This window comes from Rhamphochromis longiceps, linkage group LG3 (genome assembly GCF_057381845.1).
Source record: "Rhamphochromis longiceps isolate RC_006_pf linkage group LG3, R_longiceps_female_GT1.1, whole genome shotgun sequence".
In the NCBI taxonomy this organism is placed as follows: domain Eukaryota; kingdom Metazoa; phylum Chordata; class Actinopteri; order Cichliformes; family Cichlidae; genus Rhamphochromis; species Rhamphochromis longiceps.
The window spans coordinates 42,329,974-42,579,238 of NC_140559.1; the positions used below are offsets into that span (position 1 = coordinate 42,329,974).

At 41.1% G+C, this 249,265-nt stretch overlaps 16 protein-coding genes across 25 annotated transcripts; 10 read left to right on the forward strand and 6 right to left on the reverse strand.

The window, feature by feature from the left end:
- Window positions 1-8,950: 8,950 nt before the first annotated feature.
- On the forward strand, window positions 8,951-28,167 carry faah2b (fatty acid amide hydrolase 2b). Its single transcript, XM_085398430.1, has 11 exons — window positions 8,951-9,240; window positions 16,503-16,585; window positions 17,072-17,208; window positions 17,589-17,798; window positions 18,380-18,499; window positions 19,048-19,183; window positions 23,141-23,258; window positions 23,359-23,478; window positions 25,930-26,041; window positions 26,179-26,367; window positions 27,517-28,167. Exons 1-11 carry the CDS (start codon window positions 9,052-9,054, stop codon window positions 27,690-27,692), a joined length of 1,590 nt encoding a protein of 529 aa, XP_085254556.1. The 5' UTR covers window positions 8,951-9,051; the 3' UTR covers window positions 27,693-28,167.
- A 1,517-nt stretch (window positions 28,168-29,684) lies between these two features.
- Window positions 29,685-37,113, reverse strand: nelfa (negative elongation factor complex member A). Its single transcript, XM_085398424.1, has 11 exons — window positions 36,559-37,113; window positions 33,501-33,672; window positions 32,701-32,862; window positions 32,426-32,515; window positions 32,221-32,348; window positions 32,030-32,099; window positions 31,851-31,939; window positions 31,647-31,755; window positions 31,219-31,547; window positions 31,031-31,130; window positions 29,685-30,347 (listed from the first exon to the last, which is right to left on the reverse strand). The coding sequence occupies exons 1-11, from the start codon at window positions 36,766-36,768 to the stop codon at window positions 30,163-30,165; spliced, it is 1,644 nt and encodes a 547-aa protein (XP_085254550.1). The 5' UTR covers window positions 36,769-37,113; the 3' UTR covers window positions 29,685-30,162.
- Window positions 37,114-38,726: 1,613 nt separating this feature from the next.
- Window positions 38,727-43,923, forward strand: nicol1 (NELL2 interacting cell ontogeny regulator 1). The gene is made up of 4 exons (XM_085398441.1): window positions 38,727-38,859; window positions 39,064-39,207; window positions 40,098-40,186; window positions 43,006-43,923. Exons 2-4 carry the CDS (start codon window positions 39,096-39,098, stop codon window positions 43,075-43,077), a joined length of 273 nt encoding a protein of 90 aa, XP_085254567.1. The 5' UTR covers window positions 38,727-38,859; window positions 39,064-39,095; the 3' UTR covers window positions 43,078-43,923.
- A 4,653-nt stretch (window positions 43,924-48,576) lies between these two features.
- On the reverse strand, window positions 48,577-49,423 carry LOC146674825 (uncharacterized). Its single transcript, XM_085402568.1, has 2 exons — window positions 49,336-49,423; window positions 48,577-49,223 (listed from the first exon to the last, which is right to left on the reverse strand). Exons 1-2 carry the CDS (start codon window positions 49,421-49,423, stop codon window positions 48,577-48,579), a joined length of 735 nt encoding a protein of 244 aa, XP_085258694.1.
- Window positions 49,424-62,586: 13,163 nt separating this feature from the next.
- aspnat (aspartate N-acetyltransferase) lies at window positions 62,587-85,677 on the forward strand. Of its 2 annotated transcripts, XM_085398503.1 has the most exons (4): window positions 62,587-63,278; window positions 64,513-64,677; window positions 78,331-78,683; window positions 80,480-85,677. In XM_085398503.1, exons 1-4 carry the CDS (start codon window positions 62,975-62,977, stop codon window positions 80,546-80,548), a joined length of 891 nt encoding a protein of 296 aa, XP_085254629.1. In that variant the 5' UTR covers window positions 62,587-62,974; the 3' UTR covers window positions 80,549-85,677. The 2 variants fall into 2 exon arrangements, with proteins under 2 accessions (XP_085254629.1, XP_085254622.1); XM_085398496.1 differs by having other exon boundaries at window positions 62,594-63,278; window positions 78,331-85,677.
- On the reverse strand, window positions 80,239-165,930 carry poln (polymerase (DNA directed) nu). 2 transcript variants are annotated; one of them, XM_085398456.1, is made up of 31 exons: window positions 165,832-165,930; window positions 160,047-160,259; window positions 159,162-159,237; window positions 157,400-157,768; window positions 155,927-157,164; window positions 153,718-153,836; window positions 150,339-151,100; window positions 149,770-149,939; window positions 149,562-149,674; window positions 148,934-149,070; window positions 147,708-147,776; window positions 147,564-147,624; window positions 147,235-147,299; window positions 142,812-142,895; window positions 142,559-142,654; window positions 140,611-140,667; window positions 140,125-140,181; window positions 137,726-137,791; window positions 122,009-122,066; window positions 115,638-115,715; window positions 107,827-107,938; window positions 105,795-105,877; window positions 102,125-102,256; window positions 89,647-89,757; window positions 89,423-89,501; window positions 88,845-88,912; window positions 88,355-88,416; window positions 86,158-87,845; window positions 85,827-85,888; window positions 80,842-80,953; window positions 80,239-80,374 (listed from the first exon to the last, which is right to left on the reverse strand). In XM_085398456.1, exons 2-28 carry the CDS (start codon window positions 160,186-160,188, stop codon window positions 87,759-87,761), a joined length of 4,551 nt encoding a protein of 1,516 aa, XP_085254582.1. In that variant the 5' UTR covers window positions 160,189-160,259; window positions 165,832-165,930; the 3' UTR covers window positions 80,239-80,374; window positions 80,842-80,953; window positions 85,827-85,888; window positions 86,158-87,758. The 2 variants fall into 2 exon arrangements, with proteins under 2 accessions (XP_085254582.1, XP_085254589.1); XM_085398463.1 differs by lacking the exons at window positions 80,239-80,374; window positions 80,842-80,953; window positions 85,827-85,888; ... (4 more) ...; window positions 89,647-89,757; window positions 107,827-107,938 and having other exon boundaries at window positions 102,191-102,256.
- haus3 (HAUS augmin-like complex, subunit 3) lies at window positions 160,448-165,967 on the reverse strand. Of its 3 annotated transcripts, none has more exons than XM_085398485.1 (6): window positions 165,832-165,967; window positions 163,925-164,944; window positions 163,626-163,835; window positions 162,939-163,171; window positions 161,984-162,260; window positions 160,448-160,939 (listed from the first exon to the last, which is right to left on the reverse strand). In XM_085398485.1, exons 2-6 carry the CDS (start codon window positions 164,915-164,917, stop codon window positions 160,712-160,714), a joined length of 1,941 nt encoding a protein of 646 aa, XP_085254611.1. In that variant the 5' UTR covers window positions 164,918-164,944; window positions 165,832-165,967; the 3' UTR covers window positions 160,448-160,711. The 3 variants fall into 3 exon arrangements, with proteins under 3 accessions (XP_085254611.1, XP_085254605.1, XP_085254598.1); XM_085398479.1 differs by having other exon boundaries at window positions 163,925-164,924; window positions 165,832-165,947; XM_085398472.1 differs by having other exon boundaries at window positions 163,925-164,939; window positions 165,832-165,940.
- A 2,073-nt stretch (window positions 165,968-168,040) lies between these two features.
- LOC146674829 (prostaglandin reductase 1-like) lies at window positions 168,041-174,513 on the forward strand. Of its 2 annotated transcripts, none has more exons than XM_085398628.1 (9): window positions 168,041-168,145; window positions 170,519-170,667; window positions 170,789-170,834; window positions 170,967-171,026; window positions 172,063-172,230; window positions 172,565-172,838; window positions 173,222-173,327; window positions 173,675-173,793; window positions 173,895-174,513. In XM_085398628.1, the coding sequence occupies exons 2-9, from the start codon at window positions 170,562-170,564 to the stop codon at window positions 174,003-174,005; spliced, it is 990 nt and encodes a 329-aa protein (XP_085254754.1). In that variant the 5' UTR covers window positions 168,041-168,145; window positions 170,519-170,561; the 3' UTR covers window positions 174,006-174,513. The 2 variants fall into 2 exon arrangements, with proteins under 2 accessions (XP_085254754.1, XP_085254763.1); XM_085398637.1 differs by having other exon boundaries at window positions 168,078-168,099.
- Window positions 174,514-180,127: 5,614 nt separating this feature from the next.
- LOC146674830 (prostaglandin reductase 1-like) lies at window positions 180,128-184,873 on the forward strand. Of its 3 annotated transcripts, none has more exons than XM_085398514.1 (9): window positions 180,128-180,218; window positions 180,865-180,991; window positions 181,091-181,136; window positions 181,225-181,284; window positions 181,875-182,042; window positions 182,452-182,725; window positions 182,857-182,962; window positions 184,300-184,418; window positions 184,520-184,873. In XM_085398514.1, the coding sequence occupies exons 2-9, from the start codon at window positions 180,886-180,888 to the stop codon at window positions 184,628-184,630; spliced, it is 990 nt and encodes a 329-aa protein (XP_085254640.1). In that variant the 5' UTR covers window positions 180,128-180,218; window positions 180,865-180,885; the 3' UTR covers window positions 184,631-184,873. The 3 variants fall into 3 exon arrangements, with proteins under 3 accessions (XP_085254640.1, XP_085254648.1, XP_085254654.1); XM_085398522.1 differs by having other exon boundaries at window positions 180,140-180,238; XM_085398528.1 differs by lacking the exon at window positions 180,128-180,218 and adding an exon at window positions 180,669-180,776.
- A 2,267-nt stretch (window positions 184,874-187,140) lies between these two features.
- LOC146674831 (uncharacterized) lies at window positions 187,141-191,747 on the forward strand. Of its 2 annotated transcripts, XM_085398540.1 has the most exons (3): window positions 187,141-187,255; window positions 187,673-187,732; window positions 188,197-191,747. In XM_085398540.1, the coding sequence occupies exon 3, from the start codon at window positions 189,522-189,524 to the stop codon at window positions 190,563-190,565; it is 1,044 nt and encodes a 347-aa protein (XP_085254666.1). In that variant the 5' UTR covers window positions 187,141-187,255; window positions 187,673-187,732; window positions 188,197-189,521; the 3' UTR covers window positions 190,566-191,747. The 2 variants fall into 2 exon arrangements, with proteins under 2 accessions (XP_085254666.1, XP_085254672.1); XM_085398546.1 differs by lacking the exon at window positions 187,673-187,732.
- A 3,191-nt stretch (window positions 191,748-194,938) lies between these two features.
- Window positions 194,939-198,300, reverse strand: LOC146674832 (thioredoxin-like). The gene is made up of 5 exons (XM_085398556.1): window positions 198,185-198,300; window positions 196,811-196,915; window positions 196,410-196,475; window positions 195,825-195,890; window positions 194,939-195,256 (listed from the first exon to the last, which is right to left on the reverse strand). The coding sequence occupies exons 1-5, from the start codon at window positions 198,206-198,208 to the stop codon at window positions 195,194-195,196; spliced, it is 324 nt and encodes a 107-aa protein (XP_085254682.1). The 5' UTR covers window positions 198,209-198,300; the 3' UTR covers window positions 194,939-195,193.
- A 4,378-nt stretch (window positions 198,301-202,678) lies between these two features.
- On the forward strand, window positions 202,679-205,997 carry LOC146674833 (uncharacterized). Its single transcript, XM_085402424.1, has 8 exons — window positions 202,679-202,753; window positions 202,962-203,292; window positions 203,516-203,755; window positions 203,920-204,043; window positions 204,160-204,265; window positions 204,365-204,603; window positions 204,699-204,854; window positions 204,952-205,997. The coding sequence occupies exons 1-8, from the start codon at window positions 202,679-202,681 to the stop codon at window positions 205,091-205,093; spliced, it is 1,413 nt and encodes a 470-aa protein (XP_085258550.1). The 3' UTR covers window positions 205,094-205,997.
- Window positions 205,998-210,460: 4,463 nt separating this feature from the next.
- On the reverse strand, window positions 210,461-220,277 carry LOC146674834 (prostaglandin reductase 1-like). Its single transcript, XM_085398567.1, has 9 exons — window positions 220,211-220,277; window positions 218,653-218,779; window positions 218,508-218,553; window positions 218,360-218,419; window positions 214,118-214,285; window positions 213,491-213,764; window positions 213,255-213,360; window positions 211,163-211,281; window positions 210,461-211,061 (listed from the first exon to the last, which is right to left on the reverse strand). Exons 2-9 carry the CDS (start codon window positions 218,756-218,758, stop codon window positions 210,951-210,953), a joined length of 990 nt encoding a protein of 329 aa, XP_085254693.1. The 5' UTR covers window positions 218,759-218,779; window positions 220,211-220,277; the 3' UTR covers window positions 210,461-210,950.
- A 4,189-nt stretch (window positions 220,278-224,466) lies between these two features.
- Window positions 224,467-227,392, forward strand: LOC146674835 (thioredoxin-like). The gene is made up of 5 exons (XM_085398580.1): window positions 224,467-224,622; window positions 225,414-225,518; window positions 225,993-226,058; window positions 226,479-226,544; window positions 227,065-227,392. The coding sequence occupies exons 1-5, from the start codon at window positions 224,599-224,601 to the stop codon at window positions 227,125-227,127; spliced, it is 324 nt and encodes a 107-aa protein (XP_085254706.1). The 5' UTR covers window positions 224,467-224,598; the 3' UTR covers window positions 227,128-227,392.
- Window positions 227,393-232,456: 5,064 nt separating this feature from the next.
- LOC146674836 (prostaglandin reductase 1-like) lies at window positions 232,457-236,301 on the forward strand. The gene is made up of 8 exons (XM_085398685.1): window positions 232,457-232,579; window positions 232,684-232,729; window positions 232,815-232,874; window positions 232,936-233,103; window positions 233,670-233,943; window positions 234,025-234,130; window positions 235,542-235,660; window positions 235,767-236,301. The coding sequence occupies exons 1-8, from the start codon at window positions 232,474-232,476 to the stop codon at window positions 235,875-235,877; spliced, it is 990 nt and encodes a 329-aa protein (XP_085254811.1). The 5' UTR covers window positions 232,457-232,473; the 3' UTR covers window positions 235,878-236,301.
- A 4,925-nt stretch (window positions 236,302-241,226) lies between these two features.
- LOC146674837 (prostaglandin reductase 1-like) lies at window positions 241,227-248,105 on the forward strand. Of its 2 annotated transcripts, none has more exons than XM_085398656.1 (10): window positions 241,227-241,329; window positions 244,437-244,499; window positions 244,654-244,779; window positions 244,895-244,940; window positions 245,065-245,124; window positions 246,365-246,532; window positions 246,838-247,111; window positions 247,193-247,298; window positions 247,644-247,762; window positions 247,851-248,105. In XM_085398656.1, the coding sequence occupies exons 3-10, from the start codon at window positions 244,674-244,676 to the stop codon at window positions 247,959-247,961; spliced, it is 990 nt and encodes a 329-aa protein (XP_085254782.1). In that variant the 5' UTR covers window positions 241,227-241,329; window positions 244,437-244,499; window positions 244,654-244,673; the 3' UTR covers window positions 247,962-248,105. The 2 variants fall into 2 exon arrangements, with proteins under 2 accessions (XP_085254782.1, XP_085254774.1); XM_085398648.1 differs by lacking the exon at window positions 241,227-241,329 and adding an exon at window positions 244,136-244,271 and having other exon boundaries at window positions 247,851-248,014.
- Window positions 248,106-249,265: the final 1,160 nt, after the last annotated feature.

The following is a 249,265-nucleotide window of genomic DNA, read 5'->3' on the forward strand; positions in this document are numbered from 1 at the left end:
TTTACCCCGAAGGCGTGCACTAACAAAGCCTTTAAGGTTTTTCCTAAAACACAGAAGACCGCAAGCTACACTCCCTGCAACCGGAAAATTATACACACTTTAAATGCAGCTATAATTGCTTTGCGGGCCACATTTTTCCTGCAGCTTTACACAGAGACATTAGCGCCGTCAGTTGTGTGTTTCCCCTGGTTTTCCCTTCTTGTCTCTACATGCCCAGCAGTTGTGTCTGGGCCTCAGGTGTCGCCTTACAGGTGATCAGGTTGTCTGTTTTTCTCCACTCGGTTGGTATTGTGATACGTTTATGTTTTGTTTTTTTTAGACTGGGTGTACCCGTCAAGGAACATTTATGCCTTTATTCTGTGACCGTCACGTCATCCTGCCGAAAGAAAGTGTTGTTTATTCGCTGAAGGCGACACACTGGGTCTCAGCTATAATGTGGGTTAACTGGCTGTAGGTCAAAGTCTGCACGCAAAAAAGCTCCAGAGTTTTAAAGCATGCAAATTAGGCAAACAGAAGTTATAGTGAACTCAACTCCTTACAAATGACCATGGAGGTCTGTCCTGGTGGAAGAGGATCAATAAATAGCTCAGCAGGGTGGTGCACCTATTGTGTGGACATGATTGATTACATGCTCCTTTTATGCACAGGGTCAAACCCTAATATGATGTTTTTCACCGTAATGGTACCTGCACACCTCCTCACACTGCAGATGCACATATCAGGCTTTTAATTCACATAAAAAACACACAAACTAACATAAAGATTTGGTGCTGTTATGGTTTATCTTTAAATAGAAATATGATGTATGTTGCAAAGGTCATCTATTCAGTGCTAGGATCACTGTGAATTAAAATATTTAAAAAATGTAATCATATATGTGCATGTTAATCTGTGAAAGACTGGCAATCTATCCAGGGTGTACCCTGCTTCGCCCTGTGACAGCTGGGACAGACTCCAGCCTCCCACGACCCTAAACGGATAAGCAGATGGATGCATGGCTGTGCATTTAGGGGGGTTTGTTGTTCATTCCACATATGTCATTAATGTCAAATTACAAAAAAATGTAAAAAAAAAAACTTAAATAAAAAGGTTATCAATATGGACGCATCAGTAAAAGTACAAACTGGTTTTTATGCATTAATGTGGCATTTGTGTGCCAAATCACAATGACAGTCGCCTCAAGGAGCTTTATATTGTAAGGTAGGCCCTACAATAATACTGAGAAACCCCCAACAATCAGACAACCCCCTTTGAGGATGCACTTGGCAACAGTGGGAAGGAAAAACTCATTTTTAATAGGAAGAAACCTCCAGCAAAACCAGGCTCAGGAAGAAGATTATATTGCCACTGGTTGGTGGTGAGGGGAGGGAGACAGGACAAAAGAGACAGAGGTGTGTAAAAGTACATAGAGAGTGAGAAAAAGTGAGTGACTAGGAAGTGCATCAGGGAAAGCCTCCACGAGTTACCTGATATAACCCTAACTATATGCTTTATCAAAAACTAAAGTTTTAAGCCTAATTATTCAAGACCTTGTCTGTGAGGAGCAGGATATTAATTTTAATTCTGGATTTAACAGGGAGCCGGTGAAGGGAAGCCAACACAGGAGAAATATGCTCTCTCTTTTTAGTCCCTGTCAGGCGTGGCCCTGTTAAATCTCTAAACATATGAATTTGTTCAATAAATCTACCAGATTTTTAGAAAAAAAATTCAGCCTGCATGTATGAAACATAATCAGAGTGGTTTGTCTGAAGTAATGTAGAAGGAGGCGGTGAAGTCAGATTACAGACATTTGAAATGAAGCATATCATCATTCATTTTATCCTGTATTTTGATTATTTTGAATACAAAACAGGGAAATAAAGCAAAATAAAAGACGTCTGTGTGGAGCTGAATCCAAACAAAGCTTCACACGAGGCTCTTTATCAGTTTCGGTGGTGCAGTGAGACACAAACTCAAACAGACTCTGTGGATTCTCCACTAACCCACTGACCTGCATTGCAGAAGGATTTTTTTTTCTTGCTGGTATGCGCTCTGCATGTTCAATTGCTAAGCCAAGAGGTTTCGTTATGTTTAACAATGCTGCCCTCTGCTGCTGACTGATGGTTGCTTAACTTCATTTTTGTTGTTGTTGTTGTTTCTTGGGTGGTGGGGGAACCTTAAAATTAGTTGTAATGTGGGGAAAAGAATCATAACTCACAATAATTTCCATTGAGAGCTCCAGTAGATGTTCTTAGTGTACAGGCTGTGATCAGCTGACCTGCTGCACTTTGTGGATTTACACAAGTTAATTCAACCAGATGTCAGCAGATGTTTCAGGAGTAGTCCTGGATGATTTCCATCCTCTACACCTCACCCTCCTCTACACTGACGCTGTACGGTTTACGCCTTTTTTTCTAGAAGGTATAAAGTTGATATGAAAGTGGAATTTGGTGAATGAATCTCAGCATAATCGGCTAAAATTCATATGGAGCTCTGCTACACTTGATGTAACCTAACCTAACAGCCACTGTGTACCAGTCACACACTGTTCTTTACTTTAAATCCATCACTGTGCAGCAAACTAACCTGTTTATCCTGCACTAACCTGCAGATGGTTTTCATGCAGCCTTTAAATAACACCTTGGTTTGTTCTGCAGCATTTTTCACAATATGAGAAAACATAATGTCGCCTGAACAGACCCAATATCTGATTTAAAACACGAAGACTTACATGTAAGTTTTAAATGAGCACTCCTTACTTTTAAATCTAACCTCCCGTTGTCCTCTCCTGTCCTGTCCTGTCTTTCTTATCTTTCTCCATCTCCGAGTGAAGTTGGCTCTCTTGCTTTTCTCTCCCTGTTAAATACAGCAACCGGACCTTTAGTTAGCAACACACTGTGAGACAAACTGCACACAAACTGTTTATGTGTTTGCTGATGTTTGCTGAACAGATAGAAACGCTGCATTTGAAATTACCTGCTACTTAAAAACAACGTCACTCCCTTAATGCTGGTTCGGTTTCTAACTAAATGCTGAAATACTGCAAAAAAATATCCCACTGTCTCACTTTTAATCCCTGACTTTGGCACACGTAATATGCACAAATACATGAAATAACATATCATTACATACAAACACACTGTTATCAAAGTTACCCTCAAAAGTAGCTCTTATCGCCAAACATTGTCGTGAGGCAACAAAAACAAAAACTGGATTTCTGAGCATGCAAAATTTAAAATAACTTCATAAACCTGCCTCTACGTCTTTTTACACTCACGTGTGTTTTAGATTTACAGTTTATGTCATTTTAAATATGATTACAAGGACAAACAGAAAAGGATGCCCCACCTTCAAATCATACTGGATACTAACTCAAACATCTTATTGGCCTGAAATTTGATACTTTTCCAGTACTGATACTAAATACTAATGGAGAACAGTTCAAGATGCAGTGTACTTGGTATACTGTATTTTCATCTTGTTAAGTATAGATGTCATACTGTATCTATACTTTATCAGAAACTTTGTTCACAAAATCCAAGTTATTTTCTTATAACTCATATAAACAAGTGATACTGGGCAGCAAACATCAAATAGAAGGCTATCTATGTTTTGCAGGCACTAGTTTAACAGCCACAACCAAGTAATTTACGCAACCACATTTACATTACACTCATAGTTAAACGTTACCTTTAATTACCCTGAATGGTGGCATAGGTCACTGACAGGTAAACCACAATATATTGTTTTATGTTCCGGTAGTAATTTTCAAAATAAAACGTCTCCGCCGCACAACTGCTTCAAAGTACTCTGACCCTATCACACTTCATGCATTTTTTGCATAGTAATGCACTCAGTAAAAATAATGCTGTTTGCTGATGCAGATGATGAGATACAGTTAAAAGCTCCTGGAAAATTTGGTTAACCTAGTTGGTTAATAACGCCATTATGGTTTAACAAAAAAGGTAATTAAAAAAAAATATTAATAGAAGTAAAAACTGATATGTAGACAACTGTCAGTAGTAAAAAGCTATCAGTTAAATAATTACATCACAGTTCTACTGAAATAACAGTGTACAAGTGATGAAAAGTCAATAACAACATGCACTGTGCAGAACACTTGTAATATTGTTTTATAACAATATATTAAAAATGAATGTTTTGTTTTCAAAAAGTATCACCAAATAAGTGTGAATGACTAATAAAACTCTCCAATGAATAGTCGTACTTGAGGTACATAAACTACTTATTTGATCAAGCAGGAAAGTAACTACTAAGCACTAACTGAAGCAGAAGGAAATATTATGCATTTTTCTCTTTACTGTTTGGAAAGTAGTGGAATATTGTATTAAGCAGCATAAGATGGAAATCTGAGTAAATTCCAAAAACTGACTTTAGTACTGGAGTATTTTGGCCCTTTAAAATGAGGTCATGATTTTGTTTTGAAAGCAACCGCTTCATTTCCGGTGGCGACCTAACTGTCGCTAACTTGTCTCGCGGATGTATATAAAAAGATCGGCTGCTGTAAGCTAGGAAGTGTTCTGACTGCGGTCGACCAGCCGGTGATCTTCCGTCCTCTCACGCGCTTGAAACATGGCTCTGAGCCGGCTGGAAAGAGCTCAGGTATGGCTGTTGAAGGCGGTCACGGAGGTCCTCGTCATCGTTTTTCGCTTCTTCTCCCCTCGGAGACCTGCTCTGTCCGGGAAGAAGCTCCCGCCCGTCAGAAACCCGCTGCTGCTTATGTCGGCGACGCAGCTCGCCAAGAAGATCCGGCGAAAACAGGTGTGTACCCGGTCAGACCTCCCGGCTGGAGGAGGAGAGGGGTGTGTGTTTGTTTAACACTTGCTCCAAGCGAGTAGATTTAACCATCTTCATGTCAGTTTGATTTAGACTCACATAAGCCGGTGTTAAATCTGGAGGTCATGGGTTGTCATGTTTCTTACATCCCCTCTTTAGCTTCTATTTCCATTCTTATTTCTATTTACAATCACTGGAGCTGAAGCACCTTGGTCCGCTCCTCAGGGACGGTTTCCCAACGCTTGCTTTCTGCTCCCAAGTCTCCACGCCCACAGTAAGACAGTAACACCTGTGGAATAACAACACACCTGTGCTGCCTGTACAGCCAGAATGGGAGCAGCCTTTTGTCGGGCTGTGCTTTGCTCCAGACAGATGTGTGGAACTTGGAGGTGAACAAATCGTGTACTTGTTGCTAGGTTTTATTGGAACGCACACATGGCGCATGTGCAGGTGCTGCTTTCATGTGGCGCTGGAGCGGTAAATGCTGATTAATGAGTTACTCACAAATGTTTTAACAGCTTTTGGACAGACATTCCGAGATGGGATGAGATAAAAGAAAGTAACATCTTTAGGAAAGACTGCTCAGTGATAACATAAAAAAAGAAAAGAAAAGAAAACTACAATAGTGCAGGAAGCAGGGGTTCCCAAAGTGTGGGCGCGGGACACCCATTTGGGCCGTGAAGCTGCTGTGAGCTGCGGGCCCTGAGAGGAGAGAGAGTTTTCAATGATTTATAAAACAAACAAACAAACAAAAAAACCCAAATAAGACTGTTCATTTTTAATTTTAAACTTGTATCCACCTTAGAGCTGGGGTGTCAAACATAAGGATCTGGGGCCAGAATTGGTCAGGCAAAGACTCCAATCTGGCCATGCACTGCATGGCTCTGGAATGGGAGGGGCATGCATTTTGTATTTTTAACAGATAACAGCTTCTGTGACATTATACCAAAGTAATTAAGTAATATAAAACATTTAACAAAAGATGTTTTTTCACATAATTGTTCTGAGTAAATAAAAAAATAAAAAAATCTTCAGTGTTATAATTAAACGATGGTCTGGGCAATGACCTACTAGAACTTTACTAGAAGTAATCTCTTATAATTTGAGCCCAAAGACTGCTTACTACAGCACCATTTCTTTATAATGTAGAAAAACTGAGATGTATGGTTATTTGCACTTTTTTGTCTTATATTAAGATATCGGGAATTAAACGTGTCTTTAAACCTCTTTACAATGACAGTTTCATTGGTCACACCTTGAGAAACGCGCACCTTTCGCGCACATATATACTTTTAGTATGACTCCAGTGTGGTGTGCAGGGGATGAGAGGCATCATCCACAGTACTAAGTGCTTTCCTCTGTATCCAGGACTGAATCATCATCCCCGATGAGCTCATTGAGTCTATTTGCATCAGCTGCTCCACCGCACAGTAGCATAAAAGCTGACACTGAAATCACCAAGTCTACTGAGGGGTGGGGGAAAAAACAGGCTGTTACTGAATGACCTTTCCTGTACAGGGCCCCTTTGTTTTTAGATTACAGTATCTTATTGTAATCTAATTCACTCTGGATAACTATATCAAACAGAAGGCTTGATGTTTGGTGGTAGGGCCCTGTTTTGGACATAACCTGTATAAAAGATGGATGTAACTTTTGGCCAGGAAAAATGAAGCTAATGCCTTAAACCTGCATTCTTCCTAATGACCAGCAGAGGGCGATTCCACTGATTACAGAAAACTTCTGGCCTGACAACGTTTACAGAGGTCACTTCTGTAAACTCCTTATTTCCTGATAATTTCCTTTGGTCTCAGTTACTAGTTTCAGTTAGGGCTGCTCGATTATGGCAAAAATGATAATCACGATTATTTTCACTGAAATTGAGATCTCGATTATTTGACGATATTTATTTAACCCTTTAAGACCTACTATAGAACAAAGTCCGCCAGAGCTTATATTATTTTTTTTACATGTTGTAGTGCCATTTGTGGGAGCATTTCAAGTTGCTATACAACTGTTATAGCCCATTTTAATAATATGTATGCATTAAGTCCATAGTAACTACATTAATTACAAAAAAGTGCAATAAACTACAAAAAAATTGAAAATCATTTTTGTTTTTTTTTTACATATATTTCTACTTAGAGAAATTTAAGAGGTTTATCCCTCAAAACTTTAAATACAAAAAAGTTGCAAAAAATAGTTTACAACAACAGGAAATTTATTTTGAGTGTCTTCATAGTTTTATTTTTGAGATACACCAATTTTTATATACTGCAGGAAAAACGGAAAAACAATCCTATGATGCAAATTTGCAAAGAAAACAGCAGGTGCATCAAAATAAACTATTTCCAGCAGTGCAATTCGAGTTCTAAGCATCCCAGAAACTATTCAGAAAAGTAAACATGACTTATAAAAACACCAGTATAGGCTTTTAAGGCCTACAAGTAAAAAAACTACATTTTCCGCGAAAATGACGTCACTTCCGGTTTCGGGCAGGAAATGGTGGACATGCGATAGTTCGCGCTGACGTCTGTTTCATTGTGGGAAGTGTTACAAACAGCTGATCAGATCGGCAAAGCGTGTTTCTGGAATATTATGTTTTTGTTGCTGCAAGCGCTTTTTACGCTGCATTTGAAATTACCTGCTACTTAAAAACAACGTCACTCCCTTAATGCTGGTTCGGTTTCTAACTAAATGCTGAAATACTGCAAAAAAATATCCCACTGTCTCACTTTTAATCCCTGACTTTGGCACACGTAATATGCACAAATACATGAAATAACATATCATTACATACAAACACACTGTTATCAAAGTTACCCTCAAAAGTAGCTCTTATCGCCAAACATTGTCGTGAGGCAACAAAAACAAAAACTGGATTTCTGAGCATGCAAAATTTAAAATAACTTCATAAACCTGCCTCTACGTCTTTTTACACTCACGTGTGTTTTAGATTTACAGTTTATGTCATTTTAAATATGATTACAAGGACAAACAGAAAAGGATGCCCCACCTTCAAATCATACTGGATACTAACTCAAACATCTTATTGGCCTGAAATTTGATACTTTTCCAGTACTGATACTAAATACTAATGGAGAACAGTTCAAGATGCAGTGTACTTGGTATACTGTATTTTCATCTTGTTAAGTATAGATATCATACTGTACCTATACTTTATCAGAAACTTTGTTCACAAAATCCAAGTTATTTTCTTATAACTCATATAAACAAGTGATACTGGGCAGCAAACATCAAATAGAAGGCTATCTATGTTTTGCAGGCACTAGTTTAACAGCCACAACCAAGTAATTTACGCAACCACATTTACATTACACTCATAGTTAAACGTTACCTTTAATTACCCTGAATGGTGGCATAGGTCACTGACAGGTAAACCACAATATATTGTTTTATGTTCCGGTAGTAATTTTCAAAATAAAACGTCTCCGCCGCACAACTGCTTCAAAGTACTCTGACCCTATCACACTTCATGCATTTTTTGCATAGTAATGCACTCAGTAAAAATAATGCTGTTTGCTGATGCAGATGATGAGATACAGTTAAAAGCTCCTGGAAAATTTGGTTAACCTAGTTGGTTAATAACGCCATTATGGTTTAACAAAAAAGGTAATTAAAAAAAAAAAATTAATAGAAGTAAAAACTGATATGCAGACTACTGTCAGTAGTAAAAAGCTATCAGTTAAATAATTACATCACAGTTCTACTGAAATAACAGTGTACAAGTGATGAAAAGTCAATAACAACATGCACTGTGCAGAATTTAAAAAAATGAAAACACTTGTAATATTGTTTTATAACAATATATTAAAAATGAATGTTTTGTTTTCAAAAAGTATCACCAAATAAGTGTGAATGACTAATAAAACTCTCCAATGAATAGTCGTACTTGAGGTACATAAACTACTTATTTGATCAAGCAGGAAAGTAACTACTAAGCACTAACTGAAGCAGAAGGAAATATTATGCATTTTTCTCTTTACTGTTTGGAAAGTAGTGGAATATTGTATTAAGCAGCATAAGATGGAAATCTGAGTAAATTCCAAAAACTGACTTTAGTACTGGAGTATTTTGGCCCTTTAAAATGAGGTCATGATTTTGTTTTGAAAGCAACCGCTTCATTTCCAGTGGCGACCTAACTGTCGCTAACTTGTCTCGCGGATGTATATAAAAAGATCGGCTGCTGTAAGCTAGGAAGTGTTCTGACTGCGGTCGACCAGCCGGTGATCTTCCGTCCTCTCACGCGCTTGAAACATGGCTCTGAGCCGGCTGGAAAGAGCTCAGGTATGGCTGTTGAAGGCGGTCACGGAGGTCCTCGTCATCGTTTTTCGCTTCTTCTCCCCTCGGAGACCTGCTCTGTCCGGGAAGAAGCTCCCGCCCGTCAGAAACCCGCTGCTGCTTATGTCGGCGACGCAGCTCGCCAAGAAGATCCGGCGAAAACAGGTGTGTACCCGGTCAGACCTCCCGGCTGGAGGAGGAGAGGGGTGTGTGTTTGTTTAACACTTGCTCCAAGCGAGTAGATTTAACCATCTTCATGTCAGTTTGATTTAGACTCACATAAGCCGGTGTTAAATCTGGAGGTCATGGGTTGTCATGTTTCTTACATCCCCTCTTTAGCTTCTATTTCCATTCTTATTTCTATTTTCAATCACTGGAGCTGAAGCACCTTGGTCCGCTCCTCAGGGACGGTTTCCCAACGCTTGCTTTCTGCTCCCAAGTCTCCACGCCCACAGTAAGACAGTAACACCTGTGGAATAACAACACACCTGTGCTGCCTGTACAGCCAGAATGGGAGCAGCCTTTTGTCGGGCTGTGCTTTGCTCCAGACAGATGTGTGGAACTTGGAGGTGAACAAATCATGTACTTGTTGCTAGGTTTTATTGGAACGCACACATGGCGCATGTGCAGGTGCTGCTTTCATGTGGCGCTGGAGCGGTAAATGCTGATTAATGAGTTACTCACAAATGTTTTAACAGCTTTTGGACAGACATTCCGAGATGGGATGAGATAAAAGAAAGTAACATCTTTAGGAAAGACTGCTCAGTGATAACATTAAAAAAAAAGAAAAGAAAACTACAATAGTGCAGGAAGCAGGGGTTCCCAAAGTGTGGGCGCGGGACACCCATTTGGGCCGTGAAGCTGCTGTGAGCTGCGGGCCCTGAGAGGAGAGAGAGAGTTTTCAATGATTTTATAAAACAAACAAACAAAAAAACCCAAATAAGACTGTTCATTTTTAATTTTAAACTTGTATCCACCTTAGAGCTGGGGTGTCAAACATAAGGATCTGGGGCCAGAATTGGTCAGGCAAAGACTCCAATCTGGCCATGCACTGCATGGCTCTGGAATGGGAGGGGCATGCATTTTGTATTTTTAACAGATAACAGCTTCTGTGACATTATACCAAAGTAATTAAGTAATATAAAACATTTAACAAAAGATGTTTTTTCACATAATTGTTCTGAGTAAATAAAAAAATCTTCAGTGTTATAATTAAACGATGGTCTGGGCAATGACCTACTAGAACTTTACTAGAAGTAATCTCTTATAATTTGAGCCCAAAGACTGCTTACTACAGTATGGAACGCCAGGACTGCCATAATGAATTAATTAAATACACCATTAAATAATTAATTAAATGTGGCAATAATTAATTAAAATTGGAATTAATTAATTAAATAAATAGTTATGACACATGTAATTAATTAATTATTGACACATTTAATTAATTATTTATGTATTTCACATTTTAATTAATTATTGACACATGTAATTAATTAATTATTGACACATTTAATTAATTATTTATGTATTTCACATTTTAATTAATTATTGACACATTTAATTAATTATTGACACATTTAATTAATTATTTAATGATATATTTATTTATTTCATTTTGGCAGTCCTGACGCCTGGCTCTCGTCATGAAATAATTTTATCTGTCAGCCTCACCCATCAAACTCAGGGGGCGGGGTTAACGCTGCCCATGCAGCTTCTCTAACATTTGATTGGTTGCCGTGCAAAGTAAGTCAAAACAGGTCGATCCTAGATAATCGATTGCTTGTGTAGACTTGGGGCAGCCAGTTATCCCAGAATGCAGATCAAATCACAAGCAGCAATGGTGGTGGTGTAGTTTTAAAATACCCCGTTTTTCTGTCACCAGCTACACTTTTAACAGTGTTTTAGCCGCGAATGTCGCGACGTATGTCTGGTCAGGTTGTCAACATAGAACATGTTTGCAAAAGTGCTCAGATGTTTTCAGAGATTTCACTAGCTCTGCTAACAGTTAGCATGCAGAGTGCACCGAGGGGGTTACGTTAACCGGTTTGTTTACATATTCCACTCTCCGTGTTCCACATGTTGCATTCGCAGATTCTCATTTTCACCGAACGATCGTCTCTTTCCGCCTGGTCTTGTGTCTCTGTGCTTCTGTAACATAAAGAACGAGCTGACATTTTTCTCACGAAACCAGCGATCAGCTCAGCAGACCCTCAGTTTACCTGCATGCATCCTCCTCCTCATCTGTCAGCTGTTTAACACCTGCTGCTAATTCAAGAAACACGCCTAGTTACCTGGTGATAGTCACAGTTTAACTGGGCAGCCGGTGCTCGATATAACGCAATGTCAGTGCATTTTTCTGCACAAGATAAGTAAATATAGTGTTTTCCCCGAGCGCAGAGCTGCTGGAGCTTGTTTCCTTACAGAGCACTTTATTGGCGAGCCAGCTTTATCAGCGGCTGATGTCCAATCACCAGCACACAGCTTTCAAACCTCAGCTGAGTTTTAGCTCTCAGTGGTTAAACGCTGGACTTCATTCACTCAGGTTCTGTCTGTCGGGTCACGTTTACTTCGCTGTTTTATTTACAACTGAGCAAATCGGTTTGGCTGAGGTTAAAGTTACGTTTCATAACTGCATAGTTTCACAGACGTTTAATGGTTCACTGGCACATGTGTTAGACTGAACTATCATCTAAATATCATCTGTTTTTTAATAGTTATTCAACTGTATTCTAAGCACCAGCTGTCTGTTAGAATGTGATTTTTTTTCTCTCTCTGTTGGCAGAGGTATAAAAATGCGCAGGAAAATCTGACATGCATGGCGAACTTCACCGACGATATTTAGGGAGGAGTAAACACACATCAAACATAAATGAACCATTTGTCTGTCTCCATAATTGAGAGAATTTTCTCTTCTTATGTCAACACTCTCTCTCTTTTTTTTTTCTTTTTTTTTGCTTTTTCGGTCATGTTATGTTTACCTGTCAAAGGCTTGTTACAAACTATGAAACACATTGTGCAGACTTCTGGATGTTAGAAGAAAACTAATACTGCTCATGAATGAGACTAAAGGCAGGAAGGTGTCCTTTAAAACTAAACATGTTAATAGGACCTCCCTGTTTATATCATAGTTTATGATATAGCACGTGTATTTCAGTAATAGCCTGCTGAGGCCACTATACGTGCTGGCCTCATATCAAATGTGAAGGCAGACTGAGTCTATGTTTGACGTTTTTTATATCTAATCTTCCTTTTCAAACATTTAAACAGCAGCGAGTCTGCAGCTGAGGGAATACAAATTCAAATTGTCGGAACAGGTTTGCTCGTTTCTTGGATTCATTTGGTGATTTATTAAATGTATAACTGTTATTCTAATCTGCTGCTGAGTCTCTTACACTTTTCTTTATGCTGTATATTTTCACGTCTCTGGAATAGTTGGCAGTTAGATAGTCAGCTGGGAAACTTTGTGTTAACTCATGGAGCTGAGGATATCGTGGATATGCTGACCTCGCTGCGTGGTGTACAGAGCGAGGTCAGCATGATTAATATTCACAATAAAAATATTAGCCGAACATCATGAAGTCTGTATGTGTTTCATAGTGTCGAACAACCTTTGTACAGTTAAAGCCAGCAATTACTACATGACGGAAACACCAACGTTATCTCTTTTATGTGTTTATACACAGGTCACGCTGATTACTGAACAAAAACCCAAAGATCAGATGTTAAACAGATTTATTTGCTCTCTCTCCTCCTTAAACATGTTTTTAATGTTAGTTATAATTCAGAATTGGCGACTGAAACACGTAGGACACATAAGAACATCAGGAAATAAAACATCGATAAATATAACCTCAGTAAAAGAAGTCAGCGGGGGTTACTACAGCTGTGTACCGGGGCCTGCGCTTTGTCGGTGGGATTGCTTGCGAGGCGAGCGGGTCTATCCCACGCTTTGCCGTGAGACTGGGACGACATCTCCGAAATCATCGAAACACTTTTGCAAAGAGGCTGTATCTTGACAAACCGACCAGACACATGAAGATTAAACCACTACATTCTCGGCTAAAAAAATATTAAAACGGTATTTGGTAACACACAAACAGGGTTTTTCAAAGCTCAGTTCTGTTAGCTTCCACATGCCGGTTGTTGTGTGCTAGAAACAATGGCCACCAGGCCAAAGCAATGGTTTTGACTCGATCAGCGTTAACCCCGCCCCCTGAGTTTGATGGGTGAGGCTGACAGATAAAATTATTTCATGATGAGAGCCAGGCGTCAGGACTGCCAAAATGAAATAAATAAATATATCATTAAATAATTAATTAAATGTGTCAATAATTAATGAAATGTGTCAATAATTAATTAAAATGTGAAATACATAAATAATTAATTAAATGTGTCAATAATTAATTAATTACATGTGTCATAACTATTTATTTAATTAATTAATTCCAATTTTAATTAATTATTGCCACATTTAATTAATTATTTAATGGTGTATTTAATTAATTCATTATGGCAGTCCTGGCGTTCCATACTACAGCACCATTTCTTTATAATGTAGAAAAACTGAGATGTATGGTTATTTGCACTTTTTTGTCTTATATTAAGATATCGGGAATTAAACGTGTCTTTAAACCTCTTTACAATGACAGTTTCATTGGTCACACCTTGAGAAACGCGCACCTTTCGCGCACATATATACTTTTAGTATGACTCCAGTGTGGTGTGCAGGGGATGAGAGGCATCATCCACAGTACTAAGTGCTTTCCTCTGTATCCAGGACTGAATCATCATCCCCGATGAGCTCATTGAGTCTATTTGCATCAGCTGCTCCACCGCACAGTAGCATAAAAGCTGACACTGAAATCACCAAGTCTACTGAGGGGTGGGGGAAAAAACAGGCTGTTACTGAATGACCTTTCCTGTACAGGGCCCCTTTGTTTTTAGATTACAGTATCTTATTGTAATCTAATTCACTCTGGATAACTATATCAAACAGAAGGCTTGATGTTTGGTGGTAGGGCCCTGTTTTGGACATAACCTGTATAAAAGATGGATGTAACTTTTGGCCAGGAAAAATGAAGCTAATGCCTTAAACCTGCATTCTTCCTAATGACCAGCAGAGGGCGATTCCACTGATTACAGAAAACTTCTGGCCTGACAACGTTTACAGAGGTCACTTCTGTAAACTCCTTATTTCCTGATAATTTCCTTTGGTCTCAGTTACTAGTTTCAGTTAGGGCTGCTCGATTATGGCAAAAATGATAATCACGATTATTTTCACTGAAATTGAGATCTCGATTATTTGACGATATTTATTTAACCCTTTAAGACCTACTATAGAACAAAGTCCGCCAGAGCTTATATTATTTTTTTTACATGTTGTAGTGCCATTTGTGGGAGCATTTCAAGTTGCTATACAACTGTTATAGCCCATTTTAATAATATGTATGCATTAAGTCCATAGTAACTACATTAATTACAAAAAAGTGCAATAAACTACAAAAAAATTGAAAATCATTTTTGTTTTTTTTACATATATTTCTACTTAGAGAAATTTAAGAGGTTTATCCCTCAAAACTTTAAATACCAAAAAAGTTGCAAAAAATAGTTTCCCACCACAGGAAATTTATTTTGAGTGTCTTCATAGTTTTATTTTTGAGATACACCAATTTTTATATACTGCAGGAAAAACGAAAAAACAATCCTATGATGCAAATTTGCAAAGAAAACAGCAGGTGCATCAAAATAAACTATTTCCAGCAGTGCAATTCGAGTTCTAAGCATCCCAGAAACTATTCAGAAAAGTAAACATGACTTATAAAAACACCAGTATAGGCTTTTAAGGCCTACAAGTAAAAAAACTACATTTTCCGCGAAAATGACGTCACTTCCGGTTTCGGGCAGGAAATGGCGGACATGCGATAGTTCGCGCTGACGTCTGTTTCATTGTGGGAAGTGTTACGAACAGCTGATCAGATCGGCAAAGCGTGTTTCTGGAATATTATGTTTTTGTTGCTGCAAGCGCTTTTTATGCAATTTTTGCAAAGCTTTATGTGGAAGGAAACCGTGACCGAGGACAAGCTGATGGCATCAGATGTAAGTACAACTCCTCCGGTTTCATATGCAAAAAAAATTATTGCGCTAGCTTACACGGTTCAGGTTCTACAGGGATTTAAAAATAGTTACGCAAAACGGAGCGTGCTGCTCTGACCGGCTTTAAAGGGTTAACAATGACTTTAAAAAATAATATAAAATAGTGTGCAACACCACTGAAGTTTTTTTTTACCTCTCTTTTCAACCAACAGCAGTCACTCTCCTCTCCAAATAACTTCTGCTTAGCTTTCCGAGCTTCCCTCGGGTCCTCTTAATCAGCGGTCCCCAACCTTTTTTGCGCCACGGACCGGTTTATGCCCGACAATATTTTCACGGACCGGCCTTTAAGGTGTCGCGGATAAATGCAACAAAAAAAAAAAAAAACTAGTACCGGTACCGAAAAAAAGAAGATTTATTCATAACACACGTGAAAAGACCCAGGAAAACCGAGTTAACAATCAAAACGATAACAAAATAATGCTGAAAACCGATTAAAAACCCTGAAAACCATACATTTCACACCTGAGCCTCAACTCTCGCGGCCCGGTACCAAACGACTCACGGACCGGTACCGGTCCAAGGCCCAGGGGTTGGGGACCGCTGCTCTTAATTGTTGTGACGCGTGTTCGAATTGCAGAGAGGTGCGCTGGATTTGCCCCATGGAGCAGCGCGAGAGTAAAGCATGAGGGAGGGGCTAATAATCGGCTCAGTCATTTTTAATGATCGTTGAAAGCCCAGATCGTAATCGTGATTAAAATTCGATTATTTGAGCAGCCCTAGTTTCAGTAAAACAAAACATAAAATCCATTTTTTAGTTTATGGTTATTGTAAGAGTAGGAAAGGATTACCCTGGTAATGCTAACAGCTTGTCAATCAAAATTGTTAGCCAATAAGTGTGGAGTGTCACTGGCACATCCACTGCTCACTCATAAAAAACATGTTGATATTAAGTGCTCAGCTACAGACTTCAATGACACATCACTGTAGCTTTCCTCCTTCTTTTTTTTTTCTTTTTTTTTTTTTTAAATAGCGTCTGTGATCCTGGGAGAGCAGCAGGCATCAGTGACAGGAGACGTAGCAGAAACAACTTGAAAGGAGGAACTGTGGGTTGCAAAGCGGCTTGCAGCTGTAGAGAAGCTGAAGCAGCTTTTATAATCCACCCTAAAGACACTGAAGTCAAAACCTTATTTCCTTTTTTAATTTTTTTTTTCTTTAGGACAAATCATATTCAAGTTTCACCCTCAGTTTGACTTGTTTTCCTGTTCTGTGACATTCTTTCTGCAATGAACCATAACATGTCCTTACGTGGTCTAAATGTTATGTCCCTGCAGGTGTCCAGCGTAGAGGTGGTGCAGGCTTACATTGACAGGATCCAGGAAGTTAACCCTTTTGTGAATGCTGTTGTGAAAGACAGGCAAGAAACGATCATCTCTATTTCCCTGATGTCTGATAGTGTGCTCTTGAGCTGCAGTTATTGATTATTTTGTTGACAGGAAGACAGAAACATTTTCCTGGCCCAGCACAGGGTATGATGATGTGAGGCTTTTTTTTTTCTTTAACTCAGAAATGAAACTAAAAATGAAGATGTATCAATATATCAGCCTTGAAGAATGCCATCAGACTATTGGGATAAAAACATGGTGTTTAACCTTAGCAGTGCCTGATGTGTGTCTGTTCTGTCACATCACGTTTGCTGTGGGTAAATGTGCAAAGGTAGTGTGAGGAAAATATAAAAAAGATTTAAGTGCTGAAGTTTTCTCAGCAAATGAAAACATGTAATTATAGTGACAATACAATGCACAGTTTGCACTGCTGTAATTTGACATTTTACTAGCATCAGGTCAAAATCTTTTCCCTCTAAATTTGTCAGTAAACGTAAACTGCATTTCTGTCTGTCCAGGTTTGCTGCTGCCCTCCAGGAGGCGGCTCAGGTCGATAAGCTGATTGAGGAGGAGACTGGAGGAGAGGAAGTGCTGGAGGACCGGCTGCCTTTATTAGGAGTCCCACTTTCTGTGAAAGAGTCTTATGCCCTCCAGGGTAACTTCCAGAAATTTAATCTCCCGTCAGCTGCGTGAAACTTGACACTTTACTGTGGTTACCTGCATCAGGTGACCTCAGTTTTACTCAGTATTTGATACTGTTAACATGTCTCAGTCCACACATGCACTTTGGACTGTATGTATGCAAGTATGCATTTAAGCGCTGTAAATCCTCTTAGAAGGTTTTACTGTGGTAGTTAGTTTTCAAACTTCAGTTCTGGTTTTTGACTTGCTGTTCACTGAAGGAGAAAACTAGAAGTCAGAAACGTTTTCCGTCAGTTAAAAATGATGCTGAGGGAAAAGCAAAGCTGTTAGTCTTTAGTTCTAGTTAGTCACTGCAAATCCACTCTGCACATGTGACACGTCTCCCTTCTGCAGGCATGCCCTTCACTACAGGCCTGGTCTCCAGGCGAGGGATCGTGGCCACAGTCGACGCTCCACCTGTGGCCCTGCTGAAGAGAGCGGGTGCCATCCCGCTGGGTGTCACCAACACAAGCGAGCTCTGCATGTGGTATGAATCGCACAACCACATCTATGGCATCACCAACAACCCGTATGACCTGGAGAGGATACCGGGAGGAAGCTCAGGTTAGCAGCCGGTGTTGAGACAAAGTTGAATTTTTTTAAATTTTTTTTTGCGTCTGTTTTTGTTGCCAGGAGTCGTCCTGGTTTTAATCATATTACTGAGGCTCTGGCTGTGGTGCTTTTATTTATTTTTACCTTTCCCTGCTTTCAGGTCTGGTTGAATGCTATTTTATGTGGAAAATGTTCAATGATGTCTTGTATGCAGAGCTGTACAAAATCTAAAAACCTTGTGATGTCTCTTTCTGTCTTTGTGTGTGAAGACTACACTAAACCTCTGTGAGCTGCTTTTTTTTATTTTTTATTTTTTTAAGGCAATTTTAAGCGTAAAATCTGCAACCAAACCATCGTTAGTCGAGTTGCTTTATTTTTATAATAGTAACGCTGCTTATTTCATACATTTAATGAACAAATACATTTTATGTTGCCATTTTTTTCCTCAAAAACAAAAATGTTCGTATCTGCAGGTAAACGTACTTTGTTGACTCTGTGAGGACTTTTATTGACAATAATGGTCCAGATAAAGTCCACTTCCACTGACTTATCTCTGCTCTCTCACTGTTTATCGCCTGTTCCTCTGGGCTCAGGGGGAGAGGGCAGCATACTGGGAGCGGCAGGTTCAGTCATCGGTGTGGGCTCAGACATCGGCGGCAGCATTCGTATGCCCTGTTTCTTCAATGGAATATTTGGCCATAAAACTACTCCAGGTAAAAGACACTGGCTGTGAGTCTGATAACCCCACATAAGCTAATGTTGTAGCTCTGTTTTTGTTTTGGTTTTTTTGGGGGGGGGGTTAGTAGCAGTTAATGAGGAAAAACATGTGACAAGGATCACTCATAGACATGAACCTCCAGAGGATTATCATGTGTGCCTGCAGCTCCCCTCTGCTTCTTTTTCAGCTTTGCCCACAACTTTACAGCTAACTGCTCGCATAGCACAGTGGCAGTTAAAGCCCAGCTGAGGACACAGTGGAGCATTTAGGAGCTAAACAGGCAGGTTTGTCTCAGGAGATTTCTGTTCAGCGCTGTTAAAATGTGCATTAAAGCTTTCTACGCTAGTTGTTATCTGGGCCCTCTTCGCAAACAAGCTGTGACTGAAACAAAGCCTTGGGTTTTACATTCATCAGGTGGACAGAAACTTTGAAGGAGCAGCTGCTACCCACTGCACCAGATTGAAATCTTCATGTATGACAGCGTTTTGCTTACAGATTGTTTGTAAGGCTGACTAATAGAGGAAAAAATACTTTTTCCTTTAGGTGTCGTGTCCTGTGAGAATCAGTACCCTCCTTCCTCTGGCAGGCAGGAGGAGTACCTCAGCTCTGGTCCCATGTGTCGCTACGCTGAAGACCTTCTGCCTATGCTCAAGATCATGGCCGGACCCAGAGTTGACATGTAAGGCCCTGCTGCTGTTGCTTCATCTGAGTGTAATTCGGGGCTAATGTGTTAATTCTTTTATTTATTTGTATTAGTTTATCTACATGTATAAGTGACACAGTGTGCAATCTGTGTTCATGCACAAATACAGTTCTTATGGTGCCAAGGTAAGAACTGGGGCTTACTTAGAAGAGGCTGGAGACCTTCTAAAGCAAAGTGTGTGTGCGTGTGATCAAATTATGGCTAACTGGACACACCCACATTGATAAATTGATAGCAGATGTTTCATATCCCTAATCTGCACAATAAAATGCATCCAGCTATCTCAGTGCTAATTTTTTTTTTTTTTTTTTTTTAGTGCTTCATGGATGTGATAATGATCCACACGCAGTAACATTTTATACTCTCCTAAACTTCTTACATTTTATGTGACTGACGATTGCTCGCACATAAGAGGATTTTGGATGTTGGCTTAAATGTAATATTTTGGCCACGATGATAAACTAACTACATCATGTCTTTTGTCTTCTTCGTCCCCATCACCCCCCAACCATATCTTGTTAAAAGGGAGATTTTCCTTCCCACTGCCTCAAATTGCTTCCTCATATGGGGTTTTGTGATTGTCAGGGTTTCTTTCTAATATATTCAATTCCTTATTCTTGTATCTTTCCAATATTTAAGGCTTAGGGAGTGGCTGCAGCTCAGGAGATGAGGCAGGTCATCCACTAAGTGGAACGGTGGTGGTTTGATCCCTGGCTGTTCTAGTGTGCATGCAAAGTATTCTTGGGCAAGATACTGAACCCCAAGTTGCTCATCGATGCGTCCATTGGAGTGTCAATGTTAGAAATAGACAGCACTTTAAAAAAGTGCTTGTATGATTACGTGTGAATGAGTGAATAATGCATCTTGTATAAAGCGCTTTGAGTGCTCCACTAGAAACCTGCTACATAAGAACCAACCCCTTTACTTTTTACCCTACAATATAAAGCAACTTGATGTCACTGTTATGATTTTTATTATTTTCTTTTCGCTATTAAAAATTCTGAGTTTGGCTCACCTGTTGTGAAAACAACCTAAAATAAAACAACTCAGTAACTATGAATAATTTTGATTTAATTTAAAGAATATTGAGGTTTTCTTTGTTTTTGTGCAGCCAAACGCAGGAGATGCCAGACATAATACAGGTCAAAGGAGCTTGCAAAGAAAAGCGTCTGGACTTCTTTAAGTTGCTTGAAGACGTTTCACCTCTCATCCAAGAAGCTTCTTCAGTTCTAAGGTCAAATGGTGGAGAGTCCCTTCTACGCTCTCCAATCTTAGAGGTTTACAAGTTTGTGGACAAGGCTCAGCAGGCCCAACACTCTAAAGGAAAAGAAAGACAACGCAGGAAATTTCACACCTTGCTTTCTAAAACACTCCTCATTCTGAACCTACACAACTCGGAGAAGAAAACACACCTGAGGACAGTCAGGAGAAATGGGTGAAGAACTTTTCATCTCACTGAACCTGAAAAGAGGGTATTAGCCAAAGGACTCAATTTTGCCATTTCTCCGCAACAGTTGCCCATAGTGGACCTCATCACAGCCACAGAAACAGCCATACGGATTAATAAATTATCACAGACAGAAGCAGAGCAAATCAGGATGAAAGTCTCAGCCACGCTCTCCAGTGCCAGAGTCCCTCCATCCAACCTCACAATACAGGAAAAGAAGGCCGTCGCTTCCCTGAGCAAAGACCACAACATCACTGTTTTACCAGCTGATAAGGGAAGATGCACCGTGGTCCTAAACACTACAGATTACCATACAAAGATCACTACTCTCCTCAGTGACAACAATACCTACGAAGCCTTAAAGCGAGACCCCACAAGCAGCTACAAAAAGAAAGTTATAGCTTGCCTTCAAGACTTTGAAAAGGACAAAATCATTGACCGCCTTTACCCAGGGGATGCCATACCCTGCATTTACGGACTTCCTAAAATCCACAAGGAAGCTGTCCCACTCAGACCCATAGTCAGTAGCATAAACTCAGCCACTTACAACATTGCTAAACACCTTGCTACCATCCTTGCTCCTCTCATGGGGAACACCCCACACCACATCAAGAACTCCACCTACTTCACCGACAAGGTCCAGAAACTTACCCTGGATCCAGATGAAACCATGGTGTCCTTTGATGTAGTCTCTCTCTTCACTTGCATACCCACCACGGAGGCCGTGGAGACTGTCAGAAAACGACTACAAGAAGACAGCTCCTTGGAGGACAGGACCAACTTCACACCCGATCAGATCTGCACACTGTTAGACCTCTGCCTCACCACTACATATTTCAAATACAAAGAAGGCTTTTACAGACAAAAACATGGCTGTGCCATGGGCTCCCCCGTGTCACCTATTGTAGCCAACCTTTACATGGAGGAAGTGGAAAGGAAGGCTCTTGGCTCTTTCAAAGGAAGAGTACCCAGCCACTGGTACAGATATGTGGACGACACCTGGGTCAAAATCAAGACACAAGAAGTGGAATCCTTCACTGCGCACATTAACGCTGTGGATAAAAACATCCAGTTCACCAGGGAAGACACAAAGGACAACTGTTTGCCTTTCCTGGACTGCGCTGTGCACATTGAAGAGAACGGCAACCTCAACATCGAAGTTTACCGGAAGCCCACACACATGGACCAGTACCTCCTCTTTGACTCCCATCACCCTCTGGAACACAAACTTGGAGTAATTAGGACCCTACACCACCGGGCAGAACATGTTCCCTCTAAGCCTGAAGGAAAAAAGAAGGAACACACACATGTAAAGGAAGCACTCAAAACGTGCGGCTATCCTAAATGGGCGTTCTTAAAGTCAGCAAAGTGGCACAGAAAAGAAGACCAGACACCAGCGAGGGAGGATAAGAAGGACAGACGCAACAACATTGTCATCCCCTATGTAGCCGGTGTATCAGAGAAACTCAGGAGAGTTTTCTCCAAGCATGACATCCCAGTGCATTTCAGACCCAGCAACACGCTCAGACAGAAACTGGTTCACCCGAAAGACAAAACTCCAAAACACAGACTTAACAACGTGGTGTATGCTGTACAGTGCAGCGAGGAATGCTCAGACCTCTACATTGGAGAGACCAAACAGCCACTTCACAAGCGCATGGCACAACACAGAAGAGCCACCTCCACAGGACAAGACTCAGCAGTCCATCTGCATCTTAAGGATAAAGGACACTCTTTGGAGGATGCCAATGTTCACATTTTGGACAGAGAGGACAGATGGTTTGAAAGAGGAGTGAAAGAAGCCATCTATGTCCACTGTGAGCGACCATCTTTGAACAGAGGCGGGGGTTTACGACACCAACTCTCTGCCATCTATAATCCAGTTTTTGAGATCCCTTCCCAGACGCCTTAACACCCACTCACATCCTGGGCCATCTGATCTCAGGAACCCAAAACTCTGGCTGATTGGGACCCACACCCGTTTTCACACCTTGGGTCAGGTGATTAGAGGATCATCAGGGGTCCTTTGTCCCTCTGTGGGGGGGGATACTCCCACTGGGTTTAAATCTGGGACTCTCCATCATTTGACCTTAGAACTGAAGAAGCTTCTCGGATGAGAGGTGAAACGTCTTCAAGCAACTTAAAGAAGTCCAGACGCTTTTCTTTGCAAGCTCCTTAGACTACGATGACCTGGATGACTAAGAACCTTCACAGAAACATAATACAGGCATTTAACTACAGAGAGGTATTTTGGGTAGCCTGCGAACAGGGTTTTACCAGGGCTGTAATAACGTCAGCACTTGATCTCGAGGTTTCATTTACATCAGCATAATGGACACATTTGTTTATCAAATGGTCCAAAATTACAAGGAATTGTATAGATTTCTGTCACAGAAGATTCTGACTCAACACAACCAAACCCCAACTGTGTTTGTTAGCTACAGTAGTTCAGCAGTGCTGTTGATTGTTTCCACTTGTGCTCACAGGTTGTCCTTAAACACAAAGGTCGACTTAAAGAAGCTGCGGTTCTTCACCATCCCTCATGACGGCGGCTCTCCTCTCATAACCCCCGTCAGCAAAGAGCTCGTAGACATTCAGAGAAAGGTGCGTTGTTTTTTTGGTTTTTTTCCCTGTCTATTGCAGAACTCCTACACACTTAGGAGGAATTGTTTTACACTTTAAATCCTCGTGTGGTCTTCCACAGGTAGCCGAGCGCCTGGAGGCGGACCTCGGAGTGAAAGTCCAAGAAGTGCATTTCCCTGAGCTCCGCTACAGCTTTCAGATCTGGGACACCTACATGGTCCTTCCTGACAAGGAGGGCAAAGTAGGTCCAGAACATTAACTTTACAGCAGACAAAGAGTCAGCGGGTGAATGATGAAGACAAGGGAGAGAAACAGGCATTGGTTTCTTGCTGTTGCCAGGACTTTCCAGCTAATAAGGCACGTCTCACTAAGAGAGAAAGCAGGCTGAGTCTTAGTCACAGCACCTATTGTAGTCTGCTGCCCAGAAATGGTCGCCTAATCTGTTTAGCTGCCTGTGCACGACACACACACACACACACACACACACACACACACACACACACACACACACACACACACACAGTAATGTTTCTGCCACTTCAGAGGACAATACCCGCATCTAGATTTCCTGCAGACGCCTCGCATTAAACCAAGTCTCCTCATTAAAATGTAAAGCTTTACAATGTGATCAGTTTTTGTTTCTAACTCAGAGTTATGTGCTTGGGAAGAGATTTATGTGCCCACATAGTTACATCCACACAGTTCTCTTCAGCTAATCTGAAACGTTTCTGTTACCAGGCTGTGAGTTAGTCACAGGCAGTTTACTGCTACTTTCTACTTTAATGCAGATCACCAGTTTGATTTAAAGTGAACTTACTATGCTTTTCCTTATTTTATGTCTTATACTGTCACAGTGCTGGATGCTCATACTGAACATGGCCATGGAGTTTATTCTTTTCCTACTATTGGCTCTGTGTGATGTAAGGGGATGTCCTTATGTGGTCTTCTCAGGCACAGTATAAGAGCATTCAGTGATTGATTGCATGTAGTTGCAGCGATCATCTGATCATCCAGAGGTTGAGCCTCGTCTTTAATCCGTCTCTTTGTAATATGAGACTCAACTCAGTTGGTTGTATTCTAGTTTTATTCTTATATAAAAGCAAGGTTGCTGTATTGAAGTTAAATCACCGTCCTGTATCAACTACATCAAATATCAATGGAGGTACTTGTTTGTGTTTAGAGAGGAACAGATTTGCAATTCCTTCTGATTTATCAGTTAGTTGACATATTGCTACACAGATTGAATTGAAGACACCAGCTGATGAGTGATCACAAACCCAGTCCCAGTCTTTGAAGCAACACTTTCAAAGGCAACACTGCAACTTCAGTGGACATGGTTGCAGTAATTTTTGTTTTGCTCTGGTCTCCAAGTACTGTAGCATAAAAGGGTTGTGGTAGAGTCCAAGAACAAAAATATGGGTAAACTAGGTATTCTTTAAACCAAATCTATATCATTCAGGCATCTAAATGTACCAAGTTAAAGAGAGCTAAATCAAAATGCCCAGTATAGGAGTTAAGTATTGAAACACTGGTTTCCAGTCTTTGTTGTTTCTGCACTTTTTCTCAGATCAGATTTGTATCTTGTCTGTATTTTGAATCCCATAAGAACCAGTGAGGTGAACTTCGCAACCAAAACCCAAAATGTATGTGGCTGTACTATTTTTCTTCTTTCCTTGACCCGTGAATCATTTCACACCCACCTGTTGGGTTATACAGTGGTCCCTCGCTATAACACGGTTCACCTTTTGTGGCTTCGCTGTTGTTGTTTGTTTGTTTGTTTTACTGCGTATTGTTCTGTGTCCTGATTGGCTGTTGACCATTGTCAGTCAATCTCATGTCGTGTCTCCTGTACAGTACAGAATGCGTTCAGCTTGTCAAATTTACATAAATCTTCGATCGCTAGCAGTGTGACTCTGAAGTGCTGCACTGTATGTTTGTAAGTTTTCTCCCCAACAAACACAACACTGGCGACAAAACGTTTTGCACCGTCAAAGGCAACTACAGGTGTGTTTGGTTTCATTCTATAATACTGGACTTATTTTTCTAGAAGGTTTGAACTTAGTGTTTAAACAAGAGAGAAAAGTGTGAAAATGTTCATGCCTGTCTGAGAAAAGTGTATAAAGTGTGTAGTGAGGGGTTTTACAGACTTAAAACATTTATAATAATTGTAAAAAATAAAGTTGGCTACTTCGCGGATTTTACCTATCGGGGGTTATTTTTAGAACGTAACTCCCGCAATAAACGAGGGACCAGTGTACTCGTCTTTACAAAGTGGGCAGTAGAGTGGCATCACTGCAGTGCAGGGATCCCAAAAAGATTTTAGAGCTGTCACTCAAAAAAGATTAGTGACACAGCCACTCTCCTCTACTCTCTACCCCTGACATCCATTTTTGTGATATTTGACTGAAGTGGTTTCATGACGGGAACATTTTTGTGGCCTGTGGGCTTCTGCTGTTTTCAGGTGCTCAATGACTAATAAATCATTACTAACTTTAAACCTGAGCCTGGTGTAGTGATGCCACACAGGTGCAGGTTACTGGCACGATAATGATGACAACTTGGACAGTCTGTCAGCAGAAAATAGCAACCATGTTTGAGAGGAAGCAATAAAGAACATGGAGAAGTAATACAGTCTGTGTCCTTTCTATGACCTTTAAAAGAACTGAATTGTTTTTGTTTTGTTTTCTCCCAGCCTCCTCAGATGTTTGCTGAGTTGATGGGAGAACCAGGACGACCAGCTTGGCCTCTGTGGGAGCTGCTGAAGTGGATGATAGGAAGATCAGACCACACCCTCGCTGCTATCGGTAAAGGCTGCAATACAGACTTCCAAAGTGTTCAATAGTAGCTCTCAATTTAAAAACAAAACACTGTTATATATAAAAATGATTAAGCAATAAATGAATAAATAGCATTTAAAGTTTCTGTGAACCGACGTCTTCAGCTGTGGGCCTGATCGAGATGACTCGCATGTCCAAAACACCGTCCTCCATCATCCAGATGAAGGAGAAGCTGCAGAAGGAGGTGGATGAGCTGTTGGGTGCTGACGGTGTTTTCCTTTACCCCTCTCACCCCAAAGTGGCCCCCAAACACCACCACCCGCTCCTAAGACCCTTCGACTTCTCATACACCGGTCAGTGGCGTTCCACTTCTCACCTGATCTTATTTTAACAGCCAACATCTGCACAGCAACATCACGATTAATATCACAGACATTAAAATCCAGAAACCGCTGATCTGCTGGGACTTTCCCACACAATCATTTACAAAGAAAGGTCTGAAAATGGGAGAAAATGTTTCACTCTCAAAGCAGAATGCTGCTTCAAATTGATGGGTTGGCAGTAATTTGAATAACTTTGGGCCCCTCAGTATCAGCTGATTTTAAACCCCACAGCCTGCCTGAGTATTGTTGCTGATCATGTCCCTTTATGACCACAGTGCACCATGTCACAAAGCACAGATCTTCTCAGACTTGTTTTTTGACCGTAACAGTGAGTTCCCTGTACTCACATGGCCTCTACTCACCAGTAGAGCAACTTTGCATTTTTTTGGAACGGGAGACTCGCATCATGGATGTGCAGCAGCTGTGTGATGTTTGTTGAATCTGTGCCATGAAGAATTAAAGCAGGTCTGAAGGCACAAGAGGATCCAAACCAGTACTAGTGAGGAATACACAAAGCTCTTTGGTGGTCAGTTTTGTTTTGTTTTTTGCACCTGGACTCTTGCAGTCTGTGTGCAGGTTATCCTTTGTGCTTTTCAGTCACATCACTTTGCAAAATAACCTTTAACCTCCTAGGACCTGGCGTCCACATATGTCGACATCACATTTTGGGTTATTTAGACTAAAATACTCAATTTTGCTCTACATGGGCCTGATATCCACTTACGAGGACATTATACTGCTACTGTTCTATCAAAGTTGTAAACGAATTTCCTCATGTGGCTCTCATTTTTCTTAAAAACAAAACTAAGGTTGAAAAAAAAAAATCTGGTAATTCTTTGTTTTTACATTCATCGGGCCCCAATATGACCAAATATCAAAGAGAAATTAAAAATGCATGTCGTGGAAGAGTTCGGGTCTTAGGAGGTTAAAGCTCAGTTGAAAAAAAACTGTGGGAGACTTCAAAACCTTTTTACATCCTGGAAACTGTCTGTGATTTATCTTATGTCTGACAGTCATTTTCGAAGTTGCTATTTCTGGATTATTGCTGTTAAAAAGATTTATTCCACGTATTAAGACATTTTTCTTTTTTTTTTTTTTTTTCCCCCCCTCCATACACAGGTATAATTAACATGCTGGGGTTGCCAGTGACTCAGTGCCCTCTGGGTGTGGGTGAGGAGGGTCTGCCTCTGGGCGTGCAGGTCGTTGCAGGGAAGCTGCAGGACCACCTGACCCTCGCTGTGGCCCTCCACCTGGAGAAGACGTTCGGAGGCTGGAAGGACCCCGGAGCAAACTAAAAGCACACGCTCACACAGTAGCAGTCATCACCAAGCCTGCAGAGCAGGTGTGGTTTGGCTGAGGTAGCGGTACTGCCTGATGTAGTACACAGAGAGAGCTAGAGTCGTTGCTTTGAATGTTTTAGTAGGAAAGATTTTGCACTAATAAGAATTCAGTCATGATTTTGTCATCTACTCTTTTCACAGACTGCCATGAACCTGAGCTTTAACAAACTGAAAGGCTATCAGCTCTCTCTGAGCATTCACTGTATGACATAGGACAGGGTGTTTGTGTAGACAAGCCTCGCACTGTTAGACTTCCCTGGTTTTTCCACCTGCTTCACTCATGTACGTGCAGACTCATTGTTACTGTTTTGACTTTCAAAAGGTCATTTTTGATTGTTTATGTTCACACTCGCAGCCACCCAGGTTGTTACTGTCGCTCTAACTGATTGGACCTCTGCAAACACTCAGCGTGAACCTGAGCAGAAGTCTCCTGAATACATTAAATAATGATTTGTGCCGCAACTACAGAGGCAAACGGACAGAGCTGACAATCAGGTATGGGCTAGACATGATCATGCATTAAACACTGGAAATAAAGTGTTAACCAAAGTGCTTCAGAGATGACATTAGATGGTCCAATAACAGAATGGCAGGCACCAGTGGAATAGAGATTATGAAGGAATACTTATCTGACATCGGTAGAGGAAAACGGCCTTAATTTAATGATGACATGAATGTTGCAGATCAGTGCAGTGACTGAGGCGCATGCTTTATGTTGCAACTCATTTTAATTAATAAAAAAAGTATTGTTTCATATTACAGCTGTTTTTCTTTTAAAAACCCTGTTTGACTTATTCCAATGAAGAATTCAAGGTGATTGTTATGCGCAACACACAGGCCAGAAGGCCAAATGTGTAAGGACCAATGGGCAACACTTCAGCTGAATTTTTTTTTTTTTAAATAGCTCGGCCACCTGGATAACTGTATTCAGAGCACAATGATCAGCAGTTAACTAAACAACATGACTGACATAGACAATCCCATAAAACAGGATTTAAATTTTTCTGGGTGAAATTCTCGTCATTTAGTCCGTTACTTACGATTTATTAGCAAGGGTGCAACACACACTGGCTAACAGCTGTTTAAGAACTTGGCAACAGGGAGGAAAAAACCCACTTTTAACATGAATAAACCTGAAGCTGAATCAGGCTCAGGACAGGAATTGGCCTTTTAATACAGTATCTCTGTCAAGTTCAAGACATGAATCACAATCAGTAAACAATTAAGTTGGTTAATTAAAAACAATGAAAGTGAACGGATTTCATATTTTCATTTCACTGCAACAAGATTTACAGAAACATTTTTCTCTTGGTGTATTAGATCACTTATGGGATATTGATCCCTATGTGGTGACCTGTGCTCACATATTTAAAAAAAAAAAGTGCATTCACACTATTCTGAAGCAGTTTAAAGTCGTGGTCAGTTCCTCTCTCAGGCTTTCTCCAGCATCACTTTTAAGCTTGGACTGGTTGGCAGGTGTTTTTAGGTCCAGGTTATGATCTGAGTTTTCAGGTGGAAGGACACATGCTGCCTAATTCATGCTGTGCTAAGACTTTGAGAAATGCTCATGCCACACACAAAGACAACTATACTTGTTTCAAATGCAGATCTCTGCCCTGTGTTGGTAAATTAACTATTGTTGACTGAAGCCACATCAAGGTACTCATGAGCAGGGCAGGAAGTCAGACACAGGAAGGACGCAGATTAAATGTTGAAACAAAACCACACTGGAGACACACACCGTCTCATTGGAGATATCTTAATAAGCATGTGTTTAAAGGTGTAATATAAGTTAAACACATAATAAACCCCCACTGGTCAAAGTGAGTAAGAAAGAGACACCTGCTGGAGTCTGTCATTTTATTTTCTTCCCTTCTTTTGGAATAAAAGGATGAAAAATTATTAAACATCTACCAGAAGGCTCCAAAACAGGTGGACAGCATTAAGAACTAGTTATTTTTCTTTATTTCATCTCATCTTTACAATGACCGTCTTCGTTAATTTCTGTGTCATCACAAAACATGGTTTGGTTCTGAAATGTAGAAGAATAAGCTGCAAACGTCACATTTGCACAGAAAAATACAGACGGCTCGTCGTCTTTCTAAACACGTGACATGCTTGTACCTCAGTACAAATGTTCAAAGGTGCCTGCCGTGAGAATAACTCGTATCTCTCTCCTGTCAACAGCATCATTCAGAAATCGGAAGTGACATAAAAACAATAAAAGGGTAAGGGAAACAACCCCCCAAAAAAACAAGTCTTCAAAGAGTCCCACATTTTGGAGGTGCAGCAAAAGGGAGAACCTTTCTCTCCTTGACAATCTTTCACCCTCCCCGTGCTCGATTTGGCCCAAATGTGTATGCAAATACTTTGTAACTGTGCGTAAACACGTCTGAAGTGGGGATTCCTGAGCGAGCGCATCGCCTCAGGAGGTGTTGGTGATGGGTTTGTATTTCTTGAGGCGGGTCCACTGTCCTGTGGAGTAGTTCATTTCGAAGACTGTGTCTACCAGCATGGTGGTGCTGCCAGTGCCGTCGGCTTTGGGCAAAACCTCTGTGTGCTCGCTCAGCTTGATCTGGATGATGTCCCCCTGCTCCGGGCATGGGTTCTCTGCAGGGAATGGATGGGGGGTAGGGAAGGGTGGAGTTAGAGTGGTAGGCTGGTTAAGTTTTTGCCTTGTCAGATGTGCATAAATGCTGAGAAATTATGAGGGACATCTACTGTAGTTAAAACTGCATTTAAACTGAAACATATTCTGTAAAATCCTGCAGCAAATGTGGGGAAACTCTGAATGACTACAGGGAATTCAGATTTACACAGGCCTTGAGACCAGTCAGTGACCTTATTGACCTTCATTTGTTGGGAAAAATGTTGCTGGCAGGTGCTGGGTGAATTCAATGCAAACTGGAAATTGAGACTGTTCAAACACATTCATAGTAGAAGATGTGCCTCACTGCTACAACAGGTTTAACTTTTATTTAAAAAGGTGCACAATCTCCAAGTTTTACTGCACTTTGAGAGTTTGCAGACAAGTTTCCATCTTCCATCCAAACATGCATCTGCAGCAATCTGCTAGTGACCAAAGTCACATTGTGTTAAAGCTAATTTGCAAAAAAGGGGAAAAAAAGGGTGAAGTGAATGAAAACGGGTCTGACAGGAAATAAAACTGGTAAAATGGTAAACTAGATAAATAATCTGTACTTTTGGATACAGGCTCTGTGAGGAAGTAATATGCATTTATGAAAAAGCTGTTGTTTTTTATATTTGCATCAAGCAGCTAAAAACTCTCATACCTCTGGATCCAGCCATGAAGCCCAGGATGAGGGCCTTCTCCGGCCTCGTGACCTTGTTGGCGGTCTTGAACATCTCCTGGGCGGCGTACATCTGGTCTCTCTGACGGTCGGAAACAGTGGGGACAGATAATTTAGCTGACGTTTTAATATCCTCTGACTTTGAAAGTCTTGAAATGGTGTTTATTTACCGTAAGTGAGAGGTTCTTTTTGGGCTGTGGCTGTGGTGGCGTAGGGGCTGCTGTCGGGGTGGGGGTCTGAGGTGTGCTGGGAGGCTGAGTGGGGGTCTCTGGCTGGCTGGCTGTCGCAGCTGCTGGTGGTCCATTGCTGGCGGGGGTGGATACCGGTGTGCTGGGGGATGTGGGAGTTGCAGGGTTTGCTGTGGTTCCCGCGTTGTACATAGGCGGTCTCTGCTTGTACTGGCCCGGTAAGGTGGCGTTGGCACCTGTGGTCGCTGTCGCCGACTCCTCTGGCTGACGGGCCGCCTGCAGCGTGTCCCGTCCCGAACCACCAGCATTGGCTTTGGAGGAGGAGGACATGAAGGAAACGCATGAGCAGGGAATTTTACTTTATATGTTTGAGTGAGAAAGCGCTGAGCCCTGGGAGGTAGGCGGCTAACCTGGCTGTGCCTCGGAGCTGGGAATGTAAGACGAGGAGGGAACCATGCTGGGTGTGGCTGGTAGGTAGCTGGTTGACGGCAGAGGATTCTCGTTCAGCGACCCCAGTTTCTGAGAAACAACACAAAGGAGTGAACCTACGATGGCAGAGAGGCAAACGGGGGCTGGTGTGACAGAGAACAGTAGATATACGTTGGGTTAAATACCTGTGCGGAGACGAGGCCAGCAGCGTAGTCGGGTGTGGTGTTTTCCACCACAGCTTCTTCTTTGGCTGCTTTCTCTCCAGCCTCGGTTTCTATATCATAAAAAGAAGCACAGGTTAAGCACTGACAGTGTCACACTTTATTGCTCAAGAAAATCTAACTAAGGCTGTAAATTTACTTACCCAAAGTCTTTCGCCTCCTCTTAGCTTCTCTTCCAGCTCCAACCATATCCAGCTCTGAAATATCTAACAGCTGAACAATAGGAGAAAAAAAACCCTCTGTCACTCCAATCCTGCAGGAGCTCAATGAAAGCGAAGAACAAGGATGAAAGAATGAAAGCCGTAAGAAAAACGATACACTGGGTACGACTTACCTTGACCCCCCGCTCCTTACGCAGGGGCGTCCGTGCGGGAGCAATAGGTGTGCGGTTACTGGGAGGGCTGAACATACTGGGGGTGGTGGGGCTGCGGAATGGGGCTTTGGGAATCCCCTTGAGAGGAGCTGTAATGCAAACGTGGATGCAGTGAAATAATTTAAATCTTTTTTTAGTAGGACTTTTTTTTTTTTTTTTTACTTACTTGTGGTGTCAATCTTTTTGACCAATCCTCTCCCTTTGGCATGAAAAGGCACTCCGGCTGTCTTCTTCAGCTGCTGGGCTGTCTCTGTAGCTATAAAACAAATTGGTTTAAAACGTGTTAAGTTGGACAATCAATTTTTGAAGAACACCAGACACTCACAATCTGGCAGGCACAGTAAAACGAACACAAATGCACATCTTTTACCCCACCCCACGGTCTCTCCCCCCCATAGCTGTGGGACGTGGTGTGTATTGGCCATTATTAAATGAACTTACATTTCTGCAGCAGCTCTGCTCTCAGGGTTGCACTCTTGGGCTTCCTCTTCAGCTGGAAATGTTTGACGGGAGGTGTGAGGGGTCCCACCAGAGTAGTCAATGCACTTTTATTCAGGTACTGGCACTCCAGAGGAAGCATGGCCGACGCCTCGCACTCGCTCACTGAGGAGGAAGAGAAAGGTGGGGATGTTAACTGCAGCACTGACCACTGTGCTCCTCTGTCTGTGGCTGGTCAGCAATATAAAACACGACTCTGCTCACTGAGCTGACGAGTGTTTTTCATTAACAGATACTTTATCCCTTTGTTACTGCTGAAAAAAATTGAATTCAACATATAAGACAGCTCGCATAAGTTAAATAGAGCTCAAGTAGTAAAAACTTAAAATTAATATAAAATTAAGGAACTAAATTTAAATGAAATAGAAGTAAATATTTAAGTAAAATATCAAAACATGACAATTTAAATAAAAGCGTGGAGTTATGTTTCTGCAATCAACACTAATCTAAATACAGCGACAGGAAAAAACAGCAGAAGTGCTTCCACTTTAAACCTTTTGAGTCTTGCTTGTGGTCATCTTGCCTTCCAGTTTACAGATAAAACAACATGAGGGGAAACCACTGTACTACATGAGATCCGTCTACACCAGAAACCACCTGGGTAGTTTTCATGGCTCAGAATGGCTCCGCAAGTCATCTGAATATAGTTAAAGCAAAGACACTGTAGCTATGCATTTGCATTTATTTAAATGTGTAAGACATCAGCGCTCACCTGGAAATGATGCAAATGAATATAAAACTACCTTTCTCCCTGAGCTCTCCGAGAATATCCTGCACATTTGGATTCTGCTCCTCCAAGTCCAGATTCAGAGAGCCGGTCTCTGGGAAGGACTTGAGGATGTCTGCAACCATCAGCACCCAGGGCTCTGAGTCCACCGTAGCCAGCTGGATTATCTCCGACAGGGCCTCCTTCATCTGGCAAGAAAGGTGGTGTTAGTGAAACCTACAGACACTGTAGTTACTTTAGCATTAGTTCCACAGGTTAACAGCACACAACCGAGTCTGTGAATCTATTTTTGGTCTGCACTCATGGTTCAGAAAACACCGGTTGCTTACATGAAGAAACAACTTGCATCATATCCTCCCGGACAGCTTGAATATGAGTGTGTGTAATCACTTTAACTTTTCAGACACACACTTTTCCTTTAAAAAAAGCTCACACCTGACACACACCACCCCGACACTTTACAAATTGTAAGATAAATAATCACTCCTGTACAGACAAAAAAGTCCAGATTAATCAAACCCTCAGAGTGTGACTGAAATAATATAAAAGTATTCTGAATACTAGTTATTATCCCCGAGTATTTTCCATTTTTCCATCTTTTAAATTCACACCTCCTCCATCTCTGGAAAATCCAGCATGAATAAACATTCACATAACTGCGATTTCAAGACTTTAACAACTGGATACAAAGAAACCTGATTTTGTGCAGTGATGTTTATCAAAGGGAAGCCATCCAACATGCAACACGAGGAGGACGCCAGCTTCAACCAACCATTAAATGCAGTCATGTTAATATCCACGTGACAGAGTTAAGGCTATAGAGTCTGTCCACCTCCCTGCACTTATAGGTTCAGTGTTGCCAAAATCAACCCTGTTCCAAAATACTTTGCAAATGATATTTGTCACTGACTTTCCTCCATAGTCGATGCAAATGACAGTCAGTATTATTCAAGTCATCACACATTAGAGCAACCTCACAATGATAACTATGTTTTTGCAAAAGTAAACTCAAAATGCACCGTTCCAAATGATTATGCAGGTTCAAAATCTTTTATTGGTTGTAAAGAACTGAAAATTGGTCATTTGCTCAATATGCAGCATTACTGAAATCAAAAGCCGTTTCAATCAAAAACATCTTAACAAACCACGTTACATGTTAACATGGGATCCCTTCTTTCATAGAACCTTCGCAGTTCTTGCATCCATTGAACTTGAGTTCATAGATCTTTTCCTTGAGTATGCTCTAAGGTTCTCAATAGGGTTGAGGTCAGGGGGGCATGAGGACCACGCCATGAGTTTCTCCCCTTTTATGGCCATAGCAGACAATGCCACAGAGATATTGTTTGCAGCATGAGCTATATTGTCATGTACCCTAGCCTTAACATCCTCTTCTGTCACACCAACCCTCTGCATCACCAGACACCCCACGATGCAATATCATAATTTTTTATCATTTTTCAATATGGTGAATATTGCGTCAAAATATATTGTGATTTAGCAATTTTTCCTCAAATTTAAACTTTCATTATCAGTTGTATCCCACAAATAGCTGGCAGCCAGTAGCATTGCGCTCATTGACGAAGAGTCATTCAGACTGATGGCAGCATGTTGGCAATCTGTCTGTGTTTATAAGCTAGACAGCACTTATTTGCAAGCCTTGATCAGTGTCTCTAAGAGTGACTGGAGTCAGTCCAAGCACGATTGTGACTGTCTGCAGAAAGGTGGCCTCCTATCAGGGGACTTGTGCAATTTCCTTGTGATCAAAAGTGGTCATAAGTGCAAGATCCTCAAGCTGTGAGCAACCACAAGTTATAATCTGTTGCATGCAATCACCAGGCAGACATCAATTCTTTTTAAGCTATAAGGAGGTAGCTCTACTACTTTTACTCCTGTGACTGAGCCATTAGCTTGCTCTCAAACAGTTGAACCAATTTAATGCAAGTTTGCTCAGCTAACGTTATCTCAGGATGGTGGTTAAAAAGAGCTGAAGGCATTTAACTACAAAATATTAATATTTGGTGGCCCTGTGTCTATGAAGCATCGCCTTTTCTCCCTCCACACCTACTACATGTCCTCCTTCACTACATCCATGAATCTCTTCTGAGGCGTTTTCTTTTTCCTCCTGTCTGGCAGCTCCATTTTCAACATCCTTTCTCCAATAGATCCACTCTCCCTCCTCTGCACATGTCCAAACCATCTCAGCCTTGAACTCAATTGATTTCTTTTCATTTCTATCTAAATATTAACATTTTCAGCTCGGTCTTGTCTGTTTTTGTCAGAGCCACTGTTCCAAAACATTCATCATAGCAAGACTCGCTACCATCTAGTAAACCTTCCCTTTCACACTTGCTGCTCTCCTTCAAAACCACTTAATTAAAATAAATATTTGCATTAAAACAGCCAAGAGCTTCCGTGGTTTGCATACGGGAAATTACTCCTGAGCTTAGCCGCCAATTTCACTTAAACAACACACTTGAATGCTTGTTTTAAGAAACCCCATTAATAATTAGCTTAATAATTTTGCATTTGTTATTGAACAGTCTGGCTATATAAGCCACACAAATGACGGCTGTGTATCGTTTCCTGCGGGGGGAACAGGTGATCAGTGGGTCCGGGAGCTAGTACCGCCCTCCAGCCTAACGCCAGCTCTCAGCCGCCCATCCCACCACAATGTCCGTGCGAGCACCGCTAGGCTAGCGTTGCTCGCTGTAGCCGGTAAACAACCGCTGGAAAGACAAATGTGCGCAGGGGTAAAGTCAGCTCGGGAGCATCCTGTCGTTAGAGGGTAAAAGTGTTTCGTGCATTGAAGCCGGGGTTTAAAAAAAGAAAAAATGGGGAGCATGTCGAGGAAATAACGAGTTTGCCGCTTCTTCAGTTAGCCTTCGGATAAATATGGTAGCATAATGTTAGCTGGAAAGGTTTATTAATATTGTTAGGCTTTTAAATATGCCACTAAACCGTCACAGGGACCTCAGTGCTTTTTAAAATCTAGCGCAATTATCGGCTCGTTTCTCAGCCGTGTATCCGAGGTAACAACTTATCGTACCTTCCAGGCTAACACCGAGCTAACCCACCTCGTCAACGGTCCTCCGCGGAAGGTGCAGCATCCCGAGCAGGAGTTTCAGCTTCACCGGCGGCGACAAGCTCGAAAAACATAGCCGTATGTTGTCGATAACCGACACGGTGAGGAGCGAAGCGATGCTCGGAGGCGTCCAGAGCTCGTCCGTGGATCCTAGTTTGTTGTGAAGCCACAGGCCGGTGTCGCTGTCCTTCATCGACGCCATCTTGGAAAAAGAAGTGTTTTGAGTTCGGGCATTTTAACAGGCTACCTAAGAAAACAGCAGTCAGGACCCCGCCCATAACCCGGGGTGGGGGGCAATTGTGAACGCAGAGCCGTGAGGAGACCGGGTGAAATCCACCTTTAAGTGTGGAACTGTACACAGTGTGTGGTTAATAAAGTTTTAAGAAGGAAGGTGTAAACAAGGGCAGATGCGGGAAGTCTTTGTTACCTCATGTAATACAGTGCTACACATCTGCCGAGCAGAGAAACATCTGTATTGTCATAGTAACAGGTTATTTCAACCCTGCCCTGTCACAGTTTACTACACTACTGGCAGCCACACTTCTCACTGGTCCCCGATATTTGCTATGCTGCTTTTACTGCATTTAAGCAGCCTGTTATGTTAAACCACAGCACATCCAACCCATTTAATCGATGTCATATGTTTGCTGTGCTAAACTTTCCCACCTCTAGGATGAATAAAGTATATTATTATTATGTCCTCTTATCTTAAAATGTGTTTTCTTCGGGCTGCGACCTTTAGGAGTCGCCACAGCAGTTCACCTGCCACCGTATCCCTGACATCTTCCCGTCACACCAGCCCTCCCTCACTACATCCATGAATCTTCTCTGGGGCTTTCCTCTTCAACATCCTTTGTCTAATATATCCACTATCCCTCCTCTGCACATGTATAAACCATCTCAACCTTGTTTCTCTAAAGATCCAAAGTGCTGAACCTGAGCCATCCCTTTGATGGATTCATTTCATCATGAGTCCATCTTTTTGTCAGTGCCACTGTTCATACATCGCAGCAGGTCTCACAACCGTCTTGTAAACTTTCTCATTCACTCTTGCTGCTATCCTGACACTTGTCTCCACCCAATTCACCACGCCTGCATTCTCTTCTTCACCCCTCTCGTGCACTTGTCTTTTGCTTTAGGTGGTTGACTCCAAGTATTTAAACTCATCCACCTTCAATATCTGTAAATGTTCACCTCTCCACACACACATGTATTGTGCCTTGCTTTTACTTGATTTCATTCCTCTTCTCTCCTGTGCGTACTTCCACCTGCTCCACACTCTCTCCATGGATCACAGTGTTATCTGCAAACATCATAGTCCACAGAGACTCCAGCCTGAACTCATCTGTCAGCCCAGTTGTCACCACTGCAAACAAGAAGGGGCTCAGAGTCCATCCCTCATGTAATCCCACTCCCACCTTGAACTCATCCGTCACTCCTACTGCACACCCACCACTCTGTTATTATTCATGTCTCGCACCACCCTCACATACTTCTCTGCTATTCCTGGCATCCTTATATACACTTTCTCTAGATCCACAAAGACATCTTAAATGAGCTTGCTTCACTAATTTGTGCTGTTTACAAGTATATAGTCAATTATTATTTGCTCTTACTTATTACATGGGATATTAATTGGATATGTATCTATATCTTTACACTGAATAGTCGCCTCATTTAATGCCAGACTATAAACATGTAAATGTCAAAAACATGAAGATTCAGTGTGCTGCAGTAACAGACTAACTGTTTCAGTTTAGTGCTTTTGTTCAACGTGGCTGTAAATCGCGCACCCTATTTTAAAAAGAAAATCATAAAAATGTAGTTGTATTTGATTTATATTAATGTAAAAATAGGTCAATGGAAATACACAATTTTAAATATTGGAATTATAGCTGAAACTGTGCATGTATGTATATACTGCACTCAATTTACAGAATAAAATGCAGTATTGATCTCTAAAATGTAGGTAATCAAATGAGGTATCTTTAATAATAATAACTATACTGCTTTTTACATTGAGTTTTTAAGTAAATATTGCTCTCTCGAGCTCTCTGTCTGTTATCCTGTTAATGAATGCATGACCTACCCATCAATAAACTCTACGGGTAAACTGCCCATCAAGGCTTTTATTTTTTTAAGTGCTGTCACCGGAAGTCTCGTTTTCGAGGCCCCTGGAGAAAATTTCAGCCAACCAACACGCATGCGCACTAATTTAATCTCCATACAACAGTACTCGGTGGGCATCTTGCGCTCATCTGGCGATCTGCAAACCATCATCGGCCGATTGACGGTAGGTTACCGTGCAGGTGGTCAGATAAGCGGTAATTACTCTGTGCGGGCTGAGCTTTTAAACACATACAAACATTTACTGGTTGGAAACTGGAGCATTATCTGAACAAAGCCCATCATTTTCCCCCTCATTTGATTGGCTGACGGCCGTGTAGGACATTTTCTGCCCTTTAATTTATACATTTTGCCTAATTGTACTCTCCAGATCAGAGGTGAGTAAGTGATCGCACCGTCGCCATGGCTTCCAGCGGGTATGTGCAGGCAGTGGTGCTGCTGCTGGCGCTGCAGCTCGTCTGTGTCGGGGCAGCTGATGCGGATCATGAGACGGGGACTGTCATCCCTGCCGAAAGTAGGTGGATTTAAAAATTAGATTAATTTTTCCCTCCGCCTGTTGAGTACAAGTTTTGAGATGTTTTAGACGAGTATGTGTCCGCCACGGTGATCTTTCCACAGTCTAATGACTGCAGGTCTCACAGGGGTGCTGTTGAGGGAATTGTAGGTCATCTTAATTAATGTACGCTTGGATCATGAAACTGGGCCTCCACTGCTGCTTAAAGGCACACATACCGAGCAGGTTAGAAGGAAAATATACATAAGTGTGACTTCATGGATGCTCAGGTAGAAAAGCTTGATTATGTTGTTTGTAAATTAAAAGCTAGATGAGAAAAAAAATCTAGATGAACACTTCCACAAAGCTAAATTCTCTATATTTGTTTAAAATATTTGTTTCTTCAAATAAATGATCAATTCAAAGATGACAAAGCACAGCAGTCAGTCGCTTTCTGCTACAGACTAATCTCATTAATAAGATTTATGGTTCCTTTTTGTAAATGATGACTCTGGGTCAGGTCACTGATTCTCTACTTCTACTCAATACACTTTATAGTTTACGTCTGCAGCCACAAGAACACACCAAATCAGCATTAAATTGGAGTCTAATTTGATGCTTTCCAGTCATGCACACATACAAAAAAAATCCAGGCTCAAAATGTGAAAAACCATGAGTGTGTGTTCTGTTGTGTTAATGAAAAAGTGAAAAAAGCAAGATTCACAGTCATTTAGAGGTCATTGAATTGCATTCACATTATCATTATCAGTGATACATTCACCTCATAAATCACGGCATGCTACTCCCACCTACATCATTTGCATTTAGAAGTATCGGTGATACTGGCTCTGTACTAACTTGGTATCTCACGCCGCTGCCTTTGTTTCTGAACTCATTTCTGCTGTTTCCAGGTCGCCCGTGTGTGGACTGTCATGCCTTTGAGTTTATGCAGAGGGCGCTGCAAGATCTAAAGAAGACCGCTTTCAACCTAGATGCCAGGGTAAGTCCTCTCTAATTTCCTTTTCATTCTAGAGACTACTGCAGAGATTCATGCACCAGCTGATGTATTTCATAAAATAACTGATCTTCATGAGCCTTTGTGGTGGGGTGGCAACTGCTTCTATCAGTTCCCATATTGTTATATAGTAAATGTGACATTATGTGGTACGTTTTAGTATATGTTAATGTCTACATCTGCATTTTAGCGCAAGGTTAGTCCTTTTTCATTTATTTCCTGGTTTTTAGATATGAAAATTGTGGAGCGCAGCTTTTAGAGATTGCTGTGCTTCATTTTCCAAATGACCTCAGACACCCACACACTCCCATCACTGTGCCAAAGAGCAGTCATAATACCTGTGCCTATAAATTCCTGTGCTGCAAAGAATAGGGATTTTTTTTTTGTCGCTATAGTTTGGATTGTTGTGAAATATTTTTGGAATTTGTACATTTTACACTTTAACTCCAAGCACACCGAGCTTACGTGTGAACTGTAGTACTGATTTCAATTCAGGGCACACATACCTGCTTTTGGATCAGCTGATATGACTTTTATTCTCTGTTTATATAATTTAATTGTGTGGACCCAAGAAATGAAGGTTAATGCGACTGAAAACAATCGCTGCACCCCTCGATTACTCTGACAGACAAGGAGATAAGTTAGATCCAGCCACTGTGACCCAAACAGCATGGCCAGTTGCCAGGAAGGGGGGGGGGGGTAAATGGATTGGTCCAAATGGAAATGAAGGGAAAGGTCTAGGAGGAGAGTCTAAAGCTGAGTGGAAGGAGGAGGAAGGTAGAGGCTGGAGACAGAGAGGAGGTGTAAGATGTGCAGAACTGTGCTCAACCTAGTGAACAGTCTACGATCAGGCAGCGTGCTGGAGCTGGTACGATTTATTTATGGCAGGAAGTGCTGAGCGGCAGCTGGTGACCCGACATCCCACGCACCTCACTCCACTCCTGTAGTCAAACACAGGCGCACAGAGAGGCTGGAGGAAACGGAGCGAGAGAAAGTGGCATGACACTTTACACTGTGCACAAGTTGCTGTAGGAGAACATATCCTAATATGACTAATATTAATATGACTGTGGATTAAGCAGCATCCATTATGATGTTTTCAGCTGTGTTCTTAGAACTAGAGTAGCTCTGTATCTGATTGGCTGCCCATCGCAAACAAAACGTTTAAACAGCAGGTGGGCGGGGCTGCTCTGTGCCTGAGAGGACCACATCAGGAGTAATCCCTTTTTGATTTCATACAGAGCCAAGACTAAAAATGTTGACGAAGATGAAAGTTTAGGGCAGCCTGAAACATGAACTGTTAGCTCACAGGGATCATCTGTCTACACGTTGACACATTATTCCTGACCATGAAACATCAAAAGTATAACGACGGGCAAGTTCAACAGTATTTCTTAGTTTTTTCTACATGATAAAGAAATGCTGCTGTAGTAATGAAAGAAGTGTGTCAGCATGATTTAAACTGTAAGATATAAATGTAAGATTAAAGAAAAATGTTCGGTTACTAATGTAACCCCAGTTCTCTGAAAACCGAGTGAGATACCTCACAGAGTGAGGTTTGAAAGAAAACAGAAAGTTTCTGTTACTTCACTGAAAATAGCATGTTGTTTTTTATTGTAGACACATTGTAGAAAACAGAAATGTGTAGAGTTTATTGCAATTTGTTTTTTTTTTAAATATTTATATTACTTAATTACTTTGGTGTAGTATCAGGAGAAGCTGCAAAACCTATTAAAATATAATTTAAAATTCCAAAATGTATGCTCTCCTCCTCGGATTGGAGTCCATGCCGGGCTGATTATGTTTGACACTCGTGGATTCTTCTGTGTACCATGATGAGATTGAACAACTTCATCAAAATGGTGTGAAACTAATCGTCTGATTCCAAGCATCACTAAATCAGAGAAAATAGTTATTGATCATGAACCAGTGCTCATCAGAATCCACTCAATAACTGTCAGCTGTCCTCATATAAATATTTAGCTGTTGGCAGATACACATCAATAATCTGTGTGCAAGCCTGCAGCAGTGATTCAGAGCTTGCTGATGCTAGAGAGCGTCCTTATTAAATATGGAATTGCAATGGTTTGGCAACTTAACAGCAGGCTTGGATAAAACAGCCATGAAGGTCATGGGAATACGAGTACGGGCCTTACAGAGCCCGTGTGAGCATGCTGTTACAGAACAAGCAACAAAGCACACTGCACATCTTTCCTCTCAAGGCAAACCTCTGCCATCAGGAAGAAGACTCAGGAGGGCCAAAGTGCAAAACAAACTGCCTGAAGCTATTGTTCCTTCCAGCCTCCAATAAGCTACTGAACTGCAGAGTTACAGACTAGCAGAATAAGAAACGATGTGCAAGACATGGACAGTAAGCACTTTGTAAACCTTAGAAATTCTTTGTAATTCGGTTAAACCTCTTTATTCAGTTTTCTTTTATGTTGATGTTTATGTTTTATTTGCAGTCGTGATGTTGTGGCTTATATTTGTTTAAATCTGCGAGGTTTGAAAAAGCTGTCATGTAATAAAAATCCCGTGGCAGCATCTATGGTTAAAACTTAAACTGTAAAATTATAATTGTATCAAAATATCACAGGGAAATACAAACCCTAATCGAAGTAAACTGGGATACTGTGCAATTATTCACAATAGAACATAGAAACATATCAAATGCTTTAAATGAAACGTTTTAATATTTGATTTTTTTAGAACATTTTGCAGCTGATGAAGACAACAGGTCAGAAACCTGATATTTAATGTAGTAAAATGTTGTGGTTTTTTTGTTTGTTTGTTTCCTGCTGCAGACAGAGACGCTGGTGCTGAGGACGGAGAGGAGGGCTCTGTGTGACTGTATGCCCACCAACTCGCTGCGCTGAGCTCCTGAGGACACGTCCCGCTCTAACAGCACCTCGACACACTTCAAAAACAACTCTGTCCAGAACCTCTGCTCATGTACAGCAGCTCTCATCTTTGCATATTCACACAATAGGCACTTTATTTTGTTTTCTCTCATGTCACTGTTCAGTGAAGCTCTGATTTAAAGTCACGAGGCATGCTTTCGTTCTGCCTTATCTGGGATGACTTTTATACCGCTGACATGGTGTATCAGACACCTGTGAACTTAGATTGTTTTCACTGACAGCCGCTCTCATGTGTCTCCTATAAAGCGTAAACATTTTTGGACTTTTTCGACTGTATAATGTGGATAGGATGTGGTACGTATCTGTAAACTTGTTGAATGTCTTGTACGAGGTTAAGGTTTACACACATTGAACTGTAGCATCACACAGAGTTCATTCAACGGCTCAACATTAGATTTCGGTTAGTTAAATTATTATTAGGAATCTGACAGTAATTGACTGATTCAAAGGAATTGTTTGGGAGGTTTACAAATGAAACGTTTGTAAAGAAATGAAGTTTTACCTCTTTGCAAAAGGGGACTCGTAGGTCTTGATTTAGCACAGCACTGTAGCATGAATTTTCAGCACTTTTATTTAACCTGTTGTTAATATCGATTGTATGTATAGATTATGTACATGTAGACGGGTATGTGGAACGGAGGAGTCATAAGCAGGGGAGGGAGGGGTGAACAGACCTGCAGCAGGGAACATGGAAGTAGAAATAGTAACTGTCTTACTGTTGCTTGTTAATAAACAGCGTATTTATGTCACAATGAGCCCCATTCACTGTCTTATTGTTGCACCTTTAAATAAAAACAATGAATGACCTTTACTGCTTGTATTCTAATGAATTACAGTCCATTCAGTTATTTTCATTGCTTCTTGGTCATGCAGCTCACCAGTCAGGCATTAACAGTATGACTGCTGACAGCTAATAACATTCATCATCTCGTCATCATAGCACCCATTGGTGACATTTTTTCCTCAAAGTTGAGGTGTTAGGAGGGAACATGTGCAAGTGTAAGAATTTGACCAAACTGTGATGCAGCTCTTCTGGGGTGTTTGGACAATGTTCTGCTGGGAAACCTTGGGTCCTGTTTCTTTGACATATACCACCTTTTGTTGTCCCCTTTGCTTAACATTGGCCATCCAAAGAGAGAGATGGTGTGAAAATCAACCAACACAGTGGTTGTAGAGAACCACCTCTGTGTTCTCCATCAAATGGCCCAATGGGGAGCTAGAATGCTGTTTGGTTGGAATGGGAAAGCAAATGACAGCAGAGTTCAACACAGAGGAAGAATCCCCCAAAATCACCAAAGATAAAAAAGACACTAAAATGTGCCTTTAGGTCCCAAGCCATCAGCCCACATGTCCAGCAGTCATCAGCTACACAGATGTCATGATAAGCTAACCAAAGGAGGAGATATCCAGATGTGAAAATTCCTTTCCATGCATGGAGGCTTTCATCCAAATCCAGGACCCTGCAGCTCTGTGAGCAACAAAAAAGTGGAGTGCCAGTGCCATGATCCAGGATGAAACAACCAGCATGAATACATCGGGAAGCGTGTCCCTGAGATGAGCTGCTGCAAGAGTGCTTCAGGCAGCTGATAGCAGACAGGGATGGTGGTAAGGATGAAGAAGTATTGTGCAAGATCAAGCCTTGCCATGTGATGTACAAGTGACAGACTAAAGAAACCCTACCAGTGGCTAGTCCATGACAGTACATAAACAAGCCCCAAGAGGGCTCCAGATCCACAGAGGCCAGCACACAGCTATCACAGCCGATCCAAGTTACAGACTGTGCAAAGACACCATAGAGACAGTCGGGCATATAGTAGCAGCAGTGTTCATTGGATGACATAACCAAGTGGCTAGGATAGAGTACAGGAACATCTGTGCCCCATATGTACCTGGCTGAGATCAACACGGCTAAGGTCCTCAGGTACTTCAGCCTCCAGACAGACAAGTAGCTGTTGGCCAACCAACCAGACATAATGGTAGTTGACAAGGAGCAGAAGCAGTTGTGATAGTTGTGGCAATCCCAGCGGACAGCAAGATCAGGAAAAAGGAGCATGAGAAAACAGAGACGTACCAGAGGCAGATATCTTGAAGCATTCTCAATCATCCAGGTAAAGCTGCTCCAGAAAGGTTATTTTGTTCATCTGGACGAAGTTGAAATGTTGTGTCACTTCAGTCTTTGGGCCCTCATCTCAGTATTTTATTTGGCTGAGTGACGAAAAATTTCTATTACTGAAAACGCTTCATCCAGATGAACAGAATCAGCTTTCTGAGAACTGGAGCAGATGTGGAAGTTAAAGTCCAAAGTGGTTCCAGTGGTCAAAGGAGCATTAAAGGAGCTGTAACTCCAGCAGACCCAGCACAACATCAGAGGTCTCCGTCAAGAGGAGTGCAGTTTTAGGAACATCTATGATACTGTGCAGAACCCAGGCCTCTGCTAGAGGACTTGAGCTTGGGGATCACACATATCCCTGTAAAACGTATTAGATGTTGTCTAGACTTTGTCAAACGATCTTTTCCTCAGTAGAAGATCGATAAAAGATTAAATATGGAATGACCTGATATGCGGCTCTCAAAGATGCCAAAGGTCGTGCTTTTTTAGCTGACTTCATCTCCTCCTACATTACTAACATTTTTTTCTATTTATTTGCAACAGGGATTACTGTTGTAGGTGCCACATCTCTACCAGCAGGAGGAGCCCTAAGTAAAGAAGGACTGCCAGCTGTGTCGCAGTGATGCAGCACTCTGTAGTCCCCTCATCTATAAATGAGATGGGCTGAAATCTGTAAAAAGATACAGAAAGAGGAAAACCGAGGAGCTACGTTGGCTCACGGAGTGCCCGCAGTCACCTGGCAGGAGTCGCAGGCCTGAGGCATCACGGCGCACCGCAGGGCACAATGGAGGCAAATCCTCTCATACTGCACCACAGCACACACAATCACAGGCAACTGAAACATCCTGCTGAGGCAGCTTCACCCCGTCAGGCTTTTACTGGTTTGAGTGATTGAGCTTCAGGCATGCAGGGATGCTGAGTTTACGCTGAATCACTCTCACTTCTTGTTGTCAAGCAGCCTCCACTTTCTTCCTCTCTCGCTCTTACTCACTCGCTGGCTTGTTCTCTCCACAGAGCTCTCTTTTATCTGCTCCGGGAAAAGCTGCCTGAATCATTGAACCAGCTGTTTGAAATTCTTTGACGGGGGGCAAGCAAGCAAAATCCTCTGGATTTTCTCTGGCTTTTATCCCTCTTTTATACTTGGGCATTGCTTTGACTTCGCCACAAAAGTTTCCTCACCTTGCGTGACTGTGGGACTTATTTAGCATACCAGAATTTAGCATACCAGTAGGCAGGATGAATGTGAAGCATGGAGGTTTATAATTCAGTCATGTACTATGTGTTTTATAAAGTCACTGAGGATAGATAGGCAGGCAGGTAATGTATGTGACAAAGAAAGAAGCAAAGTGCAGCTCTGCTTAATGATACTACAGGTGAAAGACAGACAATGAAGCTCTCCCAGATGATTACTTAGATCATTATTTTTGAAGCCAAATCTCAGAAAGTTGTACTAATTTGTCATATTTATTCAGACTAGAGCTCAAAAAGATGGCAAATTAAAAACCTAAAAACATCAAGCTCAAAATTCTTGTTTAAATGATTTGACATCTTAGAGTGAAAAGTTTCTACAGAGGGGATATTGTGTTATTTTATGACTCTATAAACCTGGAAATACTAACAATGAGGGAAAGGCTCAATTTTAGAGAAGAATAGAAGAATAGAATAGCCCTTTATTGTCACTGTACATGTACCACGAAATGGGGAATGTAGTAAATCTCTGATTGTAGCTCCTCCGTTTTGTTTGCGAGGGATCCGGCGTTGGTGATGAGATTTTCACTATATTATTAAACATAAAATGTTTTCAAAAGTCAATATAAACAAAGAAGACTTTAAAAACTTTTAGAAAGTAGTGAAAAGCTAGTACAACTAACTTTTCATTGCACTAATTTGCACCGATATCTGTATCAAGCCTCACTGTGCCCACTGTGGTGTCATAGCTTTGTTAGCTATTGGTTTTGTTTTTTATTAATTTATACATTATAATGACTATATTGCCAGGTTCGGTTTGCTGTTTGCCAAATTTAAGTTACTTATGTTGGTTTGCTAGTTATAGCTTACAATAACATTAGCTAACTTCTTGGCTAATGCTAACTGAATAAATGAACATCATTGGACAGTTGGGTCACTGATTCTGGACCAATGTTATTCTGATAATGTATGAACAACACCAACACTGAGATGTTAGATTGTGCAAATGCCACAGTACACATCTTCCAAAACATTTTCTTTGCGAAATCCTCCAAATCCTGCTTCCGTTTGTCAGCTTTGTTGGCGAAAGCCACTTTGTCCACCAGTTAGAAGATATCATGTGACACACAAACAAGTCCAGTTCTTCTTTCAACATTTCCCAGCTTCAATCAAACAATCAATCAAAACTAAACAATCAAATTTGTTAAAAACAATGAATTACATAATTTACCTTTTGGAAAATAATTCATTCAGTGACTAATATCCTTTTTCACTAAACCTGAACATATTAACTTGATTAAAAAAAAGAAAAAAAGAAGACCATGTCATTGAAAACAAACCATGTCAGATGAACTTGTTGGCATCTGAAGTCTGTAAATTACATTAAAGCGAAATAGAACAAAATCTAAAAAATTAATCTACGCATAAAATCTTTGCCCAGTAATTTCTTGCCTTACAATATTTACATTTATTCTTATTTGAATACTTTATTTAAGTAAAGTCACCCAACAGTTGTTTGCTCACTGCGTGGTTCAGGCAATAGTTACTCGAAAGCTCTAAATGCAGAATGAAGAACATTTTACCTGCATGTTTATGCTGTTATGGGAATGTAAAAAACTGATTCTGCTGATCAAATTCACGTCATTTATAAATGAAAATTAAATGAAAATTTAGTTAAGCAACAGAAAATACATTGCTCGCAAAATCTCTGCAGGCTTTTGAGATGTATTATAATAAGATTCATATACACACACACAGACACACAAAGAATAAAAACAAAGAGAACATTAATCTTGAAACTGAGACCAATATTTTTATTTCATTTCAAAACATTTTTACTGTCCCTTATGTTTGAGACAGTGCCTCAGTTAATGCACTTCATTTGCCTTATATGGATCATGACCACGATGAAGCCACGAGCCTGGAGAGCTGCAGAGAAAGAGCAGATAAACATACATGTTAACATGTAAGCTACAAAAACATGACAGAGCATCACATTCTTCACTTGGTGAACTGCAGATTACGTTCTCTTGAGATTAAATGTTATTTTGCTTTATGATCTTTTCCCTTTATGATGGAAACAAAAAGTTTGAAGAGTGTGAGAAGTATACTGAGACATACAGGCAGTGTGCAGCGAGGGATTCATTTCTCTCAGCTCATTCAGCATCAGGTCTGATTTCACCGTCAGAACCTGCTGCTTTCAGCACATCTTCAAGACTGAGGTTTTCCAAAGCGATCTCCATGAGTTTCTCATCTTCTTCACTGACATTCAGGAGTTCCCCGTTGGCCAGGGCCGCCTCATCTCCAAGGAGTGCACCAACAGACATCTCAACCCTGAGTCCGGCAGCCAGAAGTGTCTCATTTCCAGACTCTGAGCCCAGGAGCTCTTCATATCCGTAGGTTGCACCGAGGGGCTCATCCCCAAGAGCTGCTGCCAGAAGTATGTCATCATCTCCAAAATCTTCACCCAGGGCACCACCAGACATCTCAAGCCCAAGTCCTGCAACTAGAAGTGTGTCACTTCCCAACTCAGTGTCTAGGAGTTCTGCATATCCAAAGGTTGTGGCCAGAGACTTCACATCTCCAAAGCCTTCACCCAGGGCCGCCTCATCTCCAAGGAGTCCACCAACAGACACATCAACCCCGAGTCCTGCAGCCAGGAATGTTTCATTCTCCAACTCTGTCCCCAGGAGCTCACCGTAGTCAAAGGATATGCCCAGAACTTTGCCGTAACTCTGCACATTCTGTAAGAGTTTCTCATATTGTGTAGGATCTATGTCGAAGTCTTCAGGGTTGTACTCTGCTGAATCAGAAGGTGTGGGAGTGATGACATCTGTTAGTAAATGACAGGCACTCAAACAGCTCTAAGTTTAGACCTGCACCTTAGTAAATTTCTGCTTTAAATAATCCCTTACCTTCATCATATACAGCTTTGTCCTCTATCGGTGCTGCACTGGTCAGAGCAACAAGAGCAAAACCCATGAACAAGTCTTGGACCTTCATTTTCTAAAAACAAAACCCAGAAACTTCAACACTTTACAAAAATGCACCCAAACGCTCTTTAAATATTTAACACCTGATTTAGTGGGAGAAATGAAGGAACTACACTCACCTTTACTCTGTGTCAGTCGCTGAGTAGAAGCAGAAGTTAAGGTGTTAGATGTTTTCTGACTGTCTGACTTCAGTTATATACTCTTCTGAGGCGTGCATTTGTTTGTCCTGTTACTTTAGAGAAAAGCTCGTCCAATGAAAAGTTTCTACGCCTCTTTTGGTCACAAGGAGTGCTCCGAGGTATCTGCTGCACCTCGTGCTCACATGCAGTGCAGAGAAACACAGTAACATCATCAATAAACTTCAAACACTGATCAGATGGACACTCAGAGGTGAAAGTGGGCTGAAGCCCTCTGCAGCAGAGCTTTAGATTCACGTGTTTTTTGTTTTCTCCATTTAATTTAGTTTGAGTTTTTTTGTGGGTGTGATAACCTTTATGATAACTTTGATTCATCATGTAAAGGAGGCATATTTATTAAGGCAAGAGTACAGTACGTAGACATAAACATCTTACATTAATGCCTCCTCAGACTGGTTGTGTTGATAAATCTCACTAAACTTTAAAGAAAAAGTCCTGAATAATACTGTTTTTTGTTGCTGTTAATGTAGTGAGCACACTGCAGTGTTTCAGTTTTCTTTTTCTTGTGTCTAGTTTTTCTTTTTTTTTTTTTTTTAGCTTTAGTTTCAGTTAATCTCAGGCTAAGTAAGCATCAACAACACCAAATGTATGATTCTGGTTTACTTGCTAGTTCAGGAATTTTTTAATGATCTCACTGTTGCAGGTGTTCCAACTTTCAGCTTACCTTTGCTGAGCCCAGAGGGCAAGGCAAATACACGAGAGGAAAAATAAATATTTACATTTCTTTTTTTTGCTAAATATGTTTGAATGTTTTTTTTACTGGGTCCTGATAGAACATATTTAATTTATATGTTGTTTATTTTTAGCCTGTAAGAACCTTTGCTCTGGCACTCGTTACCTTGACCTTTGACTAATGACATCTATCCAGTTCACTGAGGTGAGTCTATCTATGATACGTGTACGTTTTCAGACTCTGATAGGACACAGAGGTGCGCGGAGAGGAGCAGATTCAAACCCAGAATCTTCATCATTCAAGCAGCAAAAAATAAAGAAATGTCAAGATCACTTTGTCTCTATCAGAACAGACAGTGTGGGTTAAAGCAACAAGATCCCAACACGCTAAATGTGGGACAGAGTGAATGCTTATGTGGGACAAACATGTGTTACAAATTCTGTATTTCGTTTTTTTTTCCAGAGATTTATTTGTGTTTTCATCGTATTCCAAGTCTTGTGACTTTGTGACACGTCATTCATGATGACAGGTTTTCTTTTACATCTAGTGAATAAAAGATGGACTTCAGTCAAGTCTGTCCTGCAGATAAGAGAGCCAAACAAAATGTGGGACATTTTCTAAATGTGTGTAATAGGGAGGAGGGCTAAAGATGTCCCATGCCTATGTGGGGCCAGGACCTTATCCCAGAAGACACTGGGAGATAGGTGCGGTACAACATGGACATGTAGCCCATCGATCAAAGAGAAGCAGGTTTAGGAGTCAGCTGAAAGCACATGGAAAACATGCAAACTGCACACAGAAAGGCCCACAGGTTTGACCCAAGAAGATCACTGTTATAAACGGATAAACTGACTGAAATCTCTCCAGACATCTGTGTGAAATGTTTCAGATTAAACACGATTAGTTTTGATGACTACAGTCAGGACCTTGATCACATCTGTAGACTCTTGATAAGATGACAGACTGTTGAACGCTTTGAATGTTATTTATGCACAGAATGAAGAGTCAATCCACGCCTGATCTTTATGTGGCAGGAAATATCTTTTTTCTATGAGAAGTTTCCCGACTCTTCTTTTTCAACGGCTCTTCTGCTTTCACTGAGACCCGGGGGCGAGGCAAATAATCCGAAACAAATATTGTTAACAAATATTTACTCTTTGTTCTGCTAAGTATATTTGGATAATAGATGTCTTCTTACAACAGGGAAATGTCCCATCCAGTGAAATGTTTTCTCATGTTTTGCAAGTTACGTGACACAATATGCTCCAAGCGCTTTAACACAGCGCGGAGGGTCAAGTGCAGATATGTAGCTTTGTAGAAGGTTGTAGAGAAACTGCTTTACACTTTCAGTCCACTGTTACTGTCTGTTTGATCTACACAGAGCATCAGGACTACAGGAGCACTCAGCATCAACCTGATGATGACACGAAAATGATGGAAAAATTAAAGCAGCTCAGACTTCGACTTCCACGTTAATAAGATGCTGTGGAGTTCTATCTGTCACAGGGCAGGAAGACATTTATTTCTAAAAGCAAAAGATGCAGCATGAGATTCCATGTTCCCACTAAATATATAGAAATAAATAGGAACTAGGACCTTCCATGTTGTTTTGTTCTATATCTGTATGATTGGTACGGGTTACTACAGATTCCCACCATCTTTGTTACTATTCTGTAGAATTCATTAAACTCCTGAATCTTTTCTTACCACAGAATCTGTAATACAGCTGTCGTAATCTGTACAGTTTTAATGTGCAAGTGTTAACAAAAAACCAAACAGATGCTCAGAACCTGAAGTGAAAACATGCCGAATTCCTTTTACACGGCTCGTCTACATTTAATGAGTTAGAGTAGGTACGCCCTCAGATCTGATGGAAATCCAGCTCAGAGATAAACCGTGTCAGTGTGAAGCATGCACTGCTCACTTTCTGCTGACACGCTCACTGAGGTGTTAATCCACCTCCAGAGGGAAAACTCAGTGATGCTGTTTCGGTCTGAATTATATTCCTGGAAGGTGTTAGAGATTTTTAGAGCCTCTCGGGTGCACTAAGAATTACTTTAATAATGATCATAGCAACAGCTCTCTGATGAAAACACAGCGTTTTTACAGTTTACTGTGTCACACTAAACTCTACAGTCATGGCAACAAAGCTTTGGGAGTGTCGCAAATTTGGCCTTTCATTTTTTTATTCAGAGGGTTTTCTACATTTTTATAAAGCAAAGAACAGTTTAAACATTTCACAAGTTTTAAAGACTTTTATTGGCACAAAGATCAAATCCTTCTAACCCCCCCAAAAAATTCTTCACCTTTATTTAGCTTGAAGCAGTAATTTTGAGTAAAATGCAACTGAAATATATAAAGTTAAAGGTTTATTTATTATTATCATTTATCATAAAGGAAGATGTGCTTGTTATAAACTAAATGCATGACAAGCAGACACATTCTTACATATGACATTTTACACCATACTTTTCTTTTAGGATGGGGGGTGGGGGATGTGACTGACGGTGATCCATTCTTGCCTTATCAGTCCTTCAAGTAAGTTTTTTTGTCCATGAATCCAAAATATTAATTTGATACTGTCCAGGGGCGATCGTGGCTCAAGAGTTGGGAGTTCGCCTTGTAATCGGAAGGTTGCCGGTTCGAGCCCCGGCTTGGACAGTCTCGGTCGTTGTGTCCTTGGGCAAGACACTTCACCCGTTGCCTACTGGTGATGGTCAGAGGGCCCGGTGGCGCCAGTGTCCGGCAGCCTTGCCTCTGTCAGTGCGCCCCAGGGTGGCTGTGGCTACAATGTAGCTTGCCATCACCAGTGTGTGAATGTGTGTGTGAATGGGTGGATGACTGGATATGTAAAGCGCTTTGGGGTCCTTAGGGACTAGAAAAGCGCTATATAAATACTTACCATTTACTGTCCAGGCCTCTTAGTTACTGTCTGTGCATCGTGACACGGCGCTCCATCATGCTTGAAAATGACCAGATTGTTGCTAAGTTGCTCCTGAAACACTGGAAGAAACCAGTGTTTGAAGATGTTTTCAGTCCTCATCCCTATCAGCTTCCTCCTCTGCCACACCAACCCTCTACATGTCCTCCTTCACTGCATCCATGAATCTTCTCTGAGTTCTTCTCCTTCTGCCTGGCTGCTCCATCTTTGTTCATAAGTCTTTGAAACTAATGATTTTTTTTTTTTTTACAATAACATAGAAACGTAAACTAAATAAAAAAGGAATCAGCAAAGTGTGTAAACAACAAAACGTGTGGCACTGCCAGAGCCTTTGCCCTGACCGTACAGTACAACTGAACTTAATACACTCATCCCTCAGTGCCTTTCAACAGCTGCTGTTTGTGTTTAGTAATTTAACTCCTTTTCTGCTTGCTAGCACCAAGTTAACAACGTGTGATGAGATGCAGCCCACAGTCTTCTGCTGACTAATGAAAAGCACAAGTGCTACTGCAGCGTTCACTGTTTCTAAAGCCACTTTTGCCGCTAGTGATGTGTTAAAAACACAAAGCAGTGAGACCAGTTTTTTTGCATCTGTTCTGAAGACTGAAACTGAAATGTTACAGAAGCGTGAGGCCGGCCTTCACTTTACAGCAAGACATGTAACAAAGAAACATAAAACACAAGTTACTTTTTCCTACATCCAGCTTTTAACAACGTTTTTTGTTGTTCATGTGTTTTCTTTTACTTGCTTTCACTCGCTGAGTCTCCTTATTTTATTTTCAGTTCAATTTTTTTAATTTTATTTTTTCTATGTGTTTTATTTAATGTGTTTCGTGCTTTTGGATTGCTGTAATAAAAGAATTTCCCAACTTTCAGGTTCAGTAGAGTCGACTACATCTTATGTGGCCTTTTGTTATTTGAATTAATTTTTACTGAGCTGTGTGGTCGAATTAAAAGTGTCATTATTCAGAGCAGCTGTGTGAGATTTTCTCAGGACATCTTGGCAATGAAACGTTGTGTTTCCTACACGATCTAATGCCTTGTTTGTCCCTAAAGAACTTCATAGCTCCAGCCTTTGACCCACGACCACAAGAGGGAGACAGGCCTCTGGTAAGAGCTCACTCACAGAGCCCAGCACACGCACAGATGCCTGAAACACACAGACCTTTTTACACTCTAAGTTTAGAGCACTGAACTTGTCCTCCATCAATATTGTAAGCACATACTGTACGGCACGGATAGATAATTTGCTCTGCAGGGTGGATAATATCAACACTTGGTCCCGGGAGCATAAATCTGAATTATTTCCTCTGAATTTAAGGAGAAATCGTCCTGGACACACGTCTCCCTTCAACATCCTCAAAGTCGGTTTAATTGGATGCTTCCTTGATTAAAACTTTCCATCATTTTGCTTGTTAAAAATTCATCCTTCCCCTAAAACCCACGTTACTAAAACTGCAAGCCAGATCAGGTTAAACTGCTTTCACTGGTAATTTTATTAGGTACACCTTGCTAGTACCAGGTGGGATCATTTTCCCCTGCTGAGCTGCTTTAATTCTTCATGGCACAAATTCAACAAGGTGCTGGAAACATTGCTCAGAGAGTTTGGTTCATGTTGACGTGACTGAGATCTAGTGTCTGTGGAGGTCATTTGCATTCAGAGACGCTCTTCTGCATATGTGTGCTGTAAAATGTGGTCGAGTTACTACTGACTTCTTATCAGCTGAAACAGTCTGTTTATTCTCCTCTAACAACAACAAGGCAGAACTGCTGCTCACTGGATATTTTCTCCTTTTCAGAGCGATCTCTGTAAGATTTGTCAAAGAGAACGGTTAACAGCTTCCACAGATAAATCATCTTCCCCTCAGCACAGACTTTATGTTGCACTAGCATTCTGTAAAGAAAAGAATCGGTGAAAACGTGGCTCCTTCAGATGACTTTCAACTAAAAGTCTCCCAACCAGATTACTGGTTCTGCATAAGCGAAGCAGATAAAAAAAATATATAAGAAAGCCAAATTCATTCCAGCTCAAGCTCAACAAAGCTCACTGAGCCCTGCTTCTACAGCCTCTCTGACAGAACTGTAGGACAAACTCCTCAAGTAACGCTTCAAAGTTCCTTTCTTGGTCTTCCTCCAAGCCCACACCAATTATCTCGCTCCAATAATCAACTCCAAATAGCTGGCAGCCGGACCAAGAGGAGACTCTCCACACCCACGTGGGCGTGGTTAATATCTCACATACACCTCAAACAAAAGCATGAATTAATCAAAACGGAACACAAGACTAAACCAAACCGAGTGTGTGGCAGCGAGGTTCCCTCATTTAGTGCCACATGTTGTAAGATAATCAGTGCAGAAAAGTGTCCGTGGCTGGTTTTTTGATGATTTTGTCTGTAGATTATTACCAGTTAGACCAGTAAAGTACTGGGAAACTTTATCTGAAGCGCTCCAGGTCACATTTTTAACCTTTTCGTGCAGAAATCTCGACGTTATTTAAATGGTAAGTGAAACACTGTGTGTGGAGCAGGAGTGAAAATGGGTTAGAAGAAGAAAAGAACTCAAATTTGTACTTAAGTAGAGTACTTGAGTAAATGTATTTAGTTAGTTTAAAGCACTGTTTGGTTCACTAATAAGGAAATATTCTTGGAATCAGGGCTTTCCTATATCCTGTTAATGTCTCTGACATTTATAGGATTTCCTTCCTGGGTACACCATGCAGGTGAAAAATGCGTGGGTGTGCACCTAACCATAAACACTCCATCTTCATTACGTCTCACATTCAGCAGCACATTTTAAGGTCATTAAAAAGCGTCTCTTTCACCCCCGCGTGTGCCGAGTTTCACTTTACCTCTCATGATGTCTTAATTTCTCTAATAACTCGAGGCGTCCATTCACATCCATTTGAAGCAAATCAGGCTCATAAACACAATTTTAAAAAGATCTGTGAAAGAGCAGCCTGTGTACGCACGGCTTTATGAAACTGACAAACTCACATTTCAGAGTTTAACATACAAGTCTATCAGTTTCATGGTCGATGCGGCCTCTGTGGGAAATGTGCTTCAGCCTTAAACTTGTGAGAAGAGTGCCGCCAGTCTGACCCAGTAGCCAAAGGAAAGGGGAGTCAGAGGTCACGGCAGGAGCAGCGGCATGGTGCGACCTTTGGAGGAGGAGGGGGTTTCCTCAGCTGCAAGGAAGCACAGACTCAGAGGTCACATTCGAGATTATTGGAACAATATGTGGGACTTTCAGCCAGTCAGAAGCAATTTAGTCTAATAGTTTAATCCAAAGTTTAATATCCTGATTAAGTGGATGGGTTAGTTTTTCTTTAAGGTAGAAGAATGCTAATTATTATTATTTATAAGAGTGATATAAAATATGGGATTGGGAAATAGTTTACAAGTGAACACCGAGCTACGTTTGACTTCTGAGAGTCCGTACGAAGCGTTAAACGTTGACAGAAAAGCCTTTAACACGAGCATTAAAGTTGAATTCACTTTACATCTAAGCCGCAGCACTTTGTAGCAGCAGTGTCTGATAGATTTACCTGCACCACTGAAAGTCCACCCAGACTCACTCGTGGCACAAACAGCTTAAGGAAGAGAGCAGATGCTGTGAGCTCAAAGCCACATCGCTGTGCAGAGACATCGTTCGACACGTTTCGGGCTTTCAGCTCTCTGTGGCGCTCGACCTCAGATGAATTCTAATCCATAGGTTGCCTCTGTTCCTGAAGCAAAGCCGTGCTGTTCCTTTGATGAAAACGCTGAATTGTGCGATGGCATTTGAAGGTCACAGTCAGCATGTTGCTGTTTTGTGTTGCACAGCGCACCAGCCGCAAAAGACAGAAATGTATTTTAAAAGTGACATTTGTGTTGACCTGAAGGTGAAGCTTTAAATAATGATGGAAATGTAGAGAAAACTTAAAATTTCTGCAACACAATTCAATACATTTTTGAATTTTCTCAGCTTTTGAGGACTTTTGTTGTTGACTTTACTAACATTTACATGCTTAGACTAAAAGTCTGGCAATCTCAATTTTCTGGATCACCTTATTAGAATAAGTAAGTGATGTTAACAATAAAAAATGGCTAAAGCTGCATTTTTAACCTCCCTGAGGACGGCTTTGTTTTTCCTCCTGGTTGAAAAAAACGGGACTTTTAGTGTGCTGGTAAAAGTGGGTGTAGCAGAGTTTTGCAGTGGAAGTGTGCTGCACCCGTAACCTAGAGGTCGATGGCTCAAAAATATGATCTGCTATGAAAACATTCAAAGTCTAAACAACTGGAGTCAACCATGCACAGCAATGGGCCGCAAAGAGAGAAGTGCAGGTTGGGAGTCAAGCTTCAGGGGTGATTTATGGCAGAAAAATCACAGCAAGAGTGAAAGGAAGGCTGGTTTAGTTGAAGATGTTAAACTTGTTTGGAGAGAGAGAAATGAGTGTCTCAGAGGGTTGGCACGGGTTGAATGGGAAGGCTGAGAGAGGGGTGGTGGATGTACTGAACAAAGGGTGTTGAAGGTGGAAATGAGGAAGACCTCAGAGGAGATTCATGGATGCAGTGGAGGAGGACATAGAGGGTTGGTGTGGCAGAGGAGGATGTTAGGGGCCTGAACAGAACAGAGATATTAACTAAACCTCCAGTATTCAGTATTTGAACCATTCAAATACACTGTTAGTGCTCAGGTGAATGCACAATCTACACTGAACAAAAATATAAACGCAACACTTTTGTTTTTGCTCCCATTCCCCATGGGATGGACGTAGAGACCTAAAATTCATTCCAGATACACAATATAACCATCCCTCCCAAACAGTGGTCACAAATCAGTCCAAATGTGTGGTAGTGGGCACATCTGCTATATTGAGATAATCCATCCCACCTCACAGGTGTGCCACATCAGGATGCTGATCTGACATCATGAGTAGTGCACAGGTGTACCTCAGACTGCCCACAACAAAAGGCCACCCTGGAATGTGCAGTTTTTTGCGCTATTGGGGGTCTGGGGACCCAGAACCGGTCAGTATCTGGTGTGACCACCATTTGCCTCATGCAGTGCAACACATCGTTGCATGGAGTCTATCAGATTGTCAATTGTGGCCTGTGGAATGTTGGTCCACTCCACTTCAATGGCTGTGCGAGGTTGTTGGATATTCGTGGGAACTGGTACACGCTGTCGTATACGCCGGTCAAGCACATCCCGAACATGCTCAATGGGTGACATGTCCGGTGAGTATGCTGGCCATGCAAGAACTGGGACATTTTCAGCTGCCATCTGCCCTGAACAATGTGAACCATGATTCATCCGTGAAGCGCACACCTCTCCAACGTGCCAGACGCCATCGAATGTGAGCATTTGCCCACACAAGTCTGTTACGGCGACGAGCTGGAGTCAGGTCAAGACCCCGATGAGGACGACGGGCATGCAGTTGAGCGTCCCTGAGACGGTTTCTGACAGTTTGTGCAGAAATTGTTTGGTTGTGCAAACCAATTGTTCCAGCAGCTGTCTGGGTGGCTGGTCTCAGACGATCTTGGAGGTGAACCTGCTGGATGTGGAGGTCCTGGGCTGGTGTGGTTACACGAGGTCTGCGGTTGTGAGGCCGGTTGGATGTGCTGCCATATTCTCTGAAACGCCTGTGGAGACGGCTTATGGTTGAGAAATGAACATTCAATGCACGGGCGACAGATCTGGTTGACATTCCTGCTGTCAGCATGCCAGTTGCACGCTCCCTCATTGCTTGTGGCATCTGTGGCATTTTGCTGTGAGACAAAACTGCACATTCCAGGGTGGCCTTTTGTTGTGGGCAGTCTGAGGTACACCTGTGCACTACTCATGATGTCAGATCAGCATCCTGATGTGACACACCTGTGAGGTGGGATGGATTATTTCAATATGGCAGATGTGCCCACTACCACACATTTGGACTGATTTGTGACCACTGTTTGGGAGGGATGGTTATATTGTGTATCTGGAATGAATTTTAGGTCTCTACGTCCATCCCATGGGGAATGGGAGCAAAAACAAAAGTGTTGCGTTTATATTTTTGTTCAGTGTAGTTTTCCAGAGACAAATGTATTCATATATTTTACATGAACACTAAGCACAAGGAAGGAGACTAAATATTAAGGATAAGCGCTTCAGACACCTCCATGCACTTACAAGGACGGATACATACGTGATGCCTTCATCTGTGAAGCTGACTCCAGGGAAAATACAATCTGCAGTAGCTGCAACTGTGCATGACAAATAATGCAGGGCTGAAAAACTGTATTAGAGTGAAGCTTGGTGCAAATCGTTAATTCCGAGTGAGATAATTGTGAAAACTTTACTGAGAAGAACAATTGTTAGCTGCTATTTTTATTGTGTGTCTGGATCTGTTATGTTGACAGTTCAACAAACAGCAGTGTGACTGCCCATAGACACCACCCACACCCCACCCACAGATCACTCACACACTACAGGGGAATATAAACAGTAACGCAACTGGATAAAATTAGATCTAAAAATGTTCAGAGAACATCAGCAGAAAGTCACAAATTGTGGTTTATAAATTTAGGATAAATTTCTTTACAAGGATTCTAAAAACAAGTTTAACCGTTTAAGGTTTCACATTCCCACCATCCATCTATTTTATTATGACTATTCTACTCAGAGTCACAGGGTGCTGGAGCTTATCCCAGCTTTCATAGGGCAAGAGGCGGGTACGTCCAGGATAGGTTGCCAGTCTATCACAGAGTTAACACTGACAGGTGCACAACTATTCACTCCTACACGTCCTGGTCACGTGATATTTTGCCTTCACTGGATCATCCCCCTTCAGCCTAAATAAACTTCTTGCTTTCAGTTCAACTCCATCTGTCCAAACACGTCTGCTTTTGCATCTCCAGGAAGTTGGAGTACCCAGAGAGAACCTACACAAGCTCATGGTGAACATACCAGGCAGAACCAGGAACCTTGCTGCTCTGACGCAGCAGTGCTAATTATCACACAGAAAAATCAATTTAAAAACTTCAATTTTGATATGAATTCCTACTTCGATTACTGGATTATTGCCTGTGAACATCCATTCTGCTGTTAGCATGGTCGTCAAATTTGATATTTTGGTTGGATGGCACAGGAGATGTGATGAGGTCACTAAAACTGCAGGGTTCATCATCTGGGGACCACGTAATGCAACCAGAAGGGTTCATACCTCTCTAACTGGCACGTTTAAGATTAAACTGAACATTTTATCGTGTGCTAATTTTGTTTTAATTTTGTAACTACTGAAATTTTTTGGGATAGGCTCCGCCCACCCCCGCGACCCTGAAATGGATAAGCGGAAGCGGATGGATGGATGGATGGATGAAATTTTTTGGGATAGGCTCCGCCCACCCCCGCGACCCTGAAGGGATAAGCAGAAAAGAATGCATGGATGATTTTTGTTTTTTTTGTAGCATTTTGGAAATGTTTCATAAAAGAAGACTTTGTAACCTGCACCTCATTGATCAATGCTCGATGTCTCAGTTAAACTTCTGACCTCGTGGAAAGACTATTTGAAATGATGAATTTCCTTTAAGTCTTCTTTGGACATTCAATTAAAACTTTGTCTTGAGAGCATTATTAGAGCCCCCTCAGAGCACACACCTGCTGCTCTCATTACAGGTCTGACTGCACAGTGCAGTTATTAATGTGCATGCAAAACACAGCATTTACTGCTGCACTTTTGTGTTTCTTGATTTTTAATGTGAAGATATTTAAACAAAAAATAGAAAGCAGGCAGTAAACCAGACAAACTGCATTGCAGTGGGTCTTCAAAGTGAGCGGATGAAATGAAACAGAAGATTTATAAAGATCATAAACACGGATCTTTATTATGTTCTTTAACTTTGACGGTGTCGCATATGTTGTGTTTACAACTTCTACCTTTGCCTACAGCACCTGAAGGCAGCACTACCGGAAAAAAGCGGAAAAAAAAGAGAAGCACTGCGCATGCCCAGAGCATCCTCCACCCGCACAGTGAGAGCCGCTGCAGAGGAGATGCTGGTGCAAAGAAAAATCATCTCTCGCATGTTTGCAGAGCAAACGTCCGGACCGAGCAGACTTTGTGACTCTGCAGGATATCCACCTGTCCTCCTCCTCCTCCTCCCACCCAGAGAGCAGCAGAGGAGGAGGAGGGACACCTTAAAGAGGAGGGAGTGGGGGTGGATGCAGCTTTATCAATAGCAGGTTGCCGCTGACGATCCAGTTCAAACTAGTTTGCTTTGAGTATGCGACTGTGGCTCTACAAAGAGCTGCGAGCTGAGAGCCAAAATAAATCTTCCACGTCCGCTGAGCTTCAACTTTTACTGATGATAGCGCGAGAAAGGCTCGGCAGGACACCAGGAAATAGTTTGGTGATGCCCAGTAATGTTTATACTAATATAAGGAATGGATGTTATACTTTTAGAGTGTATGACATCATCATATGTTCTCAGTGGGTTTTTTGCCTCCTCTAATAGGTGGTGACACTTTTTAGTCTAATCATTGTTCAGAAACCGCCTAAATAAAACTTTTTGCTGATTCTGCACAATAACCATCGCAGTCACACACAGGGAGTGCTGTGGGGGGGACAACAAAGGAGCAGACCAAGCATCACCATCATCATCCTCATCACAGCTGCCACGGACGCGCGTAAAGCCGGCACTGCCGCCGATGTTGATGCGCGACGACTCTGCGGCAAATCGGTTAATGGCAGGTTACAAATGCGCAGTAAGCCGAGACACGATGTCCATGTTGGGGGTGATGTATGACAGGAGCTGGGCGACAAAGCGGAGGGAAGCTGTGGAGGAATCACTGCAGTGCAGCAGAGCTGTCAGTCAACCGGCAGAGGAGGCTGCACGCAGCCCACTGAGAGCCGCCGCCGGGCGTTAGGCTGACCGGCAGCTGATTTCACACTTTATTGTTGAATCTCTGAGGATATTGATGCTTCCGTATCACATCAGGGCATTTCCCCATCCCTTTATTATCACAGCAGCCTCCTATCTGCGCAACAGCAACGGTGACGCCAGCTTAAGAGTCTTTCATTTTTTGCCACAGATTTATTACTTTAAGCGGCTACAGTCACCCTTTAACTTCATAAATCCCACAGGAGTTTTATTTCCTCCATCTCTCCCTCTGATCTGCACTCTCCCCTCTGCTAGGATTTCCTCCTGTTTTACGCATCGCCCCCGCTTTACCTTGCGCCTTTGTGCTGCATCTCTCGCAGCCACTGTATATCACAAAATCGGGGATCCTCCTCATTGTAAGACAGCACGAAGACAGAACTGCTCAGAAGCAGCCTCTCTACGCAATCTCGCCATCGCACCCCCTCCCCTCCTCGTCGCGGGCCCACTTTCTCAAAATACACACTTCTCTGGCACACATACATAAGCCTGCTCAGATGCGGAGGGAATGAGCGAGCCTCCCTCCTCCCTCGTCCATCAGCATCTAACAGCGCACTGCCTCTACCAATCTGTGCAGCCAGAGGACCACCCCAACCCCGTGAACCCGAATCTACCCGCCCTGCTCGCTTATAAATACCGCTCGATTTACACCGGCAAGTCTTGGTCTTCGGAAACGCTCAGGGTTGCAGCAGAACATCCCCCTTTCGTCTTACCCCCCCTCCATCGTTTCGCTGTTTTTTAAGAAAATCTCACGAATCATCCATTTTTCCCCCACTATCATTACTACCCACTCTTTTTCCCCCTCCCTCTCTCCGAACTGCACTTTTTTTTCCTTCTTCTTCTTGCGGCCAGTTGCATGCATTGTTCGTCTCCCAAAATGGTTTGCGAGACTAAAATTGTTGCGGATGAACACGATGCTATACATGGGACCAAAAAAGAGTCGATCCTGTGGAGCTCTCCTCCGTCCAGCACGCCTCTGAACCCCGCCGAGGCCAAGGATGTGAGGAAAGACGTGGTTTTTATCCGCGAGTTTGAGCGCGGGGATCAAAAGGAGGTACGCCGCATCTTTTACGAGGGTATTATGGAGAGGATACCCAACACAGCTTTTAGGGGGCTCTGGCAGCAGCCCAAGACCCAGTTTTTATACGTTCTTCTGACAAGTAAGTACCCTCACACTTCCGTGTGCCGTGCAGCTTATGTGTGTTTCAGACCAACTTTTTTTTCTGGTCATACGCATCTCAAAAGCTTCAAATGTAACCTCTAACATGGATTCATGTGCGCAGGTAAATGTCGCTGTTGCGCGTTTTTATTAGGTCTGCGCCCTGAAGCGATTCCTTTGAGGAACTTGCCTTCAAAATCATGCAGAAATCTGATGCTTCTTTGTTGTCGTGGCTCTGTGGGCGATGTGCAGTTAAGTTGAGAAAAAGGCTGTTGCTGCAGCAGCAGCAGCAGCCGCCTCATACTGTGCCACACCGGCCACGCTGCTCCTACACGCCAACAAAAGGCATGGCAGGCGGCATGGTGCATGTGTTTAACCGATGTGATGACATGCCGGTGCTTCAATGAATGACTGAATGAATTTGAGGATTGGCCCAGAGGGTGCGCGCACGTACCCAAAAAGCACTCCCCCGCCGCGCCGCCAAATACACACAAACACACATGAACACGCACGCACGCACTCCCCCCCAGTCGCCGCCTCGTCACCACCACCACCTCCGCCCCTACACAGCAGTCAATGCGCCACATCTCGTTTGGCTTTTTGTTGATGTTGCCGGTTTAGGTAAACGCGTCTTGCGTCACAACATGTACGGTTACGCACATTAAAGAATAAAAAATCGCATGAAATCTGCTTCACATACCCCCCTCTTTTTGTTGTTTGGATATTTGTCTCGATCCTTCCAACCAAATTTGATCCTGAATACTGAAAACCTCGTCTGAGCGGAAGCTTACTACCCCGCGCATTTTAGCGCTTTCTGTTTCGCTCCACCTGGAGTGCAAATGAGCGAACAAAGTAGCAACTAGGTTACTGCATGGCACGCAACATGCTACGCGCAGCATCCATCCTGCTTGCTTCTGTCTCCCTTTGCGCCCCCCAGCGTTACATCTTACTAATAACTCCCAACATGGACTGCACTGGTTGGATGAATCCAGCACTAATACGCTCTCCTCAGGCAGAACAAACTCTGTCGTTCTGTTAACTTTTGTCTCCCAGAAAATGTTTGATGAACGCGGGTTTGTGTGAAAAATTATCCAAATATTTGATTCAGCTGTTCCTGATATTAATGCTTACAGATGTCTTGTTGTGTATGTGTGTGTGTACGGGTCCGGCAAAAATCAAACATGTGATTTTCTCTTCTGACAGGTTTTGTTTATTTTTCTTCCATTTCTCCATAGTAATGTGCTTTTACATGACCAAATCCCTCACGCTGACCTGTTGTGCACCCCTCATTCTCATGGGTGCGCGCTACTACTACAGCAGGAAAGTTATCCAGAACTATCTGGACTGTGCTCTGCACACGGACATGGCTGACATAGATGCATATTACATGAAACCCACAGGTAAGAGGCAGGGAACACGTCACTGTTACACACACACACACACACACACACACACACACACACACACACACACACACACACACACACACACACACACACACACACACACACACAATGTGTGTGGTTTTGTCAGTTCCCAGTGCTCCACCATCACCAGCACGCAGTTAGTGGGTGAAAAAAATGCATTGGCGCACTGAAAAGTTTGGGCCTGTAACTTTTAACAAGACAAAAAACCAAAAACGCTGTTTTTAAACACAGCTGTGTCTAAGAGTCTTCAGGCGATGCAGAGGCAAATCATCAAATATGCAGGTCGTCTCCCTGCTTTCCCACCCCTCCTCCCATATCTCTGTCTCCACTCCTTCCCCCACTCTGCTTCCTCTCTGGGCTCTGCTTGGACACTGAGGTAGGGGGCGGGGAGTAAAGGGTGGGGCGGGTGGGGGTGGCATCACAGGGCTATTGATCGTGCAGAGGAGACTGCTGATACACTTTCTGCAGTACACTCGGTGTCGGCAAGGCTCATTTCCTCCACTAAAGCTTCTAATTGGAAAAATCAATCCACCTCTGGTGTCATCTCTGACTATTCATTCTCCTCGGGAGTTTAACTCCGGGCAGCACCGACGGACAGCCACGTACACGTGTGACACACTTTTTTTCAGACATTCCCCTGCCTTGTTAACTTCTTCGACACATTTATTCCCTGTTAACCCAGACCACGTGGCAAATATAAAAAGCAGGTGTTCATCAATTGCCCCCCCCACCATTGTCTGCTTCTCTCTGACATTGTGCCCTTTGGCTTGGTAATCCAGTGCATACACAAATGCAATTTAGCATTCCCATTATTGCTGCAGGGCTGTGATGGTTTAGATGGGGTCAGGCACCACTGCTCTTGGACAATGCTAATGATTATATCCGTGCACTCTGAATGGGCCCACGGGGATGAACACCTGGGTACCAGCACGCGGTCCTGATGGAGAGGCACCGCTGACGTCACTGTGGTGCTTTGTTTAAAGTGTGTACAGAATGGCATGGCACGTAGGGGTGCGTGGTTATATAGAGGAGGAAACATTTGGCCAATAACGGGGAACTTGTTGAACTTAAAGGCCCTGAAAACAGATCATATAAGTCAGCTTCTTTCTAAGAGGAACGGGCTCTAATGCAAACACACACTTTACTGCTTAATGAAAACTGGATGTGTATTAATTTAAGGAAGCCTGCATAGTTTTGATTATTTGCACTCTTTGGTTTCTTATGACATCATAGAGAGGGGATATTCCTAATATGGTCATCTCAGGGTCACAGTTCTGGCTGTGAGCACAAAAGCCCACCGACTTGCTGTTCAAACCTGTTTGTGAGGGGCAGCCAATGAAAAAAAAGTTGGCTTAAAGGGGGAGGGTGCACTGAGGGACTGCACCAAGGTTAAGTATAAGATAAATAAGGATTATATTAAACTGTGAATAATGCAAAGCTACTTTAAGAGAGTTTAAGAGTAAACATGAGCATGCACACAGCCCACTGTATGTATAACAGTAATTAGCCCTCTTTAATGCAACGCTGGCCAAACATGGTGTTGGTTTGTTGACAGCTACGACACTATAAGCACATAACGACATTTTCTGATGGCACTTGGATGATATTTATCTGTTGCATTTCATTTGCTGCTGCTTTAATATTTAAAAACAGTGATTAAGGGATGAAACCCCCCCCCCCCCAGACATTTAAGTTAAAAAAAAAAGATAATTAATTTTTTTCCCTGGTACAAAATGAGAATAATGAAAAAAACAAAACAAACAGGTTAGTTGTTGTTATTATACTATATTTCTTATTGAACACCTATATTGCTATCGTCCCTGAATTTCAGAAGGACTTGGACAATAAACTGTCAAATCAACCTACTGGGTCCTATAAGGAAAGTTTCAATAAGATAATCAAAGTGTCTAAAAACAAAAAAGAACATGATCATGCCATATTTTAGCTTGTTAGCAGCAGATAACAGCAAAAGAATAAATCACAAGATAAATAACACGAGTTCATCTCTGAGGTTTACTTGACAACCATGCAAACACCAACTCTGTGGACTGTAGCTCTCTACGTGAGCCAAGTAGCTAACGAGTTAGCTGTGTCTGTGTGGGTGGGTCTGACAGGGAGCGTTTAAGAGTTTGCAACAGATGAGATAAGGACTTTTGTGTTCAATAATGTGTGTGTGTCTTCGAGGACTTCAAATAGGAAGTGATACAATGTTGAGTGTGTCTGGTGCTCAAGGCTTCTCTGTGTTTTGAGAGACGGTTTGCTGAATGTGGGAGGTCAAATAGTTTGAAACTCAGCATTGAATTTCACAATGCTTGTTTTCTTTTTCACCTTGAATGATGGGGATGTATGAGATGTGCTGCTTTAGAAGAAAGATAGAGCCAAACACAGGAAGACACGGAGTTCTTCGTGACACTGAAATAAAATATAAAAGGAATAAACTCCAATAAGCCAAGTCCACAGAGTAATAAAAGAAAAGCGATTCCTGACTGAAGACACATATCCCTCTCCACATGGCACAACTACACTAATTCATACTCTCACTTCCTGTGATCACTCACTCTGCAGCCTCTTAAGGCCAGCTGTCACTGCTTTCATTAGACCTGTAATGCTGTGTGTGTGTGTGTGTGTGTGTGTGTGTGTGTGTGTGTGTGTGTGTGTGTGTGTGTGTGTGTGTGTGTGTGAGAGCAGGCAGACAGGTTGTGAAGTAAATTGAGCTAACAATGGTTGAGAGGATAAATATGTACGTGTGTCTCAAATAAAGACTGGAGGCTTATTTCAATCCATCCATCCGATTCAGGGTTGTGGTGGGCTATCTTACCCAGCTGTTATAGGGTGAGAGGCGGGGTACACCCTGGACAGATCTGGTACAAAAATGCCACTTAATTGAAATTAAATTGATTGATTGATTATTTCAAAAATTATCTGATTTGCACTCAAACACACAATAATGTTTATAAGCTTAAATAAAAACAGCATTTAAAAGTACTCAACAAACCCTGTGAAGTAATGTAAATTTTAATCCGTTTCCTCTATTCAGTTTCATTTATATAGCACCAATCAGGAAAAACAGCTGCCCCAAGGTCAGGGGCGTAATTTCCAGGGGGGTTAGGGGGGTTATGACCCCCCCTCAATAATCACACCCAACCAATATAAACCCCCCCCCCCCCCAATAAAATTATGAATTATCTGCATAAATAGGCTGTTGATTTTCTTTACTCATTTCAGGTATTACCAGCAAAATAGTTGCATGTTTAATCATCTGGGAATTTACCCACATTTATTTATTTATTTAGACAGAGATCATGACCCCCCCCCCCGCCAATGTTCAGCACTGTAATATTAGAGAGAAAAAAACAACAATTTGGCAGTCCCACATGGGCAAGCTCTTGGTGACAGCGGGGAGCAAAAACTCCCTTTTAGCAGGAAGAAACGTATAGCATGAGCGCAGATACAAAAGACTAACCAGCTACAGAAACTATTTAACAGATACAGGCGAAATAAAAGATGACTTTATTTATTTTTCAACAAAATTTCTTTTTGACCACATCTAGTCATTTCATTTTGGAAAGTTTAAAATCTTTTTTGTTTCTTAACAAAAAGTAGCAGCTAAAACTTTTGGTAACTTGTAAAAACAACCCAGCTGGGCTATAATATAATGAAGTTTAGTGCTGAGACTATTATTTGCTACATGTTGGAGAGACACCAAGAGATACCAAAACCCAGCTTTGTGACTGATTGCTCGTTACAGTTATTATTTGTGCACTAATGTGCAATTTATAGCTGCCATTATTAAGCCTTTCTACTGCTCAAACCCAAAGATCTCCAAAGCAGTCAAAGCATGCTAAAAGACTTCTTTTTGGAGTAATTAAAAAAGTCCCGGCAGCAGTCGGATCATTTATCCCCTCTTTAGTCGTTACTTGATGTGTCACTTTAGGTCATCCTAAAGCCACTTACAGCCTAAAAAGCAAGTGTAATGAAATGAGGGTGTGAGCAGACACTGAACCAAGCTCCCTGGTGAGGCGAGATACCCGCTCATTAATAGCGGCTGTTTAATGAGGCGTCATGATCACTGCAGGGTCTCATCGAGGCAGCGGACATTAAAATACCTGCTCATCTCATTGTAGCCCTGTATGTGTGTGTCTATACATTTATGCATGTGTGTGGAAGAGGGATGGGGGAGGTTTGAGCTCATTCGGTTGCAGGTGAGGGCGCAGCTTCCTCTGCTGGTACTTGTCCTTATTTTAGGACTGAACGACAGAATGAGGGAGAAAGAGTATAAGAGAGAGTGTGTGAGGGAAAGAGGTGAGACAACGGGGCATCTGAGGGAGGGGTGTTGTAAAGTATAGCATTTACTTTATGCGTGTGGGGAGGGAAGATAAATCTAGGGCTTGCTGGCCAGCAGATAGACCAGATGAGTCACAATCATGGCCTCTGCGCCAAACACAGCTCTTTACAAATTTCAGTTTAGCTTCCTTATCACTTTAAAATTCCCAATAAATTTGGGCTCAGCTGGTTGTTACTGTAGTCTGCACAGTCTGCATCCACAACAGGAGTGTTTTTGTTGACTGGTATCGCACTTGAGAAGAGTATGAGCGACATGTATTTTATTTTAAACCGAAGCGTCCAGCCCATGTTGTGATTGTCATGTCCAGTTGTGGCCCAAAATGAAACTGCAACACACAAAGGAACCTCTATGGGATATTTCATGCACATCAGCTGGGATATCTTAGTTTAATGAGCTTCTTTGGATGCTTCCCTCTACTATTCCTTAATCTTTCTGGGATTTTTTTTTCACCCTCACACCTGTATCACTCCTCCTTTTCCTTTCCTATATACTTCATCTGTGCTGAAGGGGAGCAGGTGTGGTGGAACAGCTGGGCTATCTAGAATTCTGGCAGACACAAAGTAATGTCTTTGGTCATGAAGGGAAATGAAAAACACTCTTTACTGGCTACAGTAAACAGTTTATCAGTCCCTAAGTTTGTTTGACTGAGACCTAATATTAGGGAGAAAACCTCAACAACACTACAGTCCTCTATGAGGATGGACTTGGCAACAGTGGGGAGGAAGAACTCCCTTTTTCAAAGGAAGCGGCCTCAAGTATAACAAGGCTTGGCAGTACTCTGCTGGGAGTGGGAAATGAAAGTGAAAAAAGAGAGGAGCACAGAGTGAATCGGATCATGTTGATTCCTTTACATCACTGTGTGACTGCTGTTCTCAGACTGCACACGTCCAGGTTTGCTTCACAACTTAAAAACTAGACTTTTCTCCACTTAAACAAAGAAAAATTAATACAATTTCCACAGCAGAAAAAAAGGTAAATCAACCTTGTATGCCATTTTATCTCTGCCACAAGTGAATGCTTTTTCATGTCTCGAGTCAACACCGGGGAAGCGTCGCTTAGAAAAGTCCATATTTGACTTGTTGAAAATACGCAAACGCCTCTTTGGCCTTCAGTGGTGCAGGTGGCACGCTGTTATGTCTGCGCTCCAGAAGAAGCAGACATGAAAACTCTTTGCCCTCAGAGCTGGTGCTGCTCTGATTTCATAATCAGCTGAGTGGGGCTCAGACTGCTTTTATCCACATATTTTGTCCCAGGTTCAAAATATTTTCAGCACATCTTAGAAACCACCTCAAAGCCTTGCTGGTACTTTTAATGTTGGAGCTAGATGTCCTTAAACTTACACCTTCCGTTACCAGTTTGAGGGTTTGTGCCCACATAAATAACACATTACTTAAAAAATATAATATATATCTGATTAAATACTAGGACATGTTTTAGTTTTAAGTACCATCATAAGCACGATTCCTTTAAAGGCTCTGCTGGACGCATACCACCTGGAGAATACACGCTTGTCTTTTAATTTTTCCTGCACGCTGAAAACACGTGAGCATCTGCCACTTGTCGGTTCAGTGTTTTGAGGAAGTCGATCCCATCATTAATAATAGATTGCAGTCTCGCTACCTCCGGCTTTTGTCTTACATTCTGCTTAAATCAATGGCGAACAAAGGTGCTCGTCAGAGAGACTAGATGGCGTGTCAGCGGCTTCATTAGTTTTCGCATTGTGTATTTTCTCGCTGTCTTGACTCGCTCATTACAGAGGAGCCTGTTATCAATAGACGAGAGACTACGTGCATGAAGATTAAGACTGAGTCTGCAGTTTAAGGGTCGCGATTTCTAAAGGAACAATAAATGTAGATGTAATAGGTTTGAGCTCCAGTAACGTTAAAAAGAGATAAAAAATTATTATATTGAGCAGAACTGAGTTCAGCTTATTGAGCTCAACAGTCCCAGATTCTCACGTGGCCCCTCGGACAGGAAGATTAATCGCCCACCTCTGGGTTAGATTAACATTTTGCATTCGGTCGTGAAGCCCACACGGGTGACCTTTGACCCCGAGAATCAAACCAGAGAGAGATCGAGAGAGGGCAGTCGGAGCAGCAGCTGTACGCTGATGGATGCCACGTACACATTAAAGCGCAAGTGTGCAAGAAAAAGGAAGCGTACTCGCACGCTTGCGTACAAACAACATGGAGACGTGCTGGCGGACAGGCAGGCGGCAAGACGAACAGTCGGGCGTGCGTAATGAGTTCCTCTGTGTGTGTGCTCATGAAGCGTGACAACACACACGTAGGCGCATCAGTCTGCTTTGCATTGATGAGTGCTCACGCGCACATCTGGAAACCGTGTCCTTTGTGTGACAGTCATCTCTTCTCAGCATTCGTCGCCCGTGGCCAAGGAAGATACTGCTGACGTGTGGGGTTGTGCGTGACAGGTTAATCCATACTCCCAGCATGCACTCTGACCTGAGGAGTACAGTGTATCTGTGTGTGAGTGCATTACAGAGACTCCGCCTTAAGTCTTTTTGCTTTAAAGTGAAAATAAAACAGTATTAAGGGATTTTTATATATACAAAATAACTTGGAACCCCCCAGGTCTCTCCCCCCCCCCCCCAACCATATAAACATAATGCAAAATGCTACAAATTGAAACTCATATGTGCAAATTAATGTTTAATTAATGTTTTTTAATTTGTCATTTTCAAAAAAATGTAGTTTCTGGCGTTTATTTCATGATTCGGGCTATAACGGGTTAACCATATGTGGACCACTTATGCTAATGTGCCCAGTGGAACAAAGCGCAACATATGTGTGTGTTTTTAGCACTACAAGTGACAAAATGTGACCAGAACTGTCGGGAAGAAAAATAATCGTATAACACAGTCTGATAGGCACCTGATGAATACCACAGGGAGATCTCATTCCCCACAGAAGCGCGAAATGTAATGTTTGGGGGGGCCGGATTAATCGTGCAGCGATACGACACTTTCAATCCAAAGCCATAAATCACTGTTGCTTAAATTGACTTTAATGTTCCCTGCAGCAATGAGACGCCTTCTGCAGGGAAATAGAAAGAAATACTTTGGTCACTAGAAGCCTAAACAATTAGCAAACACGCCCAAATCCAAGCCGCCGCCGATCTTTCGCCCAAAAAGCGTTAATACGGTGTTCGCTTCACAGAAGAGTGAGCTCCAGCAGAGCGAGGCAGCGTCTAGACGGAGCCCTTACCATATTAGGCCTCCAGGACAATCTTCTTGCACACAATAAAGCCCATTCCTGTCTATGTGCTCATGTAGTTTGTAGGTATGTGTGTAATTTTTAAAATTTAATAGAGGGTTCATATCACAGCATCAGCCAGTATCTAACACTCCCACGCGCATGCATGGAGGATTATTAATATCTACTGAGCTACTGAGAGAAATTAGATCCGCCGCATTAAGAATACAGTAATCAGATTCTTACTTGTGAGAGAAAGATTTCCACAACTCAGAGCTCTTGCTCCCTTTCTCACCCTTCACTCTCTGCTCAATCTATTTCTTATCTTGACATCATCTGTATTCTCCGTGACCCCCACCCCCACCCCACTCCCCCTGTAATAATGGCAGACCCCCTCCTTTGCGTTTGTATGCCCTAGCAGCAATAATGGATCCTTTCAGTCTCATCGCATTTACTGTTAACTCAGATGCTCGCCTTCCTCCTCCTCCTCTGCTGCTGCGTCTTTCACACAGGACAGCTGAATGACTTCTTCTTTTTTTGTTCCTCTTTGCTCTCTTTGACTAACTCCTTTTTCTGACTGAGTAACCTCATTCATACAACCTTCCAGTTACACACACTCGCTCACACACCAAAACATAGGCGGTACACTGTAGTACCGCTCCACTCTTAAACAGCTGCGGGAGCATCAGAGAGCTTAACGCTTTTCTCAAAGCGAGTTCCTCCTTCACTCACTCCCTCTTTCTAACTCGTGATACCTTGAAAGACTAAATTAATTGTTATTTATCATATTTAGCAGAAAAGTGGAAGCGTGTAGAAGACAGATATTTACAGCTTTAGTTAACTATTGCCCTCAAATATTTTTATGATGACCCTTCCAAACTCTAAGACAGGGAAAGTCTTTGACTCAGAGAGCTCGCCATCATCCTGTCTTAAAAGAAAGCCACCATGGGTGTGAAGTAAAGCCATGCTAGAAGCTCTGAGAGGCTCTACTACCCTGCCCACACACAGGAGTGTGTTTCCATCTTAGTGTAATTACTATGCATGCTTAGATTTGCTAACAAGCACTAAAAAAAACACAGCCTCCAAGGCGGGCAGTCAAACCAGGCTGCACTGCTTTGTGCATACGTACACGCCACACTCCTCAGGTCATCAGGACACGTTTCCCAAATTGTCTGTTTAAACTGCTAAGTTTCCAACATGTTCTCATCTTGTACCAGTTTTTCAGATAGGATCGGATCTTCCTTTTACGAACAAGCTGTCCTTTAATACACCAGCTAAGACTGGTTGTGTAGAGATAACGGTCCAGCTTTTGGACCCACAAAGTCCACCTTAGGAGTTACGAGCTGCAGGTTTCTCAGGCGGGACCCCATGGGTTCACCTCTATTTTTCTTCTTGGTTAGAAAAACTTGGTTAGATTTACGAAAAGATCACAGTTTGGGGTAAACAAAAGTAACACTGCGGGATAAAATGACCAATTTATAGTAGAGGCCCTCTGAGTTATGCCGTAGCCTGCAGATTCAGGTCACAGATGCCAAACGACACCCGGTGAGTTAATGAGCCACACCGAACAGGCTAAAATTTCCCATCTTCCCCTCTGACAGGTCAGTGCCTCTGCTGCCCCAGTTCACTGATTGTTCTTTAAGCTCCTCAATCACCTCCAACATTTCAGTGCCCAGATGCCAAACTTTAAATTTATTCTGCTGCTGTGTTCAATCATTTCCAATGTGAGTTTAACTGTGCGAGACTCCCAAAGTACCGTAAAAACTCAAAAAACATTTTAAACTTGTGAGGGTGTCAGGTGAGGACAAAAAGTTGATAACTTATCAGGACATGAGCGCGTACTGACGAGTAAAGACAAAGCCTCTGATCAGCTTAATACAGCAAAGAGTGCTTCACTATGGCTTCCCTCAGCATATCATAGCAAAACTGCAATGAGGACGAGGTCAAAGGGACGGGTGTACAGTGCACCCTCTCAGCTGTTTGGTCTTTGAATAACATGTTCTAATTAAACCAGCTGCAAACAAACATATGTCAGACATTTGAGTCATTAAATCAACACATCTGGACTGAATTTCCTCCAAACTGTAATCAACCCTGATTAAATTTCCAGCTGTTGTTCAGCAGTTTGTCGCGTGCATTTGTTTTCCCTTAAACTTTAACGACAATCTCTCCAGTTGTTTGTGAGACACTTTACTTCAGATCACATGGACTGGATGGATTTACATTTTTTTCTAGTCTTAATGACCATTCGAAGGACCTCGGACTACGAGCCGCATGTAACCACACACAGAGCGCTTTTTGCAATACACTTGATCTATCGCACATCCACGGCCACTTCAGAATCACAGATTAACCCATAATAACATGAGAAAAACTTTATTTACTCCAGATTTAAGGAATCCATTTGTTAACAAATGCTGCAAAGATGATAAAATGATAAAATTATTAATGATAACAATAATATCTGACAGATCTGGCCTCTCTGCCAGACACATGTATTGTGTTAGAGGGTGACACCATTGCTAACAGTCTCATCAGTGACCTCCTCCCCGCCACCGCTTCAGAAGTGTCCAGTTTGGAGCCAAAAACTGCAGATTTCCCTGTGCTCATCACAACCAAGTGATATAAAATCAAAGAATTTGCAGCATGTTGCAGGATCTCAGTTTCCTTTGGAAACAGAGCCTGTGACATATATGTCTTGAGTATCCAGAAAGAACCAACTGCATACAGTCAGGGTTCAAACCAGGAGCTTTCTGATCTCACTAGAGGAAAACTACAAAGATCTCAAGAGTCATTTTGGTTTATCCTCTGACTGAAATCATTCAAATTACTGTTGATTGTCTGGATCAAAGTGAGAAACAAGCTAATAGACAGGAAGATATTACCAATCATGGCTGTGAGCATGGCTGAGAGGAATAACACACACACAACCTTTAGAAAGCAGTGAATGGAGCTGTTATGTGCCCTGCTAATGAGCTACGTTTTCCTTCAATAGCCTAAAACAGGAAGAAATCCACGCACATCCTCACCATGTAGCGTCCAAATGTGACCGACTTACTAAAAAGATTAGTTTCTGTAAACAAGTGAGCTTAGATGACAAATAGCACCGAGCTAACAGTTTACTAATCAGCTCCAAGCTTCCTTAAAAGGTAGCTGATGAATCCAACACTAATGGTACTTAATACTAAATCACTTAAACTCTGCATGTGAGCTGCACAAACGAGCCCCTTAAACCATCATCCACCAAAACTCTGTTATGCAGATCCAAGTGGCCGTGAGAAAATAATGCTGTGACTGTTTTTTTTAGGGTTATAGGACTTTCATTAACCAGAGATTAAACTATATCGCCAAAGGTTTTCACTCACACATCCAAATCACTGATTTCAGGTGTTTCAATCACCTCCATGGCTCAAGTGCATGAAATCAAGCACCTATGCAGACTGCTAAACATTTCTGAAAGTATGGCTCACTCTCAGGAGCTCAGTGGTGGTACTGTGACAGGATGCCAGTAGGAACAGTTTGGGAATGCCCCATTCCTGGTAAAAGATAGCTGCACATCAGTGCATGAAGCAAGGCCCAGAAACACATGGATGAGCGAGTGGTGTGGAAGAACTTGACTGGCCGGCAGAGTCCTGACTTCAACCCAACACTGTACCTTTGAGATGAATCACAGAGACTGTGAGCCACGTGTTCTCATCCAAAATCATTGTTTGACCTCACAGATGTGCTTATAGAAGAATGGTTAAAAATTCCCATAAACACTCCTAACCCTTGTGGAAAGACTTCCCAGAAGCACTGAAACTGTTATAGCTGTAAAGGATGGGCCAACATCATATTAAACTCTATAGATTAAGGATGAGATGTCACGCAAGTTCAGCAAATACTTTTGGCAACATAGCCTGTGATATTCTGTGATATCAGCAAACTGCACAGTCATCTGACCCACATTTCCAGAGAGGCAGACAAAATCTCTGATCTATCGCTTCTAGTCTGCAAAGTGTTCAAATCATTGTTTCTATATCCGATAATTAAATCCAATTTGGCTGCAACATCTCCACACTTGGGGAAACTCGAGGGGCTTCCAGCTTATAATGTCAGCACTAGGAGAGTGGGGATCACTTGGGGGCTGCCCGTTGCCACAGTTGTTTGACTCGCTAACAGAAGCCTCTGGATCAGCTTAACACAAGCCTGCAGGGCCATCAAATCCTCGCGAACACGTGGGACTGATGCATGATGTCAATTTCACCGCATGTTTAGTGTGCGTGTCTGTGTGAGGGAGCAGCAAACAGAGAAGAGGGAGATGTTGTGTGTAACGGCATAAAAAGTGAGAGTAAGGACAAAGAGAGAGAGTTAGGATTCAGAGCTCGTGAACAGATGGAGGCAGATTTCTGCTGTCCGCAGGTCGGCCTCTGCCGGTCACAGAACAGTCAGATTTACTTTGTCTGTCACAAACAGATGGCATTTTAGTACAAAACCACAGAAACACTGCCAGCACATGGAATAAGTGCTGCTGATGTTAGTTATCTGACCACTGGTATGCAACACAGCAGAAGGTTTAGAAAGTCTTTTTCTTTGAAAGATTACTGCAAGGGCACATGCATTGTCATGTTGGGTTTAAAAGTCACAAAGCTTCCAGGCTCCTAAAAGTGTCATTAAAACATCATGAATAGCACAAGTTTCTACCTCAGAAACATTTAAACGAATGTTAAATTACACTCAGGATGATTCACATCCTTCTGGCCTCTGAACCTGAAGTATTATCACTGAAAAGTTTCAGAGGGGAAAAGGAACAATTGCTCTGTATCAAAGCGAACCGTTTACAAACTGCAGCAGGAATAAAGATTGATGGTAAAACGGGCTGATATTCAGGCTCTTAGTGGTTCTGTGGTGGAGGAGCATTGTCTGCTGACATTTTTCTATGTCGGTCAAACCTCATTTGTCTGCCTGGACGTGTGTTGAGTGTCTTTGTCTGTCTGTCATCAGTCTGATTAATCCTGAGATGCAGCAAGTCCCTGATAGTGTATAAGCATCTGTAACATGACAGTGTTTTGGCCCAAAAACTCATCTTTAATTGCTATCTGACATCAGAGTCTCTGCTCCAGTATGCTGTCAGCTTTAAGTGACTGCTCTGTCATGCCTGCACTTTTAATCAGCAGTCCTCACTGAGTGGATAACGTTATTAAGCTCCAGTCAGACCTGCTCATTCAGCTGCTCCCTGCATCCCCTTTTTTCTATTTTCCATTCATTGGTTTTTCTACCCAGAGCCCTTAAGTCATTACAACAGCCATGCAAGGCGACGTTCATCTTGAGATCAGTTCCTGCCTCATCCAACTATTTTGCAACCAGTTATAGTTTTCATGTCCTGTTTAATAGTTTAAGACAGTTATACTGCTTGTTTTGTGTTCCATGCAAGAGATATTTCAGAGGTCTGACATATGATCAAAGTCATGGCAGTGTACCGGAGCAGCTGACTGTGAGACACCTTTATCCAAAAACACAAAAAGATCACCATCACAGGCTCTGTTCTTCACCTTCATGTCAAAGTTAATTATTTCCTCTCATACATGGATACAGTGATGTTAAATAATGAGGTCAGTGTATGTGCAGCTAAATACTCGGTTTCAGACAGTCTGTTTTCTGCTCTTAGCAACCTAGAGAGAGTAAATATGGTCGCTTGCTATTCAAACCTCCTGTTTGATATGGGTGGCCAATCAGAAGAAAGATGGTCCAAACAGGGGCAGATAGCCTATCCTAGAATGGATTATTTTGAAATGTACAACTATTCTAACAGAGGAAAGAATAAAAATATGGAGCTATGAGCTTAATAGGATGAGAGGCTGACAGGCTTAGCACAAAGACAGTAAAACCCTCAAAATTAAGAAACGTAGACAATAAAGAAAAACCAAACACCTGCTCTCAGCAGGTTCAGCTCCACTAACATTGGAGAGATCCCAGTTGGCTGTTTGCAGTGTTTACACGAAGCTTGGCTAACAGGCTGCTAAATCATGTCTAATATAATTCTTGCTTTCGCAGTAAGACTGGATTTTGTTTCCTGTTTCCTCCTGTTAGGTTCCTGTTTCTGGGTGGCAGTGCTCGATGGTCGTGTGGTGGGCATCGTGGCGGCGCAGGGCCACGAGGACGAGAACATGGTTGAGCTGCGGCGGATGTCGGTGGACTCTCGCTACCGCGGCAAAGGCATCGCAAAGGCGCTGGGTCGTCGCGTCCTGGAGTACGCAATGCGCAACAACTACGCCGGCGTGGTCCTCGGCACGACGGCCGTGAAGCTGGCTGCCCACAAGCTGTACGAGTCGCTGGGTTTCCGCAGAACGGGCCAGAGCGAAGACTACCGGCTACCCGGGATGAGCCGCTCGCCGCTGGAGAGGCTCTTCTTCCAGATCCGCCATACCCGCTATCGCCTGCAGCTTCGTGAGGAGTGAGAGGTGACAGGGAGAGAGAGAGCTGGAGAGTTGGAGATGGAGAAAGAGAGGGACAGAGAGAGAGAGAGCAACGACCCTCCTTCACCTGAGAGCCCTGACCACGTCCTCTCCTCTGACAGCTTTTATTTATTTTGTGTCATTAGGGATAACTTTGAGTATGACTTAACACTTCTACTATTTCACCCTTAAGTCACTAACGTTTTTACTACTATTATGCTTTTTTTTGTTGATTTTTGTATTATACTTTGACATTTTAAAGAAGAGTTTGTTTCTATTATTAATAATCTTTTATTTTTTGTATCTTTAATCCTTCCTCTCACCTGCGGGAGAGAAAAATTGGCTTTTTCCAGAAGACATCTAACTGGCACCCCCATCTCAGCACCCTCCCCAGCCCCTTTGGCATCAAGAAAATGTGATTTTGATCAACATTACCTTTCATTTACGTTTCTCTGCTCTCCTCAAACCTTCCCTCCCCACAGCAAAATCATGTTTAGTTGCTCAAGAGTGCAGTTTTCTATGTGGGGTGGGTGGATAGAGCAATGCGTGGACCGGGGGGAGTACATAGACTCCTCAAAAAAGGGTTAAGGGAGTTTTTAGCACACACTCTCCTTCATAAAAATGATTTGGTGTGTGAACAGACACACAAACCGAGTGATCCGGCTTTTAGCCACCTCTCCAAGGCACCATATTGAAGCACAGCGAGAGTGTGTTACTGACCCCGACAGTGAGAGAGAAGAGATGGCAAGGATGGTTACTGGAACATGTGCTGTGTGCATCCTGCATCATGAATAAACACAGCGCATCTTCCTCACACACACCTTCCTCTTTACTCTCCTCACTGATGGTCCGATTGGATAACAACCCCCCCTTTTCTATGTTCTTTCCCGGATCGATGAATCACCTCCTTTTCTCACTGGAGCTGTGGGGAGGGTCTCTGGCTGGTTGCGGTGACAGGAGGGTGGCGCTTTCTCGCTGCAGTGTGTCACACTGACAGATCCCGAGATGAGATATAGCTGCACGTCAGAGCTTGTTATGTGTGTGTTGTGAATATGTGACTGTGTGTATGTGTGTGTACGTTTGACGAGGCTCTGGTCTGACAGCAGACCGAGTCTCAGCTGTGTGCGATGAACCTTTCTCACTGAATCAAGTATTATGAAACTAAACATTAGTACTTTCTTTGTGTACTTTTAAAATAGTTTACTGATTGAATCAAGGTCAATTCTAACACTTTGGATACAGTTCAGTGTTTAACTGATGATTAGTAATTTTATAACTTTGAAGAGGAAACAAACTTCATTTAAATATGCAAATTTTACTGTCAAAACTACAACAATTACAAAGTCGCTGCAGTCTACACTCCGCCTGCTTAATCCAGGTTATTGGGGAGCAACTTGAGTAAGACTACAAGCAATACTCACAAACCTACAGTACATGACTGAGCACAAACAGCAGTTGATTATTTTATCTGATCTATTGGCACTAGTGTTTCCCTTTCCTCCATGTACTTATATTGTGTATACAGCTGAAAAACTGAAAAACTCATGTAGCGAACGTCAGAGTTTCTCCCATAACACCTCTCTCCATCTCCATCCTCCGAGCGTACGACCACCAGTAGATTCAGCCATCCATACTCTGAGCCTCAGTTATGTTATTAAACCATTTGTAAAAAGTCCAACCTAAAGCAAAACATAACAAAAAAAAGCACATAATATATAAAAAGGGAAAAAAAATACAGATGTAATTGTCACAATCTTAGCACTGGCCCTTCTTGCCTTGCTTTCCTTCCCCTCCTACCTCCCATTCATGAATCTGTCTGCAACCCTGGGCTAGACCATGCACCCTCCATTTGAACCCTCCGCTGACCTTTAACCTATCCTGCTCAAGTTTCCAGCCATTCCTGGCCCCTCTCTGCATGTGCCACAGGAGCCTTGCTGCACTGCTTTTACTACTCCATTTGAAGCTTGTCGCATCAGCCGTAGACCCCCGCCCCCTGATCTGATGTCATCTAGGCAGTGTGGCGCTGCCTGGACTGGCTGGAGCTAAGTTGCACATGATGTATGGTTGTATGGGTGTGACGCAAAAGACTCAGAGAGTGAGGGAGAAAATGCCTGTGTGTGTGTTCAGAGTTGGTGCAGACACTCACCAAATGCAGCACTGCCTGGATGACATTATGCCTGCCAGCCAACCAACTGTAGAATGCAAAAGCAATGCAAGTGTGGCATGCCTCTGTACCCGGTGTGTGTACGGTGCCTGCCCTAGAAAAGTGTAGAAAAAAGTGAATTGATATATATATACTACATATATATATATATAAAAAAAAGAAAATAAGCTTCTTCTTTGATATAAACATATAGAAAACAAATATGTGTTTCTTTCTTCGGAAAAAAAAAAGAAAAAAGTTGTACCATTTGCATGAAATGTGTCTTTGAATGCAAATATAACTTTTAGGAGAGAAACTCCTAACACATGAATTACAATGGAAAAATGGACGTATTTTATTTTCTCTTGTTTCTTTTAAAGTAATGGTTTACGTTCTTAATTGTCATGACAAGGGCGTGAAATTAATACCAGCCACAAGCCAGTGCTTGTAAACCTTCACCACTGTATCCGAATCTAAAAGCCTTGCAGAATTGGAAAGTAATCAGATTAATCGGTCACCAGCTGGGGGTCGATTAGCAGTATATCCTTTCATAAATTGGAGCAGGATTGAAGGAATGTGACTCAAAGTGTGTTCTTCTTTGGTAAGATTTGCTAGATTTTCATTGAGCATTTGAAAGTTGATGCAAAAGGGGGAAAAAAGTCCCTGCTAAGTTGACACTAAAGGAAACACAAGTTAGATGATTAGATTTTAATTGTGCTCAATGCCTAAAATGAAACATGCACTCGTTTTCTTCTGCATCTAATTCTGAATTACACTCCCCACAATATTATAGATTATATATAAGGATATTTGTATATTATCCCCATAATGAAGGCAAGACCCTGGAAGCTGGGTCCGATGACACTAAGGCTTCTTCTCCTTAACTCTTCCTTAAATTTGAGCCACGAGAAACAACGCTCTTGTAAAGGAGGCTCAGCCGCTGGTACGCTTTTATCTTTAAAATAGCGCCAATTCAAGAAATCCCACTGAAGCACTATAGAGTAAAAAAACGAGGCACGAAGGCACTGAAAGCATCAAACAGTTCTTTCAGATGTTTTCACTGGGCCGACACGTGGAGGATGCCTCACACCACCTTGATGCATCTGCTTTGAACTTGGTTGTTGCTGGAGAGTCAAAAGGGAGCCACACTTTATTTTATTGTGATGTTTCTGGAGCAACAGCTTCTCGGGAACTTCACAGAGTACCGAACACAGAAGTTAGAGCCAAACTACAGCATGAACACTAAAAGCTATGGATCAGACTATAACATTTATTTCACCTCATGTACAATCAGATATCACAGTCAGTGGGACAGAAAACACAGTGGTTATCCCTGCCAGTGTATTCAGGTCCTCCCTGCATGGCTCAGCCCGGTCTTTATCAGACTTGCTTGAGGTTGAGCCTTCCTGAGGTGGACTGTTAAAAAACGAAATAAAAAAAAAATCCTGTCTAGATCTTGTGGAGGAATGTGAAGTCTGTCGATTCTGAGCCATTTCTGCTGCTGCCAATCTCAGTTTTCTGCCTGATGAAATTTTATAAAGCTCCTTCGTGTATTATGGGAGGAACTATTATCCACATTCATACATATTCTGAACAAAAAGGGACGGTATTCAAAATGCCTTTGCCAAGGCCTTATGCACTGGAATCAAACACTGGAGTTTAAAAACGCTGTGGACTGCATGACTTGAGGTAGTTGAAGGGTGACTTTGAATTGTAAAAGGCAAAGTGCACTGACTAAAATGCATTTATTTCTAGTCTGAGTAATGTCTGTTTTCTACTTAATGTGAATGCTACACCCTGTGAAGCCTGACCTCCGTGTAAAACTGGTAGAGCATACTTAATGTTAGAATGTAGACGGTATGCAGCGTCTATCAGAGTGTATATTTAGTTACGCACCGTTCCTATGACGTATTTTGCTGATGTACAATCCAAAAACCAATCTCACCGCTGGTTTCTGTTTGTTTTTCCTGTGATTTGTTTGAGCGTGAGCTTTCCTTCCTGAGAAGGTATGCTGCATGGACGCCTCTCCTGCTGGAGAAGGCTCTTTTAGTTCAGAGGGCTTTAAAATAATAACAAAAAGATCACCTGATGCTCTTCTCTGATGGATAAAACAGAGGCACATCTTCAGCATTTATGTATTTATTTATTTTAACTCAAGTGGCCGCTTCAACTTCACGCTAGGTACAAAAACGGTTCCAGTGTCACGATTATGTCACAATATTCATTCAGTTTATCTGCTAGTAAAGGAGCATAGACCTGAAAACTGCACAAATGTACAGATCCTGTGGGTGTGTTGCGTTACTCTGATGCTGCGTGTCCGTGCTCAGCCGCTTTGTGGGCGAACATTCAAAGGCATGAATGTAAACTACCGACATTTTATGTATGTTTTTTTTTGGTCTGGTTGCTTTTTGAACGAGAAAAAGTGTAAAATAACAAAAAACAGAAAATTGGGTCTTTTGTTAGATGACTCAACCTCTCAACATTAGACGTTAGACTTTTCGTGCGATTGTAAATAGCCGCCATCTCTTCCTGCTGCTTATGTATTATTTACTGCAGCCTATCATCCTTGCTGGTTTTAACCGATCCCGATGGAGTTTTTTTTTTATTTTAGTCTCGGAAAATGGATGTCGCCTGGACTGTTCCACCTGACGAGGAGGGCGAGGGGCGAGGGAGGAATGTGCCACGTTGGCAATTGACGGCGGGTGGGGTGGGGGAGCTGTGGAGGAGGGTGGAGGAGGCAACAGAGCTCCACAGCATGGACTCCCTCTCTCTCTCTCTACCTCTGGTGAGGACTTTGCTCCACTGTGGAGAGCGCTGAAGGACTCACTCTGGACTGAGGCCACGGGTGCCAAGAACACATGAAGCACTTGTAGCACAACTGTGTCTTGTTTTGCTAATACAGTACAAGGTAGTTTGATTTTTTTTACCATTTCCTATAAAGAACATGGATAAAGTTTCTCCTGTATCATCAACTGTATGTATCATAAAGATATATATATACAGGATACAATGTAATAGTTCATGCTACAACCCAAGGCTATTTTAGGAGGTGGAAATTTGCCAAAGGTGACAGAAACTGCTGTATTTTTAATTCCTCACACGGCTCCATTTTGTTCAGCACAGCCCTGTAATTTACTCGTTATTATCTGGAAAACTTCTGCCCATGTGCCATCTAAGCAAGCAATAAACACAAGGAGGCAAAAGAACAGAACAATGGCAAGGATTTTATCAAGAAACATGAAATGCTGCATTGATATTTACATGCCCGACACTGTAACAATTAGTATTGTAACATTACCGCTCATTTATGCTGAAGCCTGAGGGGGTGTTTGATTGTAAAATGTTTGGGGTTATTTTTTTTTTATGTGTCTTTACATAGGGGGTGTCAAAGATCTGCTTTTTAAAAGGGGTACCGCTACATATTTGTACAGAAGTCAAAGGGAAATGACACAAAGGGGCTAATGGATGCTAAAAAAAGAGTTCAAGCAGACAGGACCAAAAAAAAAAGATTGTGTAGTCCCACTCTGTAAATGCTTGCTTCTGTAAATCTCTTAACAGAGCTTTTATTCAACCATAAGGACTTTCTGATTAACTCGCACCATTTAAACATGCACTGCGACTTCACTTCCTACAGTCTGTCAGCACGACCGAAGCTAATCAATTAAAACCGTGCTGCAGCCGCCGAAATCACTGCTCTCAACTGCGTATCTTACCAGTGATTTTCAAAGGCTTCTTTTTTGTTTTTTAATCTACAATTTATTACCTGTAAAGCTGTAAAGTATATTTTACTGTATATAGCATCTGGGGGTCATTTTTACTCCTTTTTGTAACCATGCTTGTGGATTTAAAAATATATAAAAATATATTTTTAAAATAAGAGAATTGATTCTGCAGTAGTGCAGGTGTCTTAATCTGTGCTACCTCACAAGAGTCACACAGAAACAGCAGCAGCCACTTTCAGAAGCGCCGCCATTGTGGACTTCCTGTCTGCTTGAACTCTCTGGCGTTGTCGTACTGCGAGCCCGAACACTGCAGCTCTTTTAGCTTGTAGCACGCACACACACCAGCCATGACCATGAACATCAGGGGCTCTGGAGCTATCTAGCTATAGTAAGCTGCTGTAATGCAAAGAGGGCTTTCTCTGCCCTGGAGCCTTGTCATTGCTGTTGTCTGTTGCCAGGAAACTGACCACACAAAGCACAGCAGGGGGACTGATATGCAGCCACACTGTGGGGAGGCAGGCAGGTCAACAAGCCCGCCATGATAAAGAAATGGAAGGAGCGTAGATGGATGAGATGGATGGACTTGAAGTAGGGGGGTGGAGGTTAAACAGCATCTGAGGGAACTTTGTACCCGAGGGACCTGAAGGGGATGAAAAAGAGGCCCCTTTTCAAGTAGAACAGCCAGTACACAGCACCAGGGGCCCAGAAGGTTCACATGTATGAAGGAAGGAGGGTTAAAATCCAATCTTGCAACATGATTCTAATGTACATTATTAGACCAAGCATGGTGTGGTGATTTTTGCATATTTATTTATTCCCAGGGAGTTTGAGAAGATGGAGCATGAGATAGACAGAGAGAGAGAGAGCAAGACAGTAACACCATGTGACCTCTGTGAGACTGCAGTGGCATTTATTGAGATCTATTAGCTTTCAGTTCCCTTTCTGCCATTCGTTTGGAAGACTTCTGCATCACCACATGGGGATTACTCTTAATATTGTGATTATTAACCCTTTCTTTTATACTGAATACAATTGGAACACTGTATAGATGTAAAGATGGGATTTCTTGCATTATGATGACTGAAACATGGATGTACATATATTGTATCGATTAAAATGATGATGCATTTTACACGGTGCTGGAGTTGTTTTTTCCCCCCCAAAGAGAGCAGAGGGGAGGAGAGAAATGAGACAGCAATATTTGAACTGAAGTGACATAAATGTCAGCTGTGGGTGGGTGGGGGATATACTGCAGGTTCTACTTACACACCTCCTGGCAGCGAGGGAGAAGCTCATCTGGAGTCTTGAGAGGGATTCGGGATCGGCTCCTGTTAACGGCACAGGTCGCTGAGGTGAAGTTATCACTTAAATGACCACACTCAATAACCTCAATTACATCCTGGAAAAGAGATTAACGTTCAAGAAGTCTAATTACGTTTTTCATTTTAATTTAATGCCCGACCATTTTAACCTATCAAATCAAAGGTCAAAGCCCAAGTCAGAGTGGAGCAAAAGTGGGATACCAGCACAGTCTGCTGTGCAACTGACACTGCTAAATAAAACACACTCTGGAAAAACAAAGAAGTGTTTGTTTTACCTCCCTCGTGCTTCGAACAACTCCAAAAGTGCGAGTGTCCTCTTGAATTTGAACATACCAGGCTTTCGTTTCCCTCGCAAAGAGGTGGAGGAGGAGGAGGAGGGGGGGCTTTCACCCTTTAACCACAGAACAATGAGAGAATAGAGGGGCAGATTTCCATAACACTGTCCCTTGGTCTGGCTCTGAACTACTCAGACTGACCTGGTGAGAAACACTTCTCTAATGGAGCGGAAAAGGGAAGGTTGATTCCTCTGGAATAAAAACAAAAAACAAGGGAAACTACAGGAATTTAAGTGCATGACAAGACACTACTCATGTTGGATCTGCTGGATGTTCCACATGCACCTTTGTCCCGACAACTCCTACAATTAGCAGCCAACGTGATGTGACATTTCAAATGCATAATGGGGGGGTTAGGCTTTGTTGATCTTGTCACAAGGCGTATGGTTCTGCCAGACACATTTTGCAGGCTCGAAGGGTCTTAATTGCAGGACACTATAAAAAGTGTCTAGCTGTGGCTGCCACAGATAAAGAAAGTCGGTCAGTGTGCCTGGAAGCCGCTGAATGTGCGCGAGCGCATTCATTTCGGCTGCACGGATGGAAAGTGTGGGTGTCGGTGGACGTGCGTGCATGTACGTGTCCATACGAGCATTTGTGGAATGTGTGCGTGTGTGAGAGAGAGAGGCAAAAAAACAAGACAAAAGGGGCGAGTGGGCTGGAGCCAAGTGAGCAGATAAAAGATGAGCTGCAGAGAGCGAAGAGCAGAGAAAAATTAGATCATCTGCTCTGAGTCATGAATGCAGCCAACACGAGGTGAAGTTTATTACACACAAGTGTCTCTGAACACATCGAAGCTTCGTTGCATTAAAACAGCAAAATGTTTTAAATGCAGCTCATTTCTGTTTTAATGCTTTTTCCAAGTATGATTTATCCCTCAAAGGACTCGATAAACACGAATCCACGAAGAGCTTGCTAAAATGTAGCATGCAAATTAGCTTCAGAAATAAATGCATGAAAATGGGAGATAAACGGTGGGACCGGGAATATTTACAAGAACATGTGAGGTTTATTAAACACACACACACAAAAGGCAAAAGAACAATAAATACAAGGAAGTCTTTTCTATAAAACACCACAGAGATAAAGAGGTTAACTACTTCTTTTTTTTTTTTTTAAACCTGAAACAATTTTATGAACCGATAAATATCACGCCCTCTCTTGAACATGAAGTGTTCACCTTGGCAACGACCAGAAAAACATCTAAGAAAATAGTGAGAAAACGGAGGAGGAGATGAGGAGGAGGAGAGGAAGAGGACAAGGAATCTTTTTCTGGAGGATGGAGAGAGAGCAAGAAAAAAAAACACCAAACTGGTGCGATCCAGTCTGAGGCTCCTGCCGTTGCCCCCGGATACGGATGGAGAAAAAGTAAGTGGGAGCTTCAGCTGGCTGGTTTCCATAGTGATGAGGATACAGGACAAGTGAAGGGGTACAGATGAAGAGGAGACTATGAGGGGAAGAAAGGAGCTCATCGAGGGGGAGAAGAAGCAGATTCAACAGAGAGGCGTCGCCGTCGAGGAGGTGAAGGGAGGGAGGCGACGCGCTCAAAGAGAGGGGAACATTGGAGGGACGTCAAGCTCAGACATGGACCCCCAAGACTTGCCACTGGAGACTGCCACCTTCAGGGGCACCTGGGAATCACACAGATGAAAAGGAAGGGCGTTGGCTCTTTTTTTTTTTTTTTAAATACATTTTTCTTTAACATGCACCAAACACCACAAAACAACAGCAAACAAACAACAATCTGCTCCTTTTTATCAAAACATGGCAACCCGTGTCCTACATCTCAAACCTTCATAAGGTTTAAAAAGAACGGCCAAATTTTTATCTTCTAATATATCAGTAATTTATTCACGTCAGACTTTTTCACTAAAGGGAAAAGCATCTGACATTTTTGTAAATTTGAGCTTGTTTATTGTGGAACATGTTTATTCTGTTTGGGCTTTCAAAAAGTGATTTGATTCAGAATAGTAGGACCCAGTGTGTTAGTTCAGTCTGTTTGCAGTAACCTGCTTACTGACTGCTTTAAGCCACAGTCCACTAGCAAGAAAATCTACAGTTTCCCATCAATCCTGCACTCCACTTGACATGTGACAAGACCATACCGCCATCTGATTTCAATTACACTTCTTTTACTCACTTTCAGATGGACTCCCAGATGATCAATGTGCTGTAGCGACTCCATGCTACTTCTTACCAGAGCTGCACAAACAAAATCTGTATTTATTTTTGAACAATAAAAAATAATGGTGCATAGCAATTATATGTTAAAGCTTAGGAAACAAGATTTTAATTCACTTAAAAAAATCTTTATTCAAATCTCAGAGTGATCTAAACACTACACTGTTTAAAACACCAACTTTACACATTTCAGGTATTTTCAGTGTGTTATATACTGTCCCCACTGTGACATGGCTCCTGTGTACAATACACTAATGCAGAGAGACGGCCCCGGAGACTGAGGCACAGACAATTGGCTGAAACATATAAAGTGAAACTAATTTAAGAAACAGTTTTGCTTAAAGAAATAAAAGCGTGCTGAAGCTATTGGACTAACCTTTATTTAAGTAAAATTTGACCTGGACCTTTTTTTAAAATTGTCAATAGCTGATAAAATGATTTTTTTTTACCTGCAAACTGTTGCACCTGGGAGTCCTCCACTTCATACACAAGCTCATCATGGAGCTGAGCTATAAGCCTACACACACACACACACACACACACACACACACACACACACACACACACACACACACACACACACACACACACACACACACATAGAGTAAACACCACTGTTGCTATTAAAGCTACTAAAAATAAAGAATGAGGCATCTGACTGTTTCAGCAGACTCCTCCGTTTACTTCGCACACTGCTCTGTAATTTTGTTATATATTGGCTTTTGCTTCAACTTTGTTTACTCCAGCTGATTGTTTGGCATCATTACCAGCATTAATCCAGGATCATGCCTCATCTCTACAAATGTAGCTGGCTGGTAAACCACAGCAAGTCGTTTGTGTGTTTTGGTAAGACAAGCTCTGTCAGATCTCCTGCATAAATATGGAACATGAGCAAGTTCTGATTGTGTAGATTTAGTCCGGTATGGAGAGCCAACACGCATTTGCGTATTTTGTCTCGTCAAAGGAGAGAGGAGATTTTGGTAGTCTGTGCATCTTTGGTGAGCAGTGCCATGTTTAGAGGTGGTACCTGGCAGACAGCGAGCTGGAGGAGGAGACCAGGTTAAAGATTCTGATCATGGCCATCTTACAGAGATCCGCAGCAGAACCTGTACATACAAATAAAAACACATACACAACAAACAAGAGGCAAACCCTCCAGGTCAGAGAAGCAGTTTGAAAGCCTACTTCACATGTGAAATATAAAGAGAAGCTGAGAAAAGCATACACAAAGAGTGCTATCAGTCTTCCTACCCTGGACCACAAAGTTGACAGCTTGCCTCTCAGCTTGCATGCGGATGGCCCAGTCTGGGGAGTTGATATTGGGGAGGTTCCGTCTGCGACCCATAATGGACAGCACATAACCTAAAAGAATTGAAAAAATGAATATTTAAATGGAATAATTAATAATGATTTTTCTAAGAATAGTACATTACTTGCTCTGGTTTCCTTGGAAGATATAGTATTTTTTTTAATACCAAAGATCTGATGATCTGGAGGTGTGTGTTAACACAATGGACATTAGGGTTGGGGGGAAAAATTGATACTGTGTAGTATCGTGATATTTTGTTTGCTAATAATGTATCAATACAGGGACAGCAGAAATCGATATTTTGTTACAAAAAAAAGTTTTTGTGGACTGGAACATGCTCTGACTTCAGAGCATGTTGATCCTTTTCTGAGCAAGAATCCTGACACTGTCCAAATGTGTTTAACTTTTTTTATTGCAGCAATAAACATGACAGTTTGCTTATTTTAATTTAAGACATGTTTTATTTTAATTAAGTTTAAAACTTTTTTATTTAATGTAAAATTATATTTTGTTTTAATTTACTTTCAAATTCTTCAGTTGCTGAAGGGGCTGCATAGTTTTCATAAATTGCATAGTTCAGAATAGCTATAATTGTACCAGATGGTTGCATTCAGTTAAGTTGGACTAGACTGTAATACAAACCGTTCAGTTTGTCAACAATAAAACTGACTGAAATGAGAGAAAGACTGAGTGTGAGACTTTGATATTAGATAAAATGAATATTGATAAAGTTTACCTTTATGTACAGAATCTGAATATCGCAAAATATTTTTAAAAATTGCAATAATATCGTATCGTGGGATGTATGGTGATTCCCACCTCTAATGGACAAATTCACCCCAAGGTCAGAGCATGGAGTGCTCAGAGAGACTGAAAACTCCCAAGAGCTAGATGCAAAACTCTACAGGCCTCAGTCACCAAGTTAAAAATCTAATGACAGAAAAACGAACAAGCATGGTGCCAGCTGCCAGGAGTCATGTGAAGTAAATGTATTTATTCATAGGGTCATTTAAAAACAATAAGCGTTGATCAAAGTGCTGTACAGATAAAAGATTAATATGAATAAGAATTGTATTTGCTCCTTGTGGATAAATTCAGTTGTTTTTGTCTGAGGATAAAACATCATAATACCAAGTTAAAAAAAACAAAACATCAACTACAAAACACAGGTTTAAATGCCAAATAGTAAAAATTAATTTTCAAATGGGTTTTGACGATGTGTTGGTGAGGTCCCAATTTGAAAGGGTGGATGTTCAGTTTAGGTGTAGCTACAAAAAGCTTCTCTCTAAAATGAACACAGCACAAGACGCCTGGAACAATGACATGAACACACAATGATGCAAAGACCACATCTGGAGAAAAGCTCAGCATATGAGCACAAACACCACCGGCTGTCAGCACGGTGGTGGAGGGTGATGAATGATGTGAGAGACCATCAAGTCACAGAGAAAAAGATGAATTCAAGTTATTGTTGCTACAGGTGGTTATTTTTTTGGGGTTTTTTTTACACACTAGAAAAATGTTACCTCAGTATAATCATTCAAATGACAGAGGAAAAAACAGACATAGCTACCTTGGCCTGGGGTTGCCTTTACTTGGTATCCACAGTGTGAAATCATAAATGTAACATTCCCTTTGTGTAGCAGCGTTGTACTGACAACGGTTAATGCAGCCAAAACAAACTATATTTTTTGTTTATTTCATGTTTATTTTATTCCTTGTAAAATCACAGAGACTTCATAGTTCACAAGTCAACTGTGTCAGCTGTGTTGAAGCTGCAGATGTGTTATGCTAGCAGCGGCTAACAACACAACCTAAAGCTTTGAGCCTCAAAGAGAGAGCTGCAGAGATGAGGAGCAGTCTGAACTGATAAATTCCCTTCTTTCTAATTCCACACACAATTTTTATCTCCCACATTTTCAAACTTACAGCCATCAGCTCCAACTAATACTGACTTAAGAGGCATCACTTTAGGCAAATGATCAAAATCTGAGCAGCTCCCGCTGGAGAAACAGAAGGCTTTTTACAGCCCAAGATCTACAAACAGATGGATGCAAGCAGACCTGCAGACGAAGAAAAATGCCAAAAATGGTGGTTTTAAAGCGTGCTGTGCACTCGATGACCTGTCAAGAAGCAGATTATCATTCAAAGCTAAAAAACCCTTTGAGTCTTCAAACCCCCCCCAGTAACAAAAGCTGTTTTAACAACTATACTGAAAGATTCATTTACAACCACGTTTATACAGCTATAAATTTACATAGAATAGAATGCCTCTATTGTCACTATACAGTTGTACAATGAGATACAGAGCATCTCCTACTCAGTGTAAACATGCTGGGGGGGGGGGGGGGGGGGGGGGGGGGGTACAGTTCTGTAGTGCTATATACATATTAACATAGGGAAAAAGACATACACACACACACATATATATATATATATATATATATATATATATATATATATATATATATATATATATACACACACATATACACACACACACACACACAGTGGGGCAAAAAAGTATTTAGTCAGCCACCGATTGTGCAAGTTCCCCCACCTAAAATGATGACAGAGGTCAGTAATTTGCACCAGAGGTACACTTCAACTGTGAGAGACAGAATGTGAAAAAAAAAATCCATGAATCCACATGGTAGGATTTGTAAAGAATTTATTCGTAAATCAGGGTGGAAAATAAGTATTTGGTCAATAACAAAAATACAACTCACTACTTTGTAACATAACCTTTGTTGGCAATAACAGAGGTCAAACGTTTACTATAGGTCTTTACCAGGTTTGCACACACAGTAGCTGGTATTTTGGCCCATTCCTCCATGCAGATCTTCTCGAGAGCAGTGATGTTTTGGGGCTGTCGCCGAGCAACACGGACTTTCAACTCCCGCCACAGATTTTCTATGGGGTTGAGGTCTGGAGACTGGCTAGGCCACTCCAGGACTTTCAAATGCTTCTTACGGAGCCACTCCTTTGTTGCCCGGGCGGTGTGTTTTGGATCATTGTCATGTTGGAAGACCCAGCCTCGTTTCATCTTCAAAGTTCTCACTGATGGAAGGAGGTTTTGGCTCAAAATCTCACGATACATGGCCCCATTCATTCTGTCCTTAACACGGATCAGTCGTCCTGTCCCCTTGGCAGAAAAACAGCCCCATAGCATGATGTTTCCACCCCCATGCTTCACAGTAGGTATGGTGTTCTTGGGATGCAACTCAGTATTCTTCGTCCTCCAAACACGACGAGTTGAGTTTATACCAAAAAGTTCTACTTTGGTTTCATCTGACCACATGACATTCTCCCAATCCTCTGCTGTATCATCCATGTGCTCTCTGGCAAACTTCAGACGGGCCTGGACATGCACTGGCTTCAGCAGCGGAACACGTCTGGCACTGCGGGATTTGATTCCCTGCCGTTGTAGTGTGTTACTGATGGTGACCTTTGTTACTTTGGTCCCAGCTCTCTGCAGGTCATTCACCAGGTCCCCCCGTGTGGTTCTGGGATCTTTGCTCACCGTTCTCATGATCATTTTGACCCCACGGGATGAGATCTTGCGTGGAGCCCCAGATGGAGGGAGATTATCAGTGGTCTTGTATGTCTTCCATTTTCTGATGATTGCTCCCACAGTTGATTTTTTCACACCAAGCTGCTTGCCTATTGTAGATTCACTCTTCCCAGTCTGGTGCAGGTCTACAATACTTTTCCTGGTGTCCTTCGAAAGCTCTTTGGTCTTGGCCATGGCGGAGTTTGGAGTCTAACTGTTTGAGGCTGTGGACAGGTGTCTTTTATACAGATGATGAGTTCAAACAGGTGCCATTCATACAGGTAACGAGTGGGGGACAGAAAAGCTTCTTACAGAAGACGTTACAGGTCTGTGAGAGCCAGAGATTTTCCATGTTTGAGGTGACCAAATACTTATTTTCCACCCTGATTTACGAATAAATTCTTTACAAATCCTACCATGTGGATTCATGGATTTTTTTTTCACATTCTGTCTCTCACAGTTGACGTGTACCTCTGGTGCAAATTACTGACCTCTGTCATCATTTTAAGTGGGGGAACTTGCACAATCGGTGGCTGACTAAATACTTTTTTGCCCCACTGTATATACACACATATACAAGCCGTTCTTTAAAAAAAAAAAAAGTAATATGTAATAAATAGTGTTGTGTATATACAGTTGAGTTACTGCACATAGAATTGGTATTGCACAGTGGTGGTCCATAGAGGAAGTGCGAAGAAAAAAAATTGGGGGAGGGCTGTGTTATTGGTGCATGTGTTTGCTGCTCTGCTGAGGCAGTGGGAGGAATACATGCCCATCAGGGAGGGGAGAGGGCAGCCGATGATCTTTTGTGCTGTCTTGACCACACTCTTTAGCCTCACTCTATCCGCCTTGGTGCAGCTGCCGTACCATACCGTGATGCAGTAGGTTAGCAGGCTCTCAATGGACGAGCGGTAGAAGGTCAGCAGCAGGTTGTTGGGCCTTCTTGACGACCGCTGAGATGTTGTCTGTCCAGGAGATGTCAGCAGAGATGAGGACACCAAGGAACCGGAAGGTGTGGACCCTCTCCACACACTCCCCGTTGATGTAAAGGGGGGCCCAGTCAGTGCTGTGTCTCCTGAAGTCAACAATGAGCTCTTTGTTTTTCTTAGTGTTCAGTGCCAGGTTGTTTTCTGAACACCAGGCTGCCAGCTTCAGGACTTCCTCTCTGTAGTCTGCTTCGTCTCCCTTCGAGATGAGTCCGACTACCGTGGTGTCATCAGCAAACTTGATGATGAGAGTGTTGTTGTGGGTCGAACTGCATTCGTGGGTGTAGAGAGAATACAGGAGGGGGCTCAGCGCACAGCCCTGTGGGGAGCCGGTGCTCAGTGTGCGAGTGGAGGAGAGATGAGGGCCGAGTCTTACAGTCTGGGGCCGGTTTGTGATCATGATCAAACCTGCACCGTTTCATCCATTTATGAGAAATACTCTAGTCTAAAATAATCTAAGGTCAGTAATTATGGTTAATTATGGTTAGTTATGGTCAGTAATTAAGTGTTAAAAAAACAAACTGTACAAAGAAAATTAGATTTATTGAGAAAATGATCTTTGTTTCAAAACTAGAAACAAAAAACCCTAAACTTTAAAACATAGTGTTTTATTTTAGTATTACAGTATGATAATGTCATTTTAACACCATTATTATAAATTCACTGACCACTTTATTAAACAACAGCTTACTCCCTTAAATATCCAATCAGCCAATCACATGGCAGCAAATAATTTTGTTTAGGCATGCAAACATTCATGACTTTGAATGTGGCATGATCGTTGATACCAGATACGCTCGTCTGAGTATTTCAGAAACTGCTGATTGACTTATTTTACCCACACAACCATCTCTGGTGTTGACAGAGAATGGTCTGAAAAACAGAAAATGGCCAGTGTGCTTTGAGGTGATAGGAAGGTAAGAGAAACTCTAATAAACACTCTTTACAGGTCAGGTATCCAGAAGATCCTGTCTGAACACATATAACTGCCACAGCAGCAGAAGACCACACCGGTTACCCCTCCTGTCCTGTTAAAACAGGCTACAATTCACACCAGCTCACCAAAACTGGACAACATGCTCCAACATTCAGACGGTGGGATCAGAATTTAGCATAAACAACATGAAAGCATTGATCCACCCAGGCTTAAATTACCACTTCAGCCTGTTGGGATATTTTCTTGGCATATCTTTGGGCCCCTTAGTACCAACTGATCATGATTTAAATACCACAACCTACCTGAATATTGTTGCTGACCATGTCCATCCCTTTATGCCCACAGTGCACCATCTTCTGATGGCTGCTTCCAATAGGATAACAAACCATGCCACAAAGCTTAGATGATCAAACACCACACACAAAAATATTTAGATTATGGAAATACCTGACAATTTTAACTGTCAAAACTTACTATGAAATAGTTACAAACAAATCCTAACATCAAAGCATCGAATTTAAAAAACAAACATCCATAAAAAACAATTTCCATTAGTGTGGCTACACCAATCTCTGCCATCTACCATTTATTAGTTATATTAAAACATATTTTAGGCTTTAAATATCTACAGTTAGACAATGAGAATTTTATTTATATAGCAAATTTCATTATACGCATATTCAACTCAACTTACAAGCTTGTGTAAAACAAGTTACCAATGTTGAGCACCTGTGTAAAATCTCTGCAGGTTTATGATGCCTTAAGGCAATAAAACCCCAGCAAAATATAAAAAAACAAAGAAAACAAAACAAAACAAAAAACACCAGTGATTTTGTGTGAAAAGCCATTTGTTGATAGAGCATTACAGGTGATTATGGTAACAGCAGGCTTACAAAGACACACGCAAACGGCCATCCGCACAAAAACACCGACATCCAAACGAGTCGCACCGTAAAGAAAAGAGAAACACACACATTCCTAGAAAAGTGACACGAACACACAAAGGGCAGCAAGAATGTGCACTGATGTGATACGTACATAATACACATTATCATATGCAGGTATGCAACACACACACAAGCAGCCACACTTACACACAGTGGGCCAGAACATTCCACTAACTGGACAATGGAGCAGGCTGTACAGCCAAATCCCTCTGATATCCCTTACTATGAGCTAATCCAGCTAGGACATGAAACCTGAATGACCCTCTTCCCTGAACGCACACACACACAATCCCGCACACAAGCATAAATGCGCTGGAAACAAGTGCTCTACAGATAGCAACAAACATTAACACTCTGCTCATTGTGAACTGACCCGTGACACATGCATGTGACCTTTATCCCCAGGTATGGTGGTGAATCATACTGGAATGTGTTTGTTTTCACTCCCAACAGGCTGTGTTTTTCCACTGAGAGTGACACAGGCCAGTGTTTTTCAAGTTCAGCCTGTTTTTGTGGTCAGCCTTTTGGAAGTGTTACGGCAACATCACAGAAATCCACGGCTGGGTAACCACGCTGTAGTATAATTAACATCTGGTAAATATATGCTGTGTTATTTCATAATTCATCACCATCCTCCTAATCAAATTAATATTTATAACAAAGACATAAAAAATGAGTTATAAGAGCCCATTCAGCATCAACATTATAGTCAACAAAGGCTGCGCTTCCATGCACCATAACAATGCTTAAACTAAAACTGTTTGACAGCTGGTGAGTTTCTGCCATTCAAACACAAACCCACGCAGTCCTAATCAAGCAGACTAGTTAAGGGTTAATGAACAACACTTACAGTGTTTTTTTTTTTTAATTTGTTACTTTAATTGTTGCCTTTTGTTGCCAGCAAACAGCTGCTCTTTAACAAACCCAACATTTACAATGCAACATGGCGTTTTAATTTGTTGTTTTTTTCCTGCACAGAGGAGTATGTGGACCTCCCCTAAGAGCTTTTACCAAGAGACAAAGCATGACCAGGAGTGTACCTAGTTTTATTTTTTTTTCTCAAATCGGGTTACAATCATTCAGTTATTACAATCTTTGCAGATTGATTGTGCTTAAGAAGGTAATCACCCCCCTAAAGACCCATCATGAGTAAAAAACTGCTTGAGATACATTTCTGGGTAACAGATCAACTGAAGTCCAATATTTACTGTTTTAGCTTAGCCAGTTATTGGTCATTACCAACACCTAAAGAAGCATTTTTTTCTAGCTGATAGATTTTATTTTTGTACCCGGACTCTTGCCTTCAGCTGGGACAGGCTCCAGCTCCACTCCGACCCTGATAAGCAGAAGAAAATGGATCTACTGATGGATGAGCCTTCAATTATGTTTACCTGGTAATTGCTGAGCAAGGGTGTCTGCACGTGAAAGCTGTTAGGGTAGATAATGTTTAAAGTTAACTTGAGGAGTAGTTTAGTTTAGTTTTGACGTTCCAAATACATCAATAAAAAGGCAAAACTCATAATCCAAAAGTAACACTAAGTCCATGAAAACGCAAGTAACAAAACAAACTACAAAGAAAATCAGACACATGATGATATAACAGCCACCAAAGGAATGACAGGATTATTTATACACACACTGCTTGAGGATTGAACACAGGAGGGTAACGAGTAACAGCTTAACCAAATCTAAATAACTACACAGAAGAAGTAAAACAGTGAGACTACTGACTGAGACACAAGACAGCAAACAAAAGGAGCCCTGTGGAAACTAAACAAATAACAAACTCCATTAACACCATCTAGAACTGTCACGGTCCTGGGTCCCCTGACCCAGCGTTTTTAGTTCCTTGTGATGTTTGTAATATTGTACTTGTGTGATTTATTCTATGGTTTCTAGTTTCGATCCCTTGCCCTTCATGTTTCTCTGTGTCCCCTCTGTTCTGTGTAAGTCTGTGTCTGCATGTTTGAGTTCCCCTCTGTGTCCCCTCTGTTCTTAGAGTCCTCTGCCTTATGCTTTATGTCTCTGTGTTTCTTAGTTGCTGTCTCCACTGTGTCAAGTTTGCGTCTCTGTGTGATACTTCCTGTTTTACTTTGAAGGTCCGTGTCTTATGTAAATGTGTCCTGCTTTGCTTGTCTCGTCAGTCCTGATTTCTCCCAGCTGTGCCCTCCTTCTGTGTCTCATTCCCCTCGTTACTCCCCAGTGTATTTAAACCCTGTGTTTCTCTGAGTCAGTGTCACGTTGTCCCTCATGCTGTGTGGATCTCCCTGTGTCTCCTTGTGAGTTTTAGTTTGTTGTTCCCAGTTTAGTTTAGTTTAGTTTGTATGTTTTTTCCCTGCCAGCAAATAAAGCTGTGTTTTGAGTTCACTCCCCCGAGTCTGTGAGTCCTGCATTTTGGGTCCAACTCCTGCCTGCCGCACAGCGATTCATGACAAGAACTCGACTGTAACAAGAAAATAAAACTCAAAACCTAAAGCAATCAAGAAAAAACGGAGAACACAGGCTCACGGTAGGGCTGTTCGATATAACGATATATATCGGATGATGATATAAAAACGTCTCATTTTACGCTATCGTTTGTTTCGTGGTGTCACAAAATAAACCGTTTACGGCAATATTTTTTCATCGTTTTGATGGTCACTGTAGTGGCTATATTAATTTCTTAAAGTTCTCTCTTTCTCTTATATTTAATATAACCACACTACAGACGGACAAGCGCCTGTTTTTATGCGTTGTGGTTAGCAACAACAGTAACACCATCGCGTGTCCGCTTGTTTATGTTCCACATAAACCTTTCACAATAAAGCTCAAGATCCTGTTGAGACTTTTCAAAATAAACTGAATCACGTGAAAGAGCAGATTATTTACGGATGAGAAGTAAAAAAAGAGCCGCCAGGTGCTAAAAAAATAAACCTTAGACTCAAACATTAGAACAGGCTTTCCCCCGCAGCACGCTGCGTAATGAATACTCACAAAGAAAACGGCGGCCTTTACAACTTATGTCTAAAATGTAGAGTTTCATGCATCGGTTAAAACACTCGACTCCAGCTACATGACGCGGAGCTGGAAACACTTCCCGCAAGTCGAGCTGCCCAGATTCACAGAATTTACAGAAAATGTTACGTTTTTGTGATTTATATCGTTATCAGACGATAGAATTCTTATATCGGGATATGAGAGTTTGGTCATATCGCACAGCCCTAGCTCACGGTGAAAAAAGACACAGAACATTTGATTCTAAACAAAATTCAAGACATTGAAAGGTTAAAACTCTGGGACCACGACAAAGACAGCTACACAAAAGTAAGTTATAAATTATGTAAGACAGAGTGGGAAAACCTCTGTAGGCTCGATTACTCCATGTGACCAGTCAAACTGTTATGTGATCAACTGTTGGTATAAAAACACAGCCTATAACAGCTTTACTCATATATAAAACGACTCTGAATATGAATCTGATTTTTATTTCAGTTTAGGTATGTAAAATATTGTAATATTTACTGACAACAGAAAAGATTTTATTGGTACTGATTGTGGTGATGTTGCCTAATGTACTGAAATGTTTTCAGCTTAATCTTAAGGTTTGATCATGTAAAATAATTAATCCCTGAAAGGTTTTCAGGGATTAATTATTTTATCACCACAGCACAAATCTTTCTCAGTCATTTCAGACCCCTGTAGGTTTTAATCTATATCAGATATTATTATCATGTTGCAACCATCTAGCGACAGTGAAATACATCCACCATAAACTGAAAATCTCAAAATATTGGTGAAGTAGTATTTCAGGATTAAACTTATCTGTGAGTTACGTAGTTACTGAACAAAAGCTGTGTGCACAGCTGAGAGTTGCAGCCATTTGAGACTACATGTGCAGAGCATGAAATGTGAAATGAGCAGTGAAACGACAGCCTCCTTTTATTTTATTTATGATAAGTATTTCACAGTTCTACTGTCTGCAAAAGTCTGCAGGAGAACTGCACGCACCTGTGCATGAACAATAGGACATCGCAACAGGACGTCTTCATGAGAGTGTTTTCATATCCTTGCATAGCTAGTCCTCCCTATGTCAGTGTAGCCTTAAGAAAGCTTCACTGTTTTTTGTGATCTCTGTGATTCCCTGAATCTGAAGAATTTCAATAAAAAGTGCATGATGTGAGGAACAACAGCAGAGGCTTACCCACAGTGGTGGCAAAGAGTGTCAAACAGAGTGTCAACCATTATGAGAAATGCAGCTGTGACTGAATCATTTTTGTGGTTTGGCATAAACAATCAAAACAACCCTGGTTTTTCTTCATCTCTGCCTTGTTCCTTCTTGGCTGATGCCCTCATTTACTTCCACACAGCTCCTCCTTTTCTTGCCCCTCTGCAATTACGCCGACACCGTGATGCTGACCTCACCTTCGTATTGCCCTTTCCAATACATTTTCAGCAAATATGACAGCAGATGAGGTGGCTCTGTTCATCTCATCTCTGCTCAGTCAACATCCTTCTGAGCAAAACATTGTAGTGTCAGATCAGCTGTGCAGAGCAGGCGAGAGGCTACAGCACATATTAATCCCTGCTCCCTGAGTCACAGCACAGCAGCTAAAACAGCCAGGGACTCTGGTGTAATACAGTATGCTGCCGCTGCTAGCATTGATTCAAGAAGGCTGTTTTATCGATCAGCTAACCTGCTGCTGTGGTATAAGGGAGGGGAAGAAAAGGGAAAGATGAAACATAAAGACTGTAGCGTGGATCAAAAACGCGAGGTTGAAGAGAGAAAGGAACGAAAGAGACAGACTGATGGACAGGATGAGAGAGGGACACACAGACAAAGAGTGTGGGGCGAATAACTTCTAGAGCCGTCCCTGATGGGAGCATCACCATGGTGATGGGCTGAATTAAAGCCCCTGTTTGGCACATCATCGCTCTGGCCCTGAGAACGAGGAGGCTTCCACTGCGATCTCTGCACGGCAGTCTGAAAGAATGAGTCCATTACGGTGCTTCGATCGGCGCCCGTATTGCAGAAGAAAGGGGAAGTGATGAGCAGGTAGTGGGCTGTGTCACCAGTGCTGAGGGTGATGGAGCACCTGTCTGTGTGTAACGGCGTGTTGGTGTTTGTGGAAAAAAAAAAAGGTGTGCGCCGCTGCAGCTGGCGTGAAACACATCCACTGGTCTGACCTAATTTTTGATGTCTGCTACAAAATGAGGTTATTTTTCAACATTTATTAGACCAGATAAATGCTGTTTTTCTGCGCGGCCACAGCCTGACAAAGAATCTGAAGCTGACATAGTGACACAGCTGAATGTTTCTCACTGATGTCGGCTAATTTATCTGGTTTACTCTGTAATTAGCTAGTGTTTTTCTTAGCGAGAGGAAAGTCATTATAGCACACATAAGATAAAGTTAAGAAGGGATTAGATCCTTGGCTGGAGGGTGAGATTAGCTCAAACAGCAGTCAGTGAGTGTCAGAGGGTCTGTTCTGAAGCATCCCGCCCCCTGTTCACGCTTGGCTCGTGCACTATGCGCAATCAGGGTTAAAGTGCAGACTTTACACTATTTTGTGTTCAAGTCTCAAGTGTGCTGCGCTGGCAGTTTGGTTAGAATATAAATAAAGGGTCTCGTCCTAACCATCAGACCCTCCAGCCCCTCCCCTCTTATCCACCCCGTCCCCTTCAAGTATTGACCCAGGGCAGTTCGTCTTCTTCCTGCCAATGCAAGCACATCTCCAGCCCATCCAGCACATCTCTTCATCTCCAGCCAAACACACACAAATCCACAGAGGGTGTGGATGCTTAAGAAACCTAAAGTCTGCTATGCATGTCAAAAGTGCAGGCCTAATCAGACACACACAAACGCAAACAAACCAGCAAACACTTTTAATTTTTTCTTTAACTCTTGATATATTTCTACTGAGTTCTGTGAAGTAGCTTCTTTCCTTTCAGGAATACATATTCGTTAACCTTGAGGCAAGCTTCTTATTAGATACAACACGACTGTGAATGGACACAGACCTTGTTTGTGGCTCTGCTGGATGGTTCTCTGGATGAAGCCCTGGACGTCTCTGTAGGTCTGGAGGAAGCGATCTTGGAATTGGCTGGCCTGCTCACTGCTAACCCCCAAGATACCCGACAGACGCTCGCGACCTACATGTGATAAGACGTATCAGGGAGGAGGAAACAAACAGTTCAGTCAGAAAACTATGAAATTATTGATTTATTACAGCAGCAGGAGAGCAGAAGTTACAGTTTGGCGTCTAGGCGTCTAGGCTGCGAGCTCATCACTGCCCACAAACTGGCGAGTGATGAATAAAATATCCCCCCCGGAGCATGCAGGCAGGCAGCAATGCAGGGCAGCAGTGGCGCTGACATGCCAGTGGAGAGATGGGATATTTGAGAGGATGTGTTTAGTCTACGATGTCAGGAGACTCGGGTGTGTTAGGGTGTATGATGCAGTGTGCATTTCTCAAATGTTTTGAATTGGGCATGATGTAAAATACATGCATGTATAATCTGAGTAATGTCTGGTACATGCAGCGATTAGCTTTGTGACATTATTCACTTTCCTTGGATTTCCTCTCACATGCAAATTACTTGGAAGATGTATTCTCTGCAAGGAGAGTTTAACAGGTGGTGCTGATCACATTCACCTCAGTGGAGATAATTATAATTATTAGAATTCCTGACCAAAGATGGTGGCGACAGATAGGTGAGGCCTGAGGCCGAGAAGTTGAGAGGAGCTAAGTGAACAGAGGACAGACTGGACCAGAGGGCAGGAGAAAGGCAAAGGAAAAAAAGTAGAGCAAACTGAGGAGTGGGAGGATGAAAAGGACAAGATAAAAGATCACTGGGAGACTTAGAGGTGAGTATTTGTGTGTCGAGATGAAGACTAGAACACAAAAACCTAGTGTGGATGTGTTTGCTCAGGAGGTGTTAAAGGTGTGCAGCCTGTAGCATGAGCACAAGAGCAGGGCCCGAGCAGAGGAGTGTAGAGGGTTTGCTAATGGGCAACACAGTTACTATGTGTGTTTTTCAGTGATGGTGACAGTGATTAAAGCAGGGACTCAAAATCACAACAATCATGTAACAGAAAACACACAGCCCTATTGTGTTGGATGTGTAGGATGTCTGACCTTCACAGACAAACATCAACTGTGATTGCAGCTTGACTATTGAAATGAGAAATATTTCTTAAAATCTGGATTCCTTGAAATAAATTTGAAAAAGTGGTTTAATACACCCCAAAAACATATAAAAGGCAGTAATTTTGACTTAAAGCACATCAGGGAGAGAATGTTTACTGGGTAGCAGTGTGATACAAGGATCTGGTCAATTACACAATTTAGATACTTTAAATTCAATAAAATTAAATACAATCAAATAGACTTTTACTCAATATTAAGTCTGTATTTGCATTGACTGGCACATTTATGCAGGAAAGAATATATATATTTAGGTTTTTTTCTATTGACATAAATACTATAAAACATACAAATACATACATCATGCACTCATATCAATATTAAAATGTATATGAGTTGGTATGCCTGTATTGCAGGTAAACAGTTTTTTAAGGAAGTATTTTCAGAAATATCCCTGGTTCCCTGGTTTTTAGCAGGCGGATGTTGGATAGATATTAATTTAGAAAGCCCCCTGCTGGCCATTATAAAGAATGCAGGTTTAAGTCGCTTCCATATTGGCATCTTTTATGTACAGTCTATAGTCTATCCTACCTTTTGTCTGTCAGCATCATTGCGTGGCCTTCTTATTTGTGGCCCCACTCTATGTATGTATGTGTACGGCTGTGCCCCTCCTCCCTGACCCGATTATTGTCTTGTTGAGCAGGATTCTTTTAGTATTCTGTAACCATAGCAACACATCCCTCCATGAAGAGCCGTCTGTCTGCGTGGATCAGCGGCTCCTTACATTCCTCTTCTTGTTTCCCTCTCGGCCCCGCCTGCTCTTTGCCAGTGCATTTCCCCTACATTACCCTCTGCACAAATCGCCACATTTTCCCCTTTACTGTATATTTTGTTCATCTGACTACCCGCTCTCACGTTGTTGCCCTCTTTCAAACACTTAATACTGACTCTGCATTTTTTCTTTAACCTTTTCCTGTGCGATTTGTCCGTGCATGTTTTGCCCCGCACGCATGTCTCACATGAGTAGCTTTGATATGTGCCTCTCATTGTTGTTATTGTTAAGGGTTTATTGAGTTTACAAAAAATGATTCATTTAGTATCGCGTGTCTGAGAGTGACTGTGTTTGAGCTGTGAGTCCAGCTCAGACTGAAATGCCACAGAACAATAAACCATCAGATTGAGAGTGTTTTTTAATGAAGCATATTAAGTCCAAAGCATGAATCTTAAATGCAGATTCTGTGTTTCAGATCATTGTCGTGATATTGTCTAACAAATCCATAGGAGCAGTAGTTCGGTTAGGTCCAGTATAGTCAGAATAAGATTGTTATTTCCAACTACATACTTCATGTTTGGTGAGACATGATCATCTTTCCATGTGCAAACACAGAATACTGGAGACAGACAGAGCAGCAGCAAGACCACTGTACAGAACAGCGCACGCAACATTAATGACAGACTTTAACTAAAAAGAATGATGGGAGGGGCTGGGGTGGGTTGCAAAGTGGCTTGCAGACCAACGCAACCTCGAGGTGGTTATGGTGACAACAAGATTAAATAGTTTAACTTTATTTTACTCAATGTTGAAAGTAATATTATTTCTTTTTTTTTGCTTTGTCCTAAAGTCAATTATATTGTTTTATTAAGTGAATTTTTTCATGTCCTACTTTTGGTTATGTAGCTTCAGTTAAATCTATAATATTCTTGATCCACAGATAGAGACACATGCTGAGCCAGGACGCCAGTGGAGCATATTCTCTACCAAGTCATCTGGATCTACAACAAAACAGAATCAATTCTTTCTTTGTCCATGCTCCACCTCTCCAACAGCTTCATGACACTCATGGCTCAGACGTTTATGTGTAATCCTGATGACAAGCATACAAACAGCAGATATTTCAGACACCAGAATCAAACAAGCAAGCTCCTGTGACACTGATCTGTGGTCACGTGTGTCCATGTTCATAAGAAAATGCACCTGTGTGTGAACCATAAATGGGTCACAAGTCACACAAACAAGTCTCTTTAAGGGCCACATGGCTGTTTTATGTATTTATCTTCCTTTCAGCTCTCTTCTGTCTATTTTTATATTAATCTTTCCCTCCATCGCCCATCCCTTGATTCAGGACTGTGATTCAGTACATAAAAGGAACAGGAAAACAGCTACAGTATGTCCCAGCAGAAATCGCTGGACATTTCTGAGTAAACACCAAGGAGCAACCTTCAGAGGTGGAAAACAAAGACAACGTAGAAATAACAAAAACTGCAGTTCCTCCATGTGCCGCTTAAAGCTGGCTTCAAAAAACAAAGTTGATCCACACAGAATAAAACTGCAGACTCTTCTTGCTGTTTTTCTTTCACTTAAGTGCTGCACAGCACTCTAAATTATCTATAATGCTGATTCATTTACCCTCTTTAAACTATGAACTGCTTGCATTTCAAAACCAACGACACTTAAACCTGTTATGCTTTCATTTGGAAACATACTCATCATTTGTCCTATTCATTGACAAAACCACTTTTCTGTGAGGTGTGTTTGTACTCACCTGCTCCATAAACAACAGAGTACACAACGCGTTTGGCATGCTCTCTGTCCTCAGATGTCACCTCTTTCTCACTCAACCCCTTCCTGAGAGACAGATTCAGAGAGAGCGAGAGATGCATTATTCCATTAGTGACAGAAATTTCACTAATATTTTATCCATTTTCACTGCTGTGGAAGTGAAGAGTTATGATTTAAAGTCGACTGAAAACACAGAAGTGATACTTGCTTTTAAAGAAAAACTGATGTTACAATAAAATAAGACTTTTTGTTTTAAAGACAAGTAAGAAAATGAAGTCTTTGGCTGACAAGTATTAAACATTTACAAATGAAAAGATGGCTACGACTAACGAGGGATGTGGGGTAAGATTTCTGTCACCAATCAGAGATTAAATATTGTTCAAGCTGATTGAGGTGTTATTGGCAGCAATTTTAAAGAAATGGCCAAAGTGACACTCGGCAGAGAAAGTAAAAAGACAGAAAGAGTAAGGGCAAAGATAAAAGCGAGAAAAAGCCCATCAGGCAACAGATTATAAGAGCAAGAAAGAGAAGCGCAGTGTGAGATGTAGACGTTAAAGCCGCATAAATACAGAAAAGAACAGAGGCTGCAGGAGAGGGGAAGACAGACAGTTATGTAATGTGACTTCCAGACAGCCGTAGTACTGGGGATCAGACTGGGTGGGATGACACGTCTGCAAAGTGGCATTTCTGGAGGGGCTGACAGGGAGCTGCCACAGCTGATCAGTGTTGCGGGAGTGCCCCACACATACCCACACTACAAGTCTGGTGAGCTTCAGTGCCAGCCTTGCATAATGACATGTGACTTCTTAGATATGATGACAGTACAGTACACTAAAATACCTCTCTGCTGTTTTCTCTCTGTGGCACACACACACATGCACAGATATGTATCTGTTAAATGACATGTGGGGGTAAATGGGGGCAACCTATGAGGTCCAAAAGTGAGCATTATCCTCCAATGACATCTGGCTGAAGAAAAAGCTATTCTGGATTTTCATTGCCCCCTGCTGGAGTGGCATCAATGCACTGAGTAAAAAAAAAACTGCAAAAATAAGTGCCTTTAATTCGTTGCAAGGCTAAATAACAAGCAGAGCAGCAAGTTGTCCTCTTAAAGAAGAAGTCCACATGATATTCAATCAATTCATTTTGTAATATGACAAAAACAAAAAATAAAAGTCCGGTAACAGCTATCTCTAATCAGAGAAAGCAGAGGAACATTACTGTGCTTTAGCTGAATGATGGCTGAGGCGAGGGTGAAAGTTGACCAAATATAAGTAAAAATGAGTGACAGAAAAGAAAAGAGCATAACAACAACAGGGGCAAGAGACATACATACACACCACAGCAAAAGCTGAGGGACAACTGGATGAGCAGAAGACTAATGATGCGATAGAAAGAGGAAGAGGTCTATAAGAGAAAGACACCGAGGTGGCGTAATCCCAGCGGTGCTGCGGTGACTCCAGTTAATTTGTTTAAAGGTGAAAGAGAGATAATGAAAGAGACACACTGCAAAGCCTCAGTGGAGCTGTTAATATGGTAATCTGTTTAACCGGCGCCCTCTGACACACACCTGTCTGAGATGGATGACAGGAGTGTAGGTATGACACACACCATATGCACATCATCAAAGAGACAGCACAGACCTGCACCAACACAGACACACACTCACAGAGAGGGGTAAGAATACACACTCACACACACACAAACTTCAAAAGCCCAACAATGTAATCAGCAGGATGACCAGCCCCGGGTGTCCTGCCCAGTGAAGAGAGACAGAAAAAGGCCGTTGGCATGGTAGTCATGGCAACCAGACTATTAGGATGTGAAGTGAAACAAGGGAGATTGGGAGGCAGAGAGGGAAGGAGAAACCCTGTATAGGACCAAAACTCACCTTGGCAAGTCGATCAAGGGAGAACCTGAGTGTGTGTGTGTGTGTGTGTGTGTGTGTGTGTGTGTGTGTGTGTGTGTGTGTGTGTGTGTGTGTGTGTGTGAGTGTGTGACTGATGGAGACCCACCACTGAGAGGCCAGCATGGTAAAGACGTCGGCCTGCGGGTTGGTAAAAATGCGAAGCAGCTCAGGGTCAGAGGACAGGTGAGCCAACAGACGCAGCTCCACCTGACAAAAGTCTGACACACACATACAAACACACAGACACAGCCATGTTTATCTCTGACCGCAACCTCTAACGAAACTTCTCAGATTTAAGGTTTAATTCTCTGTCCCAAAACACGAGTCGAGTCTGTGAAAGGAGATTTACTTTGTGTCCCCACAACATGAGTAATCCCAGGCCACAAACACATGCCTTATTTGGTCATCATCTAATCACAACAACTCCACAGAAAGCAAAAGGAAAAGCTTTAGATTGTGAATATTTTAAAAAGTGTTTGACATTTTGGGCAAAGGGCTTTTTCACTCACTGGCAGTTTTGAAGATCAATACCACTTTCATGTCTGGATAGTCGATATACAGCTAGAGCCAGCAGTTGGTTAAAACAGCAAGTGTGTTTCCTTTTGAAGGTAACAACATCCTACCACCTCCACATGAAGTTACTCCCTTTTACTGTTTACAATTAATCTGAGACATTTCTATCAGAGGAAAGTGTTACTGGTGCGAAAACTACTACTTTCTGTTCCCCAACCTGCCCTCCTGAGTGGAGCAATCAATACAGACACCAAGGTCTAAAGAGCGAGAGCTTCCAGGAAGAAATAAGAGCTAAAATAAAACTGTGTGTAGAACATATCTGCGTCTTTGTGAGCCACGTGTTTCTACCAGCTGTTGATGCCAGTGTTCGATCACCAAACCAAAATGTATATGTCAAACTGCTAAGATTAAAGGTGATTAAAGACACAGTTAAAGCAGCCACTCCACAGTCCACGGGTGGTGCCATAGAGGTTCCCAGTTGGATCCAGTTGGACCAGGAGGAACCCAGGGCATTTCATCCTGGTATCTAACAGAAGTCAAGCTACTGTTGATTAGCATGTGGAGGCCTGTGCTATCCCCCCAAAATATGCCTTTCCATACAATCACTGACCCACATGATAATGGTGCTAATAGCATAACATTCACCATGGCATCTGTATAGTCTTTCATGTCTGTCACACATGCTCAGTGTGGACCTGCTCTCTTCTGAGACTGAAGCACCAGAGGCAGATCTCCCAGTTCTGGTGTTCCAGCCAATCATGATGCACGATTCTGGGCTGTGAGCACAGATCCTACTAAAGGACATCATGCCCTTATTCTGTTCATCCTTGCACAAAGAAGCACATACTGGGCCTGTTGTTGTGTTGTCTTGTTGCCTCTCCACTGCAGGATTTGTCACTTTCATTTGCACCAAAACAGGTGAAATAGATTCACAATGGTTTCTAACTAACTGGACTGACTGATATTCCTGAAGTTTAACTTTAATTGTGTTATCCTCTGATAATCAAGTGTTCCCTGAAATGAATCTCACATAACCACAGAGAGTACATAAAACAGCAGTAGTCCGAGTTCGCTACTTACTTGACATTTGACTTCAGTAAACACTTTGCTGGGGAGTTTATGACCTCAATTGCTAGTTTAAAAGTTAGGTTATAAAACATAACCTGGCTCTGATCCCCCAGTCAGAGCCATTCCTCACTAAGAACATGTGGGTTTAAAATATAACAAAACAAAAAGATGGTTAACAATGTTCAAATCATGGCTTTAAAGCAAGACTTCCCAAACCAAAGGTGCATATCACAGTCTCATATCCATCATTTATATACAGGCTATGGAGACAACACAGACAAGGCAGCCAGATTTACAATCAAAGTTTTCAGTGTCTACTCATGTAAATCAAAAGAATTGATCCAGAGGCACTCAGCACATTTACTGACCCCGACGATCTAATTTTAGCCAGATTCAGTGAGTGCTGAAAACCAGCTGGAACATCACAAAGAGCACCTAGAGAGATTTTGTGTTGGCACTTTGGATGAAAGTAATCTTTCTCCCATTATTCCTGCCATTACCGGCCTGGGAATAAGCTACTTTCCTTACAAACATCTGCTTTATTGTTCTGATCTGGAAAACCACTGTGACTTAGTGCATAAGTTTCCACTTAATAGCACAGCCCTGAGCTTTTTCAGCCGAGTACTTTAAAACTTTACTGTACGCAGGTGTCAAAAAGCTCCCAACGGGAGCTGACTTTCTTACGTGACAATGTAATGAAGCATGCTGCAATTACACTATTGTATCTTGCTCCCTAATTCTCCATAATGCCCCTAACAACAGGGTTTCCTGTGAATACATCAATTTGATTTCACAAGGCACTTTGATTTTATTTTCCATGTCATAGCGTAATTGACGTGATTTGGATCCATTTCACTGCATCCGCCTCAGAGTGAACAAACTCTGCCACGTAAATGTGGGCTATTAGGGAAAGGACACGCAACTTTCTACATAAATGCTGTTATTAAAACCTGATGTGACTATGGGCAGCGCACATTTAAATGTCACACTGACTATAAAGTATTTTAGTTCATCTAATGGTAATTACATTTAGGCATTTGGTGAACGTGTCACCAAAATGATAAGGCCATGTACTGTGAATGACTTTCATGCTGTTTAAACTCATTGATCTCCCAAGAGAACTCACGAACTAAAGAACAAGCTAATATCGACCTACCGTGGTCACGGCCAAAGTTTTAAATAAGTCACTGATGGCATCAGTCTACTCTAAATGCTTCGTTTTAAACTGTTTATTTTACTTGTAGCTCTGTATGATGTCATAGGGAGGGATTAACGTGGCCACCTCAGGCTCACAGCTCTGTTATAAGACCATAAGCTGCACCCAGAGAAATATGTTTTCTTCAACCTTAAAAAAGCTAAAACAGTATTTTAAATAAATCTGATTCTTACTTGCAATCCAAAATAGGTGAAACGCATATTTTTAAAGACTAATATTAGTCAAAAAACCAAAATAAAAAAGTGGCAAATAAAATAGAGATAGGAGAGGAGTGAGTAACTGCAAAAGAGGAAAACAGTTTCATGGGAGTACAACTGCAGATCAAATACATGAATAAATAAACAAATAAATAAAATACCTGAACTAAAAAGGCCTCTGACACCTGACCCATTTCGGAAAAGGCCTTTTCATAAGCAGAAAGATAACCAGAGGCTGAAACTACGGACAAACACAAAGAGTACACAACATGCGCACAGATGCAAACACAAACACACAGATCAGCATGTTAGGGCAGCTGCTCTCTTGTCAGTTTGGTAGATCTAAATTGAAACACCTCTTAAGATGTAGTCACACATACTCACACACAAGGAAACCCAAACACACATCTGACAAAGCCACTGCAGTACATTACATTTACTGGTATTCCAACCAGACAGATCCCTTTCCTTTGCTTCCCTGCTCCAAAATCAAATTAAAGTCAACCAAATGTGGGGAAAAGAAACTGGAAACAGGCAGAGGAAAATATTCACTCAGGATAAAAATACCAGCTGCGGTAGGTTTCTGTTGGTGTATATGTGGATGGTGTTCTGAGGATGAATATTTTATATCCTAGTGCATTAAAAATAAGCAGCATTAAATTTGTCATTATTGTGCTAAGTCTGACAGTTTATGTAATGCTGATTTCAGGTCAAATCATTCAGTCCTACAAAGAAGGGAAGGAATTTGTAATAGCCTCCCTCGACTGTTCGGCTCACAATGTGGGTTCAAACAAACACTGATTTCCATTTAGCCAAGCTCCGAGTATAAATTGCAAAGGAAATTTTAAAAGGGATGGATAAAGGCAGAGACTCCAGGGGGTTGAATGAAGAAAAGAAAGCAGGGTGGAGGGGTGATAGTGAGGTGAAAGATGGAGGAAAAGAGACAGAGTCTTGGTTCTGCTGAGATGAGCGAGGGAGTTTCTAAAGATATCATCTCATTAATGTTTCATGAGCTCGATCACACTTCCTCCAAGCATGGCTGGCAGCCTAAGAAACATATTGCTGACCAGGATCCTTGTGTGTGTGTGTGTGTGTGTGTGTGTGTGTGTGTGTGTGTGTGTGTGTGTGTGTGTGTGTGTGTGTGTGTGTGTGTGTGTGTGTGTGTGTGTAAAGAGAAACAGAAAGGAGAAGAGAAAGTTTCTGGGCTGATATTATAGAAATATATGCAGCTAGAGTATGAAACACGTGAATCTGTGATCCTGACTTAGCCTGTGTGTGGTCTATATATGTTCTCCAAGGCCTGCAGTCAGGAAACCTTGAATCGATCCACACAGAAATAACCCTGACAGACAAAACGCTTCTCTTTAACTCAACCCTGCTTTGTTTCTACAGCACTGCACCCACCAGTAGTGCAAGAAGCTCATGCTAGTGACAACTTGACACGACTTAAACATTAATATGGACAGCATATTAAAAGAAACTGAGTAGTAGTGCCATTAGTTTTTCATGATTGAGAATAAATTCTAGAAAGAGAAAGCTGCTGATATTTTTAAATATATATTCTTTGTACATTTTTTGTGCAAATGCAGCCAGGGTTTATTCAGGAAAGAAAACAGTATCAGGATCAATAGAGGTAATCTCCCTGTAATCTGTTCAGCACTTTATTTCTTTCATTGTTTCTTTATTCTGATCAGCTTTGCTCTGTCCTCTTCTAATACTGTTCAGCTTCAGTTTGTGATAAAGAAATAAATGATTTTTTTAAACTGAGCTGCTGACTTTGAAGCTCAAAAGATACCATGGAGTAAATGTAAACAATTTCAGTGGTTCCACCAATGAAAAACTTCATAATTTTTACCACTTGTACTTAAAAAAACAGGCTTCAGAGACTTAAAGCCAAATTAAAGCCAGGGAACTAATAAATATGCTACATGAGCCATGTTTGGAGGTCAAGGTGAATTTGTTTCTCTAAAAACTTAACTTAAATTATAATTAAGTTAGCAGATTATGAGTCATGCCCGCACACAGATGTGAACAAAGTCAGCCTTTGATCTCTAAAATGTCTGCTGATACTGTAAAAGAGCACATTATGCAGCTGCTATTAACATTTTAATTTACCTTCAACTTTGTCATTCATCTGCCTGTTTGATAGTCAAACCATTTGAAAAGCTTCATAACATATTTGAATGAGGCTTTTTCTAAATTAAAATCTCTGATGAAAAGCTTGCAGGATGGCCAAAAGTATTGCTTTTATCAACTTAGAAAGCTAAAGAAATGAAAATAAAACCAATCTAATTGCAGGCCTTTAAGAAGGCTTGATGAGGGTCGGAAGCTTGCCTTGTTCTCATCTTGGCTAGCTCCCTTTCTTCCTCACTCTGCAGCTCCCACACACCAGCAGACATCTCCCAACAGAAAACAAACGAGTTCAGAAATGTAAAAATAAACAATGACACATCAGATGCACACAGGTTGCTTTGGGAAAGGGAGGATGTTCAAAATGTAGTACGAAGAACAGTTTGTTTATCTTAGGTGAAATGGGGGGGGGGTAGGAATCAATAGACACACACTGCTTTTACAGACTAGAAATTAATATTCAGATACCTTCTGATGCGTCTCATTGAACTTTTTATAAGGACACAGGAAAGGAACAGCGGTTGCTTTCCTGTGTAAACACACACACGGATACACACACTATACCAGTTCCAGTTTGGAAAGGACATCAGAGGACATGCAAGTGGCGGGGCTCTGCGAGGCCTCCCTCGGAGGGGTTGTTTCCATGGCAATCTTGCCTCTAAGTCCATGTTTTGGTGTGGGCATGTGTTGGCTTGCTGGCGCGAGCGTGTTAGAGCCTCCCTGCTCTTTGTGTATGTGTGGGATCCTCACTCTTACTCTGCTGCTGTCCTCATGCTAACCCTGTTTTATCTGCCTGGTTATGTAAGTGTGCCACACTGTCAGGACCAGCAGACACCCCGGCTTGCCACAAAGCTCTCCCAGACTGACAGTGTCCCGACTCTGCCCTATCTGCCTGCACAGCTACATCACCATTGCACCCAGGAGTGACCTTCTGATGCCAGTCGAGGTCATGTCAGCAAAAGAGGGCTGTTTGGGCTCACAGTTAGAAACTTCAGCTGAAGTACGGGACCTGAAGTCAGAACACTGATGCTGCAAATGTTTGTCAGAAAATAAAAGAAGATCAGTGAAACTTGTGTAATGCTTTAGAGTCAGATCTTTGCAACATGCATTAGTTGATAGGCAATTATATACCTGCTGATAAGAAACATGTATAATTAATGTATAATAAAATATTTAACTAGGAAGGACTCTCTCTTTAGCTGCAGTAGCTACAAAAAAACACTTAGGTCAATAAGCACAGAGCTGAATACCAATAAATACATAAATAAAGCATATAACAATTCTAATAAAGTAGCCTTTAATTTGCATTCTTAAAATGTCTATGAACTTTTGCCAGGTAATTCCTGAATCTAAATTCAGAAAAACCTGAGGTTATTGTACTCTGCCCTGAAATTCCAAGAAATACAGTATCTAATCAGATGCTTACTTTGGATAGCTTTACCTTGGTCTCCAGCCACACCGTGAGGAGCCTTGGAGTGATTTTTGACCAGGATATGTCGTTCAGTGCACATATTAAACAAATATGAAGAGCTGCTTTCTTCCATTTGCACAATATCTCTAAATTTAGAAATATCCTATCTCAGAGTGACGCTGAAAAACTAGTCCCATGGATTCCCATGATGCACTGAGTGTTTATTCTTCACTCAGCATATGTTTATACACTCTGCATTTAAAGATGAATTATTATTCATCTGTGGCTCTTTTGTCCTGTCTTCCTCCCCTCACTCCTAACCGGTCACAGCAGATGGCTGCCCCTCTCTAAGTCTGTTTCTGTTGGAGGTTTTTCCTTCCCACTGTCGCTTACTGTCTGCTCATAAAGGGTTGTTGAATTGTTGTGGGTTTCTCTGTATTATTGAAGGATCTTTACCTGACAGTATAAAGTAGCTTGAGACAACTGTTGTTGTTTGGTGCTATTTAAATAAAACAGAATTAAACAAGTGATTTTGTCTAACAAGGGCTTACGATGCTATAATTAACACCTTATCGAGCATAATTAACACATAATACATGCTGCTATTGTATGACAATTATCTTGTAAGTACCTACAATAGTCTTATTACAACTGACATTTATTACTGAGACCTTTCTTTTTACTAAGTGTTACTGAAAAGGCTTTAATTAGTCTTGTTTTACTCACATATCTCATTTTAATCTGGGCTGCTGTCAAAACAGATGTTCATACTCTTCCCACTAGGCTAGGCTACAAAAGCAGAACTAATGCTGGCACTACTACGGTGCAGCAATTCTTCCACTCTCTTAGACGTAGTTACTGTCTGGCTCGACAGTAAATGCAAAGACATGCCTGAGCAGGTAATTTCTGTCGACTCGAGAATAAATGATGTGTCAAAACATGAGCAGTGATTAAACTGCTCATGTACTCTAAGTACAAGTACAGGAGATACCTTTGTGTCCAAAGCAACATTGGGTTATTCTGCACTGACAAAGTGCATTTAAAGAGATCCGATACGCTGTATGAATCCCAAAATAAACAGATCTCTGGAATCAAAAACAAACACAGGAAGATAAAGATACCAAATGACTCTATAATATCATTTCACATGCACTTAATTAGGTTGAATTACAAGTCGTTCCATGGTGTAGTCGTGTACACATCCACTGGCAAGTAAAAAGGCTGCTGGTTCAATTCCAGCCAGAGACACAAATCCAATTTGGGGTTATGGCACAAAGGGCATTTGGTATAGAACTTTTCTAAATCAAACGTGTGGTGCTACCTGCTGTGGGAACAAGCGAGGAGCCAAAAAGGTTATGTTTTGATACTTCCTATTTCCTCACCTGCAGCAAGAAACGTGCAGCCCTCCTGAGGAATGAACATGGCCCGAGGATGCACAGTCACCACCTCGTCTTCTTTTCCTTTGAGAACCAAACACAGGCGCTGAGGAATAACTCTGTAAATCATCATTTACTGTAAAGCAAGAGATACTCCAAACTACAAATGTATAACTATACACAGGTTACAGCCTCTTGTCACTTGTCCTCAAGGCTGGATTCAAAACAGGTTTTTGCATTAAAAGTTGAAGGTGAACAAAACTTCTTGTCCAATTAACAAGAAAAAAATTATAATACACATTTCAAATGACTAATTATTGTTTTTCCAACTTAATGCAATTTATTCATTTATGATAGGATATCAACACTAATTTAGCTTGCTAGTTCATTGTTATGGAGGTATAAAATTACCCTTATTAAATTAAATTAAAGTGAAATAAAATCTCTTCTGGATCCCACTTTTACTGCTCCCTGTTTATTCTTATCTCCCCATAAACAGCTAATTTAATTACTTTTTAATGACCTCATATACTGCTAGCTTAATTTATAAAAATGTAAATATAACATAGATGTGACATAGAACATTTTTTAGGTATTGCTGTTTAAAAGAGACAGGGTGGCTGCTATCAGAGTGCAGGAAAGTTTAAATGCATACTGTATACAGACAGCTTGTTCTTAACTTACTCTTATCTGTGTTGTGATGTCGTTTATTAATATTTTTAATGCGATAATACTGGCTTTAAATAAAAAACTACTCAGTGAATGCCATCTGGTTTGCTTCACAGGTCTTTTATGGCTCAGTCACACTGGAATAAAAATAAAACTCACGATTTATTACAAACAGACTGAATGTAATTGCCAACTTGACCCCAGTTAATACCAAACTGCTGGCAGACTGACTCCGTCTAGCTGCTGTTTTATCGTCACCTTCATGCACCAAAGTTGCTTTGAAGATGGCAACTGACTATGAGCGTCCGCAAACCAGGTTCCCGTCTTTGAAGCGACCATTTCAAAGGCAAGATAAGCCACAATCTTAGCTGTTTTGTGGTCTTAGTCACTGTTTTCCCCATTGTGACTATAACATTACTGGACCATTGATCCACTGAGTGTTAATGAAGGTTATGCACTCTTTGTGCAATCAAAATGTCAGGCATTTAATAAATAATGATCAATATACTGTAAACCACACAGATGCTGAGCTTAATGGAAATGTCTTTGCCCGCTTTATCACTTCCCCTTCTTGTTAGAAATGCCATGGCTAATTGAATTCAAATTCATTTGACCCACTATATATATGTGTAGAATTTCAGTGTGTAATGTAGGGATATCTTTCCCGGCACATTTAAAACCATGAACAAAACTGAATGAAGAGTTTGTGGAGTATACAGAAAGAGACACTCAGAGGAAATGTAAGCAGGGGATTTAAAGGAGCAAGAAAAACACTTGTATCCGACTTCATAAAGGGTTAAGTTACGCTGCTGCAATACACCTTTAAGAGGAACCCAATCAGGACCAGGCTATCACAGCCCTGTGCTGAACTGAAGTGCTGACCTTTGTAAGGGAGAAATGACCACAATAACAGCCATCACACTGTGTGAACCATCACGGCCCACGTCAGCGTGATTAAAATCCCACTAAAGCTGCACACACACACACACACACACACACAAATATCATAAACACAAACTGATGCACTGCTATCCTTTGTGATTAGTGTCTCCACCTCGCACCTCAAGTCACAAAGTGATAACTGATAGGAGAATGACAGAGGGAGGGAAGCAGGTATAGTGATGGAGGAAGAGCGCGGATGATACGAGGGATGTAGCAGAGGCTGAAGAGGATTTGATGACAAGGACCTTTGGGAGCCTGAGTGAGAGGGGAGCAGAGGTGCTGATGTTAGCACCTATGAATCACTCACACAGGAAGAAATAAAAAAGGCACTGAGAGGACAGAGATAAAGCAATAAAGCTGAGTGCAGCACCAATGGCTGTGCCTGACAGCAGCGGTGTCTGTGTCAGTGGTCACGCCAAGACGGACGGACTTGTTTTAATGTTTTATTCATCATCTTGTGTTTGGGACTCGCTGTCAGCCGGCTGATCTGGTAGCTGTGAAGCAGGCAAGGATTAAACTGACTCTCCAGATACCAGATGACCTCATAAAAGCAAGGAAATCCATCCTTAAATAGGAGCTAGTAATCTGTCACAAGCTCTTTGCATCACAGTTGCATGAAACAAATGTTAGGTTGAGATGTTCAGTCAGAGACATTATAGAAGGGAGGCACAGCAATAAAGGAATGAAAAGAAAATATAATATAAAAGCAAAGACTGTAGTTTTCCCGTCTCTGTCCCCAAAGAGACAATCAACAGCTGGAGTGCTAAACATGATCAAAATGTGTTGTTGAGCTGACATACGCATTACAGCTTCAACTGTACGTCGATAACTATCTGGATAAAGACTCAATCTTTGTAATTCAGCATCTGTACATTACCACAGAGGATTTTAATGTTGTAATGTTGTAATAAGAGTATTTATTCTGATTCGGTTTCTACACTTTTTATCACTTTGTGGGCCCTTAAATTAAAGTTATGGCTCTTTTCCCATTTGTTTAGACAGGGGCCTTGAAAACTGCCCAGAGACATCATCAAGTGCCAATCAAAGATTTACTGTACCTGGGTAAAAACAGATTAATTACACTCGATTAATGTGTCGTGAGTGTCTAGTTTAGTTTATGGGATTTGGAATTTAACAAATCCAGTTCTTTAATAAATGATGGTTGTGAAACTTAGAATATATAAATATAAATGTAATGTAAAGAAATAATGTCTTAAAGGATTTAAGACAGATTCAACATCATTTTTAACATTTTAAGCTGCATTGATATGAAATAAAAAGCACTGATGAACCCTGTTCTGGACAGAGCTTCAACCTATAATCTACTTATTCGGCCTATAAACTGAAGAAAACTTCGTCTGCTCTTGCTCTTGACGAAGGCGGTCGCACTTTTCTCCTCTCCTCCTCCTCTCCCTTAGCTTCCCTGCTTAGCCTCTTATGTCCTTGTCTAGTCTTGTGTTTTTTGTATTACTTTTCCCTGGAACATTCTCTCACAGTCTGTTCTCTAAAACCTAAAAGAGGAATTATGGATTGGATCAACTGGACCCTAGATGCAATTGACACCCCTTCTCAATGAGAAGTCTGGGCTCGGGTGAGCCTGAGTGCTGATGATATCTACCTATTCGGAACCATGGTAACAGGGTTCTTGCTGATCGGAGCTGGCTTGGCCCTGGCTTACCGAAGAATTAAGGAAGCGGAACCGGCTGTTCAAACCCCCACAAGGCTGCCCGCTGGGATTGAAACGATGGGAAGAGGCGTGAGTTTCTCAAAATGGGCTCATTGAGTGCAGCACGGATAAGATCTTGGAGAGGCTACGGCTGCTGTGAATACTCAGAATAAGATCTCTGACTGCAGACTGGATTACATCTTGGAAGGGCTAGCCCGGAATAACATCTCTGGGCGCAAATTGGATGACATCTCGGGGAGGCACACTGCCGTGAGTTCTCAGAATCGGCTCCTTGAGCACAAGAAATGACAACATCACAGAACGCAAGTATGGCGAAGCTCGCGGCTCACCAACGGGAGATTGAGAGACCAGTGTTGGACTGTAGAACTGCTTTGAAATTCATATGAGCTGTTCGCACTAAAGTAAAAAATACCATCACTTATGCGGATACCCCTTTGGCGCCAGCTGCTGTCTCAAGGCTGGAGCTGAACAACAACACCCTGATAACGACTGTGTCAGGTTTTGTATTGTTGATTGTCATTTATGCTTAGAAATATCTACTTATATATGCTTAGAGTTTTATAATTAGTTTTAGATTGGTAGAGGGTTGATCCTTAATAGTCTGCAAACTTTGTGTGCATTCCAGAGCACTCTGGGAGCACGAGAGAGGTCGTACCTTGTCTTATTGTTTTATGGTAGGATAACGTATCTATATCTGTTTTAGTCTAAGTGCCTTTTGTTTAGATAAACTGCTGGACTTCCAGACCAGCAGGTTTAGGGAAGTTATTTATGGGGTCACACTCTGACCCCCCCCACACACACACACACACTTACACAACGCACAGGCAAGGTACTCAATGTTTGTATGTCGACGTCATATGTTAATGAACCTATGTATATTCATGTAACCTCAATAAAAGAGCGGTGTTACGGGGGAGCAGACGAGAGCAACTGGGGTCAAGCAAAGGAACGGCGTTTGTCCGGTTCTCTCCCGTGCACGAGAAACATGAAGAACTTTGCCTACTTCGTGTCTTGCTTGCTGTGTAATTATATTGTCTTCAACGTTCCAGCGAATAGGTTCAAGCTACAAACCTATCAGACTGTGTTTAGTCTGTTCTTTCCCATTCCATGCAAGGCCACCTGGGTTGGCTGGAAGACTGTTATACACTGACACTCATCCCCCCTCCCTTTCCAAACGCCTTCAACGCTTATTCCCTTCCGATGCTGACGGTGGATCAAGGAGACCAGCGCACGCAGGCCCGGATGTACTGTCTAAATCGGCTGTCTCTCACCCTTTACCCACCCCTGTTGCTTGTCATGTGTCTCTTTGGTGTATTAAGAGTTTTTTCATGTGCTATGTGCAGAGGTGTTTTTTTCTGTTCTCAAACTGATCTCCCTGTTGGAGCTCAGTCTGGGGGGAGTTATTTTTTTCTCCTTATCTTTCCTCGTGTGGTGCATTTTCCATTGTTATACCTCTCTGACCTGTCTTCCCCATGTGATGTTTTGCGTAATGTATGTATGGTCTGATGGTAAGATGGCGCCGCCATTGCGTGCAATAGGTCGGCAGCCTTATGAAATTTCCCCTTGTAGAACTAATAAAGGTATATCAATTCAAAATTCAATCCAATTCAAGTTTGCCATCATAGCCAAATTCTGTCATAGAGTAATTTTCCTGTAGAGTTGTCAAAAAACTTTCATGTAAACTGAAGACTCCTGCTGTTTTCATGCTGGCAGTTTGAAAGTATTTACCAAATATTATAGTGTGCAGCAAGGGAAAATCACAGTAATTAAAGCTTGGAGAAAGCCTGACAAGAACACTTACTGGAAAAATAATCAGGTCTAAAACTGCCAAGTGGATGCTTGTGTTCATATGGATCATGAAAGCAACACCACATGCAGAACGGAGATAGACTGGTTTTCTGTGTATGATACACTATACAAACCCAAGTTTGTATTTTAGTAATAAATGCAACCTTAATAATGCATCCAGAGATGTTTTAATGAAAATGCGCTCTAAGAAGGAAAAATATTTCACATTCTGGTATGTTCATTTGAGGATCTTGGTACTATGTGCAGAATTACACAAACACCCATCATTGGCATGAATGTCATGTTACGTTTGGGTTTTTAATGACTTCTTGGAAGTGCTCTTTTCCCAGGGTGGAATGATTGCACAGCATACAACTTTAATGACTTGGTGCACAAGTTTGAATTTATTTAGATTTTCTCTAATTCCCACAGGGTCAAAGGTATACCTTCAAGCTACAGCTACAACCCAAACACCTTCTGGAGAAAAGTTTTATGTGAGATGTGAAAAATATCCAATCAGAATCAAGCCAGAAGCTTGTTGATGGCTACCAAAAGTGTCTGGTGGGCGTGGAGAGGATATTTAATGAGGTGTCCGTGTAGAATGTATGCATAAATTTGAGCTTGTATATATTCTTTTCACCCTATGCGGCTATCTGAAAATCCAAAATAAATTTAAACTTGTGCACCCAACTCTTTTTAAAAGTCATTTAAGTTGTATCTGGTACTATCGTTCCACCCTGGAAAAGAGCAGTTCAAAGAAATCATTAAAAACCCCAATTTACCGCGACATTCATGCCCACGATGAATGGATGTAAACTTCTGAGCTGTACGTCCATAAAACTGATTATTATAATTAAATGCAACAAACTGCATTTTTAATTATCCACAGGCTGAAATCAGAAGTGTGCTACAGCTGCAGTCCTGAACTAACAAGCAAAACAAGAAGAGGCTACAGCAGGGGGGTAGTACACAAACATGTAGGAAACACATTTGACACAGTTTGGTAAGAAGGCCTTTGCTGCTGCTGCTTTATCGTCCTTTGGGGTTTTTTTTTTTTTAACTTGTTCCAGCTTATTCTGCATGCTCCAAAGGAGGTCCTCCTCACTCTCTAACATACACTTGCACTGCACTTCCAATGCATCATTGTCACTCTCTGAGGTGTGTGGGAGGGTTTTTTGCTCTCTCTCTCTATTATAATAAGTAAGTGTGTGTGTGTGTGTGTGTGTGTGTGTGTGTGTGTGTGTGTGTGTGTGTGTGTGTGTGTGTGTGTGTGTGTGTGTGTGTGGCATACCTTGGATGTACTGCTTCCTGGTGATTTGAAGTGGCTGCCTTGGCAGGGCCTGGAAGTTCTAGTTTAGGAGAAGACATATTATGTAAGTCAGATGGAGTTAACTCTAGACCTGTAACAGTGTCTCATTATTCCGGGTCTCCCTGTTCCTCTAAGTTATTCTCTGAAGAACCCTGAATAAGATGATCTAACTATACCTATGAAGGAAAGGTCAGAGTGCACAGTACATCTACAGACACTTGGAGCATGCTTATTAAAGCTACAAAGAAGACACAAGGTAGACAAGTAGTGTCTTTAGTCTGCAGTACTTTTGATGTTATGTGTTTTTATGGAGTATGTCAGAAATCCTCCTTTCAAAGTGTTTAAAGGAAGAGTAAAAAGAGTCCAAATCAAAGTAGCAGACTTCCAAAAAGATTCCCAGACTTTTAGTTTCAAGTTTAGATTGAGCTACTATGAAATTGGATCCTACATTTTCCACAAAGCTAACTGGGAGCATATTTTGTTAGGTTATATTTTGCCAGTTATACTTTCCAACTGGTAATGGTTTGATTTTGGCTTTGATTTAATTGTTGTTTTTATGCTTTAGTGTTCCAGTTTTCTGCCATGTTTGCCATGAGTCGTCTTTGTCTGCATGTAGTATGTGTAATCTTGTAGGTTGTTTCTTGTTCTTGGTTTTACTTCCTGGTTGGTTGTCTTGATTAGCTTCACCTGTGTCTTGCTTGCCCCTAATTTAGACTCTTCTATTTGTCTTCAGTGTATAAACAGTCCTGCCTTATTCTTTGTCTTAATCTCGCTATCATTTGCGTCATCTGTTATGACTTTCCATGTTTATTACCTCTATGTGTTTTGAATTTTACAGCTTTTTGTTCATCTACAGTTACTTTTTCTGAACTGTGGGCATCAGTATGAATAATTCTTGCTTTTAGTTTTACTCTAAATTTTTGCTGTGTATTTGGGTCCTTGGGACTTTTTTTCTGTGACAAATGCTTGTTGTAAAAAAAATGTATAGCCTAGCTTGGTTTCTCAGATTTGGTTTCTCAGACTTCCAATATACCCACACCTTTAATGGATGCTGTACTTCAGGAAATTCATGGTTGCAGATGTCTTTATAGGGTTAGGGTTACATGTAGCTTCTCTGTTTGGCTTCTCAAACAAGTGTTACTTTTGCATCCAGTTGACACCGTGTTGTTAAAGACTAAGCCTGATATGTGTTCTGAATTTGGAGAGTGTAAAGTTATATGGATGTAAGGATTAATGTCACACTCACAATGATGTTAATGTGACTGGCTGACTGTTTTCATTAGCCCTCCAACTAAATGTTGACATTTTTTTGATGCTACAGTGGAGAAAAGTTGAGCAATTAACCTGATGAAGGTCAGATGGCCTGAGATGTTGTAATTTATTAAATAAACCAGTAACAAGCAAAGTGATGTCTGGAAGTTACATTTGATGACATTTCTAAAAACATTTGCACAATATTCATGTGCTGCATGTCCTGCTGTCTGGTTAATGTAGTGTTTAACCTTCTGGTCTCAATAGACGGGACAGCACGTACAAATCACAGGCTCGCTGACTTGTATCAAAAACGTGAACTTCAAACAACATAGCAGTTTTAATCCCAACATTGCAGTTATGTGGATTTTATTAACAGTTTGATTAATGTGAGTTCTGTGCCATAAAACAAGATTGAAGCCAACAAAATAGCCATGCTTATGCTAACTACACATCATTTTGTAAATGAAACACAAGCTTTTTAGAGATTTTATGATGTGAAAATTATAGCATTAAAATGTGTAAAACAATACATAACCAAAATCTGAATCATACTTACATGTTATATTTTAGATCATCTCAATATACATTTGGACTTTAGGTTTTTGCTTTACTTTAATACTGCATTTGCTAGCAATACTTGGTGCTGCTCTCCTAGATTGTGGAGTAGGATTAGGGGTTTGCACATATGATGACTTTGACCTCAGAGGGTTAAACCTAGATTTGCTTCCAGGACGCCTAACCTGCACCAACAAACCACAAAAAATTAAGCAACTTGTTGTAAATAACTAAAATATAAATTTGTAACTTTATGGTTGGGCAGGATGGAAAGCTGCACCAGGAGCCTGATATTCCAGTGAATGCAGGCGAGTCCTTGAGTGTCCTTGTCTTTCTCTGCACCACATCACACCACCTCATTTTTATTCCTATAATTCAATGACTTGCAGAAATCCTGCGCAGCATTTATATACTGCTGGCTGCTTTGTTTGGCTAAGATAACAAAAAAGCTGAACGCCAACTTGACTCACCTGCCAACACTACAGAAGTTTTCAGAGACACATTTTAAAAGAGGAAGAGCCTGATTATCACTGGGCTCTTGGCCCACCCTGCATCCGCCCACTGAGTAACATAAGACACTGTCAATACACACACACACATACACGCAAAATTACACAGATAGAGGAGGGTTTTTTTTAGCCTGAAGAAGGATGAAACAGGACAGGATGATTTCCCCAGAATGCATACATATAGTTTAATGGAGGGAGTAGAAAAGCAGGTTCAGACTCAGCACTTCCTTTTTAATCCCTGTTAATCCCACTGTACTCACCCTTTGAAATATACCTGCACAAACAGCACAGGGTCTGTGTGTGTGTGTGTGTGTGTGTGTGTGTGTGTGTGTGTGTGTGTGTGTGTGTGTGTGTGTGTGTGTGTGTGTGTGTGTGTGTGTGTGTGTGTGTGTACAAGTAGGGTGCTTGGATGTTAAAGGTTATTATCAAGGACGAGCAGGACTCATTGCACAGAAGCACACAAAAACATTCACACACAAGATAGGTTAACATGGAGAAGGAGGCACGCAAAGTAAAACACACACTAACTGAAGCAAACGCATGTTTCCGGTCATGGTCAGAGTCAGTGTTCGATTTGACCCTGTAATGAGCGTGTGCGAATGTTAAACACAGAGAAAAAGAAACTGCTGCCTGCACATGCCACTAATTAATTATTTAGTAGAGGTAAGGAGAGAGATGGGGGGAGGACTGCAGTGCCAGAGAGTGGGCAGTGGAAAGAATACATTAGAAGCTGGGCAGACACCAGTGACGCACACACACACACACACACACACACACACACACACACACACACACACACACGCTACGAGATACGTGACCTGGAGTGTGTATTCGTGTTGGAGTGAATGGGAAAAGGTGCAAGTAATTAGAAACGTGTCTGCTATGTGGTTACATTGTCCTGATGTGACATGCAGTGTGTCAGGTATGACTGCTCAGCTTTCCCATCAGACACTATTGCATAGTACCGTGATGGCAGCATAAATCAACACACACACAAACACACACACACACACACACACACACACAATAAAAATTACAGAAACTAGTGGAGATGCTAGTTTTTTTCTAAGGTGCACTTAGAGTTTTTCTTCATTTTTCTGTTAGTGCAACACCTCATAAAGACAGCAAACAGACAGAGAAGATTTCCATATGAATGTAAATGTAAAGGCTGCTTTTCTGCTTTATTCTGTCACTTTATTCTATGCTTTGAAGAGCTTTTCTAACATCAAACACACACAAATGCTCCAATGGATGCTTCGGGGATAATCTAGGGTTCAAAATCTTGCCCAAGGACACTTTAACAACCACAGTAGAGGAGTTAAAGATCAAAACGCCGCCCTTCTGACTGTTGGATGACTGGCTCTATCTCCTGAGCCACAGCCATCCTTGATAATTCGCACCTGTTGTGTCACATTTATCGATAACAGCTTTTCTCGCTGTTGTCATTTTGTCAAAAGAAATGCTGCTTTTTTTTTTTTACAATCAAATCGACTGGATGGTCTTGAAGAGCAAGTTAAACCTGAGCCTGTTAAAGAGGTGATAGAAAAACAGAAGAAAGCAAAGACAAAATAGAAAATCAAAGAGATAGAAAAGGCAGGAAAAAGAGCGGGGCGGAGATCAGGAGATAAAAGATAGATAAAAGAGAAAAAGACGAACAGAGACAGAGAGAATCAAAGAATTTCAGAGCCGAGGTGCAGGAAGGCTATAGTACATGCGTCACTGCAGCTGAAGAAAGCGCATGAATGAGAAATTGTAAAATATAAAAGAGTCCAGGTCAGCTTCGTCTGCTCACTGCTGACTGTACAGTTTGGCAGAGATCCTCAAACGTATTTATAGACAGTCACCTTCCCCAGCTCTGGTCAGTACATATCATCCATCAATACACACACACACTTACATGGTTTATGCACAGTTACGCTTGAAACACGTAACATAATCATAACGTATAAATAACAATGCACCTGTTATTAAACACAGATGCTGCAATTACCTAAGTACATTCATGTGTGCCAAAGAAATTGATTAAACATTTTACGACAGGATGAAGAAATGTTGCTTTGTATTTGACTTGATGGGAGAGCAACTCCCGCTGATGGCATCACCTAATGGAGAAAAGCTTTCACTGCATCTGGCTACTTAAATATAACTTAGAATGTGAATACAGACACACACCTGCTCTGCATGTGGTCTAAGTCATTATCGCCCTTACTGTGTCACGAGGGATGGAGATGCAGTTCATTAGCAGACGCTGTAGGAGTCAGACTGAGAGGGCGCGCTCTCGCACCTTCCTTCTGATGTATTCTGCCTTCAGATTGTTTATAATTCATAGCTGAAGCACAGGCGTGCAGCAGCACAGCCACAACAGGTATACAACAACAAGCTCATGTATGTACATTTAAATGCACAGACACACAAACACAGCGGAGACACATTAGCGTTGGCACAGGAAGGGCTGTGTTAAAAAGTGGCTGTGTCGGTTCCTTTCCTCATCACATCACTGTGTGTGAATTATACAGAACTGACACATACTACTGCTGCACACCTACAACACACACATGAAATATTCTGGTTTGTTGGTCTCACACACGCATATACACACTTGTAGGAAATAAATCTGTACTATCAACTCCCAAACAGACCAACACGCTTTGCTGTGTTTTCCCTCCTGGGCTCATTGACTATGATTGAGCCACTTAATCATACAGATGTTTGTATTTTTGAGTTGTCTTCCCACCACTGGCACTGTGCACAACATCATTTTTTATTCAACATTACAACCCAGACTTGGTATTCTTCACTTCCTCCTCATGTCTTAAGCTGGAATGGGTAAATGCGTATGAAGCTGAAAGTGGCCCCTATTGGTCCTTCACTGGAGTCTGCATGGATCCCTGAAGGGACCACACAATGACACTGGTAGCTAAAGCATCTGTCAGCACAGCTGAACTGTGTTATTAAACTATAATAAATATAATAATGATCGCTTAGTTAAACCTCTAAAAGTAAACAAACCAACGAGAGATTTTGACTATACCGTCCTACCACGATAGCCATGTTGATGATGTCATCAAGCTGTGCCTGTTTGCATGGCAGCAGCTGCAAGCATGGAGCTTCCAGGTGGGGAGGAGGAGGAGGTGCTCATAAAGAAGACCGGTGCGACGTCGGTCATATGGAGCTGGTTTGTGATTAAGCAGATGGATGTTGAGCAAAAAAATATCATCTGCAAATTATGCTGGGCGACAGTAAAGAATGGCCAAGAATCAATCCAAGTGATTTATTGAATCTAGACATTCAGGCCACACTTTTAGGAGTAGAACTGGTTCATACCAGAGTAAATTCAGTATTCACACAAAAAAACTGATCCGAATCATGTATGAGAAATCCTTTAAAGTGTCTTCTTATTGGTTAATTGGACCGTAACACCTAATTCTGGCTTCTGTAATTTCCCACTTTATTTTATCTTTAAATAAAATAGGTTCATAAAGACCTCTTGAGCTGGAATTACAGCTCTGTGTATGTTATACCATATATTCCTTTGTATCAGGTTAATGCAGTAATTTACAAGCATGTGATTTTTAAGTGATCAGCTCAAAATGAAGTGATTTCGACTTCTATGAGTGGCCTGGCACTAACTACACACAGATTGTGGGTGCAAATTGAATGAGGGGTTCACTAAAAATTTTGCCCTGCACTTCCATGCACGTAAATCTGGCCCACAGCGAGCCAGAGTGCGAGTCTCAGAGGAGCGGTGCCTTGTTAAACAGATGGGGACGACTGAATCACGCTCGTGTGGGGCAATTTAATCACACAGTGGCGATGTCATGAATCACTGCAGAACACGCGCACACATTAAAATACGCAGGCGTGTTTGTGCGCACACATGCCTGCTACGTGCGAGCACAAACATGCTGAGACACAGTGACACTGCAACAAATACACATTCACCAGAATCCATCTGCTCAACATGAGGAGAAAAGCAAACTCCTAAAAATAAGACCCATCCACTGGATACTGAGGTGATGGACAGAGGGGTAAATAAAGTTTATTTCTCTTAGACTGCAAGTTTACAAGTAAAATCATGTGAAGCCATGCTACTCTCCCAGTCTGTTCTAATTTCCAGGCGTTTACTGGCATTGCTGGAATCTCCAAATTTTCTTTTTTCCTTGATGTCTCAGTCATTTTTACAGTGCTGTTTTTCAAAATGTAGGATCAACGATGAGGTGTCTTAATGGCTGTGTGAGGCAGGCAGGAATGGAGCCAAAATGCAAGACTCACTGAGATGAAATCTAAACTCAAGAAACTAAAAATCGGAAAATACTAGAAACTAAACTTAACAGACAGACTGGCAGAACACAAACATTGAGGGAGATCACGCAGACATTAAATACACAAGACAAAAAGGGAACAGACCACAGGTGGGAACACAGCTGAACATAGTCTAAGTAACGAGACAGGGAACCAAAACAGAACCTGCTGAACACAGGAGACTATCAAAGTAAAACAGTACAACACATTTAGAGGAAGACTGACTAAATACAGGGAACAGAGGGAGCGAGACACACACAGATTATTTATGCTTATACCTTGGGCTTCTGCCAATCCTAGATTCTCTGATACTGGCCTAGTGAGAGCTGGTCATTCTTGCTAATAAACCGTAAGTAGGATTACAGAAGACAGAACAAGGGTGAGAGAGCGAGAGACAGGACTTACCAGACAGGACAGGCCACACAGAAACATGAGCGGGAAACAGACAAATTAACATGGAGACAAGACCGACTTCAAAGAGAGCTACTGCTGCAGGATGCTAGACACAGGAGGAGCGGGAATGAGGACAGAAAGCCTAAGGCTAGATAACAAACCTGGGAATACAAACATAGATCAAAACTGTAACAATTAAACTCAGAATATTAAATAAACCAGAATCAAGTCTACAACAGAAAACACTGGTGTATTTTCACCTAGTTCACAACCTTTATCTGAACCAAACCAAACCACGATGAAGACAAAATAAATGAGCTAAAAAAGTTCAAAATGCAGCGCGCCTAACCAGAAAGTGAAAGGAGTCCCCAGGCTGACAGACTGCTGATTTATCCTGCCTCTGGTTGTTGTGTGAAGGCACTGATGGCAAAGGTTACTTAGTACATTATTCGGAGACATCAGTGGCATCAGACAGAATGGCAGTGCCTGACAGCCTGAGATGAGAGCACTGTTGGCAGTTCCCCTGATGATTGACAAGCTCCATAAAATTTGAGCACACACACGTACGTATGATGTCGATTAGAACATTTTAGGTGACTTCCTTCAGTTATCACATTCACAAGATTTTCAGAAAACTTGACCTCCGAGATCGAGGTCACTGAGACTCAAACTCGTCCAAGATTGTTGGTAGATACACCTACTATATCATGATCGTAATCCTACATCACGTTGTCCCAGTTATTGCTTTCACAAACTTGGGTGTTTATACCGTCTGCCTGCCCGGTGCGGTGACGGAAATGCACCGTCAGTCTTTTATGGAGTCAAAGTTTGATGATTTGCTGGTACCTCTTTTTGTTGGTTAACTAAATGCACAGACAGAGACAAAGACAAAGAAGAGGATGGGTTGCAATACTGCCTGCTATAATTTCAAGTTAAATAAAATAATAGAGGTGTGTAGTAGTATATGAAAAAAAACGTATCCCTGCATGTTTGGCTTTGTGTTTCCAACCACTCTGGTGTCAGCAAAGAACATCACGCACACTTCAGTGAAGTGCTGGTTCAGCCTTGAGAGAGCTGCCTGTGCAAAACACTTAACGACTGAATGCAGAGCGGTCTTAAACAAAGGTTAAACTGGAGGAAACTTAGTTGGCACTATGGGAACAGACACGGCTGCACAGTCTTAACACCAAATACACAACATCAATAATGCAGCTCTTTTCTAATGAATCATCAATCTCGACTGAGATAGACTGCATCATATAATTGTACCCGAGACACTGGATTGATTAGGTTATGATATGAGGAGGTAAATGTGCACAATCTGTTAGGGGGCGAAAAAAAAGTAATGTTATCTTTAAAATTTAAGAAACCGTTACTTTGAAGCCTCTGAGCAAACAACAGGGAAAAAAATAGAAAATGGAAGCAGAACAGAGTGTTTACATCTTTCTTTTGCCCTGGATCTGCATGAGTAAGTGAGCATGTTTGATGCATTTGTGGGTGCCACGAGTGTATAAATTTTAAAAACCCATAAAAGGCTTTGAAAAAGAAGAGGGGACACAAAAGGATAGCTGATACAGTGCAGAGTAGATTCAATCAGAACTATGGTTTCCTCTCTTAGAGCTGAAACCAGCAAGACCAAGGGTAAGGGAGGGGATGGAGGCGGTGGGATTTGTCTTCTTTGGTTTCACCATGTTAAAAATTATTAATATAAGGGGACGAGTACATGCGGGAAAGAGCGTTAGACAGAAGCAAAGCAAGAACAAGAAAGAGAAAGACGTGGATAGAAGAGCCACTTGGAGACTATAAATGACAAAGAAAACATAGTTAAACAACAAGGGAGCAGGAAGAAGGGGACCAGGAGAGTCATAACAAATGAGAGAAGGAAAGACATGGCACAGACACGGGAGAAGCACTGAGGCTCAAACATATTTTTGCTTTCAGCAGATAAAAACAGACGAGCCAACTTGTCTCTCCAGCAAGACTCACTTCTCGCTGCGCTTTAAACTCAGCACCAGTTTCATAGCTGTCCTGCTTTCATTCAGGCGCCCCTTTGTTACTGCAGACAGCCTTCACTGTGATTGAACCCACAACAGATGAAAGCGAAACCCCCTCTGCAACGCTCCTCATTTGAATATGTGCGTGTATGTGTGTGCAGAGCGGAGAGTGGCAGAGCAACGTCTTTTTCTACCTTAAACACCAACTACAAGCTGAACCTTTTTCCACTAAAAGCAGTGGGATGTGACGTGTTAATGATCACTGAGCGAGTCTTCAATTAACGCCCAGCACATTCTGCTCTCCAGTATGATGAGAATAATAATGAGCTGACTTAAATTATGCCAGAATAAGTTTGACTCTGGAGGGTTGAAGTTTCTTCCTTCTTGCTCTCTGATGGAGAAAGATTCTTATTTCAAACCTAGCAGCACAATTTATCACCATGCTCTGCTACAGACTACCTGACATTTTAAGAAAGATGAAAAAGATATTTTATATCAACTCATATCTGCACCTATTTGTATGTGTAACATCAAATAGGGTTACCCAGACTATTTAGATCTGCATTGCTAGAGGAACTAGTATAAGATAGTTGATCTCAACCATCAGCGTGACGTGTACACAGGCACTGGGAGCAGGTGAGAGCAATTCTGGAGAGGTGGAGGTATACTCTGGAGAGAAGAGGAAATCAGCAAGAAATGAGACAGAATACATGTATGAATGAGAAGGAGACGATTGGAAAGGTGAAGACGCAAGGAGTAAAGGTACTGAAGATGGATGAGCTTAAATACCTGGGGTCTACCATCGAAAGAAAGAGGGACGGCTCAGGCTGAACAGTTTGGAGACAAAGAGAAGCAGGGCGGAGATGGTTTGGACATGTGCAGAGGAGGGATAGTTGATATATTGGGCAAAGGATGGTGAAGATGGAGCTTCCAGACAACAAGAAAACCACAGAGTGGATTCATGGATGTAGGAGGACATGTAGAGGGGGATGCTAGGGATGGAGTAAGATGGAGGCAGATGATATGCTGTGACGACACCTAAAGGGAGTCGCTGAAAAAATACGTGCAAAATTACCATAATATACTGATATTTCCTATTTGAACTGCGCTGTTATTGTATTACTCAAAGATTGGCGTATATCTTGCTATAAGCTTCTGTGATTGGGTCAAACCATAAACAGTATAAAAGATGGCGGTAGCCATTGTTACTTCACCATGAGTTTCTGAAGCCTTGAGCTGAGTCTTTTTATCACTGTAGCTTAGGAACAGCTTTACTAATGTGTGCTCCAGTGGAAACTGTGTTTTCGCTTAAAAAAAAGTACCACTGGTATATCAAAACTGCAAACTGTGAAATTTCTGACATTTAGAATGACCCATGAAGTCATCACAAAAGCGTTTACAGAGGTCGGGGCAGAGGGCCATGTTCTCATACTCTTCTACAAGAGAGAACATTTGTTTGTAACCACAGGTATTGCCCCCTGGTACTGATCAGAGAGGAATACCAGCACTTCCATGTTGGCTGTATCCATCTTTTACACCCTTTAGTGGTCAAAGTGAATTATTTTATGATGTTGTGGATAATTTTGCACTCTAGGAGGAAGTGCCCACCGTCCACCATCCATGACTGTTAGATGAGTATCGCTAGTGTCTGTCAGGCTTTTAGTGTCACGGACCCGGTTCCGGGGACTCGGGGTTCGTGAACAGTGTGGACCTTTATTGTTATTAGTGTATTGGATGTATGTTTGCTGCACTGTGTTCTTGTGTTCAATGCTGGTGTGTGTATGTGTGTGAGGCTGGAGGATGAAGGACAGCCACCTGCAGGCCTGATGGGTGTGGCCCTGCCAGCTGCTGGTCACGCCTAGCTTACCACACACCTGCTTCTGATCAGGAGCTACTTAACAGAGCGATGGAGCTTCCTCCGGCGCAGGATCCTTGAGTTAGACTCCATGTCAGTGTTTGTAGTGCTGGTCAGTGTATGCCTGCTGGAGTTGGTGCCATAACGGCTGTGTCTGTGTTTTTTCCTCAGGAGAGTGGAACACAGGACTGCAAGACACACGGGGTGTGTGAAGGCACAGGGGCAGAGAGCACGGGATACCAGCACTTGGGAGAAGACACGTCACGGGAGTCGAGGGAGCACTTTTGGAGATTCAATGTGTGGTGTACATTTACCTCACTGTAAATAAACCCACTGTTCATTTCATTAAGTCCAGCGTTTGGGTCCTTTCTCCAACATCCCCCACGGTCTGCCCCCCAGACCGTGACATTTAGAGCCACAGTGTTGGATTCAGGATGATGGTTATAGAAAAAAAACAGGCGAGCACACTATCTTTTTTGTAACATTAATAAACATTAAAACATATACTAAAACAATTCACGCTTCAGATGTAACCTTCTAGTATTCTGAGGGAAAAGCATGGCATAACAATTCCTTGGGCATTTTTAGCATGTACTGGCTGTGGCAATAAGAGTTTGGAAGCAAACATGGCAAAAAAAAACCTAGGACAACATGAAGCAAAGGCCACTATGACCTCTATTTCTGTAGCAATAGAAATAGGAAAACAAGAGTAAATATACATGGCATGTACTTTAATCATTTGGTCATTAAACTTCCACATAACATGGGCACATCCATATTGCCTTGTATTATTTATTGTTGGGAACAAATTACTATCACAGTACAATAAAATCACTAAAGACCACACTGGCGCACAGCACAAACCACAAGCATTCACACGCTTAATAAGATGCTCAACCAAATCCCACATCTGAGTAACAGCAGGAACAGAGCAGTGATAAACCACAGCCGCCCACAGTCACATATATCATTTAGTAGCAGCACAATCAATTCAATGTGTAGCTCACATCGCTCACAATTTGCCCGGTGAGATTAGAAAAGTTCAGTGTCTTTGAGGCTTGGAGAGGATCTAACAGGAGAAGAACCAGCGGAGCCTGACAGCTGAGTATTGTTGAAATGAGCTATCGACCTCCCCATACCGAGACAGAAGTCGAAGTACTTTTTTGCAGTTGTCTGTTTTATAATATTATTTATTACAGGTATTTTGATTTATATTTATTATTTCATTGTCATAGCGTCAAGTTTATTTTCGCTCCCACAATTCGATCATATGCAGCCTTCAAATTGGCTTTTATAATGAACCACTGAAACTGATGATGTGACTTTTCAAATGCTTTTCAACAGTACATAGAAATGCTGCTAAATTAATCAAAGAAAGCCATCAGCACAGCTTCTCAGTAGAGCAGGGCGATATGACCAAAAATATTTATCACGATATACATTTGAAAATTTGCGATAACGATATAACTGACGATATAATTGACACTAGACAAAGTACTTTACAACTCCACAACTTTATTAGTGCAAAAGAACCCCATCAATGTATTTTCACTTAAACAAGCAGCTGTTTTTTATGTGCATTAAAGCTACATAAAAATGTAACAGTGTAAATGCAAATTCCTTACTGGCAGTTTAACCAAAAGGCATTTCCAGTGGGAATTGGCCAACATGTCCTCAGCATAACCATGTATAATATCCACAAAACTTAAAAAGAGGTTATACACACAATACGGTAATTTTATGTTGAAGCACAGTACGTATCACTCTGCAAGGCTCCTGCCTACGATGGCCGTAACACTCCGACAATCCATCAAGTGGTGCGGGTTCGTAGCTTAGCAAAATCGTACTAAAACATTTGACAGATTTTCGAGCGCCGTGTACATACAATCGTTTCGAGGTCAGTAAACACAACCAGAATTCATACATAAAGCACACGGGATTATAAGGTAAGGGGAACTGTCGATTTTCAGAGAAATCAAAGGGTTGATTTAAAGTGTGCCGTATTTTCCAAAAGACACGGTAATAACAACAGCCCACTAGCATGCTCTACCAAAAATAGTGCTTTGTTGTGTATCTGACGGACGAAAGCCAAACCAGCTCTGGTTCATCCGTTTCATTCAATGATCCTCGTTCGCCCTTCTCATTCTTCGTCGCCGCCATGCTTTTTCCGCCACGTGCGTATGAAAACAAAAGCACTGCGCATGCGCATTTTACCCATATTCTATCGCGATATTTAATTTTCTTATCGTTGCCCAACATTATACCGGTATTACCGTGAACGGTATGATATGGCCCAGCCCTACTTCTCAGGCTTACAGAAATAAAGCTTTACAATTACAGAAAAAGCACTGAGTGCATTTGGCTCAAACTATTAAACAGAGGGTGTTTACCTTCACTGTTAATACTGATAGTGTGTGTGTTATTTCAAAATGCCACCTTAATGTACCTGTACTTACAAATATAAAGAATCAATTCAATAAAAAAAACTGTATCAAAGAGTACTGGGCGACAACTATAATTTTCTGAGTTTTTTCTTCATTAATCTATGACCTCAGCACCATCTGTGTGCAATCTTACAAAGGACTGGGTATCCCTTTACTTTTGTACCAATTACATTGTAATTGGATAATTGCCTAAAACGCTAGGCTTTAGTTTTTTTTAGCGAGGTTACCACAGGCTTTGAAACTGAACAAAACAGTGGTGTGAAAAGGTGTTTGCTCTCTTCCTGAATTCCTGGTGTTTTGCATATTTATCACACTTACATGTTTTAGATCATCAAAAAATGTTAATATTACACAAAGACAACTTGAAAAATAAAAAAATGCTGTTTTTAAATGGTGATTGCATTGATTAAGAGAGAAAAGTTATCCAAACCCACCTGGTACTGTGTGAAAAACTAATTTGTGCCTCTTGTTAAATCGTGAATTAACTGTGATTAACCACTTTTTTTTTTTTTTTGGAAAGATGGGTTCACTTTCACTAAACACACTCAGGCCTGAATACTGGCAGACCTGCTGAATCGAGAAATCACTTAAAGAGAAGCAGTCTGACAAAGTGAAGCAGGCTAAAAGAGCTCAAAAAGCAACACATCACACCATGATCTAGAGAAACACTTGAGAAACAAAGTCACTGACATCTATCAGTATGGAAAGGGTTACAAAACCATTTCAAAGGCTTTGAGACTCCAGTGAACACACATGGAGAAAACTTGGAACAGTGGTGAAGTTTCCCAGGGGTGTCCGGCCTCCAGAAATAACTCTAAGAGCACATCGATGACTCATCCGGGAGGCCACAAAAGAACCCAGAACAACATTAAAAAACCAGAGGCTTCACGTGTCTCAGTAAAGGTCAGAGTTCATGATTCAGCAATAAGAAAGAGGCTGGGCAAAATGCTCTGTGGACTGACAGGACAAGTGAATTAGGCCAGGAAAACCACTGCATAATAATTTAAGTCAGTTTAAAAACATCAACAACACCAGTTTCTTTATTGAGATGTTACTGCTTACATTCGGAAAATCAACAATTTATATCTGTTTTCTACTTGATTGAGTCTACTGTCATTACACTTCACACACTCGGCATAAAGTATTTAACATTTTTTTGATTCAAACAACAAATCCAGATCCAGCACTTTTAACTTTCATTAGCTCTGACATCACCACAGAATGAATGCCAGTGCATTTTATGAAAAATCTGAATAATTAACGAACTCGCTGCAGTTTTCACACTTTGCAAAGTCATTCAGTGGACAGAATTTGCCCATTTCACGCATTGGTTCTGGCCCCTAGGCCTCATATTTGATTTACTAGTTACACAGACCACATTTCTAATATCTCTACCAAGAATATTATATTGCAAAGACAACTGAAGCCAACGACTGCCTGATAAAAAGGGGAGGTATATATAGCTTCTAACTAATTTTCATATCATAGAGGATAACAGTAAGAAAATGATAATTATCAACTCCGTCAAAAAAACGAATGTCTTCTTAGAATGAAGTCTTCCTCTTTGTGCCTCACCTGCTCTTTGCTCCAGGATGTATGAATATTTCAGCAGGACTATTTCTCTGACTCTGTAAAGCCATTCTAACTCAACATGCTCCCTATCAGCCAGGCGTCCAACACCCGCCCCTTTATTCACACTCATGTTTTAAACATTGAGCTGCTGTCTCTCAGCTACACCTCATAAAAAACTCTGCTCATAGAAACCTCCAGCTTGCTGTTACACAACAATCCCAAAACATCTGTTTCTATGAGAACTCAGCATTCACGACTGAGCATGTAATTACTATGCAGTCAGCTTCCTTAAGGAGTTTCTCTGACAAGGGAGAAAGCCAGAAAGAAATAGCCAATGAAAGCTTAGTTATAAAGAACACAAAAAGGAGAAGATTGTTAGGATCTTAGAAATCCACGAGCAGAAGATTTGTGTGTGTGTACAAATCTTTCGTGAGATTTTTCAAATATTATTTCTGTTTAAATACTTTAAGCAAAAAGCTCTGAAAAAGGCTTTCCTCACTCCATAAAAATGTAAAAATATTTTGTGCTGTAAGTCATTAAAATGCCAAATTTTAATTTCTCATAGATATAATCCAGCGTTTCTGTTTCTATTAATGCACATTGATGTGGTCTTTTAGGTATTCTATGCATGTGCCTTGAACTCTTAGAAAGAAACTTTCCCAATTCAGTGCGCTGAATTTTCCCAATTCAGAACCATGGATAGCTCCTCCAAGGATGCTTAATCCTGTTGCAGTGTTTTAACAGTCCAAGATGTATCAACTAATTCCAGTGCAATGAAGGCTGGGAGAGATGGGTAGGAATGCAAGGCAAGTTTGACTTACTGGGTGTTTTGCAGAGATTCTCCCAGTCACAACACTGGTCTGGTGCCACGTAGAGGAAATGTAGCTCTGACATGAAGAGACAAAGGGAGTCAAATATGAATTAAAAACAGGGAGAACCTGTAAATTTAACACATTATCACATGAACATTTCAGTCAGCTATGTTATCACTAATGTTTCCATATAGCCAAAAACAGCCTGAAAACAACAGCTGCGGTCTTGATTGCCCTGATCACTCTGATCCCGTGTTTGGACCCACACGCCTTCAACAGTGCCATGCCCAATCTGAACAAGCTGCTTGCAGAGTAGGGTGCCAGTTATGTTGCTGCAATAAGCAGGACAAAACATCAACAGCACCAACAAAAACAACACTATAGTGCTCAAGACTGCAGTGTAGTTATGTAACCCAAACATCTGCACACTGTCAAACCTATTAACCTAATAAATTAGACGACAAGATAATTACAGCATATAGTAGCTAAGGTCCCACGCAGCAGACCTTTGCTACTATTTCATGGTCTGTCTGTCTGTATGGCTTCTGTAGTATTCTTAGTTTTCCCCCATTCACTTTTAGTGATCTCCACTGCTTGTGCCTCATTGTTTGTCTGTCAGAATTTATTCACATTCACTCTCAAGGTTAGTTCCTCATGTGGCTTTTTTACTTCCCTCATTTCTTTACTCCTTATATCTACGTCTAATCCAACTCTGGCATCTGACTCTTTCAACTGTGGCTCCATTCTGACTCTTGCCTTCTTTTCGGATGTGGTGTTTTCTGGTTTTCCTAAATCTTTCTTTTTTATTGTAAGTGCGAATAAAACGTCATTCGATGTTGTGGTGTCAGCCACAGGGTCCACGTAGTTGTGACATTTTACACTTTACAAAAATCTATTTTATAAAACCACAAATACTCAAGTTATGACTGAGTAGAAATTTGTATACATTTGTTGTTGCCAGCTTTTTTCCAAAATGCCGCCAAATGAATCACGATGATCCGAAGCCAAAAAGCTTTGGAGAACACCAGGCAGACTCATTTGCACGGTTGAGTAAGCACAGATTGACAAACACAAGCTGCTGCTCCCATGCACGAGGCTTGAAAGAGGCCCATGTGGAGGGACAGTCAGGCACAGAGATACATCTCTCTTCTGCCAAATGAATACAGCAGTGGCAATAAAACAGACCAACAGCTTCGAGAGTCCAACTCAGACAACATGTTTCACTATTTCACTAATAAGTCAGCACAGCAGAGCTCATCCACACTTGTGATGACTCTGTTTCAGGAGCTGTGAAACCACATCTTGTCACAGCCTCAGAGAGATGGTGACATTCACACCGGCAGCTGAATTTAAAAGGTGAAGAGGAAAAACACGGGTTTGTCCAGCAGCATAAATTACTGTTCTAGTGCACTGACGCAGCAGCAAACTGTAAGCAAATGAAAACAAAAGCTGTGGGAGCTGCAGGAGTCCTTCTAGCCTGCAGCAACTTCTAAACCTTTGGTTTCACTCTCGAGTTTTTGTTGTTTCAGTCTCACAAAAAAGTCTAAAAAAATCCACATCAAGAAAAAAAGAGTGCCAGTGGACTGAGTACATTTACCTTTTATACATTTTGTAGAAAGTTTGTATTGCAAAAAGATGCATGTTCAATCATCCATCTAAGGAAATTCCAAAAAGTAACTTGGATGAGTCATGAAATGCTTCTCCCACTAAAAACGCTTTGACCCGTTGAAAACAAGCAACTTTTTTGGGATGTACTGCCAAAAATATTTGCTCGTCTGCCTTCATACACATATAAAATTGAGTCACTTCCCATTCCTAACCCATAAGGTTTTGCCTGTTGCAGAGGGTTTAGGAGTGCTTACGGGAATTTTTGACTGTTCTTGCAGGAAGACATTGGTGAAATAAGGCCTGGATGCAGCTGCTCGGCCATGGAAATCCGTTCCATGAAGCTCTCTGTGCACTGTTTTTGAGCTAATCTGAAGGCCATATGAAGCTTAGAGGTCTGTAAGACTCTGCAGAACGTTGGTCACGTCTGAGCAAAATGTGCCTCAGCACAGGGCTGATCCCTGGCCCTGTGATTTTATGTGGCCTAATGCTTTGTGACGGAGTTGCTGTCATTCCCAATGACTTCCACTTTGTTATAATACCACTAACAGCTGACTGTAGAATATTTAGTAGCTAGGAAATTTCAGGCCTGGAGTTGCACAGGTGGCATCATATCACTTAGGAATTCACTGAGCTCCTAGGAACAAACATTGTTTCACAAATGTTTGCAGAAGCAGTCTGCACGCCTGGGTGCTTGACTGTATACACCTGTGGCCACGGACGTGATTGGAACACCTGAATTCAATGATTTGGATGTGACTGAATACTTTTAGCAAAATAGTGTATAAACAGAGTTGACTCACCTTGCTCATCATGCACGACAAAATCCCATCAATAAAAGTAGATTTGATTTTGCGAACCTGTGAACAACAATGCAATTATTTGTTACAATAAAACACTTTATCTCTATACCTTATGTAACCCCCAAAAGGTAAAGCTAAACAATGATCATCTTAAAAAGAACAGATTTAATAACTTGGGAAGAAAACATCATAGTATAAAAGACAGATAAGGTCAAAACAACACACCCATTGGTTAGAGAAGTCCCACTTGTCTCATCTGGTAGTGGAACTGTATAATCATTATATAATGATCATATAATGATTTGTGATTTTGGCCAATGAACATAACCTGGATAATCCTTTCTGACTGACAAAAATTAAACTGATTTCTACAGAGCTCAACAGTGACCGCCTAGTTTTTTAGGGGCTCCTGCTCAAGAAGTGAATTTCCCATTCATTCATTTTTCATAATAATGATGATTCATAATAATAATGAACATGCCAGACCTGCCTGTAGTCCAGGATTATTTTTGGCAGAGGGTGCAGGTCCTGAAGCTGCAACAACTGCAACAAAAAGAAAGGAGACAAAGACTGAAAAGCTGCATTTTTGTGCCTTTCGTGTCAGGTACAAAAGAAAATCGATTGAAAGTCTTTATATTTTGCTTCTAGGACATGCACATGAACAAAATTTTCTGTAAAGCGGTTTTAATTAACAGGAATGCAGTACAGTGTATAAGTAGTCATATTATTTTGTGCTAAGTTTTGTTAGGGTTGGGGCAGGTTCCTCTGTGCTTTGTTATTTCAGATGCAGACTTCAGCTGGTCTGTGCTGCCCTACACGAGCTTGCTTCCACACCTCTTGTAAATCCCTTTATTGTGGCTGTGTTTTTTAAGGACAGGGTCTGGCTGTTGTTATGTGCCAGTTCATTATGTCCACAATTGTGGTATCTTGGCTCACTCAGTCTAGTGTTTGTTTCTCTGTTCCTGCCTCTAACCCTGTGTCTTTGTTTTTCTCCCAGTTTCCCTGCCTGAAGCATGTTGCCTGTTTTTGGAAAGTCAGCCAGTGTTCCCTTGACCGAAGCTTCTGTCACCCACACACCCAAATACTGCCAGTGGATTTCTCAGTCTTATCTGTGACTAGCCTGTCTGCCCACTCTCCACTGATACCCAGCTGCTCACCCCGGGCCTCCGACCTGCTCCCGAGCTCAGCCTCTCTGCACTCTCCAGTAATGCCTCAGCCTTTTCAAACCTTTTCAGTTGCTGCAACTCTCTAAATCAGTAGTCCATTCTTCCACAGTCTATCGCTGCTTTTATCACACTTGTAAATAAATCTTTACAAGACAGCTGTCTGTTCTCTGGGTATGAAAAGTGTAAAATCATGACATTGCTTAAATTTCGATTTTTCTTCAAAAAGATGATTGCATGTGAACAAGAAGGAACAATTTTATTTTGATGCAAACATGAATACAATAGCAGGAATGCAGTGTTATATTTACATCAAAGTGCAATATAAATGTTTTTTCACTAAAATTAACAAATAATTGTGATTAACAAATAATAATAATTACTATAAAATTGTCCACATTGATCTTTATTGGTGGTAATTTCAGATGTTTTTCTCTATTCACTGCTATGAATATGTTTGGGCACGCACTGTATTATAGTACAGTTTTCTTGGTGGGTATTCAAGAGTTAGGTCCTTTGATTTAAGAGCACAATTTCTTGTTTTCATGATTTGATATACAAATTTTAGAGTTAAGTGGTTTTGCCACATACCAAGTTGGTCAGACCTGAGTGCTTGTCAATCTTCTGCTCCTTAACAGTCTACATTCAATCCATTAGACTTTCTCTCCTGGGAGGGTTACATCATTTTCACCATTAAGTTAGCACACTACCACCAGGAGGCCAGATTAGGGCTACTATATATAACTAAGGAGCTTTTAATGACATAATGTATATATCACCTTCTTTTTAATTCTAAAGTCATACAAGAAGGAGGTACACGTATTAAAGCCCTAAAAGCTGGGAACAGATGAATTTTATAAGAGGGCTGTTACATATAAAACTATTTAAAAGATAGCAAAAGCTCAAATAGGCAGAAAATGTGGGTAAAATGAACCAAAGACTGACATGCAACAAAAGTCGGGCTAATAATCAGGAGGCTCGCTGCTTACGACGCTTTAGCCAATGAAACTATTCCGCGATTCGGTCGTCAGCTGTGATTGACTGCTAGTACAAAGGTGGACATAAAATCTGTCCAAGCAGCAGCTCATGTATATTTGTACAGAGATAGAGACGTGACTAAGAACAGTGACTGTGCACTGAAGTTTGAGGGGAAACATCTAAACATGAAAAAAATAAATCTTTGTCTCTAATCTAAAGACATTTTTGGATTCACAGAGAACTGAGGGTCAAACTGAAATATCTGTCTGTGTCTATACACGTGTGTGTCATACTGCAGCTTCGGATGTTGACTGCTGCTGTTTGCCGATGGTCTTGGGAAGCTTCTTGTTTTCGCAGCGCTCATGAAGACGCAGCTTCTCAAACAGAATCTACAAACATTGTAAATCCACAACATCCACAAAACATGAAGCAGACGCAAAGCGTAGAAGAATACAAACGTTTGCATATGCACGGTATACACACACACAGACACAGAAAAGCCATATACTGCACACAGTATCCAGATGTACACATGAAGGTACGTACTGTTCGTAGCTGAGTGTTGCTGGTCAACAGAAATATTTGTCCAGCTGCTCGGTGTGCTTCCTGCTCCAGTTGCTTCAGTTTAGTCTGACAGAGTTGGAAAGACAGACAAAATCACAGCAGAACGTGGCAGCACGGATCAGGTCAGCAAAGTTCACAGACCTCTAGAACAACATACTTTGGATAGACAAAAACAAAGCGGAGATGTTTGAACACCACGCTTGGTGAAAACCAACTGTCATGCACGGTGGTGGAGGGGCAGTCACTGAGTTCACCATGAACTCCTCTGTATACCAAATATTCTAGAGTCAAACGTGAGGCTATATGTGTGACAGATAACAGGAGAATGATCTCAAGCACAGCAGCAAAACTACAACAGAATGGCTGAAAAAGAAAAGAATCAAAGTGCTGTGATGGCCCCGTGCTGACATAATGAGTGGTTACTTCAAGTTATTGCTGCTAAAGATGGTTTTACAAATGACTAAATCTTAGAGGGTTACTTAGTTTCTTTTTGACATGACTGTATATGTGAAACAGGAAGTCATTTATTACACTCTGTATCTTACTAGGTGACCTTCTTCCTACACCTTTCCGTCCCATGGGAAACACATGTGATGCCTAAAACCTGCAGGACCCTGGCCCTTGAGGCCTGGATTTCCCCACCCCTGTTTTAGAAAAAACCCTTGCCGCAGGAAAGCCAGGGCAACATAAGAAACATAGAAAGAGGAAATGATGGAAAACAAATGGCACAAAAAAGAGAGGAGGGGGAAAAACAGAAACTACGCTACAGAAATGGGGCAAACAAGTGACTTGGCATAGAAAAAATGGAGAGACAGAAGAGAGGACTGAAAGATAGAAGCACTATTAAATAACTTGAAGATGCAAAGAGGATGAATCCCGAGAAGAACGCGATTGTGATAAAAAATAAACGTGAAAGTTTTAAATGAGGACATAAAGGCGTGAAATTCATTCTTATACAATATTTAAGCTAAATGTGAAGATTTTGAGCTGTTTTTTTAATGAAGGGGACGACACCCTCATCACAGCTCACTGCAAGTCTGAACAAAGCACTTGACAGACAAACCAGGGAATGAGGTTAGAGAAACGGAGACGAGAGGAAACGAGGCGGAGTGTATCGGGGTAAATGTGTTGATGAAATGAGAGACAACAGTCTGAAAGAGCAGCAGAGTGACGGATTTGGGAATATGGGACAAAAAAATGGGTAATTGGAAGAGTTGAAAGAAAGTTGAACTGGGAAGTAAACACTGGTGTGGGTACATGGGGGAAAATGTGAGAAGTAACACTGGTTATTCATGAACTGGTGAGAACATGTTTAACACAAAATTGCATTTGGAACAAGAAGGAGAGTTCAGAGACATGACTTGACAAAAAGGTAGGGGGAAGTGGAACAACTGTGGCACAAAATCAAGGACAGCAGTGTGGCGAGAGACTAACACGAAGGGACAGAAAGAAAATGAAAGGAGAAAAATTGGGGTGAGCTGTCAGACATGTACCTAAAGTCCAAAATATGCACTTTTCTCTTGCCCAGAGCAGGCACCAGACTGCCTCATCAATATTGGATGGGAGCCCCTTAGTACTTTGCTTGACACACAAAGGCACACATACAGAAGGCACAGGGCTCTGTAGGGCAATATTTTATTGCACTTCACACCATGTGGATCAAGACGTGGACTTTTTTGATGGAAATGAAGAAATAGATGGCATCTAAATCAAGGTGGAAGAAAGCTTAAGGGACTTTTTAAACATATGTAGAGTGGAGAAGAACAATAATCAGCGCACAGATTAATTTTGATTTTGGTTTTTTGGGAGATTTTTTTTTAAAGAAATGCTACAATTGTGTTAAAAAAGAAAATTTTTTTGTTGTTTTATATAAAAAGAATTGTTAAAAAGAAAATATTGGGAAAATGGATATTAAACCTAACTGTGAAATGGCATACTTTCGTTTTATATCAATCTGGAGACAAATCAGTCCCTTTGCTGAGAGGAATGTGCCGTCAGACGAGGCCCTTCTGAAAATAAAGGACAATGTCAGGCACAAAAGAACTGCTGACCTTCACACAGTCCTGTGAAAAACTAAATGAATGCCATGATTCAGTAGTTTGTAGAACCACCTTTAACAGCAATAACTTACAGTAATCACTTTCTGTATTGCTTCATCAGTTTTGTCACATCATCGTGGAGGAATTTTGTCCCACTCTTCTTTACAGTGTTGCTTCAGTTCATTGAGGTTTGCAGACATTTGTTCATGCATAGCTGTCTTAAGGTCAGATTTACAAACACGCTGCAACGGCAAAAACTGGATCTTGGTACTGTCAGTATTTGTAAGGAGAGCATCCTGATAATACTCCGGCCTTGGATTGAAGTTTTATTACACTTAAATTTAAATGGTTACAACTTCAGGACCGTGGACAGTGTATACAGTTTTTTCACTGCGATCTCTTGAGCTGTTCTCAAACACAATTTGAGACAAAAGAGCAGGTGAGTATGTTTTGAAAGATGAAGCCTGATAGACAGGAGGGATTTTCTGGTTGGTCTTTCAACAGGTGAACTTGACAGCTCAGATAAAAACAACATCCAGCACAACAGAGTCTGGACACACATGACAGCACACGCAGACATTTCATAAAAAGGCACACAAATGTATTTACACACAACTCTGCCACAGCCTCAAAAACTTGAGTGCCTCAGCGCGTGTGTGTGCGTGTCTCTGCAGAGGCGTTCTTCCTGCAGCACAGCCTCTTAAAGGAAAGAGACAGACTAGCCGTCCTATTTATAGTAACACAGAGAGCTATCAAGACTGCCTCCACAACAACAACCCTGCTGCTGTTTGCAAGACTTGTGAGTTGAAACTAAACTGACTATGTTGTGTATTCTTTGTGCGTGTGTTTGTCCATGCCATCTGCATCTACATCTTTGTGCATCCGTGACAGTTCTCAAATTTCATCTCCAGAACTGTTTTTTACTCTTTGTGTAAACAGGACAGGCCCCCAGAGGACATCCACCCCACACTTCATGAAATCTGCTCAGAAGAAGGAAATGAGATACCATTTTTCTGTTTGTCTTATGTTTTTTGTTTGTTTTTTCTTTTTTTTCCCTGAGGTCTGTCCTGTTTCTCATATCCTGCTACTGTCATCGCTGCTGATACAGCATCAATCAACAGCTCTATGCTTTAGCAGCCAGACTAAAATACAATCAACTCAGAGTGACTCAGGACAAATCCAAGCTGACCCAGTCAACCAGACACTAAGCTTGGCCTGTATTAAAATACTGTGTGAAAGTCTTGAACTTATTTATTTATATTTTGTTAGGAAAATAGGAAAAAGTTGCAGAGATTTATTTAATGTTCACACTGATGTCTGTAGACGCTCACTTTTGTACCTCACTCCTGACTTCTTTCATAAATATGGAGGATAAAATGAACCAAAAAATGACAATTTAGATTACCATTGATTTTCAGCTCTTGTGTAATTTGACATACCTCAGCCTTTTCTTATGAGTTCCCTTCCAGTAGATGGATCAACTGAAGGACCCGAGGTTCCTATGTCAGGTTTTTGTTGGATTTTTCCTATTTCTTAACAACATAACTTTCACATACTGTTCGTCTGAAGTAGATAGCATTTTAGGCCTGACACGTCTTTTGAGGCGCTGCACACCATGCTGAGATATTCCAAATTTTCAGCTAATAGCTCTTTGAAGATCAGCAAAATGCCTAAAGAAAACATTTAAAACTGGGTCTTTGCTAAATTATCTTTTCTGTATGGGCACAACACTAGTTCATCCCTTGAGTTAGGTGTCCTTTTGTGCTTGAACGATTTAACAGGTTAAAGAAAACAAAATTGACTGAAAATGAGTGAAAAAGCTACTTTAAAAAAATTGAAAGACCTTCAGAAAGCCTGCAGTATTATTGCTCAACAGCACTTTAAAAATGAGCGGACAGGCTGGCTCCTTGGAAGCAAAACATAAAGATATAAGGGGTGACTTTCAAGCCTTTCATACAGTATCGTATTTGGTATGACCACACAACAGCCTTTAAACATAAGAAAGAAACCAGAATATCTACAGTATATATCATGAATGTTAACTAATGCATTGGCCCAATGGGTTTTGTTGGATGTCCAGTTTTGCATTAGTCTGTAACTTATTTCACAAACTCACAGAAATAATGGTTGAATTGTTTAAAACACAGCATGCAAACACACACTTTTTACAAATATTTGCACTGATCTTGATTCATCAGTGTATTCTGGTTGGGGATTAACATTTACTGCAAAGGCCAATAACTCCTGGCAGTAGTTATTTTTCTTCTAGAAATCTTTTTCTTATTTATTAATAACTCTGACTGTGAAAGTTTAAGATCTACCAGTCAAACCATTCAGTTTACCACAGAGTTTTTTTGCCATCTTACCCCCAGCAAGTCTGAAGTTCTCTTTAGTGCCTCCTTATCAACATGGATGCGGTGGCTCTCCATGGCTGAAACAAGAAAAAGAATTTATTGATTCATTAACAGCAAATCTTTCAACAGCTGACAGATTTTTATTGTGGATATAGAAAACTGGAAGAGCCCAATAAAAAAATTAATTGTCATCCAGTATTACATGCTTTTACTCTGTTTATTCAGGGATATTTTTCACAATAAATCTCACAGGGTGTGGGGTGAAGAATCTGTGAGAAGATTTCGTTGTATTTTAAAACAATTCTGAGTGTCTGGAGGGAAAAAAGTAAAGCAGTGCTCACCTGCCAGAACAGGGATCATGTTCAGCTCCATATCTGAGTAGAGCTGCCACAGCCCTTGGCTCTGGACACACAAATTATCAGTTAGGTAATCTGTTGGTGTGTGTGTGTGTGTGTGTGCATGTTTGTATGTGAGCATTTACCTACATGTAGCTCAGAGCATAGCTTCATATTAAGCCTGTAGAGCCAACAGAGACCTGAGATAATCTGAGAAACCTGAGAGAGACACAAACAAAGAGAGAAAAAAGAAAAGGGAGGAGGAACATGATTCAGGTTTGTTGTGTAGAAGTACTTCGTGAGTCATGGTTTCTTCTATAGTTAAAATTAGTATCTTTTCAGTTAAAAAAACAACACCAAAAACATGAAAACATCAACTGTCTGCTGAAATCCTTTGGTGTCAAAGTATAACTAGCATCACCTTCTTTTCTATTCGACATTTAACAAAACAGACCTTTTAATTTTCACGTGAAAATGAAATGGGCAAAAATATCGAGACCTGACATTTCGTGGCACAAACGTCTTGAGGCAATCACTGCAATCGCACACTTTTGTGGCTCTTAATCAGCCTTCCACAATCCATAGCCAGAAGTCTGCAGTTTTGTTCAGTTTGATAGGAACAGGATTATAATTGTTTGCAGGTGCCCTCGTCGTACTCATTCTTAATGTCCCTTTTCAACATGATTTGTCTGCTTGCGAGATGGAGTTACAAAAAACTGACAGACACGTGGACGTCCGCACAGAGTCCTGAATTGACCTATTCTATGTTACACACACACACAGGTGCTGTACTACAGTCAGATTCTTCTCTTCAGATTGATCAGCACACACAGCGAGCAGCCTCAGAACAAACTGATGTTACAGTTTAAGATGTACGTGGTGGGTTATTATACTGTAAAAGGAGCCAGGATTGCAATAGCATCACTGTATAACACCTTTAATGAGTTAATGCACCCCATCCAGTAAAACAGCCCCATAATATAACTCAGCCCCCTTCATATCTTCTTCACTGAGCAGAGAGCTTACCAGAAAACTGCTTTTGTTGAATATGTCCAAAGGAGTTTCTCTCAGGCTCATTTTAGCTTGTTCATGTTTCTCATTTCATGTTTCATAAAAGTTGTACACAGATCTGTTTTAAAGTCCTTGTTTTTATTTTCTACTATTCAAACTTTCTTCATAAATATAGGGCGTGTGGATTTTCTTCAGTCCAGATCCAAGCAGGTTTGCAGCACTCCAGTGGACCTTAAATTTTTCAATAATTAGATGCTGTAGTCCCAAAAACGCTGCTTACAAGACTTCCAGCTCTAAGAATTTGTCCTATAGAAACATTACTTAGCAGTCAAGTGTAACAAATGCCAATTTAGACTTAAGCTTACTTTCTGGGCACCCAGGGCGGGTAATGTGTGGGGTCTTTTGCAGTATTTATGGAGAAGCTCCTGATAGCAGGAGGACGGGTCTGTGGGATCCAGCAGCCACCCTGACACCTGTGGGTCCTGGATATGACAGCCTGCCACTGCATAGGGAGAAAAGCTCATCATGATAATGAGCAGCATTTGGTTTCCTCCACACTGATCAGGGACTGGCATATGAATACTGTATAAAGTCACACCAATAAAATATGGGATGTGTTCACATTGTATATGACCAAATATGTTTGCTGTAGGAGTCGTGTGCAAGCATCTAAGTGTCCAGTGTATGTTTTTCATGACTCCTGCTCTTTAATGGAAACATTTTCCAACAGCGCCACGCTGCCTTGCTTCCATAATGTGTTTTTACTATGTTTGTTGAATAAAGCTCTAATTTTCTACCAGCTGTTTGTGGCTTGGATGGTTTACTGACACTAGACTACGTGGAATAAAGAAACAGATAGGGGCATTACTTAAGTCTTTGATAAATGTGGATGTTGACAATGAATTTGCAAAGCAGTGTTGTGCATAAACAGCTAGAAGCAGGTGTACATGCGTGAAGGTCTTTAGGGAAACTGTTTTTATTTTTGTGTCGTGCCTTGTTTCCAGCTGAGGTCTCGTCTGTAAAACTGCAGAACTGTACGTAGCAAATCCTTGGATTTATAGCACACCACCAGTTGACATCTCGATAGCACCTGTAGCAGCATATCTCTGTGGGACACACACACCTTTAAGTACTCCTGCTTTAGTATCAAACACTTGCGAATGTGGATCTCGATTAGACACACATATATAGAAGCACAGACCTAGTAAAGAGCTGCTGGCTCTGATGGACTTGTTGTTGGGCCCATGCAGGTGTGTGTTCTAGTTTTAAGTAGACCAGAGTGTCGTTTGGGCCGAGCGCACCCTCCGGCGTGCTGCAGTCCAGTTCGTTCTTCATTAGTATGAGGAGGCCACACGCTGGTGGAGTGAGCTTCTATATCAGGGAACAAAAAGCAGAATTACAAGAGCACAGGGGCTGCAAGTTAATGATGAAGCAAACAACAAGAGTATACAGTTTACACAGTGATGAAAGGCACAGGGCAAGCTTCAGCCAGTTTTCTGAGCCGCTAAAGATGTAAACGTTAGCTGACTGATGCAGTTTTGGTTTTCTTAATTAATGCAACCTTCAGCAATCTGAGGTTTGGTGCATGAGAATGCAGAAGTGAGCTTGAAGACTTTAGCCAATCAGCATTAAGGACCTGATCTATAAGATAATAAAAGTTACCCGCAATGAAATAATGTGTCTCAAGTTCACAAATCCTAATTTATCTTAACGTATTTATGTTATTTCATACTAATGACTGCGTAGATCATAAACATTTTGCGTCCTTACCTGTTCTGCGTCTAACTGAGTGCTTCCATCTTGGTACACCATTGTTAGCACCAACACCTTAGCCTGCCCAGCGATCTCAAGCATCTGCACCTTCTCATCTGGTTTAAGTTTTCCAGAGTACTTTACTCTAGGGTCACATGTCAAGCTTGCAGCCAGACAGCCAGCTTTGGATTGGGTCGGCGGCTCACTGTTCCTAACTAGTTTTTGGAAACCTTTGGGCCCACTTGTGGTGGGGTTGGTTTCACATGAAGCTTGCTTGGGTTTGCATGGTTTGGAAAGTGGGGGGTGAATGGAAGCCTTCCCTGGTAATTCCCTTGATAGTTTTTCCATTTTATTCTGCCTGTTTTGCTGAGTTGGGTTTGAGGCATCTAGATGTGTACACGCCCCAGACGCTGCTCTTGTTTCATGTGAAGGACTTGCTTTCCCCTGTGGTTCTCTGGCACTCTTTGACTCCCTAACTCTTCCTTCCCTTGGTTTCTCTTGTGGAGGAGGCTCCCATTTTGGAGGGCGTCTGCTTAGGCTGATTTTGGCAGGAGGGTCAGTGTTTTCGTGCTGACATGCTTCACGTTTCCTCTTTAGGGGGAAGGAAAGTTTCATGCAAGGATGACTTGGAGAATTTTTTAGTTTTCGATTTTCTTTCTTCGGTGCTACAACAGTTGAAGTCAATTCCTGCACTGAGAAGAGGATTTGTCCAGGCGCAACAGTGATTGTTGGGGCCAGTACCAAGCTCGAGCTACTCCCTCTGGTGCTTCCATTAGTGGTCTAAGCAACAAAAAAGGTGAATAATGTGCAGAGAGCGACAAAGGACACAGAAAAAAAGAAGCAGGCACTTGAAATAGACTCCCGCTGTCCCTGCAGGTTTTGTTACACAGAACATCAATACTTCACTACTTAGAGGACTGAAGTGAATGAAATAAAAACTTCTAGTTGGACATGATTTGTTTTAGCACTTAGAATAGAAACGTAATTTAATTATTCCCATTCGCGCTTTGACGTAGCAGGATCACACAGTTTGTGAGAGAGAGCATAAAAAAGAAGGCCTGAAAAGTAAACGGGTAAGAGGAGAGAAGCCAAAGAAAGAAGGATGTGAAAGTCAGCCCTGAGCACTGTGTCCCAGACAGAAACACAGCCGCGATACTGTCTGACAAACCTGCCTGAAGCTGGGACAGGGTCAAAAAAGCAGACACACACACAGACACACAATAATAGCAGCTCTACTTTGCTTCTTTGGCTGAATGACGATGATTGTTTGACTATAAATAGTTACATTAAAAAGGGTTTAATGTACCAGAGCTGAATTGCATGCAGCATACATATAATAAATATACAGTATTTATCGTCTATATTTAAATAGTGCCGTGCAAAACTTGTGTCACTCTTCATTTCTTTAAATTTTCCTTCCAAGGAGCCAGACTTTCTTGTAACTTTTTAAAGAGGTCTTGAGCAATAGTTCTCCAGGCTTTCTGAAGGTCTCCCAAAGTTTTTCTTTGGCTGCTTTTTCACATATTTTCAGCCTAGTCCTTGTAACTGACCAAGTTTCTTTATTTGTGTATTAAGCCAAGTATCATTAATTTAAGCATAAAGAGTCAGCTTTGTCTACACATGATGGACAAATTAGAATGAAACTGCATCTTTAGGCTCTTTTTGATATTTGCAGCCTGTCACAAAGAGGTATTTGTTCAATTTTTTCACTGGAACTGATGAAAAATGCTTTTAAAAATAGTATTTTTTTCACCAACAAGATAATAAAAAGCTGGGAAACTTGGCATATACTGACATGCAAAGACCTGCCACAGAAGCTGAGAGATCCTTCAGCTGATCCATCTACTGGTCACTGAAGCCGCATCAGAAATGGCCTCAGTGGAAGAGCAACTGCCAAAAAGATGTTCTTAAAGAACAAAAACAGGGAGAAGAGTTTGTGGTCTGTCAAAGTATACAAGAACTGGACTGAAAATAGTGAAAATCTAAGGTCTTATGGAGTGACAAACCCAACTTTGACATTTACGGAACACGCTCAGTCATTGGCTTCCCCAGAGCCTGGACCTCAACGTTACTGAAGCAGTGTGGGATCATCTTGAGAACATCCAACATCCAGAACATCCAAAGATGCTGAGGTTTGAATGTCCTTCAAGAAGCCTCGAGAACTATTCCTGAAAACTACATCTATAAAGTTCAATGCAAAAAACTACAATGTGAATACGCTGAACTCAATATATCAGTACAAATGATCATAACATCAAAACTGTTATGATCCCCAAGTCCCATCTACCACAAGTACAATCTCCCCTCCCTGTAACTTTAATGGCATCTTTAAAAAATGTATATTATTCATATCTTTAACTCCTTTCTTTTTATCCAAAAGCACCAGGTGTGCAAATGTTCTTTGAAGTCTTGACAAGCGATAGAGAGATGGGTATTTCTGAGGATTTTCAGAGATGATATGTGACTGTATTTATGTGCATAATTCTGCAGGTTGTTGGCTGTCGACCCGGGAGGTAGGAATTCCTGTGATTCAGCTCCCTGAGGAGAGACTTCATTCATTTCCCTGTAAACACAACCCGTTTTCCTGCTGACAAAGTCATGAACCCCCCTCATGGGTGCTGTGCTACAGGATATAGATAGAAAACCCAGGCAGACCGTGGCCCATAGCCCAGTACTGATGCATATGGAGAGAGTGAAAAGAGAGAGGGAGAATGGACTGCTGTGTCTGCTGCTGATTGTAGCAATACAGTAAAGTCCTGCACTCTTTTTCTCTCCTTCTCCTGCTGCATCCTTCTCATTAGCTCTTCCACATTCCATGCATCCATCCAACCACCTCCCTTACTCCCTTTATAGCACTTTCTCTCTGCAGTTTGCTCTCCTTTTTCAGCTAATATGTATCATGGACTACGACTCTGTCGGGTCTTTATGACTCAGTGGAGACCCATTACTTGTTGTGTGCTGCAGTGCTGCTGACAAAACTCTTATTTCACACTAGCTACATTTATATCTATGTAAATGAGAGACACAGCAGCCTTGGTCTAACCTGAAAGCACGTATTTAAATTTTAGGACTTTTTAGTTTTTCAGTGAAAAAAGCAGAGGCAGAGATAAGCGGAAGAAACGGGGAAATAAAGACACATCAGTTAAACGTATAAGAAAAAGGACAAGTAAAAGACTGCAAGTGACAACAAAGCTTAGCAAGTACACTTTCTACCCAACTGAAGTGTCAAAGCGGATTTGTTATGGGCAAAACACTTCATGTCCTCTTCCCATCTTACTGATTATGTGAGCTAAGTAGGCATAAATTAAGCTCAGCATTTATGCCCTATGAGCATTACTTAGGGTTGCAATGTAAAGCAGTTTTTGGAATTTTGCAACATTTCTCTTATGAAACTTACTTTTGCATTGTCATGCTGCTGCTGGCTGCTACTGAGACGGGCAGCTCTAATCCACGACCAATTAGCCCCACACTCCTGGGACAATGTTGGCATAGCAGCCCTTTCTCCCTCTGAGTTCCCTAGGAGAGGATGTTAGAGCATTTTTCATCTGTTCATCACTTTTCAAGTCAGTCCTCAATCAATAAACCAGTTCTGTTATGTAAGCATGTTTGAGGCAGCATGTATGGATGCTTACACAGTGTGTGTGGCACCTCAGCAGTGTGTGATAGGACAAGGTCAGGCAACACTATAAATCTTAGCTAAGATCAAGCTGACGTTTTGCTACGACACAACTTCCAATTTGTTCGAGAGTGTTTGTGCCTGTGTGTGTGTGTGTGTGTGTGTGTGTGTGTGTGTGTGTGTGTGTGTGTGTGTGTGTGTGTGTGTGTGTGTGTGTGTGTACAATGGGTCTTGACTCGGCATTGTCTCTGCAGCTGAGACTCAAGCACCTTCATGCAGCTGTAATGTGAGCAGGCACAAAGTCTCCCATCAGTGCTGAGTCTCTTCAGCCCTGCCATGTCATCAGTGCCAAATCAAAGAAAGAAAAATGGCTGAGAGCCACTGGAACTGATGTCTGACACAACTTTACGAGCTTTAGCACCCCCTAGAGTTGCTTTTTCTAATCCAACCATAGCTAAAACAGCCCAAGTTTTATTTTAATCTCATTTTTTCCAGGTTAAATCATACGGCAGACACTCTATAGAACTGAGAAATGAACTTCTTTCGTTTTAATTACATGTCAAATATTGTTTGTGTGATGTTATACAAACGTATACTTTATAGTCTCTTCAGGGCCCTTCAAAATCTAAACGCACACTCTCTGGGGTGAGTTTTAGGGGAAACAAACATATTCAACAGATATGACAGTGTCACTGATAGTGATTATAAAAATCAAGCATAGTTTTATTTCAGGCTAGCCAAAACTCCACCTGAGACATCACCTAATCCTCTGTTATACTTCCGATTGTAACAAATAGGACATGCTATTTAAGCTGCTTTAGTCTGTATAGTTACTGTGTATCTACAAGTCACTTTACAAGCCATCTCCACACCAGCTCCTGTGCTCTGTTTACGTTGCTGCTCCTCCTGCCTCCATTTAGTACAACAAATATTAACCCAAATGGAAATATCTCTCTTCTTTTGACTAACTTAGAAAAACACATTAAGACAATAACAAAGTCAGCTTACTATCACCTCAAGAATATATCAAGGATAAAAGATCTGATGTCTCAACAGGACCTGGAAAAACTAGTCCATGCATTCATCTTTAGTAGGCTTGATTACTGTAACAGCATCTTTACAGGTCTACCTAAAAAATCAGTCAGACAACTACAGCTCATTCAGAACTCTGCTGCTCGAGTCCTCACTAAGACCAAAAAAGTGGACCACATCAGTCCAGCTCTGAGGTCCTTACACTGGCTGCCTGTCCGTCAGAGGATAGACTTTAAAGTTCTGATGCTGGCCTATAAAGCTCTGAATGGTTTAGGACCAAAATACATCAATGACCTCCTGACCCAGTATGAACCTTCCAGATCCCTCAGGTCATCTGGATCCAGTCTTTTATCAGTTCCCAGAGTCAGAACCAGACACGGAGAAGCTGCATTCAGCTTTTATGCTCCTTATATCTGGAACAAACTCCCAGAAAGCCTCAAATCAGCTGAAACACTCAGTTTATTTAAATCCAGGTTGAAGACTCACCTGTTCTCAGCTGCATTTGAATAAAGCACCAAATCCACACTTTAAGCTTAAATTTCAAAACTTACATTTAACTACTGATTTTATCTACTGTTCTGATTTTATCTGTTTTGATTTTATATACTGTTTTGTTTATTTGTTTGTTTGTTAATTAGTTTGTTTGTTTGCTTGTTTTAATCAATTTTAAATCATGCTTTTTATTTGTTCTTGTTTCTAATGTCTCTGTAAAGCACTTTGAACCACCTTGTTGTTGAATTGTGCTATACAAATAAACTTGCCTTGCCTTGCCTTACTGTTCCTGACTGGACTAATCTTGTGATTGCCACTCTTTTGAGCATAACAATCGTAAACCTTGAATTAACCTATTCAAATTAGCCATTATGAAGGTAAAAATCGGTGGTAAACCCAATATAAGTAAACCCCATTCAATGTCAGGATAATCATATTACAGAAACATCACTAGCAACACACTTACCTGCAGATTTATTGTCAACATCACTGTCCACAGCTGCCACTTCCTCTGCCTCTCTGTCTTCTCCCCCTTTTCCCTCTTCAGTGTCCATTCCGAGAAACTCTGCAAGTTTTCCATCATGTGTCTCACACTGTCCCTGCGCCATCTGATGATTAGCGTTTGCCATTGTTTTATTCTGAAATGTAGCTTCCATTTTGGCCTCCATCACCTCTGTCTTTTCTATGTTTTCAGCACTGTTGTCCTGGAGGCTGACGCTCCTGGCCTCAGGCTGCTCCTGAGTGTGGTCGTTCTCTGCTGTGTTGGTCCCAATCTGACCCTTGTTCTGAGGCTTTTCAGTGTAGCAGTGGCTCACATCCTGGAGTCCACTTCCTAAAGATATGGAGATCTTTTGTGGATTTTCATGTTCAACTGTTGTTGCTTTATTCTCAGTATCAAGGGAGTGTTCAGTATTGACTTCAGAGGCACTGACTATATATTCTAAACCATTTTCTTCATTCTCCCCACGTGTTTCTCTTTTAGTGCCACTGTCAACAAAATCATCTCCGATGTCTAATGAGTTCAAATGGCTTTTAACTGTGGTGTCTTCAATGGTTCTCACAGGCACAACTCGCTCCATTTCATAGGCAGATCCTTTTGCATGAAGTGCACTCACATCTCGATTTTCTCTCTCTTTCCTTGCAGCTTCATTTACTGCGTTTTGAATTTCACGGCATATGTTTGAAATCTGTCTGGTTCCCAGCTCAGTGATATGTTCTGTATCTGCTATCAGCACCTCATCTTCCTTCCCAACTATATTTCTCATCAACTTGGGCAAATGTGCATCACAACAGTTCTCCTGTCTTGTAATAAAGACACTAGGGAGTAGATGTGCCCTTCCAGTGTTGATTGTTTCAGATTCTAACTGCTGGTATAGCACAACTCTGTCTCCTGCTCCACCACTGGCTGCTTCAGTGGGGTCAGATAGAGGCTGCTTCCATTTTAATCGACTTCCTGGAGCTCTGGTGTCTTGTAGTTTTGTGGCAATATGCCAGCTGTCTTTACCAACCTTTTCTGTCTGTGCACCTGATGTCCTGCTTTCTCTCCCTTCATATATTTTAAGGCACGACGATACTGGATGACAAACTGCAGCAGGCTCCTCTTTATGACAATTAGATTGTTCTGTTGTTGGAAGCATGATGTCAGGAGCTTCATCGTCTGGAAATATATTCAAGATGAAAGGTGGTCTGATTTCTTTTGTTGAGCTACAAGTGAAAAGAAAATAAGCAAACAATTTTTAAAAATCCATCCTGCCAAGCATCAGCACCAGAACAGTGTCAATACATGCTAAACGTATGTCTCTCTTAATATCACCCGAATTTGCATAGTTTTAATATATCAAAGTGCAATTCCTAAAGCAGTGTTAATATATTTTGGGATTCCTTTAAACATAAGTAGTCTCTGCAATAAAACTGCATGTTTATTTGCTTTGTCTCTTACTTTTTCCGTGGTGTAGTTTCATGTTCAGAGAGCCTCTCTGGTATTTGGAAGGACAGGGTATATCTGTCTCCATGACAGAAAGTTGCTGGCGTCTCAGGAACCTCATGCTGAGAAAATGACAGAGACTGGCTGGACTTGTAAGCAGGGGGTTCAGAGCACTTTCTGTGGGAATATGTCTGTGAGTACTGATAATAGGCTTCAGTCTGCATTTGGAGAGAGAAATCCCAGTAGGAGGAGGCAGAACAGGAAGCCTGAGATGACAGGGAGCTGTCTGGTGTCTGTGAGTACTGATAGATGGCCAAGGTCTGAGAGCTCTGCCTCTCACTGGAGGAATTATAGTGAGCGGTGGAAAGGGAAGACACCTGGGGCCTGGACCACAACATGGAAAACCAATTTCTTTTATCTTGAATTAAACAGAGTACTGGGTACTGGGTCAAAGTCTTGTATCACCCATCATTTCTTTAGATTTTGCCAGAGAAATGGGAAATAAATACAGAGATTTATTGAATTATGTGCAAACAGCCATGGCAACACAGTATATGAGGTAACAGCATAGTTCTAATGAGCTTAGAAAATCAATATTTGGTATGACCACCTTTATTCATCATCAAATCCTTAACTCTCAAGCTTTTGTCTTTTCTTTCAGTAGCCTTGAGTAGATCACCATGCTTCTTGAAGCACACTCAAAGCTCTTTTTGGCTGCTTTTACATGATCCCACACTGCTTTAATAATGTCAATGTTTGGTGTATGGGGAGGCAAATCCCTGACTGATAGCGTTTATGTGTTTGAGATCACTGTCGTGCTGAAAAAATGAAGCTGCTGGCAATCAGATGCTTCCCAGGTGGTATTACATGGTGGATCAATATCTGATGGTACTATTCTGTGTTCATAGTTCCACGAATTTTCATAAGATTGCCGAAACCACTTGCCGAAATGCAGTCTCAAACCATAAGGGCTGCATCATGTTTTACTCCATCATGTCTTACAGATGGTTGTAGACAATCACTGCTGTATCTCCTGTTGTTCTCCACAAATATTGACGAATTTAACCAAAAATTTCACATTTGGATTCATTGATCCATTAAGGTCTATGGAAATGGATTTTCTAAGTTGCTAAGTGGTCTGTTATGTGTAGAAACAACACTGCTTCATCTGTTCGTTTGGTGACGTATATTGCTTGAATGAGTCAGTGCCTTAACATCCTAAGACCCGAACTCTTCCACAGCATGCATTTTTAATTTCTTTGATATTTGGGCTGATTGGGACCCGATGAATGAGACCCGGTCTCATTCATCGGGAGACCCAGTCTGATAAAAGAATTATCAGATTTTTTTTTTTTTTTTTTTACTAATTTGTTTCTAAGAAAAATGAGAGCCACATATGAGGATATTCGTTTAAAATTTCAATAGAACAGTAGCAGTATAATGTCCTCGTGAGTGGATATCAGGCCCTTGTAGAGCAAAATTGAGTACTTTGGTCTAAATAACCCAAAATGTGATGTCCACATATGTGGACGCCAGGTTCTAGGAGGTTAAAAGACATTCCTCTGAAAATAGTTAAGTAAAAGTATTGCCCTGATAATGAGTGAAAAAGCAGCCAAAGAAAAACTTTGGAGAACTATTGCTCAGGACCACTTATAAGGGGCGGCTCATGACTTTCGCACAGTATTCCACAATAACGATGAGTAATAATCATTAGGATCAGCTTAATATTTTGTTGAGGTGTTGATAAAGCTGATATCTGAACATTAATCTGACTTACTGATATGTGCATCTCTCCTCCTGACTCCAGCTGCTGTCTGCCCAAGACTCCCTCTGGCTGCAATTATACATCTCCACTACCACAAGCACATCAAAAGAACACAGAACTAAATACAGACAGCATTATATAACTTGCATGCAAGGCAAACTGAGCAGTAAAATGTTAAATGAGATGGGACCTACTTTATTCTTTTTCACATCTGCACTTAGCAGCAACTTATAAAACACTGATATCTATAATAATAGTTTGCAACAGCCCTCCTAGAAGTTGTATTTTACAAAACTTCAGTCTCTTTGAGTTTTCTTGTGTTTCAAATTCATACATAAATTCTATATTTTTTCTCCTCTTATTATTTTTAATGAAGTGGTTCCCAACCTTTTCCTGCTATGCCTTCACCTCCAGATTTTGTCATTCCGCAGCAATAAAAAGCAACCCCAACTTGAAATGAATGTCAGCACAAAAGATTCAGCTGATTTTTCTCCCTCGGATAAATGGTAAATGGCCTGTATTTGTATAGCGCTTTACTAGTCCCTAAGGACCCCAAAGCGCTTTACACAACCAGTCATCCACCCATTCACACACTGGTGATGACAAGCTACGTCGTAGCCACAGCCACCCTGGGGCGCACTGACAGAGGCGAGGCTGCCGGACACTGGCGCCACCGGAGGACACAACGACCGAGACTGTCCAAGCGGGGGCTCGAACCGGCAACCTTCCGATTACAAGGCGAACTCCCAACTCTTGAGCCACGATCGCCCCTCATAAATCCTATTGCAGTGTGTTTAGAACATATTATTCCCCTCTTAATCCATGCGACCCAATGCTGTCTGTAGTTTGAGAACCACTGGCATACTGCAACAAGCTCAACTTGTCTGTGCTTCTAACCTGCCTGACTTTGTCTGCGATTGCTGGAGTAGTTTTGGTTGCATCTGGCTCCACGCAGACTTTGGGCCCGCAGAGCAGCCAAGACCTTCTGGGCTGCCCGTGACAGGGGTCCTGTGTACAATCTGTTGTTGGACCACTCCATCTCATCCCCAACAGAACAACTTAGCTCTCCCACTGGGCCCACAGAGCTTTGATTCTTCAGCTATGAAATGCCTGAATAGGACAAAGAAGAGAGCTTCTTCAGTGATAAACAGGCAAGCTTTAAACTGGCGTTTAAAAAAAAAAAAATTTAACAGAAAACAAACAAAAAGAAAACATTTTCCAGGAACTTTCACCAAGTATACTGACAATAATGAGAAGCAATCACAAGGCATTTATAATAAAAATCAAAACTTCAGAAATATAGTATTTCACTTTATTTAACTGATGACTGGAGACGAAGAAAAAAAACAAGAATTTTTGAACATCAAGACTGAACAACACAATCATGGATGCTTTTCACTTATGAATGTTTACATGACTTAAACACATTCAAATGAATCCCATATAAACAGCTCCATCTCCAACACAAAAAGATGAAACTAGATTATCAGCAAAGATCATTTTTGTTTTTTCAGCTCAAGCACGGAGAGTGCCTGAGCCGCCTGTAAATAATCTCTGAAGTTTTACTGCTGCCCTCTCTTTGCAGACATTTTCCTTTCCAGATCTTCAACTATTTTCTGCAGCAGTCGGGCATCCAAGTGAAAGTAGATGTACAATTCCCTCTCCCGCCTGAGGAGGGCATTACGCTCCAGCTGAGAACGCTTGGTTTTAATTTCTCCCAGAATTTCTTGCATTAGTTGATGTAAACTCTGCAGCTGAGACTCTGCTTCCATGAGCTTCGCTGTGAGCTCCTGGAGAAAAAATTAAATAAAAAATTATGGAGGGTGAATGAGAAACAAAGATATAAGCACAGACCACACAAATAACAGATACATAAGTAATTGTAGCTGGAGTATTATTAATTAAATAATCATTTGTTTTATAATAACAATAATGATAATAATACTGAATTACATTATAAGCCTCGCTGCAGGGCCAGAAACACAATACCATATGAACCCATCTATGCAGCTTACTACAGTTGTGGGACAATAAGCAAAGATTTATGTAAATTTACATTAGTTGGTTTATTAAAAATATTAAGAGAATCACTGTCACAGAGCCTATATCGTTAATGCTATGGCAGCATTAAAAAGTGCACATTCACATTTTAAAACAGATTTTTTTAAGACCACTTTGTATGAAGGCTGAACTTATAACTGCTGAAATGTAGTAGAGATGAATAGCTAATAGTCATTGATATTAAATCCCATGCCATGCAGTAAAGCTGATCCTCTTGTGAACAATTTATTACACAGTGCTTCTGTGCCCAATAAACAAATGTAGAGTGGAACCCCGATTTACAAAAATTCAAGTTACGAAGGCACTGGACGGCAATATTTCTGCCCGTGTTACGGCAAAATACCCGAGTAACGAAATCCGCTGGCTCTGACTGGCTGAGCCTACAATGCCCACAATGCCCTCCGAAGCATGTGACAACCCCTTGGCTTCCGTACTTGCGCTTCGCTGTTCCACTTGAATGACATATTGTTGTTCTAGTTAGCAATTAGCCTATAGCCTATTGTTCAGCATCGCCTCACTCAAAACGCGCAATGGGTGCTTCGACTTACGAGTCGGGAACTAATTAATTTCGTAAGTCGGGGTTCCACTGTATTTCTTTACAATTTAACATGTAAATTTAACAAGAAATTCAGAAAACACAACGTGCTACCAGGTTATTCACCAATTGTGTCAAGTATTAGGTCTAAAAATCATCTGACTCACATGAAGGGCTGAGTGAACTCTGTCACCTTCGTTAACTATTCAAACTATAAAGTGAAAGGAAACACACCCACCTGTGCACTGGGGCAAAGGAGCTCCTGGTCAGTTAGACGTACCTGCGGGCCCAAAACCAGCTGCTGGAATTCAGTGTACAAGGCCCTGTGGAGCGACTCACAGTCGCCATAAAGACAAGCTGCTGTGAAACACTGCTCACGGCCAGCGCCAGCCAGAGCATCTTTGATCAAATGGAGGTTGTTTGCTAGATTACTAGCAGCTTGGTCCAACGCTTCATATGTTCGAAAAGGCTCTGATCGACTGTGGGCTGAATCATAGTCAAGCATCTGAAGGAGTCTGGGTAAAAAAGGGTGAAAATAACACAAAGTTATTCCAAAGTGATACAGCCTGCATTTATACAAGGATCCAAAGGGTCATAAGCCAAAAGCAGAGTGCTGAGGTGAGTCTGTCCTCCTGACTGACTGTCTGCAAACAAGAAAAATGCCACCTAACAGCTGCTAGGGTGAAGCACACATAAATAAATATATGGAGTTTCAGGTTTGATACTCAAACCTTCTGTTGGTGAGGGGGACCTAATCAAAAGGCTCAAAGGAAGAGCTAAAAGTAGATGAACTGAGGGGCAGCACCAAGATTCAGTGAAAGATAAAAGGATATTTTGAACCATTAAAAATGCAAAGCTACTCTAGCAGAGTTTGAAAATAAAAACTGTAAGGCTGGAGATCTACATTTGTACACACACACACACACACACACACACACACACGAAGGTTGAACTGATGTCGACAAGTACATTTAATCATGTTTGTCCAGTTTTTGAAAGGGCAGCTAGTCAAATGTGCATGTGGTAAAACTGTAACTTGTTAATAAAAACTATTTTAGAATAAAGTAAATTAACATACTACGACAGCTGGCTGAACTTAAATGATTATTTATGTGTTTGGCTCGTGCTTTTTCTGTCTATAATTCCAGCTCTAAAACAAAAGCCTATAGTAGATAGAGTTCAAATCTTCTCACCTGCTGAAAGCTGCATCTTTAGAGCTGATGATAGGGTTGGGTTTAGGGTTAATTATCAGGTCAGGATGTGCCAGAGACTTGATCCGGAGAGACACTTCTTCACCTTCCTTTTTCAGCTTGCCTTTAACATCACACAGGTGCTTCTGACACGTCTTCCACATTCTTAACTCCATCTCCTGAGCCAGTAGGAGCAAGTCAAAACAGGCTTTCTGACGGAGCAAGTAGTCTCGTACCTGGGTGGACAGTGTTACACTTGATTTAGTTTGATGGATTCCAATTCCTAAAAGGACATGTAATGACAAGGAACGGTGGCTCCACAACTTTCTTAAATCTTACACAATTTCCACAATACAGGTGTCTGTTGACAGACAAAGGACCAAATACATGGCACTTACATGATGCTTACGAATATGCTAGCTTACAACCATTGCCTTTTTTTTGAAGTGAACTTAAAGTTTCAGCTGTTTTGTTCAGGGCATTTTTAAAGGCTATGGTCTTTTAAAAATGTTGTGTTTTCAAGGATCTGATATCAAGAATATCATTAATGGTTTATATGAGTTTTCAGTTTCACCATAATTGCTTTTCAACATCTGGGCCTGACCTCTTACCTGTCTGAAAGACAGGCTGAGAACGAATTATCTCACATTAAAATCTCGTAATGTAATAATCAGTGGAAATGCTGCTAACCTGATTCTGTCTGGAGGTGTAGTAGTCCTGCCTGGCCACTTGCAAAGCCAGGTCTCCCCTCACTACTGGTAAATTAAGCAGTCTGGCTGACTCCCTCAGGGCAGCAGGTACTGGTCCATGAAGCAGAGCTTCAAGCTCCGCTTCCACAGCCTGCAGCTCCTTTCTGGACACAACCTCACGCACATGTAATGAGGAGGAGGTGGAAATGCTCTGGTAGCATAAAGACAGATGTAAGAAAGCACTTTATAGAGGAAGACAAAGCATTAATAAGACAAACAGTCACAACATGTTTACTTTACCTTAGTATGAGAAGACTTGTCTGACAGCCAGTCTAGTCCAGCCCTGACGCTCTTCTCCTCAGCCATAGCCTGCATCAGTTGGTGCTGAGCAACAATATGAGACCACTGAAGTCTGGCCATCTCAGTCCTCCTGCGATCGACCAGCCGCTCCTCTCCCTCGTGCCCAGTCTCCTCCTCTTTTCCATCATCACAAGAACTGAGGTCAAGGACCTGGAAACGCTCAGAACAGGAACTCTCAACAATGGCTGATATGCCCTGGAAAAAATGTTTCTGTGTGAAGGCAGCAAGTGCTTTAGTGTTGAGCTCCTCCTGATGCAGGTATGGATCCAAGGGAAGCAGAGAGAGGAGAAAAGTGGGCTTCTGGGAAACAGGAGGGTCTTTTCCCTTTGGTTTGGCTTCTGGCTGAACTGGAAAATATGATGCAAGATTGCTGACCTCATCTGTTAGGGTTTGTAACAGTGTGTTGGTGTCAGCATTCTCAGCTCCAATAGAAGAGTTGGCCTCGTTGAGCTTACATGAAGTGCTCTCCAGCTCTGCAGTGAGTCGCAGGTCAACATCTGCACGGGAAGTGGCGACAACCTGCAGCTTGTTATAACGTCGCTGCTTCAATTCTTTCTCTTTACGCAGGGCCTGGAGCTCTGCCTCCAAGTCCTCTATAGGGAAAGTCTCCTCTGCCGCAAACATAGATGATGAAGAGGATGACCCCAAGATCTTACCACTGCTCCCATGTGAATTTCCAATGGTTTTAAGAACTTCACTCAAGGCGGTTTCATCTAAAATTGGTTTGCCGGAATTTTGTAGCTCCTGAAAGGCACGTGCCTCCTCTGGGGTGAGGACGTTGCTCTGGTTGAGAGTCCGACAGACAAACCGCAAGAAGTGAAGGTTCTCCGGAGCACAGTCAAAGAGCCAGTCGAACTCTGAGGCCTTCAGTGATGATGAACCAGGATAACCCAGGCGGCCTAGGGCCTCCACAAACTGTCCACCGTCTAACATGTTTAACCTGTTTCCCACAACACTGTGCTAGTCAGTCATGCAGCAACACAATGGAGATCAAAGATGATTAGATGAAGGCACATGAGGCAAGAAAAATATACAGCAAAGCATAATTCTGACTTTTCTAGACTAAGGATATTCTTGGGTTAATGTGCATTTTTTTCTGGTCAGCTACATTATCAGTTCAAAACACTGCATAACACATAAACATAAACTGAAAACACAGTTCATTATTGACAACCAAACAATCAAAATGCACATAATCGTAACCCTGAAATGATTTCCCCAGAGCTTCAGTATTTCATCATGGCATTTCTTAACATTCCCTGTAAAACATCATCAGAGCCATTTCTTCTTCGTTCAGTTAGCTTCACCATCTCTGCTCCTTCCAGCTTCACTGTTATACCTGCCTCTCTTACACATGTATTGTATGGCATCTACTGACTCTTCTTCTTAACAGGGTCACTTTGACCTGCTCCCCACAACACCTCTAAATTCATATGACAAAAACCTCCACGACATCATAAAAACAATTTGGACTTAACAATTACTTAAGAAATTCTGTACACAAAATATTTTGTATACAAATACAAAATATTTGTACACAGAATTGACTAGGAATCCACAATATTACAAAAATATATAACTGATCCTGTACCTAATACTAAAAGCTAACAAATGAAAGCATATGAGCTTAAGACAAAACACCGATAGCACTGACGGCTATGATAATACAACTGTCACAACTAGCTACCGAGCTACCTAAGCATACCAGCCGTTGTGCATTAACTAGCTAGTCGATGGTTAGAGAATGGCTACACTCGTAAGTACGCCTGTAAAGGGCTGCTGTATTTCGCTTGTTATCTGAACATTTTGAGTCAAACCAGACAGTAAACTGCCAACAAAATACTCACAATTTTAATTTTAAAAGAAGAAACCTCCGGTCTTTAGCGTCTTCTTCTCGCCATTTATAGGTTCGCGCCAAACATCCAAACCGAGCAGTTGCCAACTCCTCTTCTTCTTCCAGTTTAACGGCAGCTTGCAGCCATCGAGGTTGCATTACTGCCACCCTCTGGTGTTACTTAGACTGCACTTAGCTCTTTAAATCCTCTTAAACAACCCCATTCTTCTCAGAAACCGAAGAACCACTCCTTTCCGTTCATGACATCCTAGCCAGTCAACCACCTTTTCAAACCTGAGTTCCCCCCTAATTCCCAATTCTATCCTCATCATTCCCCTGTGGTTATCATACCTTCTGCAGATAAGAAATACATGCTCTATTGTTTCCATGACACCACACCAATTACACAGCCCCGTTAAACGCTTCCCCATCCTAAAAAGAGTGCCATTCAGGAAACAATGCCCTGTTCTTATTCTACACATGACAATCTCCTCCCGCCTATTCATTCCTGTATTTCTTTTAACTTCTACTGTATTTTGTACCCTATACAATCGTCTCCCTTTAGTTTCCTTATCCCATGCCATTTTCCATAACTTCTTACTTTCACTCCAAACAATACACTTTCCCTCAGATTTAGATAATGGTTTCTGTACCTCAATGTCTACTCTTTTAACAGCTTCCTTAGCCATTCTATCTGCTCTTTCATCCCCCACAATGCCTATATGAGTTGGTGTGTTATTACTACACTTTTGCCCTGCTCACACACTCTATGGTGAGCAAACATAACTTCATACAGAATGGTCTGATTACTACTTGTATTCCCATTTTCTATAATTAACTCAGCTGACAATGAATCAGTGCATATTATTACCCATTCTAAGGCCATCAATATGGCATACAGCTCTACTGCATACACACTCAAAAAGTTTGATGTTCTCTTCCCAAACTTGATATTTAATTCCGGAACTACCACTAAGTTCCCTTCCACCACTCATTTCAACCCTCATCACCCTCCTGTGACTTACATACTTCCTACAACTAATAAGCACATGTTCAACCGTCTCCATAGCATTACACCAATCACACAACCCTGTCGGATGTTTCCCTATCCTAAAAAGAGTACCATTTAGAAAGCAATGACCTGTTCGTATTCTACTTATAATAACCTCCTCCTGTCTATTTAATCCACTACTCCTCTTAACTTCTATTGTGTTTTGTACCCTATATAAATGTCTCCCTTTTGTTTCATTATCTCATTTGCCAGAAGTTCTTACTTTCTGTCCAAACTATACTTTTCCCTTCAGATTCTGACAGTGGTATCTGTACATCTATATCAACTTTTTTAACAGCTGCTTTAGCCAACCTATCTGCTCTTTCAGTGGCGGTCCTAGCCTGTTTGGTGCCCTGAGCGAACACCCCCCCTCTATATTATATATATGTGAAACAGGCTCTTTGATTATAATGATGTGATGTGTAAACCTCTAAACTGAATAAATAAATTGTTTTCATGGTTATTTATCCCGAATATCGTCTCAGTATGTCTGATACAAAAGAGAAAGTTGAAACTATCAGGACAGAGTTTTGGTATGATTGTGTAACTGTGTAATCATGCTTATGTACATCTGGATAATGACACAAACTAGTGTGTGGCGCTTCACTTTTTTAAAAAACTAAAAGATAGAAATCAGATTATAGGATCTGTAGTGTTGTTTATTTATATTATGGTACTTATCATTTGTGATATTTATTACTGTATGCATACTTTATTAGAAGAGATGAGATTTAAAAAAAATCTCTTCTTTGCTGGTTCCATCGAAGAAGAAATGCTCAAGTAACTATGTAGCACGTACGTAATCCAATTACACAACAGTGTGATGGGGAATCGTACAATATAGGATCACGTTCATACAATATATTGTATGAACGTGATCCTATATTGTACGAACGTGATGATTATGTATATTGTAATAACGTGATATTATGTTGTTCAAACGTGAAAAGTATATTGTACAAACATGATAGTATATTGTACAAACAGGAAAAGTATCTTGTTAGAACAATAAACTTTTCACGTTATAACGTGATACACTTGTATTTTTCTTTTGCCTGGGTGGCAGCTCTACGCTTCCGTAGGAATCAGCTGTGTTTTGCTGCCCATTTTATTTCGAATCTGGCGCGAACCGGCGAGCCAGTTCCTGAATCAGTCACGTGGTACGGACTGCAATCAAAGCGAGCTTCGACACGCGCTTCACAAAAACTTCCCCGAGATTACACGACACAGGTATCGAAGCTTCGACACACAGGACACATCACTACACACTTCATCGGTAAGGCAAGGCTCCAGTTTATATCGTTATTTGTGGAATAATAGGATTTACTCAGCTGTACTGTTTCAGTAGAAGAGGCGAACTTAGGAAGTGCAGCTACAGGAGGGAGTTGCAACTCACTTTTAATGTGTTAGTCTGCGTCAGTATTATTTGCCAAAGAACATGGACGCTGGAGTGGGTTTTACGAAGTACATGTATGAGACAAGAGTTCATTTCTAAGTCTATGAAGACTGAAAACCGCAGGATACGCTTCCTGCATTGTTTTGTGTGTGCGTATGACTGTACATGTGTGTTTTTGAGCATGCTAAGAAATTGTGCATTCCTAATGAATTACTGCTCCCATAACAATATCTGGGAAATTATAATCCGATAGTGACAGTATCAGATAGTTTATAGTCAGATACTTTATAGTCAGAAGAAACAGGTGTTATGAGATAATAAAAGACACTTTCTCCCATACTTAAGAAATTCTTTTGTTAGAATTTTTAAATAATTTAGCTATAACAGTCGTAATAATAGTAATAAAGATCATTTATACCAAGTGAAATAAAATATTTAAAAATCATCAGAGCCACATGCTTTGTGTTTTTACTGAAAACCTGTCTGTGGATTTTTTTTTTAAAAAGCTGTTTTTTGGGTTTTTTTTCATGTGACAAACTATGTCTGAAGTACAGTAATATACAATTTTCACTGAAGAAGGATTGGCTGTCAGCGAGTCGTTTGGCGCCAAAAAGATAAACAAGTCGTGCTTTTTCGCGGCAAAACATCCATACAGAGCGCGCGTTGCAACGCATGACTAGCGTCAGAGGCGGAGCAAAACTTTTAGCCAATCAGATTTGGAGATACAAGCTCTTCGTCCTCGCCACCCTCCCCCCATCCCCCGAAACTGGAGATCCACCTGCTGACATCAGTCTTTAACCGTTTCTTTTAGTGATGGGAAATCCGGCTCTTTTTAGAGAACCGACTCCTTCGGCTTGACTCACTAAAAAGACCCTCCTTCGGCTCCCAACCTGATCTTCAGGTTATTTTGTTGCTTAATTAATTTATTATCAACAACAATATAAAATTATACACAAAATGAATTACTAATATAAAAAAACATGTTTTTTTTTTATATATGTTTATTATATAAATATGCTTTTATTTATTCACTCCACATAAAATGTAAAAAATAAATTATAAAATACAAAAAACAACTATTTACAATTTAACTTTTAACTATTTAAATTTTAAGCTTTTTCCTTTTAAACAAATTTAAAGGGAAACAACACAAAACACTGCAAACCACAACACAATAAAATATAAATTAAAATATGCAAAAAAACAAACAAACAAAAAAACCCCAAAGATGCACGTTCTCTGGGATGATTTTTTTTGGAAGAGTGTTTTCCTGCTTGGAATTGCATACATAGGATTCAGTGCATGAATAAACTTTCTGAATCCTTTATCATCCACAACTGATGATAAAGGATTCAGAAAGTTTTATAAGACAGAAAACTCCTATCAGACTTTTCATGCTGAATAATGATAAATATTCAGTATTGAGTTCTGTCTTGCTGGGGGTCACAGACTTCTGCAAAAACTGTCTAATAGGGCTTTGGATTTGACGTAACGCCGCAAAACTTACAAGAATGAAAATGTGACACCAACAAAAAATGATGGCAGAGAACTCGATATCAGCTCGTCTCGCCGCTGCTATCCAAGCCTGACGTCTTCGTTTGGTAACATCAGATATATGAGATCCCTCACGTTGCTTCCAGGAGGGGAACTCATTTTCTTTACTATACTTTTCTAATGTGATGATGTTGTTGCCCCTGGCTTTCTCTCTCTCTCCCTCCTGCTCTGTTCCTGTGCTACCTCGAGTGTAACTCCCCCCTCTGCTCAGCCCAAACACAAGGCTCACGTGCGACGTGAAGCGAAAAAAGTGAGAGAAAGGATAGGGGGGAAAAAAACCACGGCTCTCGTCATTCACTTCAAAGAGCCGGCTCTAATAGCCGTTTCGTTCGCGGCCGTCATATCACTAGTTTCTTTGTATGAGACAAAAGAGTTCATTTATAAGTCGTATGATTGTACATGTGTGTATTTTTGAGCATGCTAAGCATTCCTAATGAATTTACATTAGGAAAATTCAAAAAAATACATAAATTACAACTCAAATTTTAATCACAAACCCATCTTCTGAGCTGGGCAAGGCTCTGCAGCAGCCTGGGAGTCAGGACCATCAACAAAGTACAGCGAAATATTTAATTTACACAGTGTCACTAAAATCGCTCACATCTCAATGGATTTTGGCTGATTATCTTAGAAACTTAGGAACTTCCTGTGAGTGGTGAAAAGGCTGGTGATGATTTTCATGTCTTCTTATGTTTACAGAAGCAGTTAAAAGCTATATCTGCTGCCATACAAGAGAAGCATCATGGTTCAAGCCAAGTTCTGGGTAATGACTAAGCACTTTAACGGCTTCCCAAAAAACAGTGACTTTGAGCTGAAGGTGGAGGAGCTCCCTGAGCCCAAAGATGGAGGTAGGACTTTGTTGTTGTTTTTTTTCTCTCTGATAGGACAGAAAAGACCCCCCCCCACACACACACACAAACAACACACATATTTATTTTGTCAAATAAATGTGTGTACCTATGTTTTCAGAGGTGCTTCTGGAAGCTGTGTTTCTCAGTGTCGACCCGTACATGAGGTGAGTAGAGAGCAGAACCACATACACTGAATCATTTTCATAGCAATGCTACGTTTAGCTCATTTTTATACAGATGAAAATGTATTTCAAAATGTATTCGACTATATTGTAACACACTGCTTGTTTCATCAGGCCGTTCAGCAGAGTTGCCATGAAGGAAGGAGATGTGATGATTGGAACTCAGGTGGCCAAGTAAGAAACACAAACAGCACACGGGGAAAGCTTTTATCCTCGGTGATGTGCATGCCTGATGTTTACTGAAAAAGAACGCGGCCTTCGTCTGCTGCTAATGACCAAAGACTTTGTGTCATTCCTCACTGACTCGAGAGTAAAAACAGATGTAGAGACATTGAGTTTGTAGCACTGAGAACACATCTGCTTCGGCAGTCAGTTTTCCACACAAAGCAATGTCACACAGAGGAAAGGCTAACATGTGATAACATGAACTAATATTGCAGAAATACACATACCGATTGTACAGGTGCTTATCAGTGCTGTAAAATTATGATATTATTTTATGCCATGTTATACCCCTAATTAAAGATTGTGAATTATTATGTAGTTTTAGTTTGCATTATTCTCCTGAATTAGAAGAAGCTGATAACTATTGCATTAGTTAAACTGATTTGCATTACATTAAATTGCTGACTTGTTGTGAATGAATGATATTGTTTTATGATGCATTATATTGCTGAGTTATAAGAAATACTGTTCGCAGAAGGTTATTGTCTAATTTGTCTGAGTAGAAGAGAACAGAGTGTGCTGGAGTTTTCTGCCCCATTTCAGCAGGAGCAGATAAACAGGGAGCCAAGGTCGTAGCTTAGGCGCTGTGTGAGAGAGACCATGTGAATGTTTAGGCTTTTTATGATAAGGTGGAGGCACCAGAGGTTATAAAAGTTTGAGCAATGCTCCACCATTTTGAGATTTTGAGGCTGTCTGCATCAGTGTCCATCTCCCACGTGTGTGATCATTAAATCATCGTTTGACTCAACCCGGCCGGACCAGTGTTGTTATTGTGGTTTTTTCTCTTGTCTCCATCCCCAATATTTTGAACCTTAACAGTGCTCAGTCTGGTATTTGAGTAACAAATACCTGATAAACCTCTAGACTTATAATCTTTAACTGTATTCTACAGTTTAATTTTGCGTTTTCAGCAACTAGCATTATCAAATTATCATCTCAATGAGAAGCTTTTTAATGTGATTATTATGTTGTTGTTTTCCTTTAGAGTGATCCAGAGTAAAAATCCAGCGTTTCCTGTGGGAAGCCACGTTGTGAGTGACAGTGGGTGGAGAACCCACACAATCAGTAATGGGACCGGCCTCACTCCCATCCTGCCTGAGTGGCCTAAAGATGTGTCCCTGTCTCTGGCTCTGGGTGCCATCGGGATGCCCGGGTAAGACAGATTTAAGTAACCTGCAAAGTCATTTTCTATTGGATGTTAAATCATGGCAGGATGTTCTGACTTTTCCAGCAGTTATTAGGTTGAAAATTGCAACCAAATAAAAGCATTAAAATCAAAAAAACAAGTAACAGTAAGACGTGAGTGATTTTATAGAGAAATATTTACATAAAATAGTCTTCTTTTAAGACAGTAAGAGGACAAACCCCAGATGTTTTCTCCTGTTGATGAGCTGAAGCAGAGTTTCTAAGCAGTTATTTTTGTGGGTATAATTAATATGGAAATCAAAGAGGCAACAGCTGGATTTACTGTTTCCGTCTCTCTGCAGACTGACGGCTGTTTATGGGATAGAAGACGTGTTGGGTCTAAAGGAGGGTGAGACCCTGCTGGTGAACGCTGCAGCTGGAGCGGTGGGCTCCGTGGTGGGACAGATCGCCAAGATCAAGGGCTGTAAGGTGGTGGGCTCGGCAGGCTCTGATGCCAAAGTGGTTTTTCTCAAAGAGCTGGGATTTGATGAGGCCTTCAACTACAAAACTGTGGGTTCCCTGGAGGAGGCTCTGAGGAAGGCTTCACCTGAAGGATACGATTGCTTGTTTGAAAATGTGAGCATTTGTGATGTTAAATTGCAAAGCTTTGTGTTTTTGAGTGACAGCAGATTACCGCTTTTTTGCAAGTGATTGAAACTCCACGTGCCGCCATGACCACCCCGTTTCCCTAAACGTAAAATGTCCAGTCTCCCAAACTTCGCGGGCATGAGTCGAAAGTCAAGTTCGGAAATGTTTGATATGCGATTTGTCAGTAATGGTTAGAGCGCCACCTAATGGGACAACGATAATCATCATTGACTTCGATCAATGTCACATCAGATCGAAAATGCTGGGTGTAGGTGTTGGGCGTGGCTCGACGCGACGGGGTGCGAGGGCCCTCATAACGCTGCTTGCAGCTTTAATTTGTTTTTGTTTGTTTGTTTTTTTGTTGTTTTTAGGTGGGAGGTTCTTTTGCAACTGTTGCCCTGGAGCAGATGAAGAACTGTGGAAGAATAGCTGTGTGTGGAAGTATCTCCACCTACAATGACAGTACACCGCAGACAGGTGAGGATAGCAGGCATCATTTTTTAGAGAGTTGTAAAAACTCCGTCATTGTGGTATTTTTTATTTTTTTTATGAGACAGTTAATGATGTCATGTTTTCTAAAAACAAATAGATCCTAATGCTTTCATCAATTAGCTTAATTCCTTCTTATAATCAGAAATGCAGTTAATACACCCATTAAAATTTCTCATGTATTATTGTTGTTTTCCACTAGAGGGAGACATTGCACTACTGAAGTGTGCTTTAAAAGCTGTGGAGGCACACAGAGTTATTTTAGATATGGATTGTAGTTTCCTTGCTGTGAAATATGTTTTATATTTTTCTCTCTTTAATGACCTGTGTTTTAGGTCCGTATCCCTACTTCACTATGATCATAAAGGAGCTGAAGATGGAGGGATTTATGCAAAGCAGCAGGCAGCACAAGCACCCTGAGACCCTCAAGAGACTGTTAGCATGGGTGAAAGAGGTTAGTGGGAGCCTTTCCTTTAAGTAAAGATGTAAACATCAGTTCCCCATGTTTCTGTTGTGATGTATTGTATTTGTGATGTGTGTATTGTGCGTCCACAGGGCAAACTGCAGTGTCGGGAGCACGTCACAAAAGGCTTTGAAAACATGCCGGCTGCTTTTATGGGAATGATGCGGGGAGAAAACATGGGCAAGGCCGTCGTCGCAGTCTGAAGAGTTCAATGCAAGAGAGCCAGCATTACTAATAACTGCCATTATTACACAATCTATCAATTAATGAAGAATCGAGCAATCACCATAACAGAATCATTTCACATTAACATTTCGCTTGTTTTTCTTGTTTTGTTTTGTTTTTTTAGTGTATTGGTACTCATCGAAACAGCAGTCGAGTCACTTTAATCATTCAAAGAAATGTGATTTCTAGTCAGAAATCAGTCGTTCATAACGAATTGTTAGTTAAATCTGAAATATTACATTGAAATTGTGATTGTAGTTTACATTTAGACGTTTTGTGTAGCACCACCATCTTCACCATTCAGCGACTGAAACCTGAATGAAATTTTACTCAAGAAAAAAGGAAACTGGTCAAAGGACATCATTCTGTTACGATCAGTGCAGATGTGTGGCTGCTACGTGTACACATTATTTACTGCAGAATGATTAACCGCATGCTTTGTGTTTACTGGACCTTTCTGTGTATAAAGTTGTTGTTTTGTTTGTTTTTCTTTGTTTGGTTTTTTCCTTGTGAAACAACAATTCTGTGGCTTGCTATACAGTATGAATCTGATGTTTGCAGGTTCTGCTTCTTGGGACTCCCATATCAAAGGCAAGAGCAACTTACATCCCAGCTTGTTTTCCACTAAAGCGTTACTTGTTGAAATATGATTTTGCAGTACGTGTGCAGCTCATCTCTGCACAGGCAAGCACAAAAGTTAGTAAGTACACTAAAGTATAGTTGTTTGAATGATTTCTTTCCATCTGTATTGAAGTAATCAAATTACAACTCAGATTTTAATCACAAACTCATCTTCTGAGCTGGGCAAGGCTCTGCAGGAGGCTGAGTCAGGACCATCAACAAAGTGCAGCAAAATATTTAATTTACAGTGTCCCCAGAAATCACTTGCATCTCAATAAATTTTGGCTGATTATCTTAGGAACTTATTCCCCATAAAATTCAAAATTATTTAATAACTTTAAAGCTTGATTTTGGTGATTTGCAGCAGAAAATATGTTGAGGTTCAGATTTCAAGCTTTAAAACATCTATTGCACATTTCAACATGAAAGTGCCAGATCCCATCCTACTTTTATTCAGTGGTATTTATATCAGACTCTTCACAACAACAGTTACCCCAAGATGCTTTATATTTTAAGGTAAATATAACCGATATCAACTACGCACTGTCACATGACCCACGTCAGCTGATTTGAGGTCCCTCTCCTGATTTGCTCCTTCCAAGTCGCGGCAAGGATGAAAACCGGCTGTGGAGGGATACTTCCGGGTTCGTCGCCTCCCTTGGCTGTAAGCTAACGGCATTGTAAAAAAAGCGTTTCTCCCCTCAGTTCGTCTATAAAATCTTATCACCTTAGCGGTGAGTGTCCTTAACATCTACCAAAAACAACGTTTTAGTTGTCAGTAACGAGTCGATCGTTTCCGCGATTAAAACTACATTTGGTGCGTTCCCACCGCGAGCAGAACTCCGGTTCGAAAACTGCTGTTTTTGAACACTTTTATTTATTTAAGCACTTAAATGGGCTTTCTTTGAAACAAAGTGCAATTGACTGATTATTGTTATGTGTTGCCTTGAATTCGGCGATGCTGTCTGTTTCTTTATTGTCGTTTTTGTATTTGTTTGTAGTGAACGCTACTGGAATGTATATATTATGCTACGTAGCCAAAATGATTAATAATTTAACCATTGTACCTTTGTGAAATATGATGATGATTCACATTGTTGCACAGAATTACAGAAAAAATGATTTGTTGAACTTGATGTGCTAATGGGCATTTTTCTGGCCTACAGGTCAGGGTTCCCCCCCCCCCACACTGAATTGATCATTTTCATATTGAAGTGGCGAGCCGGTAGGACCATTCTTTTCCCCTCTTTTCACCCAGTTTGCAGTCTTTTGATTACGGACCTATTTTGCCCATTACACGAAGCTGGACCCTAAGGAGGAATTCCTTAAAATTGAACTTTAAAAGAAACTTCAAAAAAAGGACCAAAAGGACTCTTGCACAGAGAATCACATTAATTTATTAATTAATTGTGGTACATTTATTTTGTGTTTTGTATTTATTATTTTGTTCCATTCCCCCCCCCCCCCCATTTATTCAATATATTTTTGGGTTTTCAAAAATATAATTTGCAGTCTCTGGTCTCGTCATTCACACCATCTAGGCTCCATACAGAACTATTTCTTCTGCGCGTCAGTCAGTAAACTCACCAATTACAATAAAACTAGCCCTTATCTAACTTTGCGTTACATAAAGACTACAATAAGACAGAGAAACCCTTAATCAGACGAGCGAGCACTTGGGTGACAGCGGGAAGGAAAACTCCCTCTTAACAGGAAGGAACCGCTGGCAAAACCAGGTACAGGAAGGAGCAACCATCTGTCCCTGCCATTTAGGGGTGATGAGAGGAAGACTGGACAAAAGACACCCTGTGAAGGGAGACAAATAATGATGAAATGCAAAGGTGTATTTAAAAAATAAATAAATAAATACATGAAGAAGAAACACTCAGTCCATCATGGGAATCTGTCGCTGACTGCGTGTAGAGTGAAGAAAAGGACCTAAGCGCTGACACAGAGGGAGATGAAAAAAGGGTTTAAACAAAGTGAGCTGTTTATTATAGGCTGGTTTTGGTTTAAACCCTTTTATTCTACAAGAATACCAAAAAAAAAAAAAAAAAAAAGCGAAAGCAAGTAGTGCGAAAACTAAACTCAAAGACTGGGAAAGTCCTACGAGAAGCGTCAACTTAATAGGATGGTTAAGACTGCCATGAGGATTGTTGGTGCCCCTCTCTCATCTCTGGAGGAGATCTACAAACAGCGCTGCATATGCAGAGCTATCTCCATCATCAGAGACCCCCACCACCCCTCGCATGGCCTGTTCTCCATCAGCTGCAGAACCACCAGGATGCTGGATTGCACAAGCCGTGAGAATGATAAACGGACTCTGCCCCCCATCCCACCCACACAGCCATTCACACAGCTACACTGTGAGGTCCACAAACGGACTGTAATGCTCCCTACCTACACACGCGCACACACACGTACAATACACTCCCCAGATACACACACGACCTAATTTAATCATCCCCTTCCGTGAAAGGACTGCTGCTCTCCACCCGAATGAATGTGACTTGAGTTTGTTTTAGAATTTAGATTTTATGTTATTTATCCATAACTATTGTTGCAATTCATTACTGCCTTTTACTGCTCTTTTTAAACGTATTCTTTTTAAACTGCATTGTTTATTGCACTGTATTGTTTATTGCACCGTAGAGGCTGGTGAGAAACAGTATTTCGTTTCAGGCTGGGTAACACCATACGAAATGACAATAAACTTCTTCTTGAGTCTTCTTGAGTCAAACTAATAATAATACTAGAACTTAACATCCTTTCAATATAATATAAGAAATCACAAATACAAAAATAAACACAAAATGCTGGGTCCTGACAAAATCCCCCAGCGGCCTTGACGAATTGCAGCGTAACTAACAGAGGAGTCGGGGTCAGCTGATCCAGGACTAACTGTATGTTTTATCAAAAAAGAAAGTTTTAAGTCTAATCTTGATGGTAGAGAGGGTGTCTGTCTCCTGAATCCAAACTGGGAGCTGCTTCCACAGAAGAGGGGCCTGAAAGCTGAAGGCTCTGCCTCCCATTCTACTTTTAAATCTATTGAGAGCATGTAACCAACACTTCTCTTTAAAGTTAGTCTTCACCCAGTGCAGTGAAACTGGCTGCCAAACTGATGGCTGGCTTGCCATCCAGAAAGCTGGAGAAACTTAGTTTGTTCATTTTTATGTTTCCATCTGGGATTTCAGCAAAAGCTTTTGCATATTAATGCGCTCTGGTATGTGCTCTGATATTAGCAGTATAAACTGAAATTGACTGAAGGCGGAGGGGAGAGTTTGTTGAAGAAAACCTGCCAGAGAGCAGGTTAAGATCAAAGATTGTGTTACCTTGGTAACTGGCACAGGGTTTAAGCGAGATATCTTTGTCAGGAAAAAACAAAAAGCCATAGTTTCCTTAATCTCAGGGTTTTTGTTTTTTCACGAAACACTGCTTTGTAACCCTGGGGCCCGTTCTTCGTACCTCGCTTACTACATCCAAGATCAAATGACACATCCAAGATCAAATCATCGCGCCAACTTTGAGCTCGCTATTCCGGTTCTCCGAACACACCTGTTGTTGACGATTAGTACAGCTGGATGAAGTAATGTGAGATCACTGGGTGGCTTAGCAGGGGCTACGCATCGATAGTAGAAACATTGATCGGCAACCCTTTGATTGATCGGCGAAAATGTCGAAGGAGCGCGCTCGGTATTTTTCTGCAGCAACTCTTGAGTGAGGGATTTCAGGAGTTTCAGAGTTTAATCAGAACGCAAGGGAACACTGCAAAGGCTGCAAAAGCAAGGAGAGAGGGCTGGCAGAAAGTTGCTGACAAATTAAACTCCTAAGTAATTTAATAATAATAATAATAATAATGGAGTGGATTTATATAGCGCTTTTCAAGGCACCCAAAGCGCTTTACAATGCCACTATTCATTCACTCTCACAGTGGAGGCAGCTACGGTTGTAGCCACAGCTGCCCTGGGGCAGACTGACTGAAGCCAGGCTGCCATATCGCGCCATCGGCCCCTCTGGCCAACACCAGTAGGCGGTAGGGTAAATTTATTATATTATATTATATTATATTATATTATATCCTCTTTCACATTAGAGCCACAACAGGACCCACTATGGGAACAAGTAAAAGTGAAATATAAGAATATTCTACAGAATGGTAATATTTATCACTTATACTGCTTTTCGTCTCTTGGAAAGAGACCCTGAAATAATCTGTTTGTTTGTTCATAACAGCAACCAAGAAAAGGGCAGAGCAAAAAAAGACAGGTGGTGGTCCTGCACCCCCTCATCAACAAGTTGGTTAAGTAAATAATACCCTCACGGGAATATCGATATCTCTCTATGAGCACACTGTCGCGCTGAGCTAAAGGATCCTGTCTGTCCCGCAATATACGCTGAATTCTGAGGACTCTCCTTATCAATCTTGCACCTTCCGCAATGGGTGGCTCGCGTATACGGACAGGACATGGCTGCGACAGGCTTCCCAAATCCACCTTCGCTTTTATAGCCGTGGTCTCTCATCTTGATTACACGAAGTAATTTACTATTACTACGGTACTCTAAAATATGAATTACATCTGGAATAATCAAATACATGAAATAGAATGATTAATGGTACATTTCCCTTTTTTTAGGAAATGACCTGTATGTATCTGTATGGAATCAATAAAAGGGTCAAGTGCTGCATTATCTTTAGTTACATTGATAACATTTATTTATGGAAAAACAGTGGTAAAATATCGCTGTTGCTTTCGTATAAATGAAGCGGACATACCTGAGTGGCCGCGATCTAATCCTGTTTACATAAAGTAAACCTGCTCCCGAGCAGCTCTGTTGCTATGACAGCAAGTCGCGGATGAGCTTCGGGGAACCGAACGATCCAAGATCACGCGAAATCGTCAACAATCAAATCCAGCTAACTTACTTAGCGAGGTACGAAGAACGGGCCCCTGAGCATTAAAAGTCAAACCTCTGATATATATTTCTTTTTTGTTGTTGTTGTTGAAAACAACAAAATGTGGTTTAGAACTAGAAGATTTAGATTTACAGACTTCAAAACTTGGCAAGAACAGAGTTTTGTTTTGTTTTTAAGTAAAGGATTTAAAGCTGCTTTTATCTGCTTCCTTATTAACAAGGAGTCGCCACAGTGGGTAGCTCCATGTGTTTGACCTGAATAGATACATAAATAGTTACAGGTCAAATTTGATTCTAGAGCACACTGAATGTCTAGGAAAAATGTGTTTTTGTGTCTTTTGGTACTTTAGGAAAGGTCATAAAATTTCAGAATTAAAAAAATGTAACTATTTTTTACTGCTGTCAAATTTCAAAGATGGCTCAAATTTAACCCGAACAGTATGTAAAAGTTAAAGTAAATATCTTGAACCTTATTGGCAGGGTACCCTCTCTCACAGCTCAGAAGGTGTGCACAATACTTTTAGCCAATCAGATTTAGGAATAAAAGAACGTCTCCTGCCATGTCTTCTTTTAAGCTTTCACAAACCTGTCTCTGCCCACTTCCACCCACACGGACCCCACATCTTCTACTATTTCTGTGAGAAGAGAGGCGACTGGTGAGTTCCAGCTTTAGAAGGTAGAGAGCTGTTAGTGAAATGCATTAAATACTATTTTTCTGGATCAGGTGACGCTGAAGAGAAGTAGCAAACAGACGCAGGGATTAGTTATCACTTTTAAGCCTTTGCCTAAGCCATTATCTCGCTACCGACCATAAAATATTTGATACAACAGTTTAATGGCCCATTGTATTGTGTTTCACCATTGTTTAATTAAAACACAAAGAAAGTATACGTTCACTGTGGTTCTAAAGTCTGAAACTCAAACGCATTAAACTTTAGACTTCTCCTTTTTTCTTCGTTTCTTGGGAAAGAAAGTTCCTTCCTGTTTTTAAGTGTGCATACTTGTATGTGAATGGACACCACTCTCTTTCTACTCCCAGCACTCAAAGAACTTGTGTGTGAATGTTTGTGTTTGTGTGATAAAGATGTCTGCATTTCATTTGAATTGTTCTTATAACCACAGCTAGGTCACTCATCAACTCTAAACTAGAAAATGATTTGTGCTGTTTGATGCTCACCACAGCTAAACGTCACAGAGTGAACGTCACACTTCAGGTTTTATTCAGCTCTATTTTGCACAGCGCTGGATGACTCAGCACTTTCATGTCTGTTGATAACTGTGACGGGCAATATTTCTTTACAGCGGCCATAAAAAAGAAGAATCATGGTGAAAGCTAAGTCATGGGTAATGACTCAGCACTTTGACGGCTTCCCAAAGAAAAGTGACTTTGGGCTGAAGGTGGAGGAGCTCCCTGAGCCCAAAGATGGAGGTACGTCTTTCTTCTTTCTCTCTACAGGAGAGCACCTTCTTCAGTTTTTGTCAAACATTAAGCATCGAGCACTTTAAATGAGTTTAGTTTTGTTTGCAGAGGTGCTGTTGGAAGCTGTGTTTCTCAGTGTCGACCCGTACATGAGGTGATCAGAGAGCAGCGTCACTCATTACTGAACTACTTTAATGCTCCTGATATAAATGCATATTGTAACACACCCCTGGTCCCAACAGGCCCTTCAGCAAAACCCACATGAAGGAGGGAGATGTGATGATCGGAGGTCAGGTGGCCAAGTAAGAAACACAAACACACCTGCACACAGAAAACTTGCATGATGTGCTGTGATGTGTACGTTTACTGACACAGTCTGTATCTGCTGTTAATAACACAGCGACATAAACCCTCTGATAAGTAAAGTTCCTGTGAAGTCTCAAGCTGAACATGAAAAGAAACACTGAAACTTTCTGGCCTGATTAACAGCTGAAATCATAGAAGAATCTGAGAAGACAACTGTACCTTTACTTTGTTGCTTTAACATTTAGTGTATATCATTTTTCTATGCCAGGGATTCAAAAATGCAGATAATAAAAGAAACACAGATTCCTACTGCTATGCTTGCTTGGGGAGCAGATTAAATTGATTGAAATGTCGGGATTAATGTGAAAAAGCACAAAATCACACTGATGACCAGGTAACTTCAAGACTTTGTTACAAAGACAAACTTGAAACAAAGACGCCCACCACCAAAATTAATATTTGCACAGATTAATTTTGTGTTCTGACTGTTTGCAAACTGAATTATCCCAGTGACAGGACAGACTGAAGTGAAAACAGGTGAAAGCTTTTTTGTTTTTTTTAATATTATGTTACTGTTTTCCTTTAGAGTGATCCAGAGTAAAAATCCAGCGTTTCCTGTGGGAAGCCACGTTGTGAGTGACAGCGGGTGGAGAACCCACACGCTCAGTGATGGGACCGGCCTCACTCCCATCCTGTCCGAGTGGCCTAAAGATGTGTCCCTGTCTCTGGCTCTGGGTGCCATCGGGATGCCCGGGTAAGACAGATTTAAGTAACCTGCATGGATCATAGTCACTTTCTATTGGATGTTAAATCGTGGTAGGATGTTCTGACTTTTCCAGCAGATAGATCGATGTGAAGTTATATCAGCTGAATCTTAAATGTAAACTAAAAGCATTTGAGAAATTCATCTTAGTGATGTAATACTTTCCTTTTAAGTGTTTGTAAGGTGTTTAAGAGGTCAGCTAAACATGGTAATAGACACCAGAGTAAGTAATGAGCAGGAAATAGTTTTATTTTAAGAATATAAATATATGTAAGTGGCTAACTCCAGATGTTTTGCTGATGAGCTGAAGCAGAGTTTGTAAGCAGTGATCTTTGTGGATATAATTAATCTGGCAATCAAAGAGGCAACAGCTGGATTTACTGTTTCTGTCTCTCTGCAGACTGACGGCTGTTTATGGGATAGAAGACGTGTTGGGTCTAAAGGAGGGTGAGACCCTGCTGGTGAACGCTGCAGCTGGAGCGGTGGGCTCCGTGGTGGGACAGATCGCCAAGATCAAGGGCTGTAAGGTGGTGGGCTCGGCAGGCTCTGATGCCAAAGTGTTTTTTCTCAAAGAGCTGGGATTTGATGAGGCCTTCAACTACAAAACTGTGGGTTCCCTGGAGGAGGCTCTGAGGAAGGCTTCACCTGAAGGATACGATTGTTTCTTTGAGAACGTGAGCAGTGGTGGTGCAGTTTCAAGCTTGCATTTAATATTTAATCATTGCTCTACTCTTCTCTTGCATTCACACTGCATTCCTCACAGCACGTTACAATGCGTGTAAGTGACACTGCTGCTTGGTTTTAGGTGGGAGGCCCTTCGTCAGATGTCGTCCTGCAGCAGATGAAGAACTTCGGAAGAATAGCTGTGTGTGGAAGTATCTCCACCTACAATGACAGCCAACCCCAGACAGGTTCGTTACTGCCCTAACTTACTTTTTATTTTAAAAACTCCTGAGAGTTTTGTTCCTGCTAGGGAACAACCAGGGTTAGTGCACAGACACGACCACCAGGCAGACCACCACATCTGTCTAGCACTTTCAAAACCCTCTTATTGGTTTTTGGTGACCGAAGAGCTCACCCTGATTGGTCAAGGGCGGAGTCCTTCCAGGACATGAACTCTCGCACATAAGGATGATTTCAACATGTAAATTAATCAGAATGTTTTTGGTTTTTTTTGTATGTAATTTGTATAGTATTTTTTTCTCTCTTATTTCTTTTCTAAATGTACTTGTATATTGTTCACATGTTGAAATAAATTACCAAATACCAAATAAGTGTAAGGCAGGGGTAGGCAACTCCAGGGCTCGAGTGCCGGTGTCCTGCAGGTTTTAGATGTGTCCTTGATCCAACACATCTGATTTAAATGGCTAAATGACCTCCTCAACATGTCTTGAAGTTCTCCACAGGCTGGTAATGAACTAATCATTTGATTCAGGTGGGTTGACACAGGATGATATCTAAAACCTGCAGGACACCGGCCCTCGAGGCCTGGAGTTGCCTACCCCTGGTGTAAGGTGACTCCCAGAAACAGATTAAAAACACAATAAAAGCATGCGATAAGCTATAAGAACTAAAAATCACACTTAAGAATATAATTAAAAGATTAAAAATGACAAAAGCCTACATCTCATGTGAAAAAAGGCAAACCTAAAACAAACCACCCTGGCCCGGGATGACACACACATAACCAGCTACTCCCTGAGGTCATGTGATCAGGGCGTGCTGTCTGTACATTGTTCAAGGCTGAAAACAGTGTGTCCCACACTCTGGTTTTTATGTTCAGCATTTTTGTTGTGAAGCACTTTTGAATAAAAATATCACAACATGCTGTATAGATCAAGTTTTACTGATAATTTGTGAGTCGGCTCTGTGCACGCTGATGAATGATCTCATTCTTGTTGCCAGCTGGGGTGTTCAGAGCTTTCATGACCAAACTTTAGGGATTCATTTGAATTACAGGTATAAAGGTATGTAGATGGTATTAGACTGAAGTGGAACAGTGACCTTTCTGGAGGGGGCCTGGACCCCAAAGGCCCACACACAGCACTGTGAAGAACACAAAATGCATTTAATACACCTGCAACAACTTCTTCTGTATTCATGTGTTTTTTCCACTAGAGGGAGAAGCTGCACTGCTAAAGATCCACAAGTGCTGTGGAGGCACACAGATGGTTATTGTAGACATGAACTGTAGTTTCTGTGAGTGAAAGATGGGTTAAATTTTTCTCTTGAACGGCCTGTGTTTTAGGTCCGTATCCCTACTTCACCATGATCTTTAAGGAGCTGAAGATGGAGGGATTCTTGCAAAGTAGGTGGGAGAACAGGCACCCTGAGACCCTCAAGAGACTGTTAGCGTGGGTGAAAGAGGTTAGTGTGAGCCTTTCTTTTAAGTAAAGATATAAACATCAGTTACCTGTGTTTCTGTTTTGATGTATTGTATTTGTGATCTGTGTATTGTGCGTCCACAGGGCAAACTGCAGTGTCGGGAGCACGTCACAAAAGGCTTTGAAAACATGCCGGCTGCTTTTATGGGGATGTTGCAGGGAGAAAACATGGGCAAGGCCGTCGTCGCAGTCTGAAGAGTTCAATGCAAGAGAGCCAGCATTACTAATAACTGCCATTATTACACAATCTATCAATTAATGAAGGATTAATCAATAACTATGGAAAACAATAATTCCACATTAACATTTCAAATTCCTGATTACTTTTATAATCACAATGATATCAAAGATTAAAGCAACTCTGGGATTTAGAAATGTGATTTCTAATCTAAACAGCATTACTTTGTAATAAATCATTAAAGCTACATCTGAAACAAACCATCCACAATTGGAAGAGTGAAACTTTTAATCTCTAGACTTGAAAATTTCCTTAAGAAGGAGAAAATGGTGATAACTGTAAGACTTTCACTTTGCTGTGGTGAACAGTGTGGTTCTAGAATCTATTCTCATATTAAAATATCGATATTATAGTACTTTGGGGTAAATTTGTAGTTTTTCATTAACAGGAACACAGTGAAAAGAAACTATATCATTCGGATCGTCTAAATGGGAAGGAACTACTTCCTCTTACGCCTTTCATAGTCATATGTGAAATACAGCTGTATAAATGTGTCGCAGCCCCTGGCGTGCGCACTCACAACAGTGACTGAGCCTAAACGGAGTCATGTGTGGACGTATTTTACCTCCACAAACAGTCAAGACTTGGTTTGCGATGCATGTGGCATCACAGTGAGGTGTTGTGGCAACACCACTTACCTCGTCAAACACATCAGAGTAAATCATATCACAGAATATGACGAGCTTATGTTGAAGCAAACTGAAGAGGAGGAGAGGGACAGGTGCTGCTAGAGCAAAACAGACGTCTCTTGCGGAGTCCTGTAGTGCTGCAGGCAGGCAACGTGTTCAAATAGCGCAAAACTTCAGGTTTTTTATTTCTATATGGTTATTCTGCATCATTAAGCAAGAAGAACAAGTAGTCTGATGTCCTGTAATCATTATGAAGCTCTATTATTACAATTACAATATATAATTCTATTATGTATTGTATTATGAAATACAATGAAACATTATGTTTTTGTTCAGAGTATCGGTATAGGACTTTGTAGGTGATGTCACGCCGCAATGCATTGTGGGAGTGCGGCACCATTTCAGCGAATGCAACCCCCCCTCCGTGTTGGAAGGAAGATTGCTACAAACCATACTTAAAAGCAGCTAAAAAGACAAAGGACGTTATAGACACAGATTCAAATGCAAAGAGATGGTACTTGCAAAAAATACCGTGCATTGGAAATGTGGACCCGTATGAAATAACGGCAGTGGAGTAGAAACCCTGAAGACCAACCGCTATTGACTAAGCCTGATATAGTTATACAAGGACTGTTACAGATGAACCTGCATACTGGGTTTTGCTGGGTAATATGACCAAGATACAGTCAGTGGTTGGCCATAAGATAGACTTCTCCTCTCTAGCTCTCAATCAAAACCATTGACTGTAGAAAAGATGGACGATGCGGCACCGCCTCCTCCCATTGTGCAAAAATGAAGCCAAAATATCCCGCTTGTGGAGGCTGCCATCTTGCAAATTTGGAGCCAGAGTCTGCGCAGTAGTGACTTGAGGTGGAGCGACTGTGTAATGCTCCCACCCACACACCCGCTGGACGTGACCGCAAACACGCCCCTCTACCAGTGTTGCCAACTCCTCAGTAAGGAAAATCACTATCCGGTTGTTCAGTGATGACGCGACGAATCCTACTTCCGGGTCTAAAGTAGTCTGTGTTTAATATGGCTTTTGTGTTGTTAACATGTTTAATGTTATGTATTTTCTTCTATTTGATCTCAAAAAGCTCCTAAAACAGTCAGTGATCACTGTTGACCTCCCTCGGCTTTTATTACCGCTAATCATTTATTTAAGCTCAGTTTTTAAAACCTTAGGATGTAACTACAGCCCAGCCCATGCAGCAGTATATGAATGACTAACCTCGTATTGTGGATGGATTATCTCAGTTGTTCTCCTGGCTGAAGTTTGGTCCTTTTACAGCATCCTGCCATGCGATTACATTTGTTTCTGACCACCGAGAACACTCACGTTAACTTTTATCGAGTGGAAAAAAAGTTAGCTTGTTTATATTATGCTAACATAGCTGTGTCGCTAGCTGTCACGTAGCACATCATTATATACCAGCTAGCCCAACTTCAGTAACCCTACAAACGTCACTGCTGTTTAGTTTTCTGTCTTCATTTATGTTGGAAGTGATAACAGAGCTGTACGTTTTAATTTGTTTCCAAAACCCCGCAGTCAGGACATGCTATATTGTATTTAGATAGAAGCTAGCGAGCTAACTCCCTGCTAACTTCTAACTCCGTTAAATGTCATAAATTCCGTTTTCATGGATGCCTGGATGTTAAACTCAATTGTTACACCTGGTAGAGGAGAAGGCTGATCATTTTATTAAAGATGAAAGACTTTAGACAGTTTTTCAACTCTCAGTAATGCCATAGTGATCGTTTGATATATGGACCTGCAGCGGAGTTTAGACCCAGACACGGCTAGTGACGTCAGACTGAACAACCGGATTGGTTGTCCTAAGTCGCTAGAAGTCGCTAAATGACGTCATCGCCTAATTTGCATAATTGGTCATGCTAATCTAATTGTAACCTATGTTGTTGGAGAGAGAAATAACATCGTGGAAGAGACATAAAGTGAGTAAAAAACGTCCTAAATGCATTTAGAGTTTATTTAGAACTACAAATTAAATTTCTTTTAGCAATTATTGTTTTTTTTTAATGTCACAATTCCAACCCTGCTCCTTTACCCGGGCTTGGACCGGCAAAAGTGACCCGAAATAGGCACTCTGGTGGAGTTACTTTGTGTGTGTGTGTTTATAAGTAGTTTTAAACCTTGTGATCCACAAAACAGCATAACAGTAAAAGAGTAAAAGAAGAACTGACTGCGTTGCAGCACCTGCTGCTTGTTGAGAGTAAAAGCGATACGCGCTTTCACGTCTTTTTTTAGCAACTTTTTTTTAAGAAAAAAAGTCGCTAAGGGGTCTGAAAACTCGCTAAATATAGCGACAAAGTCGCTAAGTTGGTAACACTGCCCTCTACACTTTTACTTAGCCCGGCGGCTGCTCGAATTCTTTTGCTGGTTTACCGCGACTGACGACTCGTTTAATTAAGGTAAATACAACCATGTCACTGTTATAAAAAATAGACACACAGCTTATCATCTTATAGTTCTAAAACATCTAAAATCACTCTGTTGTTAATTCGTTAGTTAGATTAGCCGCTAGCATACGCACTGTGTTGGAGGCTTGTTGCTAGTTAGTTAGCGATGCTACACACCTGCTACTCTAATAGTCTGTGTTATTGAAGGATTCAGCACTTCTTATGTTTTATCCATTTTTAGACAGCGATGAGATCATCTGCACACTCTGCAGAAGACCAGAGTTACTGTTAATATCAAAAATATAATGCTGTCCTTTCAGATTTTAACAGAAGACTGTGAGTGTAATGGATTTAAAACTGTTTAAATCTCTACAGCCTGGTAACATGAAAACTTTAAAAACAGCAGCAGAACGTTTCAGTAGTGTAGTCTAATTTGTTCTGTTCATTTAATAATAGAGTCCATATTATATCAACAGCTACATTAACCCTGGAGAGAAACTAGTGAGGGAGACCAACAGGACCAAGCTGGATTTCCTGGCTCCAGAGGTTTGGAGAAACTTCTTGCCTTTCTTTCATCACAGCTGTCCTGTGCCAGAAGTTCTGTTGACCCACTGAAAGAGGCTTCATTTAAGAAACACCAGGAACACTGAAGCTCATCGCATTGATCAAGCAGGACTCATGATCTTCACCAGCAGCTCCCTCACAGGGAAATCTTCAGCACTCCTCTGTAGGCCGGCCCCAGAAGATGGATAAACCCAGCATTTCATGAACACTGTGATGGAGACCTTTGGTTTGTGTAATGTTATAAATATTCGGATACTCCCCAAAGGCTCCAGGCTTTTACATAAAGATATTACACAGCAAAATCTCCAGTGTTAAATTAACACTGGAGAGTGTCTATATGGGTCCACTCCTCTGAGTGTTAAATACAACACTGTTGAGTGTTAAATTAACACTTTTGACAGTGTTATATGTTTAAAAGTAACCTAGTCAGTTTTGAAGATTAACAATGGCTAACACTGAGCAGTGCTGATTTTCTAACACTGGAAAATAACTCAAAATGTTAGAAATATTCCAGTCATCAAGGAGCTCAGATGGAGAGATGACCGATAAGGACGAGGAAGAAATTGAGCTCCCGGGCGAATCAGCTCTAAGAGAACAAGAAGAAATAAAACCAGCTGCAGAAAGGCAAGGTATCCGAGCTCCAACCCCAGCAGAAGTGGTTGCAGCTGACATCGTAAATGAGATACTTGGGAACACGGGTTCAAGCAGCGAAGAGCTCTGTAAGAGGTGTAGCTTGCCCAAACCTGCCTTTCATGCAGGATTAATTATCAACAAGCTGAGAGACTTCTTCTCCAGATGTTTGCCATCCACCTCTCACTCCCGGCTCAAAGCACACAAACACCGCTTTTCCATGTTTGCGAAAAAACAATTTGAAAAAATGGAAAAAGAGCTGAGAAAAGTAATAAAGGCAAACAGGAAATTTGTTGTTTGTCTAAAAAACATTTGCAGGTTCCACAAGTATGAAACAGTGCCCTCAGATGAAAGTGTGGCTTTCAGCCTCCCAGGGTCCCACAGTACAGAGGCTCATTGAGCCCCTTCACGAAACACACTGCTTTGTTACATATGTTCTTCTCCAGTCGACTTTGACAACATTAGATCAGACGTTAATGAGTTATTTGAGAAATTAACAAAGAAAGAAAAACTCTTCCTCGTCCACAAAACAGTGGGAAACATTAGACACAGTGAGGCAACCAGAGATTTTACTGTGAAGTTAACGGCAAAAGTGTTTGATCTACTTATGACGGATCGACTATATCAAATCCCCAAACCTCTAATGGGTAGATCCCTCTCAAACACCGTCATCTCCAGGACTCCACAGCCAGCACATGGCTCTAAGCGTCCCTTTTCTGCTGAAGTCCTCTATGTCCTCATAGAAGACGCAGTAGAAAAGTTTTTACAAAAACTTTTACTCTGGGTGGAGAACGAAGACGTAGATCAAATGATTGAGGACAAGGTCTCTGTCACTGTGGAAGACATCCAGAACATTATTAAAAGAACAAGGACCCCAACAAAGGAAAGCACAGATTCAGATGGCAGTGGAAGAGAATCTGTTCCATTACCTGTAACACCAAATTCTGGGAGCATGACCCCAGAAAAATGCTCTGTGGAACCTGATCAGACACCAAATTCTGGGAGCATGACCCCAGAAAAATGCTCTGTGGAACCTGATCAGACACCAAATTCTGGGAGCATGACCCCAGAAAAATGCTCTGTGGTACCTGATCAGACACCAAAATCTGGGAGCATGACCCCAGAAAAATGCTCTGCCAGCGTTTCAGGCGTTCTCAAGGATTCCTCTGACCTGTCAGAGGTGCGTTCCGTATCAGTGTCATCTTCTGATGCTGAGAAAATTTGCAATGACCTCACCATTATCCTCATGATGAGACTCATCAAAAAATCAAAACGTGAAACTCAAAACTTTTTTGCCAGGACCACATCTACTACAAAAGAACTACACGTGGTCATCAACCGTGTGAATGACCTGATGCGGCCTGAACTCATCAGCACAGAGTCCACCACAAGTCTGACAAATAACAGGAAAAAGTTAATCAAGAAAATAGCCAAATGCCTCATCAGGGAGTTTGGCTCCCCAGACAATGTGTTAAAGGCTGCGATGGCAAATGATGCGTCTTTTGATGAGGCTCTGATAAAACATCTAAAAATCCGCCTCGGAGTCATCCCCAGTCCTCCCAAAAAGTCCAAAATTTCCAGGTTTTTTTCAGCGGTGGGAAAAGCTCTGCGAAAACCCTTTAGGTGGTTCACTAAAGCCAGAGATGATTAAAATGACATCCTGGCTTCCCCCGCTGCCCTGCTTCTTTTAACATCTTGAAGCAGAATTTTAGCATCTAATCCAAATTTTAACAACTGTAGTTCACGCCATCTCGTCTCGTTTTTGATTTCCATCCCCCCCAAGCGGTCGCAGCGGATGGCCGCCCCTTCTGAGCCCGGTTCCGTTGGAAGTTTCTTCCTTTTAAAGGGAGTTTTTCTTCCCCACAGTCGCCTAGTGCTTGCTCAGAGGGGGATCATTTGATTGTTGGGGGTTCTCTGTAGTACTGTAGGGTTTTGACCTTACAGTACAAACAGGGAGGAGACTTTGTGATTTGGCGCTTGATATTTAAAATATCTAATTTGGCATGAAATAAAAAAAATCTAAATTAAAAATACATTCCAACTTTGTTTGTGTTTTTCTTCTGTTGTCAAATATGTAGAAAGTGTTGCACGTGTGATTTTAGTCATTTGGCATCAATATGTAGGCAACATGTGTGTGTTTGTGATCATGCTGCATCTATTTTTGTCTGATTTGTGTCTTATTTTAGTCAATTTACATCTACACTCAACAAAAATATAAACGCAACACCTTTGTTACTGCTCCCATTCCCCATGGGATGGACGTAGAGACCTAAAATTCATTCCAGATACACAATATAACCATCCCTCCCAAACAGTGGTCACAAATCAGTCCAAATGTGTGGTAGTGGGCACATCTGCCATATTGAGATAATCCATCCCACCTCACAGGTGTGCCACATCAGGATGCTGATCTGACATCATGAGTAGTGCACAGGTGTACCTCAGACTGCCCACAACAAAAGGCCACCCTGGAATGTGCAGTTTTGTCTCACAGCAAAATGCCACAGATGCCACAAGCAATGAGGGAGCGTGCAACTGGCATGCTGACAGCAGGAATGTCAACCAGATCTGTCGCCCGTGCATTGAATGTTCATTTCTCAACCATAAGCCGTCTCCACAGGCGTTTCAGAGAATATGGCAGCACATCCAACCGGCCTCACAACCGCAGACCTCGTGTAACCACACCAGCCCAGGACCTCCACATCCAGCAGGTTCACCTCCAAGATCGTCTGAGACCAGCCACCCAGACAGCTGCTGGAACAATTGGTTTGCACAACCAAACAATTTCTGCACAAACTGTCAGAAACCGTCTCAGGGACGCTCAACTGCATGCCCGTCGTCCTCATCGGGGTCTTGACTTGACTCCAGCTCGTCGCCGTAACAGACTTGTGTGGGCAAATGCTCACATTCGATGGCGTCTGGCACGTTGGAGAGGTGTGCGCTTCACGGATGAATCATGGTTCACATTGTTCAGGGCAGATGGCAGCTGAGAATGTCCCAGTTCTTGCATGGCCAGCATACTCACCGGACATGTCACCCATTGAGCATGTTCGGGATGTGCTTGACCGGCGTATACGACAGCGTGTACCAGTTCCCACGAATATCCAACAACCTCGCACAGCCATTGAAGTGGAGTGGACCAACATTCCACAGGCCACAATTGACAATCTGATAGACTCCATGCGACGATGTGTTGCACTGCATGAGGCAAATGGTGGTCACACCAGATACTGACCGGTTCTGGGTCCCCAGACCCCCAATAGCGCAAAAAACTGCACATTCCAGGGTGGCCTTTTGTTGTGGGCAGTCTGAGGTACACCTGTGCACTACTCATGATGTCAGATCAGCATCCTGATGTGGCACACCTGTGAGGTGGGATGGATTATCTCAATATGGCAGATGTGCCCACTACCACACATTTGGACTGATTTGTGACCACTGTTTGGGAGGGATGGTTATATTGTGTATCTGGAATGAATTTTAGGTCTCTACGTCCATCCCATGGGGAATGGGAGCAGTAACAAAGGTGTTGCGTTTATATTTTTGTTCAGTGTATTTTGTGGCCCAAATGTGTGGATCCTTTTTGACATTGCTATGTTTCGTCTTAATGCTTCACGTTGGTTGTTGGTGTTTGTGCTCATTTTGATTCTAGATGTAGACCTGCCATCTGAAAATTAGCACATCGCCCACTTGGAGCATTTTTTCGTTAGTCCAGGGGTTTAACACATTTTCTATTTCAGAAAGGGCAAATACCTCGGTTACTTTACTACTGACCAAATAAATGATGATGATGACATATACAGACAACGATGTGAGCTCTATGTGCAGGCAAATACAGTTTAACACTAATTCTGCTTTTGTTCACTTCCAGTTAAAGTGATTTTGTTTATGTTTGTTTGTTGCATACTATTATATACTGGCCCCGTGTGGTCAGGATAGCTAGAGGGGGTAGTGCCAGTCAGATGTTTGTAGCTGTGGGTGTTTGGACTTTTAAAGCACTTTTAAGAAAGTTAATGTTCACTTTTAGAGAACGACTAGACGGCAGTGAGTGGTTCCAGTTACTCATGCAGTCTGAGGAAGGTGAAGTGTTTGTGTATTTATTGATTTCTTTTAAGTCACTGTGTATTTTATGTACATTATAAGTTTATAAGTCCTGTCAGCCCTGTGCTGTGACAAGAAGTCACACACTCAGCTGCTCTTAATCTGGGTTAATCTGAGTTTGTTGAAATGTGCTGGTTTTTGAGTCATACATCAGGAGTGACCTGCCGCTCAGAGCTGAGAAACATTTCCAGACATGCTACAAATAAGTTGGGATATGTTTTAAGTAATGTGATCCATGTTACACAAGTGCTTCACAAGGGCAACAGAGTGAAACACACAGGTCTTTTAAACCTCAGGGTAAACACAGACAATGAAATGTGATGTATAAAAACCAACACAATGCAGGAGAAGAAAGAACTCGCTATAGTGAAAGACAGTCCACAGAAAACAGCTGTATGGAAGCAGGTTAGGTTACTAAGATTTTGGATGGGGTCTTTGGGTGATTTGCTACCTGTGTGTTTCAGGTAGTCAACGTAAAAGGAAGTTCCACCAACTCTTATTTTTCTCTGTATCATGAACTGTGTGAATACTTTCTGTAGACTGGATCCAGGAACAACCTCACCCTTAAACAAGAAAAACAACTTCCAATGACACAGCAGTTTCACATACCTGAGTAACAGCCTGAGGTGCATTTATCTCATTGTTTTGGATAACTAGGCAAAAATACTCAAGTGGCATTGTTTTAAGACATTTTGTTAAAAATACTTGTTATATGTTAAAACATTTGGTATTTAAAAAATCAGCCATGCAAGACTTTAGTAGTTTTATTCAGGGTTCAAGAACCTGATTCTTGACTCTTTATTCTGACTCCCACCAGTTTTATGCGAGTCATTCTAAAAATAGTTTACTGCTATACATAAAATAAAGAAAAGGGTTAAAAATCAATAGAAAGGTTGATAACATTTATTTTATAATAAGATGAAATGTTGCATTTATCAGACTAACACAGAGGACTTCAGAGCTGCTCTTACCAAATGGACAAATACATGTTTATCTGTCTGTGTGGTGCATGTTGGACTTGTTCTTATCTGTACACAAGTACAGATACTTAAGCAGAAGTCAAAACACGGATTGGGCTCCACACTGAGTCCCTGTGTGCAGTCTGAAACTCAAATGACCGTTTAGATGTTTTACATATGAGATATTAAAAACTTAGGCTGGATCCAGGCAAAGTTTCCCTGAACAGAGGTTGTATTTGTGCTCTTTCCTGCCTCCCTGCACACACTGTTGTTGTCCTGATGTGTTTGTGCTGACTTTGTTTGTGTGCATGAGGTTAAATGGCCCAAAGCTGCTGCAGACCTCGTTCTCAAGACTCATGTTTTCCTATTTCACTGAATTTCTGTTGAGTATCTTCATCACTGTATAGCTGCACGTCTGGTTGTGTAAGACACACTTAGAGTAGAGACTATCTGTGTGTTACACAAAGCATTTCTCAAATCTTAATTTGATATTTATTGTGTGTGTGTGTGTGTCCTCTTCCTCACTTGTGCTCAAACAAAGGCTCACTGACACACAGTAGAACAGCAGCCTGAAAAGCCGGTTTTAACCACTGGTTTGGCATTATACCAGTACCTAATTAAGATCCAGTTCATGCATTTGAAGAAAGACACAAATGCTGGTGCTCAAAAAGCACAGTAACAACAACCTGTTGGTGTAAAGTGGGAACAAGTGAGTTCAGTGGCTGTAGGAGGGTCTAACACAAGAACTTCTCGCATGCAGTCCACAGACGTGAGCCAATTTCCTGCAAATTGCCCAAACCTTTGCTACATCATGTAGTTGTTGGCTGGTTTTCAAAATGCGCTAATGAACCAACACATCACGTTCACCAGCAATACAGTGTCTGCTGTTAACTGCCAGCTCCAACATATGCTGCTACATACTTGTACTATTCTGACATTTTTATCAAAGTACAAAATACCAATCCATTCATAATTCATTTATTAAACTTTTTGAACACAAAACATACAAAGTAATTCAGGATCACAGCCAAACTGTCATTAAAAACGGAATTAAAAGTATTGAGCGGTTTCATATTGCAGCCAGTTGTTAAGACAGGGACATTAACCTGTTACAAGATATGTGGATGTATTATTGACTGTGCGGGATAGACTTCATTGTCATGAGTAACACAGTAATATCAAAGATATGTGAGGCAGATTTTGTTTTTGGTGGGACATCTCATCTGAGCTCTCTCACTTTTTGATGTAGTTGAGCTTCATCAGCACCGGTGAACTCATACACCTGAAAGAGGAGGACATTGAGTTAAAAATGGCATTTAAAAAATGACATAATTTTCCATTTATCCTCAATGAATTGTAAAATAGGACACAATCGGCTTATCACTAACAACCCAAACCTTGACTTAAATGTGATTTAACTCAGTTTCTTTAATCCTGAGACCATATATCCTTTATATATTTATAAATGCACCATGGGGAGCCTAGGGTGAAACAGCATTTCAGTACACTGTGTACTGTGTATACTACTGTATTGACAATAAAGCTCTTGAATCTTGAGTCTTGAATCTGAATGGAGGTATGGCTTCAAGCTTGCCTCCATTGGTTGGAAAGGATATTTGCTTTGCCGTTTAAGCCATTAGAAAATATTAAATGATTCATGTATGATCTGCCTTTAGAGGTTTTCTGTGCAAGATTAAGAGGGAATCCTTAGGGCAACATTGATCTTATATGTGCCAGTTGAAAATAATACTGAGATTATAATAGTCATTGCACAAGGCTCATTGTTTCCAGGCTCAAATTTACTACATGCTAAACATCTCCATCCAGCTACATAGGGCACTTTACCTTACCTTCTGGTTATTCTTGTAAAAGTGAAATGCAGGCATGCGGGTGACATTATAGAATGACTTCACATCCTGAAAGACAACGCAACGATATCAGATGAGCTGACCGGGTCATCAACACTGATCGCCACTGACTACGGCCGCTTCAGACCACCTTGGGCAGCTGTAGATGTGGCGAGAGGCCAAAACATGTGCAAATAAATACATTAAAAATATTGTGAAAAACACAGGCTTCTGCAGCTTTTATGCATATTAATTATAGGTTACCCAAGAGCCTGTCTACATCAGACAGTCTCTCCTTCAGACTTCAGTGTTGCCAGTTGTGCAGAGTGAAAGCTTGTTGCATTACAGTCTGTGTTGTTTAATCCGCACCAAAGCAGTTGCTGACAGATGGTCACATGAGTCAGCTAGGAGTTCTTCCAAGAGAAAAATAAATGTTTAACTAAGCTAGAAACCTATGACTTTTATTTTCATGCAATGACATGAAAACAGAAATAAAATAAATCCACACAAGGGAAGCTAAAGTGGGTTCAGCAGCAGATGAAGTAATCCTACTGCTTCTCCTGGCTTCCAAGTCAAACACGGGCTTACCCTGCCATCAGTCGCGTCCACCTTCAGGAAAATCACGTTTGCGTTGACAGGCTCCTGTGACATCTCCTGCAGGAGGGAAGATCACTGAGTCGACACGAGAGCACGCACACTACATCTTCTGCGACATCACAAGAGTTTTCATCCTTGTGAATAGGTTCTCTTATTTAATTGTCACATTGCTGCAGTTGCATGGGGATCACAATGAAGCTCTGCATAATGTCAAATGGGGGGCTAGAGCATCAGTACTATAGGTTACTCTGACTAAAGTTATTGTAATGTGTGAGGGACAGAATGAAACTTGAGATTCTCATGAATTTTGGACATGCAAAAGCTCATGAGGCAATAAGCTAAAAAAAATAAATAAAAATAAATAACGTGATTTTAAATTTAACATCACATACACAAAAAATTGGGGCCATCATTTGGCAGGGGCCACACCACTCGGCTGTGAAGTCCACCACCACCAGCTTGTCTCCAGCTTCATTCAGAATTTTCTGGAACTCATCCTACAGAGAGAAATAGAAAAGACATGATTTTTTGGATGGGTAAATGGTAGAGACTGAAACATGCTCAAATGAACTGCAACAGAGCTAACAGCAGCAGCCTCTTCTGACTGAGGGCTTGTTCATACTTGTTGCTGGTGCTACTGTTGACGGTGCAGCTGCAGCCACGACAGTTCACATGTTGGTTCATTTGACACGTTTTGCTGCATCTATTTCTAATTTCTTTCTCTCTCTCAGCTTTTCAGCTCCATCCTATAAGTTTTGTTTGTCCACTTGTATCAACCACTTCTTCCACGCTAAATTCTGTTCTGCAAGCTGCGTGAGCGCGCAGGGAAGGCTGGGAAAGTCCCGATTGCATTAGGAGTTTTGATTGTGCAATCCAGTGTTAGTGATGAAAATTAATGGATGGGCAGTTGCCGGTGCTTTGTAGGGCGGGATGCCAGTTTACTAGTCCAGCCCTGCTAACCGAGGGATTCCCTGCTCAGGATGGCCTTTGATGGCTGCATGTAAGAGTCACTGATCTGGTGATGCTGTGATCCGCTGACCTTTGTAAAGTTTATTTCCGTACAAATGCAATACAATCAGTTACAACAGGGTTCGGGAAGACTGCCTGCCTTTCCTGGAAATTTACCTAAACAACGTGTACACTTATGGCCGCGTGTGGAGCACAGGTGTTGTGTGAAGAACTGATTGTCTCCCAAAAGGTGATTTCTAATGTTTCGATGGGGCGAGGGTTTATGTGTAACGTATTGACTTATATTGATGAATAGACTTTAGTGAACAGGTTATTAAAGTGCTATATGTAAAATCAGTTTTTCGTGTATATTTCCTTTTGGCCAATTAAAACCTTCTTTATATAACTATTGTTATATTTGCTGCGATTTCTGCTGCCCTCTTGTCCAGATCTTTCTTTAAAAAGACATTTTAATATCAGTGAGAACTTTTAACTAGATAAATAAAGGGTGCCACTTCACCAGAGACGATTGCGGCTTCTAACGCGTGACTGGAAGGTTGTTTGTAGCTCAAGATGAATTTATATTATTCATGGATATCTTTGACATATATTTCATATTTTGCAGGCCAACAAGTCATTTACAGCAGTTTAAATGCGGATAATCCCTTTTTGGTAGACGATCACGTTTTGGCACACCTGCGCGCGGCTGCTCCGACACAAAACAGTGGAGCGTAAAAACATCCATTCACTTATTAGGAATGCGCCTCTCACCATATAAGGGAGAGAGGCACAGAAAACAACAAAAAAGACAAACTTACCAGATCTTTCACTTCGTGAACCATGATACCAGCTGATGAACGTGCCTCGGACAGAACAAAGTGCCAGCAGACGCCCCACGCGTTTAAACACTAAAGTTACCCGTCAGTAGTCCCGGTTAAAGCGGAAGTCTCTGTATTTATTTTACACAATAAGAGTTTTTAATGAGCTAAAGCGCAAATGTATTGGTACTTAGAGTATATAGAGTGTCGCGGTTCGAATTTTGAGGAAGAGACATACGACTGAAAGTCCATAGTGGGTCAACACAAATTATTTTATTAAAACACATATATGTGGTGAAGATAGGCACTGCAAAACATCAGGCTCCATCTCCCCCCTTACAATAGGTGGTTGTGATATTTATACTTATGATGACCAGTAGCTCGCGTCACTAAAACAGAACAGTTCCTCTTTCAGTTCCTCCAGATACATCTATTTATTCTACTTGTTAGACTTAAACAACACTTGCAATCAGTTTACCCAGACAGGCTATGTCTGTGTCGTTAATTTAAGTACATGACCTCCCTCTACCTCATCTGTTACCGGGCAAACTCCACAGCACAGGGCACACGGCCTTTATTTCCTTTCTTAAACAATCATAGAAAACATTTGTTAAATTGTATATATATAGATAAGCAATCCTTCCAGCTTGAACTTTGCTCCATTGATGCCCGTAGCTTCAAACCATTAATTAACTTAACCAAGCTTCAACCCTTTAATTATGCAATATGTGTATAACATGATTACAGTTGCACCTGCAATGAAAGATTATTATGTGCTTATGCTAACCCCTGAAATACAGACTTCAATATAACCTCACCAGTTTCAATAAATGTGTCAATGAAATGATAACAATGATAAATCATAAATGATGCAACAGTAATAATAAGGATTATGCATAGTAACATAGATTATGAATATAAAATAATATTTCATCCCGACACTCCTCCTCTTTGGCCTCGAAGAGGCCAACATTCCTCTTAATGTCTCACTCCTCGGGCCACTCAGCCACCTCCTCTTTGAGTGAAATGATGCTCTGCGATCCTTCTCTTCTTTCTTCAACTTCCCAGGTAGACTACTGGTTAGTCGTTGCATGGGTCAGAGGGTTATTCTGCCTCTGTTTTGCCTCCCATGTTATTTAGAGATGAGCTCGTCTCCACCAAGCTCTCATCTGCTACTGCACATTGAGACCAATGGAACTAAGTCTCGCCTGTCCCCTTCAACTGGACCGCTGTTGTGGTACGAGCCGTCACTTCTGGAGCTTGGCACACTCCCTTCATCCCTCAGATTCTCATGTTCCAACGCTGCTGAAGATTTAAGGCAGAGCACGTCGTACACCTTAGTTGTCTTCCTCAATGTCCATGATGAATCTCTCATTTTATTTAAAACGTTGCTGTAAGAAGACTCCTCTCAGTCTTCTGGAAGCTCAGTAGCACAGCCGCCTGTACCATTTCTGCTGTTCCCCAAGATGATCACTGATCCTCCTCAAGCCTCTATCCTGGCCTCCGCTTCCATCCTGTAGGCGCCCTTCCTCACTCACGTCTCGTCATGGCACCTCACGACACCTACAAATTAAAATGACCCTCCTCTTGCACCTAGCTTCTGCCATGTGTCAACTCCCCACTGAGACCTGAACAAGAACGTTACACCTTCTCCCTAAAACAATCTTCCGCCAACCTGTAACCCTGTGTAAAAACGTTAGTCAGCAGTTACATGTTAAGCTCATTTGCTCCACCTGCAACCTGTATCCTGGAAAACAAATCTGTTAAATCAAACATCTTATTCACAACCAACTATAGATCATGAGAGTGAGAAAGTATTCATCACAACAGACAAGTATCATGTTCAGGATTTCTCCAATCATTAAATCACTCTTACTGCCGAAATTTATTTTATCAAAATAAAATCAAAAATCAAAAATAAAGCTTTAAAACAAAATTAAATAAAAAATAAGCCCGGGTCTTAGGACTTGTCACCGAATATTATTTCTCTTATAAGTGAAAAAAAAAATAAAAATAAAAATAAAAATACCAACTCTAAAACTTGGTGCCATGGTAAAACCTTCCCCATACTTCAGAAACCCAAAACAAAACAAAACAAAAATCTGCTAGTTTCACTCATTTAAACTCTGGCTGCAGGATTCTGTTCACCCTGCTATCATGTTCCCCAAAATAATACTAATTCCGTCGTCTATGTATCAGTTCTCAACCCACTCACTAAACCAGACAGGATGATGGTAACAGTATTGCCTACTTAAAATTGTGTTTGATCCTAATGAGCCAATCCTAATGAATTGCATTACTTCATTACGTGTGTGTGTGTGTGTGTGTGTGTGTGTGTGTGTGTGTGTGTGTGTGTGTGTGTGTGTGTGTGTGTTAGTCGGGTTAATACATTTTCTGTTTTTATGTATCCTTTCATGTACCTTCCCCCTTTTTCCTGAAACAAAACTCCGTTCACTCCAAAGTTTGTTTCAGAAACATCTAAATGAAAAACTCTGTCATAGTCAGGCACAGCTAAACCCTAAATGCTTGCAGGTTACCATCGGCAACCACGCTGAGTATTGTTAACCCCTCCTACAAATGCCCTCTTTTAATGTGTAACACTTTATGTATAATTTTATGTTATCTCTGGTGCATATTAGCTGCATGTGTGGTGTCACTTTCCATTTTTCTAACAGTACACTTGCATACCTCAGTGCTTGTCTTCCTCTACCTTTTGTGGTGGTCTGGACACTGTGTCAATCCTCCACTTCCAGGCAGTCGTTTGTCTCCCCGGATTCCTTAACCTAATTTGATTGCCCACACTAAAACAGCAGCCTCAGCCCTCTTCTGCTCCTTTCTCTCCCACTTTTCAGTCCAATGGCAGTCAGTTTTCTTCAGCTTTGTCCCGTGTCTCTCTTTGTCCCACTGTCTCTTTCATTGCCATCTCACTCCAAACATGGCAAATGTCAAACTCAGACAGTCTTCTCAAAAGTCCTTCACACACAGTGAGGTTGCAGCTGGCTGGAAACGCATCTCCATCCATCCAATCTAGATGGTGGTTCTTCTCTTTCTGATGCCGTTTGCCCACAGCGCTGCTGGACCTCTCTGCTCAGAACTCTGATATTGTCTCTTGGACTCCTGTCCACTGTTGATGTTCATGCTCGTGCTTCTGAAACTGCACTCGGTGTCTTCAGGGAGAGATCAGCTTCCTTGGAGCTTGCTTGTTCAGGATGAGGACGGGAAGCTGCAAAACAATTCAGCCAAAAATTCTGGCTGGGTGTTTCTATTTTGTTTCTAATGATTTCAGCCTATAATTTTCTTCCGACTGCTGCCCGTGGAGAATTGATCCAGTTCCGTTCCCCACCTGTAAACGACAGACTGAGAGACTTTCATTAGTCACTGTGACTGCATATGTTTTCATCACTCCTAAAGCAACACATCTCTGCTTATTTCGTTATGAACTCTACTGACTTTAAACCCCAAAGGTGAAATTTTATTTGTTTTTTAACCGCAAACACAAAAACCTTCTTCATGTTGTTATTAATTATTTTCATCCACCACACACCAAATTATGTTTTCTTTTTGTGTCCAGCAGGGGAAGAAGGTGACCTGTAGCGTCACTGCTTCCCCCAGTCGGAGACAATTTCTCACTCACACTTCCACACTTTTATTTTCTTTGCTTTCATCATTTTCTTTCTCTCGTTGGTATTTTCTTTTTCTTTTTCTTTATTACACGCATACATTAACCTGTTACGTTAACATTAACGCTTTTTAATGTTCCTCGGGCACAAAGTTTAAAATCACAACTTGACTGAATTAAGATTCAGCAACAGCATTTTATAGCAATGGCATAGATTTTGTGTGTAAAATAGCAAAAAGCATAAAAGGTACCTGCGCAAGGCCACCTAGCCTTTTAACATAGAGTCCTTGAATACTAGGCAGTTGTAGAGGATGAGTTACTCTACTTTAAAGGACTCCCACCCCTTATTGGAGGATTTCAGCTTCTTCCTTTGGGACAGAGGTTTGCAGCCCCTAAATGGAGGCGAAGCTTGAAGAAACACCTTTGTCCAAGCTGCTATTTTGTTGTCGTTGTTGTTGTTGTAGCAAATGACACGTTTTTTTCTGTATTTTTTAAAAACTGTATTTATTTATTTACTGTACTTATTTCTCTATTTATGACAGTGCTTTTATCTCCTTTTTGCTGTTTTATATAAATTTATCAGTATAGTGTTGTCTAGTTTTAGAAGCTGTGATTAGGACATCTATTTAAATTTGTTGATTAAAGATCATAATTAGAGATCATAAGCTGCCTTTGATTTAGACATGTCTGATATTTTTGTAAAAACACAAAATAGTGTATATATATGAATATTTTCAAAAAATGCTCTGTGAGTTCCATATGACATCATCATAACTGTTTTACTGAGCAGCTGAGTTAGAACTTGTCACTCAAACACTGAGCAGCACTCACAAACTTTCTGTTTCTAAACTATTTGTTCACTTTTTATCTCAGGCATGTCTGAAAATACATCAGGTAACTTTTTCCATGGCTTTCAAGATTTGATTCAGAGAAAACGCACAGGTGAAGATGTAAGTAACTAAACATACTCATTCTTGACTTGTCTGCTGATCAAATGTAAATGTTTCTGAGAGATGTGTTATATTTTGCTGCTTTGCACAGTGTAATTTTTGTGTAAGTCACTGTAGACAGAGCAACTGTCAGCGCTTCACCACAGAGTCCAGGATCCTGGACTTTCACAAAGCTCAGAGCAGTAAGACAAATGTGTTCTTTCAACAGGCAGACACATTGCATATCGCACAGAGACCCAGAGATTATGCTGTGCAACTCCCACCTTTACCTGAGCAATGCGCAGGCTCTCCAGAGATAGTCCAGGGAAGCTGGAACTGTTTGGATGACCCCTTTTGGAATCAGGAGGACCCTGAAAGAAGTCTGAGTAGCCTCAGCTCTGCAGACACACACACACCAAGTGAACTGAGGGCCATTCCTTTCATTGTTAGTCCTGTTGAGATGACACCGCTCACTCCAGTTCCTCCACCTCCTCGAGCAGCTTGTCCATCGCAATTGCCTGTTTTCTCTGCTCAACATTCAGGAGCAGGTCGGTTCAAAGGTGATGCTTATCTTTAGTGGTTACACCTGCTGTTAATCAGTTAGTTTAGATTTTAAAATTTGACACTGTAGATTATCTATTTTAATGCTAAATTACACATATTCTTGCTGTCCATTCATTTTATATGCTTTTTTGAAGAAAAAAAAATCAGGAAGAAAAATGTTTATTGTTGTTTTTGTAAGATGTAAATTTGTAGTTATTTAGTTATTTTTTGTCTAAACAGACACGAAGGTCATTCGTGGAATAAGAGTCTTAACAGCAAAAGACAAATTTGGGCCTATTTTGGAAAAACTGCAGCATTTCCAGGATGGGATTGTAACCTCACCTGGATACACAGTACCAACCAAAACATTTACTGCAGTAAAGCCTTTGACTCCAAAACCTCCAACAGTTCCCATACCGCAAAAACGAGGACCTCGGCCTGGGACGCTGCTGCGCCATGCAAAAGTCGTCCCTATAGACGGTAAGTGGTTTTCCTCAGTAACTGTAGAAGATGCTGAATAATCAAACTTTAAATTAAGAGATTTTTTTTAAAGATTTTAATGAACAATTAATCACTGCATCATGTACAATGCTTCAAATTAGAAGAAATTACAGTTTCTTTTTACTAACCTCGTTGATTATCAGACAAGAAAGCAGACAGTCAGTGCAGTCAGAATAATCCAAGAGAGAGCAGGGTCAAACTCCCGCCTCTAGCTACACCTGTAGAGAGCCTGTCCCACAGCTTTAGTCTGCTGTCTTCAGACGACTGGTAAGAAACGTAGTAAGGAGACATTAAATACTGCACAGAAACAGTGCTGCATAATGTCGCTGTGTTATTTGTGGTGTTCCTGAAGTCGTGTTCAATGTTGTGTTGTGTAAATACAGGATTAAGAAAAGACAGGGGTTGCAAACTATTCAGTCTCTGGCAAAGCACCACTCGGACATCCTGAAGACTAAACTGCATGAAGTGTGTCTGGTCCTCATTGAGGAGGTATTGCACACTTTATGTTTCTTATATGTGTTTCATGCAGCTAGTTTCCCTTCAAGTGCATACTACAGCCTCAACTGATGATTTTCACTCACATTTTAGGTGAAAAACCAACGCTCAGCAATAGCCTGTGAGGCCATACATACCATCGATGAGCTCTACATTCAGCTCCAGAAAACAATGGACCCAGAAGTTGAAACAACAGGCCGAGCTCTATTGCTGAAGCTTGCACAGACCAACAACAACTTGCTTCATCAGGAGGTCAATCTGGCGCTTGATGCCATGGTGGAAAATTGCAGCCATGGACGGATTCTGAGCGCTCTGTTTAACACAGGACTGACGTAAGAGGAGAGAAGAAGCTGTAGTGATTTTATTAGAAGACATGAAAGAGAAATCATGTTCACTGAGTTGTGTGTCTAATATTGTCCTTGCTCAGCCATCGCTGTGTTGCAGTGAGGAATAGCACGGCTCAACACCTGCACCAGCTGGCTGACAAACTTGGAGCAGCCGTCATCCTGAAAACAGGAAGCTTCACTGAAAGGTTTCTAATTGCTGCCTCTAGAATGGCAGGGGATGCTGCACCTGAAGCCAGGTGGGTACTTTTAAATGGGTTTGAAGTGCATCAATGTTTTATTTTCTGTGAGTTTACACAATTAATGAAGATTAATGACAACTGTAATCTTCCACAGGTACCATGGGCGAACAATCATCGAGAAACTGACCCTTCACAAGGACTTTATGAATTTGTGGATGAAGATTGTCCCTGAAAAAGACAGGCGTCCTGTGGAGAAGAGCCTGAAAAAGACAGGCGTCCTGTGGAGAAGAGCCTGAAAAAGACAGGCGTCCTGTGGAGAAGAGCCTGAAAAAGGCTAATAATTACAGGCAGCAGGTCAGCATCCAGACTAGGCTCTCCTCTCCAGCAGGGCCTGGGATCCCCAGATGTGACAATGCAAGTCCTGACGAGTAGGAGAAGAGCGGCTGCTACAGTAGCAGCAGCACTCTGAGGCTAAGCTGGGAAAGTCGTTGGAGGTTCAACCATCATGACCACAGACAGTCCCAGTCGCTCTGCAGGAGTAAACTTCTCCATCTTCAGGACTACAAACTATTTCTCTGAAGGACAATATTATTTAGATTTACATTAATTATTATTACATCATTCTTATTATTACATTATTTGTATTATTTCATTATTATTATCACATTTTTAAGATCCTGAATGGACAATGAATGAATAAATCCCTTTTTTTTCATCTGAATTAAAATGGCACTTTGGTTGCACATATACAGTTTCTGTTTTTCTGTCAACAAATATTAATACATTCTTAGTTCTCTTGTTTTCATTTTTAACCCATGATTTTGCATTTTTACCAGGATTCAAAGTCATTTTTATAACATAAAGAAATATTAAATAAATACTAGAAAGTGAAAATTTCAGAAGAAATTTTAAGTGTGCCTATGCCGCTGCTAATCAGTGTAGTTTGCCCTTAGTTTGTTTTTTGTTTTTTTGTCCCGTTTGGATCTATAGCCATCAGAATTGTTGTCTTGAGGCCAAGAAAGATGCCAAGCGGATTTATTTTACCAAGTGGATCATCATGGCCTTGCCATATTGGTCCATTTGATTGACCTTTATTATAATTATGAATTTATTTTATTTTCAGTTGCAAACGGGACAGACATAACTGTGGGATAGGACAGGGGGAAAGAATGAAAGAAAGAGGGGGAGAGAAAGAAAGAAAACCAAAGGGGAGAAGAGACGGTGAGAAGGGGGGAAGAGAAAAAAACAAACAAACAAACAAACAAAAAAAACCAAAAAAAACCAAAAACTCCTGGGTCACCTGTATGGAGAGAAAAAAAACAGAGGAGACAGCAAACAACAAAGAGCAACATAATAATAGAAAAAAAAAGCACCATCACAATAAACTAGCTAGCCATAGATATCAATAGTTACTAAATAATAAACGATATTGTGCAGCACGCAAGATAGACAGCGCACAGTGTGCTTTGAGGCAGCAGCCAAGAAAGCTGTAGTCCGCGTCTGTGAATACCCATGTGTACACCTGTGTGCATACCTGTGTGGATCAGCATGCTTGCATTCCAAAAGTTTCTCCATGTAATGATCTGCTAGGGAGTGTGGGGAGCCACAGCCCTGTGCCCTTAGTTTGTAAGGGTGCCATTTGTGAGTAGCTAATATCCGCTGAAGGGATGTTCGACTAATGCCACTCTCCAGTGACATGCGGTAAGTGCTACGCTGTGGGCTCTTGCTGAATGAAGCTAGGACAGCCACTGATGTTTCCTCATTAGTGACAGTTTTCTTGTGTCCACATTTTGGCAAATCCAACACTGAACCAGTTTCACTAAACTTAGCAAACAGTTTGTTAACTGTAGCATGGGAGATGGGTGGTCTCGTAGGACGTCTTGCATTGAAATCTGCTGCAATGACCCGGTTACTGCGTTCACCAGATATCAACACAATTTCGAACCGCTCCTCACGTGTTGACCTCTTCGACATGTCAATGGCTGTGAACAATGAGAAACTTATAAATACCTCATGAAAGAATAAAGTTCAAATTCAAAATTCAAATTCAAATTCAAATTTTATTTGTCACGTACACAGTCATACACAGTACGATATGTAGTGAAATGCTTGGACAACTGCTCGTGACCTAAAGAAAACAAAAAAAGGAAAAGGCTATGAATAAGATAGGAAATAAATATGAAAAATTAAAAAGGGTAAATTTAACTAGGAAGGAATAGAATATAAATTAAGGTTAAAAATGAAATAACTGTACAACACAAATTAGAATGAAGGGTAAATTTAACTGGGAAGAATAAGATAAAGATAAATATATAAATTAAAGTTGAAAATAAAATAACTGTACAACAAAATACACAATACACAATATAGAACTATATAAGAATGTATGAAGAAATATAAATATAAATAAATATATACACAATAACAGCAGCTGTACAAGTATTAACCGGAAATGAAGAATATAGTGACCAGTGTTGTGCAAAACCAAAGTCCAGAAAGTCCAGTGTGTGTGTGTAAGAACTGCATGTGTGGGTCAGTACTGTGTGGTGGTGTGATTGAGAGACCGTATCGCCTGCGGGAAGAAGCTCCTCCTCAGTCTCTCTGTGTTGGTCTTCAGGGAGCGGAATCGCTTTCCTGACCTCAACAGAGAGAACAGTCTGTTGTTGGGATGGCTGAGGTCCTTCACGATCTTCCTGGCCTTGGTCCGGCACCGCCTGCTGTAGATTGAGTGCAGGTCAGGGAGCTCGGAGCGGATGGTGCGCTCAGCTGACTGCACAACCCTCTGTAGAGCTCGTCTGTCCTGCATGGTGCTGTTCCCGAACCAGGTTAAGATGTTTCCCGCCAGGATGCTCTCTATGGTGCACGAGTAAAAGTTCCTGAGCACCTTGGAGGGCAGTTGGAAGTCTCTCAAGCGTCTGAGGTGGTAGAGACGCTGTCGGGCCTTTTTCACCACGGTGTTGATGTGACAGGACCATGACAGGTCCTGCGTGATGTGAACTCCAAGGTATTTGAAGCTGTCCACTCTCTCCACTGGGCACTCGTTGATGACGGGGGTCTGGTAGTTCCTCTCCTGCTTAGTGCTGAAGTCCACTATCAGCTCCTTTGTCTTACTGACATTTAGAAGGAGGTTGTTCCTCTGGCACCAGTTCTCCAGATTCCTAATCTCCTTCAGGTAGGCCGTCTCGTTGTTATCAGAGATCAGGCCCACCACGACGGTGTCGTCAGCAAACTTGATGATGGTGGTGGAGCTGGTAGTGGCCACACAGTCATATGTGTACAAAGAGTACAGCAGGGGGCTCAGAACACACCCCTGGGGGGCTCCAGTGCTGAGAGTGGTGGAGGCTGAGACATGTCCGCCCATCCTTACTGCCTGTGGTCTGCCAGTTAGGAAGTTGGAGATCCACTGACACATAGATGAGCTGAGTCCCAGATGCTCCAGCTTGGTGGTGAGTGTGGAGGGAATTATGGTGTTAAATGCAGAGCTGTAGTCTATGAAGAGCATTTTAACATAATTCCCCCTTCTAGTGTCCAAGTGAGTGAGTGATGTGTGGAGGAGATGAGAGATGGCATCGTCTGTGGAACGATTTGGACGGTAAGCGAACTGTAGTGGGTCCAGTGTGTCTGGTAGTGAAGAAAGTTCATGTCTTCTGTATGAAAAAGTCTTTTCCATCTTGAGTTTCACCAACTCTGTTACTCTTTTTTATGTCCATGTGGTGGGCTTTGGCATTTCAATAGCTTTAAGAGTCCCTTTGTCTGCTACTTCTGAAACTGAGGTAAGGTTAAGAAACTCATTCCCAAACAAGAAATCCATAAACTGAAGTCTGAAACTGCCCTGAAGACAACACTGTCTCTTGACTTCAACAATGAGATCCTCACTTGATTCAGGCGCTCCATTAGAGAGTGAGCCTTCGACAGGTTCCGTCAGCCAAAACAGTCTTTAGGACCATGGAACTCTGTAGGCAAAAAAGAATTACATATCAGACATTCAGAAAGAATCCTTTCAGTTTAGTTTTCATAAAGCTATCCATACCCAATACTCAAAGTTATAAAGATCAGACATAAAAAAGAAGAATTTATTTAATGAAATACATGTTACTGAAGCTATTACACTTATATGAACACCTTTTAATTCTATATGCCTTTTTAAAGTCACAATGTGGACTGATCCAATCTCATAGCCAACCAATGGATAAGTATCAAGGAGTTCACAGAGTGAATATTCTTGTGGATACTGGGCTGAGCTCAAAAGCTCTGTGGTGCTCTCTGTACCAGCCACCAAGCTCTCTGACAATGTAGAATATGCTGTGGTACAATGCAGATATGGTTTTTCAGTATTCTGGCAATCCACCTGCTTCCCTTTGGGCCAGTGCCATTCCATTTCTATACGTTATGCCCTTTAATGTCACACACTGTGCAAGGCTGACCTCTAGAATGTCAGGGAATATGTACCTAATAATAATAATTTATCTCCTCTTTAAGCAAATCCACTAGAAAGGCAGATACAGCTGAGACCTCTAATTCAGACTTGCCAAGAGATGGGGAGCTTAGATGGTAAGCTATCATCATCTGATGTTTTGACTTCTGTAATCATAAAGGTAAAAATTCCACCATCACAAAAAACATTAATTTTAATTGAAAAAAAGTATTCCAGTCCAGAAGAGCATCAATGGTTTCTTTAAAGTACCATTTATACATAATGTTTTGAGAAGCAGCTCACATATGTTCTACACAAAGTAGAAAAAAAGCGGGGGAAAGGGTCCTAATTTTTGTTAGGACAATGCTGGAAAATTCACAATACATCACTTAATAAGACATACTCTGTTGAACAAACGTATCTCCTTGTAGATATCTGCTGTATTATTTGGGCTTGACCAATAGAATAGTCAAGTAAGTGACACTTCACCTAAAATAATGACTAAATGGAAAAATGATTTATGGGCACAGGTTCTTAAACCCACGTCAAAGGTGGCAGGATCCTTATTATAACTTGAGTGTGTGTCCTCAGCAAGAATTAAGGTATGGCACTGTGCTCCCAGCTTCTTAAACTCTGACGGTTACAGCCAGACTAATTAGCCACTGTAGCCATAACTAGCATGAGTAACACAAACACTATTGCGCTCTCTCAGTGACGTTTTAACTTGCTAAGCCATCAAAAAACGTCAGTGCTCTCTGTCACATGCATAAATGCCATATCTGACCGACAACAGCTGCTTTCTCCCCCGACTACCGGGTATGTGCAATTTGTTACTATTTTTCAGCTTTAGCCACAAAGCTAATAACAACTTTAGCTAGCACTGTAAAAACAACATGTAGATGCATTACAGACTACTATTTATATAGCATGCACTACAACAATTCTGTGAAAACGTACCCAACTAAAACAAATGTATTTAAATTACTTACCTTCTCGGTATGCCTGACTTAGTGCCAAAGGTTGCATGTGGCTGAACAGTCTTCCAGAATCTGGCGGTCAATTGCGCTCTCCTTAAATTATGTTGTTGTCTTATTGGATAAGACTCTAGGTCTTATTATCCAATCATATTTAGTTGTTGTCTTTGAATATATTGCATCATTTCCGGTTGTGGTCAAACACAATTACAATGGTTTTAGTATTCTAATTTAGTCACTTTAAATCAATGCAAGAAAAATGAGTAGTCTCAGTATTGTTTATAATCAAGTAAATAGTACTTTATTTAATCATGTAAATAAGAGAAACATAAAAGGCTTGTGTAGCATTAACTAAATTCATTTGTGCAAATTCAAAAGCCTCCCAATTCCCATTTTTTCAGTGCAGGGCATTAATACAGCAGAACAGATCTGCGCTGCACACACAGATACTCGCTGTAATGACAGGATAAGAACCCTGAGTCTGGAATTATCATCTCTTCTTTTATTCATTGGTGGTCGTGTTGTTAAGTAAGTCACCAAAACGTACAACTTAAGCAAACTGATGCTGATGTTGCCAGATGTCAATTTGTCAACATGACAAAAGACACAACTATCAATCACAGGCAAAACTCTGTGATTACAAAACTACTCAAAGAGCTGAAATGTTAATGTGAAATTATTTTGTTCTATGTTTATTGCTTCATTAATTCATAGATTGTGTAATAATGGCAGTTATTAGTAACTGGCTCTCTTGCATTGAACTCTTCAGACTGCGACGACGGCCTTGCCCATGTTTTCTCCCTGCAGCATCCCCATAAAAGCAGCCGGCATGTTATCAAAGCCTTTTGTGACGTGTTCCCGACACTGCAGTTTGCCCTGTGGATGCACAATACACAGATCACAAATACAATACATCACAACAGAAACACAGGTAACTGATGTTTATATCTTTACTTAAAGGAAAGGCTCCCACTAACCTCTTTCACCCACGCTAACAGTCTCTTGAGGGTCTCAGGGTGCTTGTGCTCCCACCTACTTTGCAAGAATCCCTCCATCTTCAGCTCCTTAATGATCATGGTGAAGTAGGGATACGGACCTAAAACACAGGTCGTTCAAGAGAAAAATTTAACCCATCTTTCACTCACAGAAACTACAGTTCATGTCTACAATAACCATCTGTGTGCCTCCACAGCACTTGTGGATCTTTAGCAGTGCAGCTTCTCCCTCTAGTGGAAAAAATACATGAATACAGAAGAAGTTGTTGGTGGTGTATTATATGCATTTTGTGTTCTTCACAGTGATATTTGTGGGCCTTTGGGTTCCAGGCCCGCTCCAGAAAGGTCACTGTTCCACTTCAGTCTAATACCATCTACATACCTTTACACCTGTAATTCAAACGAATTCATACAGTTTGGTAATGAAAGCTTTGAACAGCCCAGTTGTCCAGTAAGAATCAAGCTAAATGTTGACTGGGAACTGTAAGTGTGCCAGAGACAGTTTAAAAAGGGGTTTATTTTATATGTTTCTGTCATAGATTTGTGTGTATTTAATTTATTTGCTGAAATTGATTAAAATTATTTTAATGAGATTTTTTTTTAAATTGTCTAAAATATGTGATTATAAAATATTGTTATATAATATTTTATAATTATATATAATAAATATAATTATAATTTTTTAAAGGCTGTGTAAATGAGCTATACACCTTTCTGTAAAGTTTGTTTGAGGTACAGTGTAATGGTCACATGACCAGAATTTAGCTGAAGGCAGAACCGTTGCATCGTGGGTCAGAACTAGCATGGACACAGAGGAAGGACAGCCAAAAATGCAATCTGATTCTTGGACATTACCATGAGTGACTTTAAAAATGTCTGAGAGGGGGGCAGAGAGAAAACTTCCAAGGACATCAGTGATGTGTGGACATTGCTGTTGGACATCTGTCGTTCCAAGTACACTGACCCCACCTGAGCAGCTGATGGAGAGACCTGACTCACAAAGTGTGAGTAAAACTTCATATAAAACACCTTTAAGAAAATTATAACAATATGCTATATCATAAAAATGCCATTTAAACCACAGTCTGGGAGAAACTGTTGCAAAAGCTTCGGCTTTTTTAGTTTGAACCCTAAACGATGCACAGACAGCACGCCCTCATCCATTATTTATTCATTCAAGAGTTAAATTTAACATGAGCATCCAAAGTAAAGGCTGAGTAACAAATTGTAACAAGGTTCCTGAAGGGGACCAAGAGCTTCCATTACCTCAGGCATAAATCTATCAAGGACACAAACAAGGACTTCTGTTTTCTCTTCATTACATTGGAGGAAATTGTCTACCATCCAAGAACTTTTTCTATATCTGTAACTCAGAAATATCTTGGAGCTTAGAGAAGATATACAGCTGACTGTCATCTGCATAGCATAACACCCTAAAAGTGTTGAAAACGTGTTAAAGAGGGAGCAGAGATGATATAAACAATAAAGGTCATATGTCACACATAGACCCGAGAGGTGGAAGAGGACATGAACTTCAAAGAAGCCACAAAAATACATCTTTTAGAAAGACGTGACAAGAACCACTCTGAAGCAGATCCAGATACATCCACCCAATATATCAGCCTGTCAAGCATGATGACGATGGTATGGTACAGTATGAAAGACAGAGGTGTCAGGTGCAGCATCAAAAAACGGAATAATAATAACCTCCAACACTATGCATCAAAATTTCATTGCAGATTTTAAAAATAGCTGTTTTAGTGGAAAAATCGCTACGGAAGCCAGGGCCATCAAGAATGGTGCATTTGTGGAAAAGAGCTGTAAGCTGTAATCTTAGGATTCGTCTGTAAATCCTTAGAAGACTGTGTTTATACCAGACTGGTGCCTCATGGGGTTTAAAGTAAGTTTCTTAACCTTGAATCAGTTATCTCCTGTGAATCCGTCTGTAAGTTTATTAATTAAATCTGATTGGTATTTGCAATAATGCAAAGTATTATTATTTTTCTGTCTGTGCACCAACCCTGGTTGTTCCATAGCAGGCACAAAACTTTCAGGAGTTATAGCAGTAACAAACCTGTCTGGGGTTGGCTGTCATTGTAGGTGGAGATACTTCCACACACAGCTATTCTTCCGAAGTTCTTCATCTGCTGCAGGACGACATCTGATGAAGGGCCTCCCACCTAAAACAAAGCAGCAGTGTCACTTAATGCATTGTAATGTGCTGTGAGGAATGCAGTGTGAATACAAGAGAAGAGTAGAGCAATGATTAAATATTAAATGCAAGCTTGAAACTGCACCACCACTGCTCACGTTTTCAAAGAAGCAGTCGTATCCTTCAGGTGAAGCCTTCCTCAGAGCCTCCTCCAGGGAACCCACAGTTTTGTAGTTGAAGACCTCATCAAATCCCAGCTCTTTGAGGTAAGCCACTTTGGCATCAGAGCCTGCCGAGCCCACCACCTTACAGCCCTTGATCTTGGCGATCTGTCCCACCACGGAGCCCACCGCTCCAGCTGCAGCGTTCACCAGCAGGGTCTCACCCTCCTTTAGACCCAACACGTCTTCTATCCCATAAACAGCCGTCAGCCTGCAGAGAGACAGAAACAGTGAATCCAGCTGTTGCCTCTTTGATTGCCAGATTAATTATATACACAAAGATCACTGCTTACAAACTCTGCTTCAGCTCATCAGCAAAACATCTGGAGTTAGCCACTTGTTGTCTATTAGCACGTTTAGCTGACCTCTTAAACACCTTACAAACACCTATAAATAAAGTCTTACACTAAGATGAATGTCTCAGATGGTTTAGTTTACATTTAAGATTCAGCTGATAAAACTTCACATCGATCTACCTGCTGGAAGAGTCAGAACATCCTGCCACGATTTATCGTCCAATAGAAAGTGACTATGATCTATGCAGGTTACTTAAATCTGTCTTACCCGGGCATCCCGATGGCACCCAGAGCCAGAGACAGGGACACATCTTTAGGCCACTCAGGCAGGATGGGAGTGAGGCCGGTCCCATCACTGAGCGTGTGGGTTCTCCACCCACTGTTACTCACAACGTGGCTTCCCACAGGAAACGCTGGATTTTTACTCTGGATCACTCTAAGGCAAGGCAAGGCAAGTTTATTTGTATAGCACAATTCAACAACAAGGTGATTCAAAGTGCTTTACAGAGACATTAGAAACAAGAACAAATAAAAAGCATGATTTAAAATTGAATAAAACAAGCAAATAAACTAACTAACTAATTAACAAACAAACAAACAAACAAACAAACAAACAAACAACAGTATATAAAATCAAAACAGATAAAATCAGAACAGTAGATAAAATCAGTAGTTAAATGTAAGTTTTGAAATTTAAGCTTAAAGTGTGGATTTGGTGCTTTATTCAAATGCAGCTGAGAACAGGTGAGTCTTCAACCTGGATTTAAATAAACTGAGTGTTTCAGCTGATTTGAGGCTTTCTGGGAGTTTGTTCCAGATATAAGGAGCATAAAAGCTGAATGCAGCTTCTCCGTGTCTGGTTCTGACTCTGGGAACTGATAAAAGACCGGATCCAGATGACCTGAGGGATCTGGATGGTTCATACTGGGTCAGGAGGTCATTGATGTATTTTGGTCCTAAACCATTCAGAGCTTTATAGACCAGCATCAGAACTTTAAAGTCTATCCTCTGACGGACAGGCAGCCAGTGTAAGGACCTCAGAGCTGGACTGATGTGGTCCACTTTTTTGGTCTTAGTGAGGACTCGAGCAGCAGAGTTCTGAATGAGCTGTAGTTGTCTGACTGATTTTTTAGGTAGACCTGTAAAGATGCTGTTACAGTAATCAAGCCTACTAAAGATGAATGCATGGACTAGTTTTTCCAGGTCCTGTTGAGACATCAGATCTTTTATCCTTGATATATTCTTGAGGTGATAGTAAGCTGACTTTGTTATTGTCTTAATGTGTTTTTCTAAGTTTAGGTCTGCATCCATCACTACACCCAAATTTCTCGCCTGGTTTGTGGTTTTTAGATGTATAGATTGAAGTTCTCTGGTGACCTGTAATCGTTTTTCTTTGGCGCCAAAGACTATTACCTCAGTTTTGTTTTTGTTTAGCTGGAGAAAATTGTGGCACAACCAGTCATTGATTTCCTCAATGCATTTACCAAGAGCCTGTACAGGGCCTCGGTCTCCTGGTGACATTGTGATATATATTTGTGTGTCATCTGCATAGCTGTGATAGTTTATTTTGTTGTTGTTTATAATCTGTGCCAGTGGGAGCATGTAGATGTTAAACAGAAGGGGTCCCAAGATGGAACCTTGGGGAACTCCACATGTGATACTTGTCTGCTCAGATGTGAAGTTACCTATTGATACAAAGTATTTCCTGTTTTCTACGTATGTTTTGAACCAGTTTAGTACAGTTCCTGAAAGACCTGTCCAGTTCTCCAGTCGTTTGAGTAATATGTTGTGGTCAACTGTATCAAATGCTGCACTGAGATCCAGTAAAACTAGGACTGACATTTTTCCACTGTCTGTATTCAGACATATGTCATTAAACACTTTGGTCAGAGCGGTTTCAGTGCTGTGGTTCTGTCTAAAACCTGACTGGAAGGCATCGTAGCAATTATTCTGTTTTAAGAAGTAACTGAGCTGTTGAGAAACTGCTTTTTCAATGATCTTACTTAAAAACGGGAGATTTGAGATCGGCCTGTAGTTGTTCATTTGTGTCTTGTCAAGATTGTCCTTTTTCAGTATAGGTTTGATTACAGCAGTTTTTAGTGATTCTGGAAACACACCTGATAATAAAGAAAAGTTGACGATCTGTAACAGGTCTGACTCTAAAGTCTTTGAGACCTTTTTGAAAAAACTTGTTGGCAGGACATCTAAACAGCAGGAGGAGGAGTTCAGTTGACCTAAGATGTCCTCCAGGTCTTTGCTGTTAATAGGGTGAAACTGTTTGATGGTGTTTAAACAGTTTTTTGGTGGACACAGTACATATCCTGGATCTGCTGTTGATGTACCAATTGCTTGTCTAATTTTTTGGATTTTTTCAGTGAAGAATTTGGCAAAGTCATTGCAGGCCATGGTCGAATGAAGTTCAGCTGCCACTGACACAGGGGGGTTTGTTAGCCTGTCAACTGTAGAAAATAAGACCCGAGCATTATGGCTGTTTTTAGTGATGATGTCAGAGAAGTAGGACCTCCTTGCATTCCTCAGTTGTAAATTATAATTGTGAAGTTTCTCTTTATAAATGTCATAATGAACCTGGAGGTTTGTTTTTCTCCATCTGCGCTCAGCTTTCCTACACTCTCTTTTTTCATTTTTCACCAGTGTGGAGTTTCTCCATGGAGACTTTTTCCTTCCAGAGATAACCTTCACCTTAATGGGAGCAATAGTGTCCATTACATTTAACATGTTAGCATTGAAGCTATTGACGAGCTCATTGACTGACCCTCTGGGCAGGTCAGGTGTTAATGGGAAGACCTGGTTAAAAATTGCACTACTGTGTTCAGTTATACACCGTTTTGTGATCACTGTTGTTGATATATTTGTGTGGGCTGAGATTTTACTTTCAAAGAAAACACAGTAATGATCAGACAGGCCCACATCAGACACAGTAACCTTTGAAATGCTCAGGCCTTTGGAGATCAGTAGGTCAAGAGTGTGTCCTCTATTATGTGTGGCCTCTGTTACATGCTGAGTCAGCCCAAAGTTGCCCAGAGTGTTACTCAGGTCTTTAGTCCCTTTGCCCTGAGGGTTGTCCACATGGATGTTAAAATCCCCAACAATAATTACACAGTCGAAATCAACACAGATCACAGACAGCAGTTCACTGAGGTCATTAAAAAAGTCTGTGCAGTATTTGGGAGGCCTGTAAACATTAAGAAACACAACTTTGGATGGGGCCTTCAGCTGTAAAGCCACATATTCAAAAGACTGAAAACTTCCAGGAGATAGCTGCTTACATTGAAATAATTCATTAAATAAGACAGCAACCCCTCCTCCTCTCCTGCTCACCCTGGCCTCACTGATAAAACTGTAGTTAGGAGGGGTCGTCTCGATGAGAACAGCTCCACTGTTACTTTGGTCCAACCAAGTTTCAGTTAAAAACATAAAATCAAGGCTGTGCTCAGTGATTAAATCATTAATTAAAAATGTTTTCCCAGCTAGAGATCTAATGTTTAATAAAGCCAACTTAAGTGTTTTAGAGGTATTACTTGTCCCCTCGTGTTTGGGAGCAGTCTGTGGCACACAAGGTATGTTTACTATGTTTAAAGATCTTTTAGAGTGCAGCTCTCTGTGTTTTGACCAGGCCACATGTCTCCTGTCACCTAAAAGTACAGAAAATTTAAAACCTTCTAGTAAACAGGAAAACAACAACACAATATTAAAACAAAATAGTCTGTGCTGTCACTGGGATAACTCATTTTACTAACACAGCTGGCTGAAATTAAACTGTTCAACTGTGCTGTCTTTGTTTCAAGTTTTTTTTGGTAACGAAGTCTTGAAGATACATGAGCGTCAGTGTGATGAATAATGTATGTAGAAGTAAAAACAGAGTTTACTTAAAGGTGTGTCTTTTTGATGTCTCAGTTTGTAAAATGAATCCTGGCCTGAATAACAATCTTACTGACAGTGAACAACTTACTGCTATTCACCCAGAATATTCGCTGGTGCTTTGATTTATTTAGATTCAGCTTCCACAGCCTTCTCCTTGTGATTAAAGGGTGGCTGTAGCTTGGGTGGTAGAGCAGGTCACCTACTAACTGGAAGGTTGGTGGTTTGATCCCAGTCTGCTCCAGTCTGCATGTCAAATATCCTTGAGCGAGATACTAAACTCATGTTTCATCAGAGTGTGAAAGTTAGATAGGAAGCACTTAGAAAAAGAGTTCTTGTGTGAATGGGTCTGAATGTATAAGTTGTGTAAAGCGCATAGAGTGCTCAGATAGAGTAGAAAAGCGCTATATAAAGACCAGTCCATTTATCATTCTTCCTTTTACATCACTGTGGTTAAACCCTCTTGATCTTGTTTGCTGAGTGTGATCTTTGTGCTTTTTTATATTAATCCCCACCTTTCAATTTAATCTGCTCCCCGAGCATAGCAGTGGGAATCAAAGATATACGGACTGAGTTCTGTGTCAGCACATCATGCAAGTTTTCTGTGTGCAGGTGTGTTTGTGTTTCTTACTTGGCCACCTGACCTCCGATCATCACATCTCCCTCCTTCATGTGGGTTTTGCTGAACGACCTGTTGAGACCAGCGGTGTGTTACAATATGCATTTATATCAGGAGCATTAAAGTAGTTCAGTAATGAGTGACGCTGCTCTCTGATCACCTCATGTACGGGTCGACACTGAGAAACACAGCTTCCAACAACACCTCTGCAAACAAAACTAAACTCATTTAAAGTGCTCGATGCTTAATGTTTGACAAAAACTGAAGAAGGTGCTCTCCTGTAGAGAGAAAGAAGAAAGACGTACCTCCATCTTTGGGCTCAGGGAGCTCCTCCACCTTCAGCCCAAAGTCACTTTTCTTTGGGAAGCCGTCAAAGTGCTGAGTCATTACCCATGACTTAGCTTTCACCATGATTCTTCTTTTTTATGGCCGCTGTAAAGAAATATTGCCCGTCACTGTTATCAACAGACATGAAAGTGCTGAGTCATCCAGCGCTGTGCAAAATAGAGCTGAATAAAACCTGAAGTGTGACGTTCACTCTGTGACGTTTAGCTGTGGTGAGCATCAAATCCTTTTAATTTTTCATGACATCATCGGTTAACTATAAAGTGTAACAATGACAGCGTAGGCTGCCCTTAGGCTCAGTTTCCAAGCTGTGATTAAAAGAACAATTCCAACGAAATGCAGAAATCCTCATCGTGCTCAAACACACACACATTTACATATTTACACACAAGTCATTTGAGTGATCAGAGTAAAACTATTACTATAAAAGTACTGGCTTACATACAAGTATTCACATAGAATCAAGTTCAGTGATTCTGTTTTTCAGACTTTATGAGAATATCAGTGAACCTCTAAACACATTGAAACACAATACTGTCATGGTCTGGGTGGGTGCCAGTGTTTCTCCCTCCGAGCCGGCATCTCCACCCCTGGGAGGTGCCACTGTGTTCTGCTTATTGCTCGCACCTGTGGGTAACTAAGCCAAGGACTCATAAGGCTGGATTGTCGGCTAACCCTAGTTAGTGCAGGCCACCGCTGTGATTTTGTACACGACTTGCAAACTATCTTGTCTCATTCTGTATCTCTCTTTCATAGCCATGCACCAAGTTGCCAGACACGAATCTCCTCTGTAGAACACCCATCTGGACCTCCTGACAGTCTCACGGGTTTCTCGCCCCATGCACCTGCCTGCCTCCCTGCCTCAACGCCAGGGATTTCAGATTTCGGACCACTCACCCAGACCACTCACCCCTCCACGCCACTACTGACCACCCACAGCAAGTAAGCAGTGCAAAGGAAAATTCAGAACAAACAGCTTGCCCGAACCATACCTGAATGTCTGTACTCTAATTTCAGTGACTCTGACCCTTTCCCCGGACCCAGCCAACCAGTTTGACTCTCCCTTCAGCCCAATCCTCGGAACAGCAGTTTTACTGACGAGCGACCAGATTGTTTACTTAGCTCAGGCTGCATAAACCCCTTAGGTTTAGGTGTTGCTTCTAGTACTTGTTAAACTCACGTTTCAGTTTTCTGACTGTGTGCACTTGCTGAGAAAATAAACGTTGTCACTGAAACTTTCTATGTGCTGTTCTGCGCCAAGCATTTGAGTCCTTTCTCTTTCGAGGCGACCTCGCCCGTGACAAATACAATCTAACTGTTCATACACAACTACCACTGTAGTGGAGTATCTCATATTTTATGGTCAGTAGCAAGATAACACTTTATGCAAAGGCTTTAAAGGGATAACACCGACCCCCTGCTGATGTTTGCTGCTCAGCCTCAGAGTTACCTCCTCCAGTAAAATCACACTTGATGCAGTTCAGAAACAAACAGCTCTCTTTCCTCTGTGTGACTTACCGCTCGCCTTTCTTCACAGAGAAATGCTGGAAGCTGTGGAGTGGGTGGAAGTGAGGAGAGGCAGGAATGTGAACAGTTATGAGGAGAAAGGGCGGGACACAAGCTTTTATTGCTGGATATGATTGGCTGAAAATATTGTACACTATCTAACAGCACCTGGCCAACAAAGATAAAGACATGTGCTTTAATATGCTGTACAGTTTGTTACCCAGCCGGGTAAGAAAGGCGAAACATTTGTTGATTTACTTTGGATAATAACACGTTGAACTTTGAAAAATGTCTATCTTTGATTTTTGAGATTAAATACTTCAGTTAGAAAAAGGCAAGCTTGTAATCAAACCTCAAGATATTTCATGTAAAGTTTTAATATCTGTAGATAAAAGTTTTCTAAATGTAAATTTGTTTTGTTACCCATGTTGAATATGTGAAACCCATGTTAGCGTGGCCTTATTTTGCATCTCGTAATGCCTGCAAAGAGATGATGGTGTCCTAATGAAGCTTTGCATGACTTCCAGGAGTAGTAAATCCATTTTTTATACTGTCATCATATAAAGAAAATACACCCTTGTTCAGGTTTCATGCATTAGCACATAATAAAAAATCATTAGATTGTTATAAGGTCATTACTTACATACAGACTTGAATAAGCAACAACACATATCAAGCCATTTCATTATTTAATTAACAACAACTATAATAAAAGACTAAGTACATCCTTTCTGCTTCCGTAGGAATAATAACAGTAAGCAGCAGCCATGTGCTGCTAATCAAATGTACTGTTTGATATAACACATGAATGCACACATAGCCCAGATAAGTGTATTACTAAGGAAGTGCAGCACAGCCAGGCTTTCTTTGCCTTATCAGGCTCAAAGGGGGCGCTGAATGTGCCATATGACATTTCTACCACACAAAATGATCCCCGTGAGTGACACCGACTGTGACATTATTACATAATAATGACAAAATAGTGATTAAAAATTTATAAAGAACATAAAAAATTACAAATAAAATGTAAAACGATACCAAGTAAAACAAGACACCAATGCTTTAGAAAATAATTAGAGTGAATTTACATGTAAATCTTAATTAAGCTTTATCAAACACACATCTGTGGCAATTTTGATATGGATCTCTTGATTTGTGAACATTTTAGTTATATCAGCTTTACTTTTGAATTACTGTTCTTATATTGAACCTGCAACCTAAAGGGAACCTGTAGAATCAGAGTAAAAGTATATAGCTATAATTTAACAGGTGACATCAGGATCATGTGTTCATGAACACCACAAATAAACATTTAATAAATATTTAGCTTCAGTTTTTTTGCACAGCATTGGATGACTCACCACTTTCATATCTGTTACTATGAGGTTGATAACAGTGAAAGGCAACATTTATTTACAGCTGTCATAAAAACAAATCATCATGACTCAAGGAAAGTCGTGGGTCATGACTCAGCACTTTGACAACTTCTCAAAGAAAAGCAACTTTGGGCTGAAGGTGGAGGAGCTCCCTGAGCCCAAAGATGGAGGTAAGATGAGTTTGTATTTTCTCTTTAATTAAGGCTTTAATAGGAATGCACTCTCTTCAGTTTTTGTCGAAAACGAAACCCAGAGCACTTCAAATGTTTTTATTTTTGCAGACGTGCTGCTGGAAGCAGTATTCAGTGTCGACCCATACATGAGTTGAGAAGAGAAAACTTATACTGAATTATTTTCATAATAATTAACACTCCTGATAAAACTACATTGAAACATATTAACAATCATCTATAACATACTGCTGGTCTCAACAGGCCGTTCAGTCAAATCTACATGAAGGAAATAGATTTGATGATTGGAAGTCAAGTCAACAACACACCAACACACACAAACGCCTTTTATTTGTTGTCATGTGAGTCTGTTGTGTACTGAAACATGGCATGGTTTTCATCTGCTGTTAATTAGAAAGCATTTGCTTCATTTTACAGTAAAAAACAAAACGGCGTAGAGGTATGAAAGAGGAACTCTGTCATGCTGATTTAAATTATGATGACTTTGCTATTACTGTTATAAAGCCTCGAGCTGATCATTAGCCAAATCAGGCCCTGCCAAATACTCGAGTGAAGTGAGATCACCTTTCATGTGCTGAAACCTGAAGTGCCTTCACGCTGATAACACAGAGAGTCTTTGAGTGTGCACATTTTTCACTACCAGTTTCCTTCTCATCCTCATTCTACAGATGTCAATAAAGCCGCAGTGAGCAAGAATAAACAGAGTAAGACTTTCCTTGGCTCAACATCTCAAACAGTTCAGCAAATATCAGGAAAAACAAAGTTTCTATGCAGTTTGGATCTGGTAGCCATAGCCTGGATGGGGTTTTCCTGTACTTTTCAGGGAGCCTAAAAAAACAATAAGAAAAAAAAAAAAAAAAAAAAAAGACCTATCGAGTCAAAAAGAAATCAACAATATTTCACTTGTGGGGGAGAATCCAGAAGCGAAGAGTAGAGCAGCTGAAGGCGTTAGACCTCATGGCAGCCAAAATGGGGAAGGGTCGGTGAGACTGTGAGAAGAAGAAGACCTGGGAGTATGAATGACATACAGCAGTACAGAAAGGTACTATGGAGCTTGAATTAACTGGAAAACAACGAAGCTGCTAAAAGACAGGTGTGATTAACAAATTGAAGAAGTTCTGGTGATGATGGGAGCAGCAGAGCTCTGGACCAACTGAAGTTCCTGTATGGACTTGTGAAGAAGGATGTAACCAAGCTGTGAGCAAGGATGGCAGTGCTGTTAGGTGAGAGAGATGGATGTGGACAGCAGTGGCCACTCGCATAGGGTACATGTTAAGGCTCTACATAGATTCACCAGAGAAGCATAAATCAGAGTTCAGAAAAACTAGCTGGAAAATGCTGGAAAACTTGTGGGTGAACGCTCTGATTTTGAGCAGTTCTCCTCTGCTTTATGTAATCAGCCAAAAAACCCAGTGGACTAACAAAAACAAAGGAAGAGGCTGCCATCCCATCATGCATCTTCATATTCTGGTCTCACAGTTGTTGATGATTGAACGTAAAGTTAATTCAGATAAGCGCTCAGATTTTTTTCAGTATGGCTGTTCAGTAACAGGACATGCTTCTTGGAGTTATGAATTTCACCTGATGACCTTCTTTAGTAACACTTGCCAAACTTTGTCTTTACGCTAGATTTATACTTGCCATTGGTGAGCAAGCAGCCATGATGGTTGGTTTACCATCTGTAGAATGTGGCTGTTTAAACCCACAAAAGGGATGAAACCTCAGAATCAGCAACTGATCACAAATAAAATAAAGCTAATGCTGCTGGCAGTTGCAAATGATTATGCAAGTCCCCGTCTGTCAAATCCCAGGTGGGGATGTTGAACCCTTGAGTGGAACCTGAAACTAGTGATTGAGCCCCTAAAGTCATCAGCTCGATGGAGCTGTTTTTCCATGAACTTCTACACAACCTGTAGGCTATTTCTACAGCAACAGAGGAAATTTCACTGCTGAACTTGTTGCACAGGTGACATCCTATCACTGAGCTCCTGAGAGCGACTCATTCCTTCACAAATGTTTGTAGAAGCAGTCTGCAAGCCTATGTGCTCGATTTTATACCCCTGTGGCCATGAAAGTGATTGGAACCCCGAAATTCAATGATTTAAATGTGTGAGTGTCTCACCAGTACCGTGAACAACAGCTTCTTGTGTATTAACATATTTTCCACTAGAGGGAGATGTTGCACTGCTGGAGATCTCTACGCGCTGCGGAGGTGCACAGTTATTTTAGACATGAATCTGATGTGAATAAAATAATTATATCTGCTGCTTTTAAGGACCTGCCTGGTCGAGGGGGTTGAAGTGCTCCAGATATAAGAGCGCAAACACTGTTAACATTTTCTACGAGTTTCAGCCTTTTATCAGAAAGCTGTGGTGAGGGTCAGCTCCATGGTTACACAGGCTGCTGACGGTCTCTGTCAGTGGATGACTCCAGGAGAGTCTGTGTTCCTACACCTCGTTTCTATGAGTCCTGGTCTCATAAGAGTGTATGAGTGTGTGTGTGTGTGTGTGTGTGTGTGTGTGTGTGTGTGTGTGTGTGTGTGTGTGTGTGTGTGTGTGTGTGTGTGTGTGTGTGAAACTGGCTGAATGACCTGCAGAAAGCGCTTGGAGTTCTCGGCTGAGTAGAAAGGCGGTATAAAAAAAAATCAATGTATTTACGGTTCAGCTCATTAAAATTTTTTATTGTGTAAACCAAATGCAGAGACTTCCGCTTCGACTGCTGATGGCTAACTTTACGCAGAGTGTTTAAAAGCCTGGGGCGTGTGCTGACCGCAGGTCATTTCCAAACTTGGAGGTTTGTTGTTGTGTCTTGGAAACATTCGTCAACAGTAATCATGGTTCGTCAAGTGAAGAATCTGGTAAGTGTGTCTTGTTTGCTCTTCTTTTTGTGCCTCTGTCCGTTTGTAACACATTAATGGATGTTTTTCGCACTATGGTTTTATAACGGAGCAGCTGTGCCACAAGCGTAAAAACAGTTTTGGGTATGTACGTAGATTTTTAGAGAAACGCACCTTAAACAAGCTTTCCAAAGCTAATTGTAGTTATGGGTTGATTGTATTGCATTTGTGTGGAAATAAACGTCATTTCAAATGAGTTCATAGCCTCAAACGACCACCACATCTGAAATTTTCATTTTGTGAAAGGGGAAACTGAGCGTGGAAACATTTAGACTTGAGGAACAGTGGAGAAACCTCAAGAAGATCAGCATCAACATCAATTTCTGTGACGAAGAGAAAAAAAATGCACCATGAAGACGCAGAAAACTACTTTTGGGGGTAAAATGAGCTCGTACTGATCTGCGTAAATTTTAAGCAAACACTTACATGCAGTCTCTAAAGGCTTTTTTGAGCATGGGGAACCTCTGGTATATCCCGTTAGGTTTGGTGTAAATCTTAACGAGCAGTGTAGACGTGTCATACTAAAGCTCAAGTTAGGCAAACTGAAAGCGAAATCTTTCTGGAGGAAGCGTTGGGCTGAAATCCTCTGTGCGTAAATACAGCCGCAGGCAGCGATCAGTGAAAAGTGGACAACAACGCTGTAACAATCTGTATTTTAATGTGAAACACTGACCTCCATTTTTTGTTGTCAGGTTAATTATAAGATTCAAATCTATTTCAAACTATGTTGTTGGTTTTTGATTTCTCTCCAGGTAGAGTTCAATAACATCCTGAAGGAAGCTGGAAACAAGCTGGTGGTGGTGGACTTCACAGCCACTTGGTGTGGCCCCTGCCAAAGGATTGCCCCAGTGTATGAGGTACATGCTGTCAAAACTAAAACGACTCCGAACTCTTGCATCTGCATGTCGATCTGTGCTTCCACAATTGATGAGAATCTCTTTATTTCTGTCCCTCACACATTACAATAACCTGTATATTGGGATGGCTCATGAGCCAGAGGAGTCACTATGGTACTGATGCTCTAGTCCCAGAGTCGACTGTCCCCACTCTTAGCATCATTTTGACCCCTTTGCTCCAATAACCTCAGCAATGCTAAAGATGGCATTTCTTCAATAAGTTACGTTGTGAATTTTTTTTCAACTATAAGTTAGATTTGACACATTAAGAAATTACTATTAAGATGAAAAACAACCCACAACTTTTATGGCACAAGAGAACAAATTCAGACTTTTATTTTAGATGTTTCCCCTTTTGATCCTTCATAAGTGTGACGTGGCAGCAGATGAACTGCACAAGTTTGCATGTTGACTCACTGATCTTCTCTCCTGCAGAAAATGGCTGCGGCGCCTGAAAATGCCAACGTGATTTTCCTGAAGGTGGACGTGGATGCTGCCCATGTAAGTCTGAGTTTGACTTACTTCCTGATGAGCCTGCAGAAGCAGTTGGATTACTTCAGCTGCTGCCAGGCCTGTGCTAGCGCAGAGATCCTCGACACGTCTCTGTACAGTTGCTGTCAAACATGTTTGTGGTTTTTGCAGCATTTTATGGAACATCACACGACAAATGAGAGTGCAGGAAGAATCAAATAAATTGCATAAAGATTCATTTCTGTGCTGTGGGAAAGAGGCAACACTGAAGTGTTGGAGAGTATGATCTTGGGTAGCTGAAGAAGCCCGTCTTAGTCACGCTATGCTTAATGGCTTCTTCTTAATTGGCCTCTCGCCACATCTACAGCTACAGTTGGTCATAACCATCTGTAGTCAAGAGAGATCTTGATGACCCAGTGAGCTCATCTGATGTATTTGCTTCTCTTTCAGGATGTGTCCTCATCCTGTGGAATCAGATCCATGCCCACGTTCCAGTTTTACAAGAATGGCCAAAAGGTAAGTCAAAATGCTACGTGTACCTGTCAGCTTGGTGCAGATGTTTGGCGTGTAATAGATTTTTGGACACATTGAGCCTCGTGCTCAAAATTGTTTTCAAGTGACACATAGAAGTGATCTTTAATATAGTGTTTGGCATTCACCTGCCGGAGAAAGGCCTCAAATCTTATGTTGCTTGAAGGATTCCTTCCTAATCTTGCACAGTAATGCTCTAAAGGCACGTCATACATGAGTCACTTAATATTTTCTAACGACAACAAAGCAATGAACCTTTCTGACAAATAGAGGCGAGCTCGCGACATTAAACACCAGCTTGAGGAGGCGCCTGTGATCGAAGCCAGACCTTCACTCAGTGGTCTCAGGATTAAACAAATTGAGTTAAATATCTCTCATAAATAAGGGTTTAGGTTGTGTGAAGCTTATTGTCTCCTATTTTACATTTTATCTAAGATAAATGGAAAATTATGTTTTGTTTTGGGGCTTTTTATGACATTTTTAACCCTCTATCCTTGTCTTTCAGCTCCACGAGTTCTCCGGAGCTGATCAAGCTACACTACTTAAAAAAGTAGAAGAGCTGAGATAAGAAGTCCAGTCAACACACGGCCATGTTGCAAAAAACAAAAATGCCTCACATTACGATCTGTACATGATTCATGAGCATGAAGTCTATCTTTCACAGGCAATAATATATCTACATATCCTTTAATATTGACATAGCTTTCCTGTCTTAACAAAATATGATGCTGATAACTTTTAACTTTGTTTTTCTGAAAGTTTGACTTTGATCCCAAACTGCTTTGTATGTTTTGTGTTCAACAAAGTACATACAATAAATGGATTACATCAAATCAAGAGACTTGATGGTATTTTATGCATCAATAAAAATGGGAGAGTAGTTTACACATGTGCAATGGGCCATCACAGCAGCAGCTTTGACGCGTTGTACAAGTACAGCTTCATTTCACAAAAAGTCCTCAGAGCTGAAAAACACATTTAAGTTCTGTTTAAAAACTGCAACCAAAACGATTGTACACAAACTTCAAGCGTCACAATCTCTTTTCATCTCATGTCAAATGCTTTGACTGAATTTTTACAATAATTTCTTTAAACATAGCACCTCATTTTGCATGTGCATTTGTATACATGCATGTTAGCATGCTAATCAACCCTAAATGGACTGGAGCTGAGACTGATGATTATACTGCATACATGATTTCCACAGCCCTGTCATAGATTGGTGACCTGTCGAGGGAGCACAGCAGCTGGGATTGGCTGAATAACGGCCACCACCAATGAAAACATTTCCAGAGCAGTTACTGTGGAAAACATCTGCACAGAACTTCATGACAATCCAGCTGATCAGCCTTACTCTTACTCATTAAATTTATCTTTCAGTCTTTTTCACCAGCGCACCATGGAGCAGTGTGAAAACCAGCAAACAACCGGATGCCACGTAGCATTTTGCAGCAAAGGTTTGGGCAATTTGCATAGAAAGTTGGGCGACATCTGAGAACTGCAAGTGAGAATTTCTTGTGTTAGACCCTCCTACAGCCACCGAACTCACTTGTTCCCACTTTACACCAACAGGTTGTTGTTACTGTGCTTTCGAACACCAGCATTTATGTCTTTTTTCAAATGCATGAACCGGTTTTTGATTAGGTACTGGTACAGTGCCAATGAAACCAGTGGTTAAAACCGGCTTATCTGACTGACTCTTTTGTTTTGTGTCAGTGAGCCTTTGTTTGAGCACAAGTGAGGAAGAGGACACACACAGACATGTCAAATTAAGATCAGAGAAATGCTTCCTGTAACACACACAGATTCTATTCCTGTGAGCGAGTTACGCAGTGAAGATGATACTGAACAATAATGCAGTGAAATAGGAAAATATGAGTCTTCAGAATGAGGTTTGCAGCAGCATTGGGCCATTTAACCTCACGCACACAAACAAAGGCAGTGCAAACACATCAGGACAGCAACAGTGTGTGCAGGGAGGCAGCAAAGAACTCAGCAGCTGTTCAGGGGAGCTTACCCTGGATCCAGCCTTTGTTTTTAATATTTCATGTAAAACATCTGAACAGTCATTTGAGTTTCAGACTGCACACAGGGATTCAGTGTGGAGCCCAATCAGTGGTTTGACTGTCTGCTTTAGTATCTGTACTTGTGCATAGATAAGAACGGGTCCAACATGCATCAGACAGATAGATAAAAATGTATTTGTCCATTTGGTAAGAGCAGCTCTGAAGTCCTCTGTGTTAGTCTGATGAGCTCTTACACACTGACTTTGATGAAAATGAATGAAAATGGATTTTTAACCCTTTTCTTTTTATTATTTATAGCAGTAAACTATTTTTCAGATTATTAAGAAAGTAACATCCTCATGTTTCAGCTATCATGTGAACGTTTTTGCATTTGTTTCTAATTCAAATGCAGCATTTTTTTTAATGATTCAGTCATAAAACTGCTGTCAGGTGATGTTTTTATTCAGACTTGTGCCGAGTGAGAAAAGCAATTTCTAAATTTCCCATATTCCTGGATTCAGTTCAGCTGGCACTCCCATCATATCAAAGCAGAAATACAGACGTGTGCCTCTGTTGTTAAGGTTTACTCATCTGGTGGGAGTTACAATAAAAAGTCAAGAATCAGGTCTTTAAATCCTGATAAAACCTACTGCATGGCTGATTTTTTTTAAATAACAAATGTTTTAACAAAATGTCTTAAAATAATATCGCTTGGAGTATTTTTTCCTAGTTAACAAAACAATGAGATAAGTGCACCTCAGGCATGTGAAACTGCTGTGTCATTGGAAGTTGTTTTTCTTGTTTAAGGGTGAGGTTGTTCCTGGATCCAGTCTACAGAAAGTATTCACACAGTTCATGATACAGAGAAAAATAAGAGTTGGTGGAACTTCCATTTACGTTGACTACCTGAAACACACAGGTAGCAAATCACCCAAAATCTTAGTAAACTAACCTGCTTCCATACAGCTGTTTTCTGTGGACTGTCCTCACTATAGCGAGATCTTTCTTCCACTGCTCTGTGCTGGTTTTTATACCCCAAATTTTGTCGTCTGCTTTTACCCCGAGGTTTAAAAGGCCTGTGTGTTTCATTTTTCTTGTCCTTGTGTAACTTGGATTTTGAACAGCAAGTTAATATATATTATTGCTACTTGAAGCCAGAATCAGAAGATGGAGAACAATTAATCCTTTTGACATCATTTAACTATTCAGTGACTTACAAGTTACTTACAGCTCTAGTTTGCATCATTGATATGTTTCAGAGATATAGCATTAAAACATATCCCAGCTTATCTGTACCGTATGTGGAAATGCTTCTCGGCTCTAAGACGCAGGTCACTCCTGATACGACTCAAAAACCAGCACATTTCACCAAACTCAGACTGCAGATTAAGAGCAGCTGAGTGGGTGACTTCTTGTCACGGCAAGTGTTGTGAAACTGATTAAGGAACTCAATAATGATGCAAAGAGTTTTGAGGGTGTGTTTGTCTTCCTGTTGTAAAAGGGATTTTTGAGAATGTAGACAAGCTGCTGCACAAGAGTTTATTTTCCTCATGTTGGCAGGTGGGGAAAGTGGAGCTCCCACCAGGGTGTAGCTGTCGTCACACTGAAACATCAGAGGATGCCTGGTGTTCACGTTGAGTTCAAGCACCTTACTGGTGCGGCCACTGACCACTGACAAAGCAGAAAAACCACAGGGATGTGACATAAGATGTGTTTGATGCACACGCCAATTCTTTGCTTGCCATGCTCTCACGTGCTATTGGTCAGACAGGTGAGTGACTATGGGCCAAGCAGCTGCACAATGGCACAGACGTGACATGCAAACGTGCAGGTTAGGCACCCGTTGCTTGCTCAGTTTGCACTTAGGGAGGAGCCCCGCAGGACAATGAAGTAACCGTGTTATTAAAAATATTTCCGACACACCGCGGCCTGGTGGGTGTGAGAAAGGGGTGTGGTCCTAAACCTTGCAAATGAATATTAAAGTAAAAGGAACCTGAGTTTGTTTACAGCTGAACTGAAGAGGGGTTTACATTCCTCCTGAGTGCTATACGCCACCTAGTGGCATTTGTGAGTACATGTACCATGTCCTGGGATAGTACATGCACAGTAAAGTCATATTACCTATAAATCAGCAATTAAAGCAAAAAAATACTGTGATTTCACTTTGCACATTATTTACAAGTTCTCTTTTTAATCGCTCCTCAGATTTTGACCTTTAAGTGTTATTTTAATCCATATTTATGACAACAGGCAGTTGTTTTTGGCCAGATATCTTTGTGCCAGTAGACTCAGTGAAAAAGAAATTGCTGAAAGAGCATTATGGTTAAATATCCAACATTATCTCAAACACGTCTGTCTCCTTGTCTGTGCACAAACTTAACAACACACACTGGCTGTTCGGTCTCCCTGGCAGGTGTGAGTGGAGTCTCTCTGTGACAAAAAGGGAGAGGAATATTTGATGACCAAGACGCAGAAACATGTATGTGAGTTTAGCCTGCAGTACTAGTGAAGTATTGAAGTGAACACGCAACCTGAAATCACAACACTCGGTTGACGAATGCTTATTTTATGTTGTTTTCCTGCAGAGGAAAAAAATGTATATAAAGATAGAAAAGATACAAGTATTATGATCAATCTACAAATGTCTCACCTGAACTTATTAGTTTGCATCTATATGTAGAAATGATGGTTTACACTTTAAACCTCTGAGTTCCTCACACTGAGACTGTGAGGAACTCAGAGGTTTAAAGTGATATTGTTTTTAAATTTTGGGGAAAAACATCTGTAAAGCAACAAAGAAAGCTGGATTTTGGTCTTTAACCTTATTGGCAGCGTGCCCTCTGTCACACCTCAGATGGTGTGCTAAACGTTCGGCCAATAAGATTGAACATTAAAAGCACGTCTCCCACTCCTTTCTCCTCTTAAGCGTCTGCAGAGCTGCCTCTGCTCACTTCTACCCACTCTCGCTCCACAGCTTCCAGCATTTCTCTGTGAAGAAAGGCGAGCGGTAAGTCACACAGAGGAGAGAGAGCTGTTTGTTTCTGAACTGCATTAAGCGTGATTTTACTGGCGGAGGTAACTCTGAGGCTGAGCAGCAAACATCAGCAGGGGGTCGATGTTATCTCACTCTGACCATGAAATAGTTGATGCTCCACCACGGCGTTCGCTTTTATTCGCTGTAAAGTGTCAGTTCACTGATGTGGTCGTAACATCTGATCTTGTTTTATGTAAATGGTGAATGGACTTATTCCCACTTTACTCATTCATTGCACATAAAGTGACATTTTTCAAGTTTTGTTGTTTCACTTTTAATTATTTGTTAATAATATAATTCAGCTGGATGGAGGTCAGACCACATGTTAAGCATAAATCCATCATTCAACATGCTGCATTTGAATACCTTAAATTAAAAAAAGTTTACTGAGTCTCTGAAATTAGGATTCAAAGCAGTCCTCTTAGAGGCCACAAGCCTTGGAGTCTTTCCATATCTTCAGGCTCTTTGTACGGAAACATTTTCAGTGTTTCCAAAACAATCAGACTGAACTATGAGCACAATTACACATATTGCTGTTGCTGTTTGTTACACAGTTTAAGTTCTTTATAAAAGTAATAAAATGTAAAGCATTTAAAACAGACTTATAGACATGAATCTTTTCCACAAATATCACAAAGGTGATCACATAGAGACACAAGGTGTCAGTTCACTGATGCAGTTGTAAAGACTGAATGGTGAATGGAGAAGTACTTATACAGTAATATTTTTACTCTCAAAGCACTTGTGTGTAAATGTGTGTGTGTGCAGGAAAAGGATTTTTGAATTTCTAACCTGGATACTCAGCATTTTAATGTCTGTTACTATGAGTTTAATAACAATATTTCTTTACAGCTGCCGTAAAAAAAGAAGAATCATGGTGAAAGCTAAGTCATGGGTAATGACTCAGCACTTTGACGGCTTCCCAAAGAAAAGTGACTTTGGGCTGAAGGTGGAGGAGCTCCCTGAGCCCAAAGATGGAGGCAAGATAGCTTTATTATTTCTATTTGCTTAAGGAGTTCACGCTCTTTTTTTATGTCAAGCTTTTAGCATCGAGCACTTTAAATGAGTTTAGTTTTGTTTGCAGAGGTGCTTCTGGAAGCAGTGTTTCTCAGTGTTGACCCGTACATGAGGTGAGCAGAGAATATAGAGGATTTTAAAATATATTTTACATAGTAACACTGCTGATATGAATCTGTTGTAAAACACTGTTGACAGGCTGCTCAGCAAAATCCACATGAAGGAAGGAGGTGTGATGATTGGAGAACAAGTGGCCAAGTAAGTGTTTACCTGTTCATATAATACGACAACGACTACTACTAATAATGTTTTCCTTTAGAGTGATCCAGAGTAAAAATCCAGCGTTTCCTGTGGGAAGCCACGTTGTGAGTAACAGCGGGTGGAGAACCCACACGCTCAGTGATGGGACCGGCCTCACTCCCATCCTGCCTGAGTGGCCTAAAGATGTGTCCCTGTCTCTGGCTCTGGGTGCCATCGGGATGCCCGGGTAAGACAGATTTAAGTAACTTGTATGGATCAAAGTCACTTTCTATTGGACGATATATCATGGCAGGATGTTCTGACTCTTCCAGCAGGTAGATCGATGTGAAGTTTTATCAGCTGAATCTTAAATGCACATTGAGACAGAACATATTGGATTCATGTCAGTGATGTAAGACTTTGTTTACAGCAGCTTAAGGAGGTTTCAAGAAGTCACTGAGTTTTACTCTCATATGTGATCAGCATTGCATAAAAGAGTCCAATAAACCTTCTTAACAAATGCTGGTTAGGATGATTAATTTGGAAGAAACTGACATGGTTGATGATTATCATGACGATGAATGGCATTTCTAAGGTGTAAACTGATGCTAATAGACAATAGAGTGAATCATGGGCAGAAAAAAGTCTTCTTTTAAGAAAGTAAGTGGGTAAGTCAAATGTTTTGGCTTGCTGGTGAGCTGAAGTCACCATCTATGCACTTACTAATGACCCTTTGATGAACGTAATTAGAGTTTATATGAAGCTCAAAATTGAGGAAAAACAGCAGGATTCACTGTTTCTGTCTCTCTACAGGCTGACGGCTGTTTATGGGATAGAAGAAGTGTTGGGACTCCAGAAAGGTGAGACCCTGCTGGTGAACGCTGCAGCTGGAGCGGTGGGCTCCGTGGTGGGACAGATCGCCAAGATCAAGGGCTGTAAGGTGGTGGGCTCAGCAGGCTCTGATGCCAAAGTGGTTTTTCTCAAAGAGCTGGGATTTGATGAGGCCTTCAACTACAAAACTGTGGGTTCCCTGGAGGAGGCTCTGAGGAAGGCTTCACCTGAAGGATACGATTGCTTCTTTGAAAACGTGAGCAGTGGTGGTGCAGTTTCAAGTTTGCATGTAATATTTAATCACTGCTGAGCTCTTCTCTCAATCTTTGATTTTTAGGTGGGAGGTTCTTCTTCATTCATTGTCCTGCAGCAGATGAAGAACTTTGGAAGAATAGCTGTGTGTGGAAGTATCTCCACCTACAATGACAGTGAACCCCAGACAGGTGTGTTACTGCTCTAATTTACTTTTCCTTGTCAAAGACATGAGCTCAATACAGACTATTTCATAGGAAATAATAAAAATAATACTGAGACTGACTTATACATCTATACTAGATATTTCCTGGAAATTCATCTTTATAAAAGTGTAAATCTGGCTACACAACCAGTTTAAGGTTAAGCAACCTACTTTAAAGACAATATTTTCACAGAGCGGCCTTTAAGGTGTCGCAGATAAATACAACAAAATAAAACCAGTACCAAAAAGAAGATTTGAAAAACATAAATTTCACACCCAAGCCTCAACTCTTGCGGCCCAGTACCAAACGACTCACAGACCAGCCCGGGCATAGGGAACCCTGCCTTATGTGTCAGGAGTATCGGAGCCGTTGAGATGCATTTTTCTATAAATCGCGTATCTGTGGCTTTTAAACCCCAAAACACGATGCGCCAAAAATTGGTCCACCCCCAGGATCAGGTCCCCCGACACAAACAGAGTAACATAGTGTACGCTGTCAAGTGCCAGGAGGATTGCCAGGATTTATACATCGGGGAACCCAAACAACGGATGGCACAACAGAGAAGAGCCACCTCATCAGGCCAGGACGCTGCAGTCTATTTGCACCTACAGGCCAGTGGACACTCTTTCAATGATGAGGATGTAACATCCTGGACAGGGAGGAACGCTGGTTTGAGCGCGGAGTCAAGGAGGCCGTTTACGTGAAAAGGGAAAGACCATCTCTGAATCAAGGAGGGGGCCTAAGGATACATCTGTCACCATCTGTGATTGCAGACATTCCCCAACTCTCTGTGAATGGTACTCATGGCCATTGATCAGTGGGCTTTGATCAATGAGCTATGATCAGTGGTTGTTGCTCAATGGTCATGACAATTTGCATATTAATGACCAAGGAACTGACCTCACAGCCCATTGTTCATTCAGTGGGCTGGTTTCAGTCATTGTGCGAGGTTGGAGAAACCTGCGGTCAGCTGAGACTGAAGAAGTCACTTGGATGAGCGATGAAACATTTCTCCCACTGAAAACACTTTGTCAAGATGAACAGAATCAACTTTCGGGGGGTTTTGAGCTAAAGATCCTCAGAGATAATGTGACTTGTTCATGTCCCTTTGATCCACCGACTACAGCAGGTTTTTATAGATTTTGGTGTTAAACTCTTTAATTAGGCCTACTAAACTGTAGGGCTTCATTATAGCTTTAACTGTATCTAAGTAGCACTCAGCAAAGGCGGAGACAGTGATATTATGGGATGGCCCTGGTTTCTTCCCATTTTCTACTAGAGGGAGATGTTGTCCTGCTGAAGACCCATAAGAGCTGTGGAGGCACACAGACAGTTATTTTAGATATGAACTGTAGTTTCATTGTTTCATTTTTCTCTTGAATGATCTGTATTTTAGGGCCGTACTCCTATTTCACTGTGATCCTGAAACAGCTGAAGATGGAGGGCTTCATATACAGCAGGTGGCAGCACAAGAACCATGAGACCCTCAAGAGACTGTTGGCGTGGGTGAAAGAGGTCAGCTATTTAGTCCTTTATCAAAGAGAAAAAGATATAAACATCAGTTACCTGTGTTTCTGTTGTGATGTATTGTATTTGTGATCTGTGTATTGTGCGTCCACAGGGCAAACTGCAGTGTCGGGAGCACGTCACAAAAGGCTTTGAAAACATGCCGGCTGCTTTTATGGGGATGCTGCAGGGAGAAAACACCGGCAAGGCCGTCGTCGCAGTCTGAAGAGTTCAATGCAAGAGAGCCAGCATTACTAATAACTGCCATTATTACACAATCTATCAATTAATGAAGGATTAATCAATAATCATAGAACACAATAATTTCACATTAATATTTCAACTTCTTGATTAGTTTTGTAATCACAGTCATATCAAAGATTAAAGCAACGCTGGGATTTAATCTCATAGTTTAGTCATTCAAAGAAATGTGATTTCTAATCTAAACAGCATTACTTCATAACAGATCAGTAAAACTATGTCTGAACTGTTTCTGGTCTGAAACATTTTAATGTGTAGTTTTCAAATTTGTCTTTACAAGGAGGAAAGTGGTGATCAAGGCTTTTGCTCTGTTGTGGTGAACAGTGTGGATTTACTACAACATAACTGACCAAGTGCTTTGTATTGTCTGGAAGTCTGAGGACAATAAAGTTTTTTCTTTTACCCTGATCCTTGTGGCTTCAGACTATCTATCTATCGATCTATGTATCGATTGCAGATAAAGTGACATATTTCATATTTTCTCATGGAGAAATCCACCAGGAAGCAGCTCAGACCAACTCTTTTGACATTAAACCACATTTTTCCCCTCTTGGTTCAACGTACTACATTGAATACATCTACAAAAACTAATAATTCATTTTTAATAGCTTAGAAGCATCAGCAGAATTAAAAGAAGTCCTCTTAGAGGCCACAAGCTTGTGTGTCAAACTGAATTTTGGAGGTGCTTTGGAGGGGTTCGTATATGCGTGCCGAGAGAATAATTAAACAATTGTATTTTAAAACAGACAAAGAACCACAAATCTAGCAAGATCTCCTTCTCAATAACAATCAAACAGAGGACATGTCTGCCCAAATACTAAATAAATAATTAACTCCAAAGTATATAACAAATAGAACATGTAAAAGAAAAAAAATGCACAGAGGATATATTTTCTGATATTTTATAACCGTATGACCTTCTTCGCAAAAGCAATAACATGTGTAGAATTCCTCAAAAAAATGTATAGACAGCTACATTCACCCTGGGGGGAAACTAGTGAGGAAGACCATCAGGACCAGGCTGGTTTCCTGGGTCCAGAGGTCCTTTTATTTCATCACAGCTGTCCTGTGCCAGAAGTTCTGTTGACCCATGAGAGAGGCTTCATTTCAGAAACATCAGGAAGACTAAAGCTCGTTGCAGGGATCAAGGAGAAACTCCTGTTCATCACCACCAGCTCCCTCACAGGGAAATCTTCAGCACTCCACTGTAGACCTGCCCCAGAAGATGGTTAATCTCAGCATTTCATGAACACTGTGATGGAGGCCTTTGGTTTGTGTCATGGTAGAAGTACTTAGATAATCCTCAGAGGCTCCGGACTTTTACATAAAGATATATTCAGTCCTGTAGGAAGTTATATATTTAAATAGATAGTATCCTCTCTGGTTACTCTGGTATGGATGACTCTGGATTACTGATAAATAACACACTATTAACAAAAAACACTATGAAAGAATTCCAGATCAGAAGTTTTTAGTTCAATATACAAGTGACCTTCAACCTTTGACCTCCATCAGGTATTATTTAATTGTATCAACCCCCCCCCCCCCCCCCCCCCCCCCAAAAAAAAAAAAAACCAAACAAACAAAAAAAACATCATGTCCTCATGCAGCTGAGTGTATTCAGTGTTGAAAATAGAAGCTGTGCAGGTCTGAGATCAGCAACTTTCTGAAATACCAAACTGAGGTCCTGTTAATGCTGATATATAGTGACACAGTTGCATGCATGATTAGTCCATTTGACTTTGTCAGTTAATTAATGTGTAATTAATTAATTACATGTGTAATAAATATTTATTTAATTAACTGACTCAACTCAGTTTATTTGAGTTTGCTTGAATAAGAAAAACTAAGTAAGCTGAAAATTTTGCTTTTTAGTAGTAGAATGTAACTAAGTACATTTACTCTGTAGAGAAACGGACAGAGGGCAGGATCCATTCAGCGGAATGATAAAATTATATGGTTTGAAAATGCCATGTCACTGCTTTCCTCCTTCCGCACACAGATCTAGTGATGGTAAATTTGATTCTTTTTACTGATTCGAGTTTTAATGAGTCACTCACCAAAGTGAATCGATTTTTTGAGTCATTTGATTCACTGAGTCAGTCGACCAGAGAGTGCAAAAAATGTACATTTTCACTCAAATTTAATTTGTTTCTCTTTTCATGTAAATCCTACTGCTAAGATGAATGATTTTAAAAAAAACAAACAAACTATTTTATAGAGCAAAAAAGAGCAAAAACATTTCTAAAATTCTGTTTACATTATACATGCTTCCCTTAGGCAGCATCATTAGAAGACATAGCATACATTTTCACTGCTATGCAGATGACACCCAGCTCTATCTGTCCATGAAGCCAGTAGAGTTGGATGTCTCGAGACCGGTCTTGCACTTTTACGACTGAGCACAGCACCCATGTGAGCGAGGGCGGAGAAGCTGCTGCCTGCGAGTTTGCTGCAGACAGAGGAGAGCTTAAGTTTGACCAGGTACCAAAGCAAATCATTCGTACTGAACTAATAATGTAAATATGACGGTGTATCACAAAAGATTGATATCAAACTGATCACTTGGTTGCGTTACTTGCTCTTCGAGTGAATCAACAAATGGATAAATAAAAAGCCGAACAGCAATGCTGATTTTTTAGAGTCTTAGCTTACATTTCATATTTTCAGTTGTTACCCTCCACAGCTAAACAAACTCTCTAAATCGGTTTCAGTTGTGTACTGATGAACACAACAATGGACATAAGGAGCTTCTTTCAAAGAAAAAACTCAGGTAGATGTTATTTTATATATTATGCTTCGGATGTTGTTCAGTATATCTATGCAAAACAAGAGGAATTTCAATACACAGCAGTATATTCACAGTTTAAACCAGATATTTACATACACTTTATGGAGAAAACATAAAAACTTTTTTTTACTGTTAAACATCAATTTAGAGTAAACTTTTGTTTTAGATAAATAAATGTTGAAATATCTTTTGAATTAGTTAAATGTCAGAATAAAAAGAGGGAGCTGTCTACTTTAATCACTTTCATCAAATTTAGGAGCACATATACACTAAGTCTATTGTTAATTAATAAGAAACTCCAGACGATTCCATTCTGAGCTGAAGAAGCTTCTGATAGGTTCGTACAGTCCATGTGAGTAAATTGGTGGCACAGCTGTGGATGCATATAAGGAAAAACACAGAGCCTGTTTCTGTGACATGGAAAAATCAAGAGATGTCAACCAAAACACCAGGAAAAGAACTGTGGAGCTCCATAAGTGTGGCTCAATTTTGAATACAATTTGGTGCCATTTGCAATTAAGAAATACAGATAATTTCTCTCTTTACTCTTAAAGTTAAACCCTTCTTTGGCACTGGGACCATTTTTGGTCCCTTTAGTTTTTCAGTTACAAGCCATTTGCACTGTGTTGAATGGAATATAGCCAAATTCTCTAAAAAAAAGTTTGGCATAATTTCATTTCAAAATTCAAGTCTGACTTCCTTAAATTAGCTTCAGTGGCTAAGCTAACAATACACATCCTCTTAGAGCCCTAGGGACCATTTTTGGCCCATTGACTTCCATTATAAACGCTATTTTTCACTGCAGAATTATTACCGTTAATGTCTTGGTGATTACTTATGTTTCCGTTTCGTTTTGGTCTATGAGCCTTAGAGTTGTAATTTTTTTATTTGTCCACCGGGTGGCACCCTTGCTCCACATTTGATCCCTGCTGGAAAACAGCGGGCTGCTTGGACAGACCTGCGGCAAATGAAGCCTCATTTCCGGCGTGCAGCAGCGGCTTCGCCCACTGATCGGGCGGGACCATTTTTTGGTCCCTAGGACCATGAGAGGGTGCATTTTTTTTTTAGTCAACAGGAAATGACGTATTTGTTGTCACGTGGTATCGGACGTGTGGGCTGGAAAAAGCAGTCCCCGGTGATCGTGCCCCGGTGATCGTCGCGACTTACCCCGGCAACATGCACTTATTTCGGCCTAGAGGAGGAGCATTTGCTGCCTGGAGACCATTTTCTGGTCCTGAAAAAAAAAAAAAAAGGCGATCGAAATGACTGTTGGTGCCAATCTTTAGTCCATCTAAAGGCCTAATTATAATAACAAACAAATATTACTTCAAATGTTTTTTTTTTGGAAAATATTTAGTTTTTTGTTTTTTGGGGCTAAAAAACAGGGCGCTCATGTAATAAAACTGGGATTTAAAGGGTTAAAACAACGAAAATATAATTAAAACTTTATATGAATATTTCAGGGAGAAGTAGTTTTAAAAGACTGACCAATTTAAAGTGGAAAAAAATATGAATATATAATCTTTTTATTGCACTTTTGGGGCGGGACCATTTTTGGTCCCCAGGGCTCTAAAGGGATGCATTTTTAAGGGCCATCCAGGGTTAACAACTATGTTTTTTATATTTATCAATCTAAAAAAATAAACATTTTGTCTGATTTGATGTTACAATTAAAAAAGTGTTTTTATCTGAAGAGTACATAAATATCTGGTTTCAACTGTATATTTGATGATGTTGGTGTTTGGCTTGATTGTCAGAGGGAGAGAGAGGAGCAGAGATGAACAAGAGCAGGTGAGACACACATGTTAGTCAAATGGTTGTTTACCAAAAGTATCACCGTATCATAGGTCCTCATGTATCTCGTACCTAGTGTTTCTTTTTAGGTTTGTTATTTTTCAAATTCTATATTTATTAAGTTATGCAGGCTTGTTTGCACAACAAGGCTAAATAATTATATAAACTTTTCTCAGTCTAAATAGTGTACTTTGGTAGAATTAAAAAATAAGTGTAGTGCAGGTCTATGATGATTTTTAGTGCTACTATCATCTAGTTCTGTTTCTGATTCTGTCTTGGTTAAGTCCTCAGTAGTCCTGATTTTGAACTGTTGTAGTCCTGTTTTAATACCGGATCAGTTCTGGGTCTGATTGAATTGGGGTTTAGTCCTCATGTCTTGATACAGCCCTGACTTTGTTCTGCCTTGCTGCTTAATTAAAAACCTAGCTTAAGGTGTGATATATTGATATATTTTTTCCTATATGAAGTCATTCTTTTTTGAACAAAACTCAAAACAGAGCCTATTGATCTCAGTCATTTCTACCCCCCCAAAAAAAAAGAAAAGAAAAAAATCCCACATGCATACCACCCTTTAGGGCTAAGCCCCGGGTGTTTCAAATGTCTGGCTCTGCCTCTGAGCAACATGGATGAGTCAGTTGGACTTGTGAATCATGATTCATGAGTCAGTAAAGTGATTCTCGAGTATTGAACGATTCGTTCATGATTCGCGCATCACTACACAGATCAGTCCACATGTTCATGGCAGCTACTTTTTTATGGGCTATGCTGAGCAAACCTGGATGCAGCAGGAGAAGCTTCAGCTCAAGAGATTGTTTGATTCTACACTGATTTGGTGAGTAAATATTTACTCTTACTCAGTTTATAAACTTCCTAGCTGGCCAGTGTTAGCCTAGCGTTCATATCACTAATACCCTGTTTACATGCTGCCTCTCAGCTCATGTTACTTAAAAATTAACCCTACAGCGTTAAAAACCTTATATAAAAATCTCTCAGTGAAATGTATTGTTGTTCATTTATAATGGAAAAGTGAGATTTGCAGCCATTAGATAAGAGCCTAAACTCTTCCTGAATGTGCAGCTGTTAACGTCAAATCTTAACATAAGCAAACTGCTTTTAGATTTAACCAATATTTCATTTGTTAAAAATTGTGCTTAGATACGAGTTTTATTGTGAAAGTGAAACGCCGTAAAACAGATTAGTGGCCTGGTAAATGGTAAAATCTAGTTTGGCTTTATATTTGAAAATAAAGTTATTAGCTTGTCCTTCTAAAGAAATAACAAGGTAGCTTGTGTTAAATAGAAACACTGCCACATGCTTTACCTGGTCATTGGCCTTATTAGAAACTTAATATATTGGAAGCTAGCTTTTAATAAGTATGTGATAATTACATTTAATTTAGGTGGTCTCTCTTTTCTTTGCCTAAAGTGTTTGGAAAAAAGTAGTAGAAGACATCAACTCTTCTTCTGTGTTTTTTTCTCTCGTTATTGTTGTTAATGCAACTTAAAGAAAGGGAGACAAAGGTGAGGTTTTCAGGGCACCAGAGAAAGTTTTTGGCAGACTGTAAACCATCAATGGTGGATAATATGCTTGTAGGAGCCATATGAGTTGTTCCTGTTTGACTAAGTGGGTTGGTTTAAATGGACTCACTGTATTGGTGTACGGGTGTGGGGCGTGTCTCATGGGTGTGGTAGATGATAAATGTGGTTGCACTCACCTGTTCACGCCACCTGATGTTGATGAGCAGAAAGGTAGGGTGAGCATGAGGCAAAACTTTCTGTTGGCCGCAGCTTGAATGATTTTGATGTATTTTAACTGGAACTTAATGGTTTTTGTTAGTGATGGCCAAATGAAGCTTTCCGAAGCACTGAAGCTTGTATTGAAAAACGGTTCATTACTCGAAGCTTTTCAACACAGACCTCTCCGGTGACATCTGGTGGTGAAAATTTTGAAGAGCAGCTTGAATCTGCAAAATAAAACGGACTGCTCAATCATCGCTGCTCACTCAAGAGTGGAGTTCTCTCTGATATTGGGCCACCGTTCCGTTGCTTTGAACATGTAATTGGTTTTGTTTTCTCGATTGGGGGGCTGAAAAAAATGTAATGCGTATTTGCGTAATACATTTTGATCAATAAACTTTCCCTATTTAAACATGCACTATGGTGTGGCCTTTCTTTGCTCATAACTCCTTGATGTTGGTAAATACAATAAGTGAGCAATATATATAATATACATATGAGAATGCACAGCACATTATGGAGTATGCCCCTGCTGTGAAGTCCTGCCTCCATCTACTTGTCGTTTAATCACTGGACAGCTGGACAGGTTCATACAAAATATTAGATTAGGCCAATTGTCCTATACATATTTTTGACCTAGGGGTGGGATTGATTGTGAACTGGAAAGGGAAAATGCTTAGGAAGCTGAGTACGGCTGCATCGTCACTGATTTGTAGAATCATTTTGATTCGATACAGGATCCGATTCAATTTGATTGGAATCTGGAAAGTTTTGCCTCAGTCAGAAATATTACAATTCTGATCATTTAACAGTATATATCCATAATTTCGTATCTATTAAAAGAAAGCTGACACATGTGAGACTTAATTAGAGATGTAAACAGAGAGTTATGAAACCTGCAGCTGCAGAAGCCAGCGGAAAAAAAAAAGAGGCAAACACAGCGCGGACCCGCCGACACATCAAAATCTGACTCTGACGCGTCGGGTCCGCGCTCTGTGTTCACGTTTGTATGCAGAATCCGTAAACCTGCTCCCAGTTACTGTTTTAGCTGCATGGTGTTTGACGACATGTTGTGAGGTTTAACCTGAGATGCTGGCGTTTCAGGCATAATAACGTTAATTTACAAATCGACACAGGATTGTAATGAATCAATATCACTTTATTCAATTTAGCATGGATTGTAATCAGAAAGGCGATAATCAAAACCCACCCCTAATCAAGAACTTGCAAAGTAAAAACATGATCTATGTAAGGTAGCCCTTTTGTTATTTACATTTAAAAAGAGGATTAGTGTTACTGTGCGCTGGCTGAGTCTGTTTCTTTTCTTAGAAATAGTTTCTCCTGCCCTGGAGAAAATCCACTTGCATGGAACAGAAGAGGCTGTGGAGTGCAGGAACTACACTGCAAGCTGGTAGATATGCAGGTATCCCTGGGTCCTGCAGACTATCACCTAAAAACAATAAACAAAATGATTTTCTAAACTGTAGCAATGTAATGTACGTATAGTGTCAAATACATTTTTGTAGTCTTCATCAGCTTTAATTCACATGGAAGTGTTCCTAAAGTCATATGCTGTAATGATATTTACATTATGAAAACATGATTTTGGACATTTCAAGTTTTTCACTTCGGCAGATAAAATGAATTGAGCAAAATCAACTCAAAATATTCCCACACGCCAGAACGTCCTCTCTTCCTCGCTGGCTCCATATCTGTCAGTGGAATGATCACCTCGTCGCTATCTGTCACCATCAACACACTCCACGAATCCCGTGGATGATTCACTTCCTTATATCTGTTTGAATCAGGTACCGAAGCAGTTACGTGCGTAATGAAGCTTCGGACGTCACTGGTCACGTGACTTTTGCCAAACGAAGCAAGCCTCGACACAGTGCTTCTGAACCAGTGTGTTGTTTTTTTCGACACACGCTCCAGAGCGTCAGCTTCAAGCGGGCCATCACTAGTTTTTGTATATTTGTGCACTAATTGATACCATAGACCAAGTTGTAATTTGACATAGTAGTTAGTGCAGTTATTGGTGAGTTGCAGTTATTTGTTTGTGCAATCTGTGCATTTGTTTAATAGTTAATCCCAGGCACTGATTTGTATATTGGACAGTTGCATGTGGAATAAAAGGAGCAAATGGTACAGAAGTGTATTTTATGTGTTTATTGTTGCGTGTCATCTGTGTCCTCATGTTTAGCCTGCCGCGGCCATTGGTTGGTTGAGCCGCAACAATGCTGACGTGAAGTCTGGATAAATAAAGGTAGTACCACATACACAGTATTACACCGAGTAAATGTGTAATAAAAATAGTTATTCTTTAGCTTTTTCATTAAACTTGTATTTGCACAGTTCTGGATGACACAGCATTTCTGTCCTTTGAGTTTGATAACACTAAAGGAAAATCTTTTTTGCAGCTGCCATAAAGAGAAGAATCATGGTCAAAGCTAAGTCATGGGTAATGACTAAGTATTTTGATGGCTTCCCAAAGAAAAGCAACTTTGGGTTGAAGGTGGAGGAACTCCCTGAGCCCAAAGATGGAGGTAAGGCGAGTTTGTTTCTTCTCTTTACTTATGGCTTGAGCAGGAATGCATGCTCTTTAGTGTTTCTTAAAAATTACACACGTAGCGCTTTAAATGTGTGCGCTTCTGTTTGCAGAGGTGCTACTGGAAGCGGTGTTTCTCAGTGTTGACCCATACATGAGGTGGGAAGAGAACAGAACAACTTATTTCAGTTATTTTCATTATAATTAAGACTTCTGATAAAAATACTTTGTTGTTCTCAAAAGCTAAAACATATCCTCTATAACACATTGCTGGTCTCAACAGGTTGTTCAGCAAAATCAGCATGAAGGAGGGAGATGTGATGATTGGAAGTCAAGTAGCCAAGTACGAAACACAAATGGTAAAATGGCCTGTATTTGTATAGCGCTTAGTCTCTAAGGACCCCAAAGCACTTTACACTACATTCAGTCATCCACACATTGGTGATGGCAAGCTACATTGTAGCCACAGCCACCCTGGGGCGCACTGACAGAGGCGAGGCTGCCGGACACTGGCGCCACCGGGCCCTCTGACCACCACCAGTAGGCAACGGGTGAAGTGTCTTGCCCAAGGACACAACGACTGAGACTGTCCAAGCCGGGGCTCAAACCAGCAACCTTCCGATTACAAGGCGAACTGCCAACTCTTGCCACGATCACCCACACACTAACGGTCGGAAACTCCTTTTATCTGTTGTGATGTGATTCTGATGTGTACTGAAAAATGAAACAGCGATCATCTGCTGTTTATTACCAAAGCTATGTAGAGGCTATGTTGTAAGGCTCTACATAGATTCAGTGGAGAAGCATAGATCGGGTAAAGAGTTCAGAAAAACTCTGAGCAAAATGCTGGAAAATTGATGTGGGTGAACTGATTTGCAGTTCTACACTGATTAAAGCAGTCAGTCAAAAACAGTGGACTAACGAAAACAAAGGAACTACTACAGAGCACATTACCGAGGCTGCCATCCATCTTCAATAATATTTGCTTACAGTTTTTGATGATTGAACCTAAGGTGAATTTAGATAAGTGCTCAGATTCATTTTAGTGTGGCTGTTGAGTAAATTGCACTTTAACCTGGTGACCTTCTTTAGCAACACTTGCCAAATTATTGCTTTGTACTCAATGTACCTGCCACTGGGACGAACTTCAAGACAAACGCAATAAGTCCGACTGCAGTACCTTCACAGTCCACCAGGGGTGCTTGGTCCACACTTTGGGAATCACTGCTGTGGGCCGGCTATTTCCAAAAACAAGGCTGCCCTCTATTGGCCAGGAAAAAGAATACAACATTAAGGCACTGGCTTTATTTTCAGACCTGGAATTTACATCTCTTTTTAGAGGCTATGATAGACAGACTTGACAGATCTTATAATAAAAGATCTATAGATATTAAAAAATGTTCCTGTTACTGTCTTTTGGGTATAAACTGTTTCTTACACCCAGACAGTATAAACACTATGTGTATAGAGTCATACTGTCTATACTCTAGTGTCAGTGAATCTCAGACGGTTTAGCTCAGACGGAGGTGACCACAGCTGACCAATCACTTGGTTGACAGATGCTTTTATTTTCTTTCCTTTAGAGTGATCCAGAGTAAACATCCAGGATTTCCTGTGGGAAGCCACGTTGTGAGTAACAGTGGGTGGAGAACCCACACGCTCAGTGATGGGACCGGCCTCACTCCCATCCTGCCTGAGTGGCCTAAAGATGTGTCCCTGTCTCTGGCTCTGGGTGCCATCGGGATGCCCGGGTAAGACAGATTTAAGTCACCTGCATGGATCATATGAATTTAGCATTTTAAAGTTCATTTGCTCTTAGTTCACAGCTAAAAGTGCTAATAGACAACAGAGTTAGTAATAAGCAGAAATAGCCTTTTAAGAAAAAGTAGGAATTTCCAGGTGTTTTCTCTTGCTTGTGAGCTGAAGTCATTATACATGCACTAATTAATTACCTTTTAAAAAAAAAAAAAGTAATTAGAGTTTATATGAAGCCCAAAGAGTTTTAAGTCCAAAATGAAACAAAACAGCTGGATTTACTGTTTCTGTTTCTCTGCAGAGTGACGGCTGTTTATGGGATAGAAGAAGTGTTGGGACTCCAGAAAGGTGAGACCCTGCTGGTGAACGCTGCAGCTGGAGCGGTGGGCTCCGTGGTGGGACAGATCGCCAAGATCAAGGGCTGTAAGGTGGTGGGCTCGGCAGGCTCTGATGCCAAAGTGGCTTACCTCAAAGAGCTGGGATTTGATGAGGCCTTCAACTACAAAACTGTGGGTTCCCTGGAGGAGGCTCTGAGGAAGGCTTCACCTGAAGGATACGATTGCTTCTTTGAGAACGTGAGCAGTGGTGGTGCAGTTTCAAGCTTGCATGTAATATTTAATCACTGCTGAGCTCTTCTCTCGATCTTTGATTTTTAGGTGGGAGGCCCTTCTTCATTCATTGTCTTGCAGCAGATGAAGAACTTTGGAAGAATAGCTGTGTGTGGAAGTATCTCCACCTACAATGACAGTGAACCCCAGACAGGTGTGTTACTGCCCTAATTTACTTTTTATTTTCAAAACTCTTGAAGGTTTTCTGACTTTACCTTCAGACAGGATCTGCACCACAGCACAAGGAATATACATTTAAAGTAGTACTGCAAGAGGAAATCCTTCAAGTTTTAACAACCTTTCCATATTAGTGAAATTCAGTCAACACACTCACAGCAATGTCTCAGGTATTAATGCCTTTTTCCACTAGAGGGAGCTGCTGCACTGCTGAAGATCCCTAATAGCTGTGGCGCCACAAGACAAGTCAAAGACATAAATTGTTGTTTCCTTGGAGTTTATGTTAAAGTCATATTTTTATTTTGAACTATCTTTCTTTTAGGGCTGTACCCCTATGTCATTATGATCATCAAGGAACTGAAGATGGAGGGCTTCTTGATAACCAGGTGGCAGCACAAGCACCCTGAAACCCTTAGGAGACTCTTGGCATGGGTGAAAGAGGTTAGTTATTTAGTTTTTATGATGCTGGATGATTTCCTTTAAGTAAACATATACACTTATTTCTGATCCGTTTAATGTGTGTGCACAGGGCAAACTGCAGTGTCGGGAGCACGTCACAAAAGGCTTTGAAAACATGCCGGCTGCTTTTATGGGGATGATGCGGGGAGAAAACATCGGCAAGGCCGTCGTCGCAGTCTGAGGAGAAACAAGAGTTCAATGCAAGAGAGCCAGCATTACTAATAACTGATATAATTTTAAACAACCTTACATATGAATGACAGATTTAGTAATAAATTGTTATATTCACAATAAGCCACTGTGGTTTAGTCTGTTTTATAGCGATTGACTGAGACTGATAACAACAAATGATAAATGCACCCTGAAACACCAGCAGTGGTTGTTTAACTTGTTAGGTTTTGGTGATTTGCACAGTGCTGCCATCCTCATCGTCCAGGAGAAAGTGCGTCGCAGAGGGCAGTTTCACTGATGAAGAGAGAAAGAGTTGATGGCTCTGTGCACAGGATTCTTATTCTGTCACGTAAGCAAATCCCAGGGTAAGACGTGGAGCTCTGTAGCTGCTGCATTCATTCATCATTCCATGTGCTCATGTTTTAGACTGCAATTACTCCTGTTTGATCAGGAAACAGGCTGTATTTTTAGATGGCCATTAGAATTTCATAAGGTTGTGTTGAGGGTGAGCTCCATGGTTACACATGCTGCTGTAAATCTGTTATAGTCATTTATAGTACCAGGACTCTGTGCACCTACAGGGCTAAGAGTTTTCTATGCATCTGGGGGTCCTAGGCCTATATAGGCAACTGCCAAAACACTAATGAGTAATGGCACTCTGAAGAGAAGCAGTACTTTACAGTACCATACACCAGTCACAGAAATTATACAGATGTGATAAAACACATTAAATTAATACACAAAAAAACTGTTAGCACCACCAAATATTTTCTGAATATAGAGAAATTTTGATGCAAAATAAACCATGTTATTTGCCTCACATCCTGATATTATCATCATTACAGGTTAATGTATTTATTCAGACGGTTAGTGTGTGCGTGTCTCAAGTAAATGGTAAGTTATGAGAAGTCTCGCAAGAAGTTACTTTGTGGAGCTGAAAGCTCCTCACCTGTGAGGTCATCTGGAAAGAGTTTAATGGGAAATCACCGAGGAATGCAAATGTTTATATTTCCATACCAAAGTGCATAAGACTCACTGTTGCTACTTAACATTTGGTGCCTGGATTGAGGGGAAAAAATAGAAATGTAAATGTAGTTGTAAAGCCAACGTGCTTTTGCTCTGCCTTTCTGCACGCACCTATATAAATAACACTCATAGGTCAGCTCGATACATCCAGGGAAAAAACCCCCCAACTCTATTGTTGTGACGTGGTGACGTAATGACGAAAGATCATGTACGGGGCGTTACCTCCCGGCAGTGAATTTGAGCTACGCATACTCACTCACTTACGGTAAAGCTGGAATTTGTCAAGTC

Coding starts and splice junctions, on each gene's coding strand:
- LOC146674835 (XM_085398580.1), top strand. CDS start 224,599: ATGGTTCGTCAAGTGAAGAATCTG. Junction 226,059..226,478: donor TGGACGTGGATGCTGCCCAT/GTAAGTCTGAGT, acceptor CTTCTCTTTCAG/GATGTGTCCTCATCCTGTGG. Junction 226,545..227,064: donor TTTACAAGAATGGCCAAAAG/GTAAGTCAAAAT, acceptor CTTGTCTTTCAG/CTCCACGAGTTCTCCGGAGC.
- nelfa (XM_085398424.1), bottom strand. CDS start 36,768: ATGGCGTCGATGAAGGACAGCGACACCGGCCTGTGGCTTCACAACAAA. Junction 32,349..32,425: donor CAAAAAGATTGACACCACAA/GTAAGTAAAAAA, acceptor TTTGCATTACAG/CTCCTCTCAAGGGGATTCCC. Junction 31,548..31,646: donor CAGCTCCGAGGCACAGCCAG/GTTAGCCGCCTA, acceptor CCTCCTCCAAAG/CCAATGCTGGTGGTTCGGGA.
- faah2b (XM_085398430.1), top strand. CDS start 9,052: ATGGCTCTGAGCCGGCTGGAAAGAGCTCAGGTATGGCTGTTGAAGGCG. Junction 9,241..16,502: donor AGAAGATCCGGCGAAAACAG/GTGTGTACCCGG, acceptor ATGTCCCTGCAG/GTGTCCAGCGTAGAGGTGGT. Junction 26,042..26,178: donor CCACACCCTCGCTGCTATCG/GTAAAGGCTGCA, acceptor CGACGTCTTCAG/CTGTGGGCCTGATCGAGATG.
- LOC146674830 (XM_085398514.1), top strand. CDS start 180,886: ATGGTGAAAGCTAAGTCATGGGTAATGACTCAGCACTTTGACGGCTTC. Junction 180,992..181,090: donor CCCTGAGCCCAAAGATGGAG/GTACGTCTTTCT, acceptor TTTTGTTTGCAG/AGGTGCTGTTGGAAGCTGTG. Junction 184,419..184,519: donor TGTTAGCGTGGGTGAAAGAG/GTTAGTGTGAGC, acceptor GTGCGTCCACAG/GGCAAACTGCAGTGTCGGGA.
- LOC146674831 (XM_085398540.1), top strand. CDS start 189,522: ATGACGGATCGACTATATCAAATCCCCAAACCTCTAATGGGTAGATCC.
- LOC146674837 (XM_085398656.1), top strand. CDS start 244,674: ATGGTCAAAGCTAAGTCATGGGTAATGACTAAGTATTTTGATGGCTTC. Junction 246,533..246,837: donor GGTGCCATCGGGATGCCCGG/GTAAGACAGATT, acceptor GTTTCTCTGCAG/AGTGACGGCTGTTTATGGGA. Junction 247,763..247,850: donor TCTTGGCATGGGTGAAAGAG/GTTAGTTATTTA, acceptor GTGTGTGCACAG/GGCAAACTGCAGTGTCGGGA.
- LOC146674832 (XM_085398556.1), bottom strand. CDS start 198,208: ATGGTTCACGAAGTGAAAGATCTG. Junction 196,476..196,810: donor TGATGGCCCCAATTTTTTGT/GTATGTGATGTT, acceptor TCCCTCCTGCAG/GAGATGTCACAGGAGCCTGT. Junction 195,257..195,824: donor TTTACAAGAATAACCAGAAG/GTAAGGTAAAGT, acceptor CTCCTCTTTCAG/GTGTATGAGTTCACCGGTGC.
- nicol1 (XM_085398441.1), top strand. CDS start 39,096: ATGGCTTCCAGCGGGTATGTGCAGGCAGTGGTGCTGCTGCTGGCGCTG. Junction 39,208..40,097: donor GACTGTCATCCCTGCCGAAA/GTAGGTGGATTT, acceptor TGCTGTTTCCAG/GTCGCCCGTGTGTGGACTGT. Junction 40,187..43,005: donor CTTTCAACCTAGATGCCAGG/GTAAGTCCTCTC, acceptor TTCCTGCTGCAG/ACAGAGACGCTGGTGCTGAG.
- aspnat (XM_085398503.1), top strand. CDS start 62,975: ATGCATTGTTCGTCTCCCAAAATGGTTTGCGAGACTAAAATTGTTGCG. Junction 64,678..78,330: donor ATATTACATGAAACCCACAG/GTAAGAGGCAGG, acceptor TCCTCCTGTTAG/GTTCCTGTTTCTGGGTGGCA. Junction 78,684..80,479: donor ATACCCGCTATCGCCTGCAG/CTTCGTGAGGAG, acceptor TGCCTTGCTTTC/CTTCCCCTCCTACCTCCCAT.
- LOC146674825 (XM_085402568.1), bottom strand. CDS start 49,423: ATGAAGGTCCAAGACTTGTTCATGGGTTTTGCTCTTGTTGCTCTGACC. Junction 49,224..49,335: donor CAAAGCTGTATATGATGAAG/GTAAGGGATTAT, acceptor CTTCTGATTCAG/CAGAGTACAACCCTGAAGAC.
- LOC146674834 (XM_085398567.1), bottom strand. CDS start 218,758: ATGGTGAAAGCTAAGTCATGGGTAATGACTCAGCACTTTGACGGCTTC. Junction 213,765..214,117: donor GGTGCCATCGGGATGCCCGG/GTAAGACAGATT, acceptor GTCTCTCTGCAG/GCTGACGGCTGTTTATGGGA. Junction 211,282..213,254: donor TGACAGCCAACCCCAGACAG/GTTTGTTACTGC, acceptor CCTGTGTTTTAG/GTCCGTATCCCTACTTCACC.
- LOC146674836 (XM_085398685.1), top strand. CDS start 232,474: ATGGTGAAAGCTAAGTCATGGGTAATGACTCAGCACTTTGACGGCTTC. Junction 234,131..235,541: donor TGACAGTGAACCCCAGACAG/GTGTGTTACTGC, acceptor TCTGTATTTTAG/GGCCGTACTCCTATTTCACT. Junction 235,661..235,766: donor TGTTGGCGTGGGTGAAAGAG/GTCAGCTATTTA, acceptor GTGCGTCCACAG/GGCAAACTGCAGTGTCGGGA.
- haus3 (XM_085398485.1), bottom strand. CDS start 164,917: ATGTTAGACGGTGGACAGTTTGTGGAGGCCCTAGGCCGCCTGGGTTAT. Junction 163,836..163,924: donor ACAAGTCTTCTCATACTAAG/GTAAAGTAAACA, acceptor TTATGCTACCAG/AGCATTTCCACCTCCTCCTC. Junction 162,261..162,938: donor AAAGATGCAGCTTTCAGCAG/GTGAGAAGATTT, acceptor TTTTTTACCCAG/ACTCCTTCAGATGCTTGACT.
- LOC146674829 (XM_085398628.1), top strand. CDS start 170,562: ATGGTTCAAGCCAAGTTCTGGGTAATGACTAAGCACTTTAACGGCTTC. Junction 172,231..172,564: donor GGTGCCATCGGGATGCCCGG/GTAAGACAGATT, acceptor GTCTCTCTGCAG/ACTGACGGCTGTTTATGGGA. Junction 173,794..173,894: donor TGTTAGCATGGGTGAAAGAG/GTTAGTGGGAGC, acceptor GTGCGTCCACAG/GGCAAACTGCAGTGTCGGGA.
- LOC146674833 (XM_085402424.1), top strand. CDS start 202,679: ATGTCTGAAAATACATCAGGTAACTTTTTCCATGGCTTTCAAGATTTG. Junction 204,266..204,364: donor GTCTGGTCCTCATTGAGGAG/GTATTGCACACT, acceptor CTCACATTTTAG/GTGAAAAACCAACGCTCAGC. Junction 204,604..204,698: donor CTGTTTAACACAGGACTGAC/GTAAGAGGAGAG, acceptor GTCCTTGCTCAG/CCATCGCTGTGTTGCAGTGA.
- poln (XM_085398456.1), bottom strand. CDS start 160,188: ATGGAGTGGTCCAACAACAGATTGTACACAGGACCCCTGTCACGGGCA. Junction 142,896..147,234: donor GAACTTCAGACTTGCTGGGG/GTAAGATGGCAA, acceptor CAACTCTGTCAG/ACTAAACTGAAGCAACTGGA. Junction 107,939..115,637: donor CTGCACGTTTCTTGCTGCAG/GTGAGGAAATAG, acceptor TGTGTGTGTCAG/ACTTTTGTCAGGTGGAGCTG.